This window comes from Chiloscyllium plagiosum, unplaced genomic scaffold (assembly GCF_037043375.1).
Source record: "Chiloscyllium plagiosum isolate Xiang-an unplaced genomic scaffold, Cpla_swu_hap1 HiC_scaffold_43, whole genome shotgun sequence".
In the NCBI taxonomy this organism is placed as follows: domain Eukaryota; kingdom Metazoa; phylum Chordata; class Chondrichthyes; order Orectolobiformes; family Hemiscylliidae; genus Chiloscyllium; species Chiloscyllium plagiosum.
The window spans coordinates 31970438-32248515 of NW_028270181.1; the positions used below are offsets into that span (position 1 = coordinate 31970438).

The following is a 278078-nucleotide window of genomic DNA, read 5'->3' on the forward strand; positions in this document are numbered from 1 at the left end:
CTCACATTCTCACACTCCCAGGTGCTCTCACACACCCAGGCGCTCTCTCACACCCTCACATTCTCACACACCCAGGCGCTCTCTCACACCCTCGTGCTCGCACACTCCCAGGTGCGCTCTCACACCCTCACATTCTCACACTCCCAGGCGCTCTCTCACACCCTCGTGCTCTCACACTCCCAGGCGCTCTCTCACACCCTCACATTCTCACACTCCCAGGCGCTCTCTCACACCCTCGTGCTCTCACACTCCCAGGTGCTCTCTCACACCCTCACATTCTCACACTCCCAGGTGCTCTCTCACACCCTCACATTCACACACTTCCAGGTGCTCTCTCACACCCTCACATTCTCACACTCCCAGGTGCTCTCACACACCCAGGCGCTCTCTCACACCCTCACATTCTCACACTCCCAGGTGCTCTCACACACCCAGGCGCTCTCTCACACCCTCACATTCTCACACACCCAGGCGCTCTCTCACACCCTCGTGCTCTCACACTCCCAGGTGCGCTCTCACACCCTCACATTCTCACACTCCCAGGCGCTCTCTCACACCCTCGTGCTCTCACACTCCCAGGTGCTCTCTCACACCCTCACATTCTCACACTCCCAGGCGCTCTCTCACACCCTCGTGCTCTCACACTCCCAGGTGCTCTCTCACACCCTCACATTCTCACACTCCCAGGTGCTCTCTCACACCCTCACATTCTCACACTCCCAGGTGCTCTCACACACCCAGACGCTCTCTCACACCCTCACATTCTCACACTCCCAGGTGCTCTCTCACACCCTCACATTCTCACACTCCCAGGTGCTCTCACACACCCAGGCGCTCTCTCACACCCTCACATTCTCACACTCCCAGGTGCTCTCACACACCCAGGCGCTCTCTCACACCCTCACATTCTCACACTCCCAGGTGCTCTCACACACCCAGGCGCTCTCTCACACCCTCACATTCTCACACACCCAGGCGCTCTCTCACACCCTCGTGCTCTCACACTCCCAGGTGCGCTCTCACACCCTCACATTCTCACACTCCCAGGCGCTCTCTCACACCCTCGTGCTCTCACACTCCCAGGTGCTCTCTCACACCCTCACATTCTCACACTCCCAGGTGCTCTCTCACACCCTCACATTCTCACACTCCCAGGTGCTCTCACACCCAGACGCTCTCTCACACCCTCACATTCTCACACTCCCAGGTGCTCTCTCACACCCTCACATTCTCACACTCCCAGGTGCTCTCACACACCCAGGCGCTCTCTCACACCCTCACATTCTCACACTCCCAGGTGCTCTCTCACACCCTCATGCTCTCACACTCCCAGGTGCTCTCTCACACCCTCACATTCTCACACACCCAGGCGCTCTCTCACACCCTCACATTCTCACACTCCCAGGTGCTCTCTCACACCCTCGTGCTCTCACACTCCCAGGTGCTCTCTCACACCCTCGTGCTCTCACACTCCCAGGTGCGCTCTCACACCCTCACATTCTCACACATCCAGGTGCTCTCACACATCCAGGTGCTCTCACACATCCAGGTGCTCTCACACTCCCAGGTGCTCTCTCACACCCTCGTGCTCTCACACACTCCCAGGTGCTCTCACACACTCAGGCGCTCTCACACATCCAGGCGCTCTCACACACCCTCGTGCTCTCACACACCCAGGCGCTCTCACACATCCAGGCGCTCTCACACACCCTCGTGCTCTCACACACCCAGACGCTCTCACACATCCAGGCGCTCTCACATACCCAGGTGCTCTCTCACACTCTCACACTCCCAGGCACTCTCACACACCCAAGCGCTGTCCCACACCCAGGTGCTCTCACACACCCAAGCTCTCACACTCCCAGGTGCTCTCTCACACCCTCACATTCTCACACACCCAGGCGCTCTCTCACACCCTCGTGCTCTCACACTCCCAGGTGCTCTCTCACACCCTCACATTCTCACACTCCCAGGTGCTCTCACACACCCAGGCGCTCTCTCACACCCTCACATTCTCACACACCCAGGCGCTCTCTCACACCCTCGTGCTCTCACACTCCCAGGTGCTCTCTCACACCCTCACATTCTCACACATCCAGGTGCTCTCACACTCCCAGGTGCTCTCACACACCCTCGCGCTCTCTCACACACCCAAGCGCTGTCCCACACCGAGGTGCTCTCACACACCCAAGCGCTCTCTCACACACCCAGGTGCTCTCACACACCCAGGTGCTCTCACACACCCAAGTGCTGTCCCACACCCAGATATTCTCACACACCCAGGTGCTCTCACACACCCAAGCGCTGTCCCACACCCAGGTGCTCTCTCACACCCAAGCGCTGTCCCACACCCAGATATTCTCACACACCCAGGTGCTCTCACACACCCAAGTGCTGTCCCACACCCAGATATTCTCACACACCCAGGTGCTCTCACACACCCAAGCGCTGTCCCACACCCAGGTGCTCTCTCACACCCAAGCGCTGTCCCACACCCAGATATTCTCACACACCCAGGTGCTCTCTCACACCCAAGCGCTCTCTCACACACTCAGGTGCTCTCACACACCCAAGTGCTGTCCCACACCCAGGTGCTCTCTCACACCCAAGCGCTGTCCCACACCCAGATATTCTCACACACCCAGGTGCTCTCACACACCCAAGCGCTGTCCTACACCCAGGTGCTCTCACACACCCAAGCGCTGTCCCACACCCAGGTGCTCTCTCACACCCAAGCGCTGTCCCACACCCAGGTGCTCTCACACACCCAAGCGCTGTCCCACACTCAGGTGCTCTCTCACACCCAAGCGCTGTCCCACACCCAGGTGCTCTCTCACACCCAAGCGCTGTCCCACACCCAGGCGCTCTCTCACACCCAAGCGCTGTCCCACACCCAGGTGCTCTCTCACACCCAAGCGCTGTCCCACACCCAGGTGCTCTCACACACCCAAGCACTGTCCCACACCCAGGTGCTCTCACACACCCAAGTGCTGTCCCACACCCAGATGTTCTCACACACCCAAGCGCTGTCCCACACGCAGGCGCTCTCTCACACCCAAGCGCTGTCCCACACCCAGGCGCTCTCTCACACACCCTCGCGCTCCCTCACAAACCCAGGTGCTCTCACATACCCAGATGTTCTCTCACACCCAGGCGCTGTCCCACACCCTCGTGCTCTCTCACACACCCTCGCGCGCTCTCACACACCCTCGTGCTCTCTCACACACCCAGGCGCTCTCACACACCCTCGTGCTCTCACACACCCAGGCGCTCTCTCACACCCTCACGCTCTCACACACCCAGGCGCTCTCACACTTCCAGGTGCTCTCTCACACTCCCAGGCGCTCTCACACACCCAGGCGCTCTCACACACCCTCGTGCTCTCACACACCCAGGCGCTCTCTCACACCCTCACATTCTCACACTCCCAGGTGCTCTCACACACCCAGGCGCTCTCTCACACCCTCACATTCTCACACTCCCAGGTGCTCTCACACACCCAGGCGCTCTCTCACACCCTCACATTCTCACACACCCAGGCGCTCTCTCACACCCTCGTGCTCTCACACTCCCAGGTGCGCTCTCACCTCCTCACATTCTCACACTCCCAGGCGCTCTCTCACACCCTCGTGCTCTCACACTCCCAGGTGCTCTCTCACACCCTCACATTCTCACACTCCCAGGTGCTCTCTCACACCCTCACATTCTCACACTCCCAGGTGCTCTCACACACCCAGACGCTCTCTCACACCCTCACATTCTCACACTCCCAGGTGCTCTCTCACACCCTCACATTCTCACACTCCCAGGTGCTCTCACACACCCAGGCGCTCTCTCACACCCTCACATTCTCACACTCCCAGGTGCTCTCTCACACCCTCATGCTCTCACACTCCCAGGTGCTCTCTCACACCCTCACATTCTCACACACCCAGGCGCTCTCTCACACCCTCACATTCTCACACTCCCAGGTGCTCTCTCACACCCTCGTGCTCTCACACTCCCAGGTGCTCTCTCACACCCTCGTGCTCTCACACACTCCCAGGTGCTCTCACACACTCAGGCGCTCTCACACATCCAGGCGCTCTCACACACCCTCGTGCTCTCACACACCCAGACGCTCTCACACATCCAGGCGCTCTCACATACCCAGGTGCTCTCTCACACTCTCACACTCCCAGGCACTCTCACACACCCAAGCGCTGTCCCACACCCAGGTGCTCTCACACACCCAAGCTCTCACACTCCCAGGTGCTCTCTCACACCCTCACATTCTCACACACCCAGGCGCTCTCTCACACCCTCGTGCTCTCACACTCCCAGGTGCTCTCTCACACCCTCACATTCTCACACTCCCAGGTGCTCTCACACACCCAGGCGCTCTCTCACACCCTCACATTCTCACACACCCAGGCGCTCTCTCACACCCTCGTGCTCTCACACTCCCAGGTGCTCTCTCACACCCTCACATTCTCACACATCCAGGTGCTCTCACACTCCCAGGTGCTCTCACACACCCTCGCGCTCTCTCACACACCCAAGCGCTGTCCCACACCGAGGTGCTCTCACACACCCAAGCGCTCTCTCACACACCCAGGTGCTCTCACACACCCAGGTGCTCTCACACACCCAAGTGCTGTCCCACACCCAGATATTCTCACACACCCAGGTGCTCTCACACACCCAAGCGCTGTCCCACACCCAGGTGCTCTCTCACACCCAAGCGCTGTCCCACACCCAGATATTCTCACACACCCAGGTGCTCTCTCACACCCAAGCGCTCTCTCACACACTCAGGTGCTCTCACACACCCAAGTGCTGTCCCACACCCAGGTGCTCTCTCACACCCAAGCGCTGTCCCACACCCAGATATTCTCACACACCCAGGTGCTCTCACACACCCAAGCGCTGTCCCACACCCAGGTGCTCTCTCACACCCAAGCGCTGTCCCACACCCAGATATTCTCACACACCCAGGTGCTCTCTCACACCCAAGCGCTCTCTCACACACTCAGGTGCTCTCACACACCCAAGTGCTGTCCCACACCCAGGTGCTCTCTCACACCCAAGCGCTGTCCCACACCCAGATATTCTCACACACCCAGGTGCTCTCACACACCCAAGCGCTGTCCTACACCCAGGTGCTCTCACACACCCAAGCGCTGTCCCACACCCAGGTGCTCTCTCACACCCAAGCGCTGTCCCACACCCAGGTGCTCTCACACACCCAAGCGCTGTCCCACACTCAGGTGCTCTCTCACACCCAAGCGCTGTCCCACACCCAGGTGCTCTCTCACACCCAAGCGCTGTCCCACACCCAGGCGCTCTCTCACACCCAAGCGCTGTCCCACACCCAGGTGCTCTCTCACACCCAAGCGCTGTCCCACACCCAGGTGCTCTCACACACCCAAGTGCTGTCCCACACCCAGATGTTCTCACACACCCAAGCGCTGTCCCACACGCAGGCGCTCTCTCACACCCAAGCGCTGTCCCACACCCAGGCGCTCTCTCACACACCCTCGCGCTCCCTCACAAACCCAGGTGCTCTCACATACCCAGATGTTCTCTCACACCCAGGCGCTGTCCCACACCCTCGTGCTCTCTCACACACCCTCGCGCTCTCTCACACACCCAGGCGCTCTCACACACCCAGGCGCTCTCACACACCCTCGTGCTCTCACACACCCAGGCGCTCTCTCACACCCTCACGCTCTCACACACCCAGGCGCTCTCACACTTCCAGGTGCTCTCTCACACTCCCAGGCGCTCTCACACACCCAGGCGCTCTCACACACCCTCGTGCTCTCACACACCCTCGTGCTCTCACACACCCAGGCGCTCTCACACACCCTCGTGCTCTCACACACCCTCGTGCTCTCACACACCCAGGCGCTCTCACACACCCTCGCGCTCTCTCACACACCCAGGCGCTCTCACACACCCAGGCGCTCTCACACACCCTCGTGCTCTCACACACCCAGGCGCTCTCTCACACCCTCGCGCTCTCACACACCCAGGCGCTCTCACACTTCCAGGCGCTCTCACACTTCCAGGTGCTCTCTCACACCCAGACGCGCTCTCACACCCAGGCGCTCTCTCACACCCTTGTGCTCTCTCACACCCAGGCGCTCTCTCACACCCTCGTGCTCTCACACACCCTCGCGCTCTCTCACACTTCCAGGCGCTCTCACACACCCAGGCGCTCTCTCACACCCAGGTGCTCTCTCACACTCCCATGCGCTCTCTCACACTCCCAGGCGCTCTCACACACCCTCGCGCTCTCACACACCCTCGCGCTCTCACACACCCAGACGCTCTCACACACCCAGGCACTCTCTCACACCCTCGCGCTCTCTCACACACCCTCGTGCTCTCTCACACACCCAGGCGCTCTCACACACCCAGGTGCTCTCACACACCCTCGCGCTCTCTCACACACCCAGGTGCTCTCACACACCCTCGCGCTCTCACACACCCTCGCGCTCTCTCACACACCCTCGCGCTCTCACACACCCAGGCGCTCTCACACACCCTCACGTTCTCACACACCCAGGCGCTCTCTCACACCCAGGCGCTCTCTCACACCCAGGTGCTCTCTCACACAACCTCGCGTTCTCACACACCCTCACGCGCTCTCACACCTAGGCACTCTCACACACAGGCGCTCTCTCACACACCCTCACGTTCTCACACACCCTCGTACTATCTCACACCCTCATGCTGTCACACACCCAGGTGCTCTCTCACACACCCTCACGTTCTCACACACCCAGGCGCTCTCTCACACCCAGGCGCTCTCTCACACCCAGGCGCTCTCACACACCCTCGCGCTCTCTCACACCCAGGCGCTCTCGCACACCCAGGCACTCTCTCACTCACCCTCATGTTCTCACACACCCTCGCGCTCTCTCACACCCTCGCGCTCTCTCACACCCTCGTGCTCTCTCACACGCCCAGGCGCTCTCACACACCCAGGCGCACTCTCACACCCAAGTGCTCTCACACACCCAGGCACTCTCTCACTCACCCTCATGTTCTCACACACCCTCGCGCTCTCTCACACCCTCGCGCTCTCTCACACCCTCGTGCTCTCTCACACTCCCAGGCGCTCTCACACACCCAGGCGCTCTCTCACACCCAAGTGCTCTCTCACACCCAGGTGCTCTCACACACCCAGGCGCTCTCTCACACCCAAGTGCTCTCTCACACCCAGGCGCTCACACACTCCCAGGCGCTCTCTCACACTCCCAGGCACTCTCTCACACCCAGGCACTCACACACTCCCAGGCGCTCTCTCACACTCCCAGGCGCTCTCTCACACTCCCAGGTGCTCTCTCACACCCTCGTGCTCTCACACTCCCAGGTGCTCTCTCACACCCTCATGCTCTCACACTCCCAGGCGCTCTCTCACACTCCCAGGTGCTCTCTCACACCCTCATGCTCTCACACTCCCAGGTGCTCTCTCACACTCCCAGGTGCTCTCTCACACCCTCGTGCTCTCACACTCCCAGGTGCTCTCTCACACCCTCATGGTCTCACACACCCAGGCGCTCTCTCACACCCAGGCGCTCTCTCATACCCTCGTGCTCTCTCACACCCAGGCGCTCTCTCACACCCAGGCGCTCTCTCACACCCTTGCACTCTCACACACCCAGGCACTCTCTCACACTCCTAGGCGCTCTCACACACCCAGGCACTCTCATACATCCTCACGCTCTTACACACAGGCGCCCTCACACGCTCGCTCTCACACACATGCGTTCTCACGTGCACTCTCTTTCATGTGCGCTCTCTCAAACATGTGCACTCTCACACTCGCGCTCTCTCACATACGCACTCTCTCACACACTCGCGCTCTCTCACACTCTCGTGTTTTCACTTACTCTCACATTCTGTTGCGCTCTCGCAAACCCAGGTGTGTTCTCAAATGTTCTCTCACACCCAGGTGCACACTCACACGCAAAATCTCTTTCACACACATGCTCTCTCAGGCAAAACTCTCACATGCATGCTCTCTCTCTCTCACATGCACGCTCTCTCTCATAGACATACACACAGTGTGTTCTTACACACACGTTTGTTCAATCACTTACGCACTCTCACACATTCTCGCACTCACACATTCTTGCACTCTCTTGTGCTGTCACATACCCAAGCGCTGTAACACACCCAGGCACTGTCACACACATTCACACTCTCACACACGCTCGCACTCTCACATACACACTCGCGCTGTTACACACTCGCTCGCGCTCTCACACTCTCACATACGCACTCGCGCTCTTACACACTCGCTCGCGTTCTCACACTCTCATGCTCTCACACACTCTTGCGCCCTCAAACGGTCTCTCATACTCTCTCGCACACTCTCTCACACCCTGGCGCTGTCTCACACATATGCTCTTTCTCACACTCACAGTCTCTCTCTCTCTCACGCCTGGTTTCTCACACTCTGTCACTCTTACACACTCTCCCACCTCTCGTACGCTCTCTTGCGCTCTCACACAGGCACTCTCTCACACGCACTCACACACACTTCCGTGCTCTCTCACGCTTTCTCACACACAGGCACTCTCTCACACGCACTCACAACACTTACAATAGACAATAGGTGCAGGAGTAGGCCATTCTGCCCTTCGAGCCTGCACCACTATTCAATATGATCATGGCTGATCATCCTTAATCAGTATCCTGTTCCTGCCTTATCCCCATAGCCCTTGATTCCACTATCCTTGAGAGCTCTATCCAACTCTTTCTTAAATGAATCCAGAGACTAGGCCTCCACTGCCCTCTGGGGCAGAGCATTCCACACAGCCACCACTCTCTGGGGGAAGAGGTTTCTCCTTATCTCTGTCCTAAATGGTCTACCTCGTATTTTTAAGCTGTGTCCTCTGGAACACTTTCGCACTCTCACACACTTTCTCGTGCTCTCACACTCTCACGCTCTCTCACACCCTCTCAAGCTCTCTCACACACAGGCACTCTCTCACACGCATTCACAACACTTTCGCACTCTCACATGCTCTCACGCTCTCTCACACGCCCTTGTGCTCTCTCACCCCCAGGCGCTCTTTCACATCCTCACACGCTCTCTCACACCCAGCCGCCCTCTCACCCCTGGGCGCTATTCACACCCTCACGCGCTCTCTCATACCCAGGCGCTCTCTCACACACCCAGGCGCTCTCTCACCCCCGGGCACTCTCTCACACAGCCAGGCGATCTTTCTCACATCCATGCACTCTCTCACCCCCAGGTGCGTTCTCACACCCTCCCACTCTCTCAAACCCTCGCGCTCTCTCAAACCCTCGCGCTCTCTCAAACCCTCGCGCTCTCTCAAACCCTCCCACTCTCTCAAAACCTCCCACTCTCTCAAACCCTCGCGCTCTCTCAAACCCTCCCACTCTTTCACACCCAGGAACTCTCTCACACATCTTCGCGCTCTCTCACACCCTTGCACTCTCTCACCCCCGGGCACTCTCTCACACCCTCACACTCACTCACACCCTCGCGCTCTCTCACACCCTCACGCGCTCTCACACCCTCACACTCTCTCACCCCCAGGCGCTCTCTCACCTCCAGGCGCTCTCTCACCCCCAGACTCTCTCTCACCCCCAGACTCTATCTCACCCCCAGGCGCTCTCTCACCCCCAGGCGCTCTCTCACCCCCAGGCGCTCTTTCACCCCCAGGTGCTCTCTCACCACCAGATGCTCTCTCACCCCCAGGTGCTCTCTCACCCCCAGGCGCTCTCTCACCCCCAGGCGCTCTCTCACCCCCAGACTCTCTCTCACCCCCAGACTCTCTCTCACCCCCAGGCGCTCTTTCACCCCCAGGCGCTCTCTCACCCCCAGGCGCTCTTTCACCCCCAGGTGCTCTCTCACCCCCAGATGCTCTCTCACCCCGAGGCGCTCTCCCACCCCCAGGCGCTCTCTCACCCCCAGGCGCTCTCTCACCCCCAGACTCTCTCTCACCCCCAGGCGCTCTCTCACCCCCAGGCGCTCTCTCACCCCCAGGCGCTCTTTCACCCCCAGGTGCTCTCTCACCCCCAGATGCTCTCTCACTCCCAGGTGCTCTCTCACCCCCAGGCGCTCTCTCACCCCCAGGCGCTCTTTCACCCCCAGGTGCTCTCTCACCCCCAGGTGCTCTCTCACCCCCAGATGCTCTCTCACTCCCAGGTGCTCTCTCACCCCCAGGCGCTCTCTCACCCCCAGGCGCTCTCTCACCCCCAGGCGCTCTTTCACCCCCAGGTGCTCTCTCACCACCAGGTGCTCTCTCACCCCCAGGCGCTCTTTCACCCCCAGGTGCTCTCTCACCCCCAGACGCTCTCTCACCCCCAGGCGCTCTTTCACCCCCAGGTGCTCTCTCACCCCCAGACGCTCTCTCACCCCCAGGTGCTCTTTCACCCCCAGGTGCTCTCTCACCCCCAGGCGCTCTCTCACCCCCAGACGCTCTCTCACCCCCAGGCGCTCTCTCACCCCCAGGCGCTCTCCCACCCCCAGGCGCTCTCTCACCCCCAGACGCTCTCTCACCCCCAGACGCTCTCTCACCCTCGCGCTCTCTCACCCTCAGGTGCTCTCTCACCCCCAGGTGCTCTCTCACCCCCAGGCGCTCTCTCACCCCCAGGCGATCTCTCACACCCAGGTGCTCTCTCATATACCCTTGCATTCTCACACATCCTCGCGCTCTCACACTCTCTCACACCCTGGTGTTGTCACCCACCCAGGCGCTCTCTCGCACTCATGCACTCACACATTCTCGTACTCTCACACACTCTCGCGCTCTCACACATTCTCACACTCTAACACACAGGTGTTCTCTTATGCTCTCACAAGTTCTCACATATACTCTCGCACTCTCACACTCTTTCATACACTCGCTCGTGCACTCACACGCTCTCTTTGTGCACTCACACCCAGGCGCTCCTTCACATCCATGTACTCTCTCTCTCTCACACACTTTTCACACTGGGACACATACTGTGGCGTGTAAATAGCAGCATATTTGCCTGTGATGCCTTTTGTGGCTGAATATCCTCAACACTGGCCCTAGAGCCATAGAAATAAAGAATCAAAGGAAACTAATGCTGCTATTGGAATCCGAATCCAGTGACAGCCATCACCTTCGGACAAGTCGAATGAGACCAGCTGGGATTCTAAAGGAAGTGGGAAGTGAAAACCCCCATTTTAAAAGAATCCTCCCACAACTAGAGCCCTGGCTTGTGAAGGTTTCACTTCTGAGTGCTCTGTTGACTAATGACCTTCATTCTCTTTTCCGTTGTCCTAGCCCCCGGAGGAGATCTATTCCGCAGGGGACTCGATAATGATTCGCTTCCACACTGATGATACCATCAATAAGAAAGGTTTTCATGCTCGGTACACCAGCACGAAATTTCAAGATGAATTACACACGAGGAAATGACCAAATAGGAGCCTTCATGAAGGACTGCATTGAGAACGCTGCGGCTTGCTCCCATTGTACCTTTGACACAGAAGAGTTGGAACTGAAATCCACAGTTGGTCTTGGTTGAAATTGTCAGTGATTCCTGACCAGAAACAAACCCTCTCTGTATTCCAAACAACTTCCTCAATGTTATATGCCCGCATTGTTTCCGAAAACAATTTCTTTATCCAATCGCTGTAGCCCAAAAGACACAGAAGTAAAACACTGTGACTCCCTTACAATTAGCTTCCTATCCCTGCCATTCCTGCCCCTGCCATTCCCATCCCTGCCATTCCCCTTCCCACCATTCCCATCCCTGCCATTCCTCTTCACACCATTCCCATCCCTGCCATTCCTCTTCCCACCATTCCCATCCCTGCCATTCCTGCCCCAGCCATTCCCCTTCCCACCATTCCCATCCCTGCCATTCCTGCCCCAGCCATTCCCCTTCCCACCATTCCTATTCCCATTCCTGCCCCAGCCATTCCCCTTCCCACCATTCCTATTCCCATTCCTGCCCCAGCCATTCCTCTTCCCACCATTCCCATCCCTGCCATTCCTCTTCCCACCATTCCCATCCCTGCCATTCCTGCCCCTGCCATTCCTACCCCAGCCATTCCCCTTCCCACCATTCCTATTCCCATTCCTGCCCCAGCCATTCCTCTTCCCACCATTCCCATCCCTGCCATTCCTCTTCCCACCATTCCCATCCCTGCCATTTCCATTCCTACCTTTCCCATCCAGTATCTGAAACAATTCCTACCGTGCTTTTCGGATGTATTTCCACACGAGCAGCACAGTATTCAGAAGCACAGCGTTTCAATGTAATTGTGGTCCTTTCCTCACCAGATGCTGTTTAAGTACTGAAAGAACAGCAGTGTTGTGGAATTTTCCCCATTACCACAAATGTACGTTTGAAATTTTGAAAAACGTGGAATAGTTCTTTCAGCCCCTTGAAATGTTACAGGAAATAATAGGTGTGGAGAAAACCCACTGATCTTTGAACAGATGTGTTGGAACTAAGCTGTTCAACCTCCTGAAATATGGAACGCAATGAGACTAGGAGAGCCAGCACCAGGGGCTACAATATTTAGGACTAGCTGGAGATGGTTTTCACCTCAGCAGCCAGCAACCCAAGCAGCTGCGATGTTATCACAACATTTCATTGAAAGAGGGGAATAAAAAGAGAAAGGTTATTTGAAAACTATACTTAAGATACATTTGGAATTGCAAAATTTCAAAAGGTATGTCTGCTTGCATGTAAACTGCAGGTATTTGTTGATCTGCCCAGCGAGCGGTTTTTAATCCAACATCTATATGCATGGAAGAAAAATCCTGAAAGATAAGCCTTAATTCTAGTGAAATATTGTACAGTACTGTACATCAGAAACTGTATTTGAAGTATTTTGTAGCTAGTTGTCGCCATTCACTGTAGATAAATCATATTCAGTTTATTATTTATTCCTGAGAAGGAACACAGTATGACAGAAGGATGGTTGAGCTCTTGAATCAACTCATCACATTTTTGCGTTCTATGTAAAGGAGTGAAATTCTTTCCAAATACACACCTTGCATTTAACACAGTGCTCCAGAGCTGCCCTATTACCCTTGTATAAAAATAGAATTTCCCTCAAGAGCCACATCACCTCTCAAATATTCAAACCAAGTTCTCCACCTGTTTGATCCAATGGGCTGGCTAGGAAGGGCAAGTGCCTAAAAGGTTTAACTTTTATCAAAAATGCATTGATTCTTGATTCATGATTTCTTTTCTGTTGGACCTGAAATAATAAAAAAAAATTCTTAAAGCGTTCATTAAAGATATGACATAGATAATTCTTTGATGAATGCAGGGGTGGGGCAGAATGCACTCAGTGGACTGAATGGCCTGTTCATGCAAACATGACTCTGACTCCATGAGAAATTATTTCTGTGGGAATTAATTTTGATGTTTGTCCTTATGATGTTCTATTCTGAGTTCAGGACATAAGTCAGCTTTTGGAACCACATGGAGGGGGACTCATTGAAGACTTAAGCAGGCGTTTGGAGAGGTGTTGTGTGCAGTTGAACTGCTTCTGCAGGCCCCCCCCCCCCCCGCTTCCTCTCTAACTGTTGGGATCTACAGTGTCTATTGGGATTAGTGTAGGAGAGGTCTGGTTTCTGATATAGAACTACAAGAGGCCCTTTGTATTAAACATATCGCAGTTTATTGCATGTTAGCAACAAGTGGCAGGTTACAGTGATATGATAGACCTTGTTACAGAAACTATAAGGATGACCTTGGTGTTCAGTCACTCTCCTTCAAGATGCTGCCCATTCGTCCATCTGAGATCATCCAAGGTACTACTCTATATTAACCCTTTCCGATCCCTGTACCCCTTTCCACGAAGGGTGAAAACCCTGACAGTTATCAACAATAGCCTGTCCATAATGGCATTATATAGATTTCAAGATGGTCAGGCACTCCACTTTGGGAAATTGTGAAGAGGCAAAGACTACATTACAGTGTACAGCAACTTGGTTCTTGTATTTCAAAACCCACCATGGCAGATGGTGCAATTTGAATACACTGAAAACAATTCTAAATAAGAGTCTAATAATGATATGGATCCCTTGTCAATTAGAGTCGTAGAGTCTTAGAGATGTGCAGCACGGAAACAGACCCTCTGGTCCAACCCGTCCATGCCGACCAGATAAGCCAACCCAATCTAGTCCCACCTGCCTGCTCCCGGTCCATATCCCTCCAAACCCTTCCTATTCATATACCCATCCCAATACCTCTTAAATGTTGCAATTGTACCAGCCTCCACCACTTCCTCTGGCAGCTCATTCCATACACGTACCACCCTCTGCATTATTCATGCCCCTTAGGTCTCTTTTATATTTTTCCCCTCTCGCCCTAAACCTATGCCCTCTAGTTCTGGACTCCCCGACCCCAGGGAAAAGATTTTGTCTATTCATCCTATCCACGCCCCTCATAATTTTGTAAACCTCTATAAGGTCACCCCTCAGCCTCCGACGCTCCAGGGAAAACAGCCCCAACCTGTTGAGCCTCTCCCTATAGCTCACATCCTCCAACCCTGGCAACATCCTTGTAAATCTTTTCCAAACCCTTTCAAATTTCACAACATCTTTCCGATAGGAAGGAGACCAGAATTGCACGCAATATTCCAATAGTGGCCTAACCAATGTCCTGTACAGCTGCAACTTGACCTCCCAACTCCTGTACTCAATACTCTGACCAATAAAGGAAAGCATACCAAACGCCTTCTTCACTATCCTATCTACCTGCGACTCGACTTTCAAGGAGCTATGAACCTGCACTCCAAGGTCTCTTTGTTCAGCAACACTCCCTAGGACCTTACCATTAAGTGTATAAGTCCTGCTAAGATTTGCTTTCCCAAAATGCAGCACCTCGCATTTATCTGAATGAAACTCCATCTGCCACTTCTCAGCCCATTGGCCCATCTGGTAAGATCCTGTTGTAATCTGAGGTAACCTTCTTCACTGTCCACTACACCTCCAATTTTGGTGTCATCTGCAAACTTACTAACTATACCTCTTATGCTCGCATCCAAATCATTTATGTAAATGACAAAAGTAGAGGACTCAGTACTGATCCTTGTGACACTCCACTGGTCACAGGCCTCCATTCTGAAAAACAACCCTCTACCACCACTCTCTGTCTTCTACCTTTGAGCCAGTTCTGTACCCAAACGGCTAGTTCTCCCTTTATTCTGTAAGATCTAACCTTGCTAACCAGTCTCCCATGGAGAACCTTGTCAATTGCCTTACTGAAGTCCATATAGATCACATCTACCGCTCTGCCCGCATCAATCGTCTTTGTTACTTCTTCAAAAAACTCAATCAAGTTTGTGAGACATGATTTCCCACACACAAAGCCGTATTGACTATTCCTAATCAGTCATAGAGTCATAGAGATGTACAGCATGGAAACAGACCCTTCGGTCCAACCTGTCCATGCTGACCAGATATGCCAACCCAATCTAGTCCCACCTGCCAGCGCCCGGCCCATATCCCTCCAACCCTTCCTATTCATATACCCATCTAAATGCCTCTTAAATGTTGCAATTGTCCTCGCCTCAACCACATCCTCTGGCAGCTCATTCCATACATGTACCACCCTCTGCGTGAAAAAGTTGCCCCTTAGGTCTTTTTTATATCTTTCCCCATTCATCCTAAACCTATGCCCTCTAGTTCTGGACTCCCCGACCCCAGGGAAAAGACTTTGTCTATTTATCCTATCCACGCCCCTCATAATTTTGTAAACCTCTATAAGGTCACCCCTCAGTCTCCGACGCTCCAGGGAAAACAGCCCCAGCCTGTTCAGCCACTCCCTGTAGCTCACATCTTCCAATCCTGGCAACATCCTTGTAAATCTTTTCTGAACCCTTTCAAATTTCACAACATCTTTCCAATAGGAAGGAGACCAGAATTACACGCAATATTCCATCAGTGGCCTAACCAATGTCCTGTACAGCTGCAACATGACCTCCCAACTCCTGTACTCAATACTCTGACCAATAAAGGAAAGCATACCAAACACCTTCTTCACTATCCTATCTACCTGCGACTCCATTTTCAAGGAGCTATGAACCTGCACTCCAAGGTCTCTTTGTTCAGCAACACTCCCTAGGACCTTACCATTAAGTGTATAAGTCCTGCTAAGATTTGCTTTCCCAAAATGCAGCACCTCGCATTTATCTGAATGAAACTCCATCTGCCACTTCTCAGCCCATTGGCCCATCTGGTCCAGATCCTGTTGTAATCTGAGGTAACCCTCTTTGCTGTCCACTACACCTCCAATTTTGGTGTCATCTGCAAACTTACTAACTGTACCTCTTATGCTTGCATCCAAATCATTTATGTAAATGACAAAAAGTAGAGGACACAGCACCGATCCTTGTGGCACACCACTGGTCACAGGCCTCCAGTCTGAAAAACCCTCCACCACCACCCTCTGTCTTCTACCTTTGAGCCAGTTCTGTATCCAAATGGCTCGTTCTCCCTGTTTTCCATGAGGTCTAACCTTGCTAACCAGTCTCCCATGGGGAACCTTGTCGAATGCCTTACTGAAGTCCATATAGATCACATCTACTGCTCTGCCCTCATCAATCTTCTTTGTTACTTCTTCAAAAAACTCAATCAAGTTTGTGAGACATGGTTTCCCACACACAAAGCCACGTTGACTATCCCTAATCAGTCCTTGCCTTTCCAAATACGTGTACATCCTGTCCCTCAGGATTCCCTCCAACAACTTGCCCACCACTGAGGTCAGGCTCACTAGTCTATAGTTCCCTGGCTTGTCCTTACCACCCTTCTTAAACAGTGGCACCACGTTTGCCAACCTCCAGTCTTCTGGCACTCACCTGTGACTATCGAGGATACAAATATTTCAGCAAGAGGCCTAGCAATCACTTCTCTAGCTTCCCACAGAGTTCTAGAGTACTCATGATCAGGTTCTGGGGATTTATCCACCTTTATGCATTTCAAGACATCCAGCACTTCCTCCTCTGTAATCTGGACTTTTTGCAAGGTGTCACCATCTAGAACATAGAACATAGAACAATACAGCACAGAACAGGCCCTTCGGCCCACGATGTTGTGCCGAACATTTGTCCTAGCTTAAGCCCCATCCATGTACCTATCCAATTACCGCTTAAAGGTCACCAAAGATTCTGACTCTACCACTCCCACAGGCAGCCGACAACAGCCCTCCTCACTATCCACAACTCCACCAATCTTCGTATCATCTGCAAATTTACTGACCCACCCTTCGACTCCCTCTTCCAAGTCATTAATAAAAATTACAAACAGCAGAGGACCCAGAACTGATCCCTGCGGAACTCCACTTGTAACTGGGCTCCAGGCTGAATATTTACCATCTACCACCACTCTCTGACTTCGACCGGTTAGCCAGTTTTCTATCCAATTGGCCAAATTTCCCTCTATCCCATGCATCCTGACTTTCCGCATAAGCCTACCATGGGGAACCTTATCAAATGCCTTACTAAAGTCCATGTGCACTACATCCACTGCTCTACCCTCATCCACATGCTTGGTCACCTCCTCAAAGAATTCAATAAGACTTGTAAGGCAAGACCTACCCTTCACAAATCCATAATCAAGCAGTGTCTTTCCAGATACTCATAAATCCTGTCCCTCAGTACCCTTTCCATTACTTTGCCTACCACTGAAGTAAGACTAACTGGCCTGTAATTCCCGGGCTTATCCCTATTCCCTGTTTTGAACAGGGGCACAACATTCGCCACTCTCCAGTCCCCTGGTACCACCCCCGTTTACAGTGAAGATGAAAAGATCATTGCCAACGGTACTGCAATTTCCTCTCTTGCTTCCCACATAATCCTAGGATATATCCCGTCAGGCCCAGGGGACTTGTCTATCCTCAAGTTGTTCAAAATGTCCAACACATCTTCCTTCCTAACAAGTATCTCCTCTAGCTTACCAGTCCATTTCACACTCTCCTCTTCAACAATACGGTCCCTCTCATTCGTAAATACTGAAGAAAAGTACTCATTCAAGACCTCTCCTATCTCTTCCGACTCAATACACAGTCTCCCACTACTGTCCTTGATCGGACCTAACCTCGTTCTCATCATTCTCATGTTTCTCACATATGCATAAAATGTCTTGGGGTTATCCTTGATCCTACCCGCCAAAGATTTTTCATGCCCTCTCTTAGCTCTCCTAATCCCTTTCTTCAGGTCCCTTCTGGCTATCCTGTATCCCTCCAATGCTCTGTCTGAACCCTGTTTCCTCAACCTTATGTAAGCTTCCTTCTTCCTCTTTACAAGACGTTCAACCTCCCTCGTCAACCAAGGTTCCCTCACACGACCATTTCTTTCCTGCCTGACAGGTACATACATATCAAGGACACGTCGTATCTGTTCCTTGAAAAAGTTCCACATTTCCACGACATCCTTCCCTGACAGCCTATGCTCCCAACTTATGCTCCTCAGATCCTGTCTTACAGTATCGTAATTACCCTTCTCCCAATTGTAAAACCTACCCTGTTGCACGCACCTATCTCTCTCCATAACCAAGGTGAAAGTCACAGAATTGTGGTCACCATCACCAAAATGTTCACCCACTAACAAGCCCATCACTTGTCCCGGTTCATTACCGAGTACCAAATCCAATATGGCCTCCCCTCTGGTCGGACAATCTACATACTGAGTTAGAAAAGCTTCCTGGACACACTGTGCAAACACCGCCCCATCCAATCTACTTGATCTAAAGAGCTTCCAATCAATATTTGGGAAGTTGAAATCGCCCATGACTACTACCCTGTGGCTTCTGCACCTTTCCAAAATCTGTTTCCCAATCTGTTTCTCCACATCTCTGCTGCTCTTGGGGGGCCTATAGTAAACACCCAACAAGGTGACTGCACCTTTCCTATTTCTGACTTCAGCCCATACTACCTCCAGAGGCAGATCCCCCTCAAACTGCCTTTCTGCAGCCGTTATACCATTTCTAATTAGCAACGCCACCCCCCCCCCCTCCTTTTTTACCACTCTCCCTAATCTTACTGAAACATCTATAACAGGAACCTCCAACAACCATTCCTGTCCCTCTTCTATCCACGTTTCCATGATGGCCACAACATCGTAGTCCCAGGTACCGATCCACGCCTTAAGTTCACCCACCTCATTTCTGATACTCCTTGCGTTGAAGTATACGCACTTGAACCCATCTCTGTGTCCGCAAGTATTCCCTGTCAGTGCTACCTTCTCCACAGCCTCCCTACATTCTTGGACATCCTGACAAACAGCTAGCCTACTTGCTGGACTACAAGTCCGGATCCCATCCCCCTGCCAAATTAGTTTAAACCCCCCCGAAGAGTGCTAGCAAACCTACCCTACTTAGTTACTTTCTATATCTTCCATATCCTTTTCCACAATAAATACCAATGCAAAATTCTCATTTAGTATCTCCCCCAAAAGCTGCCTTGCTTAACTTTGAGGGGCCCTGTTCTCTCCCTAGTTACCCTTTTGTCCTTAATATATTTGTAAAACCCCTTTGGATTCTCCTTAATTCTATTTGCCAAAGCTATCTCATGTCCCCGTTTTGCCCTCCTGATTTCCCTCTTAAGTATACTCCTACTTTCTTTATACTCTTCTAAGGATTAACTCGATCTATCCTGTCTATACCTGACATATGCTTCCTTCTTTTTCTTAACCAAACCCTCAATTTCTTTAGTCATCCAGCATTCCCTATCCCTACCAGCCTTTCCTTTCACCAGAACAGGAAAATACTTTTTCTGGATTCTCATTATCTCATTTCTGAAGGCTTCCCATTTTCCAGCCATCCCTTTACCTGCAAACATCTGCCCCATTCAGCTTTTGAAAGTTCTTGCCTAATACCATCAAAATTGGCCTTTCTCCAATTTAGAACTTCAACTTTTAGATCTGGTCTATCCTTTTGCATCACTATGTTAAATCTAATAGAATTATGGTCGCTGGCCCCAAAGTGCTCCCCCACTGACCCCTCAGTCACCTGCCCTGCCTTATTTCCCAAGAGTAGGTCAGGTTTTGCACTGTCTCTAGTAGATACATCCACATACTGAATCAGAGAATTGTCTTGTACACACTTAAAAAATTCCTCTCTATCTAAACCCTTAACACTATGGCAGTCCCAGTCTATGTTTGGAAAGTTAAAATCCCCTAACATAACTACCCTATTATTCTTACAGATAGCTGAGATCTTCTTACAAGTTTATTTCTCAATTTCCCTCTGACTATTAGGGGGTCTATAATACAATCCCAATAAGGTGATCATCCCTTTCTTATTTCTCAGTTCCACCCAAATAACTTCCCTGGATGTATTTCCGGGAATATCCTCCCTCAGCGCAGCTGTAATGCTATCCCTTATCAAAAATGCCACTCCCCCTCCTCTCTTGCCTCCCTTTCTATCCTTCCTGTAGCATTTGTATCCTGGAACATTAAGCTGCCATTCCTGCCCATCCATGAGCCATGTCTCTGCAATTGCTATGATATCCCAGTCCCATGTTCCTAACCATGTCCTGAGTTCATCTGCCTTCCCTGTTAGGCCCCTTGCATTGAAATAAATGCAGTTTAATTAATTAGTCCTACCTTGTCACTGACTGCCCTGACTGTTTGAGTCACTTCTCTTCTTAGCTGTACCTGTCTCAGATTGATCTCTTTCCTCACTATCTCTCTGGGTCCCACCCCCCCCACCTTACTAGTTTAAATTCTCTCGAGCAGCTCTAGCAAATTTCCCTGCCAGTATATTAGTCCCCTTCCAATTTAGGTGCAATCCGTCCTTCTTGTACAGGTCATTTCTACCCAAAAGAGATTCCAATGATCCAAAAATGTGAATCCTTCTCCCACACACCAGCTCCTCAGCCATGCATTCATCTGCTCTTTCCTCCTATTCCTGCCCTCACTAGCTCGTAGCACCAGGGGGAGTAATCCAGTTATTATTACTCTCAAGGACCTCCTTTTTAAATTCCTGCCTAACTCTCTGTAATCTCCCTTCAGAATGTCAACCTTTTCCCTTCCTATATCGCTGGTTCCAATGTGGACAATGACCTCTTGCGGACCCCTCTCCCCCTTGAAAACATTCTGCACCATCTCTGTGACATCCTTGATCCTGGCACCAGGGAAGCAACACACCATTCTGATCTTTCTCTGTTGGCCACAGAAACCTCTGTCTGTACCTTGGACTAGAGAGTCCCTTAACACAGTTGACCTCTTGCAACCCAACGTACCCCTCGTTGCATTAGAACCAGTCTCAATACCAGAAATGTAGCTGTTTGTGCTACGTTCCCCTGAGAATCCATCACCCCCTATATTTTCCTAAATAGCATACTTGTTTGAAGTGGGTATAGGCATAGAAGGCTCCTGCACTAGCTGCCTACCTCTCTTACCCTTCCTGGAGTTAACCCATCTATGTGACTGTATCTGAGATTTTCCCCCCTCCCTATAACTACCATCCATCACATACTGTAGCTGTTGCAAATTCCTCATTGCTTCTAACTGTCTCTCCAACCGATCCATTCGATCTGATAAGACTCGCAACCAACAGCATTTATTGCAGATATAATCCGCAGTAACCCTTAAACTCTCTTTAAACTCCAACATCCGACAAGAAGCGCGTATCACTCTACTAAAGGCCATTTTGCTCCTTCACAATCTACAGACCCAGAAAATAATTATTCCTCTACAAAACACTGCCCCAGGTTAAATTAATAGTTATGGCTTATATTTTAAGTTTAATCAAGGGACATATAATCAAGAAAGAACCCACTCTACTCACTACTGCAGACTTTCTGTAGGTCCCACTTAAAAACAATACACTTATCTGCTGTGAACTTGGCCCAAACAGTTCCTCCAAGATCACTTGTGAATTTCACTGTTTGTTAATGTTCTCAGACACACTCCGATATCCAGCGATACATGAATTCAAACAGCAAAGGCAGTAACTGTGCAGGTTCACTGCTGTGTCAGTTTCTTTGTCTCTCTCTCTTGCACAGACCTCATCATGTGCTTCCTTTGTCTGTTCTTCTCCTGTTTAAAACTGCTGTTGTATTGACTTTTTTTTCCAAAGTTCCAAAACAATGCAACAGCATATAAAACAGTAATTGTTGCTCCTGGAATTCGAGGAAATCACCTCCAACAGCTAAAATACCTCAATAAAGGAGCAGCTCTTACAGCCAGAAATTTCTCCCATCCTCCATCTTGGATTACCCAGAATCCTCTTCTCTAGTGTTGGAAACACGTACCTGGTTCACTCATGTCCTTTAGGGAAGGAAACTGTCATCCTTACCTGGTCTGGCTTGCATTGACTCAAGACCCACAGCAATATGTGGACTCTTAACTTCTTTTGGGTATTAGGGATGGGCAATAAATTCTGGAGCAGCTAGCAGTGCCCTTTTCCTGTGAATGAATAAAAGATCACTGGGTCACAGCTTTAGAATGAATTCACCACTCTCTCAAAACAGGTACTCCAGTTAATATTGAATTTTCTTGAAACTTCACTCGAAATTCAGACTATTCACTGAGTGTAGGTAGTCACACTGGATTGAAGGGATTTCATTTTTATCACTTCAGTGGGTGAACAGCAAACAACACTTGCCACATTTTTATTGCAACTAGTCAGGACTCCCAACCCCTTCACTTGCAGGAGATATCTTCTGTAGGTTGCCACCATTGTAGACATGATGCAGATGCATTTACACCCAGCAAGACCTCACAAAGGGTCGAAATGGGACTGACTACCCAGTTAGTCTGGTTTCAGTGGAGAGGGACTGCAGGGAGGGCCTCGTCCTCACACAGGATCTTTTACATCCACGTCAAGAAAGGAACAGCAAAGGGATCTTCACAGTGAAGACACCAGCAGCATACCAGAACTTCAAGAGAGTCAGGGGCAGAGATGAATGTAGCATCCGGCACGAAGGAGGAAGTCTTGGGAAGCTGAAAGGTCCGAAGGTGGACACTTCACCCGGACTAGATGGACTCCTCCCACAATTCTAGAGGAGAAAGCTAGGGAAATTGTAGAGGCATTGATGGCGATCTTTCACAAATCACCGGAGTCCTGGAGGGTCCCAGAGGAAGAGGGCATCACTGGCTAGGCCAGCATTCATTGCCCATCCCTAACTGCCCAAAGACTGGTTGAGAATCACCCACGTTGCTGTCACATCTCATGCAAATCAGGTGAGCATGGCAGATTCCTTCATTAAAGGCATTAGTAAACCAATATTTTCCCGACAGTGGTTTTTGTGGCCATTATTAGACTTTAAATTCCAGGTTTTTATTGAATTCAAATTCCACCATCTATTGTGGTAAGATTGAAGCCCACTCCCCCAGAACATTCACTGAGTTTCTGGATATAATAGTCCAGCGATAATACCATTGGGTCATTGTGTCCTGCTGCTGGAAAAACACCCCTGTTTAAGAGGGCAAAGAAGCAGAAGGCAGGAATCTATATGTCAGTTATCCTGATCTCAGTCTTTGGTAAGATTTTAGAGTTCATTTTAAAGAATGCACCTGGGAAGTACATGAGAGTACGCAGTAAAAGAGGGCTGAGTCCACATGGCTTCATCAAGGGGAGGTCATGCCATTACAAAACAGAATTTTTGAAGAGGTAGCAAGCACATTAGACAAAGGAGAGCCAATAGACATGATCTATTTGGATTTTCAGAAGGCCTTTAGCAAGGTGCCACATAGGACGCTGCTAAATAAGGAAAGAATCCATGGTTTTAGGGGCAAGGTACTGGCATGGAGAGAGAATTGGCTGATTTACAAAGGCAGAGTGTGGGAATCAGGGGATCTTTTTAAGGATGGCAGCCAGTGGTAAAGTTCCACAGGGGTCAGAACTTATACATTAATGATCTGGACGAAGGAACTGAGGGCATTGTTGCTATGTTTATAGGTGACACAAAGATAGGTGAAGGGACAGGTAGAGTTGAGAAAGTGGGAGGGGGCTATACAAGGACATGGGCAGGCTACAAGAGTGGGTAAAGAAGTGGCAAATGGAATACAATGTGAATAAGTGTGAAGTGGTGCACTTTGCTAGGAAGAATAGAGGCATAGATTATTTTCTATATGAGGAAAGGCTTAAAAAATCTGAAGCACAAAGGAACTTGGGAGTGCTAATTCAGGCTTAGCAATTAGGAAGGCAAATGCAACGTTAGCATTCATTTCAAGAGGGCTAGAATACAAGAGCAGAGGTGTACTGCCGAGGCTGGATAAGGGTCTAGTCAGACCGCATTTGGGATATTGTGAGCCCATATCTAAGGAAAGGTATGCTGGCATTAGAGGGGGTCCAGAGGAGACTTACGAGAATGATCCCAAACATAAAGGGCTTGTCGTACGAGGAGTGGTTATGGACTCTGAGTCTACACTTGATGGAGTTTAATACGATGAGAGGAGATCTGAGTAAAACATACAGGATACTGAGAGGCCTGGATAGAGTGGATATGGAGAAGATGTTTCCACTATTAGAAGAGACTAGGGCCCAGGGACACACCTTCAAAGTGAAGGGACAACCCCTTAGAACCAAGGTGAGAAATTTCTTCAACCGGAAGGCTGTGAATCTGTGGCATTCATTGCAAATTTGAGATTGACTTATTGAGTGTCTTTAAGACAAAGATAGCTAGATCTCCTCTACATTGGGAAATGAGCACAGGCTGGGTGACCATTGTTTTTGCTTCAGATCTCCACTATCTGAAGTTTTTTGTTTGATTATTAATGTACTCTTGTTAGTCAGGAGATCAGTGGTTACAGGGAGAAGGCAGGAGAATGGAATTGAGAAATATGTCAGTCATAATTGAATAGCAGGGCTGATTCGATGGGCCAAATGGCCTTATACTGCTCCTGTATCATACAGCCTTTTGAACAGGCAGTTGGCCCTCAGTTTAAAACCACATTTGAGTGGCAGCGTTTCAGTGTTTATTTTCTGCCGTAGGGTATGAAATCCAGTTTTCATTTGACCGACTGGTCAAAGTTTAAAGCATGACCATTGCTCCAATCTTTCTAGAACGCTTGCTGGTATTGATTCGGAAATTTTCATGGTCAGTTCTTTTCCTTTTATGGGCTTTGCACCATTTTATTGAACCTCTCGTGTGATTACAGGTCTTCCCCTTTCTTCTGTCCCTTCCTCTATCCCCAGTTTAAAATGTGCCCCCCTCTCGTATTTCTAATTCAAATAAAAGATCGTTAAGCCGAGAGCTGAACTCAGTTTCTGTTTCTCCGCATGTGCTGCCTAAGCCAAGTATTTGTGGCATTGTCCAGTTGTGTTTTGGGCTTTTAGTATCTGCAGCATTTTGCTGCTTGTTTTCGGAGTGGGACAGACTCGATGACTAGCTGGTCACATCGGTGCAGAATCCAATCCCTCTGGCACTTGCTGGTATTAGACATGCTCACTGATGGTAAATGCTAGGGGATGGTCAATGTCGAAGTGAGATTCGCTGCCCATGTGAGAGTCAGTGCCCAGGTGAGGGTCAGTGCCCAGGTAAGGGTCAGTGCACAGGTGATGGTCAGTGCCCAGGTGAGGGTCAGTGCCCTGGTGATGGTCAGTGCCCTGGTGATGGTCAGTGCCGGGTGAGGGTTGGTGCCCTGGTGATGGTCAGTGCACATGTGAGGGTCAGTGCCCTGGTGATGGTCAGTGCCGGGTGAGGGTCAGTGCCCAGGTGAGAGTCAATGCCCATGTGAGGGTCAGTGCCCAGGTGAGGGTCGGTGCCCAGGTGAGGGTCAGTACCCATATGAGGATCAGTGCCCATGTGCGGGTCAGTGCCCAGGCGAGAGTCAATGCTTATGTGAGGGTCAGTGCCCTCATGAGGGTCAGTGCACATGTGAGGGTCAGTGCCCAGGTGAGGGTTGATGCCCAGGTGAGTGTCAGTGCCCAGGTGAGTGTTGATGCCCAGGTGAGTGTCAGTGCTCAGATGGAGATCAGTACTGGGTGAGAGTCACTGCCTACGTGTCTGAATAGAGAATTGAACCTGAGTCAGAACTCGCTGAATGATTGCCTCCAGTGTTTCATGATGTCCCATCCCAGAATTTGCTAAATATCAGTATTTCACATCCTGTTACTAAACAATGTTGCATTGCAGGCCAAACACATTTTCGGAACTTGTTGCTGGAATCATTTCATATGCAAAGTTTTGAATGATGTCCATATATAGCTGGAGAAATTTGTAGAGTCTAACTTCCTCATTGATTTGCAATATTGCGTTCCTCACAGGTTCTTTGTGCTTTGAGTTGATCTGTGTTTCCAGCTGGTGACAAATGTTCATCGTTGACCCACTGCAGCATCCAAAATTTGGGGATGGTAAGTTTGTGACATTTTCCCTGCTGCAGCACATTCAGAATATTGACTGGAGGAGATTGTGGTTTGAGAAGGGTTTCGATAGTCACAAAGGGAGATGTGTTGATAGTGACAGACTTACTATCAATCAATTCATGAGATTCTGTTACAGAATCTATTTGTCACAGAATCTAGCACCTCTGACATTTTAAGCTTATTGCTTTCTTGCGTTAGCTTTGCTGCTGTTGATTTTAACTTGCTCCCCACCCCGTGCGGAATGCTGTGAATCATCCTCATTACAAAGGGATTAGATGCTATTATTCTAGAAGAAATATATTTGGGCTAATTTCATTTTCCGACTGTCCTGAATTGATGCTTTGATTAGGGCATGGGGAGGCCAGTATTCTTACCTCAACTGTGGGATCCTGTAAATTGACACTTGCAGCATTATGTAAAAGGGCAACTTATCTACTCTGCCTGGCTACATTTGGCCGGTATTTTGGGGACTAGTTTTACTGGGTCGGCGAGTCTGTGATGGAACTTCCTTTATTAAAGTGGATAAGCTGCTGAAAGAGGATTCCTTTGGCCTTCCCATCTTGGCTGGTGAAAAGGCTACATGAAGCTCTAACAGCAGAGAGGCCACCAGAGGTGGAGGAGGAGGAGAGAGAGGATCTGACATGTTGCTGTGTGAAATTCTGACAGTGTCACAGGAAGCTGTGGATCTTCAAGGAAGTGTCACAAATCTCTTACAACACATTGACCACATCTGGCCTGTTGTGGTCAATGTTCTTTATCTCTGGCCTTTGCAGAGGTCTCAGTCAATCCCCAGTCCGTGCTTTGTGAAGCAGATGATTGATGCTGACAGTTCCCTAATTGGTCCCAAGGTTTAAGAGTCTGAGGTGTGCACAGATTGGGGTGCACATTGAAGCTGGGGTGAGGGTTCCTGTGCACCTCTCTTACACCTTCACTGGGGAATGTGAATGCACACCATAAAAGGGAGGACAAAGAACTTGCATTTATAAAGTACCTGTCACAACCTACAAAAACCTGCTGGTTCTTCAACAGCTCCAAATGTACAACTACTTTCCATCTTGAAGGACAAGGGCAGCAGACACATGGGAACACCACCACCTGCAAGTTCCCCTCCAAGTCATGCAGCATCCTCACTTGGAAATATTTCTCCATTCCTTCAGTGTTCTGGGGCCAAAATCCTGGAATTCCCTCCCCAGTGGCATTGTGGCTCTCCCTACAGCTCATAGTCTGCAGCAGTTCAAGAAGGCAGCTTCTCAAGGGCAACCAGGGAAGAGCAATAAATGCTGTCCCAGCCAATGGTACCCATGTCCTTTGAAAGAATAGAAAAAGTTCAGGTCTTTCCAAATCACTTTGTAATCTGTAAAATATTTTGAAACTGTTATTGCGATTTTGGCAAATATTTCAGCTAATCTTCACACAGCAAGATCCCATTAACAGCAATGTGACATTGACCAGATAATCACTTTGAGCTGAGGGATAAAAAAAAATACTGTCAGGACACGGGGAAAACACTCCAACTTCCTTTGAGTAGTGCTGAGAGATCTTCTGTTCTCCAAAGAATGGATAGATTGTGGTCAGTTTAATTTCACATCTGAAAGGCAACACATTTGGGGCAGTATGGTGGTTCAGTGGTTAGCATTGCTGCCTCACTGCACCTGGGTCCCAGGTTCGATTCCAACCTTGGGTGACTGTCTGTGTGGAGTTTGTACATTCTCCCCATGTCTGCGTGGGTTTCCTCCAGTTTCCTCTCACAGTCCAAAGATGTGCAGGTCAGGTGAATTGGCCATGCTAAATTGCCCATAGAGATAGGTGCATTAGTCAGAGGGAAACGGGTCTGAGTGGGTTACTCTTCGGAGGGTCGGTGTGGACTGGTTGGGCCGAAGGGCCTGTTTCCGCACTGTAGGGAATCTAATCATCTGAAAATGCTCCTGGATGCTGATGCTACCCACTGAAGCACTAACACAAACACCTTTCACCATCTGAATAGATGCAATGGCTTCCTCAGCTAGATCTCAGGGACAGACCCATAACCAGAGCAGACCAACAATGTTCTTTCTATTACCTGATATTGCAAGCTCCAGTAGTGACAGGAGCTCGCTATGGACAGGATTGAAAAGAGTTGATCGTTTTACTCAAATGTGTAAATATCAAATTAAATATTAATAGTTGGTATGAATCCCTGAGTCTGTCTGCACTGTTTATGACACTAAAATAGATGGTATCGTGGACAGTAAGGAAAGTTATCAGAAATCGTAGCAGGACCTTGATCAGCTGGGGAAGTGGGCCGAGAAATGGCAAATAGTCTTTAATATGGATAAACGTGAGGACTTGCATTTTGGAAAATCAAATCAAGGTCAGAGTTTCATGGTAAATGGTAGGGCCTTAAGGAGTGTAGTGGAACAGAGGGATCTTGGAGTTCAGGTGCACGGTTATTTGAAAGTGGAGTCACAGGTAGACAGGGCCATGAAGAAGATGACTTGTTGGTCAGTTGGCTGGATAGCTGGTTTGTAATGCAGGGTGATGCCAACAGCGTGGGTTCTTTGCTGATTTTTCCCCTCCTCTGAGGTGTGCTGACCCTCGCCACCACCAGTCGTCTCCCTCCCATTGGAAAGCAGCCCTACCCACTCACATCTTCCCCCATTGCAAAAGCAACAGGGTAATCACTATGTCTTCCAGCCCCTTGTTTTTAAAAGTGCTCCTTCCACAGGTTCCTAGGTTGAAAGCAATCCTCTCCCATTTTGGTCCATAATTAAAATAAAAATTTTTAAAATGCAATCTTTACAAGATGAGGGGAGTATCTTTCTCTGACGGCCTTGAGTCTTTGAAGGTCTCTTTCTGAAAGATTGATGAAAGCAGAGTCTTTGAATATTTTTAAGGCAGAGGTGGAGAGATTTTCAACAAGCAAGAGGGTGTAAGGTTATTGAGCCCAGATTGGGAATGTGGAGTTGAGTTTAAAATCAGATCACCCATGATCTTATTGAATGATGTTCAAAGTTTAAAAACCACAAAACACAATATAGGCTAACAGGTTTATTTGGAAGTGCTAGCTGCCCCTTCATCGGGTGGTTGAATGGCATACAGGTATGAAGGGGTGAGTTGCTTGCTCCTGCTCCTAAGTGGTACATTCTCAAACATTCTCAAGCTGGGAGTCTGCAGAATTGGGGGGGAATATGCATAAATGAGTTGGGCCAAAGGGTCTATTTCCATGCTGCATGAACCTATGACTCAGTATGCCTCACACTATTGCATCTCCTTTCCCCCTTTTTCATTTATCCCCCCCCTCAGCTTTCCTTCATCCCCGCCTTAGTTTTCTCTTCCATCCCTGCCTCAGGTTTCATAGAATCCTGACAGTGTGGAAGCAGGCCATTTTGCCCATTGAGTCCACACTGACTCTTCGAGAGCATCCCACTCAGACCCACCGCCTTACCCTGTCCCTGTAATCCGCATTTCCCATGGCTAATCCACCTAGCCTGTACATCCCTGAACACTATGGGCAATTTCGCATGGCCAATTCACCTAACCTGCGCATCTTTTGAATTGTGGGAAGAAACTGGAGCACCTGGAGGAAACCCACGCAGGGAAGAATGTGCAAAGCCCACACAGACAGTCGCCCGAGGCTGGAATCAAATCCGGGTCCCTGGTGCAGTGAGGCAGCAGTGCTCATCACTGAGCCACCGTACTGCTCCATGTTTCCCCACACATTTCTCCCTCAGTTTTCCCTGACAGACCTCCAGAAATTCTGCCACTGGAGTTGGCAGCTCAATTGCAGCAGTGTTTTTTTGTGGAGCCTGGGGTTTTCCATGAGAGGTCCTGAGTGATTATTCCTGAGGCAGTGTGAAGCTGCCATGCAGTGAGTGGTGATTACAGTGAGATGTTGCCCTCTGGGGCTGTGCTGTTTGTGAGAGCTCCAGTTCACTTGAATAAAGCAGGGGAACGGAAAGAGGTCAGTTCCTGGATGATAGGGCCCTTCCAGCCTGAATCACCCCGACACTACGTGGCCACACTCCCTTCACACTTTAAACGCCAATAACCTTCATTGCAAACAGACAGCCCCATGTCCCTGAATTCCCCCTCAATATGACACCAGCTTTCTCTCTTGTATCAACATGGCCTGGGAAGTGGGGGTGTGTGTGTGTGTCACTGTCGGAGGTTGGGGGCACGGAGGGGGGGGGGGGGGGAGGAGGTGAGTATTACTTTCCGGAAGGGTGAGGGGGCGGTGAGTGTGTCACTATCCGAGGGGAGAGGGTTGGGGGGTCAGTGTGTCACTGTCCAGGGAGGGTTAGTGTGTCACTGTCTGGGGGGGTGGGGGGGGGATGTGGGGGGTTAGTATGTCACTGTCTGGGGGTGGTGGTGGTGGTGTGTGTGACTGTCCGGGGGTAGTGGGGGGGGGGGTGGGGGGGGTGGGGGGTAAGTGTGTCACTGTCTGGCATTTGTTTGGCAATCGGTCTCTGATTGGTAGAGGCGGGGTCAGGGACAATGCACCAATTTTTGATGATTGACAGTCAACTCCAATCTTTAGATATCTACACAAAGAGGACTGCAACAGCGATCTTCAATACTGGCAGCATGGGGTTGCACGGTGGCTCAGTGGTTAGCACTGCTGCCTCACAGCTCCATGAACACGAGTTCGATACCAGCCTCGGGTGACTGTCCGTGTGCAGTTTGCACGTTGTCCCTGTGGCTGCATGGGTTTCCTCCGGGTGCTCCGGTTTCCTCCCATAATCCAAAGATGTGCAGGTTAAGTGAATTGGCCATGCTAAATGGCCCATAGTGTTCAGGGATGTGCAGGTTAGGTGCATTAGTTAGGAGTTAAATATAGGGTAGGGGAATGGGTCTGGGTGGGTTACTCTTTGGAGGGTCGGTGTGGACTTGTTGGGCCAAATGGCCTGTTTTTAAACTGTAAGGATTCTAATTCTAATTATCTGGGGGCAAGGGTTAGTAGATTGGATTGTCCCAGGGATGGGGGTTAGCAGGTCGGATTGACCGAGAGTGGAGGTTAGTGTGCTGGACCTTCCCAGGCATGGGGGTTAGATGGCCAGAGTGCACCAACTGTGGAGGTGAGTGGGTCAGATTGCCTGGTGATGGTGAGCTTGGTGTTGGGGGATGTGGTTAATGGAGATAAGTCAGACTGTGAGCATGGATGGGAGCAGAGGGGAAGGAGAAGATTGGGTAAGAGAGGAAATTGCTGAAAGGAAGGAAGTGTGAGGTATGGAGAAGTTCATTAAACAGAGAAACTGTATACGAGTTCAAACAATATAGAGGCAGAGCATTGTTTGTGGCAATTTTGAATTAGGAGCACATACTGTCCGTGCGTGAGGAGCTACAGTAAACTAGCCCATTGTGATGGCAGGAGAGGTTTTACTGTGTAACAGGGTCATACCTCGAGATGGTGTGACTGTCACAAGGTATATCCAGAGAAAGGGAGCTGAGAGGAGGAGCCTTATCATGACAGTGTTTGGGAGGTCATTAAATCTTATCGTGACACAGCAGACAGGTTCTGTGATCAATTCAGTCACTCACTTTGCTCCGTCACGCTGATTTACCAGATGTGATCATAAAGAGCATATGCAGGTGTAGGCCTTCAGCCCCTCATGTCTTCTCAACCAGACTAAACTTCATTTTCCTGTCTTTTCCCCATAACCCTCAAATTCCTTACTGATTGAAAATCTGTCTGTCTTCACCTTGAACATACCTAACGACCCAGCCTCAACAGCCCTCGGTGGTACTGAATTCCACAGATTCATTATCCTCTGAGACAAGACATTTCTCCTCATTTTTGTCTTAAATGGGCAACTTCTTACTGTGATATTATGCCCTCGCACGTGAGGAAATGCCCTTTCTGCGTCTGCCTTTGAGAAGGTGGTGAGGAGCTGCCTTCTTGAACCTCTGTGGTCCAATATGCTGTAGGGAGACTCACAAAGTCACTGGGGAGGGAATTCCAGGATTTTGACCCAATAACAGTAAAGGAATAGAAATAAACTTCCAAGATAGGATGGTGGGTGGCTTGGAGGGAACTTGCAGGTGGCGATATTCCCACATATCTGCAGTGGTCGTGGGTTTGGAAGGTGCTATCAAAGGATCTTTGTTAAATTTTTACAGTGCACCTTGTAGATGGTACATACTGCTGCTGCTGAGTGTCAGTGTCGGGGACTTGTGAATGTGGTGCCAATCAAGCAGGATGCTTTGTCCTGGATGGTGTCAAGCTTCTTGAGTGTTGTTGGAGCTGCATCCATCCAGGCAAGTGGGGAGTATTCCATCATGCTCCTGACTTGTGCCTTTTAGATGGTGACAGGCTTTGGGGAGTCAGGAGGCGAGTTACTTGCTGCAGTATTCCTAGCCTTTGACATGCTCTTGTAGCCATTGTGTTTATGTGGCTAATCCAGTTGAGTTTCTGGTCAATGGTAACTCCTAAGTTGTTGTTGTTGTTGAGGAATTCATTGATGGAAATGCCATTGAATGTCAAGGGGCAATAGTTATATAGTCTCTTATTGAAGATGGTCATGGTCTGGCATTTGTGTGGCACAAATGTTACTTGCCTTTTGCCTAGACATTCACCAGATCTTGCTGCATTTAGACATGGAGCGTTTCAGTATCTGAGGCGCTTTGAATGGTGCTCAACATTGTGTAATCATCAGCAAACGCTCCTACTTCTGACCTGATGATGGAGGGAACATCATTGATGCAGCAGCTGACAGTGCTTGGACCTAGGACATAACCTTGAGGAATTCCTGCAAAGATGTCCTGGAACTGAGCTGACAGACCTCCAACATCCACGACCATCTTCCTCTATGTGCCAGGTCCCACACAGTTGGCCCCCCTGATTGCCACTAATTCCAGATTTGCTAGGACTCCTTGATGCCACAGTCAGTTGAATGTGGCCTTGATATCAAGGGCTATTACTCTCACCCCGCCTTGGAAATTCAGCTCTTTTGTCCACATTTGAACCAAGGCTGTAATGAGGTCAGGAGCTGATGGAACCCAAACCGAGTGTCAGTAAGCAGGTCATAGCTGAGTAGGTGCTGCTTGATAGTACTGTTGATGACATATGTCCATCAATTTACTGATGATTGAGAGTAAACTGATGGGGGTGGGGGGGTAATTGGCTGGGTAAGATTTGTTCTGCTTTTTGTATACAGGTCATACCTGGGTAGATGCTGTAACTGTACTAGAAGAGTTTGACTAAGTGAGCAGAAAGGTCTGGACCCTACATCTTCAGTGCCATTGATGGAATTTGTCAGAGCTCAATGCCTTTGCAGTTTCTACTGTTACTTCGATTGATTTGTTTTTAACTTTTGTATGTTTCTTTATTCAAACACAAACTGAAGGTCTCGACAACAAAAAGAAGTGTGGTTACCACGGTGAGTCGCTTGAAATTTCAACCAATCAAACTAACTGTGATAGTTAATGTCAGACTCACTAATTGGTTAATTGTTCTGGGATAACAGTAAAACAGGACAAAGTTTGGGTGCTTAAACATATTTCATAAGTAAAGAGATCAATTGAAAACTGAAAATGGTGTTGGAATGGCAACAGTCTCCAGAATACTGAGACATCAGTTCAATCCCAGAAAGGGATGATGCAGAGTGTCTGAAGGCACACTGAAGATGGAACTTTACTGTGTATCTAACCCTGTGCTGTCCTTGTCCTAGCAGTGTTTGGTGAGGACAGTGCCGAAGGAGTTTTACTATGTATCTAACCCTGTGCTGTCCCTGTCTTGGGAGCATTTGATAGGGTCAGTGTAAGGAAGCTTTCCTGTTTTTCAAGCCCCATGCTCAATTTGTCCTGGGAGTATTTAATTGGGGAGGGTAGAGAGAACTTTACTCCTGTCTAACCTTTCCTGTCACATACACTGTACACTAGACCATTGATTAAACACTGAATGATCCCATAAAAATGTGACCAACTTCTAAACATGAAACCACCCTCTAAACCATGTTTGATGATGGTCTTGTGTTTGAGGACGGTCTTGTGTTTGAGGACAGCCTCATGTTTGAGGTTGGTCTTGTGTTTGAGGATGGTCTTGTGTTTGAGGTTGGTCTCGTGTTTGAGGATGGTCTTATGTGTGCGATTGGTCTTGTGTTTGAGGGTGGACTTGTGTTTGAGGACAGTCTCATGTTTGAGGTTTGTCTTGTGTTTGAGGATGGTCTCATGTTTGAGGTTGGTCACGTATTCAAACTTCAAACACGAGACCAATCTCACACATGAGACCGACCTCAAACACGAGACTGTCCTCAAACACCAGACCAACCTCAAACATGAGACCAACCTCACACACGAGACCAACCTCAAACACGAGACCATCCTCAAACACAAGACAAACCTCAAGCATGAGATCATCATTACATACAAGACCAACCTCACACACGAGACCAACCTCACACACGAGACCATCTTCAAACCCAAGACCATCCTCAAACACGAGACCAGTGTTACACACGAGACCATCCTCAAACATGAGACCATCCTTAAACACGAGACCACGCACAAACATGAGACCAACTTCACACACGAGACCATCCTCAAACACGAGACCAACCTCAAACTCGAGAGCAACCTCACACTCGAGACCAACCTCACACTTGAGACCAACCTCACACACGAGACCATCCTTAAACATGAGACCTTCCTCAAAAACAAGACCAACCTCACACACGAGACCATCCTCAAACACGAGACTGTCCTCAAACACAAGACCAATTTCAAACACGAGACCAACCTCACACACAAGACCAACCTCAAACACGAGACCATCCTCAAACACGAGACCATCCTCAAACACGAGACAAATTTCAAGCACGAGATCAGCGTTACACACAAGACCAGCCTCACACATGAGACCAACCTCAAACACGAGGCCATCCTCAAACATGAGACCATCCTCAAACACGAGACCATCCTCAAACACAAGACAAACTTCACACATGAGACCATTCTCAAACACGAGACCAATCTCACACACGAGACCATCCTCAAACACGAGACCATCCTCAAACACAAGACAAACTTCACACATGAGACCATTCTCAAACACGAGACCAATCGCACACACGAGACCATCCTCAAACAAGAGACCATTCTCAAACATGAAACCATCCTCAAATACGTGACCAACCTCAAACAGAAGACCATCCTCAAACATGAGGCTGTCCTCAAACACAAGACCATCCTCAAACATGAGACCTTCTACTGAACATGAGACTATCCACTAAACACTAAGGTTCATCCAAAGCACCACAGCCTTCTCTCTCTCTGTCACCCTGATCTCCTCTGGATCCATCTACCTCTGAGAACCTTGTAATTGTTAAATTATGGCCTTTTTTTACATCTCATGTTTTAATAATAATCCTTGCTTCCCCTACTAATCAAGGACCTGACTAACTCTGTCAGTAGGTGGGTAGGAGATTTACGAGGGCACCTGAAATGGGCAATGCTAACAGAAGTATGTTGAAGATTTCAAAACCAAATGTGGCCACATCTGAAAACAGAAAGGCCTCCTCAGGACTCATCGTGGTTATGGTCTTGAAATCCTTATCCCAGAGTCCGTGTGGGGTTAGGGCAGGAGGTGTTAATGACCACCAACTGGCCAAACTGCCCACCCCACAGCCTGCAACTGGACAGCTGCCATTGGCCTCAGTGAGGACTTGTCCAACTCTAGGAAAATTCCACAAGTTCGAGAAATGCTTCAAGTCAGGCATTAATTGACATAATTTATAACTTTAATAAAAATAACAACAAGCTCTGTGCGATCCCATCCATGAAAACCTTCTCCAGAGGAGGACCAGTCTCAGGGAGCTGACTGTACACACAGTTAAATTCTGCACCAGCCCCCATTCCCCACTTCCAGGCTAAACATATACCACCTGCAGATTGTGATTACAGATTGCTTTGCCCCAGTCTGTGACATTACAATTTGTCTTTCCAGATTTCTGGTAAAACAACAACAACATCACCCAAGGTGAGTGGCCTGTGGACAAGAAAGGCACTAACTGCAAGAAACCTGCAGCAAAGAATCACTTTGTAGATCCAGGACTGTTGGGTTATTCTGTTATGTTTCATGCTACTTTGTGTTACACAAACACAAACACATTGTATGGTGGCTTTCACGCACTGATAGTAAAGGGCTTTAATGGTGGATATGTTATTAAACAGGTAGACAACTGTCCATGCTGATTGTTGGCTCAGGTACTGGGGACAACTCTCAGCTCTTGCTCAAGTGGAATGCTTGTATCCACTTGCGAGACCAGATGGAGGCTTTAGAACAAATTGGAAAATGCAGTATTGGTCTTGATTATGAGCTCACATCCAGGAGTGGGTTTTGGGCTCAGAATCTACTGAAAACAACAACACTTGAAGGATTTACAGTAATTTTGCAGTTCACCAGCATCAACAAGACCTCCACTTTGAATGCTGTGAATAGAAATCTCTCCTCACTGGGAGAAGCTTTCATTGGGTTAAGCTATGGTTGATAGATGGACAACGACATGACTGAATCCCAGTGCATGAACTGTGTTCAGCCTGCGGTTTCACCATTACTGACATTGAGCTGCACCATCCATGTGTATGTCAAAATCCCACTGGGTTTACACTGGACTGTAAGCTGGCTTACTGATAAAGACCTCATCACAGAATCAGACACAACGAATAGCCAAAAGGTCCAAAGTAGCTGGTGTCCTATTTTGCATCAAGGCCTTTTTGAACTGTCAAATTCTTGCACCCAGCATTGCAGAGCAGTATCTGGCTCAATGTCTGGCTATCCAGGGACTATAGTTGCAGGATGCTCTCTACTTTTGATCTTTTTGAGATACTAAATAAAACAGGTACAGCATGTGAGACTGAATATTTCAAACTCGTGTCAGGAGATAATTCACACAAGTATTCCTGGAATCTGTAGAAAGTAGGCTGGAGCCCATAGGCGAGATCCAATCAGAGCGTGAGCCTATCCTATGTATTTGGAGCAGAATTCTGGACTTAAGCTTCATTGAGTGTTCAAGTTGTCCAGGGGAAAGGAAAGTTTTGCAGCCAGGTGGAAGCTAGATTTCTTTGCTGAAATTGTAGACATATGTCTCACAAGCACTGGGATCGATATTAGACTTTCACTCAAAACACCCTGGTCCACCCATTGGCTCAAATTAACCTTCAGATTGAATGGGAAGGTTTCCGAAGATTGTCGAGTGGTTTGTAGGTTTTTGTCCATGGGGTTTAGCAAATGTGGTTAATCTATGATGCGTAATATTCAATCAAATAAACCGCCACCATCACAGAGATAGCCTCAACTGGAAATGGCAACGACCAGGAGATGGGAACTCATATAATCTAAATGTTGACCCTTACAAAATGTCAAAGAATTGTCAAAATAGCAAATGGAGAGAGATTACAGAACACTAAGGTACAGAGTGATCTAGTTGTCCTGGTACATGAATCACATTAATTCATTATGCAGGCACAGCAAGTGATTAGGATGACAAATCAAATGCTTTTACTTAATGCAAAGGGAATGGAATATAAAAGTGGAAATGTTTTGCTACGGTTGCAAAGATGGTTGGTGAGCCATGTGGGGGATTGTGTGCAATTTTGGAATCTAATTTCAGCAAGGACCAAAATGAACTCAAAACAGAGCACAGAAGATTCACTTGACTGACCCCTGACAGGATAGTGAGTGGTTACCTATGGATTGGACAAATTAGAGGTTAGAGGAATGATAAACAGATTGTGAAAGGAATGATCAGGATGGAAAGTAAAACAATGTTTCTCCTTGTGTGAGAGACTAGATTGGGTTTGAAGATCAGGGCATAGTTTCAACCAGGGTTCTCTCCTTTCAGATAGGAATAGGGAGAATTTTCTTCTCTGAGGTCATGAATCTTTGGAACTGTCTTCTGCAGAGACAGCTGGAGGCAGAGACAGTGAATATTTTTAAGGCCGAGGTACATAGATTCTTGACTAACAACAGAGTTTGAGGTTATTGGTGATCGAAAAGAGGGTGGAGTTGAGGCCACATCAGATCACCCTCGGCCTTGTTGAATGGCAGGCAGAGTTGATGGGCTGAATGGACTCCTCTTACTTTGAATTCATATATTCTTGCTAGGGGTGAATACATTAATAATGTGTGGGAGCCAGAGATTATGTGCAGTGTAGTGATTCTCTTGCAATCCGATTAATAATCTCTTCATTGTCTCTTTGCATTTCCAGACCTCAACTACTGGAGTAACTCTGTCAACTGGTAAGGTAAGGAGGGAACTGTGTGATCTCTCATGGAAAATATATATATCATTGCTGGGGCCATGTACCTGAAAGTGTTGGCAATTTTTAAAGTGTACTCCTCCCTAACCTTTGATTTGACCTTTAACTTCCTACTTTGACATTTAGCTTATAATTTCCATGTGGATGCAGTGAGGGGTACCAAATACACCCTATCTCTAGGCAGCACCATCTCTGTGTGCCCTTTCATCACCCCTTGTCTCGGGTACGTTTGGATCTGGCTCTTGTTTCACTCCTATGTACTTGAGGTGCACCAGGCATCTCCCTGTTTTTAAAATACACTGACCTAATGGAGCCAGCTCCAGCTGACCGAAATCCCACTCCCACCCCATCCTCCCACACTTGCATCTAATGAGCCTAAACTCACACTCCGTGGTTAGTCGAGACTCTGTCTATCTATGCTTTAAATATCCACTGTCTCTGCCTCCACCTGACTCTGCAGAAGACTGTTCCAAATACACATGACCCTCAGAGAAGAAAATTCTCCCCATTCCCATCTTAAAAGGGAAAACGCTCATTCAAACTGTGTCCTGAAGGGGAAATTCCATTCTGACAAGTTCCTTCAGGAACAAATTATTGCAGATGCTGAAATCCGTGCTGAAAACAACAAATGCTGGGGATCACAGCGGGTCGGAAAGAATCCATGGAGAGACAGCAAGCTAACTTTTCAAGTCTAGATGACTCTTCATCAGAGCTCAGATGGAGAGACATCTAGATTCAACATATCAGCTTGCTCTCCCTCCAAAATTACTTCAGCATCTTGCTCTAATGCATTAGTGGGAGGTAATGATGCCGTGCTAATGACACTGGGCTGATAATTCACAAAGTCGAGAGTGAGGTGCTGGAAAAGCACAGCTGGACTGGTGGCATCCGAGGAGCAGGAGAATCAATGTTTCGGGCATAAGCCCTTCATCAGGAATTTCTCCTGATAATCCACAAACCCAGTGGATATTCTGGGGGCATGGGTTCACATCCCACAATGGTAGATAGTTAAAATTGGAACTCAATTTAAAAAAAAAATGTTTGGAATAAAAAGTTCGTATAATGACAACCTTGTAATCATTGTCAGTTGCCGTAAACTTTATCACAGTTTTCTAATGTCCTTTAGGGAAGGAAATCTTCGATCCTTACTCCTTCTGGTCTACATGTGACTTCTGATCCACTGCTATATAGTTCACCCCTAACTGCCCTCTGGGCAATTTGGGATGTGTGATAAATGCTAACCTAGCCAGTAATGTTACATTACATTACATTACAGTGTGGAAACAGGCCCTTCAGCCCAACAAGTCCACACCGACCCGCCGAAGCACAACCCACCCATACCCCTACATTTACTCCTTACCTAACACTACGGGCAATTTAGCATGGCCAATTCACCTTATCTGCACATCTTTGGACTGTGGGAGGAAACCGGAGCACCCGGAGGAAACCCACGCAGACACGGGGAGAACGTGCAAACTCCACACGGTCAGTCGCCTGAGGTGGGAATTGAACCCGGGTCTCTGGCGCTGTGAGGCAGCAGTGCTAACTACTATAATGTTGATATCCTATGAATGAATAAAAAAAATGGATCTGTCGGGTTGCCAACTCTTCACAATTGTCCTGGAGAGTATAGAGTGCTTGTGGATATCGTCAGTGTCTCGCTGTTCCTAGAGGGGAAACACACAGTGCCTGATAGTACACCATAGCCTGTCACATCCAGAGAGCACCAGAGGGAACAAAATCATAATTTGTATTGTGTTGCCTTATGATTAGTTTTAACTGTATTTTGACCCTATTGTTTGTACTATCCACTTATAACAGGGGATTTTTGGTTTACATCATTCTGTTATGAGTAATCAAGGAGTGGTCATTATAGCAAGCTGTACTAGGAGTTTTCATTTTCCTTGAACTTTCATTTATTTATCTTAAACATATTGCAGGTGGGATAATGTTTGTTTGATAGTCAAAAACCATTCAATTAGATGACATAAGATACTGTTTGCTTTCCAATTAGTGAGTACACAGGACTTGGTGAGGATGGAGGTTTTGAGTGGGACAGGTCATATGGCTAACAGCAACCAATCAGGAGTTAGATGTGAGCAGAGTTGACTGGTTAAATTTCAATCAACACTTACTCTTGGTTCAGGGAGCATGTTTTGTTTTTGAATCGAGCAAGTTGGTTTTGTAAAAGAGAAAAGCATTTCTGACAAATGTCTAATCTTTATATGTTCCTTTTCATGTTGCAGCCCCCGACTACAGGAGTTTCAAGGGATGAGGTAAGGAATTAGAAGTGATCCATTTGGTCCATTTCACAGGCAAGGATTAGCTGCATCTCTGGTATTAATTCTGTGGCAAAGGCTTGATCTAGTCAGCTTTATCTCACAGCATTGTATGTCAGTGTGATCCAAAACCACTTTTCCATTTTGCTAATTCCCTCAGCTGCTCACATAAAGTGTCAGCATTAGAAAGACACATCCTCTTCAGAGTCAAACTGAACATCTCCAAAGTCGATCAAAAGCAAGTTGGACTCAACAGGCTTTGAATAAAATATAAAGAGCTAGACAAGGGTGGGAGGGGACATTCTCCTGTGATGCAGTGCTCGAGTCTCTATCTCTGAGCTGGGGGGGGGGAAGCAGGTTCAATTCCCACCTGCTCCAGAGATACACAATGACATCACTGAATGAGTTGATTCAAAAATAATAAAAAGATCTGGGTTCTAGATTAGATTATTTACAGTGTGGAAACAGGACCTTCGGCCCAACAAGTCCACACTGACCCACCACCCACCCAGACCCATTCCCCTACATTCACCCCTTCACATAACACTACGGGCAATTTTAGCATGGCCAATTCACCTGACCTGCACATTTTTGGACTGTGGGAGGAAACCGGAGCACCCGGAGGAAACCCAAGCAGACACTGGGAGAATGTGCAAACTCCACACAGAGTCACCTGAGGTGGAAATTGAACCCGGTTCAATGGCGCTGTGAGGCAGCAGTGCTAACCACTGTGCCACTCTGCTGTCCATTAGTGCCACTGTGCTGCCCCTTTTCCTTCATTTTTGTTGGTTTTGTTTAATTGTTATTTGCTTGTTAATTACCTGGTTAACTTGATGAAGAAAATGAGCTGGGTTCTAGCCATCAGCAGGTCAGACTCTGGTGGGGTTGGGCTGTGGTGTCATATATCCCAACTACCCTTCCCTCTTCCACACCTACATGTGCACCTGGGTGTCCTCTGAGAAGGGGCACAAGGTGTTCTCCAATGCTCTCAAGGCTTTTACAGAGAGGTGGACACTGCAGGAGCTGGGCTGGTGCATTATTGACTCCCGGTAACCCCATTTTTCTTTTGGTTCCCTCCCATGCCTTTCCCTGTTTTGATTTATTTTGTGACTTACTGTCCCTGGTGGGCAGTATTTGTAATTTGATTAATTTGTAAAATTGTTCAATTGCTGGTGGGTCCATGAAAGAAAGAAAGAGCAACGTTCTCTTCCCCCTTCCCCCCCCCCCCCACCCCCTCCCTGTGTTGGCCTCTGGACAGGGAAAGGGTCCAGAAGGTCAAGGTGGAAACTAATGTTTGTCCTAAACTATAGATTAACAGTAAAACCTTCGTAAATCTCTGAGAGTCTTTTGCTGCCTATTTCAACATGTGGATACTGGTATCCGAAGCATGAGGGGTTGTACTGAGATGGAGTTGCCTGGCAAGTAGATGCACAGATTCGGTATTTACTGAATGCTGTACTATCAGGTCTGAGGGAATTACATACATACATAATCTGCAGCCATTACTTCTGGCATTGACAGCATAGACATTTTGTCTTTAATTTGTCTTTGTATCATGTGTGGAGCAAGCTGAGTGGCTGGAGACCTTAGCAGAGGAGTGTGCACTACTTTGAGAAATTAGCCATCAGTTCAAGCTAACCTGCAATGCTTAAGGAAACAGTCATGATGCAGAGGTGCTGGTGTTGGACTGTGGCTGTACAAAGTTTAAAAATCGCACCACACCAGGTTACAGTCCAACAGGTTTATTTGGAAGCACTAGCTTTCGGAGCGCCGCTCCTTCATCAGGTGGTTGTGGAGTATAAGACCCTCTGTCATACAGAAGGTCTCTCATATGCTCACACATACACTCACCTTTCCACAGACTGCTACCCCTTTACACTCATATACATACACACACTCTCTCACAGACACTCATACCTGCCCCCCCCCACCCCCCAACCCCCACTGACACCCACCCACCTGCACACCATACATATATAAGTTTGTGGGGTAAATTTGTACTTGCAGAATTACATTTTAACTTGCTCAAAAACTGCATGAACCCATGTAAGATTCTGTAAATCAGTTTTTAGATTAGAATCAGTCTGACCATTGCGGCACAGACAGTCTCACACAGGGCACCTCATATCTTCAATGCATTATCTGAGCCAACATGACACCAATTGTTAAAGTTCACTTGAGAATGTAACTTTTAAAAATGTTTTGCGATTTACATATGAAAGAGCTGAAACCAACATGCTCATTCTAACAGACGAGAGACTTAACAAACAATCCAGATCTTTTTCAATTTATAATTTCAGTTACATCGCACTGTAAACTTTTGCTATAAATTCTGTGTCTTATGATCTTATTCTCCACAAACACCTGCTGAAGGAGCAGTGCTCTGAAAGCTAGTGCTTCCAAATAAACCTGTTGGACTGTAACTTGGTGTTGTGCGATTTTTAACTTTTAAAAGAAATTGTGTCCTCTTAAAAGGGAGCTACGTTCTGGTTGGAGCAGGAGCTGGAGCTGACTTTGGAAGTGTATGAGCAAGATGGCATGCGATAGCAGAGATTGCGTGAAGGAGGTGAAGAAGAGACAATAACTAGAGAACTCTGGTCATCAATGCTAGGAGCATAGCCCTGAGGCCCTGTATTTAGTGCACGATGAAACTCCATGATCTATTATGAGCAATCCGAGTCAACATTTCAAATCACATAAATTATCTACTCACTCAATTCATCACATCTCCATCACTCTCCTAACAACATTTATAGCTCTTACCTCAGGTTCCTAGCACAGAGGAGCCTGGGATTAAGGTTTTATGTTGAACCTGGAGTTTGGTTGCCCTTCATTATGCCCATGCTGCAGAATCTGAAGACCATTGCCTCAGCATCTGCTCCGCTCAGTGAGAAACCACACAGTACCTGCTGCATTGGAAACTCAGACTGACGTCAGGCAATCAAAATCAAAACAGTGCTGGCTGACCATCTGAAATAAAAGTTAAATATGTTGGAAGGGACTCAGTAGCTTCTGTGGAGAGAGAACAAGAGTCAACACTTCAGATCGAAACCCTTTTCATTAAACCTAATGACCCAAAACCTGAACCCCATTTTGTTTATTTCTGAGGAGATGCACCCTGTGCTAGTTTGCAGCCAAGTGCAGGTTGGTGACAGCTTGGTGACAGACGCCAGTGCTCAAAGGTATTTGGAATGTCTCCCAACAAGTCAGCAAACTATCCTCCAGCAGATTGCCCTCTTTGTAAGTGACTCTGATGCTGTGAAACATAAACACCTTTGCAGTGGTCCAAGCACCCCAGAGAATCGGAAAACCGCCAATGTAACACCTTTATTTAAAAAGGAAGGAGACAGAAGAAAAGGTAATTATAGGCCTATTGGCTTAACATCTGTTATTGGAAAATGTTAGGGTCTGTTAGAAGGCATGTGTAACAAAGTGCTTAGGAATGCATCAAGTAGAGTCAGCATGGCTTCATATGGGGAAATAATGCGTGGCAAATCTAATAGAATTCTTTTGCAGAAGTAATAAGCAGGATAAATAAAGGGGAACTAGTGGCTGCAATATATTTGGATTTCCCAGATGGTATTTGATAAGATACCACACATTATGCTACTTAATAAGATAGGTGCCCATGGTGTTGGAGGCAGTATATTAGCATGGTTAGAGAATTGGTTAGTTAATAAAATACAGAGTTGACGTAAGGGGTATTTTCAGGATGATGATCTGTAATTATAGGAGTGGCACAGGGATCAGTGCTGGGGCTATGATTATTTACAAGATGCACTAATGACTTGGATGATGTCAGTGAACATACTTTTGCCAAGTCTGTGATGACAGGAACAAATAGGTGGGAAAGCAAGTGGTGAGGATGACACAGAGGCAGCAGAGAGATTATAAGCAGGTTAAGTGAGTGCGCAAAGATTTGGCAGATGGAATACGATATGGGGAAATGTGATATTATATGTTTTGGCAGGAAGAATAGAACAGCTGAATATTATTTAAATGGAGAAAGACTATAGAGAGCGATATAACAGATTTGGGAGTTCTCATCCAGGAATCACTAAAAGCTACTGGGTGACAATGAAGGCAAATGGAATGTTGGCCTTTATTTCAGAAGGTATGGAGTATAAAGGTAGGGAGGTGTTACCAAAATTGTGCGAGGTACTAATCACAATTGAAATACAGTGAACAGTTTTGAGCTTCTTAGAGAGGAGGGCCAGGAAATATAAAAGGGAAAGTGTGTTAGGGCAGAAGGAAGGAGAAAGGCAAAAATGAGGACTGGAGATGCTGGAAATCAGTCTACATTAGAGTGGTGCTGGAAAAGCACAGCCGGTCAGACAGCATCCGAGAAGCAGGAAAATCAACGTTTCGGGCAGAAGTCCTGATGAAGGGCTTTTGCCCGAAACATCGATTTTCCTGCTCTTCGGATGCTGCCTGACCGGCTGTGCTTTTCCAGCACCACTCTAATGTAGATGCAGAAGGTAAGAGAGTTTAAATGACAAAAGTCATGGTGGTTACAGAACAAAAGGAGGTGTTAATGGGATGCTGAGTACCCTTCTATCACATCTGGGGGTTACAATTGACCCGAAATCGAAGAGCACATATAAACCCTGTGGCTACAAGAGCAGGTCAGAGGGTATGAGTCCTACAGCGAGTAAGTCACCTCTTGACTCCCCGGCGTGTGATGGAGTACTCCCCCACTTGACTGGATGGGTGCAGCTCCAATAACACTCCAGAAGCTCGGCACTATCCAAGACAAAAGTACTGCTTGGTTGGCACCACATCTACAAACATTCACTCCCTTCAGCACTGACGATCAGTCACAGCAGTGTGTACTATCCACGATATGCACTGCAGGCATTCACAACGCTCCTTAGATAGCTCCTTTCAAAGCCATGACCACTTGCATCCAGAAGGAAAAGAGCAGCAGCGCCACCTTCAGGTTCCCCTCCAAGCCACTCACCATCCTGACTTGGAAATGTGTCACCATCCCGTCAGTGTCGCTGGGTTGAAATCCCTCCCTAAAGGCATTGTGGGTCTACCTACAGTGCATAGACAGCAGTGGTTCAAAAGGCAGCTTTCCACCACCTTCTCAAGAACAATTAGGGATGGGCAATAAATGCTGCCCAGCCAGAATAAAGCAAAAAACCAATGTTAGTTAAGGGCCTCCGCTGTGTGTGATCTGTTGCTTCCCTCAACTGGCTGCAGCCATCCCTCAGTTACTGTGTTGTGGCTCCTGAGCCTTATAAACATACAACAGCTGAAAATGTGTTGCTGGAAAAGCACAGCAGGTCAGGCAGCATCCAAGGAACAGGAGAATCGACGTTTCGGGCATAAGCCCTTCTTCAGGAATGCATTCCTGAAGAAGGGCTTATGCCCGAAACGTCGATTCTCCTGTTCCTTGGATGCTGCCTGACCTGCTGCACTTTTCCAGCAACACATTTTCAGCTCTGATCTCCAGCATCTGCAGTCCTCACTTTCCCCTCAAACATACAACGGCCTCAATCAAAAGAAGGCCGCACTGTAATTGATTTTGGGCCTGTTTCTATGTCTCTGTCAACCCACCACCCAGTATGGATTGCTTCTCATGATGAAGGCTGTTCTCACCAGCCTCCTTTAGGTGAAGAAATCTACAGGGCCTGCTTGAGCCGGTGTAATGGTGTAAAACACTAGCAAGAATAAACTGTACCATACGTTTACAACCAAATGTTCGGATACATTGATATGATGGGCATTGTTACACAGAGTTTGAGGAGGAACCTTGCTCTTTGGAAACCCCAAGCTTTAAGGCCCACAAGACATCACGGCGGTTGGTTCTTAAGGTACACTTCAGTACTAACTCTTTCAGACCCCTGTACGATACCTGCTTTATTCCTCATTATTAATAGATGTAATTACCTACATGAATATATGCTATCTCCTCAAGTCTCTGACTTCAAAATTCAGGCAGTCTCGAGGTTTCAGTTTGCTTTCAGAACATGTTATCTTCAGACTTGGAAGATTTGTGGTTTTCTAGGTGGAAGACTTGTTGTTTATTTACTTCCTGGCATCTGAATACTTTTGGTCCTCTTTGGTATTAAGTTTCTGATTGGATTCCTTCCCAATCGTTCAGTTTCTTGATGATTAACCGGTAATGGGATCAGGTTCCTGGGCTTCATTTGTAGGAACCTGTTGGCAATGCAGACAATGTGCAATCTCTGCTGATCCTCGCACAGCCTTAGACTATACTTCTTTCATTCAGATCCATGATCCATACTTGCTGTCTGGTACTAAATATAACCTTCATGCTTCACGATAACACCTACTGTCGTGTGCAGCTGTTGCACCCGATAGAACTGCTCCTTGTTATATATGTCTTAATAGTCCTGTAGGTTTTAATGTGGAGTCAACATCTTTGGAAGGATGGGGAATGGCTTTCTGCCCATCAGCATCACCAATAGTGCTAGACTATATCAGAATGGGATGGATTTCTAATCTGTGGTGTCATACAGAAGCTAATATTCTTCTTCAACAGTGACTTAATGTCCTGACCACAGTCTTGGCTTTATCACTCGATTGTGCACTAACTCAATTGCATATTCAAACCCAGAAATGGCTGAAAATTGACTGCCTCACTCATTAGCAAACTTTGGTTGGTTGTAGGAAATAACCACATAGGATTCCGAGGATTGTAAATATCTCACATAAGGCTCGGATAACTACACTGGTAGTTGTGCTGTGTGACTTCCTGACCTCTCACCATTTAGAGAAATGATCAATGACATCTTACACAAACAAATTGATCTGTACCAAATGTTCCTAGACCAGTGACTCTCTCAGCAGGTCTTTCAATCAGTGATGATGTCTTCAATGTCCTTGGAGATGCCAGACCACTACATCACTGACCAAGCTCTGGATCTGCACTTGGTGGTCCCCAAGTCTCCCTGGACCTAGCTTCCCCTGAAGTGAAACTGGAATGAGCAATCGTTTCCCCATACAATTGTACATGTCCTCATTGTGATCCATGCTCAAGATGCTTTCATGGCCAAGCCACTGGCCCTTCAGAGAGGAGAAAGTGAGTGCTCCTGATGAAGGGCTTATGCCGGAAACGGTGACTGAGACAAGTCTGAATGATCATTTGGTGAAACAAAATCTCTTAAATGGAGTTATGAACAGAAAAAGGAATCTTGATTGTTTATCCAATGACAGCTGCAGAATCCACTATTTGCATTGCATTTTCACAAAAACTCTACTTTCAGATATTTTAGTTAATAACTGGACATTGACTGGACATAGGATGTTGTTTTTCCTGCCACTGTATTGATAAACTGTGAAAGGCTAACACAAATTCCAATCGCACCATTCAGACTCTGACGTAGTGGGTACCTGAGCATTACTCAGTTTGGTTTTGTGGCAAGGGAAATTGTAGCCATTGTGGTCATTCCTGCATGTTTTGTCTCGACTTGCTTCATTAATGAATATGAAAACTTCCTGTGTGTGTAGCGACATAATGAGTTAGCATCAATTTTCAGTATAATGCTGTATGCAGTATTCAGCTTCCCTAACTCTGGAAATGAATGAGGGTATTCCAGTTCAGGGGAGTCCCTTATCCTCTAGTGTTTAGTATCATCCACCTATTGGGTAAGACTGAGGTAAAATCATGGCTTCCTACTCAAGATTGAGAACTTTTGGGCTGCGTAGTGGCTCAATGATTCGGTAGCATTGTGGCTTAGTGGTTAACACTGTTGCCTTACAGCACCAGGGACACAGGTTTGATTCCAGCCTTTGGTGCCGTTTGCCCATTCTCCCGGTGTCTGTGTGGGTTTCCTCCAGGTGCTCCGATTTCTTCCCAAAATCCAAAGATGTGCAGGTTAGATGAATTGGCCAGGCTAAATCGCCCATACTGTTCAGGGATGTGTAGGTTAGGTGCATTAGTCAGGGGTAAAAGTAGAGTAATAGGGTAGGGGAATGGGTCTGAGGCGGTTACTCTTCAGAGGGTTGGTGTGGACTTTTTTGGCCAAATGGCCTGTTTCCACACTGTAGGGATTCTATGAATTCTTGATTATGGGAAAGGTACTTGTAGCAATCTCAAGTGCTATGTTGGCTCCTGATATTGTTTACTTAATCATTGTAGATGCTTTAAACACTTTCTAATCTTCGGGTCATCGCGACCCTTCAGATCTTGTCTCCTGATTTCATTTAGCTTAATTTTGGCTAGCCTGGAAAATCCTAGGTTGATACCTACACGTTGACTCATGTTACAACACAACCAAATGAGATCAGCCTCCCTATCCCTGTGTTGACAACACAGTAAATTGAAATGCTCAATGACTTTCAGAACTGCCCCAATGGTTCCTCCCCAGACTTCTAAAATAACTAATACAGTACTAGACATTGTGAATAACCAATACCGTTTGTAGCTTAAGAAAAATGATTAACAATGTATTATTAATACAGTAGCTTTAGCAGAGCAAAATTAAACAACAGGGTAATTAATGTCAATGATTTAAACCCAATCTTCTTTGATTCTTGCCCTCACTCACATGCTGACAGACAAACAACCATAGTTAAGAGATAAACTGAAAGGGAAAATAAATGAGATCTAACTGGCCAGTTGGTTAAGTTGATTCCATGATCCATAGAATCATAGGTACATAGGATTGTATCTGGTTTCTGATGGCACCAGTCAATGTAAATAGCTACCAATAGGTTCTGAGGAATGTTCATTGAATTATTATAACTGAGATTCTATTCACTGGAGTTCCAATAAGTTGGTAACAGGAGGAATTCCAGAGAACAATCAATCCTACAACTATAGTAGCCAAACTCTTTCTGACTTTAACACAGTTCAAACGCCTGTTCAAATTTCTTTTCCTATATTTATTTTGAATGTTCTCTTGGTACTAACCTCCCAATGATGCCCTGTTACCATTCAAGCATCTGCCATTATTTGAGCATAATACCTCTTCAGAGTCAAAATGTATATACAGTACTCAAGAATCCACCTTTAATTGACTTCCAGGGCTGGCCTCATAAATAGATATCAGTTTGTTTGTTCTCCTCTTCTTTTTAAAACAAGCTGTTGCTCACAATCCAAAAGTTACTTTCAGCTCCCACCTCACAGTTCACAGCTCCAAACCAAAAATGATAAAAGAAACAATGAAGATCACAATTCTCACTATTTGATATTGGCTGCAATATTGTAAAATTCTTGAGTTGACCATTGTCATAAATAAATTTGCCAAAAGGCAGAGTCTGGATCATAGAATCATGGATCATCTGTTTTCCCGAAGAAGCCTTTAGGTATTTCTTCTGTTGTAAGCAATTCTACATCATTAACATCTTTTTTGTAGATAGCTATTTGATTTCATATTTTGTTGAAACTGTGTCTCCCTCCTCAATGTTGACAAGGACTTTTAATGTCTGGTGGCTGTGTTAGCCGCTGTCTTGTTTGCTCAGATGCCTTGTTTTTTTTTTAATTTTATTAAACAAATTACAAAAAGTTTACAACAAACAGTTACATTTACAGCTGCATACAAGAGACAGCAATTTTACAAGGGAGAGGAGCAGCAAAGCCAGGCCCCAAACCCTATCGTTCAAACAGTTTACAGAGACTTGAGGACAAACCTCAAATCCCAGTTTTCAGATGCCTTGTTTGTGGTCTTGCATTATTAGAATTAAATAAGCTCCCTTGAGCTCCTGTTCCAATGTTGATCTTATCCTCTTAGGACTGGTCTTAGTTACTTCCAGACATTTGCTTTACTCAACATTTGAACAGCTTTCTCTATAGACAGGCCTTCTTTGGATATAATAAATCTGACAAGACTCATCAGCAATTTGCACAGCAATCCTGTCTCAAATTAATTCTGACTTGAAGTGGCCACAGTCTAATTCTTTATGCTAATCTGTTGTGATCATTAATTAAATAATCTATAGATTTCCCTCGATGTGGAACTCTTCTGTTAAATCTTGTTCTTTGTAGAATTGTATTAATTCCAAGAATGAAGTGATTGTCAATGACTTCAGTAGCTCTTCAATGTTTCTGCTGTTTCCTTAACCCTTTGGCAAGATATTATATTGTCAGCTGTGCTTTCGATTGTGTGCAGAAGTGCATTAGTTCAATTAACTTGATTTAGCGTCGAATTTAACATGCTGCCTTTCCAGCCTGAGTTACTACTATCAAGTTTCTCCTGATCCACCAAAGATTTAGAGTCTTTGGAATAAGTTTTCTTACTTCTGAACTGAGGGAGAATCAATTGTAACTAGCTGTCCTGTTGCAGCACATCTCTTACCAGTTCTGAAATGCTTTTACCTTTCGTTGGAGGTTTACCCAAGGGATTCATCCTATAGAGATTTTGTTTCTAAATTTTCAGTTCTTCCCTGCTGTTTACTGCTTTGTATTAGTGGGCAACTTAAACCTAATGCTGGATATGCCTTATCATTGCTCACCATATGTTGAATGAGCAGTCAAATCCAATCCACATCACTGCCATTCAGAATGCTGTTATGTCCTTCATAGTTTCATAGAATCCCTACTGTGTGGAAGGAGGCCATTCAGTTCATTGAGTCCACACCCTCCAGAGAGTAACACACCAGGCACCCCCATCCTCCCAGTAACCCTGCATTTCGCTTGGCCAGTCAACCTAGCTTACACATCCCTGGACACTATGGGTAATTTAGCATGGCCAGTTCACCTAATGTGCACATCTTTGGACTGTGGGAGGAAACCATGGCACCTAGAAGGAACCCACACAGACACGGGGAGAACATGCAAACTCCACACAGACAGTCACCGAGGAGGAATCGAACTGAGGTTCATGGAGCTGTAAGGCAGCAGTGCTAACCACTGAGCCACCCCATTCTGAGGCTGTTGAGGATCGCTGTTGCAGTCCTTTTTGTGTAGATATCTAAAGATTGGAGTTGACTGTCAATCATCAACAATTAGTGCATTGTCCCTGACCTCGCCTTTACCCATCAGTGACCAATAGCCAAACAATCCTATCTACCCATAAATATTTGTTTTCCCCTTGAATTTGTATTCTTGTGAATTGTCTGAATGAGTGCAGGGCAAAAAGCTTTGAAAAAAATGTTTTTGTTTTCAGTAGTACTGTAGAGAGCTACAGGCCTGATTTTCCTAGTGTAGTGAGGTAATCCACTTTCTAGTCTAACTAGGATGGTCTATTACAAAGAATAAGATCTAGTTTATTGCATGTTAGGATCTAGTTACATTGGAATGGTAGGCATTCTTACAAACATTTTGAGGAAGACTTGGATGTTAAGTCTCACTCCTTGGAACTCCGAAGTGGTTCTGCCCACAAGTCCATATGACATTATCATCATGGATGGTGCTTATGGTATGCCTCAGTATTAACCCTTTCAATTCCTTTCAGACCCAAATGCAGCAAGGCCTACATTTTTTATCACACAACAATGACCTTCATGTTGCAAAGCTCAAAGTTCATAAGGAGGGTTGATATTATTCCATGTGGACAAGGAGAATACTGAGATACAGGCTATTGGACTAGATGGGATTGAGGTGCATAAGGAGGAGGTGTTAGCAATTCTGGAAAGTGTAAAAATAGATAAGTCACCTGGGCCAGATGGGATTTATTCTAGGATTCTCTGAGAAGAAGGAAGGAGATTGCCGAGCCATTGGTTTTGATCTTTAGTGTCGTCATTGTCTGCAGGAATAGTGCTGGAAGATTGGAGGATAGCAAATGTTGTTTCCATGTTTAAGAAGGGAAGTAGAGACAACCCTGGAAATTATATATCTGTTTTGGGTCCACTGTTGTTTGTCATTTATATAAATGACCTGGACATAGACATGGAAGGGTGGGTTAGTAAATTTGCAGATGACACTAAGGTTGGTGGAATTGTGGACACTGCTGAAGGATGTTGCAGGTTACAGAGAGACATAGATAAGCTGCAGAGCTGGACTGAGAGATGACAAATGGAGTTTAATGCAGAAAGGTGTTAGTTGATTCACTTTGGAAGGAGCAACAGGAATAAAGAGTACCTGGCTGAGGGTAAGATTCTTGGTAGTGTAGATAAGCAGAGATCTCAGTGCCTAGGTAAATTGATCCTTGAAAGTTGCCACCCAAGTTGATAGCTGAAAATGTGTTGCTGGAAAAGTGCAGCAGGGCAGGCAGCATCCAAGGAGCAGGAGAATCGACATTTTGGGCATGAGCCCTTCTTCTGCAGCTGTAATGAAAGATTTATTTTAATCAACTCTCAGAACAGAGTGTAGCTGAGTCTGTCGTACAGTCTCAGTTCATAAATGGATGACAACTTTTATTTTGAATTGAGGCACACTTAAAAGTTTATTCTGTCTTGAAAGTAATTACATTTCAATGAAAAGACATTAGCTTTGTTTTCTTTCTTGTGCCATATCCAGAGACTTATAGCACTCTTTGTTCTCACATAATTGCTGCTGTCACAGAGTGAGATAATGTCGCTGTCAAATTCTCTGTTGTGCAAAGCTGTTATACAGTTGCCCTTCAATTAGTTATCTAAATATCTACCCCAAGGCTTTGGCGTATTTGATCGAAGGTCCCTCCTGCTGACCATGATGTGAGTTTTACCTTTTAGCTGATGCACAATGTTTAGGTTATGTGGTATTGAAGGATACAACAGACATAACTTCCAACTCTTTGTTATATATCATTATTGCATTCGCAGGCAAGAACTGGGCTAGTATTAAGTTATTCAGTTGCAATACACTTGCATTAACATACCATGCTTCCAATGATCCTCAGTAGGATGCCCTCTGTGCATACTATTAGATTAGATTAGATTAGATTAGATTAGATTACGTACAGTGTGGAAACAGGCCCTTTGGCCCAACAAGTCCACACCGCCCCGCCGAAGCGCAACCCACCCATACCCCTACATTTACCCCTTACCTAACACTACGGGCAATTTAGCATGGCCAATTCACCTGACTTGCACATCTTTGGACTGTGGGAGGAAACCGGAGCACCCGGAGGAAACCCACGCAGACACGGGGAGAATGTGCAAACTCCACACAGTCAGTCGCCTGAGGTGGGAATTGAACCCGGGTCTCTGGCGCTGTGAGGCAGCAGTGCTAACCACTGTGCCACCGTGCCACCCAAATACTATATTAGTGATAATATTATGTGTATGTCTTTTGAAGGTATACTGACAGTGAGACATAACACAACAAGCCCTTGCCTTTACCTTCGCTTGGTGGTTATGATCTTTCATTTTTAGTCTGCAGCTATCACAATTCAATTAAAGTTTGGCTAGATCAATATGAAGATGCAATTTGAAGACTATCTTGAGTGAAAGAAAGAGGAAATGCGTTGCCTAGTTAACTGTGAAAAGTAATTAGAACATTATATCAAACGCACATAAACTCGGGTAATATGCTTAAAAAGAGGCTATCTATGCAGACAGGGTGAGGAAGTTACAGTTTAAATTCTTTAGAGTCCTTGAGCTATGAGAGTGAAATGTGAGTCCTAATGGATTAGCTGTTTCTTCAGGAGTGGTAATTAATGTAGATAATCTCGATTTCTCAGAAAACAAAAGGTTTCTAATATTAAGAAAGAAAGAGAATAGCTTTCCTTGCTGTTATCAGTTCATGTTATATCTACTCTCTTTCCTATTTATTTCTGCTCAAAGGCAGATGTTGATAAACCATACCTTTGTAATCCTTATGTTATTGCTTCATTCCAGGGTGGGTAGGTACAGGTCAGCTTCCGTGGGCAGTTACTGTGTAAGTGAGGATTAAACTAGAAATACAAATTTCTTGATGCTTCAATGAGCCACAGTGTTTCTTGATTAAAATGGTAATTCCAAGGCAGCTAGTTTCATATACTCCAGGGTTAGCTGGGCTGGTCAAGCGATCACAGCCATGTTGGGTCAGTGGTATCCTACTTTTTAAATCTGAAACTTAAACTAAAAATGATTTAAAATCGATGATGAAAACGTAGCAGTCTATATAAAAATGTTTCATTGTAAGACCCACTGCAATCCAGTCTTCAGGCTACAAATGTATTTCTTACATAAAATATCATTCTTACAATAACTTATGGGGAGTGTCATAAACCAAGGGATCTGATTTGGATAGGGGAATAAATCAGGAATGTAAAGCCAAGCTGACCACTATTATAACGTGGTGTATTTAAACAGAGGGTCTATCAAAAACAAGAGTTGTGTAATTCAAGCACTGCAGTGTGAATTTGGGAGAGCATCGTGAGATCATAACTCATTCTAAATCCACATCCATTTGCGCAAAGTTAACATAAAGACCATGATGCCTCACCCAAGTCCTCTGGGTTAAAATCAGGATTTCAAAGCTTACTGATGCTCTGTAAAGTAACTTGGTCTTTTTGTTTCAGGGAGATTTGGCACTGGGCCTTGGTGTAGGCTTACCGTTGTGTGTGCTGGTGATAGGACTGTTCGCTGCCAGCATTTTCATTATTCTAAAAAGGAGAAACCAGGTAAAAGTTGAATCTTAACTTCATTGAAGTTTAGAAGATTGAGTGGGAATCTTAATGAAATGTACAAACTTGACAGGATAGACACTGAGGAGATATATTCTCTCCTGGGTGAAGTTAGAGACTCAGGCGCTCAAAATAAGGGATTTCCTATTTGAGATGGAGATGAGGAGGAATTTCTTCTTTTAAAATATTATTGTTCCTTGGAATTCTCTTCCCCAGGGAATCCCTGTGGAGATTGGGTCATGGACTATATTCAAGGCTGAGTTCGACAGATTTTTGATTGATGTGGGAGAAAGGGTTATTCAGGAGTATAGAACATAGAACAATACAGCACAGAACAGGCCCTTCGGCCCACGATGTTGTGCCGAACATTTGTCCTAGCTTAAGCACCCATCCATGTACCTATCCAATTGCCGCTTAAAGGTCACCAATGATTCTGACTCTACCACTCCCACAGGCAGCGCATTCCATGCCCCCACCACTCTCTGGGTAAAGAACCCACCCCTGACATCTCCCCTATACCTTCCACCCTTCACCTTAAATTTATGTCCCCTTGTAACATTCTGTTGCACCCGGGGGAAAAAATTTCTGACTGTCTACTCTATCTATTCCTCTGATCATCTTATAAACCTCTATCAAGTCACCCCTCATCCTTCGCCGTTCCAACGAGAAAAGGCCTAGCACTCTCAACCTATCCTCGTACGACCTATTCTCCATTCCAGGCAACATCCTGGTAAATCTTCTCTGCACCCTCTCCAAAGCTTCCACATCTTTCCTAAAGTGAGGTGACCAGAACTGCACACAGTACTCCAAATGTGGCCTAACCAAAGTCCTGTACAGTTGCAACATCACCTCACGACTCTTGAATTCAATCCCTCTGCTAATGAACGCTAATACACCATAGGCCTTCTTACAAGCTCTATCCACCTGAGTGGCAACTTTCAAAGATCTATGAACATAGACTCCAAGATCCCTCTGCTCCTCTACCTTACTAAGAACCCTACCGTTAACCCTGTATTCCGCATTCTTATTTGTCCTTCCAAAATGGACAACCTCACACTTGACAGGGTTGAACTCCATCTGCCACTCCTCAGCCCAGCTCTGCATCATATCTAAGTCCCTTTGCAGCTGGCAACAGCCCTCCTCACTATCCACAACTCCACCAATCTTTGTATCATCTGCAAATTTACTGACCCACCCTTCGACTCCCTCATCCAAATCATTAATAAAAATTACAAACAGCAGAGGACCCAGAACTGATCCCTGCGGAACTCCATTTGTAAAAGTCGTGTAAATCCTGGCCTTATTGCATGGTGAAGAATGTTTGAGAGACCAAATGCCCTTACTTCCAATATTCTTTGTGGGCAATAAGAGACTGAGCTGTTTTTGGGGTGAGAGGCCAACCCTGGCCCTGATCGCAGCACGCCTCCCCCAGACCATTCAGAGTGAAGAGTGACTGAGGTCACTTGGGGTCTCACTCAACAGGTCGTTAAGTGACTGGGTAGTCCTAATTTACAACATTGTGAATCACTTCTTAAAATAATAAGAGTCAAAGCATCTCTTGAGATTCACAGGAAATCAGCAGGAGATAGAATTGCGAGTGAAATTAATATCGATTTAATAGTACATGCAAGAATCCTTTCAGAGCCCCACTGGAAAATACAAGCTCATTAAAGTTCTGGTCTCAGAGAATCACAAAATTGTTCTGGTACATCATGGCTACACTGGCAATTTGAGAAGCTTGAAACTGATTGAACTGTTGCTCAAAACATTGGCTCTTTAACATCCCTTTTCCTATCTGGCTATATGTCAGAGTCCAGGTTTCAAGTAGTAAGTCATTGAATTAACTTGATCAATAACATTATAACTTCTCAAACCTAATCCTGATTCCATATTAGCAGAACTGTAGGCCAGATTATTGAAGTTCAGGCAGTTACCGGAAGAAGACGGAATGCTGTTCTCCTCAGGCCATTGAACCCTCTATGTTCTTGGACTCAATATCCCTCACAAACTCCATGCAAATCAATCAAGAAAGTAGCTTTTTGAATTGAAGGTGTAATCATGTATCTGCTCATTATACTCTAGGAAAGTACATAACTCCAATAAAGTTGCCGCACTCCTCTCACTGCCCTGCAGAGTGAGATAGAAGATCTATCTGTGAAGAAGCAGTTATTCTGTCTATTAGTTAAAGCTTGGGTTAGCAAAGGAAATCAGTTGTTAGTTTTCCAGTCAGCTTAAAGACTGTCCCTGTCGATTTTCTGTTGAGCAACTCCTGAACCCCATCTAAAACCATAAACTTTTAACACTTTGACCCACTTGTAACCTTTTCATTCCCATTAATATTTTATAAACTTTTAGGAACTTCTCTCCATTAACTCCAATCATGGTTGAAGTGTCCTAGTTTCACCATTTGTGCTGCATTACCCAAAGTTTTGGGTAATGCAGCATTACCCTGAAGAAGGGCTTTTGCCCGAAACGTCGATTCTCCTGTTCCCTGGATGCTGCCTGACCTGCTGCGCTTTTCCAGCAACACATTTCCAGCTCTGATCTCCAGCATCTGCAGACCTCACTTTTTCCTGTGGGTTTGCAGGGTACTGTTGAAGGAGCATTGGTGAATTGCTGCGCAATGGTGAGGGATTGGAATGAGGGGTTAGTTTGGAATTGATACAGAACTGTAGAGAGAGAGTAGGACAGTGGAAATAGAATTGAAATTGATTTAGGGCTGTGGGGAGATAGCAGGGCAGTAGAGTTAGATTAGGATTGATACAGGGCTATGGGGAGAGAATGGGAGAGTGGAGGTGGAATTGGGATTGATACAGGCCTGTGTGGAGAGGGCAGAGAAGTGGAATTGCTTGGGATTTAATTAACAATGAGTTGATACAGATTCCTTCTGCTGAACTCTCTTTGCATGTTGTAATTGTAAGTGCAGATCAGACTTGTAAATGATTTTGGACAAAGGAAGAATTTCCATTTCTGCCACATGAAGGTCACATGTAAATGAACCTGTTTCCATGGGGTTGAAGAGTACATCTGATCAGGTCCCGTGGATTTATTCACCTTTATGCATTTTTTGACGTCCAGTCCGTCCTCCTCTGTAATATGGACATTTTTCAAGATGTCGCTATTTATTTCCCCATGTTCTATATTTTCCATATCATTCTCCATAATAAACACTCATGTAAAATACGCGTTTAGTATCTCCCCCATCTTCTGCGATTCCTTGGCTGCTTTGAGGATCTTTAAGGGACCCTATTCTCTCCCTCGTTACCCTTTTGTCCTTAATGTATTTGTAGAATCCCTTTGGATTCTCCTTAACCACACACCCCCATTTGCCAAAGCTACCTCATATCCCCTTTATGCCCTTCCCTCTTAAGTATACGAAGATTGGTGGAGTTGTGGATAGTGAGGGAGGGCTGTTGTCAACTGCAAAGGGACTTAGATATGATGCAGAGCTGGGCTGAGGAGTGGCAGATGGAGTTCAACCCTGTCAAGTGTGAGGTTGTCCATTTTGGAAGGACAAATAAGAATGCGGAATACAGGGTTAATGGTAGGGTTCTTAGTAAGGTGGAGGAGCAGAGGGATCTTGGGGTCAATGTTCATAGATCTTTGAAAGTTGCCACTCAGGTGGATAGAGCTTGTAAGAAGGCCTATGGTGTATTAGCGTTCATTAGCAGAGGGATTGAATTCAAGAGTCGTGAGGTGATGTTGCAGCTGTACAGGACCTTGATAAGGGCACATTTGGAGTACTGTGTGCAGTTCTGGTCGCCTCACTTCAGGAAAGATGTGGAAGCTTTGGAGAGTGTGCAGAGGAGATTTACCAGGATGTTGCCTGGAATGGAGAGGAAGTCGTACGAGGATAGGTTGAGAGTGCTAGGCCTTTTCTCATTGGAACGGCGAAGGATGAGGGGTGACTTGATAGAGGTTTATAAGATGATCAGGGAAATAGATAGAGTAGACAGTCAGAAACTTATTCCCCCCGGTACAACAGAATTTTACAAGGGGACATAAATCTAAGGTGAAGGGTGGAAGGTATAGGGGGATGTCAGGGGTAGGTTCTTTACCCAGAGAGTAGTGGGGGCATGGAATGCGCTGCCTGTGGGAGTGGCAGAGTCAGAATCATTGGTGACCTTTAAGTGGCAATTGGATAGGTACATGGATAGGTGCTTAAGCTAGGACAAATGTTCGGCACAACATCGTGGGCCGAAGGGCCTGTTCTGTGCTGTATTGTTCTATGTTCTATGTTCTATACTCCTACTGCCTTTTCCCAACTGTACCAGTCTCAGATTGATCTCTTTTCTCACTATCCCTCTGGAAAGAGATTCGTCTGAGACTAGTACTGTTAGGAACAAAGGGGAGTCAAATAATCAAGGAGGAGAAAGTGAGGACTGCAGATGCTGGAGATCAGAGCTGAAAATGTGTTGCTGGAAAAGCGCAGCAGGTCAGGCAGCATCCAGGGAACAGGAGAATCGACGTTTCGGGCATAAGCCCTTCTTCAGCCTCATTCCTGAAGAAGGGCTTATGCCCGAAACGTCGATTCTCCTGTTCCCTGGATGCTGCCTGACCTGCTGCGCTTTTCCAGCAACACATTTTCAGCTCAGTCAAATAATCAAGACATGCAGGAACTAAGCAGAGAATATGGTAGAACTGATAAATTAAACTGCATTTATTTCAATACAAGAGACCTAACAGGAAGGCAGATGAACTTAGGGCATGGTTGGGAACATGGGACAGAGATATAATAGCAATTATAGACATGACTCAGAGGATGGGCAGGACTGGCAACTTAACGTTCCAGGTTATAGATGTGATTGAGACATTTAAGAGAGCATTAGATTTTAACCTGGATAGAAATGGAATGCTATTGTAAGGGGAAAAGGTAGGAGATTGACATTGGGCAATGATGCTGGCTTGAAGACCCAGTACAGACATGACGGGCAGAATGGCCTCCTTCTGCACCGAAACAATTTTGTGATTCTGTGAATTTCACTTGATTGCTGTTGGAGAGAGAGAGACCCCCAGAGCTGACAGATCTTAAGCAGCACTACACCACACTCATTTTGATCTCTGTGGTTTGCCCAAGTTCAGAGCCGATTGCATGTGACCTCCCTCAACATCCGAACAAAGGAGAAGAGTGGGCCCTTCAGTCCTTCAAGCCTGCTCCACCATTCAATTCAATTTGGGTGGCATGGTGGCTTAGTGGTTAGCACTGCTGCCTCACAGCACAAGGGTCCTGGGTTTGATTCCCGCCTGTCTGTGCGGAGTTTGCACATTCTCCCTGTGTCTGCGTGGGTTTCCTCCAGGTGCTCTGGTTTCCTCCCACAATCCAAAGATGTGCAGGTTAGGTGAATTGGCCATGTGTTAGTCAGGGATAAATATGGGGTAGGGGAATGGGTTTGGGTGGGTTTTTCTTCGGAGGGGCAGTGTGGACTTGTTGGGCCAAAGGGCCTGTTTCCACACTGTAGGGAATCTAATCTGATTTTAACTTCGACCCTACATTCCTGCATATCACCCGAGAATCATTCAACCCCTTTGTCATTGAAAGATTCCACATCCATTGTCTTTTTATGGAGGGAATTCCAAAGGCTCACAACCCTCTGAGAGAAACACAGAAGCTTCTTCATCTTTGTTTTAAATGGGTGAACTCTTACTTTTTTCTAAAATTCTTTGTTTTGAAGATGTGCCCAATACTGTCCCGTGCTGATGTGCCAACCCACTGGCGTTTGAAACAGCAGAATGAAATAAGTTTCCCGTTTTCACAGCCCTGCTCCTGTCCTCATCTCAAACCAGAATGATTCTGAACACTCTCGCCCTGGCACTCAGTGTCTCTCAGACTTGTGGATAAAAAGGTCTCTCTAACCTCTGTTTGTCTGTGACTTTGGTTGTTTTCCTTTCTATTATATTGCAACTTCCTACTTTTATTTCAAACCCTGTAATCTAACTTGTACTATTCCTGATCCCCAAGCCATAGGTGCATATAACACTGTCTTGAACGTGCCACATTTGAGGTGTTGTGGTGTTTATGTCACGAGATGAGTAATTCAAAGGCTCAGCAAATTCGCCAGGGTTCAAATCACATCACGGCAAAAGATGCAATGTAAATTCAATCAATAAAATCTGAGACTAAAAGCCAGTCTGAGTAATGGAGACTTTGAAACTATCATCCATTATTTTAATAACCAATCAGGTTTAGTATTATCCTTTGAGGCGATACATGGTCTCTGAACAATGTGGATGTCTTTTGAAATCACCAACAGTATCACTCAGTATCTTAGAAATGGACAAAGCCTTACCAATGACGCTCCCATCCAGTGAAAGAATAAATAAAAACAGTAGAATCATGGACTGGTGCATCACAAATGGAGGCCATTCAGCCCATTGAGCCCATGCTAGCTGCCTGCAGGAGTAATTTTAGGACCTCTGGCAACGTCAACACCATGTCCACACAACAGCCCTTGCCATCACCCACAGATCTAGCATAAACAACACAACTCAAACACATCATTCAAGAACAGCAATGAAGATGGGAATTGGTGCAAAACTCAAATTCCCGTTTTCGTTCCTGTATTTGCTGAGATTGTCAATAGATTGTTCTTTACAAACAATGGTTGTCCCCCTTTGTGAACTATTAGTTCACTAATAAGTCTAACTGAATCCTTTGTTTTCCCCAAATACTTCCCAAACAACAGTTCCTCTTCAGGTGAAACATTGGATTCTGCCAGGTTTGAACAGGAAGGTCAATTTCTGTTACCTCTCTCTAACATAGAGATCAGTGGAAAGTGACGAGGAGCAGGAACTCCAGTTGACCTCACTCCCCAACCCCCGGCCCCCCCCCCCCCCCCCCACACCCCATCCTCTCTCTTCTCTCCCTCTCTCTGACCCAATGACCACTGGACAGTGATCAGGAGCAGGATCTCTGACTGATTTCCTCCCTCTCCCTCCCTAACTCAGGAATCATTGGACAGTGATCAGGAGCAGGATCCTTGGCTGATCTCAATCTGGAGCAGGAACCCTGGCTGATTACCTCCCTCTCTCTCTCTCTCTGACCCAACAATCACTGGACAGTGATCAGGAGCAGGAACCCATCCCACACTGGGCAGAATAACACCCATTACAGAGTGGACGGTATAACTCCCATCCCACACCGGGCAGTATAACTCCCATCCCACACTGGGGAGTATAACTCCCATCCCACACTATACAGTATAACTCCCATCCCACAGTGGACAGTATAACTCTCATCCCACACCAGGCAGTATAACTCCCATCCCACACCGGGCAGTATAACTCCCATCCCACACCGGGCAGTATAACTCCCATCCCACACCGGGCAGTATAACTCCCATCCCACACTGGGCAGTATAACCCCATCTCACACCGGGCAGTATAACTCCCACCCATACTGTGCATTATAAGCCCCATCCCACACTTGGCAGTATAACTCCCATTCCATACCGGACAGTATAACCCCCATCCCACACAGGACAGTATGACTCCCATCCCACATTGAACAGTATTACTCCCATCCCACACTGGACATTGTAAATCCATCCCACACCGGGTAGTATAACCCACTTCCCACATTGGGTATTATAACATCCCCCCGCCCCATACTGGACATTGTAACTCCCATCCCACACTGGACAGTATAACTCCCATCCCACACCGGGCAGTATAACTCCCATCCCACACTGGACAGTATAACTCCCATCCCACACCAAACAGTATAACATCCATCACAGACTGGATAGTTTAATACCCATCCCACACCAGGCAGTACAACTCTCATCCACCACTGTGCAATATAACACCCATCCACATTGGTCAGTATAACTCCCATCCACATTGCACAGTATAACTCCCATTCCACACTGGACTGTGTAACACCCATCGCACACCGGGCAGTATAACTCCCATCCCACACTGGGCAGTATAACTCCCATCCCACACCGGATAGTATAACTCCCATCCCACACCGGGCAGTATAACTCCCATCCCACACCGGGCAGTATAACTCCCATTCCACACTGGGGAGTATAACTCCCATCCCACACTGGACAGTAATAACTCCCATCCCACGCCGGGCAGTGTAACTCCCATCCCACACCGGATAGTATAACCCCCATCCCACACCGGGCAGTATAACTCCCATCCCATACTGTGCATTATAAGCCCCATCCCACACTTGGCAGTATAACTCCCATTCCATACCGGACAGTATAACCCCCATCCCACACAGGACAGTATGACTCCCATCCCACATTGAACAGTATAACCCCCATCCCACACTGGACATTGTAAATCCATCCCACACCGGGTAGTATAACCCACTTCCCACATTGGGTATTATAACATCCCCCCGCCCCATACTGGACATTGTAACTCCCATCCCACACTGGACAGTATAACTCCCATCCCACACCGGGCAGTATAACTCCCATCCCACACTGGACAGTATAACTCCCATCCCACACCAAACAGTATAACATCCATCACAGACTGGATAGTTTAATACCCATCCCACACCAGGCAGTACAACTCTCATCCACCACTGTGCAATATAACACCCATCCACATTGGTCAGTATAACTCCCATCCACATTGCACAGTATAACTCCCATTCCACACTGGACTGTGTAACACCCATCGCACACCGGGCAGTATAACTCCCATCCCACACTGGGCAGTATAACTCCCATCCCACACCGGATAGTATAACTCCCATCCCACACTGGGGAGTATAACTCCCATCCCACACCGGGCAGTATAACTCCCATCCCACACCGGGCAGTATAACTCCCATCCCACACCGGGCAGTATAACTCCCATCCCATACTGGGGAGTATAACTCCCATCCCACACTGGACAGTAATAACTCCCATCCCACACCGGGCAGTGTAACTCCCATCCCACACCGGATAGTATAACCCCCATCCCACACCGGGCAGTATAACTCCCATCCCACACCGGGCAGTATAACCCCCATCCCACACTGGACAGTAATAACTCCCATCCCACACCGGACAGTATAATTCCCATCCCACACCGGGCAGTATAACTCCCATCCCACACCGGGCAGTATAACCCCCATCTCACACTGGACAGTATAACTCCCATCCCACACCGGGCAGTATAACTCCCATCCTACACCGGACAGTATAACTCCCATCCCACACCAGGCAGTATAACTCCCATCCCACACCGGGCAGTATAAATCCCGTCCCACACTGGACAGTATAACCCCCATCGCACACCAGGCAGTATAACTCCCATCCCACACCGGACAGTATAACTCCCATCCTACACCGGGCAATATAACTCCCATCCTACACCGGGCAGTATAACTCCCATCCCGCACCGGGCAGTATAACCCCCATCCCACACCGGGCAGTATAACTCCCATCCCACACCAGGCAGTATAACTCCCATCCCACACCGGACAGTATAACTCCCATCCCACACCGGACAGTATAACTCCCATCCCACACCGGGCAGTATAACTCCCATCCCACACTGGGCAGTATAACTCCCATCCCACACCAGGCAGTATAACTCCCATCCCACACCAGGCAGTATAACTCCCATCCCACACTGGACACTATAACTCCCATCCCACACCAGGCAGTATAACTCCCATCCCATACTGGACAGTATAACTCCCATCCCACACCAGGCAGTATAACTCCCATCCCACACTGGACAGTATAAGTCCCATCCCACACTGGGCAGTATAACTCCCATCCCACACTGTACAGTATAACTCCCATCCCACACTGGGCAGTATAACTCCCATCCCACACTGGGCAGTATAACTCCCATCGCACACTGTACAGTATAACTCCCATCCCACACTGTACAGTATAACTCCCATCCCACACTGGGCAGTATAACTCCCATCCCACACTGTACAGTATAACTCCCATCCCACACTGGGCAGTATAACTCCCATCCCACCTTGGGCAGTATAACCCCCATCCCACACTGGACAGTATAACTCCCATCGCACACTGGGCAGTAAAGCTCCCATCCCCCACCTTTTCGTGTAACTCCCATCCCACTCAGGACGGTATAACCCCCATCCCACACTTGGCAGTATAAATCCCATTCCATACCGGACAGTATAACCCCCATCCCACACCGGGCAGTATAACTCCCATCCTATACTGTGCATTATAAGCCCCATCCCACACAGGACAGTATGACTCCCATCCCACATTGAACAGTATTACTCCCATCCCACACTGGACATTGTAAATCCATCCCACACCGGGTAGTATAACCCACTTCCCACATTGGGTATTATAACATCCCCCCGCCCCATACTGGACGTTGTAACTCCCATCCCACACTGGACAGTATAACTCCCATCCCACACCAAACAGTATAACATCCATCACAGACTGGATAGTTTAATACCCATCCCACACCAGGCAGTACAACGCTCATCCACCACTGTGCAATATAACACCCATCCACATTGGTCAGTATAACTCCCATCCACATTGCACAGTATAACTCCCATTCCACACTGGATAGTATAACTCCCATCCCACACCGGATAGTATAACCCCCATCCCACACTGGGCAGTATAACCCCATCCCACACCAGGCAGTATAACTGCCATCCCACAGTGGACAGTATATGTCCCATCCCACGCAGGACAGTAGAACACCCATCCCACACTGGGCAGTGTATCTCCCATCCCACACAGAACAGTATAACTCCCATCCCACACCGGGCAGTATAACTCCCATCCCACACAGGGCAGTATTATTCCTATCCCACACGGGGCAGTATAACTCCCATCCCACACTGGACAGTAGAAGTCCCATTCCACATCAGACAGTATAACTCCCATCCAACATCGGGCAGCAAAACCCCATCCCACACTGGACAGTACAATACCCATTGGGCAGTATAATTCCCATCCCACACTGGATAGTATAACTCCTATCCCATACTGGGCAGTATAACTCCTATCCCATACTGGGCAGTATAACTCCAAACCCACACTGGGCAGTTCAACACCCATTCCACACTGGTCAATGTAACTCCCATCCCACTCCGGACAATAATAACCCCCATCCCACACCGGGTAGTATAATTCCCATCCCACACCGGGTAGTATAACTCCCATCCCACACCAAACAATATAACCCCCATCCCACACCGGACAGTATAACTCCCATCCCACACCGGGCAGTATAACTCCCATCCCACACTGGACAGTATCACTCCCATCCCACACCAGGCAGTATAACTCCCATCCCACACCGGGCAGTATAGCTCCCATCCGACACCGGGCAGTATAACTCCCATCCCACACCGGGCAGTATAACTCCCATCCCACACTGGACAGTATAACCCCCATCCCACACCAGGCAGTATAATTCCCATCCCACACCAAACAATATAACCCCCATCCCACACCGGACAGTATAACTCGCATCCCACACCGGGCAGTATAACTCCCATCCCACACCAAACAATATAACCCCCATCCCACACCGGACAGTATAACTCGCATCCCACACCGGGCAGTATAACTCCCATCCAACACTGGACAGTATCACTCCCATCCCACACCAGGCAGTATAACTCCCATCCCACACCGGGCAGTATAGCTCCCATCCCACACCGGGCAGTATAACTTCCATCCCACACCGGGCAGTATAACTCCCATCCCACACTGGACAGTATAACCCCCATCCCACACCAGGCAGTATAATTCCCATCCCACACCGGGCAGTATAATTCCCATCCCACACCGGGCAGTATAACTCCCATCCCACACCGGGCAGTATAACTCCCATCCCACACCGGGCAGTATAACTCCCATCCCACACCGGGCAGTATAACCCCCATCCCACACCGGGCATTATAACCCCCATCCCACACCGGACAATATAACCCCATCCCACACCGGACAGTATAACCCCCATCCCACACCGGGCAGTATAACTCCCATCCCACACCGAGCAGTATCAATCCCATCCCACACCAGGCAGTATCACTCCCATCCCACACCGGACAGTATAACTCCCATCCCACACCAGGCAGTATAACTCCGATCCCACACCAGGCAGTATAACTCCGATCCCACACCGGACATTATAACTCCCATCCTACACCGGGCAGTATAACTCCCATCCCACACCGGGCAGTATAACTCCCATCCCACAGCGGGCAGTATAACTCCCATCCCACACCAGGCAGTATCACTCCCATCCCACACCGGACAGTATAACTCCCATCCCACACCGGGCAGTATAACTCCCATCCCACACCGGGCAGTATAACTCCCATCCCACACCGGGTAGTATAACTCCCATCCCACACTGGGCAGTATAACTCCCATCCCACACTGGGCAGTATAACCCCCATCCCACACACCGGGCAGTATAACTCCCATCCCACACTGTACAGTATAACCCCCATCCCACACCGGGCAGTATAACTCCCATCCCACACTGTACAGTATAACTCCCATCCCACACCGGGCAGTATAACTCCCATCCCACACTGTACAGTATAACTCCCATCCCACACTGGACAGTATAACCCCCATCCCACACTGGACAGTATAACCCCCATCCCACACCAGGCAGTATAACTCCCATCCCACACCGGATGGTATAACTCCCATCCCACACCAGGCAGTATAACTCCCATCCCACACCGGGCAGTATCACCCCCATCGCACACCGGACAGTATAACTCCCATCCCACACCGGACAGTATAACTCCCATCCCACACCGGGCAGTATAACCCCCATCCCACACCGGGCAGTATAACTCCCATCCCACACCGGGCAGTATAATTCCCATCCCACACTGGACAGTATAACTCCCATCCCACACCGGGCAGTATAACTCCCATCCCACACCGGGCAGCAAAACCCCATCCCACACTGGACAGTACAATACCCATTGGGCAGTATAATTCCCATCCCACACTGGATAGTATAACTCCTATCCCATACTGGGCAGTAAAACTCCTATCCCATACTGGGCAGTATAACTCCAAACCCACACTGGGCAGTTCAACACCCATTCCACACTGGTCAATGTAACTCCCATCCCACTCCGGACAATAATAACCCCCATCCCACACCGGGTAGTATAATTCCCATCCCACACCGGGTAGTATAACTCCCATCCCACACCAAACAATATAACCCCCATCCCACACCGGACAGTATAACTCCCATCCCACACCGGGCAGTATAACTCCCATCCCACACTGGACAGTATCACTCCCATCCCACACCAGGCAGTATAACTCCCATCCCACACCGGGCAGTATAGCTCCCATCCCACACCGGGCAGTATAACTCCCATCCCACACCGGGCAGTATAACTCCCATCCCACACCGGACAGTATAACCCCCATCCCACACCAGGCAGTATAATTCCCATCCCACACCGGGCAGTATAACTCCCATCCCACACCGGGCAGTATAACTCCCATCCCACACCAAACAATATAACCCCCATCCCACACCGGACAGTATAACTCCCATCCCACACCGGGCAGTATAACTCCCATCCCACACCGGACAGTATCACTCCCATCCCACACCAGGCAGTATAACTCCCATCCCACACCGGGCAGTATAGCTCCCATCCCACACCGGGCAGTATAACTCCCATCCCACACCGGGCAGTATAACTCCCATCCCACACTGGACAGTATAACCCCCATCCCACACCAGGCAGTATAATTCCCATCCCACACCGGGCAGTATAACTCCCATCCCACACCGGGCAGTATAACTCCCATCCCACACCGGGCAGTATAACTCCCATCCCACACCGGGCAGTATAACCCCCATCCCACACCGGGCAGTATAACCCCCATCCCACACCGGACAATATAACCCCATCCCACACCGGACAGTATAACCCCCATCCCACACCGGGCAGTATAACTCCCATCCCACACCAGGCAGTATAACTCCGATCCCACACCAGGCAGTATAACTCCGATCCCACACCGGACATTATAACTCCCATCCCACACCGGGCAGTATAACTCCCATCCCACACCGGGCAGTATAACTCCCATCCCACACCGGGCAGTATAACTCCCATCCCACACCAGGCAGTATCACTCCCATCCCACACCGGACAGTATAACTCCCATCCCACACCGGGCAGTATAACTCCCATCCCACACCGGGCAGTATAACTCCCATCCCACACCGGGTAGTATAACTCCCATCCCACACTGGGCAGTATAACTCCCATCCCACACTGGGCAGTATAACCCCCATCCCACACACCGGGCAGTATAACTCCCATCCCACACTGTACAGTATAACCCCCATCCCACACCGGGCAGTATAACTCCCATCCCACACTGTACAGTATAACTCCCATCCCACACCGGGCAGTATAACTCCCATCCCACACTGTACAGTATAACTCCCATCCCACACTGGACAGTATAACCCCCATCCCACACTGGACAGTATAACCCCCATCCCACACCAGGCAGTATAACTCCCATCCCACACCGGATGGTATAACTCCCATCCCACACCAGGCAGTATAACTCCCATCCCACACCGGGCAGTATCACCCCCATCGCACACCGGACAGTATAACTCCCATCCCACACCGGACAGTATAACTCCCATCCCACACCGGGCAGTATAACCCCCATCCCACACCGGGCAGTATAACTCCCATCCCACACCGGGCAGTATAATTCCCATCCCACACTGGACAGTATAACTCCCATCCCACACCGGGCAGTATAACTCCCATCCCACACAGGGCAGTATAACTCCCATCCCACACCAGGCAGTATAACTCCCATCCCACACCGGGCAGTATAACTCCCATCCCACACTGGACAGTATAACTCCCATCCCACACCGGGCAGTATAACTCCCATCCCACACAGGACAGTATAACTCCCATCCCACACTGGACAATATAACTCCCATCCCACACCAGGCAGTATAACTCCCATCCCACACCAGGCAGTATAACTCCCATCCCACACTGTACAGTATAACTCCCATCCCACACTGGACAGTATAACCCCCATCCCACACCAGGCAGTATAACTCCCATCCCACACCGGGCAGTATAACTCCCATCCCACACTGGGCAGTATAACCTCATCCCACACCGGGCAGTATAACTCCCATCCCACACCAGACAGTATAACCCCCATCCCACACCGGGTAGTATAACTCCCATCCCACACTGGGCAGTATAACTCCCATCCCACACTGGGCAGTATAACTCCCATCCCACACACCGGGCAGTATAACTCCCATCCCACACTGTACAGTATAACCCCCATCCCACACCGGGCAGTATAACTCCCATCCCACACTGGACAGTATAACTCCCATCCCACACCGGGCAGTATAACTCCCATCCCACACTGTACAGTATAACTCCCATCCCACACTGGACAGTATAACCCCCATCCCACACTGGACAGTATAACCCCCATCCCACACCAGGCAGTATAACTCCCATCCCACACCAGGCAGTATAACTCCCATCCCACACCGGACAGTATAACTCCCATCCCACACCAGGCAGTATAACTCCCATCCCACACCGGGCAGTATAACCCCATCCCACACCGGGCAGTATAACTCCCATCCCACACCGGGCAGTATAACTCCCATCCCATACCGGGCAGTATAACTCCCATCCCAAACCGGGCAGTACAACTTTCATCCCATTCTATGCAATAAAACTCCCATCCCACCTTGGGCAGTATGACCCCTATTCCACAGTGGACAGTATAACTCCCATCCCACACCGGGCAGTATAACTCCCATCCCACACTGGGCAGTAACGCTACCATCCCCCACCTTTTAGTGTAACTCCCATCCCACTCAGGACGGTATAACCCCCATCCCACACTTGGCAGTATAACTCCCATTCCATACCGGACAGTATAACCCCCATCCCACACCGGGCAGTATAACTCCCATCCCATACTGTGCATTATAAGCCCCATCCCACACAGGACAGTATGACTCCCATCCCACATTGAACAGTATTACTCCCATCCCAAATTGGACATTATAAATCCATCCCACACCGGGTAGTATAACCCACTTCCAACGTCGGGTATTATAACATCCCCCCGATCCATACTGGACATTATAACTCCCATCCCACACTGGACAGTATAACTCCCATCCCACACCAAACAGTATAACATCCATGCTGAAAATGTGTTGCTGGAAAAGCGCAGCAGGTCAGGCAGCATCCAGGGAACAGGAGAATCGACGTTTGGGCATAAGCCCTTCTTCCATAAGAAGGGCATAAGCCCTTCTTATGCCCGAAACGTCGATTCTCCTGTTCCCTGGATGCTGCCTGACCTGCTGCGCTTTTCCAGCAACACATTTTCAGCTCTGATCTCCAGCATCTGCAGACCTCACTTTCGCCTCCGGTATAACATCCATCACAGACTGGATAGTTTAATACCCATCCCACACCAGGCAGTACAACGCTCATCCACCACTGTGCAATATAACTCCCATCCACATTGGTCAGTAAAACTCCCATCCACATTGCACAGTATAACTCCCATCCCACATTGCACAGTATAATTCCTATCCCACACTGGATAGTATAACTCCTATCCTATACTGGGCAGTATAACTCCTATCCCATACTGGGCAGTATAACTCCTATCCCATACTGGGCAGTATAACTCCAAACCCACACTGGGCAGTTCAACACCCATTCCACACTGGTCAATGTAACTCCCATCCCACTCCGGACAATAATAACCCCCATCCCACACTGGACAGTATAACTACCATCCCACAACAGGCAGTATTACTCCCATCCCCCACTGGACAGTAATAACTCCCATACCACACCGGACAGTATAATTCCCATCCCACACCGGGTAGTATAACTCCCATCCCACACCAAACAGTATAACCCCCATCCCACACTGGACAGTATAACTCCCATCCCACACCGGGCAGTATAACTCCCATTCTACACCGGGCAGTATAACTCCCATCCCACACCGCGCAGTATAACTCCCATCCCACACCGGGCAGTATAACCCCCATCCCACACCGGGCAGTATAACTCCCATCCCACACCGGGCAGTATAACTCCCATCCCACACTGGACAGTATCACTCCCATCCCACACCAGACAGTATAATTCCCATCCCACACCGGGTAGTATAACTCCCATCCCACACTGGGCAGTATAACTCCCATCCCAAACTGGGCAGTATAACTCCCATCCCACACCGGGCAGTATAACTCCCATCCCACACCGGGCAGTATAACTCCCATCCCACACCGGGCAGTATAACTCCCATCCCAAACTGGGCAGTATAACTCCCATCCCACACTGGGCAGTATAACTCCCATCCCATACCAGGCAGGATAACTCCCATCCCACACTGGACAGTATAACTCCCATCCCACACCAGGCAGGATAACTCCCATCCCACACTGGACAGTAAAACTCCCATCCCACACCAGGCAGTATAACTCCCATCCCACACCAGGCAGTATAACTCCCATCCCACACTAGGCAGTATAACTCCCATCCCACATTGGACAGTATAACTCCCATCCCACACTGGGCAGTATAATTCCATCCCACATTGTACAGTATTACTCCCATCCCACACCGGGCAGTATAACTCCCATCCCACACTGGACAGTATAACCCCCATCCCACACCAGGCAGTATAACTCCCATCCCACACCGGGCAGTATAACTCCCATCCCACACCGGGCAGTATAACTCCCATCCCACACTGGGCAGTATAACCCCATCCCACACCGGGCAGTATAACTCCCATCCCACACCAGACAGTATAACCCCCATCCCACACCGGGTAGTATAACTCCCATCCCACACTGGGCAGTATAACTCCCATCCCACACCGGGCAGTATAACCCCCATCCCACATTAGAGAGTATAACTCCCATCCCACACCGGGCAGTATAACTCCCATCCCACACTGTACAGTATAACTCCCATCCCACACTGGACAGTATAACCCCCATCCCACACCAGGCAGTATAACTCCCATCCCACACCGGATAGTATAACTCCCATCCCACACCGGGCAGTATAACTCCCATCCCACACTGGACAGTATAACCCCCATCCCACACCAGGCTGTATAACTCCCACCCCACACCGGATAGTATAACTCCCATCCCACACCGGGCAGTATAACTCCCATCCCACACCGGGCAGTATAACTCCCATCCCAAACTGGGCAGTATAACTCCCATCCCACACTGGGCAGTATAACTCCCATCCCATACCAGGCAGGATAACTCCCATCCCACACTGGACAGTATAACTCCCATCCCACACCAGGCAGGATAACTCCCATCCCACACTGGACAGTAAAACTCCCATCCCACACCAGGCAGTATAACTCCCATCCCACACCAGGCAGTATAACTCCCATCCCACACTAGGCAGTATAACTCCCATCCCACATTGGACAGTATAACTCCCATCCCACACTGGGCAGTATAATTCCATCCCACATTGTACAGTATTACTCCCATCCCACACCAGGCAGTATAACTCCCATCCCACACTGGACAGTATAACCCCCATCCCACACCAGGCAGTATAACTCCCATCCCACACCGGGCAGTATAACTCCCATCCCACACCGGGCAGTATAACTCCCATCCCACACTGGGCAGTATAACCCCATCCCACACCGGGCAGTATAACTCCCATCCCACACCAGACAGTATAACCCCCATCCCACACCGGGTAGTATAACTCCCATCCCACACTGGGCAGTATAACTCCCATCCCACACCGGGCAGTATAACCCCCATCCCACATTAGAGAGTATAACTCCCATCCCACACCGGGCAGTATAACTCCCATCCCACACTGTACAGTATAACTCCCATCCCACACTGGACAGTATAACCCCCATCCCACACCAGGCAGTATAACCCCCATCCCACACCAGGCAGTATAACTCCCATCCCACACCGGATAGTATAACTCCCATCCCACACCGGGCAGTATAACTCCCATCCCACACTGGACAGTATAACCCCCATCCCACACCAGGCTGTATAACTCCCACCCCACACCGGATAGTATAACTCCCATCCCACACCGGGCAGTATAACTCCCATCCCACACTGGACAGTATAATCCCCATCCCACACCAGGCAGTATAACTCCCATCCCACACCGGACAGTATAACTCCCATCCTACACCGGGCAGTATAACCCCCATCCCACACCAGGCAGTATAACTCCCATCCCACACCGGGCAGTATAATTCCCATCCCACACCAGGCAGTATAACTCCCATCCCACACCGGGCAGTATAATTCCCATCCCACACTGGACAGTATAACTCCCATCCCACACCAGGCAGTATAACCCCATCCCACACCGGACAGTGTAACACCCATCGCATACCGGGCAGTATAACTCCCATCGCACACCGGGCAGTATAACTCCCATCCCACACTGGGCAGTATAACTCCCATCCCACACCAGGCAATATAACTCCCATCGCACACCGGATAGTATAACTCCCATCCCACACCAGGCAGTATAACTCCCATCGCTCACCGGGCAGTATAACTCCCATCCCACACTGGGCGGTATAACTCCCATCGCACACCGGATAGTATAACTCCCATCCCACACCGGGCAGTATAACTCCCATCCCACAGTGGACAGTATAACTCCCATCCCACGCTGGACAGTATAACTCCCATCCCTCACTGGACATTATAAACTCCATCCCACACAGAACAGTATAACTCCCATTCCACACTGGGCAGTGTATCTCCCATCCCACACAGAACAGTATAACTCCCATCCCACACGGGGCAGTATTATTCCTATCCCACACTGGACAGTATAACTCCCATCCCACACTGGGCAGTATAATTCCCATCCCATACTGGGCAGTATAAATCCCATCCCACACCGGATACTATAACTCCCATCCCCCACTGGGCCGTGTAACTCCCATTCCCCACTGGGCCGTGTAACTCCCATCCCCCACTGGGCCGTCTGACTCCCATCCCCCACTGGGCCGTGTAACTCCCATCCCCCACTGGGCCGTGTAACTCCCATCCCCCACTGGGCCGTGTAACTCCCATCCCACACTGGGCAGTATAATTCCCATCCCATACTGGGCAGTATAAATCCCATCCCACACCAGATAGTATAACTCCCATCCCCCTCTGGGCCGTGTAACTCCTTTCCCACACTGAGCTGGTTAACCCCCATCCCACCCTGGGCTATATAACGCCCATCCCACAGGCAGTATAACGCCCATCCCACACCGGGCAGTATAACTCCCATCCCATACTGGACAGTATAACTCCCATCCCACACTGGGCAGTATATCCCCTATTCCACACTGGACAGTATAACTCCCATCCCACACAGGGCAGTATAACCCCCATTCCACACTGGACAGTATAACTCCCATCCCACACCGGGCCGTATAATCCCCATCCCACACCGAGCCGTATAATGCCCATCCCACACCGAGCCGTATAATCCCCATCCCACACCGAGCCATATAATCCCCATCCCACACTGGACAGTATAACTCCCATCCCCCACTGGGCCGTATAGCTCCCATCCCCCACTGGGCCGTGTAGCTCCCAGCCCACACCGGGCAGTATAACACCCATCCCATAATGGGCAGTATAACCCCCATCCCATAATGGGCAGTATAACTCCCATCCCACACCAGACAGTATAACTCCCATCCCGCATTGGGCAGTTTAACTCCCATCCCACATTGGGCAATATAATTTCCATCCCACACCTGGCCGTATAACTCCCATTCCACACTGGACTGTAGATCTCCCATCCCACACCGGACAGTATACCTCCCATCCCGCATTGGGCAGTTTAACTCCCATTCCACACCGGACAGTATAACTCCCATCCCACACCGGACAGTATAACTCCCATCCCACACTGGGCTGTATAACTCCCATCCCACACCGGACAGTATAACTCCCATCCCGCAGTGGGCAGTATAACTCCCATCCCACGTTGGGCAATATAACTCCCATCCCACACCGGACAGTATAACTCCCATCCCACACTGGACTGTAGACCTCCCATCCCACACTGGGCCATATAACTCCCATTCCACACTGGACAGTAAACCACCCATCCCACACCGGGTACTATAACCCACTTCCCACACCGGGCAGTATAACTCCCATCCCATACTGGACAGTATAACTCCCATCCTACACTGCACAGTATAACTCCCATACCATACTGAGCAGGTTAATTCCCATCCCACACCGGACAGTGTAATTCCCATCACACAACAGGCAGTATAATTCAAAGTTTGTGAGAAGATTTGTAGCTCGGGTGCTCGTTGTTGTGGTTCTGTTTGCCGAGCTGGGAATTTGTGTTGCAGACGTTTCGTCCCCTGTCTAGGTGACACCCTCAGTGCTTAGGAGCCTCCTGTGAAGCACTTCTGTGATCTTTCCTCCGGCATTTATAGTGGTTTGAATCTGCTGCTTCAGGTTGTCAGTTCCAGCTGTCCGTTGCAGTGGGTGGTATATTGGGTCCAGATTGATGTGCTTATTGATTGAATCTGTGGACGAGTGCCATGCCTCTAGGAATTCCCTAGCTGTTCTCTGTTTGGCTTGCCCTATAATGGTAGTGTTGTCCCAGTCGAATTCATGTTGCTTTTGTCATCTGTGTGTGTGGCTACTAAGGATAGCTGGTCATGTCGTTTCTTGGCTAGTTGGTGTTCATGGATACGGATCGTTAGCTGTCTTCCTGTTTGTCCTATGTAGTGTTTTGTGCAGTCCTTGCATGGGATTTTGTACACTACATTGGTTTTGCTCATGTTGGGTATCGGGTCCTTTGTCCTGGTGAGTTGTTGTCTGAGAGTGGCTGTTGGTTTGTGTGCTGTTATGAGTCCTAGGGGTCGCAGTAGTCTGGCTGTCAGTTCGGAAATGCTCCTGATGTATGGTAGTGTGGCTCGTCCTTTGGGTTGTTGCATGTCCTCGTTCCGTTGTCTTTCCCTTAGGTATCTGTTGACTCACAACAGCACACAAACCAACAGCCACTCTCAGACAACTCACCAGAACGAAGGACCCGATACCCAGCATGAGCAAAACCAACGGAGTGTACAAAATCCCATGCAAGGACTGTACAAGACACTACATAGGACAAACAGGAAGACAGCTAACGATCCATATCATGAACACCAACTAGCCACGAAACGACACGACCAGCTATCCTTAGTAGCCACACACACAGATGACAAGCAACATGAATTTGACTGGGACAACACTACTATTATAGGACAAGTCAAACAGAGAACAGCTAGGGAATCCCTAGAGGCGTGGCACTCCTCCACAGATTCAATCAATATGCACATCGATCTGGACCCAATATACCGGCCACTGCAGCGGACAGCTGGAACTGACAACCGGAAGCGGCAGATTCAAACCACGACAAATGCCGGAGGAAAGATCACAGAAGCGCTTCACAGGAGGCTCCCAAGCACTGAGGATGTCACCTAGACAGGGGCAGTATAATTTGTATCCCACACTGATCAGTATAACTCCCATTCCACACCGGGCAGCATAACTCCATCCAACACTGGGCAGTACAACTCCCATCACAAACTAGATAGTATAACTGCCTTCCCACAATGGGCTGTACAACTCTCTTTGAGGAGAAAGTGAGGTCTGCAGATGCTGGAGATCAGAGCTGGAAATGTGTTGCTGGAAAAGCGCAGCAGGTCAGGCAGCATCCAGGGAACAGGAGAATCGACATTTCGGGCATAAGCCCTTCTTCAGGAATAGGGAAAGTTCGTCCAGCAGGCTAAGATAAAAGGTAGGGAGGAGGGACTTGGGAGAGGGGCGTCGGAAATGTGATAGGTGGAAAGAGGTCAAGGTGAGGGTGATAGGTCAGACTGGGGTGGGGGCGGAGAGGTCGGGAAGAAGATCTCAGGTGAGGAAGGCGGTGCTGAATTTGATGGATTTGACTGAGACAGGGTGGGGGGAGGGGAAATGAGGAAACTGGTGAAATCCGAGTTCATCCCTTGTGGTTGGAGGGTTCCTAGCCGGAAGATGAGGCGTTCTTCCTCCAACCGTCGTTTTGTTGTGGTCTGACGATGGAGGAGTCCAAAGACCTGCATATCCTTGGTGGAGTGGGAGGGGGAATTGAAATGTTGAGCTACAGGGTGGTTGGGTTGGTTGGTCCGGGTGTCCCAGAGGTGTTCTCTGAAACGCTCCGCAAGTAGCCGGCCTGTCTCCCCAATATAGAGGAGGCCACATCGGGTGCAGAGGATGCAATAGATGATATGTGTGGAGGTGCAGGTGAAACTTCCATATCCGCCACAGATTCACCTGCACCTCCACACATATCATCTATTGCATCCTCTGCACCCGATGTGGCCTCCTCTATATTGGGGAGACAGGCCGGCTACTTGCGGAGCGTTTCAGAGAACACCTCTGGGACACCCGGACCAACCAACCCAACCACCCTGTAGCTCAACATTTCAATTCCCCCTCCCACTCCACCAAGGATATGCAGGTCTTTGGACTCCTCCATCGTCAGATCACAACAAAACGACGGTTGGAGGAAGAACGCCTCATCTTCCGGCTAGGAACCCTCCAACCACAAGGGATGAACTCGGATTTCACCAGTTTCCTCATTTCCCCTCCCCCCACCCTGTCTCAGTCAAATCCATCAAATTCCTAACCTGAGATCTTCTTCCCGACCACTCCGCCCCCACCTCAGTCTGACCTATCACCCTCACCTTGACCTCTTTCCACCTATCACATTTCCGACGCCCCTCTCCCAAGTCCCTCCTCCCTACCTTTTATCTTAGCCTGCTGGACACACTTTCCTCATTCCTGAAGAAGGGCTTATGCCCGAAACGTCGATTCTCCTGTTCCCTGGATGCTGCCTGACCTGCTGCGCTTTTCCAGCAACACATTTTCAGCTTTATATAACTCTCTTCCCACACTGGGCTGGATAACACTCTTCCCACACTGGGCAGTATAACTCCCAGCCCGCATTGGGCAGTATCACTCTCATCCCACACCGGGCAGTATAATTCCCATCCCACCCTGGGCATTATAAACCCATTCCCACACTGGGCAGTATAACTCCGATCCCACACCGGATAGTATAACTCCCATCCCACACTGAGCCGTGCAACTCCCAAACCACACCAGGCAGTATAACCACCATCCCACACCGGGCAGTATAACTCCCATCCCACACCGGGCAGTATAACTCCCATCCCACACCGGGCAGTATAACTCCCATCGCACACCGGACAGTATAACTCCCATCCCACACCGGGCAGTATAACTCCCATCCCACTCCGGACAGTATAACACCCATCCCACACCGGGCAGTATATCTCTCATCCCACACCGGGCAGTATAACTCCCATCCCACACCGGACAGTATAACTCCCATCCCACACCGGATAGTATAACTCCCATCCCACACTGAGACGTGCAACTCCCAACCCACACCAGGCAGTATAACTCCCATCCCACACCGGGCAGTATAACTCCCATCGCACACCGGACAGTATAACTCCCATCCCACTCCAGACAGTATAACTCCCATCCCACTCCGGACAGTATAACACCCATCCCACACCGGGCAGTATAATTCCCATCCCACACTGGGCAGTATAACCCCCATCCCACACCGGGCAGTATAACTCCCATCCCACACCGGGCAAAATAACTCCCATCCCACACCGGGCAGTATAACTCCCATCGCACACCGGACAGTATAACTCCCATCCCACTCCGGACAGTATAACTCCCATCCCACACCGGGCAGTATAACTCCCATCCCACACCGGGCAGTATAACTCCCATCCCACACCGGAAAGTATAACTCCCATCCCACACCGGACAGTATACCTCCCATTGCACACCGGGCAGTATAACTCCCATCCCACACCGGGCAGTATAACTCCCATCGCACACTGGACAGTATAACCCTCATCCCACACTGGGCAGTATAACTCCCATCCCACACTGGGCAGTATAACCCCCATCCCACACCGGGCAGTATAATTCCCATCCCACACCGGGCAGTATAACTCCCATCCCACACCAGGCAGTATATCTCTCATCCCATACCAGGCAGTATAACTCCCATCCCACACTGGGCAGTATAACTCCCATCCCACACTGGGCAGTATAACTCCCATCGCACACCGGGCAGTATAACTCCCATCCCACACTGAGCAGTATAACCCCCATCCCACACCGGGCAGAATAACCCGATCCCACACCGGGCAGTATAACCTCCATCCCACACTGAGCAGTATAACTCCCATCCCACACTGGACAGTATAACTCCCATCCCACACCGGGCAGTATAACTCCCATCGCACACCGGGCAGTATAACTCCCATCGCACACTGGGCAGTATAACTCCCATCCCACACCGAGCAGTATAACTCCCATCCCACACTGGACAGTATAACTCCCATCCCACAGTATAACTCCCATTGCACACTGGGCAGTATAACTCCCATCGCACACCGGGCAGTATAACTCCCATCCCACACTTGGCAGTATAACTCCCATCCCACACTGGGCAGTATAACTCCCATCGCACACTGGGCAAGAGAACTCCCATCCCACACTGGGCAGTATAACTCCCATCCCACACCGGGCAGTATAACTCCCATCCCACACTTGGCAGTATAACTCCCATCGCACACCGGGCAGTATAACTCCCATCCCACACTTGGCAGTATAACTCCCATCCCACACTGGGCAGTATAACTCCCATCCCACACTGGGCAGTATAACTCCCATCGCACACTGGGCAAGAGAACTCCCATCCCACACTGGGCAGTATAACTCCCATCCGACACCGGGCAGTATAACTCCCATCCCACACTTGGCAGTATAACTCCCATCGCACACCGGGCAGTATAACTCCCATCCCACACTTGGCAGTATAACTCCCATCCCACACTGGGCAGTATAACTCCCATCCCACACCGGGCAGTATAACTCCCATCCCACACTTGGCAGTATAACTCCCATCCCACACTGGGCAGTATAACTCCCATCCCACACTGGGCAGTATAACTCCCATCGCACACCGGGCAGTATAACCCCATCCCACACCGGGCAGTATAACTCCCATCCCACACCGGGCAGAATAACCCCATCCCACACCGGGCAGTATAACTCCCATCGCACACCGAGCAGTATAACTCCCATCCCACACTGGACAGTATAACTCCCATCCCACACCGGGCAGTATAACTCCCATCGCATACCGAGCAGTATAACTCCCATCCCACACTGGACAGTATAACTCCCATCCCACACCGAGCAGTATAACTCCCATCCCACACTGGACAGTATAACTCCCATCCCACACCGGGCAGTATAACTCCCATCGCACACCGGGCAGTATAACTCCCATCGCACACTGGGCAGTATAACTCCCATCGCACACTGGGCAGTATAACTCCCATCCCACACCGGGCAGTATAACTCCCATTGCACACTGGGCAGTATAACTCCCATCCCACACCGGGCAGTATAACTCCCATCCCACACTTGGCAGTATAACTCCCATCCCACACCGGGCAGGAAAACCCCCATCCCACACCGGGCAGTTAAACTCCCATCCCACACCGGGCAGTATAACCCCATCCCACACCGGGCAGTATAACCCCCATCCCACACCGAGCAGTATAACTCCCATCCCACACTGGACAGTATAACTCCCATCCCACACCGAGCAGTATAACTCCCATCCCACACTGGACAGTATAACTCCCATCCCACACCGGGCAGTATAACTCCCATCGCACACCGGGCAGTATAACTCCCATCCCACACCGGGCAGTATAACTCCCATCGCACACTGGGCAGTATAAACCCCATCCCACACCAGGCAGTATAACCCCCATCCCACACCAGGCAGTATAACTCCCATCCCACACTGGGCAGTATACCTCCCATCGCACACTGGGCAGTATAACTCCCATCCCACACCGGGCAGTATAACTCCCATCCCACACCGGGCAGTATAACTCCCATCGCACACTGGACAGTATAAACCTCATCCCACACCGGGCAGTATAACTCCCATCCCACACCGGGCAGTATAACCCCCATCCCACACCGGGCAGTATAACTCCCATCCCACACCGGGCAGTATAACCCCCATCCCACACCGGGCAGTGTAATTCCCATCCCACACCGGGCAGTATAACTCCCATCCCACACCGGGCAGTATATCTCTCATCCCACACCGGGCAGTATAACTCCCATCTCACACCGGGCAGTATAACTCCCATCCGACACCGGGCAGTATAATTCCCATCCCACACTGGGCAGTATAACCCCCATCCCACACCGGGCAGTATATCTCTCATCCCAAACCGGGCAGTATACCTCCCATCCAACACCGGGCAGTATACCTCCCATCGCACACCGGGCAGTATAACTCACATCGCACACCGGGCAGTATAACTCCCATCCCACACCGGACAGTCTAACTCCCATCCCACACCGGACAGTATACCTCCCATCCCACACCGGACAGTATACCTCCCATCCCACACTGGGCAGTATAACTCACATCGCACACCGGGCACTATAACTCCCATCCCACACCGGACAGTATAACTCCCATCCCACACTTGACAGTATAACCCCCATCCCACACCGGACAGTATAACTCCCATCCCACACCGGACAGTATAACTCCCATCCCACACCGGACAGTATACCTCCCAACGCACACTGGGCAGGATAACTCCCATCGCACACCGGGCAGTATAACTCCCATCCCACACCGGGCTGTATAACTCCCATCGCGCAGCGGGCAGTATAACCCCGTCCCACACCGGGCAGTATAACCCCCATCCCACACTGAGCAGTATAACTCCCATCCCACACTGGACAGTATAACGACCATCCCACACCGGGCAGTATAACTCCCATCCCACACCGGGCAGTATAACCCCCATCCCACACCGGGCAGTATAATCCCCATCCCACACCGGGCAGTATAACTCCCATCCCAAACGGGTCAGTATAACTCCCATCCCACACCGGACAGTATAACCCCATCCCACACCGGGCAGTATAACCCCCATCCCACACTGAGCAGTATAACCCCCATCCCACACGGAACAGTATAACTCCCATCCCACACCGGGCAGTATAACCGCATCCCACACCGGGCAGTATAACCGCATCCCACACCGGGCAGTATAACCCCCATCCCACACCGGGCAGTATAACCCCCATTCCACACCGGGCAATATAACCCCCATCCCACACCGGGCAGTATAAACCCCATCCCACACTGGGCAGTATAGCCCCATCCCACACCGGGCAGTATAACCCCCATCCCACACCGGGCAGTATCACTCCCATCGCACACCGGGCAGTATAACCCCATCCCACACTGGGCTGTATAACTCCGATCCCACTCCGGATAGTATAACTCCCATCCCACACCGGGCAGTATAACTCCCATCCCACACCGGACAGTTTCACGCCGATCCCACACCAGGCTGTATAACCCCCATTCCACACTGGGCAGTATAACTCCCATCCCACACCGGTCAGTATAACTCCCATCCCACACCGGACAGTATAACTCCCATCCCACACTGGGCAATTTCACTCTCATCCCACACCGGGCAGTGTAACCCCATTCCCACACCGGGCAGTATAACCCCCATCCCAAACTGGACCGTATAACTCCCATCCCACACTGGACAGTATAACTCCCATCCCACACTGGGCAATTTCACTCTCATCCCACACCGGGCAGTATAACTCCCATCCCACACTGGACCGTATAACTCCCATCCCACACTGGACAGTATAACTCCCATCCCACACTGGGCAATTTCACTCTCATCCCACACCGGGCAGTGTAACCCCCATCCCACACCGGGCAGTATAACCCCCAACCCACACTGGGCAATTTCACTCTCATCCCACACCGGGCAGTATAACTCTCATCCCACACTGGACAGTATATATCCCATCCCACACTGGACAGTATAACTCCCATCCCACACCGGGCAGTATAACTCCCATCCCACACCGGGCAGTATAACCCCCATCCCACACCGGGCAATATAACTCCCATCCCACACTGAGCAATATAACACCCATCCCACACCGGGCAGTATAACCCCCATCCCACACCGGGCAGTACAAACCCCATCCCACACCGGGCAATATAACTCCCATCCCACACTGAGCAAAATAACACCCATCCCACACCGGGCAATATAACTCCCATCCCACACCGGGCAGTATAACTCCCCTCCCACACCGAGCAATATAACTCCCATCCCACACCGGGCAGTATAACCCCCATCCCACGCCGGGCAGTATAACCCCCATCCCACACAGGGCAGTATAACCCCCATCCCACACCGGGCAGTATAAACCCCATCCCACACAGGGCAGTATAACCCCCATCCCACACCGGGCAGTATAACCCCCATCCCACACAGGGCAGTATAACCCCCATCCCACACCGGGCAGTAAAACCCCCAGCCCACACCGGGCAGTATAAACCCCATCCCACACAGGGCAGTATAACCCCCATCCCACACCGGGCAGTATAACCCCCATCCCACACAGGGCAGTATAATTCCCATCCCACACCGGGCAGTATAAACCCCATCCCACACCGGACAGTATAACTGCCATCCCACACCGGGCAGTATAACCCCATCCCACACCGGGCAGTATAACTCCCATCCCTCACTGAGCAATATAACACCCATCCCACACCGGGCAGTATAACACCCATCCCACACCGGGCAGTATAACCCCATCCCACACCGGGCAGTATAACTCCCATCCTACACCGGGCAGTATAAACCCCATCCCACACCGGACAGTGTAACTCCCATCGCACACCGGGCAGTATACCCCATCCCACACCGGGCAGTATAACCCCATCCCACACCGGGCAGTATAACTCCCATCCCACTCTGAGCAATATAACACCCATCCCACACCGGGCAGTATAACCCCCATCCCACACCGGGCAGTATAAACCCCATCCCACACCGGGCAGTATAACTCGAATCCCACACCGGGTAATATAACTCCCATCCCACACTGAGCAATATAACACCCATCCCGCACTGGGCAGTATAACTCCGATCCCACACCGGGCAGTATAACCCCCAACCCACACCAGGCAGTATAACTCCCATCCCACACCGGGCAGTATAACTCCCATCCCACACCGGGCAGTATAACTCCCATCGCACACCGGGCAGTATAACTCCCATCCCACACTGGGCAATTTCACTCTCATCCCACACCGGGCAGTGTAACCCCCATCCCACACCAGGCAGTATAACTCCCATCGCACACCGGGCAGTATAACTCCCATCCCACACTGGGCAATTTCACTCTCATCCCACACCGGGCAGTGTAACCCCCATCCCACACCAGACAGTATAACTCCCATCCCACACCGGGCAGTATAACCCCCATCCCACACCGGGCAGTATAACTCCCATCCCACACTGGACAGTATAACTCCCATCCCACACCGGGCAGTATAACCCCCATCCCACACCAGGCAGTATAACTCCCATCAAACACTGGGCAGTATATCCCCATCCCACACCGGGCAGTATAACTCCCATCGCACACCGGGCAGTATAACTCCCATCGTACACGGGGCAGTATAACTCCCATCGCACACCGGGCAGTATAACTCCCATCCCACACCGGGCAGTATAACTCCCATCGCACACTGGGCAGTATAACCCCATCCCACACCGGGCAGTATAACCCCCATCCCCCACCGGGCAGTATAACTCCCATCGCACACCGGGCAGTATAACTCCCATCCCACACCGGGCAGTATAACCCCCATCCCACACTGAGCAGTATAACCCCCATCCCACACGGAACAGTATAACTCCCATCCCACACCGGGCAGTATAACCGCATCCCACACCGGGCAGTATAACCGCATCCCACACCGGGTAGTATAACCCCCATCCCACACCGGGCAGTATAACCCCCATTCCACACCGGGCAGTATAACCCCCATCCCACACCGGGCAGTATAAACCCCATCCCACACTGGGCAGTATAGCCCCATCCCACACCGGGCAGTATAACCCCCATCCCACACCGGGCAGTATCACTCCCATCGCACACCGGGCAGTATAACCCCATCCCACACTGGGCTGTATAACTCCGATCCCACTCCGGATAGTATAACTCCCATCCCACACCGGGCAGTATAACTCCCATCCCACACCGGACAGTTTCACGCCGATCCCACACCAGGCTGTATAACCCCCATTCCACACTGGGCAGTATAACTCCCATCCCACACCGGTCAGTATAACTCCCATCCCACACCGGACAGTATAACTCCCATCCCACACTGGGCAATTTCACTCTCATCCCACACCGGGCAGTGTAACCCCATTCCCACACCGGGCAGTATAACCCCCATCCCAAACTGGGCAATTTCACTCTCATCCCACACCGGGCAGTATAACTCCCATCCCACACTGGACCGTATAACTCCCATCCCACACTGGACAGTATAACTCCCATCCCACACTGGGCAATTTCACTCTCATCCCACACCGGGCAGTGTAACCCCCATCCCACACCGGGCAGTATAACCCCCAACCCACACTGGGCAATTTCACTCTCATCCCACACCGGGCAGTATAACTCCCATCCCACACTGGACAGTATATATCCCATCCCACACTGGACAGTATAACTCCCATCCCACACCGGGCAGTATAACTCCCATCCCACACCGGGCAGTATAACCCCCATCCCACACCGGGCAATATAACTCCCATCCCACACTGAGCAATATAACACCCATCCCACACCGGGCAGTATAACCCCCATCCCACACCGGGCAGTACAAACCCCATCCCACACCGGGCAATATAACTCCCATCCCACACTGAGCAAAATAACACCCATCCCACACCGGGCAATATAACTCCCATCCCACACCGGGCAGTATAACTCCCCTCCCACACCGAGCAATATAACTCCCATCCCACACCGGGCAGTATAACCCCCATCCCACACCGGGCAGTATAACCCCCATCCCACACAGGGCAGTATAACCCCCATCCCACACCGGGCAGTATAAACCCCATCCCACACAGGGCAGTATAACCCCCATCCCACACTGGGCAGTATAACCCCCATCCCACACAGGGCAGTATAACCCCCATCCCACACCGGGCAGTATAACCCCCAGCCCACACCGGGCAGTATAAACCCCATCCCACACAGGGCAGTATAACCCCCATCCCACACCGGGCAGTATAACCCCCATCCCACACAGGGCAGTATAATTCCCATCCCACACCGGGCAGTATAAACCCCATCCCACACCGGACAGTATAACTGCCATCCCACACCGGGCAGTATAACCCCATCCCACACCGGGCAGTATAACTCCCATCCTACACCGGGCAGTATAAACCCCATCCCACACCGGACAGTGTAACTCCCATCGCACACCGGGCAGTATACCCCATCCCACACCGGGCAGTATAACCCCCATCCCACACCGGGCAGTATAAACCCCATCCCACACCGGGCAGTATAACTCGAATCCCACACCGGGCAATATAACTCCCATCCCACACTGAGCAATATAACTCCCATCCCACACTGAGCAATATAACACCCATCCCGCACTGGGCAGTATAACTCCGATCCCACACCGGGCAGTATAACCCCCATCCCACACCAGGCAGTATAACTCCCATCCCACACCGGGCAGTATAACTCCCATCCCACACCGGGCAGTATAACTCCCATCGCACACCGGGCAGTATAACTCCCATCCCACACTGGGCAATTTCACTCTCATCCCACACCGGGCAGTGTAACCCCCATCCCACACCAGGCAGTATAACTCCCATCGCACACCGGGCAGTATAACTCCCATCCCACACTGGGCAATTTCACTCTCATCCCACACCGGGCAGTGTAACCCCCATCCCACACCAGACAGTATAACTCCCATCCCACACCAGACAGTATAACTCCCATCCCACACCGGGCAGTACAACCCCCATCCCACACCGGGCAGTATAACTCCCATCCCACACTGGACAGTATAACTCCCATCCCACACCGGGCAGTATAACCCCCATCCCACACCAGGCAGTATAACTCCCATCAAACACTGGGCAGTATATCCCCATCCCACACCGGGCAGTATAACTCCCATCGCACACCGGGCAGTATAACTCCCATCGTACACGGGGCAGTATAACTCCCATCCCACACCGGGCAGTATACCTCCCATCCCACACCGGGCAGTATAACTCCCATCGCACACTGGGCAGTATAACCCCATCCCACACCGGCAGTATAACCCCCATCCCCCACCGGGCAGTATAACTCCCATCGCACACCGGGCAGTATAACACCCATCGCACACCGGGCAGTATAACTCCCATCGCACACCGGGCAGTATAACTCCCATCCCACACCGGGCAGTATACTTCCCATCCCACACCGGGCAGTATAACTCCCATCGCACACTGGGCAGTATAACCCCATCCCACACCGGGCAGTATAACCCCCATCCCACACCGGACAGTATAACTCCCATCCCACACCGGTCAATATAACTCCCATCCCACTCTGAGCAATATAACACCCATCCCACACCGGGCAGTATAACCCCCATCCCACACCGGGCAGTATAAACCCCATCCCACACCGGGCAGTATAACTCCCATCCCACACCGGGCAATATAACTCCCATCCCACACTGAGCAATATAACTCCCATCCCACACTGAGCAATATAACACCCATCCCACACCGGGCAGTATAACCCCATCCCTCACCGGGCAGTATAACCCCATCCCACACCGGGCAGTATAACTCCCATCCCACACTGAGCAATATAACACCCATCCCACACCGGGCAGTATAACGCCCATCCCACACCGGGCAGTATAACCCCATCCCACACCGGGCAGTATAACTCCCATCCTACACCGGGCAGTATAAACCCCATCCCACACCGGGCAGTATAAACCCCATCCCACACCGGGCAGTATAAACCCCATCCCACACCGGACAGTGTAACTCCCATCCCACACCGGGCTGTATAACCCCATCCCACACCGGACAGTATAACTCCCATCCCACACCAGGCTGTATAACCCCCATCCCCCACCGGGCAGTATAACTCCCATCGCACACCGGGCAGTATAACTCCCATCGCACACCGGGCAGTATAACTCCCATCGCACACCGGGCAGTATAACTCCCATCCCACACCGGGCAGTATACTTCCCATCTCACACCGGGCAGTATAACTCCCATCGCACACTGGGCAGTATAACCCCATCCCACACCGGGCAGTATAACCCCCATCCCACACCGGACAGTATAACTCCCATCCCACACCGGTCAATATAACTCCCATCCCACTCTGAGCAATATAACACCCATCCCACACCGGGCAGTATAACCCCATCCCTCACCGGGCAGTATAACCCCATCCCACACCGGGCAGTATAACTCCCATCCCACACCGGGCAGTATAACCCCCATCCCACACCAGGCAGTATAACCCCATCCCACACCGGGCAGTATAACTCCCATCCCACACCGGGCAGTATAACCCCCATCCCACACCGGGCAGTATAACTCCCATCCCACACCGGGCAGTATAACCCCATCCCTCACCGGGCAGTATAACCCCATCCCACACTGAGCAATATAACACCCATCCCACACCGGGCAGTATAACGCCCATCCCACACCGGGCAGTATAACCCCATCCCACACCGGGCAGTATAACTCCCATCCTACACCGGGCAGTATAAACCCCATCCCACACCGGGCAGTATAAACCCCATCCCACACCGGGCAGTATAAACCCCATCCCACACCGGACAGTGTAACTCCCATCCCACACCGGGCTGTATAACCCCATCCCACACCGGACAGTATAACGCCCATCCCACACCGGGCAGTATAACCCCATCCCACACCGGGCAGTATAACTCCCATCCTACACCGGGCAGTATAAACCCCATCCCACACCGGGCAGTATAAACCCCATCCCACACCGGGCAGTATAAACCCCATCCCACACCGGACAGTGTAACCCCCATCCCACACCGGGCTGTATAACCCCATCCCACACCGGACAGTATAACCCCATCCCACACCGGGCAGTATAACCCCATCCCACACCGGGCAGTATAACCCCCATCCCACACAAGGCAGTATAACCCCCATCCCACACTGGGCAGTATAACTCCGATCCCACTCCAGATAGGAGAACACCCATCGCACACCGGTCAGTATAACTCCCATCCCACACCAGGCTGTATAACCCCCATTCCACACCGGGCAGTATAACTCCCATTCCACACTGGGCAGTATAACTCCCATCCCACACTGGGAAGTATAACCCCCATCCCACACTGGGCAGTATAACTCCCATCCCACACTGGGCAGTATTACTCCCATTCCACACCGGGCAGTATAACCCCATCCCACACCGGGCAGTATAACTCCCATCCCACACAGGGCAGTATAAACCCCATCCCACACCTGACAGTATAACTCCCATCGCACACCGGGCAGTATAACCCCATCCCACACCGGGCAGTATAACCCCCATCCCACACCGGGCAGTATAAACCCCATCCCACACCGGGCAGTATAACCCCCATCCCACACTGGCAGTATAACTCCGATCCCATTCCAGATAGTTTAACTCCCATCGCACACCGGGCAGTATAACCCCATCCCACACCAGGCTGTATAACCCCCATTCCACACCGGACAGTATAACTCCCATCCCACACTGACCAGTATAACCCCATCCCACACCGGGCAGTATAACCCCATCCCACACCGGGCAGTATAACCCCATCCCACACCGGGCAGTATAACTCCCATCGCACACCGGGCAGTATAACCCCATCCCACACCGGGCAGTATAACCCCATCCCACACCGGGCAGTATAAACCCCATCCCACACCGGGCAGTATAACTCCCATCCCACACCGGGCAGTATAACCCCATCCCACACCGGGCAGTTTAACCCCATCCCACACCGGGCAGTATAACTCCCATCCCACACCGGGCAGTATAACCCCATCCCACACCGGGCAGTTTAACCCCATCCCACACCGGGCAGTATAACCCCATCCCACACCGGGCAGTATAACCCCATCCCACACCGGGCAGTTTAACCCCATCCCACACCGGGCAGTATAACTCCCATCCCACACCGGGCAGTATAACCCCCATCCCACACCGGACAGTATAAATCCCATCGCACACTGGGCAGTATAACCCCATCCCACACCGGGCAGTATAACCCCCATCCCACACCGGGCAGTATAACCCCATCCCACACCGGGCAGTATAAACCCCATCCCACACCGGGCAGTATAACCCCCATCGCACACCGGGCAGTATAAACCCCATCCCACACCGGACAGTATAACTCCCATCCCACACCGGGCAGTACAAACCCCATCCCACACCGGACAGTATAACTCCCATCGCACACCGGGCAGTATAACCCCATCCCACACCGGGCAGTATAACCCCCATCCCACACCGGGCAGTATAACCCCATCCCACACCGGGCAGTATAACCCCCATCCCACACTGGCAGTATAACTCCGAACCCATTCCAGATAGTTTAACTCCCATCGCACACCGGGCAGTATAACCCCATCCCACACCAGGCTGTATAACCCCCATTCCACACTGGGCAGTATAACTCCCATCCCACACTGGGCAGTATAACTCCCATCCCACACCGGGCAGTATGACTCCCATCCCACACTGACCAGTATAACCCCCATTCCACACTGGGCAGTATAACCCCCATTCCACACTGGGCAGGATAACCCCCATCCCACACCGGGCAGTATAACTCCCATTGCACACCGGGCAGTATAACTCCCATCCCACACAGGGCAGTATAACTCCCATCCCACACCGGGCAGTATAACTCCCATCGCACACCGGGCAGTATAACTCCCATCCCACACTGGACAGTATAACTCCCATCGCACACTGGGCAGTATAACCCCCATCCCACACCGGACAGTATAACCCCCATCGCACACCGGGCAGTATAACTCCCATCGCACACCGGGCAGTATAACTCCCATCGCACACCGGGCAGTATAACTCCCATCCCACACTGGACAGTATAACTCCCATCGCACACTGGGCAGTATAACTCCGATCCCACACCGGGCAGTACAACCCCCATCCCACACCGGGCAGTATAACTCCCATCCCACACCGTGCAGTATAACCCCATCCCACACCGGGCAGTATAACCCCCATCCCACACCGGGCAGTACAACTCCCATCGCACACCGGGCAGTATAACTCCCATCCCACACCGGGCAGTATAACTCCCATCCCACATTGGGCAGTATAACTCCCATCCCACACCGGGCAGTATATCTCCCATCCCACAACGGGCAGTACAACCCCATCCCACACCGGGCAGTATAACCCCCTTCCCACACCAGGCAGTATCACTCCCATCCCACACCGGGCAATATAACCCCATCCCACACCGAGCAGAATAACTCCTATCCCACACCGGTCAGTATCACTCCCATCCTACACCGGGCAGTATAAACCCCATCCCACACCGGGCAGTATAAACCCCATCCCACACCGGGCAGTATAAACCCCATCCCACACCGGACAGTGTAACCCCCATCCCACACCGGGCTGTATAACCCCATCCCACACCGGACAGTATAACCCCATCCCACACCGGGCAGTATAACCCCATCCCACACCGGGCAGTATAACCCCCATCCCACACAAGGCAGTATAACCCCCATCCCACACTGGGCAGTATAACTCCGATCCCACTCCAGATAGGAGAACACCCATCGCACACCGGGCAGTATAACTCCCATCCCACACCAGGCTGTATAACCCCCATTCCACACCGGGCAGTATAACTCCCATTCCACACTGGGCAGTATAACTCCCATCCCACACTGGGAAGTATAACCCCCATCCCACACTGGGCAGTATAACTCCCATCCCACACTGGGCAGTATTACTCCCATTCCACACCGGGCAGTATAACCCCATCCCACACCGGGCAGTATAACTCCCATCCCACACAGGGCAGTATAAACCCCATCCCACACCTGACAGTATAACTCCCATCGCACACCGGGCAGTATAACCCCATCCCACACCGGGCAGTATAACCCCCATCCCACACCGGGCAGTATAAACCCCATCCCACACCGGGCAGTATAACCCCCATCCCACACTGGCAGTATAACTCCGATCCCATTCCAGATAGTTTAACTCCCATCGCACACCGGGCAGTATAACCCCATCCCACACCAGGCTGTATAACCCCCATTCCACACCGGACAGTATAACTCCCATCCCACACTGACCAGTATAACCCCATCCCACACCGGGCAGTATAACCCCATCCCACACCGGGCAGTATAACCCCATCCCACACCGGGCAGTATAACTCCCATCGCACACCGGGCAGTATAACCCCATCCCACACCGGGCAGTATAACCCCATCCCACACCGGGCAGTATAAACCCCATCCCACACCGGGCAGTATAACTCCCATCCCACACCGGGCAGTATAACCCCATCCCACACCGGGCAGTTTAACCCCATCCCACACCGGGCAGTATAACTCCCATCCCACACCGGGCAGTATAACCCCATCCCACACCGGGCAGTTTAACCCCATCCCACACCGGGCAGTATAACCCCATCCCACACCGGGCAGTATAACCCCATCCCACACCGGGCAGTTTAACCCCATCCCACACCGGGCAGTATAACTCCCATCCCACACCGGGCAGTATAACCCCCATCCCACACCGGACAGTATAAATCCCATCGCACACTGGGCAGTATAACCCCATCCCACACCGGGCAGTATAACCCCCATCCCACACCGGGCAGTATAACCCCATCCCACACCGGGCAGTATAAACCCCATCCCACACCGGGCAGTATAACCCCCATCGCACACCGGGCGGTATAAACCCCATCCCACACCGGACAGTATAACTCCCATCCCACACCGGGCAGTACAAACCCCATCCCACACCGGACAGTATAACTCCCATCGCACACCGGGCAGTATAACCCCATCCCACACCGGGCAGTATAACCCCCATCCCACACCGGGCAGTATAACCCCATCCCACACCGGGCAGTATAACCCCCATCCCACACTGGCAGTATAACTCCGATCCCATTCCAGATAGTTTAACTCCCATCGCACACCGGGCAGTATAACCCCATCCCACACCAGGCTGTATAACCCCCATTCCACACTGGGCAGTATAACTCCCATCCCACACTGGGCAGTATAACTCCCATCCCACACCGGGCAGTATGACTCCCATCCCACACTGACCAGTATAACCCCCATTCCACACTGGGCAGTATAACCCCCATTCCACACTGGGCAGGATAACCCCCATCCCACACCGGGCAGTATAACTCCCATTGCACACCGGGCAGTATAACTCCCATCCCACACAGGGCAGTATAACTCCCATCCCACACCGGGCAGTATAACTCCCATCGCACACCGGGCAGTATAACTCCCATCCCACACTGGACAGTATAACTCCCATCGCACACTGGGCAGTATAACCCCCATCCCACACCGGACAGTATAACCCCCATCGCACACCGGGCAGTATAACTCCCATCGCACACCGGGCAGTATAACTCCCATCGCACACCGGGCAGTATAACTCCCATCCCACACTGGACAGTATAACTCCCATCGCACACTGGGCAGTATAACTCCGATCCCACACCGGGCAGTACAACCCCCATCCCACACCGGGCAGTATAACTCCCATCCCACACCGTGCAGTATAACCCCATCCCACACCGGGCAGTATAACCCCCATCCCACACCGGGCAGTACAACTCCCATCGCACACCGGGCAGTATAACTCCCATCCCACACCGGGCAGTATAACCCCCATCCCACACCGGGCAGTATAACTCCCATCCCACACCGGACAGTATAAACCCATCCCACACCAGGCAGTATAACTCCCATCCCACACTGGGCAGTATAACCCCATCCCACACCGGGCAGTATATCTCCCATCCCACAACGGGCAGTACAACCCCATCCCACACCGGGCAGTATAACCCCCTTCCCACACCAGGCAGTATCACTCCCATCCCACACCGGGCAATATAACCCCATCCCACACCGAGCAGAATAACTCCTATCCCACACCGGTCAGTATCACTCCCATCCCACACCGGGCAATATAACCCCATCCCACACCGAGCAGTATAACTCCTATCCCACACCGGGCAGTATAACTCCCATCGCACACTGGGCAGTATAACTCCCATCCCACACCGGGCAGTATAACCCCATCGCACACCGGGCAGTATTACCCCATCCCACACTGAGCAATATAACACCCATCCCGCACTGGGCAGTATAACTCCGATCCCACACCGGGCAGTATAACCCCCAACCCACACCAGGCAGTATAACTCCCATCCCACACCGGGCAGTATAACTCCCATCCCACACCGGGCAGTATAACTCCCATCGCACACCGTGCAGTATAACTCCCATCCCACACCGGACAGTATAACTCCCATCCCACACTGGGCAATTTCACTCTCATCCCACACCGGGCAGTGTAACCCCCATCCCACACCAGGCAGTATAACTCCCATCGCACACCGGGCAGTATAACTCCCATCCCACACTGGGCAATTTCACTCTCATCCCACACCGGGCAGTGTAACCCCCATCCCACACCAGACAGTATAACTCCCATCCCACACCGGGCAGTATAACCCCCATCCCACACCGGGCAGTATAACTCCCATCCCACACTGGACAGTATAACTCCCATCCCACACCGGGCAGTATAACCCCCATCCCACACCAGGCAGTATAACTCCCATCAAACACTGGGCAGTATATCCCCATCCCACACCGGGCAGTATAACTCCCATCGCACACCGGGCAGTATAACTCCCATCGCACACCGGGCAGTATAATCGCATCCCACACCGGGCAGTATAACCCCATCCCACACCGGGCAGTATAACCCCCATCCCACACCGGGCAGTATAACCCCCATCCCACACTGGGCAGTATAACTCCGATCCCACTCCAGATAGGAGAACACCCATCGCACACCGGGCAGTATTACCCCATCCCACACTGAGCAATATAACACCCATCCCGCACTGGGCAGTATAACTCCGATCCCACACCGGGCAGTATAACCCCCAACCCACACCAGGCAGTATAACTCCCATCCCACACCGGGCAGTATAACTCCCATCCCACACCGGGCAGTATAACTCCCATCGCACACCGTGCAGTATAACTCCCATCCCACACCGGACAGTATAACTCCCATCCCACACTGGGCAATTTCACTCTCATCCCACACCGGGCAGTGTAACCCCCATCCCACACCAGGCAGTATAACTCCCATCGCACACCGGGCAGTATAACTCCCATCCCACACTGGGCAATTTCACTCTCATCCCACACCGGGCAGTGTAACCCCCATCCCACACCAGACAGTATAACTCCCATCCCACACCGGGCAGTATAACCCCCATCCCACACCGGGCAGTATAACTCCCATCCCACACTGGACAGTATAACTCCCATCCCACACCGGGCAGTATAACCCCCATCCCACACCAGGCAGTATAACTCCCATCAAACACTGGGCAGTATATCCCCATCCCACACCGGGCAGTATAACTCCCATCGCACACCGGGCAGTATAACTCCCATCGCACACCGGGCAGTATAACTCCCATCCCACACCGGGCAGTATACCTCCCATCCCACACCGGGCAGTATAACTCCCATCGCACACTGGGCAGTATAACCCCATCCCACACCGGGCAGTATAACTCCCATCGCACACCGGGCAGTATAACTCCCATCGCACACCGGGCAGTATAACTCCCATCGCACACCGGGCAGTATAACCCCATCCCACACCGGGCAGTATAACCCCCATCCCACACTGGCAGTATAACTCCGATCCCATTCCAGATAGTTTAACTCCCATCGCACACCGGGCAGTATAACCCCATCCCACACCAGGCTGTATAACCCCCATTCCACACTGGGCAGTATAACTCCCATCCCACACTGGGCAGTATAACCCCATCCCACACCGGGCAGTATAACCCCATCCCACACCGGGCAGTATAACTCCCATCGCACACCGGGCAGTATAACCCCATCCCACACCGGGCAGTATAACCCCATCCCACACCGGGCAGTATAAACCCCATCCCACACCGGGCAGTATAACTCCCATCCCACACCGGGCAGTATAACCCCATCCCACACCGGGCAGTTTAACCCCATCCCACACCGGGCAGTATAACTCCCATCCCACACCGGGCAGTATAACCCCATCCCACACCGGGCAGTTTAACCCCATCCCACACCGGGCAGTATAACCCCATCCCACACCGGGCAGTATAACCCCATCCCACACCGGGCAGTTTAACCCCATCCCACACCGGGCAGTATAACTCCCATCCCACACCGGGCAGTATAACCCCCATCCCACACCGGACAGTATAAATCCCATCGCACACTGGGCAGTATAACCCCATCCCACACCGGGCAGTATAACCCCCATCCCACACCGGGCAGTATAACCCCATCCCACACCGGGCAGTATAAACCCCATCCCACACCGGGCAGTATAACCCCCATCGCACACCGGGCAGTATAAACCCCATCCCACACCGGACAGTATAACTCCCATCCCACACCGGGCAGTACAAACCCCATCCCACACCGGACAGTATAACTCCCATCGCACACCGGGCAGTATAACCCCATCCCACACCGGGCAGTATAACCTCCATCCCACACCGGGCAGTATAACCCCATCCCACACCGGGCAGTATAACCCCCATCCCACACTGGCAGTATAACTCCGAACCCATTCCAGATAGTTTAACTCCCATCGCACACCGGGCAGTATAACCCCATCCCACACCAGGCTGTATAACCCCCATTCCACACTGGGCAGTATAACTCCCATCCCACACTGGGCAGTATAACTCCCATCCCACACCGGGCAGTATGACTCCCATCCCACACTGACCAGTATAACCCCCATTCCACACTGGGCAGTATAACCCCCATTCCACACTGGGCAGGATAACCCCCATCCCACACCGGGCAGTATAACTCCCATTGCACACCGGGCAGTATAACTCCCATCCCACACAGGGCAGTATAACTCCCATCCCACACCGGGCAGTATAACTCCCATCGCACACCGGGCAGTATAACTCCCATCCCACACTGGACAGTATAACTCCCATCGCACACTGGGCAGTATAACCCCCATCCCACACCGGACAGTATAACCCCCATCGCACACCGGGCAGTATAACTCCCATCGCACACCGGGCAGTATAACTCCCATCGCACACCGGGCAGTATAACTCCCATCCCACACTGGACAGTATAACTCCCATCGCACACTGGGCAGTATAACTCCGATCCCACACCGGGCAGTACAACCCCCATCCCACACCGGGCAGTATAACTCCCATCCCACACCGTGCAGTATAACCCCATCCCACACCGGGCAGTATAACCCCCATCCCACACCGGGCAGTACAACTCCCATCGCACACCGGGCAGTATAACTCCCATCCCACACCGGGCAGTATAACCCCCATCCCACACCGGGCAGTATAACTCCCATCCCACACCGGACAGTATAAACCCATCCCACACCAGGCAGTATAACTCCCATCCCACACTGGGCAGTATAACCCCATCCCACACCGGGCAGTATATCTCCCATCCCACAACGGGCAGTACAACCCCATCCCACACCGGGCAGTATAACCCCCTTCCCACACCAGGCAGTATCACTCCCATCCCACACCGGGCAATATAACCCCATCCCACACCGAGCAGAATAACTCCTATCCCACACCGGTCAGTATCACTCCCATCCCACACCGGGCAATATAACCCCATCCCACACCGAGCAGTATAACTCCTATCCCACACCGGGCAGTATAACTCCCATCGCACACTGGGCAGTATAACTCCCATCCCACACCGGGCAGTATAACCCCATCCCACACCGGGCAGTATAACCCCATCCCACACCGGGCAGTATAACTCCCATCCCACACCGGGCAGTATAACCCCATCCCACACCGGGCAGTATAACCCCCATCCCACACCGGGCAGTATTACTCCCATCCCACACCGGGCAGTATAACTCCCATCGCACACTGGGCAGTATAATCGCATCCCACACCGGGCAGTATAACCCCATCCCACACCGGGCAGTATAACCCCCATCCCACACCGGGCAGTATAACCCCCATCCCACACTGGGCAGTATAACTCCGATCCCACTCCAGATAGGAGAACACCCATCGCACACCGGGCAGTATAACCCCATCCCACACTGAGCAATATAACTCCCATCCCACACTGAGCAATATAACACCCATCCCGCACTGGGCAGTATAACTCCGATCCCACACCGGGCAGTATAACCCCCAACCCACACCAGGCAGTATAACTCCCATCCCACACCGGGCAGTATAACTCCCATCCCACACCGGGCAGTATAACTCCCATCGCACACCGTGCAGTATAACTCCCATCCCACACCGGACAGTATAACTCCCATCCCACACTGGGCAATTTCACTCTCATCCCACACCGGGCAGTGTAACCCCCATCCCACACCAGGCAGTATAACTCCCATCGCACACCGGGCAGTATAACTCCCATCCCACACTGGGCAATTTCACTCTCATCCCACACCGGGCAGTGTAACCCCCATCCCACACCAGACAGTATAACTCCCATCCCACACCGGGCAGTATAACCCCCATCCCACACCGGGCAGTATAACTCCCATCCCACACTGGACAGTATAACTCCCATCCCACACCGGGCAGTATAACCCCCATCCCACACCAGGCAGTATAACTCCCATCAAACACTGGGCAGTATATCCCCATCCCACACCGGGCAGTATAACTCCCATCGCACACCGGGCAGTATAACTCCCATCGCACACCGGGCAGTATAACTCCCATCCCACACCGGGCAGTATACCTCCCATCCCACACCGGGCAGTATAACTCCCATCGCACACTGGGCAGTATAACCCCATCCCACACCGGGCAGTATAACTCCCATCGCACACCGGGCAGTATAACTCCCATCGCACACCGGGCAGTATAACTCCCATCGCACACCGGGCAGTATAACTCCCATCCCACACCGGGCAGTATACCTCCCATCCCACACCGGGCAGTATAACTCCCATCGCACACTGGGCAGTATAACCCCATCCCACACCAGGCAGTATAACCCCCATCCCACACCGGACAGTATAACTCCCATCCCACACCGGTCAATATAACTCCCATCCCACTCTGAGCAATATAACACCCATCCCACACCGGGCAGTATAACCCCCATCCCACACCGGGCAGTATAACCCCCATCCCACACCGGGCAGTATAAACCCCATCCCACACTGGGCAGTATAACTCCCATCCCACACCGGGCAATATAACTCCCATCCCACACTGAGCAATATAACTCCCATCCCACACTGAGCAATATAACACCCATCCCACACCGGGCAGTATAACCCCATCCCTCACCGGGCAGTATAACCCCATCCCACACCGGGCAGTATAACTCCCATCCCACACTGAGCAATATAACACCCATCCCACACCGGGCAGTATAACTCCCATCCCACACCGGGCAGTATAACCCCATCCCACACCGGGCAGTATAACTCCCATCCTACACCGGGCAGTATAAACCCCATCCCACACCGGGCAGTATAAACCCCATCCCACTCCGGGCAGTATAAACCCCATCCCACACCGGACAGTGTAACTCCCATCCCACACCGGGCTGTATAACCCCATCCCACACCGGACAGTATAACCCCATCCCACACCGGGCAGTATAACCCCATCCCACACCGGGCAGTATAACCCCCATCCCACACAGGGCAGTATAACCCCCATCCCACACTGGGCAGTATAACTCCGATCCCACTCCAGGCTGTATAACCCCCATTCCACACCGGGCAGTATAACTCCCATTCCACACTGGGCAGTATAACTCCCATCCCACACTGGGAAGTATAACCCCCATCCCACACTGGGCAGTATAACTCCCATCCCACACTGGGCAGTATTACTCCCATTCCACACCGGGCAGTATAACTCCCATCCCACACCGGGCAGTATAACTCCCATCGCACACCGGGCAGTATAACCCCCTCCCCCACCAGGCTGTATAACCCCCATTCCACACCGGACAGTATAACTCCCATCCCACACTGACCAGTATAACCCCATCCCACACCGGGCAGTATAACCCCATCCCACACCGGGCAGTATAACCCCATCCCACACCGGGCAGTATAACTCCCATCGCACACCGGGCAGTATAACGCCATCCCACACCGGGCAGTATAAACTCCATCCCACACCGGGCAGTATAACCCCATCCCACACCGGGCAGTATAACCCCATCCCACACCGGGCAGTATAACCCCATCCCACACCGGGAAGTTTAACCCCATCCCACACCGGGCAGTATAACTCCCATCCCACACCGGGCAGTATCACCCCCATCCCACACCGGACAGTATAAATCCCATCGCACACCGGGCAGTATAACCCCATCCCACACCGGGCAGTATAACCCCCATCCCACACCGGGCAGTATAACCCCATCCCACACCGGGCAGTATAACCCCCATCCCACACCGGGCAGTATAACCCCATCCCACACCGGGCAGTATAAACCCCATCCCACACCGGGCAGTATAAACCCCATCCCACACCGTGCAGTATAACCCCATCCCAAACCGGGCAGTATAACCCCCATCCCACACCGGGCAGTACAACTCCCATCGCACACCGGGCAGTATAACTCCCATCCCACACCGGGCAGTATAACTCCCATCCCACACCGGGCAGTATAACTCCCATCCCACACCGGACAGTATAAACCCATCCCACACCAGGCAGTATAACTCCCATCCCACACTGGGCAGTATAACCCCATCCCACACCGGGCAGTATATCTCCCATCCCACACCGGGCAGTACAACCCCATCCCACACCGGGCAGTATAACCCCCTTCCCACACCAGGCAGTATCACTCCCATCCCACACCGGGCAATATAACCCCATCCCACACCGGGCAGTATAACCCCCATCCCACACTGGGCAGTATAACTCCGATCCCACTCCAGATAGGAGAACACCCATCGCACACCGGGCAGTATAACCCCATCCCACACTGAGCAATATAACTCCCATCCCACACTGAGCAATATAACACCCATCCCGCACTGGGCAGTATAACTCCGATCCCACACCGGGCAGTATAACCCCCAACCCACACCAGGCAGTATAACTCCCATCCCACACCGGGCAGTATAACTCCCATCCCACACCGGGCAGTATAACTCCCATCGCACACCGTGCAGTATAACTCCCATCCCACACCGGACAGTATAACTCCCATCCCACACTGGGCAATTTCACTCTCATCCCACACCGGGCAGTGTAACCCCCATCCCACACCAGGCAGTATAACTCCCATCGCACACCGGGCAGTATAACTCCCATCCCACACTGGGCAATTTCACTCTCATCCCACACCGGGCAGTGTAACCCCCATCCCACACTGGACAGTATATATCCCATCCCACACCGGGCAGTATAACCCCCATCCCACACCGGGCAGTATAACTCCCATCCCACACCGGGCAGTATAACCCCCATCCCACACCGGGCAGTATAACCCCCATCCCACACTGGACAGTATAACTCCCATCCCACACCGGGCAGTATAACCCCCATCCCACACCGGACAGTATAACCCCCATCCCACACTGGACAGTATAACTCCCATCCCACACCGGGCAGTATAACCCCCATCCCACACCGGGCAGTATAACTCCCATCCCACACTGGACAGTATAACTCCCATCCCACACCGGGCAGTATAACCCCCATCCCACACTGGACAGTATAACTCCCATCCCACACCGGGCAGTATAACCCCCATCCCACACCGGGCAGTATAACTCCCATCCCACACTGGACAGTATAACTCCCATCCCACACCGGGCAGTATAACCCCCATCCCACACCAGGCAGTATAACTCCCATCAAACACTGGGCAGTATATCCCCATCCCACACCGGGCAGTATAACTCCCATCGCACACCGGGCAGTATAACTCCCATCGCACACCGGGCAGTATAACTCCCATCCCACACCGGGCAGTATACCTCCCATCCCACACCGGGCAGTATAACTCCCATCGCACACTGGGCAGTATAACCCCATCCCACACCGGGCAGTATAACTCCCATCGCACACCGGGCAGTATAACTCCCATCGCACACCGGGCAGTATAACTCCCATCGCCACCGGGCAGTATAACTCCCATCGCACACCGGGCAGTATAACTCCCATCCCACACCGGGCAGTATACCTCCCATCCCACACCGGGCAGTATAACTCCCATCGCACACTGGGCAGTATAACCCCATCCCACACCGGGCAGTATAACCCCCATCCCACACCGGACAGTATAACTCCCATCCCACACCGGTCAATATAACTCCCATCCCACTCTGAGCAATATAACACCCATCCCACACCGGGCAGTATAACCCCCATCCCACACCGGGCAGTATAAACCCCATCCCACACTGGGCAGTATAACTCCCATCCCACACCGGGCAATATAACTCCCATCCCACACTGAGCAATATAACTCCCATCCCACACTGAGCAATATAACACCCATCCCACACCGGGCAGTATAACCCCATCCCTCACCGGGCAGTATAACCCCATCCCACACCGGGCAGTATAACTCCCATCCCACACTGAGCAATATAACACCCATCCCACACCGGGCAGTATAACTCCCATCCCACACCGGGCAGTATAACCCCATCCCACACCGGGCAGTATAACTCCCATCCTACACCGGGCAGTATAAACCCCATCCCACACCGGGCAGTATAAACCCCATCCCACTCCGGGCAGTATAAACCCCATCCCACACCGGACAGTGTAACTCCCATCCCACACCGGGCTGTATAACCCCATCCCACACCGGACAGTATAACCCCATCCCACACCGGGCAGTATAACCCCATCCCACACCGGGCAGTATAACCCCCATCCCACACAGGGCAGTATAACCCCCATCCCACACTGGGCAGTATAACTCCGATCCCACTCCAGGCTGTATAACCCCCATTCCACACCGGGCAGTATAACTCCCATTCCACACTGGGCAGTATAACTCCCATCCCACACTGGGAAGTATAACCCCCATCCCACACTGGGCAGTATAACTCCCATCCCACACTGGGCAGTATTACTCCCATTCCACACCGGGCAGTATAACTCCCATCCCACACCGGGCAGTATAACTCCCATCGCACACCGGGCAGTATAACCCCCTCCCCCACCGGGCTGTATAACCCCCATTCCACACCGGACAGTATAACTCCCATCCCACACTGACCAGTATAACCCCATCCCACACCGGGCAGTATAACCCCATCCCACACCGGGCAGTATAACCCCATCCCACACCGGGCAGTATAACTCCCATCGCACACCGGGCAGTATAACGCCATCCCACACCGGGCAGTATAAACTCCATCCCACACCGGGCAGTATAACCCCATCCCACACCGGGCAGTATAACCCCATCCCACACCGGGCAGTATAACCCCATCCCACACCGGGAAGTTTAACCCCATCCCACACCGGGCAGTATAACTCCCATCCCACACCGGGCAGTATCACCCCCATCCCACACCGGACAGTATAAATCCCATCGCACACCGGGCAGTATAACCCCATCCCACACCGGGCAGTATAACCCCCATCCCACACCGGGCAGTATAACCCCATCCCACACCGGGCAGTATAACCCCCATCCCACACCGGGCAGTATAACCCCATCCCACACCGGGCAGTATAAACCCCATCCCACACCGGGCAGTATAAACCCCATCCCACACCGTGCAGTATAACCCCATCCCACACCGGGCAGTATAACCCCCATCCCACACCGGGCAGTACAACTCCCATCGCACACCGGGCAGTATAACTCCCATCCCACACCGGGCAGTATAACTCCCATCCCACACCGGGCAGTATAACTCCCATCCCACACCGGACAGTATAAACCCATCCCACACCGGGCAGTATAACCCCATCCCACACCGGGCAGTATAACCCCCTTCCCACACCAGGCAGTATCACTCCCATCCCACACCGGGCAATATAACCCCATCCCACACCGAGCAGTATAACTCCTATCCCACACCGGTCAGTATCACTCCCATCCCACACCGGGCAATATAACCCCATCCCACACCGAGCAGTATAACTCCTATCCCACACCGGGCAGTATAACTCCCATCGCACACTGGGCAGTATAACTCCCATCCCACACCGGGCAGTATAACCCCATCCCACACCGGGCAGTATAACCCCATCCCACACCGGGCAGTATAACTCCCATCCCACACCGGGCAGTATAACCCCCATCCCACACCGGGCAGTATTACTCCCATCCCACACCGGGCAGTATAACTCCCATCGCACACTGGGCAGTATAATCGCATCCCACACCGGGCAGTATAACCCCATCCCACACCGGGCAGTATGACCCCCATCCCACACCGGGCAGTATAACCCCCATCCCACACTGGGCAGTATAACTCCGATCCCACTCCAGATAGGAGAACACCCATCGCACACCGGGCAGTATAACCCCATCCCACACTGAGCAATATAACTCCCATCCCACACTGAGCAATATAACACCCATCCCGCACTGGGCAGTATAACTCCGATCCCACACCGGGCAGTATAACCCCCATCCCACACCGGGCAGTATAACTCCCATCGCACACCGGGCAGTATAACTCCCATCCCACACTGGGCAATTTCACTCTCATCCCACACCGGGCAGTGTAACCCCCATCCCACACCAGGCAGTATAACTCCCATCGCACACCGGGCAGTATAACTCCCATCCCACACTGGGCAATTTCACTCTCATCCCACACCGGGCAGTGTAACCCCCATCCCACACCAGACAGTATAACTCCCATCCCACACCGGGCAGTATAACCCCCATCCCACACCGGGCAGTATAAATCCCATCAAACACTGGGCAGTATATCCCCATCCCACACCGGGCAGTATAACTCCCATCGCACACCGGGCAGTATAACTCCCATCGCACACCGGGCAGTATAACTCCCATCCCACACCGGGCAGTATACCTCCCATCCCACACCGGGCAGTATAACTCCCATCGCACACTGGGCAGTATAACCCCATCCCACACCGGGCAGTATAACTCCCATCGCACACCGGGCAGTATAACTCCCATCGCACACCGGGCAGTATAACTCCCATCGCACACCGGGCAGTATAACTCCCATCCCACACCGGGCAGTATAACTCCCATCGCACACCGGGCAGTATAACTCCCATCGCACACCGGGCAGTATAACTCCCATCCCACACCGGGCAGTATACCTCCCATCCCACACCGGGCAGTATAACTCCCATCGCACACTGGGCAGTATAACCCCATCCCACACCGGGCAGTATAACTCCCATCGCACACCGGGCAGTATAACTCCCATCGCACACCGGGCAGTATAACTCCCATCGCACACCGGGCAGTATAACTCCCATCCCACACCGGGCAGTATACCTCCCATCCCACACCGGGCAGTATAACTCCCATCGCACACTGGGCAGTATAACCCCATCCCACACCGGGCAGTATAACCCCCATCCCACACCGGACAGTATAACTCCCATCCCACACCGGTCAATATAACTCCCATCCCACTCTGAGCAATATAACACCCATCCCACACCGGGCAGTATAACCCCCATCCCACACCGGGCAGTATAACTCCCATCCCACACCGGGCAATATAACTCCCATCCCACACTGAGCAATATAACTCCCATCCCACACTGAGCAATATAACACCCATCCCTCACCGGGCAGTATAACCCCATCCCTCACCGGGCAGTATAACCCCATCCCACACCGGGCAGTATAACTCCCATCCCACACTGAGCAATATAACACCCATCCCACACCGGGCAGTATAACTCCCATCCCACACCGGGCAGTATAACCCCATCCCACACCGGGCAGTATAACTCCCATCCTACACCGGGCAGTATAAACCCCATCCCACACCGGGCAGTATAAACCCCATCCCACACCGGGCAGTATAAACCCCATCCCACACCGGACAGTGTAACTCCCATCCCACACCGGGCTGTATAACCCCATCCCACACCGGACAGTATAACCCCATCCCACACCGGACAGTATAACCCCATCCCACACCGGGCAGTATAACCCCATCCCACACCGGGCAGTATAACCCCCATCCCACACAGGGCAGTATAACCCCCATCCCACACTGGGCAGTATAACTCCGATCCCACTCCAGATAGGAGAACACCCATCGCACACCGGGCAGTATAACTCCCATCCCACACCAGGCAGTATAACTCCCATTCCACACTGGGCAGTATAACTCCCATCCCACACTGGGAAGTATAACCCCCATCCCACACTGGGCAGTATAACTCCAATCCCACACTGGGCAGTATTACTCCCATTCCACACCGGGCAGTATAACTCCCATCCCACACCGGGCAGTATAACTCCCATCGCACACCGGGCAGTATAACCCCCTCCCCCACCAGGCTGTATAACCCCCATTCCACACCGGACAGTATAACTCCCATCCCACACTGACCAGTATAACCCCATCCCACACCGGGCAGTATAACCCCATCCCACACCGGGCAGGAAAACCCCATCCCATACCGGGCAGTATAACTCCCATCGCACACCGGGCAGTATAACCCCATCCCACACCGGGCAGTATAACCCCATCCCACACCGGGCAGTATAAACTCCATCCCACACCGGGCAGTATAACCCCATCCCACACCGGGCAGTATAACCCCATCCCACACCGGGCAGTTTAACCCCATCCCACACCGGGCAGTATAACTCCCATCCCACACCGGGCAGTATAACCCCCATCCCACACCGGACAGTATAAATCCCATCGCACACCGGGCAGTATAACCCCATCCCACACCGGGCAGTATAACCCCCATCCCACACCGGGCAGTATAACCCCATCCCACACCGGGCAGTATAAACCCCATCCCACACCGGGCAGTATAACCCCCATCGCACACCGGGCAGTACAAACCCCATCCCACACCGGACAGTATAACTCCCATCGCACACCGGGCAGTATAACCCCATCCCACACCGGGCAGTATAACCCCCATCCCACACCGGGCAGTATAACCCCATCCCACACCGGGCAGTATAACCCCCATCCCACACTGGCAGTATAACTCCGATCCCATTCCAGATAGTTTAACTCCCATCGCACACCGGGCAGTATAACCCCATCCCACACCAGGCTGTATAACCCCCATTCCACACTGGGCAGTATAACTCCCATCCCACACTGGGCAGTATAACTCCCATCCCACACCGGGCAGTATGACTCCCATCCCACACTGACCAGTATAACCCCCATTCCACACTGGGCAGTATAACCCCCATCCCACACCGGGCAGTATAACTCCCATTGCACACCGGGCTGTATAACTCCCATCCCACACCGGGCAGTATAACTCCCATCCCACACCGGGCAGTATAACTCCCATCGCACACCGGGCAGTATAACTCCCATCCCACACTGGACAGTATAACTCCCATCGCACACTGGGCAGTATAACCCCCATCCCACACAGGACAGTATAACTCCCATCGCACACCGGGCAGTATAACTCCCATCCCACACCGGGCAGTATAACTCCCATCGCACACCGGGCAGTATAACTCCCATCCCACACTGGGCAATATAACTCCGATCCCACACCGGGCAGTATAACCCCATCCCACACCAGGCAGTATAACTCCCATCCCACACCGGGCAGTATAACTCCCATCGCACACCGGGCAGTATAACCCCATCCCACACCAGGCTGTATAACCCCCATTCCACACCGGACAGTATAACTCCCATCCCACACTGACCAGTATAACCCCCATCCCACACCGGGCAGTATAACCCCATCCCACACCGGGCAGTATAACCCCATCCCACACCGGGCAGTATAAACCCCATCCCACACCGGGCAGTATAACCCCATCCCACACCGGGCAGTATAAACCCCATCCCACACCGGGCAGTATAACTCCCATCCCACACAGGGCAGTATAAACCCCATCCCACACCGAACAGTACAACTCCCATCGCACACCGGGCAGTATAACCCCATCCCACACCGGGCAGTATAACCCCCATCCCACACCGGGCAGTATAACCCCATCCCACACCGGGCAGCATAACCCCCATCCCACACTGGCAGTATAACTCCGATCCCATTCCAGATAGTTTAACTCCCATCGCACACCGGGCAGTATAACCCCATCCCACACCGGACAGTATAACTCCCATCCCACACCGGGCAGTATAAACCCCATCCCACACCGGACAGTATAACTCCCATCGCACACCGGGCAGTATAACCCCATCCCACACCGGGCAGTATAACCCCCATCCCACACCGGGCAGTATAACCCCATCCCACACCGGGCAGTATAACCCCCATCCCACACCGGGCAGTATAACCCCATCCCACACCAGGCAGTATAACCCCCATCCCACACTGGCAGTATAACTCCGATCCCACTCCAGATGGTATAACTCCCATCGCACACCGGGCAGTATAACTCCCATCCCACACTGGGCAGTACAACTCCCATCCCACACCGGACAGTATAACCCACATCCCACACTGGACAGTATAACTCCCATCCCACACCGGGCAGGATAACTCCCATCCCACACTGGGCAGTATAACTCCGATCCCACACCGGGCAGTATAACCCACATCCCACACCGGGCAGTATAACCCCATCCCACACCGGGCAGTATAACCCCATCCCACACCGGGCAGTATAACTCCCATCCCACACAGGGCAGTATAAACCCCATCCCACACCTGACAGTATAACTCCCATCGCACACCGGGCAGTATAACCCCATCCCACACCGGGCAGTATAACCCCCATCCCACACCGGGCAGTATAACCCCATCCCACACCGGGCAGTATAACCCCCATCCCACACTGGCAGTATAACTCCAATCCCATTCCAGATAGTTTAACTCCCATCGCACACCGGGCAGTATAACCCCATCCCACACCAGGCTGTATAACCCCCATTCCACACTGGGCAGTATAACTCCCATCCCACACTGGGCAGTATAACTCCCATCCCACACTGACCAGTATAACCCCCATTCCACACTGGGCAGTATAACCCCCAGCCCACACCGGGCAGTATAACTCCCATCGCACACCGGGCAGTATAACCCCCTTCCCACACCGGGCAGTATCACTCCCATCCCAAACCGGGCAATATAACCCCATCCCGCACCGAGCAGTATAACTCCTATCCCACACCGGGCAGTATAACTCCCATCGCACACCGGGCAGTATAACCCCCATTCCACACCAGGCAGTATAACTCCCATCCCACACCGGGCAGTATTACTCCCATCCCACACCGGGCAGGATAACCCCATCCCACACCGGGCAGTATAACTCCCATCCCACACCGGACAGTATAACCCCATCCCACACCGGGCAGTATAACCCCCATCCCACACCGGGCAGTATTACTCCCATCCCACACCGGACAGTATAACTCCCATCGCACACTGGGCAGTATAATCGCATCCCACACCGGGCAGTATAACCCCCATCCCACACCGGACAGTACAACCCCATCCCACACCGGACAGTGTAACTCCCATCCCACACCGGGCAGTATAACCCCATCCCACACCGGACAGTATAACCCCATCCCACACCGGACAGTGTAACTCCCATCCCACACCGGGCAGTATAACTCCCATCGCACACCGGGCAGTATAACACCATTCCACACCGGGCAGTATAACCCCATCCCACACCGGGCAGTATAACCCCCATCCCACACCGGGCAGTATAACCCCCATCCCGCACTGGGCAGTATAACTCCGATCCCACTCCAGATAGGAGAACACCCATCGCACACCGGGCAGTATAACCCCATCCCACACCAGGCTGTATAACCCCCATTCCACACTGGGCAGTATAACTCCCATCCCACACTGGGCAGTATAACTCCCATCCCACACCGGGCAGTATAACCCCATCCCACACCAGGCTGTATAACCCCCATTCCACACCGGACAGTATAACTCCCATCCCACACTGACCAGTATAACCCCCATCCCACACCGGGCAGTATAACCCCCATTCCACACCGGACAGTATAACTCCCATCCCACACTGACCAGTATAACCCCCATCCCACACCGGGCAGTATAACCCCATCCCACACCGGGCAGTATAACCCCATCCCACACCGGGCAGTATAACTCCCATCGCACACCGGGCAGTATAACCCCATCCCACACCGGGCAGTATAACCCCATCACACACCGGGCAGTATAACCCCATCCCACACCGGGCAGTATAACTCCCATCCCACACAGGGCAGTATAAACCCCATCCCACACCGGACAGTATAACTCCCATCGCACACCGGGCAGTATAACCCCATCCCACACCGGGCAGTATAACCCCATCCCACACCGGGCAGTATAACCCCATCCCACACCGGGCAGTATAACTCCCATCCCACACAGGGCAGTATAAACCCCATCCCACACCGGACAGTATAACTCCCATCGCACACCGGGCAGTATAACCCCATCCCACACCGGGCAGTTTAACCCCATCCCACTCCAGATAGTATAACTCCCATCGCACACCGGGCAGTATAACCCCCATCCCACACCGGGCAGTACAACTCCCATCCCACACCGGGCAGTATAACCCCATCCCACACCAGGCTGTATAACCCCCATTCCACACTGGGCAGTATAACTCCCATCCCAAACTGGGCAGTATAACTCCCATCCCACACCGGGCAGTTTGACTCCCATCCCACACTGACCAGTATAACCCCCATTCCACACTGGGCAGTATAACCCCCATCCCACACCGGGCAGTATAACTCCCATCGCACACCGGGCAGTATAGCTCCCATCCCACACCGGGCAGTATAACCCCATCCCACACCAGACTGTATAACCCCCATTCCACACTGGGCAGTATAACTCCCATCCCACACTGGGCAGTATAACTCCCATCCCACACCGGGCAGTATGACTCCCATCCCACACTGACCAGTATAACCCCCATTCCACACTGGGCAGTATAACCCCCATCCCACACCAGGCAGTGTAACTCCCATCGCACACCGGGCAGTATAACGCCCATCCCACACCGGGCAGTATAACTCCCATCCCACAATGGGCAGTATAACTCCCATCGCACAACGGGCAGTGTAATTCCCATCCCACACCGGGCAGTATAACTCCCATCGCACACTGGGCAGTATAACCCCCATCGCACACCGGGCAGTATAACTCCCATCCCACACTGGACAGTATAACTCCCATCGCACACTGGGCAGTATAACCCCCATCCCACACCGGACAGTATAACACCCATCGCACACCGGGCAGTATAACTCCCATCCCACACCGGGCAGTATAGCTCCCATCGCACACCGGGCAGTATAACTCCCATCCCACACTGGACAGTATTACTCCCATCGCACACCGGGCAGTATAACCCCCATCCCACACCGGACAGTATAACCCACATCCCACACTGGACAGTATAACTCCCATCCCACACCGGGCAGGATAACTCCCATCCCACACCGGACAGTATAACTCCCATCGCACACCGGGCAGTATAACTCCCATCCCACACCGGGCAGTATAACTCCCATCGCACACCGGGCAGGATAACTTCCATCCCACACTGGACAGTATAATTCCCATCGCACACCGGGCAGTATAACCCCCATCCCACACCGGACAGTATAACCCACATCCCACACTGGACAGTATAACTCCCATCCCACACCGGGCAGGATAACTCCCATCCCACACTGGGCAGTATAACTCCGATCCCACACCGGGCAGTATAACCCCCATCCCACACCGGGCAGTATAACTCCCATCCCACACCGTGCAGAATAACCCCATCCCACGCCGGGCAGTATAACCCCCATCCCACACCGGGCAGTATAACTCCCATCCCACACCGTGCAGTATAACTCCCATCCCACACCGGACAGTATAACCCACATCCCACACTGGACAGTATAACTCCCATCCCACACCGTGCAGAATAACCCCATCCCACGCCGGGCAGTATAACCCCCATCCCACACCGGGCAGTATAACCCCCATCCCACACCGGGCAGTATAACTCCCATCCCACACCGGACAGTATAAACCCATCCCACACCAGGCAGTATATCTCCCATCCCACACTGGGCAGTATAACTCCCATCCCACACCGGGCAGTATAACCCCATCCCACACCGGGCAGTATATCTCCCATCCCACACCGGGCAGTACAACCCCATCCCACACCGGGCAGTATAACCCCCTTCCCACACCAGGCAGTATCACTCCCATCCCACACCGGGCAATATAACCCCATCCCACACCGAGCAGTATAACTCCTATCCCACACCGGGCAGTATAACTCCCATTGCACACCGGGCAGTATAACCCCCATCCCACACCGGGCAGTATAACCCCCATCCCACACCGGGCAGTACAACTCCCATCGCACACCGGCCAGTATAACTCCCATCCCACACCGGGCAGTATAACTCCCATCCCACACCGGGCAGTATTACTCCCATCCCACACCGGGCAGTATAACTCCCATCGCACACTGGGCAGTATAACCGCATCCCACACCGGGCAGTATAACTCCCATCCCACACTGGGCAGTATAACCGCATTCCACACCGGGCAGTATAACTCCCATCGCACACTGGGCAGTATAACCGCATCCCACACCGGGCAGTATAACCCCCATTCCACACCAGGCAGTATAACTCCCATCCCACACCGGGCAGTATAACTCCCATCGCACACTGGGCAGTATAACCGCATCCCACACCGGGCAGTATAACTCCCATCGCACACTGGGCAGTATAACCGCATCCCACACCGGGCAGTATAACCCCCATTCCAAACCAGGCAGTATAACTCCCTTCTCACACCGGGCAGTATTACTCCCATCCCACACCGGGCAGTATAACTCCCATCGCACACTGGGCAGTATAACCGCATCCCACACCGGGCAGTATAACTCCCATCCCACACTGGGCAGTATAACCCCGTCCCACACCGGGCAGTATAACTCCCATCGCACACTGGGCAGTATAACCGCATCCCACACCGGGCAGTATAACTCCCATCCCACACCGGGCAGTATAACTCCCATCCCACACCGGGCAGTATAACCGCATCCCACACCGGGCAGTATAACCCCCATCCCACACCGGACAGTATAACTCCCATCGCACACCGGGCAGTATAACTCCCATCCCACACCGGGCAGTATAACCCCATCCCACACCGGGCAGTATAACCCCCATCCCACACCGGACAGTATAACTCCCATCGCACACCGGGCAGTATAACTCCCTTCTCACACTGGGCAGTATAACCCCCATCCCACACCGGGCAGTATTACTCCCATCCCACACCGGGCAGTATAACCCCATCCCACACCGGGCAGTATAACTCCCATCCCACACCGGGCAGTATAACCCCACCCCACACCGGGCAGTATAACTCCCATCGCACACCGGGCAGTATAACCGCATCCCACACCGGGCAGTATAACCCCCATCCCACACCGGACAGTATAACTCCCATCGCACACCGGGCAGTATAACTCCCATCCCACACCGGGCAGTATAACTCCCATCCCACACCGGGCAGTATAACCCCCATCCCACACCGGGCAGTATAACCCCATCCCACACCGGGCAGTATAACTCCCATCCCACACCGGGCAGTATAACCCCATCCCACACCGGGCAGTATAACTCCCATCGCACACCGGACAGTATAACCCCCATCCCACACCGGGCAGTATAACCCCATCCCACACCGGGCAGTATAACTCCCATCGCACACTGGGCAGTATAACCCCCATCCCACACCGGGCACTATAACCCCCATCCCACACCGGGCAGTATAACCCCCATCCCACACCGGACAGTATAACTCCCGTCGCACACCGGGCAGTATAACTCCCATCCCACACCGGGCAGTATAACCCCATCCCACACCGGGCAGTATAACTCCCATCCCACACCGGGCAGTATAACTCCCATCCCACACCGGGCAGTATAACCCCATCCCACACCGGGCAGTATAACTCCCATCCCACACTGGACAGTATTACTCCCATCGCACACCGGGCAGTATAACCCCCATCCCACACCGGACAGTATAACCCACATCCCACACTGGACAGTATAACTCCCATCCCACACCGGGCAGGATAACTCCCATCCCACACCGGACAGTATAACTCCCATCGCACACCGGGCAGTATAACTCCCATCCCACACCGGGCAGTATAACTCCCATCGCACACCGGGCAGGATAACTTCCATCCCACACTGGACAGTATAATTCCCATCGCACACCGGGCAGTATAACCCCCATCCCACACCGGACAGTATAACCCACATCCCACACTGGACAGTATAACTCCCATCCCACACCGGGCAGGATAACTCCCATCCCACACTGGGCAGTATAACTCCGATCCCACACCGGGCAGTATAACCCCCATCCCACACCGGGCAGTATAACTCCCATCCCACACCGTGCAGAATAACCCCATCCCACACCGGGCAGTATAACCCCCATCCCACACCGGGCAGTACAACTCCCATCGCACACCGGGCAGTATAACTCCCATCCCACACCGTGCAGTATAACCCCATCCCACACCGGGCAGTATAATCCCCATCCCACACCGGGCAGTATAACTCCCATCCCACACCGGACAGTATAAACCCATCCCACACCAGGCAGTATAACTCCCATCCCACACTGGGCAGTATAACTCCCATCCCACACCGGGCAATATAACCCCATCCCACACCGAGCAGTATAACTCCTATCCCACACCGGGCAGTATAACTCCCATCGCACACCGGGCAGTATAACCCCATCCCACACCGAGCAGTATAACTCCTATCCCACACCGGGCAGTACAACTCCCATCGCACACCGGGCAGTATAACTCCCATCCCACACCGGGAAGTATAACTCCCATCCCACACCGGGCAGTATCACCCCCATCCCACACCGGGCAGTACAACTCCCATCGCACACCGGGCAGTATAACTCCCATCCCACACCGGGCAGTATAACTCCCATCCCACACCGGGCAGTATTACTCCCATCCCACACCGGGCAGTATAACTCCCATCGCACACTGGGCAGTATAACCGCATCCCTCACCGGGCAGTATAACTCCCATCCCACACTGGGCAGTATAACCGCATTCCACACCGGGCAGTATAACTCCCATCGCACACTGAGCAGTATAACCGCATCCCACACCGGGCAGTATAACCCCCATTCCACACCAGGCAGTATAACTCCCATCCCACACCGGGCAGTATAACTCCCATCGCACACTGGGCAGTATAACCGCATCCCACACCGGGCAGTATAACTCCCATCGCACACTGGGCAGTATAACCGCATCCCACACCGGGCAGTATAACCCCCATTCCACACCAGGCAGTATAACTCCCATCCCACACCGGGCAGTATTACTCCCATCGCACACTGGGCAGTATAACCGCATCCCACACCGGGCAGTATAACCCCCATTCCACACCAGGCAGTATAACTCCCATCCCACACCGGGCAGTATAACCCCCATTCCACACCAGGCAGTATAACCCCCATTCCACACCAGGCAGTATAACTCCCATCCCACACCGGGCAGTATAACTCCCATCGCACACTGGGCAGTATAACCGCATCCCACACCGGGCAGTATAACTCCCATCCCACACTGGGCAGTATAACCCCGTCCCACACTGGGCAGTATAACTCCCATCGCACACTGGGCAGTATAACCGCATCCCACACCGGGCAGTATAACTCCCATCCCACACCGGGCAGTATAACTCCCATCCCACACCGGGCAGTATAACCGCATCCCACACCGGGCAGTATAACCCCCATCCCACACCGGGCAGTATAACTCCCATCCCCACCGGGCAGTATAACTCCCATCCCACACCGGGCAGTATAAACCCATCCCACACCGGGCAGTATAACCCCCATCCCACACCGGGCAGTATTACTCCCATCCCACACCGGGCAGTATAACCCCATCCCACACCGGGCAGTATAACTCCCATCCCACACCGGGCAGTATAACTCCCATCCCACACCGGGCAGTATAACCCCATCCCACACCGGGCAGTATAACTCCCATCCCACACCGGGCAGTATAACTCCCATCGCACACCGGGCAGTATAACTCCCATCCCACACCGGGCAGTATAAACCCATCCCACACCGGGCAGTATAACCCCCATCCCACACCGGGCAGTATTACTCCCATCCCACACCGGGCAGTATAACCCCATCCCACACCGGGCAGTATAACTCCCATCCCACACCGGGCAGTATAACCCCACCACACCGGGCAGTATAACTCCCATCGCACACCGGGCAGTATAACTCCCATCCCACACCGGGCAGTATAAACCCATCCCACACCGGGCAGTATAACCCCCATCCCACACCGGGCAGTATTACTCCCATCCCACACCGGGCAGTATAACCCCATCCCACACCGGGCAGTATAACTCCCATCCCACACCGGGCAGTATAACCCCACCACACCGGGCAGTATTACTCCCATCCCACACTGGGCAGTATAACCCCGTCCCACACCGGGCAGTATAACTCCCATCCCACACCGGGCAGTATAACCCCACCACACCGGGCAGTATAACTCCCATCGCACACCGGGCAGTATAACTCCCATCCCACACCGGGCAGTATAACCCCACCACACCGGGCAGTATAACTCCCATCCCACACCGGGCAGTATAACTCCCATCCCACACTGGGCAGTATAACCCCGTCCCACACCGGGCAGTATAACTCCCATCCCACACTGGGCAGTATAACCCCACCACACCGGGCAGTATTACTCCCATCCCACACCGGGCAGTATAACTCCCATCGCACACCGGGCAGTATAACTCCCATCCCACACCGGGCAGTATAAACCCATCCCACACCGGGCAGTATAACCCCCATCCCACACCGGGCAGTATTACTCCCATCCCACACCGGGCAGTATAACCCCATCCCACACCGGGCAGTATAACTCCCATCCCACACCGGGCAGTATAACCCCACCACACCGGGCAGTATTACTCCCATCCCACACTGGGCAGTATAACCCCGTCCCACACCGGGCAGTATAACTCCCATCCCACACCGGGCAGTATAACTCCCATTCCACACCAGGCAGTATAACTCCCATCCCACACCGGGCAGTATAACTCCCATTCCACACCGGGCAGTATAACTCCCATCCCACACCGGGCAGTATAACTCCCATCCCACACCGGGCAGTATAACTCCCATTCCACACCGGGCAGTATAACTCCCATCCCACACCGGGTAGTATAACTCCCATCCCACACCGGGCAGTATAACTCCCATCCCACACCGGGCAGTATAACTCCCATCCCACACTGGGTAGTATAACTCCCATCCCACACTGGGTAGTATAACTCCCATCCCACACCGGGCAGTATAACCCCATCCCACACTGGGTAGTATAACTCCCATCCCACACTGGGTAGTATAACTCCCATCCCACACCGGACAGTATAACTCCCATCCCACACCGGGCAGTATAACTCCCATCCCACACCGGGCAGTATAACTCCTATCCCACACCGGGCAGTATAACTCCCATCCCACACCGGGCAGTATAACTCCCATCCCACACCGGGCAGTATAACTCCCATCCCACACCGGACAGTATAACTCCCATTCCACACCGGGCAGTATAACTCCCATCCCACACCGGGTAGTATAACTCCCATCCCACACCGGGCAGTATAACTTCCATTCCACATCAGGCAGTCTAACTCACATTGCACACTGGGTAGTATAACTCCCATCCCACACCGGGCAGTATTACTCCCATCCCACACCGGGCAGTATAACCCCATCCCACACCGGGCAGTATAACTCCCATCCCACACCGGGCAGTATAACCCCATCCCACACCGGGCAGTATAACTCCCATCGCACACTGGGCAGTATAACCGCATCCCACACCGGGCAGTATAACCCCCATCCCACACCGGACAGTATAACTCCCATCGCACACCGGGCAGTATAACTCCCATCCCACACCGGGCAGTATAACTCCCATCCCACACCGGGCAGTATAACCCCCATCCCACACCGGGCAGTATAACCCCCATCCCACACCGGACAGTATAACTCCCATCCCACACCGGGCAGTATAACCCCATCCCACACCGGGCAGTATAACTCCCATCGCACACTGGGCAGTATAACCCCCATCCCACACCGGGCAGTATAACTCCCATCCCACACCGGGCAGTATAACTCCCATCGCACACTGGGCAGTATAACCCCCATCCCACACCGGGCAGTATAACTCCCATCCCACACCGGGCAGTATAACCCCCATCCCACACCGGGCAGTATAACCCCCATCCCACACCGGGCAGTATAACCCCCATCCCACACCGGGCAGTATAACTCCCATCCCACACCGGGCAGTATAACCCCCATCCCACACCGGGCAGTATAACTCCCATCACACACCGGACAGTATAACCCCCATCCCACACCGGGCAGTATAACCCCATCCCACACCGGGCAGTATAACTCCCATCCCACACCGGGCAGTATAACTCCCATCCCACACCGGGCAGTATAACCCCCATCCCACACCGGGCAGTATAACTCCCATCACACACCGGACAGTATAACCCCCATCCCACACCGGGCAGTATAACCCCATCCCACACCGGGCAGTATAACTCCCATCCCACACCGGGCAGTATAACCCCCATCCCACACCGGGCAGTATAACTCCCATCACACACCGGACAGTATAACCCCCATCCCACACCGGGCAGTATAACCCCATCCCACACCGGGCAGTATAACTCCCATCCCACACCGGGCAGTATAACTCCCATCCCACACCGGGCAGTATAACTCCCATCCCACACCGGGCAGTATAACTCCCATCCCACACCGGGCAGTATAACCCCCATCCCACACCGGGCAGTATAACTCCCATCACACACCGGACAGTATAACCCCCATCCCACACCGGGCAGTATAACCCCATCCCACACCGGGCAGTATAACTCCCATCGCACACTGGGCAGTATAACCCCCATCCCACACCGGGCAGTATAACTCCCATCCCACACCGGGCAGTATAACCCCCATCCCACACCGGACAGTATACCTCCCATCGCACACCGGGCAGTATAACTCCCATCCCACACCGGTCAGTATAACCCCATCCCACACCGGGCAGTATAACTCCCATCCCACACCGGGCAGTATAACTCCCATCCCACACCGGGCAGTATAACCCCATCCCACACCGGGCAGTATAACTCCCATCCCACACCGGGCAGTATAACCCCATCCCACACCGGGCAGTATCACTCCCATCGCACACTGGGCAGTATAACCCCCATCCCACACCGGGCAGTATCACTCCCATCGCACACCGGGCAGTATAACTCCCATCCCACACCGGGCAGTATAACTCCCATCCCACACTGGGCAGTATAACTCCCATCGCATACTGGGCAGTATAACCGCATCCCACACCAGGCAGTATAACCCCCATCCCACACCGGACAGTATAACTCCCATCCCACACCGGGCAGTATAACTCCCATCCCACACCGGGCAGTATAACTCCCATCGCACACTGGGCAGTATAACCCCATCCCACACCGGGCAGTATAACCCCCATCCCACACCGGACAGTATAACTCCCATCCCACACTGGACAGTATACCTCCCATCCCACACTGGGCAGTATAACTCCCATCCCACACCAGGCAGTATTCACCCCATCAAACACCGGGCAGTATAACCCCCATCCCACACCGGGCAGTATAACTCCCATCCCACACTGGGCAGTATAACTCCCATCCCACACCGGGCAGTATGACTCCCATCCCACACTGGGCAGTATAACTCCCATCCCTCACCGGACAGTAATAACTCCCATCGCACACTGGGCAGTATAACTCCCATCGCACACCGGGCAGTGTTTACCCCATCCCACACCGGGCAGTATAACTCCCATCCGACACCGGACAGTATAACTCCCATCCCACACTGTACAGTATAACCCCATCCCACACCGGGCAGTATAACTCCCATACCACACCGGGCAGTATAACTCCCATCGCACACTGGGCAGTATAACTCCTATCCCACACCGGGCAGTATAACTCCCATCCCTCGCCGGGCAGTTTAACTCCCATCGCACATCGGGCAATATAACTCCCATCCCACACTGGACAGTATACCTCCCATCCCACACTGGGCAGTATTAACCCCATCCCACACCGGGCAGTATAACTCCCATCCCACACTTGGCAGTATAACTCCCATCGCACACTGGGCAGTATAACTCCCATCCCACACCGGGCAGTATAACTCCCATCCCACACCGGGCAGTATAACTCCCATTCCACACCAGGCAGTATAACTCCCATCCCACACCGGGCAGTATAACTCCCATTCCACACCGGGCAGTATAACTCCCATTCCACACCGGGCAGTATAACTCCCATCCCACACCGGGCAGTATAACTCCCATCCCACACCGGGCAGTATAACTTCCATTCCACATCAGGCAGTCTAACTCACATTGCACACTGGGTAGTATAACTCCCATCCCACACCGGGCAGTATAACTCCCATCCCACACCGGGCAGTATAACTCCCATCCCACACCGGACAGTATAACTCCCATCCCACACCGGGCAGTATAACTCCCATCCCACACTGGGCAGTATAACCCCCATCCCACACATGGGCAGTATAACCCCCATCCCACACCGGGCAGTATAACCCCCATCACACACCGGGCAGTATAACCCCCATCCCACACCGGGCAGTATAACTCCCATCCCACACTGAGCAATAGAAGACCCATCCCACACCGGGCAGTATAACTCCCATCCCACACCGGGCAATATAACTCCCATCCCACACTGAGCAATATAACACCCATCCCACACCGGGCAGTTTATCCCCCATCCCACACCGGGCAGTATAACCCCCATCACACACTGGGAAGTATAACTCCCATCCCACACCGGGCAGTATAACCCCCATCCCACATTGGGCAGTATAACTCCCATCCCACACCGGGCAGTATAACCCCCATCACACACTGGGCAGTATAACTCCCATCCCACACCGGGCAGTATCACCCCCATCCCACACTGGGCAGTATAACTCCCATCCCACACCGGGTAGTATATCCCCCATCCCACACCGGGCATTATAACCCCCATCACACACTGGGAAGTATAACTCCCATCCCACACCGGGCAGTATAACCCCCATCCCACACTGGGCAGTATAACTCCCATCCCACACCGGGCAGTATAACCCCCATCCCACACCGGGCAGTATAACCCCCATCACACACCGGGCAGTAGAACCCCCATCCCACACCGGGCAGTATAACCCCCATCACCCACCGGGCAGTATAACCCCCATCCCACACTGGGCAGTATAACCCCCATCCCACACTGGGCAGTATAACCCCCATCACACACCGGGCAGTATAACTCCCATCCCATACTGAGCAATATAACACCCATCCCACACCGGGCAATTTCACTCTCATCCCACACCGGGCAGTTTGACTCCTGGCAGCACTGTGAGTGAATCTTTTATTGTTACAGTATTATCAGTGTGTCAGAGAAGATTAGGAAGTGTTCATCGTCTAAGGAGGACAATCCTGGACACTAAGAGGATGTAGATGGGCTGGTCACATGTGCTGTTTCGTGACAAATGAAATTCAGCCTTGATCAGTGTGAGGCCACACCCTTGGGCCGGACAAACAAGATAATGAATACATGCCATATTTAGGATCCTGGGAAGCACTGGGTATCAGAGGAACTTGATGTGCATGTCGGATAGCGTGGCAGGTGGATAAAATGGCGTAGAAGGCATGTTAAGGGAAGTTTTGCCGGAACTATATACAACATTGGTTGTGCAGCAGCTCGAGTATATTGTGTGCAGTTCCGGAATCCACATTACAGGAACAATGTGGTAGCAGAGGGTGTAGACCAAACTTACCAGAATGATGCCAGGTTTGCAGAGTTTCTGTGATGGAGAGAGATTGGACAGACTGGGGTTGTTTTCCTTGGACCAGGGAAGACTGGGGGGGAGGTGGGGTGTGACTGAGATGTATCAAATTCTGAGGGGCTGAGAGAAGGTAGACAGGAAGGAACGTTTCCTCTTAGTGGAGGAATCAATCATATCCGGGATCATGGATTTAAAGTAAAGGGTAGACGATTTAGCGGGTTAGCGAGGAAAAATGTTTTCAGCCCGAGGGTTTGGGGGTTGGGGGTGATTTGGAACTCACTGCCTGTAAGGATGGCCACGGAAGAAACCGTCAGAAGATTGAAGAAGTATTTTGATGTGTGTTTGCAAAACCAAGGCAGGAAAGGTTACAGCTGAAAATGTGTTGCTGGAAAAGCGCAGCAGGTCAGGCAGCATCCAGGGAACAGGAGAATCGACGTTTTGGGCATGAGCCCTTCTTCAGAAACGTCGATTCTCCTGCTCCTTGGATGCTGCCTGACCTGCTGCGCTTTTCCAGCAACAACTTTCAGCTCTGATCTCCAGCATCTGCCGTCCTCACTTTCTCCTAGAAAAGGCTACAGGCCAAGTGCTAGAAAATGGCATTAGAATAGTTAGGTGTTTGTTTTTGGTCGGCACAGGCCAAATGGGCTGAAGGGCCTTTCCTGTGCTGATCTTTATGATTCTTAAACATTAAACTTTTTTTTTCCCTGTTACAGACACATTCTAGCAATGTTCTTGTGGAACAAGGCAAGGAACTGCACTCTGCGGTGAGTTCACAATGGCACCAGTTGTTCTCCATTCACTGTTACCATCCTTCCTTCATCTCTTATACTCTGTTCACTTGGTGTCACAAGGTTTTGTTCATTGTCCGTTCAGACAGATTGATGGTATCAAGGCTGGATAGGTGGTATTGGTTGCATCTCAGATTTCCAATCTAGCAGCAGGGGTCATTAACCTGTACATCTCAAGCCCAGAATCACAGTGCAGGCTGGTACACCTCGACACAGATGAGATGTTAAACCGAGGATGTAGATTCCATGACAACATTGGACAAAGGCAGGGGAGATTTTCCTCGTGTGTAATTTTTATCCCTCAACTGACATCAGTAAAGGAGCTTCATTTACCATGATTATGTTGCTGGGTATGGAATCTTGCTGTGTGAAAATTGGCTGCTATTTTTACCTTATTGCGACAGTGGTTGGGGTAGTGTGATGTCTTATATCAATGTGTCAATATTCCTTCAAGAGCCATGTTAATGATATCATCATTGTCACATGGTATGTGGCCTGAGGGTATAAACATCTTGTACTCCATCTCAGCTCAGCTCATTTGAAACATGACACTCTACAGGAAGCATGTTCCTCAGTTATAGATTTCACACTAACTCAGATTCTTCTGATCCTTCGGAATGTAATATTCCTACATAGCACTTAACTGTAATAAATATCTCTTGGGTTCTTCAATGTCACAATATTCACAGCCCCCTGGATTTTAGTTTATGGGAGATAAACAATGACTGTCACTGATACATGCCAGCAGGTTTCCGAAAGTGTAACTCGGTGAATGCATACTGCTTCAGACATCCTGTGATGGTATTGTGTAAAGGACCTTTTGCTTTTCAAGCATTTCTGAAAATGGTGACAACAAGGCTGAGAAGAGGGTGAAACAAAAACAGAAATTGCTAAAAAAACTCAGTAGCTTCACTGAACAATGTCCTGTCCAGAAAGGGAATGTTTCTGCTGGCCATCCCTGCTGGTATTATTGATTACTAAATACTGGGCATTTGTCTGAGTACACACAGTATTGACATATTTTATATTTCTTTATCAGAGTAAACGAAGGAAACAACAGGATCACTATGTACATGCTATTCAGCATCATGACCAGGTGAGAAGTCATTCCCATCTCTGTATTCTCACTGAAATCACAGTCTTCCACTATCATCTGCGATCTTCGTATTCAAAGATTCACATTCTGCCAGTAAGGTACCAGCTCACACCCCAGTCCTACACACACACTGACCCTCACTGGGGTACAGTCCCACATGCACAGTCTCTCACTGGGGTACAGTCCCACACATACTGACTCTCACTGGGGTACACACCCACGTACACACTGACTCTCACTGGGGTACAGTTCCACACACACACTGACTTTCAATGGTTTTCAGACCCACACACTGACTCTCACTGGGGTACAGTCCCACACACACACACTGACCCTCACTGGGGAACAGTCCCACACAAACTGACCCTCACTGGGGTACTGTCCCACACGCACAATCTCTCACTGGAGTACAGTCCCACGCGTACTGACTCTCAGTAGGGTACAGTCCCACACACACACACCGACTCTCACTGGGGTACAGTCCCACGTACACACTGACTCTCACTGGGGTACAGTCCCACGTACACACTGACTCTCACTGGGGTACAGTCCCACACACACACTGACTTTCAATGGGGTTTAGACCCACACACTGACTCTCACTGGGATACAGTCCCACATGTGCTGACTCTCTCACTGGGGTACAGTCCCACCATACACTGACTCTCACTGGGGTACAGTCCCACACACACACTGACTCGCACTGGGATACAGTCCCACATACACACTGACTCTCACTGGGGTACAGTCCCACAAACACACTGACTCTCACTGGGCTCCAGTCCCACACACACACTGACACTCACTGAGGTACAGTCCCACATGTACTGACTCTCACTTGGGTACAGTCCCACCATACACTGACTCTCACTGGGGTACAGCCCACATGTACTAACTCTCAGTGGGGTACAGTCCCATACACACACTGACTCTCACTGGGATACAGTCCCATACACACACACGCTGACACTCACTGGGGTACAGTCCCACCACACACTGACTCTCACTGGGGTACAGTCCCACCACAAACTGACTCTCACTGGGGTATAGTCCTACATACACACTGACTCTCACTGGGGTACAGTCCCACCACACACTGACTCTTACTGGGGTACAATCCCACATACAGTGACTCTCACATTATACGGATCCCACACACACTGACTCTCACTGGGGTCTTGACTCACAAACTCTAGCTCTCACTGGGGTACAAATCCACACAAATCAATACTCACGGAAGTATAGACCCATACTTACTGAATCTTACTGGCTTACAGTTCCATACACACTGACCTTTACTGGTGTACTGTCCCATCCACATTGATTCTCGCTGTGAGACAATCCTGATTCTTACTGAAGTACAGTTCCACCCACACTGACTCTCACTAAGTTATAGTTCCATACACACACTGACACTCACTGGGGTATAATCCCACGCGCAAAAATTCTCACTGGGGTTACAGTCCCACACACATTGACTCACTGGGTTATAGTTCCATACACGCTGACTCTCAGTGGGGTACAGTCCCACACACACAAACTCTCACTGGGTGCCGTCCCATACGCACTGACTCTCACTGGGTTATAGTTCCATACACACTGACTCTCACTGGGTTATAGTTCCATACACACTGACTCTCACTGGGTTATAGTTCCATACACACTGACTCTCACTGGGTTATAGTTCCATACACACTGACTCTCACTGGGGTACAGTCCCACACACGCTGATTCTTACTTGGGTACAATCCCACACAGATCTCACTAGATGCCGTCCCACACACACCAACTCTCGCTGGGGTATACTTCCACACATACACTTTCTCTAAGGCACAATCCTACAAACACACTGATTCTCATTGTGGTACAGTTACACACACACTGACTCACTGGGGTACAGGTGAACATGCAATTACTGGCAATAATGACAATGATCTATGGGTGCTGATTTGCATTTTGCATTCATGCATTCCGTTTGATTCTCACTGCAGTAGAGTAAAATGAATACTGACCCTCTCTCTCAATGTCTCTCGTTGCTGGTACATTACATATTGGCTGACCCATTTACAGACTGTTCTGTGGCCATGACATTTCCTTTCTCTACCAAATCTGTGGGTTTGACTTAACTGCTTCTCCTCACTACCTGTCATGTGAGCTGTGAATTCTCCTTGTTTAGCTTACAAAACTGAGATCTTTGACTTTCACAGTTTTGAATGACCACTGCAGATTTCTAACTAAGCTCTCCAGGTCTGGAGATTTTCACAAACTTGCCTCTTTCCTTGAGGAACTTATTTCCTTAGCTGCTCTGAACAATCTCCTTTTTCTAAGACTTCAGTCAGGCCCCCTTCGTATTGTACACAAAAGCCTTTGATATAACATTTTCAAAATGTTTTCTCATCCTAGACTGTGCTAAGCTAATAGCTAAACGCTTTTACTGTCCAGTTGTAAACCCCCACAGCATAACCAAACCCCCATTAACACCCCAGGGATATTTACAATTTGAAAGGTCACGCTTCTGGTAAGACTGAATAAATTAATTTTTAAACTCCTTCACAAAAAATAGACCAACATGTCAACAGATTACAACCCAAACTCTTAAAATGTCTAATTTTATGTCACACACTTTCCATCACACTTTCCCCAAATGAAAACTGAAAATGTATTTTTAAGAGGCATTTTCAGTTCTCATCAAAAATGTTCCATCACTATTTCTATGTCATATTATTGAATTGAATTGTATTGAATTGAATTTATTGTCACGTGTGCCAAGGCACAGTAAACAGCTTTGTCTTGCGAGCAATACAGGCAGATCACACAGTTAAATTGCATAGATAAGTAAACAATAGGTAAACAGTGGCAAAAACAAGAACACAGGTACAGACAAATATAAGAGTTTGTGAGTCCATTCAGTATTCTAACAACAAAATGGTAGAAACTGTTTCGAAACCGGCTGGTGCATGTGTTCAAGGCTTCTGTACCTACTCCCCAAAGGTAGAGGTTGTAAAAACACATTGCCAGGGTGGGATGGATCTTTGAGAATGCTGGCGGCCTTTCCTTGACAGCGGGCCTGGTAGATGGATTCTATAAATGGAAGGTAGGCCTCTGTGATTGTCCTGGCCGAGTTCACCACTCTGTGTAACTGTCTCCGATTTTGAATGGTACAGTTGCCATACCAGGTAGTGATACATCCAGACAGAATGCTCTCGATGGTGCACCGATAAAAGTTGGTAAGGGCATTTGCTGTCATGCCAAATTTCCTCAGCTGCCTGAGGAAGAAGAGGCCCTCAGAAGGGCCTTTGTAACCAGTGCGTCCACATGAAGAGTCCAAGAAAGCTTGTTGTGAATGACCACTCGCAGGAGCTTGACACTCTCCACTCATTCCACCTCTGTGCTGTTAATGTGTAGGGGGACATGAGTAACATCCCACCGAAAGTCAATAATGAGTTCCTTGATTTTGCCGGTATTGAGAACTGGGTTGTTCTCAGTGCACCATTTTTCCAGGTCTTCCACCTCCCTTCTGTAGTCTGTTTCATCACCATCTGAGATTCGACTGACTATGGTGGTGTCATCAGCGAACTTGTAAATGGCATGAGTCTGGTATTTAGCAATGCAGTCATGGGTATACAGTAGGGGGCTGAGTACACACCCCTGGGGGCTCCAGTGTTGAGTATTAGTGAGGATGAAATACTGTCCCCAATCTTCACTGATTGTGGACTGTGGGTCAGGAACTGAGGATCCAGTTAACAGTAATGCTATTTTGATATCAATATTCAATGAGTTTTACGGAAACTATATTTTATATCAGTGCATTTGTATCACAGCATTCAGCATCCTTCTTTTGTATTCTTGTTAAAGCATTGCTATATATCAATGTCATTTCCACACTTATGAATAATTTTTAAATTATATGGCTGGATCTGGTAGGACTATGCCACTATACCATATACTTCATTTTGAAATATACGTCAGCAACAATGGAAAAGAAGCCGTTATGGTAAAATTTCAGGACAAGAACTTCTGGTTGTTTCAGTGGAGTTTTATCATAACTGGCAAAGTTTGACCACACTTTTATGCAATCCTGAGCAATCAAAATGTTTTAATAATTTAGCGTGTGTCTTCATAATGACCAAGTGATCTGGGATTTAAGTTTTGTGAGCTACTCATAATATTTAATTATGATACTCCAATGGATCTGCCATCTGATAGACCTCTGCTTGTTCCTTATCGGCTGGTCTTTGAGGTGATCGCCAATTTCTCATTAGTACTTTGTCTTTCAAAGAATATCACTCAGATTCTGACTAATTTTCTCAGTAAGCTGTTTAGTATCACTCTTCATTTCTATTTAAGAAGATGGGGTAAACATAGCACCCCAGTCCCTTTACCTTCATCCTTTTTAGTTCAATTGCAAAAAAATGTATTAGATAACTGAATTTCCAAACCATATCCCTGATTCATAGACTCTTCATCTTCATGCCTAATTCTATGGGTCTGAGACCTAGTCGGCGACACGGTGGCACAGTGGTTAGCACTGCTGCCTCGCAGCGCCAGAGACCCGGGTTCAATTCCCGCTTCAGGTGACTGACTGTGTGGAATTTGCACATTCTCCCCGTGTCTGCGTGGGTTTCCTCCGGGAGCTCCGGTTTCCTCCCATTGTCCGTAATGTTAGGTAAGGGGTAAATGTAGGGGTATGGGTGGTTTGCGCTTCGGCGGGTCGGTGTGGACTTGTTGGGCCGAAGGGCCTGTTTCCACACTGTAAAGTAATCTAATCTAGTCGCAACACAGTCAGAGGACAATCCAGGTGTACCTCCCATAACATTTCAGTTTCTTGTATCTCTACTGGCTCTACCACCACTCTCAGTAAGGTCAATATTTTTAACATGCCCGATCATTTCCCAAAATAAAATCAAGCCCTTCTATATGGATTTATTTCACTACTGCAAATATGACTTCTCTTTAATCCAACTCTATATGATGAGATGGGTTTGTATTTTCTCCTGTATTGCTCCCTGTTGAAGACAAAGAGTAGCATCAGGCAGCATTAGTCACTGGCATGCTACTATGTGTCTCGAAGCATCTTTATTAGTTTCTTCCACGATTTGAAATGCAAGAAAATGCCTCTCCTTTCAAAATAAAATGATCAGAACGGCCAGTAACCTCTATCTCTTCTGAAAGGTAGACAGGTTTTCCTTTCAGCCATTTCATCCATCCAGCTACCTTCTCATATGAGATGAAATATCCCTTAACTCCAAGCGCTGTAAACTTAGGCACTAAATATGAGCTATCACCTCCTTTATTTATGCTAAGCATGTTTATGGCCAATGCATGCTGTCTAACTTCCCTGAATTCCTCTACCAATCCTGGCTTTTATTGGTAGAGGAATTGAGTTACGGAGTACTGAGGTCATGTTGCAGTTGTATAAGACTCTGGTGTGGCCGCATCTGGAGTATTGTGTGCAGTTTTGGTCGCCATATTATAGGAAGGATGTGGAGGCACTGGAACGGGTGCAGAGGAGGTTTACCAGGATGTTGCCTGGTATGGTAGGAAGATCGTATGAGGAAAGGCTGAGGCACTTGGGGTTGTTTTCATTGGAGAAAAGAAGGTTTAGGGGTGACTTGATAGAGGTGTACAAGATGATTAGGGGTTTAGATAGGGTCGACAGTGAGAATCTTTTTCCACGTATGGAGTCAGCTATTACAAGGGGGCATAGCTTTAAATTAAGGGGTGGTAGGTATAGGACAGATGTTAGGGGTAGGTTCTTTACTCAGCGAGTCGTGAGTTCATGGAATGCCCTGCCAGTAGCAGTGGTGGACTCTCCCTCTTTATGGGCATTTAAGCGGGCATTGGATAGGCATATGGAGGATAGTGGGCTAGTGTAGGTTAGGTGGGCTTGGATCGGCGCAATATCGAGGGCCAAAGGGCCTGTACTGCGCTGTATTCTTCTATGTTCTATGTTCTATGAATCTTTGGAGTTCAGGTATTTCGTTAATTCTGTTAGTTTCTGTTTTTCTCTCTCCTGCGTTTTTTTTAATAACTCAATTTTTAAATTTTCCTTTCTCTCTCTCTAAGTCAAGTTTATATTTTCATTTCTAATTCTCTTAGCTAGTTCTATTTGTAGCATCTCAACTTCAGGCTTTCCTTTTCCTCATTTGAAATGGTCGACAATCATTCTAAGTAGGGCCTCCTTACAAGAACCTGCTTTTATTTCTGTACTCCATTTATCTGCAAACTCACTTAGTAACAGATTTCAAATAATCTACATTTAAAACATTCAGAAATATACTTCCAAAAATTCTTAGCAGCATTCAACACAGTTTTTAAGGTCAGTGCAGTAAGCTTCACCACAACTAATTTATGTTCAGCATCCCCATTTGCCAATTTCATTAAAATAGAGACAGATCTCTCTTCAGTTGGGTGAGGCATCAAGAGACTCAATGATCTGCCTTGATAGATTTTTTTTTTATAAATTAAGCATGCCTTTAACTTAAACACAAGCCTACAAATTCAGTTTCACAATAAAATACAAGTTTATTACGCAAAGTAAACATAAGAAATACATTAAACAAAGCTCCCAAAGTATAATGCAGCTTGAACATGGTAAAACAAAATTTCATGACCTCCCCATCATATTAGATCAGCTCAGAAACCAAGCACATTTACCTTCTCTACCAAATTTGTGGGTTTGACGTAACTGTTTCTGCTTAGTTGTATCTTTCTGAGATATTTTACCTTCACAGTTTTGAAAAATCACAGAAGTTTCTAAACAAACACTCCCAGTCATGAAGTTTTCACAAGGTACACTCTTTCCCTGAGGTAACTTATTTCCTTAACTGCTCTGATCAATCTCCTTTTTCTAGGAGAGATTATTCTTGCATTTTGCTTCAGATTGATCTACTTTAAACTGCCCAAAAAGCTTTTGAACTACTTTAAAAGTTTCATCCTAGACTAACAGCTTCATATTTTCTTACTGCGCTTGTAAACCCCCATAGTATAAACAAATTTCCATTAATACTCGAGGAGGCATATGCATTTTTAAAGGTCATGGTTGTGGAAATACAGACTTAGTTAATTTTTAAATTCCTTCACAAAAGATAGGCAAATGCCACTAGTTTAGGGGAATGGGTCTGGGTGGATTGCGCTTCGGAGGGACTTGTTGGGCCAAAGGGCCTGTTTCCACACTGTAAGTAATCTAATCTTTAAAATACAAACTCTTAAAAAATTATCATGACATATTACACAGCTTACATCAGAGTGTTTTTTGGGAGACTGGATTGTCCCTCTGTTTACCTCCCTCGGTAACTCCTACCTTTCCCTGGGGCACTGAGTGGCTTCTGAATGGTCCAGCAATGTGCTCAGATGTAAGAAGTTGCTTTGCTTTTGTTTTAGGATGTTATGCTAATGAGTCTTATAGTTCAGCTTCACCTGTGAGAATCTAACTGGCTGCTCTCTCTCCTCTAGGCCACAGGGTTTGAGAATCCAGACACACCAGTAAGTTTTGTTCAATACTATTCCATTGTGGTTTGTTTAAGACTCATTGTTCTTGCAGGTACTGCTCCACTTTCCCACTTCAAAACACCTGGGCAGATGTTGCTGCTTCCTGTCTAACATCAGGTTAGAGCATACACTCGAGCTCCCAGTAAAACCCGCCAGGGGTCACAGTAAGACCGTTCCAACCTGGGATGAGAGTACAGGAGTAATGCTTATCTGGAGCAACAGTCCAGGATTGAACCTGGTTTAGAGCAGAAGTCCAGGACTGATCCCTGTCTAAAGCAAAAGCCTGGGTCTAATCCCAGTCCACAGCGAGAGTCTGAGACTGATCCCAGTCAAGAGTGAAAGTCCAGGTCTGGTCCCAGTCTAGAGCAAGAGTCCAGGACTGAGTCTAAAGTAAGAGTTCCAGAATAATCCCCATCCAGAGCAAGAGTTCAGGACCAATCCCAGTCTGCAGTGAGAGTCCGGGACTGATCCTGGTCTGGAGCAAGAGTCTAGGTCTGATCCCATTGAGTCATAGCATCATACAGCAAGGAAACAGTGCCTTCGGTCCAGCTAGTTCATGCTGAAAGCAATTTCCAAAACTAAACACTTCCAATTTCCTGCATTTGGCCCTAAACCTTTCCTATCCATGTACCTGTCCAAATGTCTTTTAAATAAAACCCGGGGACTCTGAATGACAGTGTGCCAGTCCCTCTGCTCATCAATTCAGCCTTTCAAAAATATTTCATTTGGAATTGCTTTTGAAACTTTTAAAGTCCGAAAAAAAAGGTGAACCGAAGGAAGAAGCGTAGTTTGGGAGAGCAGCCTGTGAGTAGCAATCCATCCAGGTCTACGACAGAGGATCCCAGTCTGGAATGAGAGTCCGTCTCAGATTCTGGTCTGGCACAAGAGTCCAAGACTGATCCCAGTCTAGAGCGAGAATCCATGTCTTATCCCTGTCTGGAGTGAGAGTCCAGGACTGACAATAGTCTGGATTGAGAGTTCAAAGTTGATCCCAGTCTCGAGTAAGAATCCATGTCTGATCCCAGCCTGGAGCGAGAATCGATGTCTGATCCTGGTCGAGAGCGAGAATCTGGGACTGACCACAGTCTAGAGCAAGAGTTTGAGTCTGATCCCAATCTACATTTCCCTCCAGAAGCACCACCAATGTTTACAGGATGAAGGACTTGGGGAACATAAGTTCATTTCAAATGTTTATGTGGTTGGTCCTTAATTGAGATGGCAGATCAAAGCAGTGCTCTGTAATAACAGGAGAATGTGAGGATTGCAGATGCTCGAGATCAGAGACTAGAGTGTAGTGCTGGAAAAGCACAGCAGGTCTGGCAGCATCCGAGGAGCAGAAGAATTGACATTTCGGGCATAAGCCCTTCATCAGGAAGAAGGGCTTATGCCCGAAACACCGATTCTCCTGCTCCTCGGATGCTGCCTGACCTGCTGTGCTTTTCCAGCACTACACTCTCAACTCTGTAATAACAGCCGTGTATGTTTACCTTTACAACCAGCACTGCAGTGGCTCAACATGGTAGTTAATCATCACCTCATTGAGGGCGAGTAGAGAGGTGCTAAACTTACCCCCTAAACAGCACTGCCATCATCCCAGAACTAATAACCCTAACACAAGGCTGTTTCATTTTCCAGTTTGGGCTTTTATTGAAGAAAAAGTGTTTCCTTACTCTCTCTATTTCTTGACTTGTTTGAGAACCTTGTTAATCTCCAACACTGTGCTCTGGGCAGTGGCTCTCTTTCTGAGCTGGAGATTACTTGTGGTCAGACAGGATAAATAACCACAGACGTTTGTCAGACATTGAACCAGACTATCATAGGTTAGAAATAAATACAGAGAATGCTGGAGGAATTCAGCAGGTCCGGCATTACCTGTGGAGCGAGAGAGAGAGAGACAGAGTTAACGTTTCAATCCAATATGACTATTCTTCAGGGGCCCCTCTTTAGATTTTTTTTTTAGATTACTTACAGTGTGGAAACAGGCCCTTCGGCCCAACAAGTCCACACCGACCCGCCGAAGCGCACCCAACCAGACCCATTCCCCTACATTTACCCCTGCATCTAACACTACAGGCAATTTAGCGTGGCCAATTCACCTGACCTGCACATCTTTGGACTGTGGGAGGAAACCGGAGCACCCGGAGGAAACCCACGCAGATACGGGGAGAATGTGCAAACTCCATACAGTCAGTCGCCTGAGTCGGGAATTGAACCCGGGTCTCTGGCGCTGTGAAGCAGCAGTGCTAACCACTGTGCCACCGTACCGCTCTGATTAACTCTGTTCCTCTCTCCACAGATGCTGTCAGCCCTGCTGAGTTTCTCCAGCATTCTCTGTACTTATTTTAGATTTCCAGCATCTGCAGCATTTTGCTTTTATCATAGTTTGGGAGATTGTTATCAAAGTGTATGGGATCCTTGGGTTCAGGATGGTAAGTGTGGAAAGTTACATTAAAGATTTATAAATTGTTAGCTCAGAAGTAGTTAGCTCCAATCTGGGCATCACAGTTTTAGTAAGGTGTCAATGTTTTGGAGTAGAATCACAGAACCCCTACAGTGTGGAAACAGGCCATTTAGCCCAACAAGTCCACACCCACCCTCTGAAGAGTCTCCCACCCAGACCCATTCCCCTATTACGATTATTCTACTTTTCCCCTGACTAATGCCTAACCTAAAAATCCCTGAAAGCTAATGGGCAAATTACCATGGCCAATTCACCTAACCTGCACATTTTTGGACTGTGGGAGGAAACCCACACAGAAGCTGGGAGAATGCACAAAATCCACTCAGACAATTGCCCGAGGCTGGAATTGAACCTGGGTCCCTGGTGCTGTGAGGCAGCAGTGCTAACCACTGAGCCACCGTGCTGCCCTCATTCTGGGTCCTCATGCATAAAATCACAAAAAGCTAGCATCCAAGTACAGCAAATAATAGCAAAGGTAAATTTTGACCTTTTATGTAAAAGGGTATGAAAATAATACAGTCTTGAATAAAAATATACATAGTACTAGATAGACCAGACCTAAAATGCTTTGCATAGTCTGGTCACCTTATTCAAAGAAAAACATACTTCCAAAAAAGATATACAAGTTGAGAAAGACGAGTGAAGGTTCACTAGATAGATCACTGGTGTGCAGAGATTTCCTTACACAGAGAGATCAATAGGTGTGGGCCTCCACTCATTAGAGTTGAGAAGAAAGAGACCTTATTGAAATAAATGATACATTTGGGATTTGACAAGTAGGTGCAGTGAAGTTGTTTCCCCTTGAGGGACAGTTTAGGACCAGAGGGCATAGTCTCACAGTAAGGAGTAAGACAGAGATCTACAGGTATCTATTCACTCTGAAAGGTGGTGACACTATGGAATTCTTCACTGCAAAGGGCTGGCAAGGCTAACTCATTCATATATTCAATGCTGAAACAGATACTTTTTTTAATCAGTCAAGGAATCAAGTGTTGTAAGGAAAAAAGACAGGTAAGTGGAATCGAAGATTATTAGATCAACCACTGAATGGCGGAACAGACTCATGGGCTTCACGGTCAAATTCTGTTCCTGCACCTTATGGTCGTACAAAGAACACTTGTGGGATAACACTCCAAGTCTCGTATCCTGGAAGAATATTTGCAGTTCCCCTTAGAGAATATTCTTACTGATTCATAGTAGCCAGAGTTAAAAATCACACAACACCAGGTAATAGTCCAACAGGTTTAATTGGAAGCAAAAAAGCTAGTGTGCTTCTAATTAAACCTGTTGGACTATAACCTGGTGTTGCGTGCTTTTTAACTTTGTACACTCCAGTCCAACACCAGCATCTCCAAATCATAGTAGCCAGAGGTATTGAATCTGTGGATTCAAGTTCTTTGTTCAGTTTTGAATTGTAGTTGAAGCTCCTTTCTCAAGTTTAGCAAAGAACTTCTCTTTCTCCCCCTCCTCTTCAAGAGTGTCCAGTCCTACTCCTAGACTACTTTGCCAAGGTCCTGATGCCACAGCAGAGTTTGGTGCCAGAGAAGAGGTAGAGACTGGAGATACTGGGACAATTCTACTTAGAATGCAAGAAGCTGAAGGGGATAATTTAATAGAGGTGTTCCAAACAGTGACGGGTTTGATAAAGCTAATATGGAGAAATTGTTTTTATCGGAGAAGGGTCAGTGGACTAAAGGAATGTTGATTGTCCAAAGGGAAATTGAATAATGACCTAAAAAGAAAACAACTGTGGGACAGTCTGGGAAAGAGGAGAGGAGTGAGGTTAATTATATAATTCTTTCAAAGAACTTGGGCTTGGATCGGCGCAACATCGAGGGCCAAAGGGCCTGTACTGCGCTGTATTCTTCTATGTTCTATGTTCTATAACTGGCAGAGACACAATGGGCTGAAAGGACTCCTGTAATTCCAGGGCTGACTGTCACAGATTGAGTCTCTCTGTGTTAGACTCCATCATTTGTTTCAAAAATGAACCTGGCAGGTGTTTGACAACATGGAGGGAATGATGGGAGATCGACCAGGATTTGGCCTGTCAGGGTATTGTGGGGCAGGTAAGGGAGGTGAGGGCAGCTACAGGAGCAGTAAGGTTGATTGTCTCCTGCTCTATCTTGACTGATGCAGCACAGGACAGCTCATGAAACTGGGCCACAAAACAATTCCATGCATGTGAGGGGGGATTTGGAGAAAGCTTCAAAAAGGGGATTTGCCCAATGGTGAGCGCGTTTTATTTGAAATCTACCTTCTTGTTTTCTTCAGGTATATAGTAACGTCAGTGAGGCCGTGTATGTCAATGTTACCCAGAGCCAAGCCCTGAACACGAGGCAAGAGCAGAGGTCCAGTCAAACACCCGAGTGCTCTGATAGTACACTGAAGCCCAGACCTGAGCAACAGTGCGCAGTATCAGCTGAACCTGTCTATGAAAATCTAAAGAGAATTCCGTAAACAGATGAGAGCCACTGATGGATTTCCTCTAACACGGAGAGGAATATGGATCAATGAAGTGCAGCTTGAACAGAGTTCCATTATGTTTTACAGTATAGAAACAGACCATTCAGCCAAGCGAGTGAATACCAATGTAAATGGGCCTCCACCCACTCTCTTCATTTAGTTCTATTAGCTAGGAGGGTGTGTGTCTGTATCCCGGGAGATATGTACCCCTGTGTGTGCGTGTGTCCCGGGGGATATGTACCCCTGTGCGTGTGTGTCCCGGGGGATATGTACCCCTGTGTGTGTGTATGTGTGTGTGTGTGTCCCGGGGGATATGTACCCCTGTGTGTGTGTATGTGTGTGTGTGTGTGTCGGGGGATATGTACCCCTGTGTGTGTGTCCCGGGGGATATGTACCCCTGTGTGTGTGTGTGTGTGTGTGTGTCTGTATCCCGGGGGATATGTACCCCTGTGTGTGTGTGTGTGTGTGTGTGTCTGTATCCCGGGGGATATGTACCCCTGTGTGTGTGTCTGTGTGTCTATCCTAAATAAAAACTGAAATAACTGCAGATGCTGTAAATCAGAAACAAAAACAGAAATTGCTGGAAAAGGTCAGACGATCTGGCAGCATCTGTAGAGAAATCAGAGTCAGTGTTAGTTAATGTTTTGGATCCGATGACTCTTCCTCAGAAGGGCTCCTTGTGCCTATCTTGGTGTTAGTTATTGCAGTGTGTGTCTGTTGCGGTGTGTGCCACACTAACCCGGTGTGTTCTGTGCTATCCCAGTATGTGCTGTGCTATCCTGGTGTGTACCTCACTATCCTGCTGTGCACTGCACTATTCCGGTGTGTGACACACTATCACAGTGTGTGTTGATCTATCCTGGTTATGTGCTATGCTATCTTGGTGCATACCATACTATCCCGGTGTGTGCCTCACTATCCCGCTGTGTGTGCCGCGCTATCCCGGTGTGTGCCGCACTACCGTGGTGTGTCCTGTGCTACCCTGGTGTGTCCTATGCTATCCCAGTGTGTGTGTGTCATGCTATCCCAGTGTGTGCCACACTATCCTGGTGTGTCCCGAGCTATCCCGGTGTGTGTGCCACACTATCCCGGTGTGTGTGTCATGCTATCCCGGTGTGTGTGTGTCATGCTATCCCGGTGTGTGTGTATCATGCTATCCCGGTGTGTGCCACACTATCCCCTGTGTCCCGCGCTATCCCGGTGTGTGTGTCATGCTATCCCGGTGTGTGTGTCATGCTATCCCGGTGTGTGCCGCACTATCCCAGTGAGTCCCACGCTATCCCGGTGTGTGTGCCATACTATCCCCTGTGTCCCGCGCTATCCCGGTGTGTGTGCCACACCATCCCCTGTGTCCCGTGCTATCCCGGTGTGTGTGTCATGCTATGCCGGTGTGTGCCGCGCTATCCCGGTGTGTGCCACACTATCCCGGTGTGTGTGTCATGCTATGCCGGTGTGTGCCGCGATATCCCGGTGTATGCCGCGATATCCCGGTGTATGCCACACTATCCCGGTGTGTCCCGCGCTATCCCGGTGTGTGTGCCACGCTATCCCGGTGTGTGCCGCGCTATCCCGGTGTGTGTGTCATGCTATGCCGGTGTGTGCCGCGCTATCCCGGTGTGTGCCACACTATCCCGGTGTGTGCCGCGCTATCCCGGTGTGTGTCATGCTATGCCGGTGTGTGCCGCGCTATCCCGGTGTGTGCCACACTATCCCAGTGTGTCCCGCACTATCCCGGTGTGTGTGCCACGCTATCCCGGTGTGTGTGCCACGCTATCCCGGTGTGTGTGCCACGCTATCCCGGTGTGTGCCACACTATCCCGGTGTGTGTGTCATGCTATGCCGGTGTGTGCCGCGCTATCCCGGTGTGTGCCACACTATCCCAGTGTGTCCCGCACTATCCCGGTGTGTGTGCCACGCTATCCTGGTCTGTGCCACACTATCCCCTGTGTGCCGCGCTATCCCAGTGTGTTCCATGCTATCCTAGTGTGTGCCACGCTATCCTGGTCTGTGCCACACTATCCCCTGTGTGCTGCGCTATCCCGGTGTGTGTGCCACACTACCCCAGTGTGTACCGTGTATCCCGGTGAGTGTTGTGCCATCCCGGTGCGTGCCATGTTATCCCAGTGTATTGAAACCTCCCTTTCAATGCTGTGTATCACTTGCCTTAATAGCTCCTGGTGGTAGCAGATTCCACATTTTCCCTACTGTCTGCGTGGCAATATACACCTTTCAATAAAGAGGTGCAACAAGATGTGCATTCTCTTCTTAATTTCAGAGTTTGTGGAGCACATATTTAGCTGTGTTCATAACAGATACAACAAAAAGGATTTCTCAGTCTGACTGTAAGATCTAGGATTCAGTTCTCAGGTGGGTGAATGGGTCAGACAGAGTGGGCAAGTGAGGACACCACCCTGGGATCAGCCTCTCAATGAGCAAGGGTTGAAAATGCTGCTGTCTATAGCAGGGGTGACAGTCAGGCAGGGAGTGTCAGAATGAGAGGCCGTGGTTTCTTGCAGGCTGATGTCCATGTAAAAACAGATCTTTTTGCAGTACTAAATAAAGAGAGACCCCATAACCTCTGATAGTTTACAGATTTTACAAGATGGAAATTATAAGACCTCATTCATGGGCAACTCTGAGCTGCACACAGTTTACAGAGAGTGCTCCAGGTGACCAGAGAGTCGAGAACCAGGAAGGAGCAACAGGAATACAGAGTACTGGGCTAATGGTAAGATCCTGAGAAGTGTAGATGAGCAGAGAGATCTCGGTGTCCATGTACGTATATCCCCAAAAGTTGCCACCCAGTGTGTTCGATTTTATTGGTCGTGGGATTGAGTTTTGGAGCCACAAGGTTATGCTGCAGCTGTACAAAACTCTGGTGCAGCCACACTTGGAGTATTGCTTAAAGTTCTGATCATTCCCAAAGTGAATCACCTCACAGCCCAGCTCTGCAGCTTATCTGTGTCCCTCTGTAACCTGCAACATTTTTCAGCACTATCCACCGACCTTAGTATCATCTGCAAATTTACTAACCCATCCTTCTACACCCTCATCCACGTCATATATAAAAATGACAAGCAGCAGTGGACCCAAAACAGATCCTTGCGGTACACCACTAGTAACTGAACTCCAGGATGAACATTTCCCATCAACCACCACCTTCTGTCATTTTTCATGTAGCCAATTTCTGATCCAAACTGTTAAATTACCTTCAATCCCGTGCCTCTGTATTTTGTGCAATAGCCTACCATGGGGAACCTTATCAAACACCTTACCATAATCCATACTCACCACATCAGTCACTTTACCCTCACTCACCTGTATGGTCACCATCTCAAAGAACTCAATAAGGTTCGTGAGGCATGACCTATCCTTCACAAAACCGTGCTGACTATTCCTAATCAACGGATTTCTCTCTAGAATGATGATAAATCCTGTCTTGTTCACAGGTCTATAATTTCCAGGCTTGTTTTTACTCCCCTTCTTAAACAAGGGGACAACATTTTTTTATCCTCCAGTCTTCTGGCAATATTCCTGTAGACAATGACGACATAAAGATCAAAGCCAAAGGTTCTGCAATCTCTTCCCTGGCTTCCCAGAGAATCTTAGGATAAATCCCATCCGGCCCAGATTTAACTACTTTCACACTTTCCAGAATTGCTAACAACACCTCTTTGTGAACCTCAATCCTGTCTAGTCTAGTAGCCTGTATCTCAGCACTCTCCTTGACCACATTGCCTTTTTCCGATGTGAATACTTACGAAAAATATTCATTTAGCACTTCCCCTATCTCCTCGGACTCCATACACAACTTCACACTACTGTCCTTGATTGCCCTAATCTTTCTTTAGTCATCCTTTTATTCCTGACATACCTATATAAAGTTTTAGGGTTTTCCTTGATCCTGCCTGCTCTTCTTAGCTCTCCCTTTAGATCTTTCCTGCTAAGTTGTAACTCTCAGGCGCCCTAACTGAGCCTTCATATCTCATCCTAACATAAGTCGTCTTCTTCCTCTTGACAAGATATTCAACTTCTTTAGTAAACCATGTCAACATACAGAAAGACAGCAGCAGAATCTTACAAATCGACAAAAATTGGACTTTGCCAATGGTACATTTGAATCTGGGAAAATGGAGGCCTCAACTGTAGGCCCCATTTGGCAGTGTAAGCAGATCAGAACCTGACTTACAGGCTGCACACCCATTCTCTCAGTCACAGCTGTTTGGGGACCATTATCAGAGTCCTTTCTTTTTCAGACAAAAGCATGAGTTGAAATAATGGTAAATGGTGATGGAAATACAGGCAGGCTCTGAAATCTAAAACAAAAAAACAACAAACTGTGGATGCTGGAAATGTGTGTGTGTTTGAAATGTGTTCGATAAGTGATGCCCTGAAAGTGGGCAGCATGGTGGCACAGTGGTTAGCACTGCTGCCTCACAGCGCCAGAGACCTCAGGCAATGGGTCTGTGTGGAGTTTGCACATTCTCCCCGTGTCTGCTCCGGTTTCCTCCCACAGTCTAAAGATGTGCAGGTTAGGTGAATTAGCCATGCTAAATTGCCTGTAGTGTTAGGTGAAGGGGTAAACATAGGGGAATAGGTCTGGGTGGGTTGCTCTTCAGAGGATTGGTGTGGACTCGTTGGGCTGAAGGGCCTGTAAGTAAACTAATCTAATTAAATAGACCATTCCACTCACCATGCGGTCTGTCACCTCCGAGAAAGCCGTGGATTAGTTCAGCAGTACCTCTTCAGCTTGTGTTCATCAATACACTTCCTCACGGAAGCGCCCAACAATATTCCAACAATGTAGGGGAGCCTCTCAACTCTCGGATTTGATGGTTTAGATTAGATTAGATTAGTTTTGATGATGAAGGCTGTGAAAGATGCAATCTTTCCAATCTCCAGCCCATTGCACTTACCTCTCCCAATGCTGACCCTGTGGATCAGCTCTCTCCTCCCATTTCCATTCACTTGGTGAACAAGATCTTCACCATACATAGCACCTTGTGAATGGCTATGTTGACTGGCCTGAACTTGGCAGCTGAAGTGACAGTGACTGCCTTTGACATTAAGGCCACATTTTAATCAATTATAGCATCAAGGAGCTCTAGGAAAATTACAGCTCATGGGAACTGCATTGAAAACTCTGCACTGGTTGGAGTCCTACCTAATACCCAGGAAGATGGTTATGGTTGTTGGAGGTCAGTCCATGGCATCTCTGCGGAAGTTCCTCAGGGCAGTGTCCTAGACCAAACATCTTCAGATGCTTCATCCACGCCCTTCCCTCAATCATAAGGTCATACGTGCGAATGCTAACTGATGGTTGCCCAATGACAAGCACCATTCACAACTCTTCAGAAACTAAAGCAGTCCATGTTCAAATGCAGTAAGATCTGGACAATGACCAGGCTTTGAGCTGAAAAGTGGCAAATAACATTCACACCACACAAACGTCAGACAATGATCATTACCAATAAGACACAGTCTAACCACCGCCCTTGAGATTCAGTGGCGTTACCATTACTGAAGTCTGCACTATCAACAGCCTGCGGATATCATCATTGACTGGAAACTGTACTGTACTCGACATATAAACATTGTGGCTACAACAGCAGGTCAGAGGCAGGTCAGCACGTAACTCACTTCCTGACTCCCCAGAACCTGTCCACTATCTTAGAGGTGCAGGTCAGGAGTGCGATGGAATATTCCCCACTTCCTGGATGGGTGAAACACTCAATAAGCTTGACAGCATCCAGGACAAAGCAGCCTGTTTGATTGTCACCACATCCACAAAATTCCACTCCCTCCACCACAGACACTCAGTAGCAGCAATGTGTACTATCTCCAAGATACACTGCAGAAATTCATCAAAGACCTTCCAAACCCACAATCATTGCAGATACATGGGAACACCACTACCTGCATGCCACTCAGCATCCTGCCTTCAAAATATATCACTGTTCCTTCAGTAGTCACTGGGTCAAAATCGTGAATTCCCTCCCTAAGGGCATTGTGTGTCCACCTCCAGGACATGTGCTGCAGCAGTTCAAGAAGGCAATTCGCCACCATTTTCGTAAGGAAACTCACTAAGGTCAGGGAGAGTGACAGCAACAGCAACAGCAACAGGAGAACACACCTAGTCTTTTCCGTGACTGGGTAGCCAGTCCTGGAGCCTGTGGTCAGATGAGCTCAGCTAATGTAGGCTGAGTACTGAGTACTGCGGTACTGCAAACAGAGAACCCTCGGGCTGGTTTACAGGAAGCTTTATCAGGAATCTTGACGACCACAAGGAGGTGAGAAATAGAGCTTCCTTGGTTGCGGCCTAACAAACTCAGACTGATCGCACTGACCCTGATCCAGAATCCAGTCCCTCAAAGCTCCGACATTAAAAATGAGGGACAAAAACAGAAATACCAGGAAAGCTCAGGAGCTCTGGCAGTGGAGAGAAATTAGAGTTAACGGTTTGGGTTCGATTGACCTTTCTCAGAATGTCACTATCACTCCTGACCTTCTGCTCTCCAATACTGAATGGCTGGACTCAGCAAAGGTCTCCATTTTATCCCATTGTGTCCCTATTTCACTGAATTCTTGGTCACAATTCTGAGGAAGGGTCACGTGACCCGAAACATTAACTCTGATTTCTCTCCACAGATGCTGCCAGCCCTGCTGAGCTTTTCCAGCAATTTCTATATTTGGCTCTGATTTACAGCATCCACAGTTCTTTTCTGGTTTTAATTAAATATGCAACCTCTCTACGCTACCTCCCTCCACCTCCAATCCCCTCTACCTTCCACCTTCTCACAGACTTGCCAATGTGAAATTGGCAGTGATCCACAAGGTAATTATGCCACCAAAGTACTGTCAGGAAGGTTTGTTGACAACTGACAATATTCCTGTAGCTGGGCATTGCAGTCTCTGCAAAACCTGAGCCCACATCAGCCAGTTTGTTACTTAAACTGTACCACCTAAGAAAAAAAATCACCCATATTGCCAGGAAATGGGATACACTTGAAGATGTCCTGCCCAGATCTTAAAGAGATTAGGTTAGAATGGAAAAAAACACTATTAACTGAGATTAAGATAATGTGTGTGTGTATATGTGTGTTTGCTGTTTTATGTGTTTAATCCTTGTTCACCCTTTGTAATGAAACAGAACATAGAAAATAGAATGTTACAGCGCAGCACAGGCCCTTTGGCGGATGTTGCACCGACCTGTGAAAATAATCTAATGCCCATCTAACCTACACCATTCCACTATTATCCATATGTATGTGCAATGCCCATTTAAAAGCCCTTAACGTCCGCGAGTCTATTACTGTTGCAGGCTGCAGATGCTGGAGATCAGAGTCAAGACTAGAGTGGTGCTGGAAAAGCACAGCGGGTCAGACAGCCACTGAGGAGCAGGAAAATCGACATTTCAGGCAGGCTCCTGCCCGAAACATCGATTTTCCTGCTCCTCGGAGGCTGCCTGACCTGCTGTGCTTTTTCAGCACTACTTTAATAGAACATAGAACATAGAAGAATACAGCGCAGTACAGGCCCTTTGGCCCTCGATGTTGCGCCGATCCAAGCCCACCTAACCTACACTAGCCCACTATCCTCCATATGCCTATCCAATGCCCGCTTATATGCCCATAAAGAGGGAGAGTCCACCACTGCTACTGGCAAGGCATTCCATGAACTCATGACTCGCTGAGTAAAGAATCTACCCCTAACATCTGTCCTAGCCCTACCACCCCTTAATTTAAAGCTATGCCTCCTCGTAATAGCTGACTCCATACGTGGAAAAAGGTTCTCACGGTCGACCCTATCTAAACCCCTAATCATCTTGTACACCTCTATCAAGTCACCCCTAAACCTTCTTTTCTCCAATGAAAACAGCCCCAAGTGCCTCAGCCTTTCCTCATACGATCTTCCTACCATACCAGGCAACATCCTGGTAAACCTCCTCTGCACCCGTTCCAGTGCCTCCACATCCTTCCTATAGTATGGCGACCAAAACTGCACACAATACTCCAGATGCGGCCGCACCAGTGTCTTATACAACTGCAACATAATCTCAGTACTCCGGAACTCAATTACTCTACCAATAAAAGCCAGTACACCATATGCCTTCTTCACCGCACTATTTACCTGGGTGGCAACTTTCAGAGATCTGTGTACATGGACACCAAGATCCCTGTGCTCATCCACACTACCAAGTATCTGACCGTTAGCCCAGTACCCCATCTTTTTATTACTCTTACCAAAGTGAATCACCTCACACTTAGCTACATTGAACTCCATTTGCCACCTTTCTGCCCAGTTCTGCAGCTTATCTATATCTTATTCAGGTGGCTGTGGAGTAACTACCTCCCTGTAATTCCTCTCAAATAACCCTCTCCACCTCCCGAATGATCCGAAGTTCATCCTGCTCCAGCTCCAGTTCCCTAACTCGGTTTTCGAGGAGCTGGAGTTAGGTGCATTCACTGCAGATGTAGTCAGCAGGGACACTAGTGGTGACCCTTACCTCCCATATTCTGCAGGAGGAACATTCAACTGCCCTAACCTCCATTCCTGCTATTCTGCCTGATATGAAATCTATCAGAACTTATCTGGAGAGCAGCCCAAACGCCTCTGTAAAAACACGTCACTGGACTTGAAGCAAAAAAATCGGTGGCAACTGAAACCCGGAACTAACTGGACAAATCGGAACGCAAGCACCTTCCCCACTGGGTCCTAAGCACACTCCCTCCGATACATACCTGCTACACTGGGTCCTAAGCAGACCCTCTGCAAAAATAACCAAACTGCAATGTTCCTGCTCCACAGGGTCTTGGAAGGATCACTTAACTGGAAGCAGTCGGAATCCACTCCACCAAACCACTCAAATGTAAGGAATCTGCAAGGAAGCAGGATAAGCGTGCTGGTATGTTAGTAAGACTGAGACTACGTGGTTTCAAGACACTGCCCCCCCCCCCACCCCCCCCCAACCCCTCCACCAACCTTCACCAACTTTCTGAGCTTACTCCTACCAAAATGTACAATCTCTGGAGAACAAAATGGACAACCACAGATCACGGCCCAGCTTCCAGCGTGAACTGCGGGACTGCTGTGCACTCTGCTTCACAGAAACCTGGGTCAACCCATCCAGTCGCAACTGCGCACTTTCTATCCATCGTATGCACCGTACAGTGTCCTCGGGTAAGACAAAGGATGGAGAGGTTTGGTTTTTAATCAACATTGCAACCCTGGGCAGCCATTGCTCCCCAAACCATTAATTCCTCACCATCAAATGCCACCTCTTCTATCTACCATGGGAATTTACCACTGGTATACCAACTGCTGTGTATATACCACCACAAGCAAGGGTTGAGGAAGCTCCGGATGTGCTGTACTCCACCACTAACACCCTGGAGATGGAACACCCTGAGGCCCTGTTTATTGTAACTGGTGACTTCAAACAAGCCAATCTAAAGAAGATGTTGCCAAGTACCACCAGAAAATTACCTGCCCCACTAGGGGCCTGAACATTTTAGACCACTGCTACACCACTGCGAAGGATGCACACCACTCCATCCCCCAGCCCTCACTTCGGGAAATCCAACCATAATGCCATGTTTCTTCTCCCGGCTTACAGGCAAAGCAGGAAACCCTCTCGCAGATACAGCTCCAGTGCTGGTCGGAGGAGGCAGAGGATCAACTCTGGTGCTGTCTGGAATCGGCTGATTGGACCGTCTTCAAACAGTCTGCAGGTGCCTTGGACGAGTACGCCACCACCGTCACAGACTTTATCAGCAAGTGTGTGGAGGACTGCGTACCTAGTAAGTCAATCTGGGTGTTCCCCAACAGGAAACCCTGGATGAATCAGGACATACAGAACCTGCTAAAAACTAGGCATGAGGCCTTCAGATCAGGAGACCCACTCAAATATAAGGAATCCAACTATGACCATTGCAGAGCCATTAAGACAGCCAAAGACCAATACCGATCCAAACTAGAGTCCCAGGCAGACACCAGGCGACTATGGTAAGGACTGAATGACATCACAGGTTCGAAAAAGAGACAGTGCAAGATAGCAGACGATGACATATCCCTCAACACCTTCTATGCTTGCTTTGAGCAGAATTTCGGAGGAGAGGCAACACCTATTCCGACAAGTCCTGACGAACATATCCCAACAGTCACTGCATCAGAGGTCAGATCAGTTTTCCTTCGTGTGAATCCAAGGAAAGCGATGGGACCGGACAGAGTAACAGGCCGTGTACTCAGAGCATGCACAGATCAACTGGCAGAGGTCTTCTCGGACATCTTCAACCTCTCCCTGTAGCAGGCCTCTGTCCCTGCCTGTTTCAAGAGGGCCTACATCATCCCTGTGCCTAAGAAGGCTCATGCAACATGTTTCAATGATTACCGCCCAGTGGCACTAACTTCGGTGGTCATGAAGTGCTTTGAAAGGCTGGTCATGACATTAATCAACTCCAGCCTCCCCACTACTCTTGACCCAGTCCAATCTGCCTATCGGACCAACAGATCCATGTCAGATGCCATATCACTTGCCCTTCACTCCTCCCTCGAACATTTTGACACTAAGAACAGCTATGTAAGAATCCTACTCATTGACTACAGTTCAGCCTTCAACATTATTATTCCCTCGAGACTGATTCCTAAACTTCGTGATCTTGGATTAAGCCCCACTCTCTGCAACTGGATTCTCAGGTTCCTGACCCACAGGCCACAATCAGTGAAGATTGGGAACAATATTTCATCCTCCTTTCATACTCAACACTGGAGCCCCCGAGGGGTGCATACTCAGCCCCCTACTGTACTCACTGTATACCCATGACTGTGTCGCCAAATACCAGACTCATGCCATTTACATGTTCCCTGATGACACCACCATAGTCAGTCGAATCTCAGATGGTGATGAAACAGACTACAGAAGGGAGGTGGAAGACCTGGAAAAATGGTGTACTGAGAGCAACCCGGCTCTCAATGCCAGAAAAACCAAGGAAGTCATTATTGACTTTCGGCGGGATGTTACTCATGTCCCCCTACACATTAACAGCACAGAAGTGGAACGAGTGGAGAGTGTCAAGCTCCTGCGAGTGGTCATTCACAACAAGTTTTCTTGGACTCCTCATGTGGACACAATGGTTACAAAGGCCCAACAATATCTCTTCTTCCTCAGGCAGCTGAGGAAATTTGGCATGATGGTGAATACCCTTGCCAACTTTTATTGGTGCACCATCGAGAGCATTCAGTCTGAATGTATCACTACCTGGTATGGCAACTGTACCATTCAAGTTTGGAGATTGTTACAGAGAGTGGTGAACTCGGCTCGGACAATCACAAAGGCCAACCTCCCATCTATAGAATCCACCTACCAGACCCGCTGTCAAGGAAAGGCCGCCAGCATTCTTAAAGATCCATCCCACCCTGGCAGTGTTTTTCTACGTCCTTCACCATCGGGGAGAAGGTACAGAAGCCTGAACACACATCAGCCGGTATTGCAACAGTTTCTGCCCTACTGTTGTTAGAATACTGAACGGACTCACAAAACTTAACATTCGCCTGTAACTGTGTTTTATTTTTGCTGCTGTTTCCCTATTATTTTCTATCTTTGCCAAGTAACGATGTGATCTTAGTATGGCTCGCAAGACAAAGCTTTTCACTGTTCCTCGGTACACCTAACAATAAATTCAATTCAGTTCAATTAATAAACCACCATAGAATAAACTAATGTCACCTTACCTAACAATTGAGGTTGAAACTTTATTGCTGGAACAGCACAGCAGGTCAGGCAGCATCCAGGGAACAGGAGATTCGACATTTCAGGCACAGGCCCTTCTTCAGGAATCAGGGCCTGTGCCCGAAACGTCGAATCTCCTGTTCCCTGGATGCTGCCTGACCTGCTGTGCTGTTCCAGCAATAAAGTTTCAACTTTGATCTCCAGCATCTGCAGACCTCACTTTCTCCTTAACAATTGAGGAACAATGTCCAGCAATTGGATACTATAATATTGATAAAGTGACTTTTTTTCGTTCCCTCTATTTTGCCACCTTGTACATTGTTCCTGACACCGCATCAGGGAGGGGGGATTCCTGCCTGTGGATTAGAGTTTCTTGCATGTAAATCAACCACCTTCATTGTCATAGATAGGACTCAAGAATCTAGTTACCTCACACTTACTCCATTGTAGATCATGGAGAACTGGTTTCACTACCCATTGACATCAATAACCTTTGCAATACAACAATGGAAATTGGAAAATTAAAATAGAAAATGCTGGAAATACTGAGCAGGTCAGGCACGGTTTGTGGCGAAAAAATACTGAACTAATTTACTGGTCAATAAACTGTCATCTGAACTGGGGAAAAAATTAGGAATGTTCTAGGATTTAAACAGATGAAAAAGGGAGAATTCAGGAAGAACAATAAAAAGGAAGATTTGTAATTGGATGGAGGTTAGTTGACAAATGCATTATGCAACTTCAAAGGGAATGGTATTGGAGCAAGATTAACTGATGGACATAGAGGAGGCGCAAATAGCAAAATGATGATCAGCTATTGTCAAAGATTGAAAATGAAAAAGAAAATGGAATGCAATCGAAAGGAAATTCCAGTGTGAAATTGTTAAACTCAGAGAACTGAATTGAATTGAGTTAGTTCTATTGTCAGAATTACTTCAAATGAGTACAGTGAAAAGTTTACAAGTTGCCTCATATAGCCCTTAGTTACTGAATAGAGAAATGCAGAAAAGAGGTTACATTACAGCTAGACACAGTATAACCATGGGTCATTTGCATTACAGCTATATGAAGTATGACTATGAGTCAGCTATATTACAGTCATACACAGTATAACCAGAGGTCAGAAACAGAAGAAGCAAAGGTAAAAAGACAAACATCAGTCTCTCTCGGAAGGCTCTTAGCAGCAGACCAACACAGGAGACCTGCACATTGTCTGTCTGCCAGCTGCCGCCACGTTCTGCCCTGGGCTGCTATCACCGTTTTGCACTGGGCCACTGCTGCCATGTTCCCATGCTGGGCCACTGCCCCAACCTCACACTGGGCTATATGCCCAACTCCACACTGGGCCTCTACCCCAACCTCACACTGGGACACTAACCCAACCTCACAGTGGGCCATATGCTCAACTCCACACTGGGCCTCTACCCCAACCTCACACTGGTCCGATACCCCAACTCCCCACTGGGCCACTATCCCAACCTCACAATGGGCTATATGCCCAACTCCACACTGGGCCACTACCCCAACCTTACACTGGGACACTAACCCAACCTCACAGTGGGCCATATGCTCAACTCCACACTGGGCCGTATCCCCACCTCCACACGAGGCCACTACCCCAACTCCGCACTGGGCCGTATCCCCAACTCCACACTGGGCCACTACCCAAACCCCACACTGGGCCACTACTCCAACCCCACACTGGGCCACTAACCCAACCTCACACTGGGCCATTACCCCAACTCTGCACTGGGCCACTATCCAAACCCCGCACTGGGCCACTACCCCAACTCCGCACTGGGCCGTATCCCCAACTCCACACTGGGCCACTATCCAAACCCCGCACTGGGCCACTACCCCAAACTCCACACTGGGCCACTACCCCAACCCCACACTGGTCTGCTATCCCAAATCCACACTGGGCCACTACTCCAACCCAGCACTGGGCCACTACTACAACTCCATATTGGGCCACTAACCCAACCCCACACTGGGCCACACCCAACTCCACACTGGGTCGTACCCCCAACTCCATACTGGGCCTTACCCCACCCAACACTGAGCCACTACCCCAACTCCTCACTGGGCTGTACCCCAACTCCTCATTGGGCCACTACCCCAACTCCGCACTGGGCCGCTATCCCATCCCCGCACAGGGCCCTATCCCCATCTCCACACTGGGCCGCACCTGCAACTCCGTACTGGGCCTTACCCCAACCCAACACTGAGCCACTACCCCAACTCCGCACTGGGCCCGTACCCCAACTCCCGCTGGGCTGTACCCCAACTCCCGCTGGGCCGTACCATAACTCCCACTGGGCCACGACCCCAACTCCCACTGGGCCATATCACAACTCCCACTGGGCCAGTACCCCAACTCCCACTGGGCTGTACCCCATCTCTGCACTGGGCCACTACCCCAACTCCCACTGGGCCACTACCCCAACTTTGCACTGGGCCACTAGTCCAACTCTGCACTGGGCCACTACTCCAATCCCACACTGGGCCGTACCACAACTCCCACTGGGCCACTAACCCAACCCCACACTGGGATGTACCCCAACTCCACACTGGGCCACTACCCCAAACCCACTCTAGGCCACTACCCTAACACCACACTGGTCCACTACCGAAACTCTGCACTCGGCCACTACCCCAACTCCACACTGGGATGTACCCCAACTCCACACTGGGCCACTACCCCAACCCCACTCTGGGCCACTACCCTAATGCCACACTGGTCCACTACCCAAACTCCGCACTGGGCCAGTACCCAAACTCCGCATTGGGCCATTACCCCAACACAACACTGGGCCACTATCCCAATGCCACACCGGTCCACTACCCAAACTCCGCACTGGGCCACAGCCCCAAATCCACACTTGGCCACTACCCCAACCCCACACTGGGGCACTACCCAAACTCCACACTGGGACACTAACCTAACCTCACAGTGGGCCATATGCTCAACTCCATACTGGGCCGTATCCCCACCTCCACACGAGGCCACTACCCCAACTCCGCACTGATCCACTACCCAAACTCCACACTGGGCCACTATTCCAACAGCGTACTGGGCCACTACCCCAACCACACACTGGTCTGCTACCCCAACTCGGCACTGGGCCACTAACCCAACCTCACGGTGGGCCATATGCGCAACTACACACTGGGCCGTATCCCCACCTCCACACTGGGCCACTACCCAAATGCCACACTGGGCCACCACCCCAACCCCACACTGGTCCGCTATCCCAAATCCACACTGGGCCACCACCCCAACCCCACACTGGTCCGCTATCCCAAATCCACACTGGGCCACTACCTCAACGTCACACTGGGCCACTACCCCAACCCAGCACTGGGCCATTACCCCAACTCCATATTGGGCTACTAACCCAACCCTACACTGTACAACTACCCCAACTCCCCATTGGACCAATACCTGAATCCCACACTGGATCACTATCCCAATGCCACACCGGGCCGCTACCCAACCATTACAAGAATCTCACTCTGGGCCACTATCCCAACTCCACACTTGGCAACTACCCAAACTCCACAGTATGCCGTACCCCCAACTCCACACTGGGCTGTATCCCAACTCCACACTTGGCCGTACCCCCAACTCCACACTGGGCTGTATCCCAACTCCTCATTGGGCCACTACCCCAACTCTGCATTGTGCCGCTCTCCCAATCCCGCATTGGGCCCGTACCCCAACTCCCACTGGGCCGTACCCAAACTCTGCACTGGGCCACTACCCCAACTCCCACTGGGCCGTACCCCAAACCCACACTGGGCCACTACCCCAAATCTGCACTGGGCCACTACCCCAACCCCACTCTGGGCCACTACGCCAACTCCACACTGGGCCATTACCCCAACTCCGCACTGGTCCACTACCCCAACTCCGCACTGGGCCACAGCCCCAAATCCACACTGGGCCACTACCCTAAACCCACACTGGGCCACTTCCCCAACTCCACACCGGTCCACTACCCAAACTCCTCACTGGGCCACTACCTCAACCCGACACTGGGCCACTACCCCAACCTCACACTGGGCCACTAACTCAACCTCACACTGGGCCACTATCCCAACCCCACACTGGGCCACTACCCCAACCTCACACTGGGCCACTAACCCAACCTCACACTGGGCCACTACCCCAACCTCACACTGGGCCACTAACCCAACCTCACACTGGGCCACTACCCCAACTCCGCACTGGGCCACAGCCCCAAATCCACACTGGGCCACTACCCTAAACCCACACTGGGCCACTTCCCCAACTCCACACCGGTCCACTGTCCAAACTCCACACTGGGCCACTTCCCCAACTCCACACCGGTCCACTACCCAAACTCCTCACTGGGCCACTACCTCAACCCGACACTGGGCCACTACCCCAACCTCACACTGGGCCACTAACTCAACCTCACACTGGGCCACTATCCCAACCCCACACTGGGCCACTACCCTAAACCCACACTGGGCCACTTCCCCAACTCCACACCGGTCCACTGTCCAAACTCCACACTGGGCCACAGCCCCAAATCCACACTGGGCCACTACCCTAAACCCACACTGGGCCACTTCCCCAACTCCACACCGGTCCACTACCCAAACTCCTCACTGGGCCACTACCTCAACCCGACACTGGGCCACTACCCCAACCTCACACTGGGCCACTAACTCAACCTCACACTGGGCCACTATCCCAACCCCACACTGGGCCACTACCCCAACCTCACACTGGGCCACTAACCCAACCTCACACTGGGCCACTACCCCAACCTCACACTGGGCCATTAACTCAACCTCACACTGGGCCACTAACTCAACCTCACACTGGGCCACTATCCCAACCCCACACTGGGCCACTACCCCAACCCCACACTGGGCCACTAACTCAACCTCACACTGGGCCACTATCCCAACCCCACACTGGGCCACTACCCCAACCTCACACTGGGCCACTAACCCAACCTCACACTGGGCCACTAACCCAACCTCACACTGGGCCACTAACCCAACCTCACACTGGGCCACTACCCCAACCTCACACTGGGCCACTAACCCAACCTCACACTGGGCCACTACCCCAACCTCACACTTGGCCACTAACCCAACCTCACACTGAGCCACTATTCCAACCCCGTACTGGGCCACTACCCCAACCCCACACTGGGCCACTACCCCAACCCCGTACTGGGCCACTACCCCAACCAGACACTGGTCCGCTACCCCAACTCCGCACTGGGCCACAGCCTCAAATCCATACTGCGCCGTCCCCCAACTCCATATTTGGCCACTAACCCAACTTCACACTGGTCCGCTACCCCAACTCAGCACTTGCCCACTATCCCAACCCAGACCTGGGCCACGATCCCACCTCCATATTGAGCCACTTCCCCAACTCCACACTGGTCCACTACCCAAACTCCGCACTTGCCCACAGCCCCAAATCCAAACTGGGCCACTAACCCAACCTCACACTGGGCCACTAATACAATCCAACACTGGGCAACTACCGCAACTCTCCACTAGGCCACTACCCCAACCTCACACTGGGCCATATGCCCAACTCCACTCTGGGCCACTACCCCAACCCCACACTGGGCCATTACCCAAACCCTACACTGGGCCACTACCCCAACCCCACTCTAGGCCACTACCCTAACGCCACACTGGTCCACTACCCAATCTCCACACTGAGCCACTACCCCAATGCCACACAGGGTCACGACCCCAATGCCACACTGGGTCACGACCCCAACGCCACACTGGTCCACTACCAAAACTCCACACTGGGCCACTACCTCAATCCCACACTGGGCCACTTCCCCAACTCCACACCGGTCCAATACCCAAACTCTGCACTGGGCCACAGCCCCAGATCCACACTGGGCCACAGCCCCAGATCCACACTGGGCCACTACCTCAACCCCACACTGGGCCACGGCCCCAAATCTATACTGGGCCACTACCCAAACCCCGCACTGAGCCATTACCACAACCATACACTGGTCGGCTACCCCAACTCCACACTGGGCCACAGCCCCAAATCCACACTGGGCCGTCCCCCAACTCCATGTTGGGCCACTAACCCAACTCCACACTGAGCCACTACCCCAACCACATACTGGTCCGCTATCCCAATTCCGCACTGGGTCACTACCCCAACCCAGCCCTGGGCCACTACTGCAACTCCATATTGGGCCACTACCCAACCCCACTCTGGGCAACTACCCCAACTCCACACTGGACCACTACCTGAATCCCACTCTGGACCACTATCCAAATGTCACACTGTGCCTACTCAAACCCTGCACTGGGCCACGACCCCAACCCTGCACTGGGCCAACATCCCAACTCCACACTGGGCCACGACCCCAACCCTGCACTGGGCCACCATCCCAACTACGCACAGTGCCATGCCCCAACTACACACTGGGCCGCTACCCCGCCTCCACACTGAGCCGTCCCCCAACTCCACACCTGGCCATTACCCGAACCCCACACTGGACCACTATCCGAAGTCCACAATGGGCCAATACACCAACTCCACACCAGGCCGTACCCCAACTCCGCATTGGGCCACTACCCCACCTCCTCACTGGGCCGTCACCCAACACCACACCTGGCCATTACGCAAACCCCACACTGGACCACTATCTGAAGCCAACAATGGGCTACTACACCAACTCCGCACTAGGCCACTACCCCAACTCCACACTGGGCCACTACCCCAACACCACACTGGCCCAACATCCCAACTCCACACTGGGCCATTACCCAAACTCCACACAGGGCCACTACCCCAACACCACACTGGGCCGTACCCAAACCTGACATTGAGCCACTACCCCAAATCCTCACTGGGCCGTATCCCAACGCCACACGGTGCTGTGCCCCAACTCCACACTGGGCCGAACCCCAACTCCACACTGGGCCTTTACCCCAACTCCACACTGGGCCACTACCCAAACTCCACACTGGGCCACTACCCCAACGCTACACTAGTCCACTACCCAAACTCTGCACTGGGCCACTACCCAAACTCCACACTGGGCCATTACCCCAATCCTGCACTGGTCCAATACCCCAACCCCACTCTGGTCCGTTATTTCAAATCCACACTGGACCACTACCTCAATGTCACACTGGTCCACTACCCCAACCCCACACTGGACAACTACCCCAAATCCACACTGGACCACTACCTGAATCCCACACTTGGCCACCAACCCAACTCCACACTGGGCTGTACCCCCAACTCCATACTAGGCCTTACCACAACCCAACACTGGGCCACTGCCCCAACTCCACCCCGGGTCACTACCCCAACACCACACTGGTACCCTACCCAAACTCCGCAGTTGGCCACTACCCAAACCCCACACTGGGCCACTTCCCCCACTCCACACTGGGCCACTACCCCAACCCTGCACTGGTCCACTACTCCAACCCCACACTGGGCGACTACCCCAACCCCACACTGGTCCGCTATCCAAAATCCACACTGGGCCACTACCTCAACGTCACACTGTTCCACTACTCCAACCCAGCACTGGGCCACTAACCAACTCCATATTGGGCCACTAATCGATCCCCACACTGGGCAACTACCCCAACTCCACACTGGACCGCTACCTGAATCCCAAACTGGGCCACTATCCCAATGCCACACTGGGCCACCAACCCAACTCCACACTTGGCCACTACCCCAACTCCACGCTGGGCCATACCCCAACTCCACACTGGGACAAACCCCCAACTCCGTACTAGGCCTTACCCCAACACAACACTGAGCCACGACTGCAACTCCTCACTGGGCTGTATCCCAACTCCTCATTGGGCCACTGCCCCAACTCCACACTGGGCCGCTATACCAACCCCCCACTGGGCCACTACCCCAATTGCCACTGGGCCACTACCCCAACTCCCACTGGGCCACTACCCCAACTCTGCATTGGGCCACTACCCCAACTCTGCACTGGGCCACTACTCCAACTCTGCACTGGGCCACAACTCCAACCCCACACTGGGAAGTACCCCAACTCGCACTGGTCCACTACCCCAACTCTGCACTGGGCCACTATTCCAATCCCACACTGGGATGTACCCCAAATACACATTGGGCCACTAACCCAGCCCCACACTGGGCCACTACTCTAACGCCACAATAGTCCATTACCTAAACTCTGCACTGGGCCACTACCCCAACTCCACACTAGGCCGTACCCCCAACTCCACACAGGGCCGTACCCCAACTCCACACTGGGCCGTACTCCCAACTCCATACTGGGCCTTACCCCAACCCAATACTGAGCCACTACCCCAACTCCTCACTGGGCTGTATCCCAACTCCTCATTGGGCCACTACCCCAACTCCGCCCTGGGACACAATCCCAATCCCACACTCGGCTGGTACCCCATCTCCCACTGGGCCGTACCCAAATACACATTGGGCCACTAACCCAACCCCACACTGGGCCACTACTCTAACGCCACAATGGTCCATTACCTAAACTCTGCACTGGGCCACTATCCCAACTCCACACTAGGCCACTACCCCAACTCCACACTAGGCCGTACCCCCAACTCCAAACAGGGCCGTACCCCAACTCCACACTGGGCCGTACCCCCAACTCCATACTGGGCCTTACCTCAACCCAATACTGGGCCACAACCCCAACTTCCATTGGGCCGTACCACTGCTCCCACTGGGCTACTACCCCAACTCTGCACTGGGCCACGACCCCAACTCTGCACTAGGCAACTACTCCAGCTCTGCATCGGGCCACAATTCCAACTCCACACTGGGTCACAGCCCCAAATCCACACTGGGCCACTACCCTAACCCCACACTGGGCACTTCCCCAACTGCACAACGGTCCACTAACCAAACTCCGCACTGACCACAGCCACAAATCCAAACTGGGCCACTACCCCAACCCCACACTGGGCCACTACCCCAACTCCACACTGGGCCGTACCACTGCTCCCACTGGGCCACTACCCCAACTCTGCACTCAGCCACTACCCCAACTCTGCACTGGGCCACTACTCCACCCCCACACTGGGATGTACCACAAATACACATTGGGCCACGAACCCATCCCCACACTGGGCCACTATTCTAACGCCACAATGGTCCATTACCCAAACTCTACACTGGGCCACTACCCCAATTCCACACTAGGCCATACCCCCAACTCCATACTGGGCCTTACCCCAACCCAACACTGAGCCACTACCCCAACTCCTCACTGGGCTGTATCCCAACTCCTCATTGGGCCACTACTCCAACTCCACCCTGGGCCGCTAGCCCAACCCCACACTCGGCCGGTACCCCATCTCCCACTGGGCCGTACCCCACCTCTGCACTGGGCCACAACCCCAACTCTGCACTGGGCCACTACTCCAACTCTGCACTGGGCCACAACTCCAACCCCACACTGGGAAGTACCCCAAATACACATTGCGCCACTAACCCAACCCCACACTGGGCCACTACTCTAACGCCACAATGGTCCATTACCCAAACTCTGCACTGGGCCACTACCCCAACTCCACACTAGGCCTTACCCCAACTCCACACTGGGCCGTACCCCCAACTCCATACTGGGCCTTACGCCAACCCAACACTGAGCCACTACCCCAACTCCTCACTGGGCTGTATCCCAACTCCTCATTGGGCCACTACCCCAACTCCACTCTGGGACACAATCCCAACCCCGCACTGGGCCGGTACCCATTCTCCCACTGGGCCGTACCCCAACTCTGCACTGGGCCACAACCCCAACTTCCACTGGGCCGTACCACTGCTCCCACTGGGCTACTACCCCAACTCTGCACTGGGCCACTACCCCAACTCTGCACTGGGCCACGATCCCAACTCTGCACTAGGCAACTACTCCAACTCTGCATTGGGCCACAACACCAATCCCACACTGGGCCACTACCCTAACCCAACACTGGGCACTTCCCCAACTGCACAACGGTCCACTAACCAAACTCCGCACTGACCACAGCCACAAATCCAAACTGGGCCACTACTCCAACCCCGCACTGGGCCACGACCCCAACTCCGCACTGGGCCACTACCCCAACCTCACACTGGGCCATATGCCCAACTCCACACTGGGCCACAACTCCAACCCCACACTGGGCCACTACCCCAACCTCACACTGGGCCATATGCCCAACTCCACACTGGGCCACAACTCCAACCCCACACTGGGCCACTACCCCAACCTCACAATGGTTGTATCCCCATCTCCACACTGTGTCACTACCCCAACCCCATACTGGGCCACTACCCCAACCTCACACTGGGCCGTATCCCCACCTCCACACTGGGCCACTACCCCAACCCCACATTGCGCCACTACCCCAACTCTGCCCTGGGCCGCTATCCCCACCCCGCACTGGGCCGGTACCCCATCTCCCACTGGGCCGTACCCCAACTCTGCCCTGGGCCACTATCCCCACCCCGCACTGGGCCGGTACCCCAACTCCCACTGGGTCGTACCACTGCTCCCACTCAGCCACTACTCCAACTCTGCACTCAGCCACTACTCCAACTCTGCACTGGGCCACAACTCCAACCCCACACTGGGATGTACCCCAACTCGCACTGGGCCACTACCCCAACTCTGCACAACGGTCCACTAACCAAACTCCGCACTGACCACTGCCACAAATCCAAACTGGGCCACTACTCCAACCCCGCACTGGGCCACGACACCAACTCCGCACTGGGCCACTACCCCAAACTCACACTGGGCCATATGCCCAACTCCACACTGGGCCACAACTCCAACCCCACACTGGACCACTACCACAACTCCACTCTGGGCCACTACCCCAACCTCACACTGGGCTGTATCCCCACCTCCACACTGGGCCACTACCCCAACCCCACACTGGGCCACTCTACACTTGGCCACTACCCCAACTCCACACTGGACCACTACCTGAATCCCACACTGGGCCACTATTCCAACTCCACACTTGGCCACTACCCCAGCTCCACACTGGGCCGTACGCCCAATTCCATACTGGGCCTTACCCCAACCCAACACTGGGCCACTACCATAACCTCACACTGGACTACTACCACAAATCCAAACTGGGCCACTACTCCAACCCCGCACTGGGCCACTACCCCAACTCCACACTGGGCCATCCCCCAACTCCACACCTGGCCATTACCCGAACCCCACACTGGACCACCATCCGAAGCCCACAATGGGCAACTACACCAACTCCACACCAGGCCGTACCCTCAACTCCGTATTGCGCCTTAACCCAACTTGATTTTGAGCCACTACCCCAACTCCTCACTGGGCTATACCCCAACTCCACTCTGGGCCAAACCCCAACTCCACACCGGGCCACGACCACAACTCCACACTGAGCCACTATCCCAACTCCACACTGGGCCAAACCCCAACTCCACACCGGGCCACGACCCCAACTCCACACTGAGCCACTATCCCAACTCCACACTGGACCGTGCCCCAACTCCACACTGGGCCGAACCCCAACTCCACACTGGGCCACTACCCCAACTCCGCACTAGGCCGTACCACAACCCGACATTGAGCCACTACCCCAACTCCTCACAAGGCCACTACCCCAACTCCACATTGGGCCGTACCCCAACCCGACATTGAGCCACTACCCCAAATCCTCACTGGGCCGTATCCCAACGCCACACGGTGCTGTACCCCAACTCCACACTGGGCCGAACCCCAACTCCACACTGGGCCACTACCCCAACTCCACACGGGGCCACTACCCAAACTCCACACTGGGCCACTACCAAAACCCCACACTGGTCCACTCCCCAAACTCCACACTGGGCCACTACCCAAAATCTGCACTGGGCCACTACCAAAACCCCACACTGGTCCGCTATCCCAAATCCACACTGGGCCACTACCTCAATGTCACACTATTCCACTACTCCAACCCAGCACTGGGCCACTACCCCAACTCCATATTGGGCCACTAAACCAACCACATACTGGACAACTACCCCAATTCCACACTGGACCACTACCTGAATCCCACTCTGGGCCACTATCCCAATGCCACACAGGGCCACTATCCCAACTCCACACTTGGCCACTACCCCAGCTCCACACTGGGCCATACGCCCAATTCTGTATTGGGCCTTACCCCAACCCAACACTGGTCCACTACCATAACTCCGCACTGGGCCACAACTCCAAACCCACTCTGGGCCACTACCCCAACCTCACACTGGGCCACTACCCCAACCCCACACTGGGCCACTAATCCAACTCCACACTGGACCACTACCTGAATCCCAATCTGGGCCACTATTCCAATGCCACACCGGGCCGGAACCCAACTCTGGACTAGGCAACAACCCCAGCCCCACATTGGGCCACTGTCCCAACTCGGCTCTGGGCCGTACACCAGCTCCAGACAAGGCCGCTACCCCAACTCCGCACACGGCCACTACCCCAACCCCACACTGGGCCATCCCCCAACTCCACACCTGGCCATTACCCGAACCCCACACTGGACCACCATCCGAAGCCCACAATGGGCAACTACACCAACTCCACACCAGGCCGTACCCTCAACTCCGTATTGCGCCTTAACCCAACTTGACATTGAGCCACTACCCCAACTCCTCACTGGGCTATACCCCAACTCCACTCTGGGCCAAACCCCAACTCCACACCGGGCCACGACCCCAACTCCACACTGAGCCACTATCCCAACTCCACACTGGACCGTGCCCCAACTCCACACTGGGCCGAACCCCAACTCCACACTGGGCCACTACCCCAACTCCACATTGGGCCGTACCCCAACCCGACATTGAGCCACTACCCCAAATCCTCACTGGGCCGTATCCCAACGCCACACGGTGCTGTACCCCAACTCCACACTGGGCCGAACCCCAACTCCACACTGGGCCACTACCCCAACTCCACACTGGGCCACTACCCAAACTCCACACTGGGCCACTACCCCAACGCCACACTGGTCCACTACCCAAACTCTGCACTGGGCCACTCCCCAAACTCCACACTGGGCCACTACCCCAACCCCACACTGGTCCACAACCAAACTCTGCACTGGGCCACTACCCAAACCCCACACTGGTCCGCTATCCCAAATCCACACTGGGCCACTACCTCAATGTCACACTGCTCCACTACTCCAACCCAGCACTGGGCCACTACCCCAACTCCATTTTGGGCCACTAAACCAACCACATACTGGACAACTACCCCAATTCCACACTGGGCCACTATCCCAATGCTACACTGGGCCACTAACACAACTCCACACTTGGCCACTAGCCCAACTCCACACTGGGCCAATAACTCAACCTCACACCGGGCCACTACCCCAATTCTGCACTGGGCCACAAGACAAACTCCACACTTGGCCACTACTCCAGTCCCACACTAGGCCACTACCCCAACCCCACACTGGTCCGCTATTCCAACTCCATACTGGGCCGTACCCCAACTCCACATTTGGGCCATACCCCAACTCCACATTTGGCCACTACCCCAACTCCACACTGGACCACTACCTGAATCCCACTCTGGGCCACTATCCCAATGCCACACTGGGCCACTAACCCAACTCCACACTTGGCCACTACCCCAACTCCACACTGGGCTGTATCCCCAATTCCGTACTGAGCCACTACCGCAACACCTCACTGGGCTGTACCCCAGCTCCTCATTGGGCCACTATCCCAACTCCTCACTGGGCCACTACCCAAACTCTGCACTGGGCCACTACCCCAACTCCACACTGGGCCACTACACAAACTCCACATTGGGCCAATAACCCAACCTCACACTGGGCCACGACCCAAACCCCACACTGGGCCACTACCCAAACTCCTCACTGGGCCACTACCCCAACCTCACACTGGGCCATATGCCCAACTCCACACTGGGCCGTATCCAATCTCCACACTGGGCCACTACCCCAACTCCGCACTGGGCCACTACCCATACTCCACACTGGGCCACTACCCGAACCCCACACTGGGCCACTACCGCAGCCCCACACTGGGCCACTACCTCAATGTCACACTGCATCACTACCCCAACTCCGCACTGGGCCACTACCCCAACACCACACTGGGCCACTACCCCAACCCCACACTGGTCCGCTATCCCAAATCCACAGTGGGCCACTACCTCAACGTCACACTGGTGCACTACCCCAACCCAGCACTGGGCAACTGTCCCAACTCCATATTGGGCCACTAAACCAACCCCACACTGGGCAACTACACCAAATCCACACTGGACCACTATCCCAGTGCCACACTGGGCAACTAACTCAACTCGACATTTGGCCACTACCCCAACTCCACAATGGGCCATACCCCCAACTCCGTACTGGGCCTTACCTCAACCCGACATTGAGCCACTACCCCAACTCCACACTGGGCCGAACCCCAACTCCACACTGGGCCACTACCCCAACTCCACACTGGGCCACTACCCAAACTCTGCACTGGTCCACTACCCCAACTCCACACTGGGCCACTACCCAAACCCCACACTGGTCCGCTATCCCAAATCCACACTGGGCCACTACCTCAATGTCACACTGCTCCACTACTCCAACCCAGCACTGGGCCACTACCCCAACTCCATATTGGGCCACTAAACCAACCACATACTGGACAACTACCCCAATTCCACACTGGACCACTACCTGAATCCCACACTGGGCCACTATCCCAACTCCACACTTGGCCACTACCCCAGCTCCACACTGGGCCATACGCCCAATTCTGTACTGGGCCTTACCCCAACCCAACACTGGACAAATACCATAACTCCGCACTGGGCCACAACTCCAAACCCACTCTGGGCCACTACCCCAACCTCACACTGGGCCACTACCCCAACCCCACACTGGGCCACAACTCCAAACCCACTCTGGGCCACTATCCCAACCTCACACTGGGCCACTACCCCAACTCCACACTGGGCCACTACCCCAACCACACACTGGTCAACTAACCCAACTCCACACTGGACCACTACCTGAATCCCAATCTGGGCCACTATTCCAATGCCACACCGGGCCGGAACCCAACTCTGGACTAGGCAACAACCCCAGCCCCACATTGGGCCACTGTCCCAACTCGGCTCTGGGCCGTACACCAGCTCCAGACAAGGCCGCTACCCCAACTCCGCACACGGCCACTACCCCAACCCCACACTGGGCCATCCCCCAACTCCACACCTGGCCATTACCCGAACCCCACACTGGACCACCATCCGAAGCCCACAATGGGCAACTACACCAACTCCACACCAGGCCGTACCCTCAACTCCGTATTGCGCCTTAACCCAACTTGACATTGAGCCACTACCCCAACTCCTCACTGGGCTATACCCCAACTCCACTCTGGGCCAAACCCCAACTCCACACCGGGCCACGACCCCAACTCCACACTGGGCCGAACCCCAACTCCACACTGGGCCACTACCCCAACTCCGCACTAGGCCGTACCACAACCCGACATTGAGCCACTACCCCAAATCCTCACTGGGCCGTATCCCAACGCCACACAGTGCTGTACCCCAACTCCACACTGGGCCGAACCCCAACTCCACACTGGGCCACTACCCCAACTCCACACTGGGCCACTACCCAAACTCCACACTGGGCCACTACCCCAACGCCACACTGGTCCACTACCCAAACTCTGCACTGGGCCACTACCCCAACCCCACACTGGTCCACAACCAAACTCTGCACTGGGCCACTACCAAAACCCCACACTGGTCCGCTATCCCAAATCCACACTGGGCCACTACCTCAATGTCACACTGCTCCACTACTCCAACCCAGCACTGGGCCACTACCCCAACTCCATATTGGGCCACTAAACCAACCACATACTGGACAACTACCCCAATTCCACACTGGACCACTACCTGAATCCCACACTAGGTCACTATCCCAATGCTACACTGGGCCACTAACACAACTCCACACTTGGCCACTAGCCCAACTCCACACTGGGCCAATAACTCAACCTCACACTGGGCCACTACCCCAATTCTGCACTGGGCCACAAGACAAACTCCACACTTGGCCACTACTCCAGTCCCACACTGGGCCACTACCCCAATTCTGCACTGGGCCACAAGACAAACTCCACACTTGGCCACTACTCCAGTCCCACACTAGGCCACTACCCCAACCCCACACTGGTCCACTACCCCAACCCCACACTGGTCCGCTATTCCAACTCCATACTGGGCCGTACCCCAACTCCACATTTGGGCCATACCCCAACTCCACATTTGGCCACTACCCCAACTCCACACTGGACCACTACCTGAATCCCACTCTGGGCCACTATCCCAATGCCACACTGGGCCACTAACCCAACTCCACACTTGGCCACTACCCCAACTCCACACTGGGCTGTATCCCCAATTCCGTACTGAGCCACTACCGCAACACCTCACTGGGCTGTACCCCAGCTCCTCATTGAGCCACTATCCCAACTCCTCACTGGGCCACTACCCAAACTCTGCACTGGGCCACTACCCCAACTCCACACTGGGCCGTACCCCCAACTCCGTACTGGGCCTTACCTCAACCCGACATTGAGCCACTACCCCAATTACTCACTGGGCTGTATCCCAACTCCTCACTGGGCCACTACCCCAACTCGGCACTGGGCCGTACCCCAACCCGACATTGAGCCACTAAGCCAAATCCTCACTGGGCCGTATCCCAACTCCACACTGGGCCTTACCCCAACCCAACACTGGGCCACTACCACAACTCCACACTGGCCACTACCCAAACTCCACACTGGGCCACTACCCCAACCCCACACTGGGCCACTACCCCAACCCCACACTGGTCCGCTATCCCAAATCCACAGTGGGCCCCTACCTCAATGTCACACTGCTCCACTGACTCAAACCAGCACTGGGCAACTACTCCGACACCACATTGGGTCACTAACCCAACCCCACACTGGGCAACTACCCCAAATTCACACTGGACCACTACCTGAATCCCACACTGGGCCACGACCAAAACGCCACACTGGGTCACTAACCCAAACTCACACTGGGCCACTACTCCAACCCCACACTGGGCCCCTACCCAAAGCCCACACTGGGACACGACTCCAACCTCACACTGGGCCACACTGGGCCGTATCCCATTTCCACACTGGGCCACTACCCCAACTCCGCACTGGGCCACTACCCAAACCCCACACTGGACCCACTACACAACTCTGCACAGGGCACTACACAAACTCCACACTGGGCCACTACACCAACTGCACAATGGGCCACTGCCCCAACGCCATACTGGTCCACTACCCAAAGTCCACACTAGGCCACTAATCCAACTCCACACTGGGCCACTACTCCAACCCCACACTGGACCACAACTCCAACGCCACACTGAGTCACTACCCCAACCTCACATTGGACCATACTGGGCCGTATCCCATTTCCACAGTGGGCCACTACACAAACTCCACACTGGGCCACTACCCAAACCCCACACTGGACCACGACCCCAACTCCACACTGTGCCACTATCCCAACCCCACTCTGGTCCGCTATCCCAAACCCACACTGGGCCACTACCTCAACGTCACACTGCTCCACTATCCCAACCTAGCACTAGGCCACTAACCAACTCCATATTGGGCCACTAACCCAACCCCACACTGGGCAACTACCCCAACTCCACATTGGACCACTATCTGAATCCCACACTGGTCCACTACCCAAAATCCACACTGGGCCGCAGCACCAAATCCACACTTGGTCACTACGCCAACTCCACATTGGGCCATACCCAACTCCACACTTGGCCACTACCCCAACTCCACACTGGACCACTACCCGAATCCCACACTGGGCCACTATCCCAATGCCACACTGGGCCACCAATCCAACTCCACACTTGGCCGCTACCCCAACTCCACACTGGGCCGTACTCCAACTCCACACTGGGATGTACCCCAACTCCCACTGGGCCACTAACCCAATTCTGTACTGGGCCACTACCCAAATCCCACACTGGACCACTACCCCAACTCTGCACTGGGCCACTACACAAACTCCACACTGGGCCACAATCCCAATGCCACACTGGGCCACTATCCCAACTCCACACTTGGCCACGACCCCAGCTCCACACTGGGCCGTACCCCCAATTCTGTACTGGGCCTAACCCCAACCCAACACTGGGCCACTACCACAACCCCACACTGGGCCAATACCTCAACCCCAAACTGGGCCACACTGGTCCGCTATCCCAAATCCACTCTGGGCCACAACCTCAACGTCACACTGCTTCACTTCCCCAACCCAGCACTGGGCCACTACTCCGACTCCATATTGGGTCACTAACTCAACCCCACACTGGGCAACTACCCCAAATTCACACTGGACCACTACCTGAATCCCACACTGGGCCACAACCACAACGCACACTGATCCACTACTCAAACTCCGCACTGGGCCACTACCCCAACCCCACACTGGGCCACTAACCCAAACTCACACTGGGACACAACTCCAACCTCACACTGGGCCACACTGAGCCGTATCCCATTTCCACACTGGGCCACTATCCCAACTCCGCACTGGGCCACTACCCAAACCCCACACTGGACCACTACACAACTCTGCACTGGGCCACTACACAAACTCCACACTGGGCCACTACCCCAACTCCACACTGGGCCACTAACCCAACTCCACACTGGGCCTTACCCCAACCCAACACTGGGCGACTACCACAACTCCACACTGGGCCACTGCACAATGGGCCACTGCCCAAACGCCATACTGGTCCACTACCCAAAGTCCACACTAGGCCACTAACCCAACTCCACACTGGTCCACAACTCCAACCCCACACTGAGTCACAACTCCACATCTGCACTGGGTCACTACCCCAACCTCACACTGGGCCATACTGGGCCGTATCCCATTTCCACACTGGGCCACTACCCAAACCCCACACTGGGCCACTACCCAAACCCCACACTGGGCCACTACCCAAACTCCGCACTGGGCCACTACCCAAACCGCACACTGGGCGACTACCCCAACCCCACACTGTGCCACTATCCCAATCCCACTCTGTTCGGCTATCCCAAATCCACACTGGGCCACTACCTCAACATCACACTGCTCCACTACCCCAACCCAGCACTGGGCCACTAACCAACTCCATATTTGGCCACTAACCCAACCCCACACTGGGCAACTACCCCAACTCCACATTGGACCACTACCTGAATCCCACACTGGTCCACTACCCAAAATCCACACTTCGCCATGACCACAACTCCACATTGGGCCGTACCCCAACTCCACACTGGGCCACTATCTCATTTCCACACTTGGCCACTACCCCAACTCCACACTGGACCGCTACCTGAATCCCACACTGGACCACTATCCCAATGCCACACTGGGCCACCAACCCAACTCCACGCTTGGCCACTACCCCAACTCCACACTGGGCCGTACTCCAACTCCACACTGGGATGTACCCCAACTCTCACTAGGCCACTACCCCAATTCTGTACTGGGCCACTACCCAAATCCCACACTGGACCACTACCCCAACTCTGCACTGGGCCACTACACAAACTCCACACTGGGCCACTACCCCAACTCTGCACTGGGCCACTACACAAACTCCACACTGGGCCACTACTCCAATCCCACACTGGGCCACTACCCCAACCCCACACTGGGCCACTACCCCAACCCCACACTGGGCTGTACCCCAACTCCACACTTGGCCACTACCCCAACTCCACACTGGACCACTACCTGAATCCCACACTGGGCCACTATCCCAACTCCACACTTGGCCACTACCCCAGCTCCACACTGGGCCGTAACCCCAATTCCGTACTGGGCCTTACCCCAACCCAACACTGAGCCACTACCGCAACTCCTCACTGGGCTGTACCCCAGCTCCTCATTGGGCCAGTACCCCAACTCTGCACGGGGCCACTACTCAAAATCTGCACGGGGCCACTACCCCAACTCCACACTGGGCCACTACCCAAACTCCACACTGGGCCACTACCCAAACTCCACACTGGGCCACTACCCAAACCCCACACTGGTCCGCTATCCCAAACTCCGCACTGGGACACGACTCCAACCTCATACTGGGCCACACTGGGCCGCATTCCATTTCCACACTGGGCCACTACCCAAACTCCGCACTGGGCCACTACCCAAACCCCACACTGGACCACTACACAACTCTGCACTGGGCCACTACACAAACTCCACACTGGGCCACTGCCCAAACTCCGTGCTGGGCCACTAACCCAAGTCCACGCTGGGCCTTACCCCAGCCCAACACTGGGCCACTACCACAACTCCACACTTGGCCACTACACCAACTCCACACTGGGCCTTACCCCAACGCCATTCTGGTCCACTACCCAAAGTCCACACTAGACCACGAACCCAACTCCACACTGGGCCACTATTCCAACCCCACACTGGGCCACAACCCCAACTCCGCACTGGGTCACTACCCCAACCCCACACTGGGCCACTAACCCAAACTCACACTGGGCCACTACTCCAACACCACACTGGGCCACTGCCCAAACTCCGCACTGGGACACGACTCCAACCTCACACTGGGCCACACTGGGCCGTATTCCATTTCCACACTGGGCCACTACCCAAACCCCACACTGGACCACTACACAACTCTGCACTGGGCCACTACACAAACTCCACACTGGGCCACTGCCCAAACTCCGTGCAGGGCCACTAACCCAAGTCCATGCTGGGCCTTACCCCAGCCCAACACTGGGCCACTACCACAACTCCACACTGGGCCACTACCCCAACTCCACACTGGGCCTTACCCCAACCCAACACTGGGCGACTACCACAACTCCACACTGGGCCACTACCCAAACTCCACACTGAGCCACTACCCCAACGCCATACTGGTCCACTACCCAAAGTCCACACTAGGCCACTAACCCAACTCCACAATGGGCCACTACTCCAACCCCACACTGGGCCACAACCCCAACTCTGCACTGGGTAATTACCCCAACATCACACTGGGCCATACTGGGCCGTTGTCCCATTTCCACACTGGGCCACTACACAAACTCCGCACTGGGCCACTACCCAAATTCAACACTGGACCATTACCCCAACTCCATTCTGGGCCACTATCCCAAATCCACACTTGGCCACTACCTCAACGTCACACTGCTCCACTGACTCAAACCAGCACTGGGCAATTACTCCAACTCCATATTGGGTCATTAACCCAACCCCACACTGGGCAACTACCCCAAATTCACACTGGACCACTACCTGAATCCCACACAGTGCCACGATCCCAATGCCACACCGGGCCGCGACGCAACCCGACACTGGGCCACTACCCCAACTCTGCACTGGTACGAACCCCAACTCCATATTGGGCCACGAGCCCAACTCCACACTGGGCCTTACCCCAACTCCACACTGGGCCACTACCCCAACGTCACACTGGTCCACTACCCAAACTCCGCACTGGGCCACTACCCCAACCCCACACTGGGCCACTACCCAATCTCCGCACTGGGACACAACTGCAACCTCACACTGGGCCGTACCCCATTTCCACACTGGGCCACTACCCCAACTCCGCACTGGGCCACGACCTAAACCCCACACTGGACCAGCTCACAACTCTTCACTGGGCCACTACACAAACTCCACACTGGGCCACTACCCAAACTCCACACTGTGCCACTAACCCAACTCCACGCTGGGCCTTACCCCAAACCAACACTGGGCCACTAACCCAACTCCACACTGGGCCACTACCCCAACTCCACACTGGGCCACAACTCCAACCCCACACTGGGCCACAACCCCAACTCCGCACTGGGTCACTACGCCAACCTCACACTGGGCCATACTGGGCTGTATCCCATTTCCACAGTAGGCCAATACACCAACTCCACACTGGGCCACTACCATACCCCACACTGGAGCACTACCCCAACCCTGCACTGGGCCAGTACCCCAACCCCACACTGGTCCGCTATCCCAAATCCACAGTGGGCCACTATCTCAAGGCCACACTGTTTCACTATCCCAACCCAGCACTCAGCCACTACACCGACTTCATATTCGGCCACTAACCCAACCCCACACTGGGCAATTATCCCAAATCCACACTGGACCACTACCTAAATCCCACACTGGGCCACGATCCCAATGCCACAACGGGCCGCGACCCAACCCGACACTGGGCCACTACCCCAACTGCACACTGGGTGACTACCCCAACCCCACACTGGGTGACTACCCCAACCCCACACTGGTCCGCTATCCCAAATCCACACTGGGCCACTACTCCAACCGCACACTGAGCCACTGCCCCAACTCCGCACTGGGCCACTACCCCAAATCCACACTGGGCCACTACCTCAACGTCACACTGTTCCACTACCCCAACCCAGCACTCAGCCACTACTCCGACTTCATATTGGGCCACTAACCCAACCCCACACTGGGCAACTACCCCAATTCCACACTGGACCACTACCTGAATCCCACACTGGGCCACGATCCCAATGCCATACCGGGCCGTGAACCAACCCGACACTGGGCCACTACCCCAATTGCACACTGGGCCACGAACCCAACACCACACTGGTCCACTACCCAAACTCCGTACTGTGCCACTACCCCAACCCCACACTGGGCCACTAACCCAAACTCACACTGGACCACTATTCCAACCCCACACTGGGCCACTATCCAAACTCCGCACTAGGACACGACTCCAACCTCACACTGGGCCACACTGGGCCGTATTCCATTTTCACACTGGGCCACTACCCCAACTCCGCACTGGGCCACTACCATACCCCACACGACACAACTCTGTACTGAGCCACTACCCAAACTCCACACTGGGCCACTACCCAAACTCCACACTGTGCCACTACCCCAATGCCATACTGGTCCACTACCCAAACTCCACACTAGGCCACTAACCCAACTCCACACTGGGCCACTACCACAACCCCACACTGGTCCGCTATCCCAAATCCACAGTGGGCCACTACCTCAACGTCATACTGGTGCACTACTCCAACCCAGCACTGGGCAACTATCCCAACTCCATATTGGGCCACTAAACCAACCCCACACTGGGCAACTACCCCAAATCCACACTGGACCACTACCTGCATCCCACACTGGGCCATTATCCCAATTCCACACTGTGCCACTAACCCAACTCCACACTTGGCCACTACCCCAACTCTACACTGGGCCGTACCCACAACTCCATACTGGGCCTTACCCCCACCCAACACTGAGCCACTACCCCAACTCCTCACTGGGCTGTGCCCCAGCTCCTCATTGGGCCACTACCCCAACTCCGCAATGGGCCATATGCCCAACTCCACACTGGGCCACTAACCCAACTCTGCACTGGGCCACTACTCCAACCTCACACTGGAATGTACCCTAACTACACACTGGGCCACTACTCTAACCCCACACTGGGATGTAACCCAACTACACACTGGGCCACTAATCCAACGTCACTCTGGGCCATCATCCCAACTCTGCTCTGGGCCGTACCCCAGCTGCGAAACATGGCCGCTACCGCAACTCCACATTGGGCCGTCCCCCAACTCCATATCTGGCCATTACCAAACCCCACACTGGACTACTATCCGAAGCCCATAATGGGCCACTACACCAGCTCCACACCAGGCCGTACCCCAACCCCTCATTGGGCAATACCCCAACTCCACACTGGGCTGTCCCCCAGCTCAACACTGGGCCACTATCCCAACTCCACACTGGTCCACTACCCATACTGCACACTGGGTCACTACCCAAACTCCACACTGGGCCACGACCCCAACTCCACACTGGCCGTCCACCAACTTCACAACTGGCCACTACCCGAACCCCACACTGGACCACTATCTGAAGCCTACAATGGGCCATACCCTAACCCCACAATGGGCCATACCCCCAACTCCGTACTGGGCCTTACCCCAACTCCTCACTGGCCTGTATCCCAACTCCTCACTGGGCCACTACCCCAACTCCGCACTGGGCCGAAGTCCACCAAACATTGAGCCACTAAGCCGTATCCCAACTCCACACTGGGCCTTACTCCAACCCAACACTGGGCCACTACCCCAACCCTGCACTCGGCCAATACCCCAACCCCACACTGGTCCACTATCCCAAACCCAAACTGGGCCAGTACCCAAACTCCACACTGGGCCACTGCCTCAACCCAGCACTGGGCCACTACCCCAACCCCACACTGGCCTCTACCTTAATTCCACACTGGTCCACTACCCAAACTCTGCACTGGGCCATTACCCCAACCCCACATTGGTCCGCTATCCCAAATCCACACTGGGCCACTACCTCAACGTCACACTGCTCCACTACCCCAACTCCATACTCAGCCACTATCCCAACTCCACACTGGGCCGTACCCCAACTCCACATTGGGCCGCTATCCCAATTCCACACTGGACCACTATCCCAATGCCACACTGGGCCACTACCCCAATTCCACACTAGCCGCACGCCCAACTCCACACTGGGCCGTACCCCAACTCCACACTGGGACATACACCCATCTCCGTCCTGGGCCTTACCCCAAACCAACACTGAGACACTACCCCAACTCCTCACTGGGCTGTACACCAACTCCTCATTGGGCCACTACCTCAACTCCCACTGGGCCGTACCCCAGCTTTGCACTGGGCCACTACTCCAACCCCACACTGGGATGTACCCCAACTACACACAGGGCCACTAACCCAATCCCAATCTAGCCCACTACACTAACGCCACACTGGTCCATTACCCAAACTCCGCACTGAGCCACTAAATCAACCCCATACTGGGCCAATTCCCCAACTCCACACCGGTCCACTACCCAAACTCTGCACTGCGCCACAGCCCCAAATCCACACTGGGCCACTACCCCAACCCCAACCCCATACTGGGCCAATTCCCCAACTCCACACTGGTCCACTAACCAAACTCTGCACTGGGCCACAGCCCTATATCCACACTGGGCCACTACCACAACGCCACACTTGTCCACTACCCAAACTCTGCACTGGGCCACAGCCCTAAATTCACACTGGTCCACTACCCCAGCTTTGCACTGGGCCACTACTCCAACCCCACACTGGGATGTACCCCAACTACACACAGGGCCACTAACCCAACCCCAATCTAGCCCACTACACTAACGCCACACTGGTCCATTACCCAAACTCCGCACTGAGCCACTAATTCAACCCCATACTGGGCCAATTCCCCAACTCCACACCGGTCCACTACCCAAACTCTGCACTGCGCCACAGCCCCAAATCCACACTGGGCCACAACCACAACCCCAACCCCATACTGGGCCAATTCCCCAACTCCACACTGGTCCATTACCCAAACTCTGCACTGGGCCACAGCCCTATATCCACACTGGGCCACTACCACAACGCCACACTTGTCCACTACCCAAACTCTGCACTGGGCCACAGCCCTTAATCCACACTGGTCCACTACCCCAACTTTGCACTGGGCCACTATTCCAACCCCACACTGGGATGTACCCCAACTACACACAGGGCCACTAACCCAACCCCAATCTAGCCCACTACACTAACGCCACACTGGTCCATTACCCAAACTCCGCACTGTGCCACTAATTCAACCCCACACTGGGCCACACCCCCAACTCCACACCGGTCCACTACCCAAACTCTGCACTGCGCCACAGCCCCAAATCCACACTGGGCCACTACCCCAACCCCATACTGGGCCAATTCCCCAACTCCACACTGGTCCATTACCCAAACTCTGCACTGGGCCACAGCCCTATATCCACACTGGGCCACTACCACAACGCCACACTTGTCCACTACCCAAACTCTGCACTGGGCCACAGCCCTTAATCCACACTGGTCCACTACCCCAACTTTGCACTGGGCCACTACTCCAACCCCACACTGGGATGTACCCCAACTACACACAGGGCCACTAACCCAACCCCAATCTAGCCCACTACACTAACGCCACACTGGTCCATTACCCAAACTCCGCACTGTGCCACTAATTCAACCCCACACTGGGCCACACCCCCAACTCCACACCGGTCCACTACCCAAACTCTGCACTGCGCCACAGCCCCAAATCCACACTGGGCCACTACCCCAACCCCATACTGGGCCAATTCCCCAACTCCACACTGGTCCACTAACCAAACTCTGCACTGGGCAACAGCCCTATATCCACACTGGGCCACTACCCAAACTCTGCACTGGGCCACAGCTCTAAATCCACACTGGGCCACTACCACAACGCCACACTGGGCCACTTCCCAAAGTCCGCACTGCGTCACAGCCCAACCCCACACTGGGATGTACCCCAACTCCATACTGGGCCACTAACCTAACTCCACACTGGGCCACTACCCCAACCACACACTGGTCCGCTAACCCAACTCCACATTGGGCCACTACCCAACCCCACATTGGGCAACTACCCCAACTCCACACTGGACCACTATCTGAATCCCACTCTGGGCCATTATCCCAATGCCACGAACGGTCTACCCCAATCCTGCACTGGGCCACTACTCCAACCCCGCAATGGGCTACCATCTCAACTCTGCTCTGGTCCGTACCCCAGCTTCAGGCAAGGCCGCTACCCAACTCCGCACTGGTCCACTACCCCAACCCCACACTGGGCTATACCCCGACTCTACACAGTGCCATACCCCAACCACAAACTGGGCCGCTACCCCACCTCCACACTGGGCCATACCCTAACTCCACACCAGGCCGTACACCCCACTCCGTACTGGGCCTTAACACAACCTGACATTGAGCCACTACCCCTACTCCTCAATGGGCTATACCCCAACTCCACACTGAGCCATACCCCAACTCCACACTGGGCTGCTACCCCAACTCCACACTGGGCCACTACCTCAACTCCACACTGGGCCACTACCCCAACTCCACACAGGGCTGCTACCTCAACTCCGCACTGGGCTATACCCAACTCATCACTGGACCATACCCCAACTCCACACTGGGCCACTACCCCAACTCCACACTGGGCCGCTATCCCAACTCCGCATTGGGGTATACCCCAACTCCACACTGGACCATACCCCAACTCCACACTGGGCCATATCCCAAGTCCACACTGGGCCACTACCCCAACTCCACACTGGGCCACTACCCCAACTCCACACTGGGCTATACCCCAACTCCACACTGGACCATACCCCAACTCCACACAGGGCCATACCACAACTCCACACTGGGCCATATCCCAACTCCACACTGGGCCACTACCCCAACTCCGCACTGGGCCATACCCCAACTCCACACTGGGCCATATCCCAACTCCACACTGGGCCACTACCCCAACTCCGCACTGGGCCATACCCCAACTCCACACTGGGCCATATCCCAACTCCACACTGGGCCACTACCCCAACTCCATACTGGGCCATACCCCAACTCCACACTGGGCCATATCCCAACTCCACACTGGGCCATATCCCAACTCCACACTGGGCCACTACCCCAACTCCACACAGGGCCATACCCCAACTCCACACTGGGCCATATCCCAACTCCACACTGGGCCACTACCCCAACTCCACACTGGGCCATACCCCAACTCCACACTGGGCCATATCCCAACTCCACACTGGGCCACTACCCCAACTCCACACAGGGCCATACCCCAACTCCACACCTGGCCACTACCCAAACCCCACACTGGACCACTATCCGAAGCCCACAATGGGCCATACCCTAACCCCACAATGGGACATACCCCCAACTCCGTACTGGGCCTTACCCCAACCCGACATTGAGCCACTACCCTAACTCCTCACTAGGCTGTATCCCAACTCCACACTGGTCCACTACCCAAACTCTGCACTGGGTCACAGCCCTAAATCCACACTGGGCCACTACCACAATGCCACACTGGGCAACTTCCCAAAGTCCGCACTGGGCCACAGCCCAAATCCACACTGGGCTGTTCCCCCAACTCCATATTGGGCCACTAACCTAACTCCACACTGGGCCACTACCCCAACCACACACTGGGCCACTACTCCAACCACACACTGGGCCACTACCCCAACCACACACTGGTCCGCTAACCCAACCCCACATTGGGCAACTACCACAACTTCACACTGGACCACTACCTGAATCCCACTCTGGGCCATTATCCCAATGCCACGAACGGCCTACCCCAATCCTGCACTGGGCCACTACTCCAACCCCGCAATGGGCCACCATCTCAACTCTGCTCTGGTCCGTACCCCAGCTTCATGCAAGGCCGCTACCCAACTCCGCACTGGTCCACTACCCCAACCCCACACTGGGCTATACCCCAACTCTACACAGTGCCATACCCCAACCACAAACTGGGCCGCTACCCCACCTCCACACTGGGCCATACCCTAACTCCACACAAGGCCGTACCCCCCACTCCGTACTGGGCCTTAACACAACCTGACATTGAGCCACTACCCCTACTCCTCAATGGGCTATACCCCAACTCCACACAGGGCTGCTACCCCAACTCCACACTGGGCTATACCCCAACTCCACACTGGGCCACTACCCCAACTCCACACTGGGCTGCTACCCCAACTCCGCACTGGGCCATACCCCAACTCCACACTGGGCCACTACCCCAACTCCACACTGGGCCACTACCCCAACTCCACACTGGGCCATACCCCAACTCCACACTGGGCCACTACCCCAACTCCACACTGGGCTGCTACCCCAACTCCACACTGGGCTGCTACCCCAACTCCACACTGGGCTGCTACCCCAACTCCGCACTGGGCCATACCCCAACTCCACACAGGGCCATACCCCAACTCCACACTGGGCCATACCCCAACTCCACACTGGGCCACTACCCCAACTCCACACAGGGCCATACCCCAACTCCACACCTGGCCACTACCCGAACCCCACACTGGACCACTATCCGAAGCCCACAATGGGCCATACCCTAACCCCACAATGGGACATACCCCCAACTCCGTACTGGGCCTTACCCCAACCCGACATTGAGCTACTACCCCAACTTTTCACTGGGCTGTACCCAAACTCCTCACTGGGCCACTACCCCAAATCTGCACTGGGCCGTACCCCAACCCGACATTGAGCCACTACCCTAACTCCTCACTAGGCTGTATCCCACCTCCACACTGGGCCGTACCCCAACTCCACACTGGGCCACTATTCCTCCCCACAGTGGGAGTCTACCCCAACCTCACACTGGGCCACTACCCAAAGCCCACGCTGGTCCACTACCCAAACCCTGCACTGGGGCACAGCCCCAGATCCACACTGGGCCACAGACCCAACCCCAAACTGGGCCAGCTCCCCAACTCCACACTGGTCCATTAACCAAACTCTGCACTGGGCCACTTCCCCAACGTCACACTGGGCCACTACCCAAACTCTGCACTGGGACACAGTCCCAAATCCACACTGGGCCGTCCCCCAACTCCATATTGGGCCAGTAACCCAACTCCACACTGGGCCACTACCCCAACTTCACACTGGGCCACTAACCCAACCTCACTCTGGGCCACTACCCAAACTCCGCATTGGGCCACTAATCCAATCTCACTCTGGGCCACTACCCAAACTCCGCATTGGGCCACTACCCCAACCTCACACAGGGCCATATGCCCATCTCCACACTGGGTCACTACTCCAACCCTACACTGGGCCACTACCCCAACTCCACACTGGGCCACTAACCCAACTCCACACTGGGACACTACCCCAACCCCACGCTGGTCCACCATCCAAACTGCGCACTGGGTCACAGCCCCAAATCCACACTGGGCCATCCCCCAACTCCATATTGGGCTACTACCCCAACTCCTCACTGGTGTGTACTCCAACTCCTCATTGGGCCACTACACCAACTCTGCACTGGGCCGCTATCCCAATCCTGCACTGGGCCACTACCCCAACTCCCACTGAGCCGTACCCCAACTCCCACTGGGCCACTATCCCAACACTGCACTGGGCCACTAGTCCAACTCTGCACTGGGCCACTACTCCAACCCCACACTGGGATGTACCCCAACTCCACACTGGGCCACTAACCCAACCCCACACTGGGCCACTTCCCCAACTCCACACCGGTCCACTACCCAAACTCTGCACTGGGCCACAGCCCCAGATCCACACTGGGCCATCCCCCAACTCCATATTGGGCTACTACCCCAACTCCTCACTGGTCTGTACCCCAACTCCTCATTGGGCCACTACACCAACTCCGCACGGGGCCGCTATCCCAACCCCGCACTGGGTCGGTACCCCAACTCCCACTGGGCCGTACCCCAACTCCACACAGGGCCATACCCCAACTCCAAACCTGGCCACTACCCGAACCCCACACTGGACCACTATCCGAAGCCCACAATGGGCCATACCCTAACCCCACAATGGGACGTACCCCCAACTCCGTACTGGGCCTTACCCCAACCCGACATTGAGCCACTACCCCAAATCTGCACTGGGCCGTACCTCAACTCCGTACTGGGCCGTACTCCAACTCCACACTGGGCCACTATTCCTCCCCACAGTGGGAGTCTACCCCAACCCCACACTGGGCCACTACCCAAAGCCCACGCTGGTCCACTACCCAAACCCTGCACTGGGGCACAGCCCCAGATCCACACTGGGCCACAGACCCAACCCCAAACTGGGCCAGCTCCCCAACTCCACACTGGTCCATTAACCAAACTCTGCACTGGGTCACTTCCCCAACGTCACACTGGGCCACTACCCAAACTCTGCACTGGGACACAATCCCAAATCCACACTGGGCCGCCCCCCAACTCCATATTGGGCCAGTAACCCAACTCCACACTGGGCCACTTCCCCAACCTCACACTGGGCCACTAACCCAACCTCACTCTGGGCCACTACCCAAACTCCGCATTGGGCCACTACCCCAACCTCACACTGGGCCATATGCCCAACTCCACACTGGGCCACTACTCCAACCCTACACTGGGCCACTACCCCAACTCCACACTGGGCCACTAACCCAACTCCATACTGGGACACTACCCCAACCCCACGTTAGTCCACCACCCAAACTCCGCACTGGATCACAGCCCCAAATCCACACTGGGCCGTCCCCCAACTCCATATTGGGCTACTACCCCAACTCCTCACTGGTCTGTACCCCAACTCCTCATTGGGCCACCACACCAACTCCGCACTGGGCCGCTATCCCAATCCCGCACTGGGCCGTACCCCAACTCTGCACTGGGCCACTACCCCAACTCCCACTGAGCCGTACCCCAACTCCCACTGGGCCACTACTCCAACTCTACACTGGGCCACTAGTCCAACTCTGCACTAGACCACTACTCCAACCCCACACTGGGATATACCCCAACTCCACACTGGTCCACTACCCAAACTCCGCACTGGGTCACTTTCCCAACTCCACACCGGTCCACTACCCAAACTCTGCATGTGCCACAGCCCCAGATCCACACAGGACCTTCCCCCAACTCCATATTGGGCCACGAACCCAACCACACACTAGGCAACTACCCCAACTCCACATTGGACCACTACCTGAATCTCTCTCTGGGCCACTATCCCAATGCCACACTGGGCCACTACCCCAACCCTACACTGGGTCACCATCCCAACTCTGCTCTGGGCCATACACCAGTTCCGGACAAGGTCGCTACCTCAACTCCGCACTGGGCCGGTACCCCAATCCCACACTGCGCTGTACCCCAACTCCACACTGGGCTGTACTCCAACTACACACAGGACCATACCCCAACCACACACTGGACCACTACCCCACCTCCACACATGGCCGCTACCCCAACTCCACACTGGGCCGCTAATCGACCTCTGCTCTTAGCCACTACCCCAACTCCACACCTGGCCGCTACCTGAACCCCACACTGGACCACTATCTGAAGCCCACAATGGGCAATACCCTAACTCCACAATGGGCCATAACCCCAACTCCTCACTGGGCCACTACCCCAACTCTGCACTGGACCGTGCCCCAACTCGACATTGAGCCACTACCCCAACTCCACACTGGGCCACAACCCCAACTTCACACTGAGCCACTACCCAAACCCTGCACTGGGCCGTGACCCCAACTCCACTCGGGGCTGTACCCCAACTCCAAACTGGGCCACTAACCCAACCTCACACTGGGCCACAACCCAAACTCTGCACTGGGCCACTACCCCAACCTCACAATGGGCCACTACTCCAACCCCACACTGGGCCACTACCCCAACTCTGCACTGGGCCACTACCCCAACTCCACACTGGGCCACTACCTGAATACTACACTGGGCCACTACCCCAACTCCACACTGGGCCACTATCCCAATTTCCACACTTGGCCACTACCCCAACTCCACCCTGGGTCATAAACCCAAATCCATACTGGACCTTACCCCAACCCAACACTTCGCCACTACCCCAACTCCTCACCGGGCTGTACACCAACTCCTCATTGGGCCACTACTCCAAATCTGCACTGGGCCGTACCCCAACTCCACATCTGGTCACTACCCGAACCCCACATTGGACCATTATCCGAAGCCCACAATGGGCCATACCCCAACTCCGTACTGGGCCTTACCCCAACCCGACATTGAGCCACTACACCAAAGCCTCACTGGGTTGTACCCCAACTCCACACTGGTACGCTACCCCAACTTTGCACTGGGCCACTACCCCAACCCCATACTCGGCCATACCCCAACTCTGCACTGGACCACAACTCCAACCCCACACTGGGCCACTATCCCAAACCCACACTCAGCCACGACCCCAAACCCGCACTGAGCCACTACTCCAACCCCGCACTCGGCCACTACCCCAAACCCGCAATGGGCCACTACCCCAACCCCATACGCGGCCACTACCCCAACTCTGCACTGGACCAGAACCCCAAACCCGCACTGGGCCACTACCCCAACTCCCACACTGCGTCATTACCCAACTCTGCACTGGGCCATACCCCCAACTCTGCACTGGGCCAATAACCCAACTCCACACTGGGCCACTAACCCAACTCTGCACTGGGCCACTAACTAAACTCCACGCTGGGCCACTACCCAACTCTGCACTGGGCCGCTAACCCAAATCCACACTGGGCCATACATCTCGCACTGAACAGTACCCTAACTCCACACTGGGCCGCTACCCCACCTCCGCACTGGGCCACTACCCAAACCCTGCACTGGGCCACTACCGAAACTCTGAACGGGACCACAACTCCAACCCCATACTGGGCCACTACCTCAACTCTGCACTGGGCCACTACTCCAACCACGCACTGGGCCACTCCCCCAATTCCACACTGGGCCATACCCCAACTCCACACTGGGCCATACCCCAACTCCACACTGGTTCCCTGCCACAACCACACACTGAGACACTACTCCAACTGCACACTGGGCCCTGAACCCAACTACATACTGAGCCGTGCCCCAACTCTGCACTGGGCCGTACCCCAACTCTGCATTGCCCCTTAGGTCGCTTCATATCTTTCCCCTCTCACCATAAACCTATGCCCTCTAGTTCTGGACTCCCCTATCCCATGCCCCTTATGATTTTATAAACCTCTGTAAGGTTACCCCTCAGACTCCAATGCTCCAGGGAAAACAGCCCCAGCCTATTCAGCCTCTCCCTGTAGCTCAAACCCTCCAACCCTGGCAACATCTTTGTAAATCTTTTCTGAACATTTTCAAGTTTCACAACATCCTTCTGTTGGAAGGAGACCAGAATTTCACACAATATTCTAAAAGTGGCCTAACCAATGTCCTGTACAGCCGCAACATGACCTCCCAACTCCTGTACTCAATACTCTGACCAATAAAGGAAAGCAGACCAAACGACTTCTTCACTATCCTATCCACCTGCGACTCCACTTTCAAGGAGCTATGAACCTGCACTCCAAGGTCTCTTTGTTCAGCAACACTCCCATTAAGTGTATAAGTCCTGCTAAGATTTGCTTTCTTGAAATGCAGTACCCCACATTTATCTAAATTAAACTCCATCTGCCACTCTTCAGCCCATTGGCCCATCTGATCAAGATCCCATTGTATTCTGAGGTAACCTTCTTTGCTGTCCACCAATTTTGGTGTCATCTGCAAATGTACTAACTATACCTCCAATGTTCACATCCACCTTTCTAAGTCTTCTTCAGCTGTGTGCTTGAGATGGTCTGGAGGTCAGAAGCAAATGATGACTGCAAGATGACAGACAGGCTGTGTGGGACAGAGGGTGACTGCACTTTATACAGCATGCAGGCCAGATACAGTGCCCTAGTTAATTTTCACTGGATACGCAGCTAATCTGATAGGGACACTTTTTTTTTTACCCAAGCTGTGGCTTGTGGTTTCCGTTTGCACTGAACAGAGAGATCACAAAGCTCTGGTGTGTTCCTGTCAGTTTCTGTGTCACAATGTAACCAGCCAGGACAGAGAGAGAGAGAGAGTGCAAATACCTCTGGTCGAGATGGCAGAGCTGTCAGCATCTGTGACAATGGATCCCAAACAGTGAGAAGAAAGTGCTCACCCCTCATCAATGTGAAACTGTATGGCCTCTCAAAACCTAAAGACTCAAACTTCTCCAAGAGCACAGTAACTATTTCTAACCCCTCACCACATAAACACTCACCCACAGACTCACACCCTTACACACCCACCCCACCCTTACCTGCACTCACCCTCTACACACTCACCCAAACTCTCACACTTCTACACCCACTCCACCCTCACACCCCTGCACCCACCCCACCCACATTCCCTGCAGACTCACCTACACCCTCACACCCCAAACCCAACCACACCCTCACACCACTCTCCATCCACCCCACCCTCACCCACACCCTCACACTCCTACACTCACCCTACCCTCACACCCCTGCACCCACCCTACCCTTACCCGCACCCTCACACCCCTGCACCCACAGCCTTACATCTCCACATTCTCAAATCCAGAAGCACACCCCTCCCATATCCCACAATCCACCCACACCCCCACAACTCCACACACACACACACACACACACACACGCTCCTACCCCCCCCCCATACTCTTACATCCACAGCCCCACATCTACACACCCTCACCCACACAAAGAAGAACAAAGAACCACACAGCCCTTCGGCCCTCCAAGCCCATACCGGCACATTTGCCCTTCAGTACCAAAACTGCCTTGACTTACAGGATCCATATCCCTCTATTTCCTTCCTATTCAGGTACTTATCCAGGTGTTTCCTGAATCTTGCCCCACCTGCTTCCACCACCTCCTCTGGCAGCACATTCCAGGCACTCATCACCCTTTTTGTGAAAAACTTGCGTCACACATCTCTTTTAAATATTCCCCCCTCACACCTTGAGTATGTTTCTCCTGGTAATTGACCCCTCCACCTTGGGTAAAACACCGATACTTTCACTCTATGCCGTTCACAATCTTATTAACTTCTCTCAGGTCACCCCTCAATCCCCTGTGTTTCAGTGAAAACAAATCTAGTCTATCCAACCTTTCTTCAGAGCTAAAATCCCCTATACCAGGCAACATCCTGGTAAACCTTTTCTGTATCCTTGCCAAAGCATCCATATCCTTCTGGTAGTGTGGTGACAAGAGCTGTATGCAATATTCCTAGAGTGGCCTAACTATAGAGATGCAGCATAACTTGTCTATTCTTATACTCAATGCCCCTTCCACTGAAGGCAAACTACCTTTTTTAACTACCTTATCTACCTGCACTTCAGTGATCTGTGGACCAGCACATCCAAATCCTTCTGCATATCGATATTCCTAAGGGTTCTGCCTTTCACTGTATAATTTCCATCTGTACTTGACTTTCCAAAATGCATCATTTCATATCTATCTGAATGAAACTCCATCTGCCATTTTTCTGCCCATGCCTCCAACTGGTCTATATCCTGCTGTATCTTCTGACAATCCTCCTCACTATCCACAACTCCACCAATTTTTGTAATGTCTGCTAACTTACTAATTAAACCAGCCATGTTTTCCTACAAATCATTTATTTAGACCATGAACAGCAGAGGTCCCAGCTCTGGTCCCTGTGAAACACCACTAGTCATAACTCTCCATTACGAAAAGCATCCTTTCACCACTACCCTCTGTCTCTTATGACAAAGCCAGTTCTGAATCCATCTTGCCAGCTCACCCCTGATACCATGTCACTTCAGCTTTTGTACCGGTCTGCCATGAGGGATTAGATTAGATTACTTACAGTGTGGAAACAGGCCCTTCGGCCCAACAAGTCCACACCGACCCGCCAAAGCGCAACCCACCCAGACCCATTCCCCTACATTTAGCCCTTACCTAACACTGCGGGCAATTTAGCATGGCCAATTAACCTAACCTGCACATTTTTGGACTGTGGGAGGAAACCGGAGCACCCGGAGGAAACCCACGCAGACACGGGGAGAACGTGCAAACTCCACACAGTCAGTCACCTGAGGCGGGAATTGAACCCGGGTCTCTGGCGCTGTGAGGCAGCAGTGCTAACCACTGTGCCACCCATATTGTTGTCAAAGGTTTTACTGAAGTCCACGTCAACAACATCAAGCGCTTTTCTCTGATCAATTATCTTCGTCACCTCCTCAAAAAACTTGATCAAGTTACTGAGGCACAACCGCCCAGCACAAAACCATGCTGTCTATCACTAATAGGCCTATTTGCTTCGATATGTACATAGATCTTGCCCCTGAGATCATGTTTGTTCCAAAATTCCCCTACTATTGACATGAGGCTCACAGGCCTGTAATTTCCAGGATTATCCCTTTTTAAACAATGGGACAACATTGGCTATGGCCAAAGAGGATACAAGGATGTCTGCCAATGATCCAACAATTTGTTCTCTAGACTCCCTCAATATTCTGGGATGGATTCCATCAGGACCCAGAGGCTGATCGACTTTAATACTTTCTAAGACACACAATGCCTCTTTCTTTTTAATAGCATCCTAGCTTCCCTTCCCTGGGATCATCCCCCGCCAATTCCTTCTCTTTGGTGAATCCAGACGCAAGCACCTGTGTCCTTGAGTGGGCGAATCCCTTCCCTGGCTACCTGCTTGCTTTAATATATGTATAAAAAGCCTTGGGATTCTCTTTAATCCTGTTTGCCAACAACTTTTCATGACCCCCTTTAGCCTTTCCAATTCCTTGTTTAAGTTCTTTCCTACTTTGCTTATATACTTCAAGGGCTTCATCAATTCCCATCCTCCTCAACCTTATGTGTGCTTCTCTTTTCTTTTTGACCGAGGTAATAACATCCCTGGTCATCTAAGTTTCTCATAACTTGCCATACCTACCCTTCATTCTTGCAGAAATGTGCCACTCTGGAACTCTTATAAACTGCCGTTTGGAATTGCCCCACATGTCCAATGTAGATTTACCCTCAAACAGCTGCCTCCAATCAATATTCTCCAGTTCCTGCCTAACTGTAGTTGTAATCTTTGAGGAGAAAGTGAGGTCTGCAGATGCTGGAGATCAGAGCTGGAAATGTGTTGCTGGAAAAGCGCAGCAGGTCAGGCAGCATCCAAGGAGCAGGAGAATCGACGTTTCGGGCATAAGCCCTTCTTCAGGAATGGGGAAAGTTTGTCCAGCAGGCTAAGATAAAAGGTAGGGAGGAGGGACTTGGGAGAGGGGCGTCGGAAATGTGATAGGTGAAAAGAGGTCAAGGTGAGGGTGTTAGGTCAGACTGGGGTGGGGGCGGAGAGGTCGGGAAGAAGATCTCAGGTTAGGAAGGCGGTGCTGAATTTGATGGATTTGACTGAGACAGGCTGGGGGGAGGGGAAATGAGGAAACTGGTGAAATCCGAGTTCATCCCTTGTGATTGGAGGGTTCCTAGCCGGAAGATGAGGCGTTCTTCCTCCAACCGTCGTTTTGTTGTGGTCTGACGATGGAGGAGTCCAAAGACCTGCATATCCTTGGTGGAGTGGGAGGGGGAATTGAAATGTTGAGCTACAGGGTGGTTGGGTTGGTTGGTCCGGGTGTCCCAGAGGTGTTCTCTGAAATGCTCCGCAAGTAGCCGGCCTGTCTCCCCAATATAGAGGAGTTGTAGTTCGCCTTCCCCCTAATTTAATGCCTTCACCCGAGTAGCAGCCCCTCTCCCCCACGCCCCCACCAAGGACATCAGTCCCGGTCCTATACAGATGTAACCCATCCAGTTTGCCCCAGAATCAGTCCCAATACCCCAAGAATGTGAAACCTTCCCCCTCACACCATCTTTTCAGCCATGTGTTCGTCCTATATGTCCTGCTGTTTCTATTTTGACAAGCTCTTGGCACTGGTAATAATCCTATGATAACTACCTTTGAGCTCCTATATTTCAGCTTTCTGCCAATTTTTCTATATTCTGCTTTTCGTTCCTCGTCCCTTTTTTAAACCTATGTTGTTAGTACCAATGCCTACCACGACCACTGGCTGTTTGTCTTCCTCCTCCAGAATGTCCTGTAATTGTACCAAGATATCTAGGACCCTAGCACCAAGGAGGCAACATGCCATTTTGGATTCTTACCTGGGGGCACAGAAATACCATCTACTCCTCTTACAATTGAATGCCCTTTAATTATAGCATATCTGTGCCTAGTTCTCCATCCGTCTGCAGCAGTGCCAACATGGTGTCATGAGTTTGGCTGCTGTTGTTATCCCCGAGAGGCCATTGTCCCCGTATGTAAAATGGTGTATCTGCTGTTGCAGGGGAGTAGCCCCAGGAGATTCCTGCACTGCCTGCTTAGCCCTCCATGGTGGTCACCCATTCTCTTCCTGTGTGTGGAGTCTGAGTCTATGGTGTGACTACCGCTCTATGTGTGCTATCCACGATACTTTCCACCTCGTGAATGCTCTACAGTGTCCCTGGAGCCCACTCCAACTCCACACCTACAAACTTACACACACACATACACTCACACACACACATACCTACACACACACACACACCCACACACACCCACACACACTCCTACACACACACACTCCTACACACACACACTCCTACAAACACACACACTCCTACACACACACTCCTACAAACACATACATACACACCCACACACACTCCTACACACACACTCCTACAAACACATACATACACACCCACACACACTCCTACACACACACTCCTACAAACACATACATACACACCCACACCCACACACACACTCCTACACACACACACACACACACCCTTCATTGCTACATTCATTTAGACACACAAACTCCCTCCAAATTTATCCCCCAGCATGACATCCCCCACACTTTTCTCACAGAGAAAACACACAATCTCCCTCTGACTAAAACATTATCCTGTGTGATATTTAACAGACAAACGGCATTTGAAGAAAATATTTCCATTCTCTCAATACCTCATTATCTCACACCCTTCCTCTTGTAAAGACTCTATTCCATTCTCTATGCTTCTCTGTCTCTATCTTTTCTGATGATGCAACTTTCCATACCAGCACTGTTGAAATGTCCCTCTTTCCCCTCAAATGACAGTGCCCGTTTATCATGGTTGACAACATCTTGACCCATAACCCCCAGCTCTGCTCATGCCCATTCCCCCTGTTCCCAGAATCAGGGGCTCCTCTGTTCCTCAGTTGTACCACAACGAGCCTCTGCATTCATCCTTCGCCATTTCCAACAGCTCACGTCTAGTGTGATGTTACCACAGAGTAATACACTTCCTCTCCCTGTCCAGTATTTCAAGTGTTTCATGGGTATTTCAGCACCCATCTTGATGTACTCAGTTCCCTTTCCCACAGCAAACACACTGTCCTTTTATCTCCTCCTCTCTATTGTCCAAAACTCAAACACTACTTCTTTGTGATATATGTACTTACAGTCATAGAGTCATAGAGATGTACAGCATGGAAACAGACCCCTCAGTCCAACTCGTCCATGCCGACCAGATATCCCAAACTAATCCAATCCCATTGACCAGCATTTGGCTTCTAAATCCTTCCTATTTATATACCCATCCAGATGCCTTTTAAATGTTGCAATTGTACCAGCCTCCACCACTTCCTCTGGCAGCTCATTCCACACACACACATTACCCTCTGCATGAAAAAGTTGCCCCTTTAGGTCCCTTTTACATCTTTCCCCTCTCACCCAAAACCCATGCCCTCAAGTTCTGGACTCACCCATGCCAGGGAAAAGACTTTGTCTATTTATCTTATCCATGCTCCTCATGATTTTATAAATCTTTATAAGGTCACCTCTCAGTCTTTGATACTACAGAGAAAACAGCACCAGCCTATTCAATCTCTCCCTATAGCTCAAATTCTCCAACCCTGGCAACATCCTTGTAAATCTTTTCTGAACTCTTTCAAATTTCACAACATCCTTCCGATAAGAAGGAGACCAGGATTGCATGCAATATTCTAAATGTGGCCTAACCGACATCCTGTACAGCTACAACATGACCTCCCAACTGCTATACTCAATAGTCTGACCAATAAAGGAAAGCATACCAAACACCTTCTTCACTATCCTATCTACCTGTGACTCTACTTTCAAGGAGCTATGAACCTGCACTCCAAGGTCTCTTTGTTCAGCAACACTCCTTAGGGCCTTACCATTAAGTGTATAAGTCCAGCTCTGATTTGCTTTCCAAAAATGCAGCACCTCACATTTATCTGAATTAAACTCCATCTTCCACTCCTCAGCCCATTGGCCCAACTGATCAAGATCCCATTGTAATCTGAGGTAACCTTCTCCACTGTCCACTACACCTCCAATTTTGGTGTCATCTGCAAATGTACTAACTATACCTCCTATGTTCATATCCAAATCATTTATATAAATGACAAAAAGTAGTGGACCCAGCACTGATCCTTGTGGCACTCCACTGGTCAGAGGCCTCCAGACTGAAAAACAACCCTCCACCATCACCCTCTGTCTTCTACCTTTGAGCCAGTTCTGTATCCAAATGGCTAGTTCTCCCTGTATTCCATGAGGTCTAACCTTGCTAACCAGTCTCCCATGGGGAACCTTTTCGAACGCCTTATTGAAGTCCATATAGATCACATCTACCACTCTGCCCTCATCAATCCTCTTTGCTGTGTTTTCATAAAACTCAATCAAGCTCCTGAGACATGATTTCCCATGCACAAAACCATGTTGACTATCCCTAATCAGTCCTTGCCTTTCCAAATACATGCACATCCTGTCCCTCAGGATTCCCTCCAACAACTTGCCCAACACTGACGTCAGGCTCACCGGTCTATAGTTCCCTGGCTTGTCCTTACCACCCTTCTTAAATAATGGGACCACATTAGCCAACCTCTAGTCTTCTGGCACCTCACCTGTCATGCTTGATGATGCAAATATCTTAGCAAGGAGCCCAGCAGTCACTTTCCTAGCTTCCCACAGAGTTCTAGGGTACACCTCACCAGGCCCTGGGGATTTCTCCACCTTTATATATTTGAAGACAACCAGCACTTCCTCCTCTGTAATATGGACATTTTTCAAGATGTCACCATCTATTTCCGTACATTCTATATCTTCCATGTCCTTCTCCACAGTAAGTAAAGTACTCATTTAGTATCTCCCCCATCTTCTGCAGCTCCACACAAAGGCTGCCTTTGAGGGGCCTTATTCACTCTCTAGTTACTCTTTTGTTCTTAACGTAGCTGTAAAAACCCTTTGGATTCTCCTTAACTCTATTTGCCAAAGCTACCTCATGTCCCCTTTTTGCCCTCCTGATTTCCCTCTTAAGTTTACTCCTACTGCCTTTAGTCTCTAAGGATTCACTCGATCTCTTCTGTCTATACCAGACATAAGCTTCCTTCTTTTTCTTAACCAAACCCTCAATTTCTCTAGCTGAAAATGTGTTTCTGGAAAAGCGCAGCAGGTCAGGCAGCATCCAAGGAACAGGAGAATCGATGTTTTGGGCATGAGCCCTTCTTCAGAAAGGCCATTCCTGAAGAAGGGTTCATGCCCGAAACGTCGATTCTCCTGCTCCTTGGATGCTGCCTGACCTGCTGCGCTTTTCCAGCAACACATTTTCAGCTCTGATCTCCAGCATCAGCAGTCCTCACTTTCTCCTCAATTTCTCTCATCATCCAGCATTCCCTACACCTCCCAGCCTTTCCTTTCACCCTAACATGAATATACTGTCTCTGGACTCTCGTTATCACATTTCTGAAGGCTTCCCATTTTCCAGCCATCCCTTTACCTGCGAATATCTGCCCCCAATCAGCTTGTGAAAGTTCTTGCCTGATACCATCGAAAGTAACCTTCCTCCAATTTAGAACTTCAACTTTTAGATCTGGTCTATCCTTTTCCATCACTCTTTTAAAACTAACAGAATTATGGTTGTAGGCTCCAAAGTGCTCCCCAACTGACACTTCAGTCACTTACCTTGCCTTATTCCCCAAAAGTAGGTGAAGTTTTGCACCTTCCCTAGTAAGTGCATCCACATACTAACTCAGAAAATGTTCTTGTACACTCTTAACAAATTCCTCTCCATATAAGCCCTTAACACTACGGCAGTCCCAGTTTATGATTAGAAAGTTATAATCCCCTACCCTAATTCTTTCAGTTTAGTATTCTGCATTCTCAGAATACAATCCACCCTGCATTGTTCAGATCAAACAGGCCTGTGAGCATTGATGCTTCAGTGAGTGTAGCCATTGATAAGATCACAAGCTGCATTCACAACAAACAAGCTTGTAGCTGGCAAGGTGGCTCAGTGGTTAGCACTGCTGCCTCACAGCACCAGGGACCTGGGTTCAATTCCAGCCTCGGGCAACTGTCTGTGTGGACTTTACATATTCTCTCCCACCGTCCAAAGGTAGACAAGTACATGCGAGCACACACTCACTGTAACACAGACATAGGCATACTCACAGATATATAGGCAGGCTTGTAGCCACACAGACAGACACAAGCATGTACACACACATACACCACCCCCCCCCCCCCCCCCTCAAATGCATTTTGCTAAATTGCCCATAGCAGCCAGAGATGTGTAGGTTCAGTGCCTTAGCAAGGGTAAATATGGGATAGGATCTGGGTAGGTTAATCTTCAGAGGGTCGGTGTGGACTTGTTGGGCCAAATGGCCTGTTTCCATGCTGTAAGGAATCTAACCTAATCAGAACAAAGACCAGTACAGCACAGGTGCAGGCAATTCAGCCCACCAAGCCTGTACTGACCCATGATGTGTTTCTAAATGAAAAGCCTTTGCCGCTACATGGTTTGTATCCCTCTATTGCCTACCTATTCATATATCTATCAAGATGCCTCTTAACTGTTGCAGTTATATCCACCTCCAGTGGCAGCATGTACCCGGTGGTTACCATCCTCTGTGCAAAAAACCTGCCTCTCACACCTGTTTTAAAATGACACCCCCTTTGACATTAAATCTGTGTCCCTTGTAATTGACATTTCTCTGCTGGGAGAAAGACTCTGACTCCGACTATCCATTCTGTGCAACAGAACAAGAAAACCCCAGAGACAGAACTGTCCCAGTGAAGCCTGCTGTTGGTGAAGAGCTGGGGTTATGCTTGTGGATGAATGCTGGAGTGCAATTCTGGGAGTTCAAAGGAACTTAGTCCCAGGAAAGGCGGGAGGTTGACCAGACGCAGTCCATGAGGCAGTCCATGGCAGAGCTGTTCTTGAGAAGGAGGTTCAAGGCCAGATCAGGAAGCGTGAAGAATTACGATCCCTCGTAGGTTTAATGAGATTTGATAGTGTTGGGGGTGGGGGTGGTTGAGGGAGGGGTGGGGAGATGCTGAGAAATCTGAGGTTCTGTCCTGATCACTTTTGCTAAATGCTGAGCACTGTGTACTCATAGAGTCATACAGTCATACTGCACCGTCCAACCAGTCACCACTCCCCCTCCCCTCACATCTGTGCTCCTCTCCTCTTGTTCTCTCAATCCCAGGCTGTCATTTAACTCATGTGCTGGGAACAATTTCTCCTGCAATTTCAACCTTCACTGACTGCTGACCCCTCCCCACTCCATCCAATTCCCTGCCCCACCCCCCACATCCCCACCACCCCACCCCCACAGCACTCCGCTCTTCAAACCAACCAGCCCTTGCTGACCATAACCCCAAAATAAACTAGTCCCCCCTGCCTGCACATGGCCCATATCCCTCCAAACCTCTCTTACTCATGTATTCATCCAAATGTCTTTTCAATGTTGTAGTCATACCCTCATCCACCACTTCCTCTGCAAGTTCATTCCACACATGAACACTCTCTGTGTAAAAACATTTTAAATCGTTTTCTTTTTACCTTAAAAATATACTCCCAGTCTTGACATTGTCCACCCAAGGGGGAAAAAAAAAACACCTGCTTTTCACTTGATCTATGCCCCTCATGCTTTTATAAACTTCTAAAAAGTCACCCCTCAACCTCTTACGTTCCAGTGAAAGAAATCCAGCCTATCCATCCTCTCCTTATAACCCAAATCTCCATTCCTGCCAACATCCTGGTAAATCCTTTCTGAACCCTCTCCGGCTTAATAACACCTTTCCTATAGCAGGGCGACCAGACCCAGACACAGAACTCCAAAGGGCGACTCTAGATTGTTTTACTGCTCTAACTGAAATAGTAAAGCTAGTTGTTGTTTGTTCAAAGCCATGGCATTTATTCCCTTGGTAAGTCACATGGATCTCATACTTTGTTTACGTTAGAAATTACTTTGTATGTTGACCCCTGGCCAGATTGTAACATGAATGTTACATCTGGTCTGGGACCTTAACACTCAATTCCATCTCTGCCACTCTCTTGACATGAAGTGTTATTCTTGACCGTTGCAGCTGGGGAAACAGTATGGTTCACATGCACTGATCAACCTGACACTGCCACAGTAATATTAGCATTCAGTTTAAGAACGGACCTTATGGTACAGTGGTAGTGTTCCTACCTTTGTGCTTGAATGTGTGGCTTCAAGTCTCACCCATCCCAGATATGCCTTATAAAATATCTAGGCAATTGAATTAAACTAATTATGGCTGAGAAGGTTGTTTTTATTGTGTTTGAATGTGACTGCGATTCTGATGCTGTGTGAGATCTGATTAGCGTGTCACAGTGCCCAGATATCACATACTCTGTCACATTTCTCTCTCCACAACACTGGAATGACTTCTGAGTATTTTCAGTGTTTTCTGTCTTTATTTTAATTTGCATGTGGCTCCGTGTGGTTGGATCAGCCACATGCAAATTACACAGGTTCGTGTGTATGAACCTCTATTTATTTTGAGGTCTTTCAGAACATTAGAACTAGGAGCAGGAGGAGGCCATTCAGCCCCTTAAGCTGCTCTGCGATTTAATACAATTATGACTGAACTTATCCAACCTTAACTTCCCTGCCCACTCCTGATAACCCTTTAATCTGTTACTAATTCAAAATATATCTCCTCCTTAAATTTTGCCAATATCCCTTCATCCACTGTACTCTGGGGTAGTGAATTCTATAGATTCATGACCCTTTGAGAAAATGATTCCTTCTTGTCTCAGTTTTAAACCTCCATGCGTCTGGTGGTGAGGGAGCGGCGGTGGAGGAGGCCCAGCACCTCCATATCCTCGGCAGAGTGGGAGGGGGAGTTGAAATGTTGGGCCACGGGGCGGTTTGGTTGATTGGTGCGGGTGTCTCGGAGATGTTCCCTAAAGCGCTCTGCTAGGAGGCGCCCAGTCTCCCCAATGTAGAGGAGACCGCATCGGGAGCAACGGATACAATAGATGATATTAGTGGATGTGCAGGTAAAACTTTGATGGATGTGGAAAGCTCCTTTGGGGCCTTGGATAGAGGTGAGGGAGGAGGTGTGGGCACAGGTTTTACAGTTCCTGCGGTGGCAGGGGAAAGTGCCAGGATGGGAGGGTGGGTCGTAGGGGGGCGTGGACCTGACCAGGTAGTCACGGAGGGAACGGTCTTTGCGGAAGGCGGAGAGGGGTGGGGAGGGAAATATATCCCTGGTGGTCGGGTCTGTTTGGAGGTGGCGGAAATGTCGGCGGATGATTTGGTTTATGCAAAGGTTGGTAGGGTGGAAGGTGAGCACCAGGGGCGTTCTGTCCTTGTTACGGTTGGAGGGGTGGGGTCTGAGGGCGGAGGTGCGGGATGTGGATGAGATGCGTTGGAGGGCATCTTTAACCACGTGGGAAGGGAAATTGCGGTCTCTAAAGAAGGAGGCCATCTGGTGTGTTCTGTGGTGGAACTGGTCCTCCTGGGATATCCAGGAGGAGGCAGAGGAATTGGGAATACGGGATAGCATTTTTGCAAGAGGTAGGGTGGGAAGAGGTGTGATCCAGGTCACTGTGGGAGTCTGTGGGTTTGTAAAAAATGTCAGTGTCAAGTCGGTGATCATTAATGGAGATGGAGAGGTCCAGGAAGGGGAGGGAGGTGTCAGAGATGGTCCAGGTAAATTTAAGGTCAGGGTGGAATGTGTTGGTGAAGTTGATGAATTGCTCAACCTCCTCGCGGGAGCACAAGGTGGCGCCAATGCAGTCATCAATGTAGTGGAGGAAGAGGTGGGGAGTGGTGCTGGTGTAATTACGGAAGATCAACTGCTCTACGTAGCCAACAAAGAGACAGGCATAGCTGGGGCCCATACGTGTGCCCATGGCTACCCCTTTGGTCTGGAGGAAGTGGGAGGATTCAAAGGAGAAATTGTTAAGGGTGAGGACCAGTTCGGCCAAACGAATGAGAGTGTCGGTGGAGGGGTACTGTTGGGAACGTCTGGAGAGGAAAAAACGGAGGGCTTGGAGGCCCTGGTCATGGCGGATGGAGGTGTAGAGGGATTGGATATCCATGGTGAAGATGAGGTGTTGGGGGCTGGGGAAACCTCTTCTTCCGCCTCAGAACACTTCAACCCCAGGGCATCAATGTGGATTTCAACAGTTTCCTCATTTCCCCTTCCCCCACCTCATCCTAGCTTCTAACCTCCAGAAACTCGATCCCCTGACCTGTCCGGACTTGTCCGACCTGCCCAGCTCCTTTTCCACCTATCCATCCACCCTCTCCTCCCTGACCTATCACCTTCATCTCCTTCCCCACTGACCTATTGTACTCAATGCCACTCTCTCCCCACCCCCACCCTCCTCTAGCTTATCTCTCCACGCTTCAGGCTCTCTGCCTTTATTCCTGATGAAGGGCTTTTGCCCGAAACGTCGATTTTGCCTGTCCTCGGATGCTGCCTAAATTGCTGTGCTCTTCCAGCACCACTGACCCAGAATCTGGTTTCCAGCATCTGCAGTCATTGTTTTTACCTCGTTGATTTTAACCCGACTGCGAATCCTCTTGCAAGGATGCCTGCCTTGAAGAAGTTTTACTCCTCTCTCTACAAGAATCTCAGGGAGTCTCTCTCTCACTGCAACTCCCAGGTCATTTCCTCAGCCCTGAAGCTTTTCAACCATGTCCTGAAATAAACTCGCTATCACAGCCACATTTGCTTCCTCAGTGCCTGTCTCCGTAACCAACTCACCCCACACGGACTCCGGACCACCTTTAAACCAGCAGAGTTCGGACCCGAACAGGACAAACAGTACAGATTACAGATTCAAAAACACCAGCAACGGTTCTCCATCAAGATCCTCCGCTCCACGCTTGCAGGAATGCGCCGGCACCTAACCTCTCTACAGTCTGCCCTGCCTCAGCTGAGGGCCACACTCTCTCAGAATTGCAAAGGACCCACTCTGTACTACATCCTCAGGAGAATTCATACTCTCAACAAACAGTATTTCAATTCCATCTCAAACATCAAAAACTGTAAGTACAACAAACTTTTATCTACCCACCTCCATAACCAGCGCTCCTCAAACATTCCAGAAGATTCCCCTGGCCTCGGAAACGCCATTAGCCATGCGGCTGATGCAGCTACCACCCCCACGCTGATTGATGATGTCACTTCTGCCCCCATCATGGCCACTCCCACAGCCACTTCCGGCCCTCACATCATCGCTGATGCTACACGCTCAGTGACTTCCGCCACCCCTACTGCCGTGTCTGCCACCACTTCCGACCCCACCAGCGCCACTCACCTGCATTCTGCTGACACGCCCCCCACAGACCCCACTGTCACTATCCCCACCCCCCAGAACCCCGAGGGGAACACTACCCCTGCTCATGACTCTACCTCCATTCCCCCCACCATCACACCCACTCCAGGTACTGGCTCCGACCCCACTCCCAGCTCTACACCCACACCAGCTCCCAGCTCCCAGCCCTGCCGAGTTTTCACCATCCCCCCAGACCTCCCCCTCACTAAGGACGAATGATCAGTCCTCAGCAAAGGACTCACCTTCGTCCCCCTCCGTCCACGCATCAATGAATTTAATACACGCCGTGACATCGAACAATTCTTCCGTCGCCTCCGCCTCCGAGCTTACTTTCATAATCAGGACTCCCGCCCACCTTCCGAGGACCCCTTCGCCCACCTCCAACACACTGCATCCACCTGGACACCCCGCACTGGCCTATTACCTGCCCTCGACCTCTTCATTTCCAACTGCCGCCGGGACATTAACCGCCTCAACCTGTCGACCCGCCTCCCCCACTCCAACCTCTCACCCTCACAACGCGCAGCCCTCCAATCCCTCTGCTCCAATCCTGACCTCACCATCAAGCCAGCGGACAAAGGGGGCGCAGTGGTAGTCTGGCGCACTGACCTCTACATCACTGAAGCCAAACGCCAACTCGAGGACACCTCTTCCTACTGCCCCCTTGACCATGACCCCACCCCCCATCACCAAACCATCATCTCCCAGACCATACAGAACCTCATCACCTCAGGAGATCTCCCACCCACAGCTTCCAACCTCATAGTCCGGGAACCCCGCACTGCCCGGTTCTACCTCCTTCCCAAGATCCACAAGCCTGACCACCCTGGCCGACCCATGCTCCTGCCCCACTGAACTCATCTCTACCTACCTCGACACTGTCCTATCCCCCCTAGTCCAGGAACTCCCCACATACGTTCGAGACAGCACCCACGCCCTCCACCTCCTCCAAGACTTCCGTTTCCCCGGCCCCCAACACCTCATCTTCACCATGGATATCCAATCCCTCTACACCTCCATCCGCCATGACCAGGGCCTCCAAGCCCTCCGTTTTTTCCTCTCCAGACGTTCCCAACAGTACCCCTCCACCGACACTCTCATTCGTTTGGCCGAACTGGTCCTCACCCTTAACAATTTCTCCTTTGAATCCTCCCACTTCCTCCAGACCAAAGGGGTAGCCATGGGCACACGTATGGGCCCCAGCTATACCTGTCTCTTTGTTGGCTACGTAGAGCAGTTGATTTTCCGTAATTACACCGGCACCACTCCCCACCTCTTCCTCCGCTACATTGATGACTGCATTGGCGCCACCTTGTGCTCCCGCGAGGAGGTTGAGCAATTCATCAACTTCACCAACACATTCCACCCTGACCTTAAATTTACCTGGACCATCTCTGACACCTCCCTCCCCTTCCTGGACCTCTCCATCTCCATCAGTGACGACCGACTTGACACTGACATCTTCTACAAACCCACCGACTCCCACAGCTACCTGGATTACACCTCTTCCCACCCTACCTCTTGCAAAAATGCTATCCCGTATTCCCAATTCCTCCGCCTCCGCCGTATCTGCTCCCAGGAGGAGCGGTTCCACCATAGAACACACCAGATGGCCTCCTTCTTTAGAGACCGCAATTTCCCTTCCCACGTGGTTAAAGATGCCCTCCAACGCATCTCATCCACATCCCGCACCTCCGCCCTCAGACCCAACCCCTCCAACCGCAACAAGGACAAAACGCCCCTGGTGCTCACCTTCCACCCTACCAACCTTCGCATAAACCAAATCATCCGCCGACATTTCCGCCACCTCCAAACAGACCCCACCACCAGGGATATATTTCCCTCCCCGCCCCTCTCCGCCTTCCGCAAAGACCGTTCCCTCCATGACTACCTGGTCAGGTCCATCTCCATCAGTGACGACCGACTTGACACTGACATCTTCTACAAACCCACCGACTCCCACAGCTACCTGGATTACACCTACGACCCACCCTCCCATCCTGGCACTTTCCCCTGCCACCGCAGGAACTGTAAAACCTGCGCCCACACCTCCTCTCTCACCTCTATCCAAGGCCCCAAAGGAGCTTTCCACATCCATCAAAGTTTTACCTGCACATCCACTAATATCATCTATTGTATCCGTTGCTCCCGATGCGGTCTCCTCTACATTGGGGAGACTGGACGCCTCCTAGCAGAGCACTTTAGGGAACATCTCCGAGACACCCGCACCAATCAACCACATCGCCCAGTGGCTCAACATTTCAACTCCCCCTCCCACTCTGCCGAGGATATGGAGGTGCTGGGCCTCCTCCACCGTCGCTCCCTCACCACCAGACGCCTGGAGGAAGAACGCCTCATCTTCCGCCTCGGAACACTTCAACCCCAGGGCATCAATGTGGATTTCAACAGTTTCCTCATTTCCCCTTCCCCCACCTCATCCTAGCTTCTAACCTCCAGAAACTCGATCCCCTGACCTGTCCGGACTTGTCCGACCTGCCCAGCTCCTTTTCCACCTATCCACTCCACCCTCTCCTCCCTGACCTATCACCTTCATCTCCTTCCCCACTGACCTATTGTACTCTATGCCACTCTCTCCCCACCCCCACCCTCCTCTAGCTTATCTCTCCACGCTTCAGGCTCTCTGCCTTTATTCCTGATGAAGGGCTTTTGCCCGAAACGTCGATTTTGCCTGTCCTCGGATGCTGCCTGAATTGCTGTGCTCTTCCAGCACCACTGATCCAGAATCCTCAGTTTTAAACCTGTCCAACCCTTTACCTGAAAAGACAAATAAGGAGCATCAGTGCAGATCATATGAAACTAAATAGGGTGTTGTAAAACATCTCCAATGATGGCTAAGTCACTTGTGCCTTGTCTAATGAATGCATCTCAGCAACTGATAGATTTAATCTGTCAATTACTTCAGTTAATTTTCAGTTTCAACTTTGCACTTGGCCTTAGGCTGTAAGGGATCCACAAATGGAAAGGTTTCCTAATGTAACTTCTGTTTTGCACAGCTCTGCTCATTTCCAGTTTTGCTTTTTCTCTATTGACACTCTGTTCAGTAATATTTCCAACAGTTCCTAAACCCTTTCACCCAAAATTATGAGTACAATTTTGATGTTTTACTTATTTTTGTTTGTTCTGCTCCAATTAATGTGTTTAAAGTCTTTCTAATGTGGTTTGACCCTATTTCCTGTTCTAATTCCTTATCACATTCTTGCTCTTTATTGTGCAATGTGAAATATTGCAGTTTGAGTTCATCAGTGATATAGACCTGTAATATAGTCCTAACTGTGAGTTAGACCATGATAGCACACCCAGCTTGTTTTCCAATGTTCTTTGGGGAAGGAATCTTGCCATCCTTACCTGACCTATAGGTTGTGGCAATTCTAATGCACTTGACTCCTTGGAACTCTCTGAAATGTTCTAACAAGCCATCCCATCTGTGCAACAGCAGGTCATTAACGAACGCCAGAGATGTCCATGCCCTGATAACGAATTTTAACAGAATCATGCCAGGGAAACAAAAACCAGCAAAGTTATGGCAGTAAAATTGTGCTCACCATTGGCAGCAATTATTTTTATTCCTGATGAAGTTACAGTGGGGGCTGGTGCTCACATAAACAAGGAAATAGATCTTTTAGTCTGCACACACAGACACACACACACACAAACAGACAAACATGCACAGACACAGGCAAACACACAGTCACAAGGGCAGCATGCACAGATAGACAAGTACATGTGAATACACACACACACACACACAACAGACACACTCACTGTAACACAGACACAGGCATACTCACAGATATGTAGGCAGACTTATAGCAACACAGATGCACACAAACAGACACAAGCATGTATACACACACGCATGCACACACACTCACACACACACACACACCTCCCCCCAAACACACAAATGCACACACTCACAGGTACACTGAGAGACACACAGGCCCACTCACAAACTCACACATAGACAGGCACACTACATGCCCCACAACATGCAGTGTGCCTGATGCTCAAAGTAAAATTTCTCCAATCTTTTATACCATCTTGGCCTGTACAATTGATGTAGTGATATCTATGCTAAACACTGACATTGAGTGAATTGTAATTACTTAGGAGAAGTCAGATCCCACCCCCCCCTCCACCTAGCTGCTAAAACTTTCATTCAGCCTTGAATAAAAAAGGCACACAAGGTAAGTACAAGCCTGATCTACCTTTATCTGGGCAACAGGATAGCCCAATCTTCACAAGTCTAGCTGTAACCATGTTCGAGCATGAACTGGAGCCAGACACTGGGTCCGACCTGCCCAGCTCCTTTTCCACCTATCCACTCCACCCTCTCCTCCCTGACCTGTCACCTTCATCTCCTCCCCCACTGACCTATTGTACTCTATGCTACTCTATCCCCACCCCCACCCTCCTCTAGCTTATCTCTCCACGCTTCAGGCTCTCTGCCTTTATTCCTGATGAAGGGCTTTTGCCCGAAATGTCGATTTTGCCTGTCCTCGGATGCTGCCTGAATTGCTGTGCTCTTCCAGCACCACTGATCCAGAATTCAGTGACTCATTGTTCTAACAAAGCCAAGAGTCTCCAACTGCTGAGAGTTAACTCTTTCTTCATCCTCAAGGATCTGTGGAATTGTCATAAGCATAAAATCTCCTTTAATCTGTGGATTTCCACTGGTACAGCAGCTGAGGAGAGACCAGATTTATGATGTTTCTACCATTCAGTTATACCTTCCCATAAACAAATAACAGTTAACTGTTTCTATTTAAGCAATAACGAACCAATCAGAAGGCTCCCTTTACTGAAAAAAGTGCAATTTTATTATCTGCTAACCAAAACAACAATAAAGACATCAAGCATACAACCTCTGTGAAGTTGTGGGAAGACAGCGCACTAATGTCAAGTGTGAAGGAATGCAATAAAATTTACAGTTTAAAGTCCTTAGGATCTTCTTGAGATTTTGAGACCATATTTGGTTAGTCACTGTCTCAAATCATTGGCGGTGGTGAATAGTGCCTTTGTCTCCAGAGTTCTGATGCTTCTTTCCAATTGCTATTTTCACTGGAGGCATTTACTCTTTGAAGGATAAAAAGTTACCTGTTGATGTGCAGTTTACATTACTTCAATTTATCTCAAAAACAGCTGTTTGAAATATATGGTTATTTATGTATTCTGTCTGCACAAGTTATGTTTTTAACTTATTAATCATAGGTAAGATTCCATCTCCAACATTCAATGTTCTCATAAAGATACAAATTAAAATAGGAGACAAGGACATTCCCTTGACTCCCTGTCTGGTAAGCTGGCTGATTTGTTTGCCTCAGTTGAAATCTTAGTTTCAGCTCAGCTGTCTGTTGTTTCATTGTTGTCGAAATGTGGCCACTCGCCGAATAGAACTGTGGGTGTTTTACACCACATTGACTCAACAAGGCAGATTACTACCATCTTCTCCAGGCCAATAACTGGTGGCCCAAACAGCAGTGCCCACATCTCTTGAAGGAATTAAAAATGCATGTGCCCAGGTGATGTATGTGATCATTGTAAGAATTTTTAATTCATTTGAAAAAACCATTTTTAAAGCCATGCAAGTCCAAGTATTAAATTGGAAGGTAGAATCAATAATGTTGAAACTTTATTGCTGGAACAGCACAGCAGGTCAGGCAGCATCCAGGGAACAGGAGATTCGACGTTTCAGGCACAGGCCCTTCTTCAATCAATAACCCATATTCATTATTCATTCATGGGATGTGGATATTGTTGGCTGAGCTAACATTGGTTGGCCGCCCCTAGTTGCCATTGGGAAGGTGGTGGTGAGCTGTCTTCTTGAACCATCGCAGTCCTTGTACTGTAGGTAGATCCACAACCCCCTGAGAGAGAGAATTCCAGGATTTGGACCCAGTGACAGTGAAGGAATGGCAATATCTTGCTAGGTCGAGATGGTGCGTGGCTTGGAGGGAACTTGCAGGTGGTGGTGTTCCCTCGTCTTTCTAGTTGGAATGGGAGTTGGAGTTGCCGTCTGAGAAACATTGGCGAATTTCTGCAGTCCATCTTATAGATAGTACACATTGCTGCTACTGAGCATCAGTAGTGGACTGTCTGTGAATGTGGTGCCAATCAAGTGGGCTGCCTTGTCCTGGATGATGTCAAGCTTCTTGAGTGTTGTTGGAGTTGTACCCATCAAGGCAAGTGGTCATTATTCCACCATTATTCTAGACTTGGGCTTTGTAGATGATGGACAGGCTTTGGGGAACCAGCAGGTGAATTTCTTGTGACAGGATTCCTAGCCTCTGACATGCTCTTGTAGTCACTGTATTTATAGATATGTTCCTAATCAATCTGCTCAGAGATGTTATAACACACTGCTGGAGCAGCTGGGAGTTGAATCTGGGTCTCCTGGCCCAGGGGCAGGGACACTATCACTGCACCACAAGAGCCTCACTCTGCATTTATGATTTCAGTTCTGTTTGTTATTAATGGCAATCCCCAAGATGTTTGATAGTGAAGGGTTCACTGATGGCAACACTGGTCATTATCAAGGAGTAATGGCGAGATTCACTCTTATTGGAAATGGTCATTGTTTGTCATTTGTGTTGTATGAGTGTTTCTTGCCACTTGTTAGCCGATACCTAGATATTATCCAAGTCTTGGTTAGGTTGAATTTAGAGATTTGATATGGGTAGGTAATTTCTCTGGATTGGAATCTTTGTAAAGTGATGGTGTTGGGAAACAGGTTGACACTGTGTGATATAAAATGTTTCTCACTGCATTTTATAATTAGATGGTTTAAAGATGTTTTCTATAACAAACTTTTGGGTCATTGTTAAATAAAATTTGGAACCTATATTTTCCTTCCAATGATGCTGATAATCTTTGTAATGTAAGAATAAGTCATATCAGGATAATGTACACTGAGAACAACAAAAGAGATTTCTTCATAGCTGAAACTTGGCTTGGGAGAGCATTGATAGGAAGTAACATCATGGAGTCAAATGGTATCCGACCTTTCACCGTTTGTCTATAGGGCCATGTCCAACAGAAAGAGAATGATGAAACACAATGGTTCAACTTGTATAAAGCAGTGCTGCAGTTTTATTGAAGACAGGAAGATTGGCAAGGAGCATTTCTGAATTCAAGATGCAATATCTTGATTGACATTCAGAAACTGTCCTCAGTGAACTCAGTGTAGATTTAGATTCTGATCAAATGTACATTGCACACTGTAGGTGCCGAGAATGGTTTGCAGTAAATGCTTTGTCGATAATAAATGTGGTGATTTATCAAAGATTTTGTTGTCTCTAATTTGGCAGATCTGTTTAAAAGATATTGGCTTTATGATTACATCTTAAAAATGTGTTGCTGGAAAAGCGCAGCAGGTCAGGCAGCATCAAAGGAGAAGGAGAATCGACGTTTCCGGCCTAAGCCCTCCTTCTCCTTGGATGCTGCCTGACCTGCTGCGCTTTTCCAGCAACACATTTTTAAGCTCTGATCCCCAACATCTGCAGTCCTCACTTTCTCCTTTATGATTAGATGGCTTACAGTGTGGAAGCAGGCCCTTCAGCCCAACAAGTCCACACCGACCCTCCGAAGAGCAACCCACCCAGACCCATTCCCCTATATTTACCCCTTCACTAACACTATCGGTAATTTAGCATGGCCAATTCACCTAACCTGCACATTTTTGGACTGTGGGAGGAAACCGGAGCACCCAGAGGAAACCCACACAGACACGGGGAGAATGTGCAAACTCCACACAGTCAGTTGCCTGAGGCGGGAAATGAACCCGGGTCTCTGGTGCTGTGCGGCAGCAGTGCTAACCACTGTGCCACCGTGCCACCCCAAATCTAACACAAAGCTGCAGAATCTCCTGTGAGGATGGCGGAAGCTGAGACAATGAGTGTTTTCAGAGGAAAATTAGACAGGCACTCGAGGGAAATAAACTGCCACCGCCATGGGAATTGAGTAGGAATTGGACTAACAATTTCAGAATCGTGATTAAGTCCTGTAATACTAATGAATAGTACATATCATCACTGCTACTGGACGCTGTAGGGGACACCCTTGGAACTTGGCGTTTAAACCTGCTGGATCCCAAGAGTGCCATACTTACGTATGAAGTACAAATTACTAATCAAAGTTACTGTTCATTAGCTTGAGGATAGACTTTCCTCCTCCTGTGTTGTCCATATGAACTGACTCCAACTATATTGCTCTAAATAGAGGTAGTGAACCTTCAGAGGGCTAAAGTGCCTCCATCTATACTGTATGCAGTCAATGGCCCAAAGGCTATATTGTTGGTACCAATATCCAGCAATGGAGCAATAGCTGTCCTCCCTGCAGAGGGCACTGAGCAGACAGGACAAGAAGTGTGGGGTCTTAGAGGGCGATGGTGATGTGTGAGGGGCAGTGCCAAGTGGTTGGAAAGAAATAGCAGTCTGATTTTCTTTCTGTGCAGTGAAATGAGTGCCTTGCAATTAGTGCCTGACCCAGTCAGAGAGGCGCCCCCCCCCGCCTGCCTTTCGCTGTGATAAGACTCTTCAGACTCTTCAGCAGCTCCAATTCTTGAGGCAGTGAAAGGCTTTCGCACAGAGTTCCCTTCATCTGAAGCCTAACCCCAAACCCCTCCCTCTGCCAAACATAGCTGGGCAGGGTCTTCACTAACTGCATCATTCCTCTGGCCTTGGGATCGCAATTTTAAACAGTAGGTTTGTTTTTTTTTTGGAAACTAGTTGTCAGTAAGCTAACACCTCACTTGACAGGGTCGGCAACAGGAAATTCTTGCTTCGGTGACTGTAGTAATTGTGATGCAGACCGGAGAGAACTTTATTGTAATAGAGCAGGCTCCCAACATATTCTAAGAACAATCAGACACCTGTGTGCATTTCTCTTAAACTCACACCTGAAAATGTTCCAAAAGCCCTTCAATTGACAGCATTGTTTAAACTTTAGTAAGTTAGCTCGTTTAAAAATCTTTATATAGCTTAGTCACATTGCTCAGAATCCATCTCTGATTTTGTTTTTAATTCCTTTATATTCAACCCGTTCAGAGTTGATATTATATACCTCTGGAGATAGTGAGCCTTGGATCTGGGTCTCCTGATCCACAGGTAGGGACACTATCACTGTACCACACAAGCCCTGTCTTATCACAGAAATCCCAGACAGGCAGTGTACCTGTCATGTCATCTGATGTTCCAGCAGTAACAGTAACAGCAGGACAACTTGCTGCTGCAGTATCTTTGCTCTATGTAGTCAGTAAGCTCGGAACCCAAACTACGTTTAACTCTATGATCTTATAACAGTGTAAATAGTCAGTTCTGGTAATAAATTGCAAGACACCTAACTCAACAACAATCCAGTTTTCATGATATCTGTTAGAAGGTTAGCGATACAGGGAACACTCAGTGTACGTTGTAATAACAGCTGTGTTTGACCCAGGAACCATATCACAGGACAGATCCCAATTTGGAAGGACAGAATCTGGAATTGCTTCTCAAAATTTAAGTGTGAACAATTTCTTTTTTTAATTCACCCATGAGATATAGGTGTTGCCCGCTGGGTCATTATGTATTGCCCATTCCTAGGTGCCTTTGAAAAGGAGATGGTGAGCAGCCTTCTTGAACTGCTGCAGTGCATGTCCAGACCAACAATGTTTTTCGAGAGGGAATTCCAGGACTTTGATCCAGTGACACTGAAAGAAAGGTGATATATTTCCAAGTTAGGATGGTGAGTGGCCTTGAAGGGAACTTACAAGTTTCCAACATCTGCTGCCACTGTCCCTCCAGATTGGTAGAGGACATGGATTGGAAAATGCTGTCTAAGGATCTTTGGTGCATTTCTGCAGTGCATTTTGTAGATGGTACACACTGCTGCTACTGAATGTCAATCGTGGAAGGAGTGGATGTTTGTGGATGTGGTGCCAAGCAAGTGCTCTGCTTTGTCCTGGATGGTGTTACTCTTCTTGAGTGTTGTTGGAGCTGTACTCATCCAGACGAGTGGGGAGCATTCCATCACACCCCTGTAGATGGTGGACAGGCTTTGGGGAGTTAGCAGGAGAGGGACGCACTACAGTATTCTGAACCCCTGACTTGCTCTTAAATCCATTGTATTTATGTGGTTAATCCAGTAGAGTGTCTGGTCAGTGGTGACCCCAGCATATTGATAGTGGGATATTCATTACAATAATTCTATTGAATGTCAAAGAGAGATGGTTAGATTGTCTCTTATTGCTGAAGACCATAGCCGAGTATTTGTGAGGTATGAATGTTACTTGCAGCTTGTCAGCACAATCCTGAATGTTGTCCAGATCTTGTTTCATTTAAACGTGGACTGCTTCAGTATCTGAGGAGTTGCGAATGGTACTGAATATGATCATTCCCCACTTCAGACCTTGTGATGGACGAAAGGCCATTGATCAAGCAGCTGAAGAATGTTGGGCCTAGGACACGACCGTGAGGAATTCATGCAGAGATATCCTGGATCTGAAATGACTGATCTCGAACAATCACAGCAAAAATGAATTTGACCCCTGGAGAGTTTGCCGCTTAATATCCATTAATTCTGGTGTTGCTAGGATCAATACGAATTAGGACAAAATTCTTCTGCTATGATATTGTTTCTAACCCTGTGCAAGTCACCATGACTCAGACTGAGGATCACTCCAGAGTGTCTTAAGTCTCTGAATTTGGCATTTGTCAAATATCAGTTACAGCATCGATTCCAGAAACACTTTGGAGAGCGGAAGTGTCAGTTTATTTGTTTTCTGATAAAAACAACCTCTTCCTTCTGTTTTTTTCCACTTTCAACATCTTTTTCAGTTTCTCAATAGAACATTGCCTTTCAGTTGAATAACAAAGGGGCTTCATCCTTTCAGTGCCTTAAACTGGACCTTTGGGGGTGACACCCCGTGATTCAATGACCAAGCACCTTCTCAGCTCACCTCAGTCTCATACCCATCCGAGCTGCAACTCACTGCTTGCCCACTAACTGAACCCGTGTTAAGTCTCCTCACAACCAAGCCTTGCTTACAAAGTGGAAATGAACTGAATGGTGAGCAACAAAAACAGAAATTGCTGGAAAAGCTCAGCAGGGCTGAGAGCTAACATTAATCAGAGTTAATGTGTCAGGTCCAGTGACCCTTCCTCAGAACAAATGAGCATGCCGTGGTGGAGAATTGAGCATGTTACATAGAATGCCAACAGTGTGGAAATAGGCCATTTGGCCCAACAAGTCCACACCAAGCCTCCGAAGAGTACCCCACCCAGACCTATTCCCTTAATACTCTACATTTACCCTGACTAATGAGCCTAACCTACACATCCCTAAACACTGTGGGCAATTTGCCATGGCCAATTCACCCTAACTTGCACATCTTTGGATTGTGGGAGGAAAACCACGCAGACACAGGGAGAATGTGCAAACTCCACACAGGCAGTCGCCCGAGACTGGAATCAAGCCTGGGTCCCTGCTGCTCTGAGGTAGCAGTGCTAACCACTGAGCCACCGTGCTACCCCATCTATGACCAGCCCAATTCTGGTCCAGTCCATCTTGGGTTTCTTTCCAGGGTGTTGCTCCAGCAGAGGGAGCCTGAAGCTGCATATTTTGAGAATCCAATCTGGCAGGAGAAGAGAAAAAGCAGTCAGCTCAGCCTTGACTACAACACTCATCAAAATGAGCAGCTTCGCAGAATTGCGAAAGAGGTTTTCACTTTGCCAAATACAATCACGTAGTCTCAGGATTTAGCTGTCGCTGACAAAACCAGCATTTATTGCCCAACCCTTGTTGACCTGGAGAAACTGGCGATGAGCTGTCTTCTTAAGCCACTGCAGCCCACCTGCTGTGATTAATCTACAATTCCCTTGGGAGAGAATTCCAAGATTTTAACCCAGTGGTACTGAAGGAACAGTGATCTGTTGCCAAGTCAAGATGGTGAGTGTCTTGGAGGAGAACTTGCTGGTGATTATTTCCCATGTATCTGCTGCCTTTGTCCTTCAAGGAATAGTTGTCGTGGATTTTGGAAGGTGCTGTCTAAGCATCTTTGATGAATTTCTGCACTGCACCTTGTAGGTGGTACACGCTAGGATCAGTAAGGGAATACAGAGAATCAAGTGAAACACTTTGTCCTGGATGGTGTCAAGCTTCTTGAGTGTTGTTGGAGCTGCGCCCATCCAGGCAAGTGGGGAGTATTCCATCATGCTCCTGCCTTGTGCCTTCTAGATGGTGCTCAGACTTTGGGGGGGGGGGGTCAGGAGGTGAATCTCTGCAGGATTCCTCACATCCGACCTGCTAGCCACTGTGTTTTCTTGACTAGTCAAAGTCAGTTTCTGGTCCGAAGTAGTTCCAAGGATTTTGATAGTGGTTGAGGGAGGTGTTGAGTGATGGCAATGCAGAGGTAGCAGAATGTGGTTCTAGTGCAGAAGAAACCTTTCAGCCTGAAAGATGTGGGACTCTGCCCTGCACAGCCAAGTGTCGGTCTTTAATCTGATATTCACATGGCCCTAAGGGAAATACAGCATTTACTTTCATCCAAGCATTATATCTGTTCACCGTTAATCTCCTTTCGCTGACCCAACTTTATATCCCAGTCTCCCACTGTTCCTTTTGTTCCATTAATTTCACTAACAAACTTATTATTTTTAGATTACATTACAGTGTGGAAACAGGCCCTTCGGCCCAACAAGTCCACACCGACCCGCCGAAGCGCAACCCACCCATACCCCTACATTTACCCCTTACCTAACACTACGGGCAATTTAGTATGGCCAATTCACCTGACCCTGCACATCTTTGGACTGTGGGAGGAAACCGGAGCACCCGGAGGAAACCCACGCAGACACGGGGAGAACGTGCAAACTCCACACAGTCAGTCGCCTGAGGCGGGAATTGAACCCGGGTCTCTGGCGCTGTGAGGCAGCAGTGCTAACCACTGGGCCACCGTGCCGCCCATTATGTTGCATCCATGTACACTGAATCAACCACAAGACCCTCATCAGCCTTCTGCCTTACCTCATCAAAAATCTCAAATAAGTTAAAAATCACTCAGCACTACATTATAGTCCAACAGGTTTATTTGGAGGCACTAGCTTTCAGAGCACAGCAGCACTTCGAAAGCTAGTGCCTCCAAATAAAAACCGGTTGGACTATAACCTGGTGTTGTGTGAATTTTAACTTTGTCCATCCAGTCCAATACCAGCTCGTCCACATCAAATAAGTTAGAAATTGAGATGATCATTGCCTGACACTTGCGTGGTTGAGAGTGTGGTGCTGGAACAGCATAGCAGGTCAGGCAGCATCCGAGGAGCAGGAGAATTGACATTTCAGGCATAAGTCCTTCATCACTTGCGTGGTGCAAATCTCACTTGCCAATTCTTAGCCGAGCAGACAACTGCCCTTCAACAGGGACAACCATCTTTCTTTATCTTCAATGTGACTCCAGACAGCAGAGATTTCCCAACCCTGTCTTATTCCCATTTGCCTTTAGAATTAGAATCCCTGCAGTGTGGAAATAGACCCTTTGGCCCAACAAGTCCACACCGACCCTCTGAACAGCAACTCACCCAGACCCACTCCCCCATTCCATATTTCCCCCTGACTAATGTCCCTAACCTACACATCCCTGAACACTACGGGCAATTTAGCATGGCCAAGTCACCTAACCTGCACATCTTTGGATTGTGGGAGGAAACCAGAGCATCTAGTGGAAACCCACACAGACTCAGGGAGAATGTGCAAACTCCACGCAGACAGTTGAACCCAGGTCTCTGGTGCTGTGAGGCAGCAGTGCTACCTACTGAGTCACTGTGCCACCCCATGTTGCTCAGGAACCATGATGTCTCACTCAGTCAAAGGCAGTCACTCTCGTCTCACACATGGAATTTTGGTCTTATATCTGTGTTTGTACCAAAAGAGATTCAGTCATGAATTGGTCACAGATGACAGCTGTGCTTGCTGCCTTACAAACAAAAACACCAAGGATGGGGAAATTAAAACTGGGGGTGTCAAGAGACCATAACTGGAGGAAGATAGCAATTTCAGAGCATTGTGGGGCTGGAGATGGTCTATAGCCAACATTGTCACAATGAGCATGGAGGGATAGAAAAAGAAGGAGGAGAATTTCAAGTTGTGACTCTGCTTAATCAGCTGTCTCTGTGGGTCAGCCATCACAGGATTTATAAGTGAAAGGAACCTGATGTGGGTGAGAGTGTAGGCAGCAGACGTTTGGGTCCGCTGTAGTTCAGGAATATAAAATCAGGTATACTGATGTCCGGGAGCACTGAGAACAGTTGCAAGCAGGAACCATGTCCACTGACACAGTGTCAGTGTTTTTTGGATTCACTAGATCCCAAGATCAATGAGATTCACCAAGCCTGTAACTCCTGGCTGTGCTGATTGTTCACTTGACCATAGACTAATGGGGCTGGATTCCACCAACATCTGGGGAACCACTGATCCCAGAAATTCAGGCAAAGAGGAGATTTTGAGCAGATGTGTTGGGTTTAGTGGTAGAAGACAGTCAGTAAGGCCGGAAAGGTTTGTTTTAAAAAGCTACCTCAAAAGTTCGCCATAATTAGAGAATCTGTACAGAAGAACAGGAAGTCCATAAATACATTGCTGTCGACAGTGATGTATTTGCCAAATGTGTTTTGAAACTCTCCAGCTGAGTTGCTGAGTTAGTGTCCACCTGCAGACAAATCAAAACAAAAGAGGGGAGGGAAAGGAAGGAGTTGTGTAATTTACTCCAGAGTACTGGCAAGCACCAGAGGGAAGTATGGCTGAGGGAGAAGGAAGAATGTGATTTTTAGTCAATTGTGTAAGTGGGGAGTGAGATAGGATGGTGAAGGAGATCCAGCAGGAACTGCCATTGTCCAGTAGGTCCAGAGTACTGGGCACCTGTGTGTCAATGCAGTGACAGGCAGTGAGTGGACAGCAGGAGTATTGATCAAAATACCAATCAAGGCACCATAAGTAGAAGGCTGTGCAAGGGGCAGAGGTGCAGAGCAGAAAGACAGCCCTTGTGGGAGATCCCACAAATAAAGAGAAGAGTTAGAGTTCTCAGTTATTGGGATTAGCAGTCCTGAAGGATGTGCTACCCAATCCAGGGGAACCTCAAAGCAGCTGGGAGGACACAAATACATCAATCCTGAGCTGGGGGTATCTCAACATCCAAAAAACACCTTCTTTTGGAATTTACTTAGTAACCCTGAATCATCTACTAATTATTATAGTTCGCCATACAGCTTCCATAGCTCTGGACATGTTTTGTGTCCATTTTCATTATTAACTCACGTAAACATTGTAGTTGCCCTGATTGAAACTTTTGTTAAACTGTAATGTAGTTACTTATCGCTTCCCCATCCTAAATCTTTTTACAAAATTGTCTCAGAAAGTAAGACAAAAAGCTTTATTAAAAACCATCATCCCATCACTGCCTGCTGTCCTCTCTCATTGCTCCTTGCTCTTTTGGAAAGTCCGCTCCCCCAAAACCCCCTCCACTTTCATTTCTCAACTGCTGCTCTTTTGAGAGTCAGGTCCACTCTCCCTCAACCCCTGCCACTGCCTTCAATCCAATACACCCATAGGGCTGAAAATCTTTGGCCTTCTCTACCCCTGAGAAATGCTCCATTGTTGAATGTATTTACATCATAGGTTTTTGGTCTTATGGACAATCAAAGAGATGTGGGTGGTAAGGGTGGGAGGGAAGTGAAATTGCCGTCCAAGAATAGTCAGCACAGTACTGTACTGAATCGCAGAGCAGGCTCGTTGGGTCACATTGCCTACTTCTCCCCTAATGTTTTAAGCACTTATGATCATTTTTAGTAAAAGTTAGCTGATGTAGTTTTTTTAATACTCCTGCCATTCTCTGGCAATTCTGTGACATGACCCTATCTTATTGTTCAGTCTTTAATGGCCTTCTCCCTCCTTTAATGTTAGATTTTTTTTCGTTTCGGGAACACATTTTGATAGAAACCTTTCTTCTTTCTTTTTATTTCCAATGATAATTTGATTTTGTCATTTCAATTTCCCTCCTTGGTGGTTTTTTTTTGTAAACTTCTTTCCTTTTACATTTTCTTTTGTCGTCTCCGTGAGTATTTAAACATTCCTTCTGCCTTTCCTTTCTAGAATTTTAACTCTTCCTTTGGTTATTTATTCTTTCACAGTATCCTAGCTGGAGTATTAAATTTAAAAATCACACAACACCAGGTTATAGTCCAACAGGTTTAATTGGAAGCACACTAGCTTTCGGAGCGACGCTCCTTCATCAGGTGATAGTCGCTCCGAAAGCTAGTGTGCTTCCAATTAAACCTGTTGGACTATAACCTGGTGTTGTGTGATTTTTAACTTTGTACACTCCCAGCTCATTTTTGACTATTTATAAAATATATTCCTTTAACAGCTAAGACATTTTCAATAATTTACAACTGTTTGTCTGTTTGCTTTTTATTATTATAGTAATTTGTTGTTGACGTGTATTTATCGAAATACAATAAAATGTGTATAGATTGCCATAATTAATCTGGCGCCATTTTAATTACAAAATTATAAAAAAAGAAAAATGCATACAACATTGAGGCAAATTTCATTGTTTATTCTAACCATGGCTTCTTGATTTCAGAACTGGCTATGGGATGCGCCTTACCCCGCAGCAGCCACAGTTGCCTCTGAGGCCACAGCACCAAGGAAATAGCATACTGAAGCAGCTCCTACTGCCGCTGACCAGACCCAGAATATCAACTCTGCCAAAGCCACTTCACCGCTGCCAATACTCCAGTCATGATTCGGAGATGCCGGTGTTGGACTGGGGTGTACAAAGTTAAAAATCACACAACACCAGGTTATAGTCCAACAGGTTTAATTGGAAGCACACTAGCTTTCAGAGCGACTATCACCTGATGAACGAGCGTCGCTCCGAAAGCTAGTGTGCTTCCAATTAACCTGTTGGATTATAACCTGGTGTTGTGTGATTTTTAAATTTAATACTCCAGCTGCAGCCATAGCCAGGAGACCTGTGCAAATCTCATTTGCACAGAATTTATATTATTTTGCTCCACCTTGATTTCATCATAAATTTGCTCTTTTACAATTGGTTACCTGGGCCTTTGTCATATTTGTATTGGTTTTAATCTTAATTTTGAATTTCCTATCCTGTGATTACTACTGCCAAGATAGTAATCTGCTGTTAACTCTCCTACCCATTCTGATTCAATGCCCAATACAAGATCTGGCACTGATACATTTTCCTGATTGATACCGTCCATCGCCCATCTTTGGTTTAATATGGGAAGTCAGGATAGAAGTTGAAAGATGTCCTTCAGCAAGGGTTTACTGCAAGTAGTCCCAAAGTATGAGGTGGGTGGGAGAAGGTAAACGGCGTGGATTGAGAGGCAGACCTGCAGCGAGACCAGTAGCAGAATGACATCCTGAACCACAGTCATTAACGTGAGGATGGGGAAAGCAGCAAATTGGTAATTATTCATAATCTTTAAAGTAACAGTAAAGCCTTTATTTTCTGCTTGTTTCCAGTCTTTTATCTATTTTTCTTAAAAATAATTCATTTGTTATAAAATTGATAGTAGATTTAAAAATGATTTTAATAAAGTGTAAAGAGCAGGGGGTTCTTCAAGAGTAAAAAGTAGGGATATAAGTAAGTAATTAATAAATTGAATTAAATGTAGCAGTGCTGATAGGAGTGTGATGTGTTGCTCTTTTAGCACACAGGAGCTGCTGCACACCAAAGTGGTCCAGAGCAAACGTATCCATAGTACATGGAGCTTGGGAAACAGTTTAGGAGCTGGAGTCCGAGCTGCAGACATTGCACCATAGGGGGAAGTTACCTGGACACTGTATTCCAGGAGGCAGTCACACCTCTCAGGTGGGATAATTCAAGTTTGGGTCTGAGACTGGAGACATGACTGCAGGTGAGGCAGGTCTGAGGATACAAGGAGTAGTATTCAAGGATGCTCAGCCCGGAATTGGCCAACAGAATTTACATTCTTAAAAGTTGTGTGAACAAAACAGTGGGGGGGGGGGGGGGGGGGGTTGGGGGTTGGGGGGGGGTCAGCTGAATGAACTGACTACTGCCCCATGGTACAGGGATCCATTCAAGCAGGGGGGAGGCAATAGAAATGTCGTCATGTGAGCACACAGTATAATTCGGGAGATAGATACTGTTCCTTGTGGTGATGCCTGCCCAGTACCAGGATTAAGGACATCTCCTTGGGGCTGGAGACAAATTTTGAGTTGGATGGGAGGAATTCAGTTGTCATCATCCATGTTAGTACCAATGATATTGGTAGGACTAGAAACGAGATTTGCTGAAAGATTTTAAATGGATCTAAATTTAAAAAACAAACCTCCAAAATAATATCTGGATTACTACCTGAACATGGGCAAACTGACATAGGGCAAATAAAGTTAAGGAGTTGAAATCATGGCTAAAAATTGGAGTGGAATGAAAAAGGTTTCAGTTTGTGGGGCACTGATACCAGTAATAGGGCAGAAGGAACGGTTCCAATGGGATGGGCCTCCCTTGAACTGTGCTGGGTCCTGTGTTGTGGTGAAATAATTAACTAGAGCTGTAAGAAAGCTTTGAAATAAATAGGTTGGGGAGAACTCAGGAGAGGTAACTATCGGATATTGCAGCATTACAGGGTAGCTATTAGGGTAATAATACCAAGAGTAGAACAGTATGGAATGGTGTACAAGCACAAAAAGATAACAGTAAATAGGACCAGAAGGGGAATATATAGTAAAACCGCAATATTAATGGCTCTTTACTTCAATGCAAATAATATTCAGAACAAAATAAATTATTTAATGGCAAAAATTGAGTTTAGGGGGTACAGCCATTACAGAAGTATGGTTACCAAAGAGATCAAAGTTGGGTCCTAAATATTTAGGGGTATGTCACTATTCAAAAAGGCAGACAGGAAGGAAAGGGTGGTGGTGTAACTTCTTTCAGTGGAATAAGTACGATAGCAAGAAATTATCTTGGATGGAAGACTTAGAGTCTACATGGGCGGATGTAAGAAATAAAAAGGGGAAGAAGAGACTAGTGGAAATAGTTTGTTGGCACCCAGACAGTAGTTAAATTGATGAACAGAGAATAAATCAGGAGACAGTGAGGTAGTCCATTATTCATGAGTGTCTTTAACCCTCATGTTGATTGGGAAAATCAAACTAGCAGAGATTGCTGTAAGGGAGAATTCTTAGAATGTATTTGGGACAGTTTCTGGAATGGCATTTTATGGATCTAATTGGGGATTAAACAATTTTGGACCCGATAATATGGAATAAGACAGGTTTAATACATAATCTCAGAATAGGTCTTTATTCATTAGAGTTTGGGAGGATGCAATGTACAACATCCTGAGGGCACTTGACTTGATGGATGTTGAGAAGCTATTTCTTCTTATGGGGGTGTCTCAAACTAGGGGACATAGTTACAGAATAAAGGGACACTTATTTAAAACTGAAATGCAAAATAATTTCTTCTCCAAAGGGTAGTGAATGTCTGGAGTTCTGTACCCCAGAGAGTTGTGGAGGTTCATTGAAAATATTTACAGAGGAGGTAAATAGATTTATGAAATGTCAGGGAGTTGATGGCTGCACTGAGTTGGCATGAAAAGGAGTTTGAGGTGTGGAGCAGTTCAGCTTTGATATTATGGAATGGTGGGGCAGAATAGAGGGGCCAAATGGCCTACTCCTGCTCCAACCTTTAGGTTCTTGTGAAGTAAAAGGAAATAATGACCATTGTAAAATTTAGTATTCGGTTTGGGAGACATTTGGGTCAGTAACATCAGCCCTAAACTTACAAAAGGGTAATTGCAAAGCAGTGAAGGCTGCAGTGGAATGGAAAAGGGCTGAAGCAGCAAAGATTGTTGATGAACAATGGCGACATTTTAGAACATAGCTCATGAATCATAGCAAAGATATATTCCAATGAGGAAGAAGGAATCTAGGAAGGGGATAAACCAAACACAGAAATCAACTTTGAGGATAATCTAGCATGTAGTATAAAACAAATAGTACAGGTTTCTCAACGCATATAAGCAGGAAGAAAGAAGCCAGAGAGAACATAGGCTCCTTACAGAATGAAGATGGGGGAATAATAATGAGGAAAGCGAGAACTGGTTTGAAGTGTGTGTACTTCAACGCGAGGAGCATCCGAAATAAAGTGGGTGAACTGGCAGCGTGGGTTAGTACCTGGGACTTCGATGTTGTGGCCATTACAGAGACATGGATAGAGCAGGGACAGGAATGGCTGTTGCAGGTTCCGGGGTTCAGATGTTTCAGTAAGAACAGAGAAGATGGTAAAAGAGGGGGAGTTCTGGCATTGTTGATCAGGGACAATATTACAGTTGTAGAAAGGATGTTTGGGGACTCATTAACTGAGGTAGTATGGGCTGAGGTTAGAAACAGGAAAGGAGAAGTCACCATGCTGGGAGTTTTCTGTAGGCCTCGGAATAGTCCCAGAGATGTAGAGGAAAGGATAGCAAAGATGATTCTTGATAGGAGTGAGAGAGGCAGGGTAGTTGTCATGGGGGATTTTAACTATCCAAATATTGACTGGGATCACTACAGTACAAGTACTATAGATGGGTCAGGTTTTGTCCAGTGTGTGCAGGAGGGCTTCCTGACACAGTATGTAGATAGGCCTACAAGGGGCGAAGCTACTTTAGATTTAGTACTGGGTAACGAGCCTGGCCAGGTGTTAGATTTGGAAATAGGTGAGCACTTTGGAGACAGTGATCACAATTCTGTCAGGTATACTTTAGTGATGGAAAGGGATAGGTGTACTCCACCGAGCAAGAGTTACAGCTGGGGGAAGGGAAATTACGGTGCAATTAGGAAAGATTTAGGAAGCGCAGAATGGGGAAGGAAACTGCAGGGGATGAGCACATTAAAAATGTGGAGTTTATTCAAGGAAAAGCTCCTGTGTGTCCTAGATAAGTATGTACCTGTCAGGCAGGGAGGAAGATATAGAACACATGAGCTGTGGTTTACTAAGGAAGTGGAATCCCTGGTCAAGAGGAAGAAGAAGGCTTATATTAGGACAAAATGTGAAAATTCAAGGAGCTTGAGGGTTACAAGGAAGTCAGGAAAGACCTAAAAGGAGAGCTCAGAAGAGCCAGGAGGAGACATGAGACGTTGTTGGCGGATAGGATCAAGGTTAACCCTAAGGCTTTCCATAGGTATGTCAGGAATAAAAGAATGATGAGAGTTAAATTAGGGCCAATCAAGGATAATAGTGGGAAGTTGTGTGTGGAGTCAGAGGAGATAGGGGAAGCACTAAATAAATATTTTTCGACAGTGTTCACTATAGAAAATGAAAATGTTGGCGAGGAAGATACAGAGATACTTGCATCTAGACTAGAAGAGTTTGAGGTTCACACGGAAGAGGTATTAGAAATACTACAGAGTGTGAAAATAGACAAGTCCCCTGGGATGGATGGGATCTATCCTTGGATCCTCTGGGAAGTAAAGGAAGAGATTGCCGAGCCTTTGGCATTGATCCTCAAATCATCATTGTCTACAGGAATAGTGCCTGAGGACTGGAGGATAGCAAATGTGGTTCCCTTGTTCAAAAAGAGTAGTAGAGACAACCCTGGTAATTACAGACCAGTGAGTCTCACTTCAGTTGTTGGTAAAGTATTGGAAAACATTATAAGAGATAGGATTTATAACCATCTAGAAAAGAATAATCTGATCAGGGACAGTCAGCACGGTTTTGTGAAAGGTAGGTTGTGCCTACCGAATCTTATTGACTTTTTTGACAAAGTGACCAAACAGGTAGATGAGAGTAAACCGGTTGATGTGGTGTATATGGATTTCAGCAAGGCGTTCGATAAGATTCCCCACAGTAGGCTATTATACAAAATGCGGAGGAATGGGATTGTGGGAGACATAGCAGTTTGGATCAGTAGTTGGCTTGCTGAAAGAAAACAGAGGGTTGTAAGTTGATGGAACATGTTCATCTTGGTGTCCAGTTACTAGCGGCGTACTGCAAGGGTTGATGTTGGGTCCACTGTTGTTCATCATTTTTATAAATGACCTGGATGAGGGCTTAGAAGGGTGGGTTAGTAAATTTGCGGATGACACTAAGGTCGGTGGAGTTGTGGATAGTGACGAAGGATGTAGTATTGCAGAGAGACATAGATAGGATGCAGAGCTGGGCTGAGAGGTGGCAAATGGAGTTTAATGTGGACAAGTGTGAGGTGATACACTTTGGATGGAGTAATCGGAATGCAAAGTACTGGGCAGATGAGCAGAGAGATCTCGGTGTCCATGTACACAGATCCTGAAAGTTGCCAACTAGATTGACAGGGTTGTTAAGAAGGCATACAGTGACTTGGCCTTTATTAATTGAGGGAACCAGGAGGTTATGCTGCAACTGTACAAAGCTCTGGTACGGCCACACTTGGAGTATTGTGTACAGTTCTGGTCACTGCATTATAAGAAGGATGTGGAAGCTTTGGAAAGGGTGCAGAGGAGATTTACTAGGATGTTGCCCGGTATGGAAGGCTGAGGGCCTTGAGGCTGTTCGCGTTAGAGAGAAGAAGGTTGAGAGGTGACTTAATAGAGACATATAAGATAATCAGAGGGTTAGATAGGGTGGACAGGGAGAGCCTTTTTCCAAGTATGGGGACGGCAAACATGAGAGGACACAACTTTAGTGTACCTGGTGCAATGATGTAGTGTACCTGGACTTTCAGAAAGCTTTTGATAAAGTCCCACACAGGAGGTTAGTGAGTAAAATTAGGGCGCATGGTATTGGGGGCAAAGTACTAGATTGGATTGAAAATTGGTTGGCTGATAGGAAACAAAGGGTAGTGATAAACGGCTCCATTTCGGAATGGCAGGCAGTGACCAGTGGGGTACCACAGGGATCAGTGCTGGGACCGCAGCTTTTTACAATATATGTTAATGATATAGAAGATGGTATCAGCAATAACATTAGCAAATTTGCTGATGTTACTAAGCTGGGTGGCAGGGTGAAATGTCATGAGGATATTAGGAGATTACAGGGTGACCTGGACAAGTTAGGTGAGTAGGCAGATGCATGGCAGATGCAGTTTAATGTGGATAAATGTATGGTTCTCCACTTTGGTGGCAAGAAGGCAGATTACTACCTCAATGGAATCAATTTAGGTAAAGGGGCAGTACAGAGAGATCTGGGTGTTCTTGTACACCAGTCAATGAAGGCAAGCATGCAGGTACAGCAGGTAGTGAAGAAGGCTAATAGCATGCTGGCCTTCATAACAAGAGGGATTGAGTATAGAAGCAAAGAGGTTCTTCTGCAGCTGTACAGGGCCCTGGTGAGACCACACCTGGAGTACTGTGTGCAGTTCTGGTCTCCAAATTTGAGGAAAGACATTCTGGCTATTGAGGGAGTGCAGCGTAGGTTCACAAGGTCAATTCCTGGAATGGCGGGATTACCTTACACTGAAAGACTGAAGCGACTGGGCTTGTATACCCTTGAGTTTAGAAGACTGAGAGGGGATCTGATTGAGACATATAAGATTATGAAAGGATTGGACACTCTGGCAGCAGGAAACATGTTTCCGCTGATGGGTGAGTGCCGAACCAGAGGACACAGCTTAAAAATACGGGGTAGACTATTTAGGACAGAGATGAGGAGAAACTTCTTCACCCAGAGAGTGGTGGCTGTGTGGAATGCTCTGCCCCAGAGGGCAGTGAAGGCCCAGTCTCTGGATTCATTTAAGAAAGAGTTGGATAGAGTTCTCAAAGATAGTGGAATCAAGGGTTATGGAGATAAGGCTGGAAAAGGATACTGATTAAGGATGATCAGCCATGATCATATTGAATGGTGGTGCAGGCTCGAAGGGCAGAATGGCCTACTCCTGCACCTATTGTCTATTGTCTATTTAAAGTGAGGGGCGATAGGTATAAGACAGATGTCAGAGGTAGTTTCTTTACTCAGAGAGTAGTTAGGATATGGAATGCTTTGCCTGCAAGGTAGTAGATTCGCCAAGTTTAAGTGCATTTAAGTCGTCATTGGACAGGCATATGGACGTACATGGAATAGTGTAGGTGGGATGGGCTTCAGATTAGTATGACACGGCAGCGCAATATCGAGGGCCGAAGGGCCTGTACTGCGCTGTAATGTTCTATGTTCTATGTTCTATGAAACAGGAAATAGGAGTTGAATAAATATTTTGCATGAGTCTTCATGAAAACACTAACAGCATGGATAAAGGATAATGAAGGGCTTATGCCTGAAATGTCGATTCTCCTGCTCCTTGGACACTGCCTGAGCTGCTGTGCTTTTCCAGCACCACACGTTTTGACATGGATAGAGGATTGACTCGATAACAGAAGATAGAGATTGGGATTAGGAGACACTTTCAGGATGGCAACCTTAACTAGTGGAGGGCCACAGTGGTCGATGCTGAGTATATATTAATGACTGAGATGATACGAGATAGGAACAGGTATAGACTGTTCAACCCATTCAGCTGTTCCTCACCATTCAATCAGATCATGACTGAACCAACGTTCCATACATCCGCTTTCCTGCCCTTTCCCCGTAACCCTCGATTCCCCGACTGATCAAGAATCTATATAACTCGGACTTTAATATCTACAAGGTCTTGTATAATATATACAAGAGCCCACAGCTTACACCCAAAACATTGACTTCTCCACCTCCTGATGCTGCCTGGCTTGCTGTGTTCTTCCAGCCTCCTGTCTGTCTTCCACAGCTCCCTCTGGCAAGGAATTCTAAAGAATCACAACCCTTTGAAAGAAGAGATTCCTCCTCATTTCAGTCTTAAGTTGGAGAGTCTTTATTCTGAGAATATACCTTCTGATCCTGGACTCTCCCATGAGGGGACAGAACCTCTCAGCATTAACCCTGTCTGAAGCCTTAAGACACCTATGTGTTTCAATGACATCATTCTCACTCTTCAAATCTCCAGTGAGTAGAATCCCAATGTGTTTAGCTGTTTAACAATTCCTTCATACCGCAGATCATCCCCGTGAACCTTCTCTGAACTGATTTGGAGATGCCGGTGTTGGACTGGTATACAAAGTTAAAAATCACACAACATCAGGTTATAGTCCAACAGGTTTAATTGGAAGCACTAGCTTTTGGAGCGCTGTTCCTTCATTAGATGGTTGTGTCACAACCTGATGAAGAAGCAGCACTCCGAAAGCTAGTGCTTCCAAATAAACCTGTTGGACTGTAACCTGGTGTTGTGTGATTTTTTTTGACTTCTCCGAACTGCCTCTGATGTCTTTCCTTAAATAAAGGGACCAAAACTGCTCACAATATTCCAGACGTGTTTCATGAGCACCTGGTGTAGTTGCAGTAAGTATTCCCTACTCTTATACTCCTTAAAATAAGGATTAATATTCCATTAGCTTTCCTAATTACCTGCTGCATTTGTATGCTGGCTTTCTGTGATTTGTGCACAAATCCCCCCAGATTCCTGTGTGTTGCATGGTAGATGACAGAAGTGAATTTATTATTATCAGGTTGCAAATGACACAAAAATAGGTGGGAAGGCAAGTGGTGAAGATAATACAAAGAGTTTACAGACAAACATAGGCAGGCGAAGTGAATGGGCAAAAACTGGGTACATGTGACATAATGTGGGAAAATGTGGATTATGCACTTTGGCAGGAAGTAAAGAGTAGCCGAACACTATTTACATGGAAAGATTGGAGCAGCACAGTAAGATTTGGTGGTCTTTATTCCTTAAATCTCAAAAGAAAAGCATCCCAAATTCAACAGGCAAATAAAATATTACCCTTTATTACAAACGGTATGGAGGATAAAGGTTGGGAGGTCTTGGCATAACTATAGAAGGTATTAGTTGGAGCCGAGAGTGTGGTGCTGGAAAAGCACAGCAGAGCAGGCAGCATCCGAGGAGCAGGAGAATCAATGTTTCGGGGAAAGGACTTTTTGACCTGCTGTGCTTTTCCAGCACCACACTCTTGACTTTAATCTCCAGCATCTGCAGTCCTCACTTTCACCAAGGTACTAGTTGGAGCTACCAGTGACATCCCCTTTCTCATTTGGATTATTGTGCATATTGAGAGCATTGAATGTATGGGAGGGTGTGTTCCATCTCGGCAATGAGAGTAAATAACTATGCTCTCTTAGCAAGCCAGTGGGGAGTATTACAACAGTGATTTAAAGTGGGAGCTGGAATTCGAATACTCAGATTAGATTCCCTACAGTATGGAAACAGGCCCTTCGGCCCAACAAGTCCACACCAAGACCCATTTCCCTTGACTAATGCACCTAACACCATGGGCAATTTAACATGGCCAATTCACCCAACCTGCACATCTTTGGATAGTGGGAAGAAACCGGAGCACCCAGAGGAAACCCACGCAGACACGGGGAGAATGTGCAAACTCCACACAGTCAGTCGCCCGAGGCTGGAATCAAACCCAGGTCGTTGGTGCGGTGAGGCAGCAGTGCTAACCACTGAGCCACCATGCCTGAGAAGAATCCTATGGTTAGGATAAGAACAGAGGAATACAAAAACAGGAGTAGGCCATTAAGATCATGGCTGACCTGTGGCCTAACTTCAAATCCTTGCCTCTGGCCCTTAATATTCTTTAATTGTCGCCAATTCCCACACACAAACTCATCCCAGAGTCAATCTCCACCCCAATTCCAGCTCAACATTAGGCCTCAGCCCCAAGCCCTGCCACATATTTACCATGCGCCTGACCTCCCCCTCACTGAGGACAAACAGTCAGTCGTCAGCAAAGAATTCACCTTCACCCCACTATGCCCATGTATCAACAAATTTCGCACACGTCCAGATGTCGAACATTTTTTCCAGCACCTCTGCCTCCATACTTACTTCTTTGAATGTGAATCCTACCTACTCTCTGAAGACCCCTTCTCCTTCCTTCACCTAACTCCATCTGCCTGGATACTCGATCCTGGCCTCCTACCCTCCCTTGACCTCTTCATCTCCAACTGCCATCGCGACATCAACCACCTGAATCTCCACCCCCCCTCACCTACTCAAACCCCTCCCCATCGAATACATGGCACTCTGTTCCCTCCACTCCAACCCCAACCTCACTATTAAACCCACTGACAAGAGGGCTGTGGTGGTAATTTGGTGCACTAACCTCTACCTCACCGCAGCCACTCGCCAACTTGCTGATACCTACTCTACTGCCCCTTCAATCATGACACCACCTCTCATCATCTCCAAGACAGTCCACAGTCTCATCATCTTGGAAGATCTCCCATCCACAGCCTCCAATCTGATAGCTCCCCAACACCGTACCACCCATTTCTATCTTCTCCCTAAAATTCATAAATGTGTTTGCCCTGGTCAACCGATTGTCTCTGCCTGCTCCTGCCCCACTGAACTCATCTCCCCTTACCTTGAGTCCATCCTGTCCCCTTTGGTCCAGGTTCTCCCCTCCTTCATTCTGGACACCATTCATGCCATCCACCTTCTCCATGACTTTCAGTTCCCTGGCACCCACACCACATCTTCACCATGGACATCCAGTCTCTCCACCTGTATCCTCCATGAGGGCCTCAAAGTCCACCATCTCATGCTGCCCCACCAGTTCCAACCAGTTCCCCTCCACCAAGACTCTTATCTGTCTGGCAGAACTGGTCCTCATCCTCAACAACTTTTCCTTTCAATTCTCCCACTCCCTACAAACCAGAGGGGTGGCTATGGGTACCTGCACAGATCCGAGCTATGCCTCCTCTTCATGGGATACGTGCAACAGTCCCTCTTCCACACCACCCCCCACCTTTTCCTCTATGACATCGATGACTTGATGAGCTCGAACAGTTCAGCTTCTTCACTGACACCTTCCACCATGACCTCAAATTCATATGAGCCATCTCTTACATCACTCTTCCCTGCACCTCCTCATCTCCATCTCTGGCAACCAACTCAGCAACGACATCTATTACAAACCAACTGACTCTCAAAGCTATCTCAACTACACCTCCTCCCATACCCCCTCCTGCAAAAACTGATGAAGGAGCAGTGCTCCGAAAGCTAGAGCTTCCAATTAAACCTGTTGGACTATAACCTGGTGTTGTGTGATTTTTAACAATCTAAATTTTGCAGTTTGGAATCTTAGCATATTCACAAATAATCTGAAGTGTAACAGTCCAGAAAGAAGAACCCGCAATATATCACCAGTGAGCAACTGAGATTCCAAATTGACATTGAGACCTTCAGTGAGAGTCCTTCTTGCAGAGGCACAGCTGAAGGAGCCCATGGGTGGCAGTGGATGCAAAACCTTTAAATATCTTTAAAACAGAGGTAGATACATTCTTGACAAACAAGGGGATGAAAGATTATCATGGATATACAAGATTAAAATCTGATCAACCATTATCCTATTGAATAGTGGAACAGGCTCGAAGGGCTGAGTGGCCTACCCTTGTCTCTCGCTTGAATGTTCATATGGTATTTCCTCTCCAGCTCAGACGTTACCAATATGCCATTATCATCAATATTTATGCCCTTCCTGGATGCCATAGCCATGTGACCTCTCATTCAGGCACATGTACCATTGGCAGCCATCTTAGTGACACTACAATGAACACTGTGTTCTGACCAGATTGCTGCCTTTTGAACACAGAACTGTCAGAGTGCACCTGGGTTTCAATGTGGAAGAGCTGTACGAAACACAGACCTAGGAGTGTTTAGAATTATGAAATCTGCTTTAAGCAACTGAGGTAAGATAAATAAAGAACAAAGAAGAAGGTCACAGCTGAAACACTGGGCAAGAGAAAATGGCTGCAGCTTTTCCTCTCCAAGCTCCCATTAAGATGAAAAGGGATATGAAGCAAAACTGTCAGGATTCTTACAAACAATGGAAACATTACAAAACAACAACAAATCCAATTAACATGTCTGTACACTCTTGGCACTGTTAGGAAGAAACTGGTTCAAAGAAAGTTTTTTCACCTTGAATCTCTCTGAAGAACTTAAAAAAACATACTGCAGAATTTTAAAAATTCTTAAAAATGTGTTTTAAAACCAAAGTGAATGTAACACATGAATGCTACTTTTTCAAAGTTAGGGCCAAGTTGGAAAACGTTTTGTTGATCCTCAGCATTTTCTGGTTTATTTAATTGATCACAGTGTGACCTCATTAACTCAGCTCAGAGAATCCTGTCAATTTGAACAGCTATTAGATGACCTCATTAAAGATAGAATTGGAATAGGTATGAGCACAAGCTGTAGCCTCATGGCCCAGTATATCTCCCACTTGACCATTACCATCAAGCCAAGGGATCAATGGAGAGAGCAGGAGGATATGCTGGGAGCAGCAGCAGGCATAACTGAAGATGAGGTGTTAACCTGGTGAAGTTACCAAACAGGACTACTTGCATGCCAAACAGAATTAGCAGCAAGTGACAGACAGAGCTAAGCAATCCCATGACCAATCGACCAGATCTAAGCTCTGCAGTCCTTCCACATCCAGTGGTGAATGGTGGTGGACAATTAAACAACTCCCTAGAGGAGGAGGCTCCACATATATCCCCATCCTCAATGATGAAAGCGCCCAGCACATCAGTGCAAAATGTAAGGCTGAAGCTTTTGCAGTAATCTTCAGCTAAAGTGAACCAAGTGGATGATCCATCTTGGCCTCCCCCAGTGGTCCCCAACATTGCAGCTCAGCCAATTTGATTCACTTCACATGATGTCAAGAAATTGTTGGAGGCACTGGACACTGAAAATGCTACGGGCCCTGACAACATTCCGGCAATAATACTGAAGACTGGTGCTGCAGAGCTTGCTGCTCACCTAGCCAGGCTGTTCCAATACAGTTACAAAACTGGCATCTGTGGAAATTTGCCCAAATATGTCCTGTACATAAGAGGCAGGATAAATCCAATTACTGCCCCAACAGTCTATTATCGATCATCAGTAAAGTGAGATCAGCGGCCTCCATTTTTGCAGCAGCATGGGAGCAGTGGGAAGTTAAATTAATTCTTAATAACTTATCTTGGAGCGCATGCTGAGCAGGAGCGGACGCAGAACTGCTGAGTCAGTGAGGTAATATATTTGGGTGGTTGCTTCAGGTACAGGAAAAAGGCAGATTGGTTACAGTCAGGGGATGGAAGGGAAACAAACAGACATTGCAGGGATCCCCTGTGACCGTTCCCTCAATAATACCATTTTGGATACTGTTGGGGGGAACGACCTACCAGGGAAAAACCTTAGTGGCCAGGTCTCTGGCACTAAGCCTGGCTTTATGGCTCAGAAAGGAAGGGGGGAGCATAAAAGAGCACTAGTGGTAGGAGACTCAATAGTGAGAAGAACAGACAGGAAATTCTGTGGTTGCCAACACAGGGTCTCTGATTGAGTCTACAAGATTGTGGATGGGGCGGGTGAGCAGCCTGAAATTGTGGTGCACATTGTCACCAATGACATAGCCAGGGACAGGGATGAGGATCTAAGAAGTGATTTCAGGGACTCAGGTTGGAAACTAAAACGCAGGATGAGCAGAGTAGTAATCTCAGGATTACTACCAGTGCCACATGCTAGTGAGGCGAGGAACAGGGTGTGTGTGCAGCTAAACACATGGCTACAGGGCTGGTGCAGGAGGGAGGGCTTCAGATACATAAATCATTGGGGTACCTTCTGGGGAAGGTGGGACCTGTATATGAAGGACATAAACTAGAGGGGTACCAATGTCCTGGGCAGGAGATTTGCTCGAGCACTTCAGGAGGGTTTAAACTAGTTTGACAGGGGACTGGGAACCAGAGCTACAGATCAGAGGAAAGGGTGGTTGCTTAATGGGCAGAAATAGAATGAAGAGAGTCTGTCAGGTAAGATATACAGTTGGTAGGGCAAAGGGATAGGTTAAAGTATGTCTGTTTCAATGCAATGAGTGTCAGGAATAAGAGTGATGAACTTAGAGTATGGATCAGTATCTGGAACTACAATGTTGTGGCCATAACGGAGACATGGATTTTACAGGGGCAGGAATAGTTGCTGGACGTTCCAGGGTTCAGATCTTTTCTAAAAGAACAGGGGGGGGGAGTAAGAGAGGAGGGGGCATTGTTAATTAGAGAGTGCATCACAGCTGCAGAAAAGGAGGTTTTTGAGGAGAGTTTGTCTACTGAGTCAGTATAGGTGGAAGTCAGTAACAGGCAAGGAGCAGTCACTTTATTGGGTGTTTTCTGTAGGCCCCTCAATAACAGCAAAGAGATGGAAGGACAGATTGAACAAATTTTGTCAGGTATGTCGAGGAGGGATTTCTGACTCACTATTCAGATAGGCTGACTGGGGGGGAGGCCATATTTGATTTGGTGCTAGGCAACGGGCCAGGCCAGGTGTTGATCTCTCGGTAGGAGAGCATTTTGGTGACAGTGACCACAACTGCCTCACCTTTACCACAGCCATGGAGTGGGATAGGAACAGACAGTATGGGAAGGTATTTAACTGGGGGAGGGGAAATTATACTGTTATTAGATAGGAGCTGTGGAGTATAAATTGAGAACAATTATTCTCCAGGAAATGCACAACAGAAATGTAGAGGCTGTTTAAGGAGCATTTGTTGCGAGTGTTGGATAACTTTGTCCCACTGAAACAGGCAAGGAATGGTAAGGTGAGGGAGCCTTGGATGACAAGAGAAGAGGGGCTCCTCGTCAAGATGAAGAAGGGAGCTTACTTAAGGTTGAGGAAGCGAGGAGCAGGCACAGCTTTAGAAGATCACATGGTAGCTAGGAAAGAACTCAAAAATAGACCGAGGAGACCAGGAGGGGGCACGAGAAAGCTTTGGCGGGAAGGATTAGGGAAAACCCAAAGGCATTCTGCACTTATGTGAGGAATAAGAGAATGATCAGAGAGAGGGTAGGGCCGATCAGGGATAATGGAATGAACTTGTGCCTGGAGTCTGAGGTAGGGGAGGCCTTTTTGCCTCAGTATTCATGAGAAGGAGGGACCTTGCTGATTTTGAGAACACCGCGGACCAGGTTAATAGGCTTGAACAGATTGATATTAAGAAACTGGATGTGCTGGACATTCTGGGAAAAGTCAAGAGAGATAAGTCCCCAGGGCTGGACCAGATATATCCAAAGTTACTACAAGAAGTGAGGAATGAGATTGCTGCGTCTCTGGTGATGACCTTTGCATCCTCACTCTCCACGGGAGTAGTACCGGATGATTGGAGGGAGGCAAATGTTGTTCCTCTGTTCAAGAAAGGCGAATAGGGAAAGTCCTGGGAATTACAGACTAGTCAGTCTTATGTCTATGGTAAGAAAGATATTGGAAAGGATTCTGAGAGATAGGATTTATAACTGTTTGGAAAAACATAGTTTGATTAGAGATAGTCAGCGTGCCTTTGTGAGAGGCAGGTCATGCCTCACAAGCCTTATTGAGTTCTTTGAGGATGTGACAAATCAAGTTGACAAAGGCCGAGTAGTGGATGTAGTGTATATGGATTTCAGTAAGGCATTTGATAAGGTTTCCCATAGTAGGCTCATTCAGAAGGTTAGGAGGTATGGGAAATCTGGCTGTCTGGATTCAGAATTGGCTGGCTGAAAGAAGAAAGTGAGTGGTAGTGGATGGAAAGTATTCTGCCTGGAGAGTGGCGAGCAGTGGTGTCTCACAGGAATCTGTTCTTGGGTTTCTTCTCTTTGTAGTTTTTATAAATGATTTGGATGAGGAAGTGGAAGGGTGAGTTATTAAGTTTGCTGATGGCACAAAGGTTGGTGGTGTTGTAGATAGGTCAAGGGCTGTTACAAGCCACAAGACGTTGACAGGATGCGGGGCTGGGCTGAAAAGTGGCAGATGGAGTTCAATGTGGATAAATGTGAAGAGTTTCATTTTGGAAGGTTGAATTTGAATGCTGAATACAGGGATAAAGACAGGGTTCTTGGCAGTGTGAAGGAACAGAGAGATCTTGGGGCCCATGAATATAGATCCCTCAAAGTTGCCACCCAAGTTGATAGGGCTGTTAAGAAGGCATATGGTGTTTTGGCTTTCATTTACAGGTAGATTGAAGTTAAGAGTTGCGTGGTTTTGCTACAGCTCTATAAAACCTTGGTTAGACCATGCTTGGAATATTGTGTCCAGTTCTGGTTGTGAGAAGGATGTGGATGCTTTAGAGAGGGTGCAGAGAAGATTTACCAGGATGCTGCCTGGATTGGAAGGCGTGTCTTATGAAGAGAGGTTGAGTGAGCTCGAGCTTTTCGCACTGAAGAGAAAAAGGAGGAGGGGTGACTCGTTAAAGTGTACTAGGTAATGAGAGGCTTGATAGTGTAAATAGCCAGAGACTGTTCCCCAGGGCAGAAAAGACTGCCAAAGGAGGTCATAATTTTAAGGTGATTGGAGGAAGGTACAGGGCAGATGTCAGAGGTAGGTTCATTATGCAGAGAGTGGTGGGTGTGTGGAATGCACTGGGTGGTAGTAGAGTCAGAGACATTAGGGACATTTAAGCGACTGCTGAACAAGCACGTGGATGGCAGTAAATTGAGGGGTGTGTAAGTTAGGTTGATCTTAGACTAAGATAAATGCTCAACACAACATTGTGGGCAAAAGGGTCTGTACTGTGCTGTACTGTTTTATGTTCTATGTTCTATGTAAAGTGATGGAAGGTATCATCAACAGTGCTATCAAGCAGCAACTGCTCAGCAATAACTTACTTAGTGATGCCAGTTTGTGTTCTGCCAGCTCCTGACCTCATTACAGCCCAGTTGATTTGCACTGCATCCACAAGCATCCACTCCCTCCACCACTCATGCTCGATAGCAGCAGTGTGTACTATCTACAAGACCCACTGCAGAAATTCACCAAAGATCCACAGATAGCACTTTCCAAATCCATGACCACTTCTATCAGAAGGACAAGGGCAGCAGATACATGGGAACACCACCACTGCCAAGTTCCCCTCTGAAACACCCACCATCCTGACTTGGAAATCTATCACCGGTCCTTCAGTGTCACTGGGTCCAAATCCTGGAATTCCCTTCCTAATGGCATTGTGGGTCAACCCACGGCATGTGGACTGCAGCAGATTAAATGAGGCAGCTTACCACCACCTTCCCAAATAAGGACGGGTAATAAGTGCAGCAGGCGATGCTCACATCTCTCAAAAATAAACAAATATTTTTTAAAAAACCCTGTGGAGAGAGCATGTTGACTAAGATTGGAGAACTGTAACATCAGGAGAGAAATTGACATCGGCAGAAATGTTGAGGTTGTAAACCAGGTCTTGCATTACGTTCGCATTATTCCAGGCCCAAAGAGCAGGATGAAAATTCTTTGAGGGACATTATGCTCAAAGAGAAGAAGACATGCCCAATGTGCAAAAAGCAGTGTTCTCACCACAAAAAGCTGAATCATTTTGCACAGAAGCATACAGTTAAAACCAAACACAACGCTACAGATATCCTCTGGAGAGATAACAGTTTAAGATCTTGACGAATCACTCTACATCATGTAGCAGGCTGGTTTAGTCAGTTTAAGAGTCAGTGAGACATGGTTTGTGACTTTCGAAATGAGGACTGCAGAAGGAAAATATTTACTCAATACGAAATGTCAGACATCAGTGCATCATGCATTCACAGACATGTACAAAGTGGTGCAACATGACAATGTAAAAATGAAGTAAGATTAACTTGTCCTGTGCTGAGCAGACAGATTACCCTGTGAGTCTAATGAGTTCCAGATCATAGGCAGAAGCAAGAGCCAGTTGAATCAGCTGAAGTAAGTCAAAAGTTTGGACTTGTAACACTAAACATGTCAATAGAGATTTACAACGTGTTGCAGTGCATGAAACTATTGATCATGCAACAGATCCCTGAGGAGCAGAGGGCTTTTACAGGATGTGATGATAGATTTAAGATTTACAGATATTAATATCCTTTCAAGAGTTTGAAGTTCAAACTAGTGGCATATGGGTTTTGGTCGATTTTTTATGAAGATGTTCAACAATTAATTGGAGAAGTATTTCTGGAACCAGTACTGTACATGTCAGAAAGCAAATGACTGGAGTGTTAGTGAGTGTTTCTTTATATTAGACAGCAAAGAGAAAACTTTACAAGAAAAAAAAGCTCACTTTTGGGTTTTAATTTTATCTCAGAAAAAAAAGAGGTTGGACAAGTTTTGTGACAATTTGAAGGACGCCAGATTGAAGTCAGATGCTCATCAAGCCCTTTTTTAGGAGATCATTCAGAACAGTTATGACAAAGAAAAAGTTTAGTTTGTGTAACTCACAGGCTAGGGTTTTTTTGGTTAGAACTCACAATTATTAAAAGACTGGGCAAGTCTTAAGTTCTCACTTATGTAATATTCCAGGGAAATGCCCTGACACTTCACAAATTGAGAAAAAACTCTGACAGATTTGATGTAGAGCCATAAAGTCATACAGCATGGAAACAGACCCTTCAATCCAACACATCCATGCCAACTAAGTTTTCCATTTGCCTGCATTTGGCCCATATCCCTCTAAATCTTTGCTACTCAAGTACCTGTCCAAATAGCTTTTAAATGTTGTAATTGTACCTGCATCTACCACTTCCTCTGGCAGTTCATTTCACACACAAACCACCCTCTGTGTGAAAAAGTTGACCCTTTTAAATCTCTCTCCACTGAATTAGTGGGACTCTGAAAAAGAGAGCTAGAGAAGTTAGAGGAAAATATGTTAGCCATTGAGAGCAAGTTTACTATTCAGGCTAGCCAGGGGCACAGTAAAGTCTTCTGTTTAAAGTGCATTTATTTCAATGCATGATGCAGAAGAGCTGAGAGGATGGATTGACTCTGGGGACTGGGATATTATAGCCATAACAGAAACATGGCTGACAGCAGGACAGGACTGGCAGCTCAATGTTCCAGGGTGCAGAAGCTTAGGGCATGACAGAAGTCGACAGTGTGGCACTGGAAAAGCACAGTAGGCCAGGCAGCATCCGAGGAGCAGGAGAATCAATGTTTTGGACATAAGCCCTTCATCAAGAAGTACAAGGAAGCAACGAGGGGGAGTTGCCCTTTTGATAAGGGAGAACATAACAATAGTGCTTAGAGAGGATATTCTTAAGGGGTCATGAAATGATGCCATATGTTTAGAACTTAGAAACAAGAAGCAGATGGTCACTTTGTTGGGACTGTATTACAGACCCCCAAATAGAGGAGAAGATGTGTAGAGAGATTACCGACAGCTCTATAAATACGGTGGCTCAGTGGTTAGCACTGCTGCCTCACAGCACCAGAGTCCCAGGTTCAATACCAGCCTCGGGCGACTGTCTATGTGGAGTTTGCACATTCTCCCCGTGTCTGTGTGGGTTTGCTCCGGTTTCCTCCCACAGTCCAAAGATGTGCAGGTCAGGTGAATTGGCCATTCTAAATTGCCCATAGTGTTAGATTACTTACAATGTGAAAACAGGCCCTTTGGCCCATCAAGCCCACGCCAAAGCACAGCAACCCATTCCCCTACATTTACCCCTTCACCTAACATGGCCAATTCACCTAACCTGCACATCTTTGAACTGTGGGAGGAAACCGGAGCACCTGGAGGAAACCCACGCAGACACGGGGAGAATGTGCAAACTCCACACAGTCAGTCGCCTGAAGCGGGAATTGAACCCGGGTCTCTGGCGCTGTGAGGCAGCAGTGCTAACCACTGTGCCACTGTGCCGTTAGGTGCATTAGTCAGAGGGAGATGGGTCTGGGTGGGTTACTCTTCAGAGGGTCGGCATGGACTTGTTGGGCCGAAGGGCCTGTTTCCACACTGTAGAGAATCTAATTTAATCTAAATAATAGATTTGAATTAGTTGGAGTTTTTCATTTCCCCTATATTGACTGGGCCAACGAGAGTGTAAAAGGTCCAGACACAGTGAAATTTGTCAAATGTGTCCAAGAAAGTTTCCTAAATCAATATGCAGAGGGCCCTACTCAGGAGGATGCAACACTAAAACTCCTCTGAGGAAATAAGGTCGCTCAAGTGACTGAAGTGTCAGACGGAAAGCACTGTGACCAGTGACCATAACTGTCTTAGTTTTAACATAGTTATGAATAAAGATAAGACAGGTCCACAGGTTAAGGTGCTAAACTGGAGCAGGGCCAGTTTTGGGGCCTATTGGCAGGATCCAGCAGAGGTCGATTGGGTGAGTCTGTTTGAAGGAAGAGGAACGACTGGCAATGGGAGGCCTTTAAACGTGTGATATCCACGGACAGTATGTCCCAGTTCGGGTGACGGGAAAAGCTGGCAGGTTTAGGGATCCCTGACTGACGAGGGATATGGTCAGGAAAAAGAAGAAGGCATTCATTGGGTTTAAACTATCGGGTTCAAGTGAATCCCTAGATGACTATGAAAAGTGTAGGAGCACACTTAAGGGGAAATCAGAAAAGCAAAAAGAAAGTAAGAGATGGATCTGGCAGATAAGGTTGAAGATAATCCCAACAGGTTCTATAGCTATATTAAGAGTAAATGGGTGGCTAAGGAGACAATAGGTCCCCTTAAAGTTCAGCATGGTCATCATGCGTGGAGCCACAGGAGTGGAGGAGATTTTCAATAAATATTTCTCCTCAGTGTTTACTGAGGAGTGAATCATGGATTCTATGGAAATAAAGGAAACAAGTGGGGATGTTTTGGACAACATACATATAACCACAGAGGTGGTGTTTGCAGCCTTAAAGGTAGATAACTCCCCTGGGCCTGATCAAGCCCAATCTCGGATGTTGTGGGAGGCTAGGGAAGAAATTGCAGAGGTCCTTGCAGAGATTTTTGCTTCACCTTTAATGACTGGTGAAGTTCCAGAAGTCTGGAGGGTAGCTAATGTTGTTCCATTGTTTAAGAAAGATAACAAAGACAAACCAAGGAACTCCAGGCCAGTGAGCTTAACAACAGTGGTGGGCAATTTGTTGGAGAGGATACTGAGGGACACGATCAACCAACATTTGGATAGGCAAGGTCTGATTAGGAATAGTCAGCATGGAAGTGTGCAGGAAGTCATGTCTGACAAATCATTTAAAGTTTTTGAAGAGGTAACCAAGAGGATAGATGAGGGTAGGGGAGTGGATGCTGTGTATGTGGACTTTAGCAAGTCCTTTGACAAGGTCCTGCACAGCAGGCTAGGCATGAAGGTTAGTTCACACAGGACCTAGGAAGAACCAGCTAATTGGTTTCAAAATTGGTTCCATGGTAGGGTGATGGTTGAAGGCTGTTCCTTGGACTGGAGGCCTGTGACTAGTGGTGTGCCACAGGGGGCGGTGCTGGAAACTTTGTTATTTGTTATTTACGTAAATGATCTGGATGTGAATGTACAAGATATGATTAGTAAATTTGTGGATGATACAAAATTAGGAGGTAATGTTGATAGTGAGGAAGATTATCAAAAATTGCAGAGGGATCTTAATCAGTTGGGGAAGTGGGCTGAGGATTGGCGAATGCAATTCAATACAGATAAGTGTGAGGTGTTACACTTTGGAAAGTCAAACCAAGGTAGGACTTATATAGTAAATTAAAAGGTCCTGAGGAATGTTGTGGTACAGAGGGACCTAGGAGTACAAGTACCTGGTTCTTTGAAAACAGTGTCACAGGTAGACAGGGTGGTGAAGAAGGCATTTAACATGTTGGCCTTCATTGGTTGAGGCAGTGAGTATAGGAGTTGGGACATTATGGTACAGTTGTATAAGTCATTGGTGAAGCTGCACTTGGAGTATTGTGTACAGTTTTGGTCACCCTGTTATAGGAAAGACATAGTTAAACAGGAAGGATTGCCAAGAAGATTCACGAGGATTTTGCCAGGACTAGTAGGCCTGAGGTTGGCCAGGTTAGGACATTATTCATTTGAAAGTCAGAGAATGAGGAGTGACCTTAATGAGGTGTATAAAATCATGAGGAGCATGGATAGGATGAATGCATAGTCTTTTTCTCAGGGATAGGGAATTGAAAACTAGAGGGCATAGGTTTAAGGTGAGAAGGGAAAGATGTAAGAAGGACATAAGGGGCAACTTCTTCACACAGAGAGTGGTGCGTATATGGTATGGGCTGTCAAAGGAAGTGGTTGAGGTAGATATAATAGCAACATTTAAAAAAATGTTTGGATAGATACAAGGATGGGAAGGATTTAGAGGGATATGGACCAAATGCGTGCAATTCGATCTAGCTGAGTGGGCACCATAGTCAGCAGGGACTAGTTTGGGCCGAAGGGCCTGTTTCCATGTTGTATTATTCTATAATTTTCTATGGCCCCTCTCACCATAAAAATATGCCATCTAGTTTTCAACTCACCCACCCTAGGGAAAATAACTTTGTTATTCAACTTATCTATGCCCTTCATGATTTTATAAACCTCAATAAGGTCACCCTTCAACCTCCTACAGTCCATTGAAAGAAGCCCCAGCCTGTCCAGTCTCTCCTTACATCTCAAACCCTCCATTCCTGGCAACATTCTGGTAAATATCCAGTTTACTAATCTCCTTTCCATAGCAGGCCAAAGAGAATTGTACATAGTACTCCAAAAGTGGCCTCATTAACAGTTCACTAAGTCTACTTCTGTTTGTAATTTACATTAATGATTTAGTTGGAAGGTATGGTTAGTAAGCTTGTGGATGACAACAAGATCGGTGGTTAGAGTGGGCAGTGAAGAAGGTTATCTAAGATTACAAAGAGATCTTGATCAATTGGGTCAATGGGCTGTGAAGTGGCAAATGGAGTTTAATTTGGATAAGTGTGAGGTTTTGCATTTGGTAAAACAAACAAAGATAAGATTTATACAATTAGAAGTAGGACCTTACAACAGTGTTGTAGAACAAAGAGACCTAAGGGTTCAGGTATATATTTCTTTGAAGTTTGCATCATATATATATGGGGTGGTTAAGAAGGCATTTAGCATGTGTGACATATTATGTTATAAGTTATCTTTACTAACTCACTCACCAGCTCAGTGCATTCATTAATACCGAGTTCCTGTTCATTCATTCATAACCCTTTACTAACCAATTGTTTACTATAACACGGTTTTACTCATTCATTCATAAAACTGCATTTTGTAGTATATTTTACTATTACAACATAGACTCTATGACTTGATAAAGTGATGGTATTGGCCATAGATAGGATTTTGCTTGTGTTTTGACATCTTTCAAATTGTTATATTTAGATAGCTTAGTTTGTTTAGTTTATTTTTATTTCATTTATGTAATAACCTTCTGTTTTAGTGTTAAAAACAGATCTACAGCTTTGTGCAGTTCAGTGGAAGACTGCAATGTTAATTTTATTTAAAAAGACCTACCAAACCAGATTTCATTCCGGGATCTGACTTATCGCAGTGGCTCAGTGGTTAGCACTGCTGCCTCACAGCGCCAGGAACCCGAGTTCGACTCCAAGCCATAAAAGCAGAAAATAAACAAATAATTTAAAGACTGACAACTCCTACAGAATAGGTTAACAGCATGGGTGACAGTGAAACTATCCAGGTCAAGACACCAGGTTATAGTTGAACAGGTTTGTTGGAAGTCACATGCTTTCAAAGCACTGCCCCTTCATCAGGTGAAGTGCAGAGAGGCATATACACACAGAATTTATCGCAGAGAAATCAAAAGATCATACAAGTGGTGTGTGTGGAGTGTCGACAGGCTGAATAGTAAGTCTTTACAGGTAATCAAAAAAGTCAGACAGTGTGAGTAAAGTGTGAACAACAAGTGAAGGGATGACCTACGATCAATCAATTGAGGCAGAGAGATAATTGCAAAAAATTCAAAATAAGCTGGTGCTGGAGACAAGTCAAATAACTGGACTGACCTGACAGGTATAAGAGTCATGTGCCAAGGGTCTAACCAAAGTAACAAGTTTCTAAACTACTTCTAAACAAGTACAAACTACTTAAGGTAGAGATATCACAACAAGTTATCAAGTTGATGGTGTGAGAACAGGACATTGAGGTAGGGTCACGTGTAGCACGACATGAATCCAAGATCATGTTGAGTCTGTCTTCATGGATATGGAAGTTGGTTATCAGTTGGATAGAGCTCTCAAGGAGAGTGGAATCAAGGGTTATGGAGATAAGGCAGGAACAGGATACTGATTAAGGATGGTCAGCCATGATCATATTGAATGGTGGTGGAGGCTCAAAGGGCAGAATGGCCTACTCCTGCACCTATTGTCTATTGTCTATTGTTTCTGCTCGGTGATTCTGCGTTTTTGGATTTCTCAAAGGCCACCCTTGAAGGATGTTTACCTGAAGATCGTAGGCTGAATGGCCTTGTCCACTGAAGTGTCCCCCGATTGGGAGGGAACATTCCTATTTGGCGTCAGTTTGCACACAGTCCATTCACCCATTGGCATAGCATCTGCATGGACACTTTTGGACAGAAGCCTCAGGAGCTCACTCTACCGCAAGCCAACAGATAATCTCATCATGATGTACTTCTCGAGCTTCCACCCTCAACATGGTAAAGAAGCTATCACTAAAAGACAAGCCCAGCTCACCATCTGCTCAGACGAGCAGGAATGCAACTTACACCTAAAGATGCTGAAAGACGCCCTCACAAGAACGGGATACCAGTTCCAATATGCCACAGCGAAAAACCACAACAACTGCCTCAGTAGATAGACACAGGACATGACTGAGAGAGTACCCTTCATCATCCAGCACTTGCCCAAAGCGGAGAGACTACACCATGTTCTTCACAGCCCTCAACATGTCATTGATGACGATGAACATCTTGCCAAGATCATCCCTACACCTCCACTTCTCACCTTCAAACAACCGCCAAATCTTAAACGGATCATCCTTCGCAGCAAACTATCCAGACTTCAGGACAGCATCAACCACAATACCACACAATACCTCGCCATGACAACCTCAGCAAGATGTGTCAGAGTGTCAACATGGATGCTACTATCACATGTAGGGACCCCATCATGTGTACGGCAGATACTCATGTGACTTTGCCAATGTTGTCTACCTCATACACTGTAGGCAAGGATGCCCAGAGACATGGTATATTAACAAAACCATGCAGACGCTATGACAATGCACAACTGATACCATGCAACAAACACCAGGCAGGAATGCTCCCTCCCAGTCAGGGAACTCTTCAGCGGCCAAGGCCATGCAGCCTTCGATTTCCAGGTAAGCGGTCTCCAAGACGGCCTTCAAGATACTCAACAATGCAGACCACCGAGCAGAAACTGATAGCCAAGTTCCATACCCGTGAAGACGGCCCTAATGTGATCTTGGGTTCATGTCGCACTTCATGTAACCCCACCATGTCTCTGTATCTGTAAACTCTTCCTTACTGTCCTGTTTTAACACCATCATCTTGATAAATTGGTATAATCTTAATTAGTTTGCACAGTTTTGGAATACGTGTTATTTTGGTTAGACCCTCGGTATGTGACTCTTATATTTATCATGTTATTCCAGTTATTTGGTTTATCTCCAGCATCACCTTACATTTAGTTTTTTGTCATTATCTCTCTGCCTCAATTAATCCGATCATAGGCCATCCCTTCACTTGCTAGTCAGCCTGTATATTCACACCGTCTGACATTTTTGATCATCTGTAATGATCATCATTTGATCATTCAGCCACTCACACCATTCATATGATCTTTTTATTTCTCTGCAATAAATTCTGTGTCTATCTCTGCTCTTCACCTGATGAATAAGCTGTTGGAGTATAACCTGGTGTCGTATAACTTCTGACCTTGTCCATCCCAGTCCAACACCAGCACCTCCACATCATGAAACTATTTGGAAAGCTTGAGAGCCCCATCGACACAAAGGATCTGAATAAAGCTCTGAAGATTTTTCACTAACTATAAACACCTACAACACAGAAGGAGGCTGTTAGGCCCATCATATTTGTGTTGGTCAACCAAGATCTGATTCAACTAATCCTGTTTTCCATACCTTGGTGCACAATCTCAGAGGCAAATCAATATCTAAACATTGCTTAAATGTAATGAGAGTTTCTGCTTAGCCACCCATTCAGGTTGTGAATTTCAGACTCCCACCACACACTGGGTGAAAATATTTCTCCTCCCCTGTTTAGCCTTCTATCTCTTACCGATGCTTCCTTCTCATTGACCACTCTATTAATGGAAAAATTGCATTTCTATCCATTCTATCTGCACCTCAAAATCTTATACACCCATATCAGGTTCTCTCTCAGCCTTTGGTACTTCAAGGAAAACCATCCCAGTCTCTCTAACCTTTCCGCATAGCTCAAACGTTCTAGTCTAGCCAACATCCAAGTGAACCTCCTCTGCACCCCTTCTGGGGAGACCACATCTTTCCTATAATGTGGTGAGCAGAACTACATGTAGTGGCATAACCTGAGTCTGGTCCAGTTCCAGGCAAACCTCCATGTTGTTGTTTCTGTGCTCCAAATGCTTTCTTTCTGTCCTTTTCCCATCAGTGATCTGTTAATATGCATGCCAAGTTCCCTCTGAACTTCAGTACATTCCAGGATCACATCATTCACACCTTGCCTTAATAGTCCTCCCTGAGTGTATTATCTCACACTTTCCTAAATTGAATACCATTTCCCAATGCTCTGCCCAACTGCAGTTACGACTATCCTCCTCACCCTTTACCACTTTTCATGACATCCATTAACTTCTTGATCATATCCACTCAGTCTAAACCATTAATGTACACCAGAAACAGCAATCATGGCATGAACCCACTGAAAACAGACTCCCAATCACAGAAACATCCCTCTAACATCGCCCACTGTTTTCTGCCTCCCAGCCAATTTTGGATCCAATGTGCCACTTCACCTTGGATCCCATGGGCTCTTACTTTCTTGATCAATCAGTCATGAGGTTAATGATCAAAATCCTTAAAGGGTGCATTACACCAATATATTATCATCATCATCAACAGTCCTGATTACCAGCTCAAAGAATTCAATCAAATCTGTAAGACACAATCTTCTCTCAACAAACAGTCCGGTAGCACAGTGGTTAGCACTGCTGCCTCGCAGCACCAGAGACCCAGGTTCAATTCCTGCCTCAGGCAACTGTCTGTCTGGAATTGGCACATTCTCAGCATGGGTTTCCTCCAGGTGCTCTGGTTTCCTCCCACAGTCCAAAGATGTGCAGATTAGGTGAATTGGCCATGCTAAATTGCCCGTAGTGTTAGGTGAAGGGGTAAATGTACGCGGATGGGTTGCTCTTCGGAGAGTCGGTGTGGACTTGTTGGGCTGAAGGGCCTATTTCCACAGTGTAAGTAATCTAATCTAAAAACCCATGCTGACTATCTCTAACTAATTAAAGTGTCTCCAAGTGTAGGTATATTCTGACTCTCACCACTCTTTTCCATAACCGCTGCCACAGATAGACTGTAATTTCCTGCAATCCCTCACTTTTTATTAACAATGGGACAATGTTACCAGCCTGTTAGTCCTCTGGCACCCCACCTGTGGCCAAAGATGGTTTGAAAATTAGTGCTAAGGCTTCTGATACTGCCTCCCTTGCCTCTCTGAGCAGCCTGGGATATGTCCCATTCTGGCCATTACATGAATGTTGCCTTTGATGTAAATGGTGGTTAATGGCAGGTGTAGCTGGAGAAAGCAACGCCTTTCTGATTACATACTATGTGCCCTTCAGGAGATACAGATGGTTACAAAAAAAGCAGTGCAATGCTTTTCTGAGTTTGTCAACTGCCACCATTTTTCCTCAATTTGTTATCAGATTGTGAACCATTTCTCTAATCAATGACCAACTGCATGAAGTGGTCCTGGAGCACTGAACAAGGAGCAGCATTCACTAGACTCAAACATAAATCGTGGAGTTATCATACCGAGTGATACAGGGTCTGGAACAATCTTAATCCAGTAAGGACAACCATTTGGGTTTGCACTCACAGCTTTAGAACAAACAGACTGACTCTACACTCAAATTGAGGAAGAGTGTCTGACCATTATCAACATCCTGGGGATTACCATTGACCAGAAACTGAACTGGGCTGGCCATATATAAACACCATGGTTACAAGAGCAGGTTGGAGGATAGACATTCTGCGGAGTGTAACTTAACTCCTGACTCCCCAAAGCCTATCCACTATCTACAGAAGTGTGATTAAATACTCTCTACTTGCCTGTATGGGTGCAGCTCCAACCACACTCACGAAGCTTGGCACCATCCAGGATAAAGCAGCCCACTTGATTGGTACCTCCGTCCACAAGCATTTCTTTCCTCCACACTGTAGCAGCAGTGTGTACTAGCTACTAGATGCTCTGCAGAAATTCACCAAGGCTGTTAAGCAGCACTTTCCAAACCCATGACTAATGCCAGACTACTGAAAGAGGTAGTGAAAGTGAAACATAGAATAGTATAGCACTGGAACAGGCCCTTCAGCCCACCATGACTGTACCGAGCATGATGCCATTTTAAATGAATTCTGTCTGCCTGCACGTGGTCCATATCACTCTATTATCTGCCTGTTCATGTGCCTATCTAAAATCCTCTTAAACGTTGCTTGTATCTGCCTGAACCACCTCCCCGGCAGCATGCCCCAGACATATATCAGGTTCTGTGTAATAAACTTGCCGCACATGTTATGGACCAGAGCAGACCCCCTCAAAATATTTTAAGCAGGTGGCCTAGACCCTAACCTTTTCTTATTTTAAAGTAGATGTGAAGTGGGTGTTCCAGTGTGATGCAATTGGTCAAACCACTCAACGTTAAGCAAAACACAATTTATTTCAACTCTACAGTTAACATACAAACAAAAACATGACAGTTAAAATACAAATTTAAAATGCTATAGTTAAAATACAGACAAAGGAAAAAATAATTTAGAATAACTGAGCTCATGAAAACTTAATTGAATATTAGTTACAGTACCTATCACCAATTAGTATCAATATAATATTCCAATACAGCATCATCCCATAAACGCTCCCCTTGGCAAAAAGATTAATTCAGACACAGATTCTTACACACAGTTCAACATCAAGAGAAATTTTAGAGAAAGTCACAATTAGCAATTATTTACTGAAGTTCCAACTCTTCTGGCACCCAAACAGATTCCAACTGTTATAGCGACAAAAACTAGAAAGCCTGATCTGGGAGAACAAGCCATTCCCCTTCCATTGTTAAACAGGTTTAAAAAAAATTAAAGACCTGTTAAACTATTGATTTTGGGCCAGCTCCCATAGCCACCTCTACCTTTACAACCTCTCTTCGATAAAACTCAAGAGCAAAATAACCTTCTTAAAGTGACAGCATCTTCACTCCCCTATTAAAAAAAACCCATCAATGTACAAAGGTGATTTCATTTTAAAACTTTTAGTCTTACTCTATTAGTACACTAGAATACATATATATTACATTGACTCTAAGCATGCAAATATTCACTATTACATTCTATTTCAGTCCGTTTACTCCTGCCACTGAACACCTTCATCTTTCTTCGTCCGTGTCATGACAATGTGTTGGCAATTTCATTTTCTCAACCTGCCACATGCATAATTTTCAAATTGATAAGCTCAATCTAAACAACCTCAAATTTCTCCAAAACCTTTAATAGGTTATGATCAGTATTGTATATATTGTTGTCTCAGACACATTACTGGCAACATAAATGTTGAAATGTTGAAATTCCCACTTCAAGCTCAAAGTCTCCTTCTCAATTGCGGAATATTTCTAGTGATGAATGCTCAACTTTCTGTAAAAATATCCGATAGGTATTTCTGTCTTCTACTCGTCTTCTTGTAAGAAAGCAGCACTGACACCCACATCATTTGCATCGATAGCCACATTGAATGGCTTTGCATACTTAGGTGTGACTAATACTGAGGCAGTGGTTAACATAGCTTTCAGGCTGTGAAATGCCTTCTGACAGTCTGCTGTCCATTGAAATGTTCTGCACTGCTTCAGTAAGTCAGTCAGTGGAATAACCAAGCTGCTAAAATTTGGTATGAACTTTCACTAAACCCACTCAATCCCAGGAATCATTGTACCACTCTCTTCATTGATGGTATGAGAAACTCCCCAAAAACCTTGGTTGTCACATTCAGTGGGGCTGTTTATCCATGTTCAATAACATGGCCCAGGAACATGAATTGGACTTTTGTGAATTCGCTCTCAGCCAAGCTTATCACCCAGCCTGCCTCCCGAAGTCGATCAAATAATTCTGATAAATACTGCAAGTATTCCTTCTATGTGAGACTAAAAATCACAAGGTCCTCAACGTTCACCACACAATTGGGTAATCCAGAAATTATGTCACTGGTTAGTCTTTGAAATTTGGCTGGCACATTTTTCTAGTCAAATGGCACGACTTTAAATTGGTATAGTGCATTCGGTGTCATGAAAGCCAAAATTATCTTCACTCATTCAGATAAAAATACCTACCAATATCCTCTGAGTTTGCCAAACTTAGAAATATAAATTGCTTGTTCCACCTTCTCAGTACAGTCTTCCAAACGTGGAATAGGATATGAATCAGTCTTTGTAACTGTATTGATGTTGCGATAATCCACACGTAACTGTTGGGTACCATCTGGCTTTGGCACCATTACTATGGGTGAGCTCGGGTCCCTGCAGCTCACTTTCATTATACTGTCTTTGAGCATGAGTACAACTTTTTTTTTAACCTGTGTGAACTTTGGTGGGTTACGTCATAGAGTCATAGAGATGTACAGCACGGAAACAGACCCTTCAGTCCAACTCGTCCATACTGATCAGATATCCCAATCCAATGTAGTCCCACCTGCCAACGCTTGGTCCATACCCCTCCAAACCCTTCCTATTCATATATCAATCCAGATGTCTTTTAAATGTTGCAATTGTACCAGCCTCCACCAATACCTCTGGCAGCTCATTACATATACGTCCCACCCTCTGTGTGAAAAGGTTGACCCGTAGGTCTCTTTTATATCTTTCTCCTCTCACCCTAAACCTATGCCTTCTAGTTCTGGACTCGCCCACTCCAGGGAAAAGACTTTGTCGATTTATCTTATCCATGCCCCTCATGATTTTATAAACCTCTATAAGGTCAGCTTCCGACACTCCAGGGAAAACAGCCCCAGCCTCTCCCTGTAGCTCAAATCCTCCAACCTTGGCAACATCCTTGTGAATCTTTTCTGAACCCTTTCAAGTTTCACAACATCTTTCTGATAGGAAGGAGACCAGAATTGCACACAATATTCCAACAGTGGCCTAACCAATGTCCTGTACAACCGCAACATGACCTCCCAACTCCTGTACTCAATACTCTGACCAATAAAAGAAAGCATACAAAACGCCTTCTTCACTATCCTATCTACCTGCAACTCCACTTTCAAGGAGCTATGAACCTGCACTCCAAAGTCTCTGTTCAGCAACACTCGCTTGGACCTTACCATTAAGTGTATAAGTCCTGCTAAGATTTACTTTCCCAAAATGCAGCACCTCACATTTATCTAAATTAAGCTCCATCTGCCACTTCTCAGCCCATTGGCCCATCTGATTAAGATCCCGTTGTAATCTGAGGTAACCTTCTTTGCTGTCCACTACACCTCCAATTTTGGTGTCATCTGCAAACTTACTAACTATATCTCTTATGCTCGCATCCAAATCATTTATATAAATGACGAAAAGAAGGGGATCCAGCACCGATCCTTGTGGCACTCCATTGGTCACAGGCCTCCAGTCTGAAAAACAACCTTCCACCACCACCTTTGAGCCAGTTCTGTATCCAAATGGTGAGTTCTCCCTGTATTCCATGAGATCTAACCTTGCTCACCAGTCTCCCATGGAGAACCTTGTCAAATACCTCACTGAAGTCCATATAGATCATATCTAGCACTCTGCCCTCATCAATCCTCTTTGTTACTTCTTCAAAAAATCTCTATAAGGATGTTGATTAATTGGAACAGCATTCCCTATATCTACATCCTGCATAATCAATTTAGTACTTCTCAGTTTATTTCAACATATCTCCCATGTGATAACAATGACTCTTTCAGGTCATTTTGATTTTCCTCTACAAGGTAACTCAATAATTACCAATAAATGCCAATTTTTGAGAACTTCCTCATTGTCCAATCTAATTTGAGGAATGTCCAGATCAGAATTCTCTGAACTTGGCTCCTCACTCTGTGTTGTAACCAGTAACACATTCTCCTTTTGCTTTCCTTCCCTATCAAACTACTTTTCGAGCACATTCACATGACGCACTCTGTGAGATTTCTTTCCAACTGGCATTCTTATCAAATAGTTTGCTTCATTCAATCTCCTTATGATTAGATAAGGTCCACTAAACCTTGCTTTTAGAGGTTTACCTATCACCGGATGTAACACTAACACTTTATCTCCATTAGTAAAATGGTGAGTTTTTGATTGCTTGTCTGCTCCCTGTTTCATCATGTGCTGTGATAGTTTTAAATGCTGGGTCTAGCCAACTCCTCTCTCTATTTAATTGTTCCCAAAAGTTTGACACATAATCCAAATATGTGGTTTCTGAATTCTGACTTACCAATTTTTCCTTAATTAATTTCAATGTTCCTCTCACCTCATTCCCAAAAAACTAAGTTAAATGGACTCTGAATTTAGTAGATTCATTTGATGCATCCCTAATTGCAAAAAGTACAAGCATAATTCCTTTATCCCTATTCTCTGGATAGTCTTTGCTATAAGTCCTCAACTTGTCTTTAAAGTTTGATGCCATTGTTCTAACATTCCCTGTGATTCTGAATGGTATGAAGTGGGTATGAATTGTTTTACTCCTAAGCTATCCATAATTTCTCTGAATAATTTTGATGTAAAATTAGAATCTTGATCTTATTGTATCTCTGTGGGTAGTTCATATCTAGTGAAAAATTTGAGTAACTCTTCTACAGTCCTTTTAGCTATGATATTGTGTAATGGAATGGCCTCTGGAAATCTAGTGGACTCATCCATTATTGACAACAAATACTGATTTGTTTTAGGTAGGGGTCCTAAGCAATTAAGTAAGACTCTTGTAAAAGGTTCCTCAAATGCAGGAATGGGTATTAAAGATGCTGGTTTTATTACTACCTGAGGTTTTCCCATTACCAGACATGTATGACATGTCTGGCAAAATTCAATTACATCCTTATACAGTCCAGGCCAGTAAAAATATTTTTGTATTTTGGCTTGAATTTTTCTTACCCCTAAATGACCTCCTACTAGTAATTCATGTGCTAGCCGCAATACTTCCTTTCTACAACCCACTGCTAATACAACTTGATTATCTTCTGCCCATTTCTCATCCACCTGAATATGTGATGGCCTCCATTTCTTCATCAAGGCTTCATTTTTAAGAAAGTAGCATTCTGGAATACACTCAGATCCTTCTTCTTGATATGCCTTTCAATATGATTGCTTCAGTTTTTCAACTTTCTGTTGTAGAGTCATAGAGACATAGGGAGGTAGAGCACAGAAACAGACTCTTCGGTCCAACTCGTCCACGTCAACGCGATATCCTAAAATAATCTAGTCCCATTTTCCAGCACTTAGCCCGTATCCCTCTCAACCCTTTCTATTCATGTACACACCCAGATGCCTTTAAAGTGCTGTATTTATACCAGCCTCCACCTGGCAGCTCATTCCATACATACACTATGCTCTGCATGAGAAACCTACCTCTTAGGTTCCTTTTAAATCTTTCCCCTCTCACTCTAAAGCTATGCCCTCTAGTTCTGGACTTCCCCACCCTAAGGAAAATACCTTATCTATTTACCCTATACATGCTCCTTATAGCTCAAACCCTCCAACTCTGGCAACATCCTTGTAAGTCTCTTCTGAACTTACTGTTGTAACTCAGTTAATTTCTCTGAACGAACAATATCCACTTTTTCCTTCACCTATTCTTGTTTGTTCTCAAACATTCAATCAAACATGGTCTGTGATAATTGTACTTCAACCTCCATATCTTTATTCTTTGATTTCTCCTCCTCTTCATCCAATGGCTTTGTGACCTTGTTATCACATCATCAGGAAAAATCCCGGGATATACTTCCTGTAATACCTTAGTTACTTGATATTCCACTGGCTTTCAATCCATAGTAGGCAGCACTCCTACCTGTGAACCAGCTACATTGTTACCAAGGACACATTGCATTCCTGAAGACAAGAGTTCCTCAGGTGCTCCTACCACCACTCCTCCACATTTCACTGGACACTCCAACCTTATTTAATATAATGAAGCACCTCTCATCTCACCATGAATTCCCTATATTAACACTATCTCTGGCAATAGAACATAGAACATAGAACAATACAGCACAGAACAGGCCCTTTGGCCCACGATGTTATGCCGAACATTTGTCCTAGCTTAAGCACCCATCCATGTACTTATCCAATTGCCGCTTAAAGGTCACCAATGATTCTGACTCTGCCACTCCCACAGGCAGCGCATTCCATGCCCCCACCACTCTCTGGGTAAAGAACCTACCCCTGACATCCCCCCTATACCTTCCACCCTTCACCTTAAATTTATGTCCCCTGGTAACACTCGGTTGTACCCGGGGAAAAAGTCTCTGACTGTCTACTCTATCTATTCCCCTGATCATCTTATAAACCTCAATCAAGTCATCCCTCATCCTTCGCCGTTCCAATGAGAAAAGGCCTAGCACTCTCAACCTATCCTCGTACGACTTATTCTCCATTCCAGGCAATATCCTGGTAAATCTCCTCTGCACACTCTCCAAAGCTTCCACATCTTTCCTAAAGTGAGGCGACCAGAACTGCACACAGCACTCCAAATGTGGCCTTACCAAGGTCCTGTACAGCTGCAACATCACCTCACGACTCTTGAATTCAATGCTAATGAACGCTAATGAACGCTAATACACCATAGGCCTTCTTACAAGCTCTATCCACCTGAGTGGCAACTTAATACACCATAGGCCTTCTTACAAGCTCTATCCACCTGAGTGGCAACTTTCAAAGAGCTATGAACATAGACCCCAAGATCCCTCTGCTCCTCCACCTTACTAAGAACCCTACCGTTAACCCTGTATTCCCGCATTCTTATTTGTCCTTCCAAAATGGACAACCTCACACTTGACAGGGTTGAACTCCATCTGCCACTCCTCAGCCCAGCTCTGCATCATATCTAAGTCCCTTTGCAGCCGACAACAACCCCCCTCACTATCCACAATTCCACCAATCTTCGTATCGTCTGCAAATTTACCGACCCACCCTTCGACTCCCTCTTCCAAGTCATTAATAAAAATTACAAACAGCAGAGGACCCAGAACTGATCCCTGCGGAACTCCACTTGTAACTGGGCTCCAGGCTGAATATTTACCATCTACCACCACTCTCTGACTTCGACCGGTTAGCCAGTTCTCTATCCAACTGGCCAAATTTCCCACTATCCCATGCCTTCTGACTTTCCGCATAAGCCTACCATGGGGAACCTTATCAAATGCCTTACTAAAATCCATGTACACTACATCCACTGCTCTACCCTCATCCACATGCTTGGTCACCTCCTCAAAGAATTCAATAAGACTTGTAAGGCAAGACCTACCCCTCACAAATCCATGCTGGCTGTCCCTAATCAAGCAGTGTCTTTCCAGATACTCAGAAATAAGACTAACTGGGCTGTAATTCCCAGGGTTATCCCTATTCCCTTTTTTGAACAAGGGCACAACATTCGCCACTCTCCAGTCCCCTGGTACCACCCCCGTTGACAGTGAAGGTGAAAAGATCATTGCCAACGGCTCTGCAATTTCCTCTCTTGCTTCCCACATAATCCTAGGATATATCCCGTCAGGCCCTTCTGAATTACATATCTCCTCATCTCTCAACATCAAAGATCGACATGATCCCATATCTCTTCATACTGTAGTTTCCTTACCTTCTTCTCCTGGTATTTGTGAGTAAACCTTACCTTCGCAAGTAAATGGTTTAAGAAGATCTGACCCTTCCTCCTTAACCAACCTCTGACCAGGTTGTACATTCTGGTGCAGCTTTCTAGCCTCCACTGTGCTTTCCTTTACCACTTCAACAAAGTTCACTGGCTTATCCTGTTTTCCTACATCCACCTTCCCAGTGCTTTTCCTAACCCGCCAACTCTGTGACTTCATGTGGCCTACTTCATTGCAGTGAAAACACTGGACCTTTATAACTTCTCTTTCCCCTCCATGGGTTTCTATTTTACCCCGTGGTAAGCTACCATTATTATCTTCATCGAGATTTACTTTTGGCTAACCACCTGAGAATTTCTCTTTTCCCCAATTTCTGACTCTCACAGATTGAAATTGATGTTGGAAGCCATGCTTTGACTTGGGAACCAACACATAACCATCAGCCATTTCAGCTGCTAATCTTACCGTTTTAACTCTCTGCTCTTCCACATGCGTTCTCACCACTTCAGGAAATGAATTTTTGAACTCCTCTGAAATAATTGCTTCTCTAAGAGAGTCATATATTTTTAATACCCTTACCAACCTATCAAAACTGCAGTTCATAGAGTCATAAAGTCATAGAGATGTACACCATGGAAACAGACCCTTCGGTCCAACCCATCCATACCGACCAGATATCCCAACCCAATCTAGTCCCACCTGCCAGCACCCGGCCCATATCCCTCCAAACCTTTCCTATTCAAATCCCTTTTAAATGTTGCAATTTTACCAGCCTCCACCATTACCTCTGGCAGCTCATTCCATACACGTACCACCCTCTGTGTGAAAATGTTACCCCTTAGGTCTCTTTCCCCTCTCACCCTAAACCTATACCCTCTAGTTCTGGATGCTCCCACAGCAGGGAAAAGACTTTGTCTATTTATCCTATCCATGCCCCTCATAATTTTGTAAACCTCTATAAGGTCACCCCCCAACCTCTGACGCTCCAGGGAAAACAACCCCAGCCTCTCCCTATAGCTCAAATCCTCCAACCCTGGCAACATCCTTGTAAATCTTTACTGAACCCTTTCAAGTTTCACAACATATTTCCGATAGGAAGGAGACCAGAAATGCACACAATATTCCAAAAGTGGCCTAACCAATGTCCTGTACAGCTGCAACATGGCCTCCCAACTCCTGTACTCAATACTTATGATTGATAAAGGAAAGCATACCAAATGTCTTTTTCACCGTCCTATCTACCTGCAACTCCACTTTCAAAGAACTATGAACCTGCACTCCAAGGTCTCTTCGTTCAGCGACACTCCCTAGGACCTCACCATTAAGTGTATAAGTCATGCTAAGATTTACTTCCCCAAAATGCAGCACCTCATGTTTATCTAAATTAAACCCCATCTGCCACTATTGGCCCAACTGATCAAGATCCCGTTGTAATCTGAGGTAACCCTCTTCGCTGACCACTACACCTCCAATTTTGGTGTCATCTGCAAACTTATTAACTATACCTCTTATGCTCACATCCAAATCATTTATATATATGACGAAAAGTAGTGAACCCAGCACCGATCCTTGTGGCACTCCACTGGTCACAGGCCTCCAGTCTGAAAAACAACCCTCCATCACCACCCTCTGTCTTCTATCTTTGAGCCAGTTCTGTATCCAAATGGCTAATTCTCCCTGTATTCTGTGAGATCTAACCTTGTTAATCAGTCTCCCATGGGGAATCTTGTCGAAAGCCTTACTGAGGTCCATATCGATCACATCTACCACTCTGCTCTCATCAATCTTCTTTGCTAACTCTTCAAAAAGCTCAATCAAGACATGATTTCCCATGCACAAAGCCATGTTGACTATCCCTAATCAGTCCTTGCCTTTCTTAGATTACTTACAGTGTGGAAACAGGCCCTTCAGCCCAACAAGTCCACACCAACCCACCGAAGCGCGCCCACCCAGACCCATTCCCCTAAATTTACCCCTGCACCTAACACTACGGGCAATTTAGCATGGCCAATTCACCTAACCTGCACATTTTTTTTGGACATTGGGAGGAAACCAGAGCACCCGGGGAAACCCACGCAGACACGGGAAGAATGTGCAAACTCCACGCAGTCAGTCGCCTGAGGCGGGAATTGAACCCCAGTCTCTGGCGCTGTGAGGCAGCAGTGCTAACTACTGTGCCACAGTGCCGCCCAACTAACCACTGTGCCACCGTGCCGCCCAAATGCATGTCCCTCAGGATTCCCTCCAACAACTTGCCCACCACCGAGGTCAGGCTCACTGGTCTATAGTTCCCTGGCTTGTCCTTACCACCCTTCTTAAACAGTGGCACCACATTTGCCAACCTCCAGTCTTCCGGTACCTCACCTGTGACTATCGATGATACAAATATCTCAGCAAGAGGCCCAGCAATCACTTCCCTAGCTTCCCACAGAGTTCTAGGGTACACCTGATCAGTTATTGTGGGTAACTTTGCAGAGCTGGAAATTGGGATTGTAGCTGTTTTGTCCCCTTTCTATGTGCTATCCTCAGTGCTGTGGAGCCTCCTGTGAAGCACTTCCAATACCCCGGATCAGCGAATATACCCACAACTGAAACCGGCCACCCGAGCTACATTCCTTTACACAAACCTTGAACTGATCAAAATTACTAATCAAAAAACTCAGCTACCTCCTCTGATAGTGATGCAAATGCCTCACTCGCTCTACTTACCAGCTTTGTTTGGATCAACAAAATCCACATGGTTGCCGGACACTTCATTTGTTTAGCCACGTTCTCCAATGAAATGAAAAAGGCTTCACATCCTTCTCATCAAATTTAGACAAAGCTTGGACATATTTAAACAGATCGCCACCAGGCCTTTTGCTATGATGGGTTTGTCAGTCCTCACTATCCTCCTCACTATATCTGCCTTCTACCTTCACCTCCATCCTTCTAAATCGACTTTCCTGTCTAAGTGCCAACTTCTGAAGTTTAAATTCTCTTTCTTTCTGTTTTTCTTCTCTCTCTCCTCCCTTTCTTCAGCGAGAGTCTTCCTCTCCTTTGTTTTTCTCCTGTCAAGGCTATTCTTTCCTTTTTCTCTGCTTTTCATCATAATTCAAACCGTTTCAGTTCCTTTTCATGTTCAAGCCATTTCATTTGCAATTGAATTCTAGCCGTTTCCAAAGATTTTGATGGCACTATCATCAAATTTAAATGCTGAGCTATTGCTGTAATTAACTCCCCTTTTCTCAGAGGCAAAGCTAACTCTGACTGCAGCTTGCCTTGCCTTGCTCACTTTTTGTAAAACCCCCAGAAATCACTTCTTCCACTCCCCGAAAACTTTTAGTGACTGAAAGTGCCATTGCTACATAAGGTATGGTCTGTTTAAACCAACTGAATTCAACACTTGAAACAAAAAGACACTAACACCTACCACTCACCGCCCTTAAGCCCAACAACCCTCAACCCAAATAGGAATTATGGAAATATAACCCCAAAACAGCCCCCAGTTTGTTATGGACCAGAGCAGACCCCCTCAAAATATTTTAAGCAGGTGGCCTAGACCTTAACTTTTTCTCCTTTTAAAGGTAGATGTGAGTGGGTGTTCCAGGTGTGACGCAACTGGTCAAACCACTCAACGTGAAACAAAACACAATCTATTTAAACACTATAGTTAACATACAAACAAAACAAAGAGGAATTTAGAATAACTGAACTCATGGAAAACTTAACTGAATAATAGTTACAGTACCTATTCCTAATTAACTGTTCGAATACAACAACATCCCATAAACATACCCCTTGGCAAAAAGGTAAATTCAGGCACAGATTCTTACACATTGCTCGACATCAAGAGAGATTTCAGAGAAAGTCACAGTTAGGAATCATTTACTGAAGCTCCAACTCTTCTGGCACCCAAACAGATTCCAACTGCTACAGCCACTCCCCTTCCGCTGGTAAACTATTTAAAAAAAAACTTAAAGACCTGTTAAACTATTGATTTAGGCCAGCTCCCATAGCCACTTTGGGGAGTGAGGGGAAGGCGTGTTTGGTGGTGGCATTCTACTGGAGATGTCTGAAATGGTGGAGAAGGATCCTTGGAATGCCGAGGCTGGTGGAATGAAAAGTGAGGACAAGGGAAACCCAGTCACGCTGTTGTGAGTGATGGGAAGGGGCAAGATGAAAGCAGGGGTGATAGGTTGAATGCGGTTAAATCACAGTGAGTGGGAAACCACAGTCATGAAAGAAGCAAGCTATGTCAGCAGTACTGTTTTGGAAGATGGCATCATCCAAACAGATACGACATCAGTGAAGGAACTGGGAGAATGAGACATGGGGTGTGACAAGCTGGAGTGAAGGGCACTACGGGAGTCAGTGGCTTTGTAGTGGATGACAGTGGATAGTTTATTCCATAGGCAAAAGTGAGGACTACAGATGCTGGAAATCAGAGTTTAGATTAGAGTGGTGCTGGAAAAGCACAGCAGGTCAGGCAGCATCCGAGCAGCAGGAAAATCGACGTTTCGGTCAAAAGCCCTTCTAATTGAGGCAAAGAGGTCAAGAAAGGGAAGGAGAGTGTCAGAAATGGACGACGTGAAAGTTATAGAGGAATGGAAACTGGAGTTAAAATGTATGAAGGTTTAAAGGTCCTGGCATAAGGATGAAGCAGCACCAAAGCAGTCATCGATGTACCGTGAAAAGAGTCGTAGGAGGGGGCCAGTGTATGGCTAGAACAAGGATTATTCCACATAAAGTGACAGGCATAACTGGAACACATGTGGATGCTCATAACCACTCCTTTGACTTGGCCCGGAGTGAGATGAATTAAAGGAGAAATTATTCAGTAACAGAACAAGTTCAGACAGGCGGAGGAGGGTGGTGGTTCAGGCCTCTGGTCAAGGAAGAAGCAAAGAGCACTCAGACTATCCTGGTGGGGAATGGAAGTATAGAGGAATTGGACATGCATAGTGAACAGGAGGCAGTTAGGGACAAGGGACTGAACGTTGTCAATATGGTGGAGGGCATCAGAGGAATCATGAATGTAGATGGTCAGGGTCTGGAGAGAAGATGGAGTCAAGGTAGGAGGCAGTGAGCTAGGTGGGGCAGGAACAGGCTGATTTGATGGGCCTACTGGGACAGTCTGGTGTATGGATATTGGGAAGGAGGTAGAAGTGGGCTGTCCATGGTTGGGAGACTGTAAGGTTGGAGGCAGTGGGAGATGGGGAGGAAGCTCTCTGAAGGTAATGAGGTCAGTGACAGTCCTGGTAACCCAGACTTGATCAGTCAAAAAAATCCATTCATGAAAGAAGAAACTCTGGAATGAGTTGGGCATTTCCCACACCCTGGCAATCACCTCCCTCAAAAGGTGAGCTTTAACAACATGATATTACAAGATATCACTGGCTCATTGTTCCACCAATTATAGCAAAGAGGGCTTGACAACAAAGATCTTTGCAAGTTGATTGAAATTCCAGTGAACACAGTACTTGTCATCATCACATTCTTGTGATTCAGTGAGACCTGGACTGAGTATCAAATACACAAAAGAGACACATAAAGAAATGCCCCCCCACAACTTCCAAATGCAATAAAAGGGCTATCAATTAAACACTAGTGTCCATGCATAATCTCAGACTAAGGAATCACAAATTTAAGGCAGAGATGAGGGGGAGTTTCTTCTCTCAGATGATCACAAATCTGTGGAATTCTTTAACACAGAGGGCTGTCAAAGCTGAGTTAAGGCTGAGATGGACAGATTTTTAATCAGTAAGGGAATCAGTGATTGTTGGGAAAAGGCAAGAAAGTGTTGAGGATTATCAAATCAACCATGATCTCATCTAATGGGCTGAATGGCCAACTCCTACAGTCTATGGGTGAACTGAAGCCACTCACAAGTATTTAGACAAAACCCTTGTGAATTCAGTGACAATACACTGAACACTGCCTGGATGAATGAAAACCATCTCCCAGACCAGAATCTGATTTCTAAACTTTCGAATGGCCAGGGAAAGACACCAAAACCATTTCAGAAACACTCTGAAACCTGAAGCAAGGCAGTGCTGACATTAATGACTGGGGGCTTCTCACTACCAATCCCTCAATGTGGCAACAGCTCATCCATCAAACTGCACCATGTTTTGAGTCCAAATGCCTTAATGGTGATGCAGAGCAGCGACAGAGAAGAGAAGGAAGTTAATCTTGAATTCTGGACCACATCACCCTGCATGGGATATCCTGGACCATACACTCGATTTGCGAGTCGAGAACTGGCCTGTTCAGTTTCATGAAGACCTACAGTAAAGGTACACAATCCTGCATCCGAAATAATGTTTTTCAGAATTTTGAATTTTTCAGATTTCAGAACAAATTTCAGAACCCCCTGTGGGGTCTAGGGTAGCACCGTGTAATCAAACAACAATTCTGCAGCAAAAACGTATGAATACTCACATTAAGTGGGATAAATAAAGACAGGAAATACTACTATATTTATTTATAGAGTAATAGGAGAAAGTGAGGGCTGCAGATGCTGGAGATCGGAGCTGAAAATGTGTTGCTGGAAAAGCGCAGCAGGTCAGGCAGCATCCAAGGAACAGGAGAATCGACGTTTCGGGCATAAGCCCTTCTTCAGGAGTAATATACTGATAACTGAAATACATAGACTATAAATACTCGAGAACATTTTATATCCAGAAAAAAATTCCAAAAAACACATTCGGTAAAACTTAAACATACATTCCTTTATTAAATATAACTATTGCTTGATTTTATATCAATTGAATTAAACTTTCTTGTTTAGTATTGTGTGGGCATTCAGATAAGTGGGGTATGGATGCTCGGGCAGTTGCTTGCTCCTCCTGCAGAATGTGGCAGGTGAGAGACATGACACATGTCTCCGCTGGCTACATCTGCGGGAAGTGCACCCAACTCCAGCTCCTTGAAAACCGTGTTAGGGAATTGGAGCTGGAGCTGGATGAACTGCGGATCATTTGGGAGGCTGATGGGGTAATTGAGAGGAGTTACTGGGAGTTGGTCACACCTGAGGCTCAGGATAAGGATAGATGGGTTACAGTTAGGGGGAGGAAAGGGGACAGAAAGACAGTGCAAAGATCCCCTGTGGACACTCCCCTCAGCAATAAGTATACCGTTTTGGATATTGCTGAGGGGGATGACCTACCAGAGGAAAGCCATAGTGGTCAGTTCTCTGGCACTGAGCCTGACACTGTGGCAAAGAAGGGAAGGTGGCAGAATAGAAAAGTACTCGTGGTAGGAGACTTGATAGTTAGGGGAATCGACATGAGATTTTGTGGTCAGGATCGGGATTCCCGGAAGGTATGTTGCCTCCCTGGTGCCAGGGTCCGGGACGTCTCCGATCGGGTGTATAAGGTTCTAAAAGGGGAGGACGAACAGCCAGAAATCATGTTATATATTGGCACTAATGATATAGCCAGGAAAAGGATCGAGGATATAAAAAGTGATTTCAGGGAGTTAGGGTGGAAACTGCAGAGCAGGATGAACAGAGTAGTGTTCTCGAGTTTACTACCGGTGCCACGGGAAAGCGAGGCGAGGAACAGGGTGCGGGTGCAGCTTAACACGTGGCTGCACAGCTGGTGTAGGAGGGAGGGCTTCAGATATGTAGATAATTGGGATGCCTTCTGGGGAAGGTGGGACCTGTACATGAAGGACGGGTTGCATCTGAACTGGAAGGGGACCAATGTCCTGGGTGGAAGGTTTGCTCGAGTAGTTCGAGAGGGTTTAAACTAGTATGGGAGGGGGTGGGAACCTGAGCTGTATACCGGAGGTGAGAGTTGATGCAGATGAGGCAATAGCAAGAGGTAGATCAGCTAGTGGGAAGGATTTTCCTGGGAAGGAACCAAAGGATCAGTTAAAGTGTGTTTGTTTTAATGCAAGAAGTATCAGAAATAAAAGTGATGAACTTAGAGCATGGATCAGTACCTGGTGCTATGATTAGATTAGATTACTTTACAGTGTGGAAACAGGCCCTTCGGCCCAACAAGTCCACACCACCCCGCCGAAGCGCAAACCACCCATACCCCTACCCCACATTTACCCCTTACCTAACACTATGGGCAATTTAGCATGGCCAATTCACCTGACTTGCACATCTTTGGTCTGTGGGAGGAAACCGGAGCACCCGGAGAAAACCCACGCAGACACGGGGAGAATGTGCAAACTCCACACAGTCAGTCGCCTGAGGCGGGAATTGAACCCGGATCTCTGGCGCTGCGAGGCAGCAGTGCTAACCACTGTGCCACTGTGCCACGTGCCGCCCACATGATGTTGTGGCCATAACAGAGACGTGAGTTTCTAAGGAGCAGGACTGGTTGCTGGATGTTCCAGAGTTTAGAGCATTTAAAAAGAATAGGGAGGGGGGAAAAAGAGGAGGGGGTGTAGCACTACTAATCAGAGAGGGTATCACAGCTACAGAAGGTTCCATTGTCGAGGAAGATCTGCCTACCGAGTCAGTATGGGTAGAAATTAGGAACAGCAAGGGAGCAGTCACCTCATTAGGGGTTTACTACAGGCCCCCCAATAGCAGCAGGGAGATTGAAGAAAGCATAGGTCGGCAGATTTTGGAAAAGTGTGGATGTAGTAGGGTTGTTGTAATGGGTGACTTTAACTTTCCCAATATTGATTGGAACCTCCTTCGAGCAGAAGATTTGAATTGAGCTGTTTTAGTAAGGTGTGTTCAGGAGGGTTTCCTAACTCAGTACGTTAAAAGACCGATGAGGAGAGAGGCCATTCTAGACTTGGTGTTCGGAAACGAGCCAGGGCAGGTATCAAATCTTGCGGTAGGAGAGCATTTTGGCGATAGTGACCACAACTGCCTCACATTCTACATATATATGGAGATGGAGAGAAGCAGGCACAATGGGAGGATATTTAACTGGGGAAAAGGAAACTATGATACTATCAGACGTGACTTGGGAAGCATGGACTGGGAACAATTGTTCCGTGGAAAGCGCACTGTAGACATGTGGAGACTATTTAAGGAACAGTTGTTGCGAGTGATGAATAAATATATCCCTCTGAGACAGACAAGAATAAAGGAACCTTGGATGACGAGAGCGGAGGAGCTTCTCGTCAAAAGAAAGAAGGCAGCTTACGTAAGATGGAGGAAGCAAGGGTCGTGCTCAGCTGTAGAGGATTACAGGCAAGTGAGGAAGGAGCTCAAAAATGGTCTGAGGAGAGCCAGGAAGGGGCACAAGAAAGACTTGGCAGGAAGGATGAGGGAGAATCCAAAGGCATTTTACACGTATGTGAGGAATAAGAGAATGATCAAAGAAAGAGTAGGGCAGATCAGGGATAGCATAGGGAACTTGTGTGTAGAGTCTGAGGAGGTAGGGGAAACCCTAAGTGAGTTTTTTGCTTCTGTCTTTACTAAAGAAAAGGACCTTGTCGTGAATGAAACCATTGAGGAGCAGGTGTGCATGCTGGAACAGATAGAGACTGAGGAAGCTGATGTACTGAAAATTTTGACAAAGCTTAAGATTGACAAGTCGCCAGGGCCAGACCAGATTTGTCCTCAGCTGCTTTGGGAAACGAGAAATGTGATTGCTTCGCCGCTTGCGAAGATCTTTGCATCCTCGCTCTCCACCGGAGTCGTACCTGAGGACTGGAGAGAGGCAAATGTAATTCCTTTCTCCAAGAAAGGAAATAGGGAAATCCCCGGCAATTACAGACCAGTAAGTCTCACGTCTGTCGTCTGCAAGGTGTTAGAAAGGATTCTGAGGGATAGGATTTATGACCCTCTAGAAGAGCATGGCTTGATTAAAGGCAGTCAGCACGGCTTTGTGAGGGGCATGTCATGCCTCACAAACCTTATCGAGTTCTTTGAGGATGTGACTAGAAAAGTTGATGAGGGTCGAGCTGTGGATGTGGTGTATATAGACTTCAGTAAGGCATTTGATAAGGTTCCCCATGGTAGGCTCATTCAGAAGGTCAGGAGGAATGGGATTCAGGGGAACATAGCTGTCTGGATACAGAATTGGCTGGCCAACAGAAGACAGCGAGTGGTAGTGGAAGGAAAATATTCTGCCTGGAAGTCAGTGGTGAGTGGTGTTCCACAGGGCTCTGTCCTTGGGCCTGTACTGTTTGTAATTTTTATTAATGACTTGGATGAGGGGATTGAAGGATGGGTCAGCAGGTTTGCAGACGACACAAAGGTTGGAGGTGTCATTGACCGTATAGAGGGCTATTGTAGGCTGCAGCTGGACATTGACAGGATACAGAGATGGGCTGAGAGGTGGCAGATGGAGTTCAACCTGGATAAATGCGAAGTGATGCATTTTGGAAGATCGAACTTGAAAGTTGAGTACAGGATTAAGGATAGGATTCTTGGCAGTGTGGAGGAACAGCGGGATCTTGGTGTGCAGGTACATAGATCCCTTAAAATGGCCACCCAAGTGGACAGGGTTGTTAAGAAAGCATATGGTGTTTGGCTTTCATTAACAGGGGGATTGAGTTTAAGAGCCATGAGATCTTGTTGCAGCTCTATAAAACTTTGGTTAGACCCCACTTGGAATATTGTGTCCAGTTCTGGTCGCCGTATTATAGGAAAGATGTGGATGCTTTGGAGAGGGTTCAGAGGAGGTTTACCAGGATGCTGCCTGGACTGGAGGGCTTATCTTACGAAGAGAGGTTGACTGAGGTCGGACTTTTTTCATTGAAAAAAAGAAGGAAGAGAGGGGACCTAATTGAGGTATACAAGATAATGAGAGGCATAGATAGAGTTGATAGCCAGAGACTTTTTCCCAGGGCAGAAATTGTTAACAGGAGGGGTCATAGTTTTAAGCTGTTTGGTGGAAAGTATAGAGGGGATGTCAGAGGTGGGTTCTTTACGCAGAGAGTTGTGAGAGCATGGAATGCGTAGCCAGCAGCAGTTGTGGAAGCGAGGTCATTGGGGATATTTAAGAGACTGCTGGACATGCATATGGTCACAGATATTTGAGAGTTCGTACATTAGGTTTACCTCACATGAGGATCAATGGTCGGCACAACATGGTGGGCTGAAGGGCCTGTTCTGTGCTGTACTGTTCTATGTTCTATGTTCTACAGCTTCAGCACTATGGCGACATTTTTAAAGACTTCTTCAAGTGTCATCTGTCCCATTAAGATAGGTTTCTGTCTAAGCAGTCTCTCTTTAATTGAGTAAATTGCCACAATCTCTTGTTCACTGATAAATGTACATTGTTCAAGGCCAGCAATTAACTGATCATGCATTTTCACCAGATCGTCTATGGGGATCTTTTCAACTGTGCTCACAAAGTCACCATCATCATCATCATCATCATCATCCTCATCATCATCATCATCACTACCACCCTCACGCTGATCTGTATTTAAAACCATTTCAGCAATTTTTCCATCACTCTAGGAATGCCCGACAGGTCCATCACTGTCAATGTTCAGCATTTCTTCGATGTCAGCTTCCTGGAATTTATTTACACTTTCGTCCGATAAACTTGGTGTGTAAGTTACAAAGTTTGCTGTCATCTTTTTCTCAACAGTGACACAAAATCCTTCATCTGTGCATTCATTTACATCAAACATGGTTGTAGGCCATGGTCTGTGCCAACCATTTGTTAATTCCTGATTCCTGATGAAGGGCTTTTGCCCAAAGCGTTGATTTTCCTGCTCCTTGGATGCTGCCTGACCTGCTGTGCTTTTCCAGCACCACTCTAATCTAAACTCATTCGTTAATGTTGATTTATCTACATCCTTCCAAGCATTAACAGCTGCGTAAATGTCATCCTTAACAGTAAGCTCGCCAGGAAGTCTTGGATTCCTACCCCTCTGTTGACTGCAGCAAGCAAACAGTTTTAAAAATTGTCTTTTTACTTGCTCTTCTTGGAGTGTAAAATTCCCTTGGTCACAAGGCTGTAATACAGATGTCACATTAGAGGGCAAGTAAATGCTGAAAACATTACTTTTCAGAAGAAGTTCAGCAGGGGGATGTGCGGAGCAGTTGTCCAGGAACAATAACATTTTACAGTTTTCTTCCAGCCCAGTTTGCCTGCAATGAGCTTGTGCCGCTGGCACGAAGTATTTACTGAACCAGTCTAAAACATTTCTCGGGTTACCCATGCTTTCTTGTTTGCATAATACTGCACAGATAAATTACACACACCTTTCAGACATCTCGGATGTTTGCTTTTTCCAATCACTGGCAACTTCACCTCGTGTGTGCCTAAGGCAGTTAACCTGTTCTTATTATCCTTAAAACATGTTGGTTTTCTCTCATCAGCCGTTGTTAATGTTTTTTCTAAGGACGTAGTGCCAGTAGAGGGCTGTTGCATCAGCGTTGTAAATTTGTTCAGGACTAAGGCTTTCGTCAGATATTATCTTGGCAAAATTGTCAATAGAATTTTCAGCTGCTTCATGGTCAGCAGAAGCCTTTTCACTGCAGACTTTCAGACATTTTATACCATTACGCTTCTTACATTTCTGCAGCCAACCTTCTGAATATTGACACTCACCTTCAATGGTCAGTTCTTTAGGATGTCCGTTAGCATGTTTCATGACCAACAAAACTGTCAGGGGCATGCATTCTCTTCTACGTTGTTGAATCCACTCCATCAACACGCGGTTAAGATCTTCGTTTTTTGCCCTGTGCAGTGTTATCTTATTTTCATTAGTTTAGAGTCATCACTGTTATCATAAAACGTCTTTCTGTATCTTTAAATCATGTACAGTGGTAGTTCTGACATCATATTTTTCAGTAAGATGCCACACAGATGCACCACGATCAACCTTCTGTAATAACTCCATTTTCTGCAGTTTTGATATCATCAGATGTTTCCTTTTCTTTTTGTTGCTGTTATGCACAGGTGTATCGTCAACTCTTTTTGGCATTTTCACTGTGAAATTAAACACAATTAAACACTGTGAAAAAAAATGCACGATTGGCCATTGCTGGGCCACGCCGCCAAGTGGGTTGAGTGGGTGTGGACTTCGCACGCCAAACAAACCTTATTATGCAGACATGACTGACGCTCCACACTCCATAAAAAAGACTTCAGATTTTGCAGCTTTTCAGATTTCGGAATTTTGGATAAAGGATTGTGTACCTGTAGAAAATCAAGTTTGACATCAGTCTTTACTTGAGGAACAGTCAATGAGGAGTTTTCAATGTGGGTTTCCTCCGGGTGCTCCGGTTTCCTCCCACAGTCCAAAGATGTGCAGGTCAGGTGAATTGGCCATGCTAAATTGTCGGTAGTGTTAGGTAAGGGGTAAATGTAGGGGTATGGGTGGTTTGCGCTTCAGCGGGTTGGTGTGGACTTGTTGGGCCGAAGGGCCTGTTTCCACACTGTAAAGTAATCTAATCTAATCTAATCTAAATTAAACTTCATCTGCCACTGTTCTGCCCATCTGATCAAGGTCCTGTAGCACGCTGTCTTCTTTGCTGTCCACTATACCACCAATTTTGGTGTTATCTATAAACTTACTAAACATACTTCTTATATTCACATCTAAATCATTTATATAAATGACAAAAAGTAGTTGACACAGCACCGATCCTTGTGGCACACCACTGTTTACAGGCCTCCAGTCCGAAAAACAGCCCTCTACCACCATCCTCTATCTCCTACTTTCGAGCCTACTTCCAAGTAGCTACTGGAGATGGGTCACTGTAAATGAAACATTTGCTGCTTCATTGGGCTTCAGTGAGACTACACCAGGAGTATTGTGGATTAACTTGGTCTCCTTGCAGGCCTATGACAAAATTGAGGTTATTCCCATTGGAATCTAGAAAAATGAAAGGATAACTGCTTTCAGGTTGTTTACCCAGCCCAAAGGGGTCATAAAATCATGGCAAGGTGTCAGTGGAAATGAGGTGAGGAGACTTTTCTTCACTCAGGAATTTATCGTACTTTGGAATTCTCCTCTGGGGGCAGTGGATGCTCAGCTGATGAGTACATTCAAGACAGAGATGAATTGATATTTGCAGAAAGGGCACTAAAGGCATTGGAGTTTGAGAAGACTGGGCTGGCAAGTAGAGTTGATGTAGACACTCGGCCCCGTCCCTATAAAAGGTACAGCATGTTGAAGGGACTGTATGGTCTCCTTGACTCCTATTTGCTCCTTTCTCCAATACGCATTTGTTCATTACTGCATTCTCAACTGGATTTTATGCTCAAACCTCTCGGAAACCCACAATCTTCAATCTCCGAGGTGAGAATGCTGTGCACTGAGCCATGGCTGATGAAATGACTGCAACCCTAAACCACAACATCTAAGGTTCCCAATTTTTATGTGTTTTTCTCAAAACTGTTGAAACCTGTACATCACTCCTTGTCTCCATGAGATCACTGTTTTTCCTCAGCAACTTTCATTTCCCTTAAATTGTCCTTCTGTTCTGCTATTATTTATAGGCTTTCTTGGTCTATAAAGTCATTTTAGCAGAGAATGCAGTCACTAGCCCCACTGAGTTGATTACTGATTTGGAGATGCTGGTGTTGGACTGGGGTGTACAAAGTTAAAAATCACACAACACCAGGTTACAGTCCAACAGGTTTAATTGGAAGCACTAGCTTTCGGAGCACCGCTCCTTCATCAACCACCTGATGAAGGAGCGTCGCTCCGAAAGCTAGTGCTTCCAATTAAACCTGTTGGACTGTAACCTGGTGTTGTGTGATTTTTAACTGAGTTTATATTGGCCGTTTTCAGAACAAATTAATCTGTCCCTTTCCCCTTGCTCTATCTCTATTGCCTAGTAAGTTTATTACTCACAAATGTCCATCCAATTTTCTTTAGAGATCATTTATTATGATTGCTCTCACCACCCTCATCAGCAATACACTCCAATCCACTACTACATGCTGAATAAAGACAGTCCTTCTTTGCATCACTTCTTATCTTATCATGATCACACACTGGGCATAGTTATCGAGTGAGCCTGTGAACTAAGGCTATGTTTAAGCATTTATGTCCCTTTAGTTTGTAAGGGTTTCAATTTAAAAATAACCAACAACACAGCTCTTAAAATAGCCAACAGCACAGCTCTTTGTTCTAAACAAGACTAAAAGTTAGCTTATGATGACTTATTACTGAAATTTACTTAAATAAAATGTGTTAAAGTTGTTAGATGAAATAAAGATACAAATACTTTAAATAAGTAGGCACAAGAACATTTAAAAAGCTCAGTCTCAGTTATCACTTCTTGGCTTGGTTGTAGGTTCTCTTTCTAAATTGAAGAGGTTGAAAACTTGAAGTCAGATTCAGCAGCTGCGATGGCATCTGTAGTTGAATAGTTAGGGTTTGTTCCTACAGATCAACTACGCAGAACAGGTCCTGGGAGGAAATGAAGGTTCCTTCCTTTCACTTTTATGACCCTGCAGGTTGTGGTTCTGGATAGTCTGGTTCAATGCAGTAGTTCCGGATACCTCCCTCAGTCTCTGTGTTGAGAAATAGTGACTTCTTCAAGATGTCTCCCTCAAGGTGCTCAGATGGTTCTCCTCACACTGACTGCTTTCAATCAGCTTTAACACAGACAAAAAGAAATGGTTGTGAGTGTTGCAGTATGGTTTCTCTATGGTTATCACTGTTAACTCACAGGGCCAATGACCTGGGTTCAATTCCGGCCTTGGGCAAGGAGGGGTTTAGAAGGATATGGGCCAAATGTTGGCAAGTGGGACTAGATTAGTTTAGGATATTTGGTCAGCATGGACAAGTTGGACCAAAGGATCTGTATATGACTCTAACCCTAATTTAGGCCAAGTGGATTGGGAAAAGCTACTTGCAGATAAATTGTCAGAGCAGTGAGAGATATTTAAGAAGGAAATCGTGGGAAAACAGGGCAAATGTCTTTCCGAAAAGACAAAAGAGAGAAAAAAGATGGAGAACCCTGGTGTCAAGGGACATAAGCGAGAGCATGAGATAGCAATGATGGGTAGAATAAAGGGAAGCTCAAAGGGCATATACAGAGCAAGAAAGTAACCAGAGGCCAATTGGGGAACATACAGGCAACCTGTGTGTGGATTCAGAGGACTTGGACACAATCCTCAAAGAATACTTTGCATCATGCTTCACATTGGAAGAAGGTGCTACAGGTATAGCCATCAGGTGAAGGACTGTGAAATATTAGAAGAGGAGAGAGAGGAGTTATAAGTGGGTTTAGAAATGGATAGATCCACAGGCCAGGATGAAATATATCCAAGCAATTAAGGGAAGCAAGGAAGGAGATATCAGGAGCGCTTTCCTTCTGGCTGTAGATGAGGTGTCAGAGGACTGGAGGGCTGCTAATATTGTTGCATTGTTAAAAAAAAAGAAAGGAAGAGACAAACTAAGAAATTACAGAACAGTCAGTCTAGCCTTGACGTCAGAGAAGATATCAGAAATAATTCTGAGGCACAGAATCTATAGAGACATATGTTTACTCAGGGATAGTCAACTTGGATTTGTTAAGGCTGTGTTTGACAAACTTCACAATATTTTCTGAGGAACTGACCAGGATTGTTGATGAGGGTAATGCATTTGATGTTGTCTAATGGTCCCTAGCTGGACTTTTGATAATGCCCCTCATGACAGACTGGTCAAGAAAGTACCGTAAGAGTCCATGGGATCCAAAGCACAGTGGCACATTGGATCCAAAATTGGCTAACAAGCAAGGAGCAGAGAGTGAAGCTGGAGGGGTGTTCTGCAGCTGGGAATATTGGGTTCTGCTGTGATTGTTGCTGGGGCTCTTTGCTGTTTGTGGCATACATTAAGGATTTTGACTTAAATGTAGGAGTTATGATCAAGAAGTTCGCTGATGACGTGAAACTTGGCAAGGAGATAAATAGTGAGGAGGGTAGCTGAAAGATAGCAGGAGGACCAACAGACTGGTCAGCTGAGCAGAGCTGGGAAAATGGAATTCAATTCAGAAATGAGTGAGGTAACTCACTTTGGGAGGACTAATTAGGTAAGGGACCCTGGAAAGTACTAAAGATCAGAGGGACATTGGTGTGAATATTCTCAGATCCTTGACCATAGCAGGGCACGTAGATAAAGTGTTTAAGAAGGCACATGGGATATTTGACTTTATTAGTGGAGGCATAGAATATTAGAGCAGAGAGATAAAGCTGAACCTGTATAAAACATTGATTGGGCCACAACTCAAGTATTTTGATTACCACATTAAGGGAGGGATGTGATTGAAGAGGAAATCTTCTGGGATGATGCCTGGGCTGGAGAGTCTGAGCTGTAAGCAAAGATTGGAAAGGCTGGGGTTGTTTTCCTCAGAGCAGCAAAGGTTGCAAGGGAGTTGATCAAGGTGCGTATGATTATATGGTACATAGATTAGATGGATAGGAAGGTATTTTTTCTATTAAATAAAGGGGTCATTATCAAGGGGCACAGATTTAAGAGGTAGAAGGTTGAGAGGAGCATTGAAGAGATTTGTTTTCATGCAGAAGGTGGTGGGAGTCTGGAAACTACGGCCCGAAAGGGAGTATCAGCTGCATTGCCCAAACTATGGGCCATGAACAGGAAAATGGAATTATTGCAGTCAGCTCTTCATTGATTAGCACAGATATGATGGGCCGAAGTACCTATTTTCATGCTGCAAATATCATATGTTTAAGGTGAGAGGGGAAAATTTAAAAATGACCTGAAGGGTAATTTTTTTCACTGATGCAGTGCATGTACAGAATAAGCTGCCAGAGGAAGTGATGGAGGCAACAGCATTACAATATTGAAAAGGCATCTGGATGGGTATATGAACAGGAAGAGTTTAGAGGGATGTGGTCCAAATACTGGCAAAAGGGACTAGGACAGATTGGGACATCCGGTCAGTGTGGATGAGTTTGCCGTCATATATTTCAGTGCTATATGACTCCAAAAGTGAATCATACAGTGCTGTATTCGATAATTTGTACCACTATGGTGGCTCAGTGGTTAGCACTGCTGCCTCACATGCCAGGGACCCAAGGTCGATTCCAGCCTCGGGTGACTGTCTGTGTGGAGTTTGCATATTATCCCCGTGTCTGCTCTGGTTTCCTCCCACAATCCAAAGATGTGCAGGTTAGGTGAATTGGCCACGCTAAGTTGCTCATAGTGTTCAGGGATGTGCAGACTAGGTGGATCAGCCATGGGAAAAACAGGGTTACAGAGATTAGGTTAGGGGATGGGTCTGGGTGGGATGCTGTTCAGTGGGTCAGTGTGGATCGGTTGAGCTGAATGACCTGTTTCCATACTGTAAGGATTCAATGGTAATGAAACTTTGCTGCTGTGATTGGGCGGAATCATTCAGCCAACGGGACAGACATTTGAATTTGTTTTCCAACTGTTTATTTCTCAACTAATATTAAATACTCCGCATACCTGGAACTTTGCTCTGTTCTTTATTCACGGTCTGTCCCATGACTTCACTGTTTGGTGTAGGGTACTGGTAAACTATTTGACAATGCCTCTTTCTCAGCAGGACCTGTGGTGACATTCCTTCTGTGTTCTCAAGTTACATCATTGGAGACCAAGGGATTTGCATTCCAGTAGTTACATTCGACTGAGAGGCTCACAGTGCAACTGCAGTGCAGAGCCACCCTAACAGACAATGCACAATGCCTTATTGTGCTACAGCAGGTAGAGCAGTGGGTGGGCACATCCTGCAGCCAGTGAGGAAAATTTGCAAATTTCCAGTAAATCTTTGACATTTCCCCACACTTTGGTTACCCTGGTGTCCTCGAAAAGAGAGCACGAGGGGTCCATCGAAACCTTGGAGGCCTTTAAAGTGAGGTGGGGACTACAGGGTCCAGAGTGAATGACATGCCGTCAAACTGCATTTTAATTTAGTTCCCTTCATCTTGCATCCATTCTTTCACTTTGTTGCTTGTAATTTGTTTTATGCTTTACTTTGTCAACTAGGTGATTTGGTGGTGGTTATTTAAAATAAAGCTTTGATGATGAGTTGGAAATATGCAGATTGTTTTATGTTGCTTTGAAATGTGATAAGTCCCACACACAATAACACCATTCCTGTGAATGGAGTGTATATCCGATATTGGCTGTAATTGCAGACCTGTCCCAAAGCTGTGGGCAAGTTAAACTGTAATCAGCACTCCACAGACTTTTCAATGGGATAACTCAGCTTGCTACGCTGCAGTCTTGTTTCTCATTTATGATATGTGGGTGATAAACGGCAAATATATCTTTAAAAATTGAACTTTACAGAGAACAGTACAGCTCAGTACCGGCCCTTTGATCCTGGATGTTGTGATGACCTTTTATCCTATTTGTTAACTAACCTACATTTTACGATCATCCATGTGCCTATCCAAGTATCGCTTAAATGTCCGTAATGTACCTACTACCACTGCTGGCAGTGCATTCCACGCACCCACCACGCTCTGTGTAAATAACCGATCTCTGACATCTCCCCTAAACCTTCCTCCAATCAATATAAAATTATGCCCCTTCATGATAGCCATTTCCACCCTGGGAAAAAGTCTCTCGCTATCCACTCTATCGATGCCTCTCAGCTTGTACACCTCTATCAAGTCACCTCTTATCCTTCTTTGTTCCAATGAGAAAAGCCCTAGCTCCCTCGACTTTTCTTCATAAGACATGCCCTCCAGTCCAGGCAGCATCCTGATGAATCTCCTCTGCACCCTCTCTAAAACTTCAACATCCTTCCTATAATAAGGTGACCAGAACTCAACACATTATTCCAAGTGTGGTCTAACCAGGGTTTTATAGAACTGCAGCATAACCTCGCAGCTCTTAAACTCAATCCCCCTTCGTAACAACTCCATCAACGTGGGTGGCAACTTTGAGGGATCTATTGACATGGACCCCAAGATCGCTCTGTTCCTCCACACCACCAAGAATCCTCCCTTTAACCCTGTAATTTGCATTTAAATTCGGCCTTCCAAAATGAATCACAACACACTTTTCCAGGGTTAGTTTCTCATTAACGATACCTATACCAACCAAAGCTGCAATAAAATGAAAATGTGCAGTTATTGGAAATCGGACTTATGAGGAGAAAATGCTAGAAATACGCAGCAGGACAGGCAGTGTTCTGTGGAGAGAGAGAAACAGTGGTAAGATTTCTTTTCACAGAAGGTGGGTAAAATAACTCCCATAGAGGCTGGTACCTCATCATCAAGTCACCCTTTATTTACACGGAGAGAGTCCTTGACACAGATCCAGCTCCTTCAGAGCCAGCCCTCAGAACGAATAGAACCCCTGACACTCCTGTTATTATGTCAGCCAAGGCTCCCAGATTGGACCAGATTAAGAGCTCCATCCCTATTTGCCCTTGAGAAGGTGGTGGTGAGCTGCCGGTTTGAACCATTACTGGAGATAGATCTACAATACCCTAAAAGAGGCAATTCCAGGATATTAACTCAGCAACAGTGAAGGAACAATGAAAGATTTCCATGTCATGATGGTGAGTGATTGGGAAAGGAGCTTGCAGTTGGTGATGTTTCAATGTTTCTGCTGCCCTTGTCCTTCTACATGAACGATCCTGGATTTGAAAGGTGCTGTCTAAGGAACCTTGGGGAATTTCTGCAATGCATCTTGTCAATGATACACACCAGCAGTGGAGGGAGTGGATGCTTGTGGATGTGGTGCTAATCAAGAGGACAGCTTTGTCCTGGATGGTGTCAAGTTCCCCAAGTGTTGTTGGAGCTGCACTCATCCAGGCAAATGGAGAGTATTCCATCACACTCCTGACTTTATATGGTAAGTCCAATTCAATTTCTTGCCAATGGTAATTCCCAGGATATTCTTAATGGGGGAATTCACTGGTAGGAATACAATTCAATTGTTAGAACAATGAACATTACATCATAGGAACAGGCCCTTCCGCCCTCCAAGCCTGCACTGATCCAGATCCTCTACTTAAACCTGTCTATTTTCTACAGATCTGAATCCCTCTGTTCCCTGCCCGTTCATGTATCTATCTAGATACATTTTAAATGACGCTATCGTGCCCGCCTCTACCACCTCTGCTGGTAATGCGTTCCAGGCCCCCACCACCCTCTGCGTAAAAGACTTTCCATTCATATTTCCCTTAAACTTTTCCCCTCTCACCTTGAACTCATGACCCCTAGTAATTGAGTCCCCCGCTCTGGGAAAAAGCTTCTTGCTTCTTGCTATCCACCCTGTCTAAACCTCTCATGATTTTGTGCACCTCAATCAGGTTCCCCCTCTTTCTAATCAAAATAATCCTAATCTACTCAACCACGGTGGCACAGTGGTTAGCACTGCTGCCTCACAGCGCCAGAGACCCAGGTTCAATTCCCGCCTCAGGCGACTGACTGTGTGGAGTTTGCACATTCTCCCCGTGTCTGCATGGGTTTCCTCCGGGTGCTCTGGTTTCCTCCCACAGTCCAAAGATGTGCAGGTTAGGTGAATTGGCCATGCTAAATTGCCTGTAGTGTCAGGTGAAGGGGTAAATATAGGGAAGTGGGTCTGGGTGGGTTGCTCTTCAGAGAGTCGGTGTGGACTTGTTGGGCCGAAGGCCTGTTTCCACACTGTAAGTAATCTAATAACTCATGCCCTCCATACCAGGCAACATCCTGGTGAACCTCCTCTCCAAAGCATCCCAAGTTAGATTATGTCTTATTGGAGACATTTGTGTGATGTGAATGTTACTTGCTACTTTTCCCGGACATTGTCCACATCTTGTTTCATTCAAACATGGACTGTCTCAGTATTTGAGGAGTCACAAATGGTGCTGAACATTGTGCAATCATCAGCGATCATTTCCACTTCTGACCTTATGATGGAGGGAAGATCATGGATGAAGCAGGTGAAGATGGTTGGACCTAGGACATTGCCTGAGGGCTTGTTAGTGGGTGAACATTTTGGTGATGGTGACCACAATTCTGTGACTTTCACCTTGGTTATGGAGAGAGATAGGTGCGCACAACAAGGTAGATTTTATAATTGGGGGAAGGGAAATTACGATGTTGTAAGGCAGGATTTGAGGAGCATACGTTGGGAGCATAGGCTGTCAGGGAAGGATGTGGTGGAAATGTGGAACTTTTTCAAAGAGCAGATACGACGTGTCCTTGATATGTATGTACCTGTCAGGCAGGAAAGAAATGGTCGTGTGAGGGAGCCTTGGTTGACGAGAGAGGTTGAATGTCTGGTAAAGAGGAAGAAGGAGGCTTACATAAGGTTGAGGAAACAGGATTCAGACAGAGCAGTGGAGGGATACAGGATAGCCAGAAGGGACCTGAAGAAAGGGATTAGGAGAGCTAAGAGAGGGCATGAAAAATCGTTGGCGGATAGGATCAAGGATAACCCCAAGGCATTTTATGCGTATGTGAGAACCCTGAAAATGACGAGAACGAGGGTAGGTCCGATCAAGGACAGTAGTGGGAGACTGTGTATTGAGTCGGAAGAGATAGGAGAGGTCTTGAACAAGTACTTCTCTTCAGTATTTACAAACGAGAGGGACCGTATTGTAGAAGAGGAGAGTGTGAAATGGACTGGTAAGCTAGAAGAGATACCTGTTAGAAAGGAAGATGTGTTGGACATTTTGAACAACTTGAGGATAGACAAGTCCCCCGGGCCTGACGGGATATATCCTAGGATTATGTGGGAAGTAAGAGAGGAAATTGCAGTACCGTTGGCAATGATCTTCTCGTCTTCACTGGCAACGGGGGTGGTACCAGGGGACTGGAGAGTAGCGAATGTTGTGCCCCTGTTCAAAAAAGGGAATAGGGATAACCCCGGGAATTACAGGCCTGTTAGTCTTACTTCTGTGGTAGGCAAAGTAATGGAAAGGGTACTGAGGGATAGGATTTATGAGTATCTGGAAAAACACTGCTTGATTAGGGACAGCCAGCACGGATTTGTGAAGGGTAGGTCTTGCCTTACAAGTCTTATTGAATTCTTCGAGGAGGTGACCAAGCATGTGGATGAGGGTAGAGCAGTGGATGTAGTGTACATGGATTTTAGTAAGGCATTTGATAAGGTTCCCCATGGTAGGCTTATGCGGAAAGTCAGGAGGCATGGGATAGAGGGAAATTTGGCCAATTGGATAGAAAACTGGCTAACCGGTCGTAGGCAGAGAGTGGTGGTAGATGGTAAATATTCAGCCTGGAGCCCAGTTACAAGTGGAGTTCCGCAGGGATCAGTTCTGGGTCCTCTGCTGTTTGTAATTTTTATTAATGACTTAGATGAGGGAGTCGAAGGGTGGGTCAGTAAATTTGCAGATGATACGAAGATAGGTGGAGTTGTGGACAGTGAGGAGGGCTGTTGTCGGCTGCAGAGGGACTTAGATATGATGCAGAGCTGGGCTGAGGAGTGGCAGATGGAGTTCAACCCTGCCAAGTGTGAGGTTGTCCATTTTGGAAGAACAAATAAGAATGCGGAATACAGGGTTAATGGTAGGGTTCTTAGTCAGGTGGAGGAACAGAGGGATCTTGGGGTCTATGTACATAGATCTTTGAAGGTTGCCACTCAGGTGGATAGAGTTTGTAAGAAGGCCTATGGAGTATTATCGTTCATTAGCAGAGGGATTGAATTCAAGAGTCGTGAAGTGATGTTGCAGCTGTACAGGACTTTGGTTAGGCCACAGTTGGAGTACTGTGTGCAGTTCTGGTCGCCTCACTTTAGGAAAGATGTGGAAGCTTTGGAGAGGGTGCAGAGAAGATTTACCAGGATGTTGCCTGGAATGGAGAGGAAGTCGTACGAGGATAGGTTGAGAGTTCTCGGCCTTTTCTCGTTGGAACGGCGAAGGATGAGGGGTGACTTGATAGAGGTTTATAAGATGATCAGAGGAATAGATAGAGTAGACAGTCAGAAACTTTTTCCCCGGGTACAACAGAGTGTTACAAGGGGACATAAATTTAAGGTGAAGGGTGGAAGGTATAGGGGAGATGTCAGGGGTGGGTTCTTTACCCAGAGAGTGGTGGGGGCATGGAATGCGCTGCCCGTGGGAGTGGTAGAGTCGGAATCATTGGCGACCTTGAAGCGGCATTTGGATAGGTACATGGATGGGTACTTAATCTAGGTTAGAAGTTCGGCACAACATTGTGGGCCGAAGGGCCTGTTCTGTGCTGTATTGTTCTATGTTCTATGTTCTATGTTCTATGAACTCTTGCAGAGATGTCCTACAGCTAAGAAGACTGACCTCCAATAACCACAATCATCTCCCTTTGTATGACTCCAACCAACAGAGGTTGTTTCTACTGATTCCCATTGACTCCAGTGGGAATTGGATGCATGGAAAGGTACATTGGGAAGAGAGGGGTTGTTGGAGTGGATCAGGCAATAGTAGAGGGAACTTCACCTTCTGAATGCCCCAAGGTGAAAGGGCAGGAAAGGGGTACATTCATTGATGATATTGTCCTGGAGGTAGCGGAAAGGCAGTCGGTTATCTGTTTGGGAGGATGATGCAATGAAAGGTCAAGACAAGGGGAAGACCATGGTGGATCTTGAAGAATGGACTGAGAGAAGTGTTGAAATCAGGTCATTCCTCTCTCCAGTCCCCTTCCATCCCAGAACGGCAACACAGGGAACCATACATTAGCAACATTGCACACCTGCAATGGAGGAGAGAACATTTTGCTGGACGTGAGAATCCCAAATACCACAAAATATTCACCTGATGTCAACTGTCACTAAGATGTGAGTTAAGTGATGTGAGTGGAATCACCTTGAGAGATCAAAAGCAATACCCCATGGCAAGCTCAAAAATTGTCCACATCCCTGGGATCTTAATGAATCACTGACTATGTCCAGTCATTGGAGACCAGCAGCACTGTCCTAAATGAGAGCACATACATTTATATAGCGCCAACTCTGACCTCTGTGTTGTACAACTAGTTCTTCTTTTTGAAGTATATTTTGCCAACCAAATCTTTTGGCTATGTTTCTTCTTTATTAATACAAGTACAAGAATATGGGGGTGACGTTGAATTTGTATAAGAGCCTTGTTAGACCTCAGCTAAAGCAGTGTATACAGTTGTGATCACCACATTATAGGAAAGATTTGCAGAAGCAATTGACAAGAATGGTTCCAGGAACGAGAAACTTAAATGAAGAAGAAGTTGGGACTGTTCTCCCTCGAGAGAAGAAAGCTGAAAGGTGATCTCTAAATCATGGGTGGGTTGGTCAGAGTAGATAGGGAGAAGCTGTTCCTGCTCATAAAAGAAAATAGAACCTGAGGAAACAGATTTGAAATGATATGTAAACAAAGCAAGAGTGATGTGAGAAAACCTTTTCAGACAGCAAGTCGTTGGGGTGCAGGATGCATTGCCTGGAAATGTGGTGGAGGCTGGTTCAATCGAGGCATTCAAGAGTGGCATTGGCTGGCTATTTAATAATGAACTGTCTTCCTGGGTCGATGATGTGGAGGAGCCAGTGTTGGACTCGGGTGGGCAAAGTTAAATTCACACAACACTAGGTTATAGTCCAACAGGTTTATTTTGAAGCACTAGCTTTCAGAGCACTGCTCCTTCATCAGACCTGGTGAAGAAGCAGCACTCCGAAAGCTAGTGCTTCCAAATAAACCTGTTGGACTATAACATGGTGTTGTGTGATTTTTAAATTCTTCCTGGATCTAGCTGGTTTGAGGCTGGTGCTACAGGGACAGTGACTGGGGCTGGAGAACCCCCTGCCCTGGTTATGGGCTTCAGGACAAACTCCTCAGAAACAGGGCTCAATCCAGGAGCTCATCAACTTTCTTAAAGACCGTAAGAGACTGCAGTTTTGAACTCTTCACATGATAACCCTACACTGGGCAATCCTCTGCACGGTTCATGTTAGAAACGAAAATCGCTTCTCAATAATCGCTCTAGACAAATTCAGGAAAACAAAGTTTTATTAACAAGTCTGCAGAGTTGGGCACCCTTGAAAAAAAGGCGCGCCAGGCTAACAATGTTTCTGATTAAATACAGTACAAGTCCCTCCCCTCTATAGCTCTAAAGAGTCACGAGGTTCACATTCTCACAAAGTCTGCAACAGTTTCCCGAGTTGTTTTTCTACCCTGTAGTCTTATCAGTCAAGGACTTATTCTTCTCTGTCAGAGTTAGTGGTCTTATCAATCAAGGACTTGTTTTTCTACTCTGTAGCAGCAGATGTCTCGTCCTTTATTATAGAGAAGCATGTTTTACCCTACCCCCACGGCTCTATTCCCCTTAGACTCTGAGGTCATGCACATCTTAACTATTTGTACCGAAATCGTCTCTCCCAGTTCAGATCACTGTAGTCACAGCCCCTTTAACATCCAGCTCTGTCTGAAGTTGTGAATATCCCACTTTCACCCGATCTTAGGCTAAAATCTTTAAGACCTGGATTCTTAAAACGAATCATTGGAATGAGCAGAATGCTTTCTAAAGAAAGGTACGTGCATAGGTTCCTAAAGGTGTCAGCACAGGTAGACAGGGTGCTTGCTTTCATTTGCCAGGGTGTAGAATCTAGGAGAAAGTGAGGTCTGCGAATGCTGGAGATCAGAGTCGAGAGTGCGTTGCTGGAAAAGCATAGCAGGTCAGGCAGCATCCGAGGAGCTTTCCCAGACCTGCAGCAGACCCCTGTATTTCTACATCCTCAGGAGGATATATGCGCTCAACCAACAGTATTTATCTACTGCATCGGACATAAAAGATTTGGTCCTCAGATGCTGCCTGACCTGTTGTGCTTTTCCAGCAACACATTCTCGACTTAGAATCTAGGAGCAAGTCTTGTTCTAACTTTATAAAACATTGACAGAATTTGCTGGAGAAACTCAGAAGGTCTGGCAGCATCTGTGGAGAGAAAGCAGTGTTAATGTTTGGAGTCACTTCGTCAGAACTGTGACCTGTGACATGCCTGGACGGCTCCAAGCTGTAAACACTGCTCAGTGAGATCACCCCTGAAGCAAAGGTCTCTATCTATTTACATCCAACCCCTTGTGCCTTGGGGGTGGTGGGGGAGACTGAGCTGTATGGCTTTTCTCTCCTGCAATCTTTCAACCTGCGGGTATCGCTCAGACAGACAGTCAGACAGAGAGACTGCTGGCGCCCGGAGTCTGGCTGCTGTCAATGGGCGGCTGAGAAAGTCCATTGCCGCTTGCAAATGTTATTCCGCCTGGTTTAAGGAGACCACTTCTACAGAGCTCGGGGGCAGACTGAGACTAGCTGGCTCACCCCTGCTGACAGCCAGCACGCAGTACGTGCCGAGTGGTCTCCATTCGGACTGTGACCATTCCGGCAGCATTGACCCCTGCTATCCTAGCACCAAACTCTATTTTTTTTAAAATAAGGCACCAGTTTCCAGTTCAAATCATTCA

General features: G+C 49.2%; 2 protein-coding genes across 9 annotated transcripts in view; both read left to right on the forward strand.

Annotated features, from left to right (window-relative positions):
* The window catches only part of LOC122547420 (tolloid-like protein 2), a 160898-nt gene extending 147650 nt beyond the window's left edge, over positions 1-13248 (forward strand). For both annotated transcript variants that reach the window (XM_087982294.1, XM_087982295.1), the window contains one exon: positions 11283-13248. In XM_087982294.1, coding sequence (XP_087838420.1) covers positions 11283-11417 — 135 coding nt within the window. In that variant the 3' untranslated portion in view covers positions 11418-13248. The remainder of the gene's footprint in view (positions 1-11282) is intronic.
* Positions 13249-26191: 12943 nt separating this feature from the next.
* On the forward strand, positions 26192-215557 carry LOC122541693 (uncharacterized). Of its 7 annotated transcripts, none has more exons than XM_087982307.1 (10): positions 26192-26267; positions 33602-33634; positions 36199-36231; positions 38463-38498; positions 40760-40789; positions 55129-55230; positions 124552-124602; positions 125666-125722; positions 133178-133207; positions 214720-214927. In XM_087982307.1, exons 1-10 carry the CDS (start codon positions 26265-26267, stop codon positions 214789-214791), a joined length of 447 nt encoding a protein of 148 aa, XP_087838433.1. In that variant the 5' UTR covers positions 26192-26264; the 3' UTR covers positions 214792-214927. The 7 variants fall into 7 exon arrangements, with proteins under 7 accessions (XP_087838433.1, XP_087838429.1, XP_087838434.1 ...); XM_087982303.1 differs by lacking the exon at positions 214720-214927 and adding an exon at positions 137949-140391; XM_087982308.1 differs by lacking the exon at positions 133178-133207.
* Positions 215558-278078: the final 62521 nt, after the last annotated feature.

Coding starts and splice junctions, on each gene's coding strand:
- LOC122541693 (XM_087982303.1), top strand. Junction 36,232..38,462: donor CAACAACAACATCACCCAAG/GTGAGTGGCCTG, acceptor TTGCATTTCCAG/ACCTCAACTACTGGAGTAAC. Junction 55,231..124,551: donor TTCTAAAAAGGAGAAACCAG/GTAAAAGTTGAA, acceptor TCCCTGTTACAG/ACACATTCTAGCAATGTTCT.